Below are 288,358 nucleotides of genomic sequence, written 5' to 3' on the forward strand. Positions count from 1 at the left end.
CTCTGCTTTAGCCTGGGCGGGAATGGATTTACTGGTAAACGACTAGTTGTCAGTTCTTCTACAGGATTGGTTGCCTTAGGACCTGCTCCACAAGGAGTAGGTAGGAAGAGCTTAGTCATGACCTACACAGGCTGGCTCTCAAATCACAGGCAGTTCGCTGCACTCCATCACAGAGAGGAAAGAAGGATATCACGCTGGATTTTTCAGATATTTGTGGAAGCTGGACAATCCTAGAAGAAATTTGACTGGACTAGTAACACAGCAAAATATCAGTGAAGATATAGCAATAAAAGTAGAGGTCCGCTTCTTGCAATCGGCTTTTCTGATTTCCATTTCCTTTAATGTACTTTGAAGTTTAAATCACAGCTATCTGGCTTCAATAAAATTGCAAAGCATTTTGTGGGGAAGAACTAAAAATCATGGTTTTATAATGAATTTTTTGAATCTAGCTTTTACTGAGTCTCTCTCAAGTAAGTGTGTATCCAAATCTATAGATTGTTCTAACATAGTTTTTAAAAAAGCAAAAGGTGAAAATCATCCAAAACAGCTTGAACTTTGTGAACTTCCACATAAATGGGTCATACGGCAGTGAGATTACAAATTTATTAAGGGTGCTAATGGTAGAGTTTATTTTTTTAGAACAAATTCCAATAAATACAAATTTTGAGATAAAACAATTAAAGCTACAATCCATAATTCGTCATCAGCACCCAAGGAAAAGACTATAGTGGTAAGTAAGAAAATAATCTATGAAGATATTTACAGACATTGTACATCCATGAAAGAGAAATTTTGTAGCATAGTAATTAAGGTTGGGAAGAAACCATGGGCTGTTCAACTTTCATTATCAAAATATAAACAATTTAGTAGTAATATAAATGGTGAAGTGATAGAGATCTTAATAAAGATTGACTCATAGAAATGGAAAATAGGAAAATACAGTAGGAAGTGAAGTGTTCACACTAAGTAGAAAATGTTTAGATTCCCTAGTTACTTGCAAGGTTTTAAATGGCATGCCTTTATCTTTGTGAATTTCAATTAGACTCTGCAGTGGGCAAGTCAGGAAGGGAATATTAATGATGGAGGAGAAAGCTGGGTGGTGTTCCATTCTTCACGGAGGCAGCTAAGTAGAGCAAATGTTTGTTTAGGTTGTAGATTATTAAATGCTCATTTAGAAAGTGGTGATTAATAGGTTAAAAAGAACAGCTTGAAAAATTTGCAATGTAAAGGTTTTATTCTCCGCACATAATCTTCAAAGCAGAGCTAAAATTTACCGGCGAATAGAAGTGCCTGTTGTTATGAAAACTGTACCATCTAGGAAAAACATCTGAATTTCGGGTTCATATCTAACAAAATTGAAGTGTTTGGCATATATTGACTCTGAATGCAAAAGGACAGAAACATATCAGCATACTTTTTTTTTCGTTTACCATTTATTACAACTTCTTGAAGAGACAAACACCCATTCTGCTTTGCTTTAGAAGGATGTGCATAACAGTCTGTCTTACCTGCAGTACCAAGTGGAAAATGTCTCTCTTTTTGTTGTTGTTCAAGTTGCACGTTTGGATTTTATCGCCTCAGATAAAGTAGAAGAGAAATGAGACATATTAAGCACAAGGCTGAAAGTGTACGATGGGACTGAAATTACAACAGGTCTCTACACCAGCAGAAACCCCTAAAGGGGGAAAACCTCAAAACATGTTACATACCCCGCCCCGCTGCGGAAAGAATTTGCAGAGGTAGTAGAAGCCCAGCAGGTCCCTTTTTGCTGGGGGTGGAGGTGGGTAGGGTAGGGAGTAGGTAAACTTTTTTGGAGCGGTTGATTGAGTTTGATCACCAGGTAGGGAAGACGTTTGTGAAAAGATATTGGGGAAAAGAATTGCTGAGAGTGAGCGGGTTTCCCAATAATCTGCAGATAACTTGACTGACCAGCTCCAGGGAAGTCTCCAGCCCTCAGAGCTTTGAAGGGAAATTAGTCCTGATTGCAGGAGTGTGAAGGAATGAGTGGTACATCAGAAGGGCTCAGGAAATCAAAGAAACTTCCTGCTGATTCCACGCAACATGCCTCGAACTTGGTCCTGCGTGGATGCGCTGATGACCAAGTACAGGCGTGATGAGTCCCCTCGCCTTCCAGCGGGAGCTGTACCTCTCCTCGGCAGCCACGTCGCTCCGGAGCCAGGGCACGCTGGGGGGCGGGCGGCAGGGCGAGGTCCCGGGGATCTAGGGCCGCACCAACACACCGCGACCCCGAAGCCGCACCAGCACCCACCAGCAGCCCCCTGGAACCTCGGGGCCTCCAGGGAGTCCCTGAGGGCGGCCGCGGGGCGCAGTCCCGGGCGGCGAGTGGGTTCCGCTCCTCCGGCGCGGCGTGGGCGCGGGGAGAGGCGCTCGCCGCCGCTTGGGGCTGTGCCCTGGCAGGTGCCCGGCGGGCGGCGGGCGGTGGGCGGTTACCCGGTATCTGGGCGGGGGTAGGGGGGCGTCCCTGCGTTGCCGAGAACCTCGTTAGCCCTCCTTTCGGGCCTGGCTCCTCCTCCTCCAGGCGTGGGGCTCGTGCCCGCCGCTGCCTGCGCGCACCGCGCCTCTGCTCGCGTCGCCCCCCCACCCCCCACCCAGCCAGCTCCTGCCAACGCTTCCCCCTCCTCCTCTTCCTCCTCCTCCGCCCATCACCGCCACTACGGACGCCTTCGCCTCCTTCTACTCCTCTCACCGCCGCCACTTCTCGCGCTCTCCTTCGGCTGCTACCAGCCCATCGCTCCCCGCTCGCCGGGCTGCTGCAGTCTGTCTGTCTGTCTGTCTGTCTCTCTCTCTCAAGTTTCCTATCTCCTCAAGATCAGGGCAAAGGGAGGAAAACACCCAATTCTGCTTGCCGTTTCAGGTAAGGTCGCACACGTTGGTCCCAACAGGGACCCTTGCTTCCCCATTTACCTTTGCCTCCCGTGCATGGCTCATCTCCCCCCCATTCACTCTCCGATGCTCCCTGGAAACCGAAGCGGCTCAGGTCGCCCCCTCCTCCCCAGCATGTTTAAAAAATAATTTCGATACTCCTCACCAGAAGCCTATTTGCAACTACAATAAGATCCGAGACGCCCGCCCGGCAGCACATTAGCCTGGCTCTTTTATAGTCTTTTAACTTTGCACGCTGTGATCGCCGCTGCCTGCCTGCCTCCGCTGGATCCCGGAGCCTCACGCTCCGGCTCGGATTGCGGTCCTCGGCTCCGGAACAGCTGTCAAACGCGTTGTTTCGCAGCAGTTAATCCGAACCCGGCTGCCTCCAAGACGTGGTCTTGGGCAACTGTGGATGGGCAGGGAGGGAGGTGATTTTATTTTATTTTAAAAAGAGTGAAGTAGTGAAGACGTGAGGACTGCAGTTCATTGTAATGAAAGAAGAATAATCGAAAAAAGTAGGCTGGCTGCCCCTTGCTTTTCCCGCTGTGGTCGCGGAGGCGGTCTTGGTTGAGGGGATGTGGCACGAAATACCCGTTTCTCCTCCCCTTTTTCACTCTCCCCTCCAACCCATTCTTTTCTCTAGCTCAAATGTCAGTGCAGGGTCCCGTGTGTTCTTAATACGTGTGTGTGTCCACCAAACAGTGTTTGCTGACGATGTGGCTGAGGGAAGTTCCTGGCAGAGCAAAGTCTGATTATGTGGTCATCATTCTGTTAAGAGAAAAAAAAAAAAAAAAAAAAAAAAAAAAGGAAAAAAAGAAGAAAAGAAAAAAAACCCTCCTCCGGTCATCACACCCTACACACACTCCACTGGAATAATCTCTATATCTTTAACTCCAATTCCCAGTTGAAATGACATTCTTTGGGGCTATTTGGATGGTGGGACTGAATGTAATTTTAAGTGTATTTTGTTTTTCTTCCATGACTTTACAAAGAGTGGTGATGAAGATGAAACTGAACATCTGCAACATGCAGTTGCTGCTTCTTGTTTTCTTGGTGTGGGACCCAGCCAGGTGAGACAATTATTTACTGTATTTGCCATTTTAAATTCAGGGTAAAGGTGTGTTTCTTGAATATTATCAATGCAAAGGTGGCTTTTCAGAAGCTGAAATATTTTGAAGGATCATTTCTAATGAAAAAATATTGTAGCAAGAAACAGAACTATTAAGTGACAGAGACTATTAAAAGTTCACTGATTCTTGTTTTTAGCGATAAAATACAAAATTGAATACAAACATTTTCTAAAAAAATAAATCACAGAAGAAAAGAGTGCCCTTTGGATGGCATATTTTTGCAAGGAATTGAAGTGGTTGCTATATGCAATTATAATAACACCGAAGTTCAGTAAAGAAACCATCAGTTTTCCTTTAAGCCAAACAGAAAAGCATAAGCTAAAATGATTTGAGTGTTAATTTTTTTCTTTTTTCTTTTTCTTTCTGTCTTTCTTTTCTTTTGGTCTTGGCTCTTTCAGTCAACATAGAAAACCTAAATGATGTGTGGATCTGAAACCTCTAGGTGGAGGTACTATACAACTTCACAATCACAAACAAATAAAACAAAAGCTTGATTTATTAATCAATTATTGATTAAGAAATTTTTACTTCTAAAATGGTACTGTCATAAAAAGTACTTACTTTGAAAATGTAACAAATTCTGTTTTGCCTGTATTCTACAAATATCAAATTTAATTTCTGTTGTTTTCAATAGCATCATCTTAATTGTAGTCTTTTCTGATTTTTTTTATCATCAATGGGCAGCTTTTATTAATTGCCTAAATTTAGGGTATGGTTTTCTAAATGCCAGAGAACTTAAAATATGATTCATAATAATGTCCATGTAACTATTCCTTTAAAAAAATTAGTGTTTATGATTTTATGATACCTTTATTTCCCTTTAAAATTTTCATTTTCCTGTCTCAGTAATTGTCAAAGTTTGAAAATACTTTCTAGAATTGAGATGAAATCTCTTTATGAAGTCTTATTTTTAATTGGAAAATAGCTCCTCATTTAATATCTTAATATTGAGTTTAGAAAGAAAATGTGACATGTGATTAAAAAACGCTTTCCAGTGAAAATCTCTAAGTGGAACTTGATGACCATCTTAGTGATTGGTTTTAAAGTTAGCTTAAGGCAACATGAAAACTTTTGAGGCTTGAGGTATGAACTAATTTGCTTACATAATTTTTAAAATGTTTAGCTTTATATCAATATTTTAATATATTCTCTTCTCCCAAGAGGATATTTGCTTGAAGTTGGTTACTGATTTTTTGATGTATTATGACTATTTTTAGCTACTAGCTGTGTAATCATTTAAATGCAAATGAATTCTGTCAATGATATTTCACACAATACACCTTGATCAGAATGCAATTACATATAATCTTTGATTTTAGAGGAGTGAACAAACTGTGGTCCATTAATAATCATTGAAAATCCTCAGTACTTAACCATATTTTCTTCTACTAGTTTTCTGTTCTATATTTGACCAGTAATGCTCATGCCAGTATTTTATTCTATTATATAAATGATTCTTTTTCTGGACCAGTAATTTAAATCTCTGAATCATTCTGGGGAAAAAAAATGGCAGTGAAAAGGGACATTCTGTTTTATACATCCAGTTGCTTTTGCACCAAATTGCTGGATGTCACAAAACCAGGTGTCTGGCTTTCTGATGGAGAAATGATGGAGAAAATCACTCACTGTTTCTAACCCTCTTCTGGTGATATTTTAAGACCACTTATTCTTTCCGCAAATTTATCTCTCTCTCTCTCACACACACACACACACACACACACACACACACAAGGTACCTGGGCATTTTAATCTTTGGATGACCTCTATTGCTCTCCTCAGAGACCAGTCAGGAGGGGTACTCCTCCAAGGCTCTCTGCAGCTGTGTGTGTGCTGCTGATGTTTTCAGAGCCCACCTCCACCTCCTGACTTCAGTGGAGTCTGGAACACAGCCAGCGGAGTTTCCCTGATGTCTATATTGCACTTGGCCATTGGGTGGAGGTATACCCAAAGTTAGAAAATCATCTTAGCTTAAAAGAGAAAAAGACATAAAAAGAAAAGACATTTCTGAGAAAGATGGAAAAATTCTGTGCCTCCAAGGAGGCAATTTATTTTCCAATTAATATTCAAATCACTGAAGAATTCTTTCAGTAGTCCCTTTGGTTTTTGTACCTTTCCAAATGCAGAACAACATTACTAATAGTATCTGCATGTGATAATCTACCATCATAATATATTCTAGGGAGTGGATTTTAGAAAAATTGAATAGGTCACACAAAATGCGAAGTGATAGAAATCTGAAATAATTTTGGCATCAAACTTTCTGATAAGCTAGTATTTATTATCTATTTCCAACAGCATGTTTACCTTCCCCATAGACATACTGGCATTTAAAGAAGTGGAAAAAAAAAGAAGGAAAACAGGTGACACTAATAGCTCAGGGAGCCTTAAAATTCAAATCAAGGAGGAAGAGCATGTTGGCACTTGCAAAACACACGTATGTATATATATCAGCTTGTAAAATTATCTGTTTAGGTTGGTGCTGGCTAACATCCAAGAAGATGAGGCTAAAAATAACATTACCATCTTTACAAGAATTCTAGACAGACTTCTGGATGGTTACGATAATCGGCTTAGACCAGGACTTGGAGGTAAAAATAGTTTTCCTTTTCTTAAATGCTCACAAAATAATGCCTTTAAAATTTAAGGGTAATATTTATATTTTAATACATTTTATACATGAATGCATTGTCACATATTAAAAAACATAGGTAATAGAAAATAAGGTATATGAAATAAACATTATCTCTGATTCCTTTTATACAGACATAATGTATTTAACATACCTTTTATAGACTACCTGAAGTCATATAGAGCCCAGACTTTGTGCATGAATAGTTTTTAAATTAGTTTATTTATAATGGCTAAGTTTTTCAAACTTAGACTATGTGAAAGCGTGACATTATTGGGCAGATATGCTTGTATAGTAGCTTTCGTTTCCTTCACTGAATTTTGCAGATGCTTATTTTCACACTAGTACAGATGTATAGAAATGAGAAACATAAAAATATAAAAGAGTATCTAGGTTGAATTTTAGCAACCAGATAAATTTTAGCAATCATCACAGGATTCTGTGATGATATTTCTTTACACGTGCATGTGACGTTTCTAAAACACAGCACCGGTTTGGCATTCTTGAAACTTACAAAGACATTTTGGATATACTTTAGCTGTAGGCCTAATTTATTGGCCTGTGGCACAGTTTGATTTCAAATTTAAACATTCATTCTCAACTCAGAAAAACAAATCTATTTTTATCCATAAAAGTAATGGAAACTAGGCTTGGTTAATATGTTAAATTTTAATTATCCTTTAGCATAGATGGGTGGTACTAAGGAGATTAGGTATAAGTAGGGTAGGTGTGTAATTCCTGAAAGGATTCTGAGCCAAAATATTGTTACTCATTAATTCTAACATGATATATATATATATATATATATATATATATATATATATATGCGCACACATTTATCAAATGTATGTTATACTTAGTAGGATGTTCAGTTTAATAACTAATTCAAAGTTAAGACGAATTAGTTGAATGCTTGGCACTGACTGAAGGTTTATATAGTTAGCCTGATTATTACCAGGTTGGCAACTTTGCAATATTAAAATGCTTGAAAAGATGTGTAGTGACTAAACGCCTGGATGTTTATGTCAATACTCTCTTTGAAAAATGTAGATGGCTGTTAATTCTATACATATTTGGCAATTGTATGGTTTGCATTGCCCAGTAGTCAGAAAAGGTTGGAAAAGACCTAAGTTTTTAAAAAATAATATGCCATTTAATTGATAGTGGTTTTGGACTTGAATCCTGAGTGGTACCTTGCATTTCAAGAGAGAAGTGATGGGGAAGAATAATGTTCAGAAGTATGATACATTGTATCTCTCAGAGATAATTCAATTGTTTAATATACACAGTCTACTAAAAGAAAAAACTCTCAAGTTTATGAGTCTGTTTCCATTTTGTAAATAAGTTCTTTACTCCAATATAAAATAAAAAGTTAAAAGAAAAGTTAAAATAAGGAAAAACTAAAGGAAAAGAATATTTTCTTAGTAATTAACATTTCTAATGACCATGAATAGAAGGCATTACTGTCCATGTTAGCATATATAGCAAGGAACTAATGTCAAACTCATACAACAGAAGTATGCCTAGCATGAGGCTGTCATAATTCATGATGGTGATTTGAGAGGTAGATTTCACTAAGGCAGATATTTTCCCAAGGCTTAGATTTTATTATTTTTTAATAACTCATGTGCTGTCAAAAAGACTTAAGATATTTAAGCTAGATCTTGGATTTTGTCTATGAGATTTTAGGAGAAATGTTTACACTGTGGGTGTATAGTTGGGATGTAAAAACTACCTGTTAAAGGACATGGATATTGCCATTTATCTCTTCATATTTCTTTTTAAATATCTCTTCCATTCTTTTTACTTTGGTCATCAGCATTCGAATATAGATCCTTGTCACTCATTCTGTAGGTTAATGCAATAGACAAAGTGGCTCTTCTTGTCTAGTGTCTTCCTTCCCCAATCCTTCTCTGAGAGTGGACGTGTGCTAATATTTCACAGTCAGATTAGTCTTCTTTTAGTCAATACTTTTCATATATTACTCTCTTGTCTTGATCAAATACCTTTGATAGCTCCCCATTGCTTTCTGTAGATGGTGATGAGGGAGTAGTGGAAGGAATATAGGCCTTGCATGCAGATGGATCTAGATTAGAATTTCTGTTCCATCTACACATCCAAAACTGTGCCTTGGCCAGGGAATCTCTGTTTCCTTTCATTTAAAATGGTCATGATGGGGATTCCCTTGTGTGTTATTTGTTGCTTTTCCCCTGTTTCTTTTAATATTTTTTCTTTGTATTTAATTTTTCTTAGTTCAGTTAATATGTGTCTCAGCATGTTTCTCCTTGGGTTTATCCTGTATGGGACTCTTGTGCTTCCTGGACTTGGGTGACTATTTCCTTTCCCATGTAGGAGGGTACAAATGAACTCATCTACAAAACAGAAATAGAGCTACAGATGTAGAAAATAAACTTACAGTTACCAGGGGGTAAAGGAAGGATAAATTGGAAGATTGGGATTGACATATACACACTACCATATATAAAATAGGTAACTAACAAGGACCTACTGTATAGCACAGGGAATTCTACTCAGTACTCTCTAATGGTCTATATGGGAAAAGACTCTAAAAAAGAGTGCATATACATATATGTATAACAGATTCACTTTGCTGTAAACCTGAAACTAACACAACATTGTAAATCAACTATACCCCCCTAAAATTAAAAAAAATAAATTAATTAAATGGCCATGATGTATTTCTACTTTATAGTGTTGTTGAGAGGATTACATAAACTACAGTGTGCACACAGCATACTAGCAGTTAAACACAATCAATTCCTTCCCTCCTCCCATAGGGTCCAAACATGATAATCAAGGTTTTTACAATTGACTTCTCTGGCTTAATTTTTACTTTGCCCCCCATCTATCCTGTACTTCAAACACATCTATTCATTTTCTCTTGATAATCCATTCACATCTGCTCCCTTAGCCTTTGAGGGGAAAATATTCCCCTCTCACTGGAATTATTCTTCCTCATTCTCTCTTTTCCTGTGAAGACCACCTCAATGTGGGTCCTTTTCAGTAATAACCTTTCTTAACTGAATTGTAGGACCCAGATTCAGTTTTCCCTCTGTTGAATTTCTTTAGCCGTTGTTGGCCTTGTATCTCGTTTTGTACATATTATGTGCTATCTTGGATTATTTATTACCTTTTTATGTGTCTCTTGTTACCTTAACAAGATCGTAAACTTATTGAGGCAAGGTATTGTATCATAAATCCTCTGTACTCTCACTAACTAAATATTGATTTGCATATGGTGACCATAAAAAATTTATTGAATACTTGATTAACTTTTCTATGACCAGTTAATCATCTGGAAAATGGAGCTACTCACATCTGGCTGACCTTTTAGTTGGGAATGTTGAGGTGATACTTTGTGCATCCTGCTGCAGGAAGGTGGTGTGGCTGAGTGAAGAGAACCTAACTTTAGACTGTGGTGATTTAGGTAAAATTCTAGATGGGTTACTGAGCAGTCTTGTGACCTTTCAGTACTTTACCTCACTGGGGCTACATCTGTCATCTGTAAAATGGGATTACTATTACTATTCTTAGGGTTTTTGATGAATATTAAATACAGTGATATATGCAAAAGATTTAACACAGTGACTGGCATATAGTAGAGAATTAATACATACCAATAACTAGAAGAGTTTGAAAACCTTTGTAAATACACAGTTGTAAATTTCAGTTATTATTACGGTTTCTTCTCTGTCCAAAATTCTCAGCCTGAATGTTCATATGTCATTTCAAATAGAAAGTTCAGGGAAATTATTTGTATCATTATGCCCCAGAAATTAATAATAAGGGGGAAAATGGGTTTGATTCTACTTAATATATCAAACTGAACGTCTCTATTGATGGATAATCTGAATAATTAATCTCAATTAATATTACTTCTCCTTTGTAACCTTAGTATAAATGAGTACATAGGAGAGAGCAATCAGTTTTGTATTAAGAGTTAGAAAAGTTATTCTTTTCACCTGGCTCTTCAACTTACTAGCTCTTATCCCAGACAAGTTACTTAGACGTTCTGAGCCTTGATATCTTCTTAGGGAAAATGGGAATATTAGCATTTTATTCTGAGAGGAGGAGGATAAATTGGGACTTCTATACATGAAAAGGATTGTACAATAGGTCGAATGATAAAATTTTAAGGTATTTAATAATTAATTATGGGTTTTCTTTTTTTTCTTCCAGTTTTATTAAGGTATAATTGACATATAGCACTGTAAAGACTTAAGGTGTACAGAACTATGGGTCCTCTTTAAACTGAGGCCCTGATCACACTACTCAACTGCTCAAAATCCTGCAATGTTTTCTACTTCAGTCAGAATAAAACACAGATTTCTTTCGATGGTCTCCAAAGTCCTGCATAATCTGTTTTCCTATTCTTCTTTGGCCTCACCTCACACAACTCTCCTTCTTGTTAAGACTGCTGCAGTCACATTGGCTTCTTTTCTGTTCCATGAAGACACCACGATACACACACACTCCTTGGAGCATTTCCCCAGCTGTTCCCTCTTCCCTGGATACCCATTGAGCTCACCTTCTCAATGAGGCCTACCCTGACCAATGCAATAAATACTATGTGTTCATCCTTTAGTAAAACTGCTCCTTCTTATGCCTTTTTTTCTGTTTTTACTTAGCACTTACTATTTTTTAATATACAAGATAATTTTTAAATCATTAGGTCAATTGTTTACTTTTGTCTCTTTTGCTAGAATGCAGGCTAATTGAGGTTAGGGATTTTTGCCTGTTTTGTTGTCTGGTTCTCAAGCATCTAGAACAGTGCCTGGCACATAGTAAGCATGGAATTAAATATTTCTTGAATGAATTTGATTTTATTCATTTATTTTATTTTATGTTATTTAGTATGGTCCCATGAAAAGAATTGACTATAGAACTTACCTTATCCTTAAAATCATCAGAGCAGTTATCATTTAATTACTGTACTGGCCTTTCACTGTTAGCACCAGCATATTAGGCTGACTTCTTGGTGAATGGAAACAATCACTACAATTATTCCAACTCCTGGCTTATGTTAGATGTGATTCTGTCTTGAACTAACTGTGTGATTTGGGGCGATTCATTTATCCCATCTGTGACACCATTTACTTACCTGTGAAACTGGAGGGGAGGTTCTACTTACCCTGTCTGTCTCACAATAATATGGTGTGGTTCAAGTAAATAAGAAAGCATAATGTGGCATGCATTGATAGGTATTAGGATCATTAGGAATAGCAGAGGAGAGTTCTTCAAGGAGAACATCATCTTAGAAGGTAGTATCCCTGAAAACATGCCAAGAAAATACTGGTAGGTCTTGTGCATTTGGTTGGCTTAGTCCTTTGTAAGTCTGGAAATGTATCTACCAAGACCATATGTTCAGCTTAGCTAGAACTTATAACTGAATCAATTTTTCCTTTAGTCTTCCTTTTAGTCATTGGAGCTAACAACTCAGGTACCACCTATGGATTTTGATGTTCCATAAGAGGCTTTCAAATTGTTAACTGAATAAAAGGAGCAACATTTGTGTTTTGGACTGTGTTTAGAGGGTCGTTGAAAAAAAGGAAAGTGTAGACAGGCCTCGTATATTTATAACAGCTAACATTCACAGTGCTCAACAATGACAACTATTAGAAATGACAAGGCTTGGTATCTACATTATAGAGTCAGTCTGGAAGATCTAGATAGAGTACTGTGCTTAACTGTATTTTGAAAAACTGTTTCAAGGAGTTTGTCTAGATAGAATTGGTACATAGTGCTCTTGTTTTGTCCTCTAAAGCCTGAAGCAGTTTTATGCTGAAAGCCATGAAAAACATGATGTCAGATTATAGACTTAGGGTCTGAGGGTCAGTTTTCAACTTCATTCTTGGATATTTTTCCTCAGGCTGGAGAGGGATGGGTGATAACATGTTTCTATGAATTTTACTACTCTCAAGTTTATAAAAATAAAATATAGGATATTTGGTGGGCAAAAATTAGTACAAAAAATCTGGTCTCTCCCAGAACCTAAGAGGGAGTCTGACCTCAAAATAGCATCGTATTATTTTATAAAGAAGTGGTTAAGATCAATGCCTCTGAATACCAGCATCTTTGAATTTGAATTCTGTTTCCATACTATATGAACTACAAACTTTTCACTCAACCTCTCCTTGCTTTGGTTTCTTTATTTGTAAAATGGGGGCTAAAAGCATGTGACTTATTGGTTTGTTAAGTATTTAATTTAAAAAAAATTTTGGGGGCTTCCGTGGTGGCGCAGTGGTTGAGAGTCCGCCTGCCGATGCAGGGGACACGGGTTCATGCCCCGGTCCGGGAAGATCCCACATGCCACGGAGCGGCTGGGCCTGTGAGCCATGGCCTCTGAGCCTGCGCATCCGGAGCCTGTGCTCCGCAACGGGAGAGGCCACAACAGTAAGAGGCCCGCGTATCGCCAAAAAAAAAAAAAAAAAAAAAAAAATTGGAGCGTCCGGCAAACAGAGTAGGAACACAATACTTGTAGATATTATTGCTGTTATTGTTGATTCTACTACTACTTCTACTATGAATGCAACAGAGTCCATCACTCAATGTTTTCTTTAATTTGTAAAAGCTGTGACTTCTAAAAAAGGATAAATGTGTGGCACAGAGAAAAGATATATTTGTATGTTTCTCATGCTATTAGTTTCATTTTGTAGCACACTTTTGTATATGTACAGAATCTCTGGAAACAAAACCAATCACAAAAGAAATATGTCAGATTATTGTAACATATAACAATTGGGCATCATCAGTTCATGATACTCAATTTGCCTATAAGAAAAAATCATATTTACAGAATGAAAACCTCACTATGAGATGCAGATGATGATTTTAGGGACATGAAACTGAGCGTGTCCATCATCCTAGCCTGGGATGTGCCAAGAACTTGAATGGCACGAGCTCTGGGTCTTGCAGCTACCGGGTGTGTGCCTGATGCTTGACAGCACCTTATGAGGTGAAGGGTGGTAGAGGCATCAGGAAGGAGATAACACACCGAAAATGATCTGAAATCTCTATACGGAATTGAAAGGGGCAGGGGACAAGTGGGTTGTGCGTTGGGTAGAAAGGAAGCAGCTGAGCCCTTAAGAAGTTCTTGTCTCAGGTGGAGGCGGAGTAAACTTCAGGTACTGGTCCTCCTCTTAACAGCTCTGATGCTCGGCATTCTCCTCATTCAGCAGCTGTGATTGGGGCTGATGCTCCTGAAGAGGCAGGAGGCAGCAGAGAATCTAGTCTCCCTTCCCTCCTGACTAGGTCTTCTGAGGTCCCCCAGTGTGCCTGGAGTGGAATAGCCTTCTTAGGCATGAGAAGATTGCAGAGCCTTTTTCACTCTCTGCCACCAGATCTTCTCCACCTACTTGCATTTGTGAAAAGGTCACAGGAAACACCGAGTTTGATTATTTCATGAGCGAGAAAATAAAAATAAATTAGGATGACTTCACAGAAGTGTGTAAATAGCTTTGGGTAAATATGTAAATAATGGATATCAAGTTTTTTTCATTTCCTCTTTATTGAAAATTATTTTGTGGGAGGCATGAAACAGAACGCAGAAAGGTACTAGGTGCCTGAAGTGGGTTGCTGTTTGGGAGGCTGGAAACTCTGGACATGGGCTTCCTTCACAGTACGGGCTTTCTCACAGTGCATGCTAGCTAAAATGAGAAACACAGTAATGTTATGTGCAGACTTTTGGATTCTTTTTAGTATTACAAGCTGACTAAGAAACATCTTAGCGTTTCTGTACACCCTCACTCTAAAGCTGTGTGTTGCTTGCCTACCCTCTTAGGGAATGGTGCTAAGACAGGCTTCTTCAGAAATGGTTAGAGTGAGGTTTTGCAGAACTCTTTCTCAGTTTGATGTTTTAACTATATATATAGCTTGTGATTATTTTATAGGAAAGGTAGACTGAGTGCATACATGGCAGCAATGGGTTGCATTAGATTCTTTCTAACTTTCTTCCCAAACAGCATCTCCTGCAAAATTCAAGGGAGCATCACTGAACTGAGTGACCCAGAGAATACTATCCATGTTTCAGTGAACTAACGCTAAGGCTTTTTTTTTTTCACCTTAAAACAATTTTGGTTAATAGCAGCTTCTTCTCTCAACCATTGCTGCTAGAGAGGCATTGCCCTTAGTCATAATTTTGAGGGATTGTTATTTTTGCTCTTTTCAGGCACAAGCACACCCCACTCACTCTGTTGTTTTCTTGCCAGCTTTTAAGCTCAGGTGCAATCAACATTTTTCTTTTTTTCACTCCTTAATACACAGTGGATAAATTGGACCATAGGGATGACAGATCCGTTTGTGTTAGTGTTAGTTTTTGATTGCTACAGCTCCAATCATATTGTAGAAATCTATATTGGTAGTGGAGATGGCCAAGTGAACAGCTAGGTCAGCCAGAAATTCATTACTTTTTGATGTGTTAACATGAAAAGAGTCAAATGAAGTTATTCTAGTAGTTTGTTCCCTAACACATGTGTATTGAAGGCTTATGATGTGCTAGACACTCTGCAGGATATAAAGATGTACAAGTTGTAGTGTTGGTCTCCAGGGGATGAAGCCCCTTGGAGGGTAGATAAGGTAGGTAGAGTGTGATTCTCAAAATGACTCAAAACAGTACAACACATGTTCCATTATAAGAACATGCTATTGAAATAAAGAAAAGAAATCACTTTTACTTGCATCATACAACTGGAGTTAGCCAATTTCTGTCTCTATAAGCCTAGTTCATTCATTCCATTGTTTCTTTCTAAGGGCCAAGGATTTGCTGGGTCCTGCTGTAAATGCTGCAAATACTATGCCGTACAGGACTGAGTCTTTGCAGAAATTCATATCATATCATATTTTGGCTCTTTCTGCCTTTCAACTATCTTAACAGTGGTTTCTTCTTTCTCTCCTTAATTAAAAATATTGTATAATTATTGTATGTTTTTCTTTATTGAAGTGTAAATCTTTTCTCATAAAAAGAAGAGTGATTTCTGATATATTTACTGTCAGGCTGAGAACTGTGATATCTACAGAAGAGTATAACATCCAGAGGGCATGTCTTTCTGTGTCTGTAGCAGGGGTGTTGAGAGTATTTATGGTAACCGTGGCATTCCTAGAGGTAGAAAGGTAAGTGTTTATTCCAGTCAAAACTTCTGGATACTCCTCAGTTCTCTTTCTAAGGAAAACTTATTTTCTGCCTTATCTTAATTTGTTTTGAGCTACAGATGAGTTAAATAATAACTAGACATGAACTGTGAAATAAAAATATAAATGATATGAGTTGTAATATCATGAGGATTTAGTTTATTTCCATTGAGTTTTAATGTTTCTGACCCAACACAGAATTCTGAAAACTTGTTTCTAACTTGAAATACCCTCATTCCTAAAGGTTTAGATCTTCTCATTTAGGAGTAAGTTATCATTAGAATAAAATTAATGTTTAAATCTAAAGGGATTTCATATAGAAACTCATCAAATTAAGGATATCAACTTATAAGATACATATAGATCCCTTCAAATTCTCCATTGGGTTTTTGAATTTTAAGTAACTTACATTAAGGTAGATTTGATGTCTCTGTATGTTATTATTATACCTTTTAACAAATGAAAAAACTGGCATATGGAAAAGTATGACTCCATCTCCATCTTAATTTAATATGAATTAAGTTATGTCAATTTTTATTTTTTTTAAATTTTTGTTTGTTTTAATATTTAAAACATGCACATTAAGAACATAAAAAATGGTTTTACATAAAATTCAAAAATACAGTACTCTGTTATAAGAGCATTCTTTTTATAAATATTTTTGTTAAGATTTAGGATGGTAGCTCCTTTTTAGGGGAATAAATGCAAAATGTAGCACAAAGATTGTCCCAGTAGTATGTGTGGCATTATTCTTTCTGTATTAAAGTATTGCAGGATTCTTAGAGGACATGTTCAGTTGGAATATTACTAAGTAGATTTAAAACATAATAAAAGAAAAGGTAAGGTTTTCTTCTTCTGATAGAGTATCCAGAGGAAAAATATGTCAAAAAGAAGATACTGCTATCTTCAGCTATTTTGTGGAGATGGTTAATAATTCATAAATTCTGTGAATATTTGAGGAATATCATATATTGAGTAATACAGTTGGATCTTGTCTATTGAGTAGAGGAATAGAGTTATGCCACAAAGTTAAGGAAGGTTGAAGAGACGATAAAGATTATAAATGCCTCCTAAGAGCATTCCCAAACCCATTGTTCAGGTTATGTTTGGTAGTGGTACATAAATATTTTAGTAAGTACTGGGAAGGCATTTGACTTCCATTAAGAACGTAAAAGGATCAGCTGCTTTTAGAATGGTGTGTGTGTGTGCGTGTGTGTGTGTGTATGTGCATGTTAAAAACTTCCCTGGATGAAGAGAGCTCCAGACTTAAATTGGAGGAGTGGTTTGGCGGAGGAAGACAAACGTCATGGAATGTTTTAGAAAAAGATGAGAGGCTTCCATTTTACTCCTATTTACTCGTGAGAAGATTTTAGATTTTGAAGCAAAAATGATGAGTTGCTACTCATATATATAGGTTAGAGGGTCTACAGTTTTTCAATTATATGAATTTTTTGAAGCCTTTACAAGAGAAATAAGCAAATCAGCCATAGGCAGAGAATTAGGGTAAATGGAACAAATTCATTTTTGCTGCATGATTGCATAAACTCTGCAATTTCTTAAGAAAGGAAATAGTGAGCTAAAATGCTAGCCAGGTTTACAAGGAAGATTAAAGTTTTGGATACCAAGAGAGAGGAAGTCTTAATTAAAAGAAAATGGAATTGCATGGCTTGTGTTCAGGTCGGGTAGAGGGGAATATGGGAGGGTAGATTTAATTAGTTATCTAGGGCATGTGAGAGGATAATCATCAAAGCAAAAAATGTGAAGCTGATGACTGTGCTTTGGAGAACAGCAAAGGAATCATCCAACAGCTATTAGAGGAAGAGAAACTCTAGAGTCTTAAGAGAGTGAATGGGTGGGTTTAGGTGGTGAAAATGTTATAATGGAATGGGGGTGAGTGTCGAGCCTTTTTAAAGGGAGTTGCCATTAGAGCATTACTAAGAGAACAAAGTCCCTTGATAACTAAAAACTAAAACTGAGTATCCGTTTCTCAGTCTGAGTAGCTTTTGCTTCATTAATGATTACAAAATTACAGGATCAAAAAGAACTAACAGGAAAGCTATACACTGAGCTGTATGATCAGTAGTGCTTATATTACAGGATGTTGCCATTTAAAATAGATTAAATATCAAAAATTGACTTGTTAAGGGCTTCCCTGGTGGCGCAGTGGTTGAGAGTCTGCCTGCCGATGCAGGGGACACGAATTCGTGCCCCGGTCCGGGAAGATCCCACATGCCGCGGAGCGGCTGGGCCCGTGAGCCACGGCCACTGAGCCTGCGCGTCCGGAGCCTGTGCTCCGCAACGGGAGAGTCCACAACAGTCAGAGGCCCGCGTACCACAAAAAAAAAAAAAAAAATTGACTTGTTAAAACATATAAATATGAATAATAGTGTCTGAATTCTTAAAGGAGGACACCAGGCAGATGAAGTAGTGAGGAGAATATCTCTGTAGCAGAAGAAGTCCTTTCCACTCTCATTCTTTCAAGCTCCCCAGATAATCTGCAGAACTCCTGGAGGTGTTTTTGGCTGTCACCAAACTGATGATCTGACTCATAGCATTAGCAGGGAGGGTCGTTGAGCATTTCCATTATTATCTGTGAAATACGGGGCTGATGAGATGTCACGTGGGGCCCAGTTGCTGATTCAGGATGGAGATATTTATGTGTAGATGGAGGTCTGCTTGTTACACGGATGTTGCCTGCCTTTGTCACTCTCCTTTAGCTGCTGCCACACCCAATTTAGTCTTTGTCATTTCTGGTGACAGCTTCTAATACAAGCATTTCACTTTCAGGCATCTGACTGCTACCATTTGTAGGGGCAGCTGCAATCTTTGCCACTGTAGCCGCCGCTTTGGAACAGCTAGGAGGTTAAGCAAAATCTATCAGCAGATAAGGAAAAGTGCTCAGGTTCATGTTTAAGTGAGTGGATATGAAGGTTAGTGGGGCGGAAAGTGACTCTTCATCAAATCCTTTCCCTTTAGGGAACTGTTTTGCAGCCTATCATTTCTGTAATTTCCCCCACCCGCTCAGAGAGGGTGATGTGACACTTTACATACTTCTGTCTGAAGAAGACATTAGCAGAGGATATCATAATCCCCAGTGGCTTTTTATAGTGCAAATTTAATGCCAGTTGGAACTAAGGAAACCTTGTTCCATAACATTGGGATAAAATAATCAAACCTTGATGAAAGAAGAATATCATGGTAGTTTTTTTTTTTAATTTTTTTAAAATTAATTAATTTATTTATTTATGGCTGTGTTGGGTCTTCGTTTCTATGCGAGGGCTTTCTCTATTTGTGGCAAGCGGGGCCCACTCTTCATCACGGTGCACGGGCCTCTCACTATCACGGGCCTCTCACTATTGTGGCCTCTCTTGTTGCGGAGCACAGGCTCCAGAAGCGCAGGCTCAGTAATTGTGACTCACGGACCCAGTTGCTCCGCGGCATGTGGGATCTTCCCAGACCAGGGCTTGAAGCCATGTCCCCTGCATTGGCAGGCAGATTCTCAACCACTGCGCCACCAGGGAAGTCCACTCATGGTAGTTTTTATCAGTTAAGGATGCGTTTGTCTGAAAGCAACAGAAAAATCTACCTGCAGTGACTTCAGTGGGGAATCAGTTTTTCTCACAAGAAGTCTAGAGGTAAGTGGCTCCTAGTACTGAGTTGTTAAGTGATGGCATCAAGAACTGAGACTTTTTTTATTTTTCCACTTCCTCTTCCTTAGTGTGACTTCAGTCCTTTATGCTGTTACCTTCTGATCCCAAGATGGCTGCTGCAGCTCCAGCTATCATATCCATGGTTAAGGCTGGAATGAAATGAAGGGATGGTGCCAGTTCCATTAGTTCCCTTTATCAGAAAAATAATCCTTTCCAGCACTTGCAGCCGATTTCCATATTTATCTCATAGTTATTTCAAGCTAGGAGAGCATCTGGGAAAATGAGTGCCCTACCAGGGGTTGGGCACATTTCTGTCCTTATAAAACTGAGGATTTATTAGAAAGAAGGAAGATGTGTTGGCTATTCAGTAGGCTACTGGCAATGCCTGCCACATTTACTAATGTTAATAAAAGTTACTTAATCATTTTGTGCCTTAATTTTCTATTCTGTAAAATAGAAAATATTAATTCCAATGATGGGTCAATATACCTAAAGTACTCAAAACTTTAATTTGCATATGAATAACCTGGATGATGATTGTTAAAATGCAGATTTTGAATCAATATATCTCTGTGGATCTCAAGATGTTGGGTTTCTAACAGGCCCTCAAGTGATGCCAATGCTGCTGGTCTTTGGGTCACATTTTTAGTAGCAAGAAAATACTCAGCTAGGGCTGCCATGCTGTACAACCTCAGGGAGCATTCATACAGAATATAATGCAATGACAAGAAGAGGCTAAGTGTTCACATATTATTATTATTATTATTATACTGCCTCTGGTTTACGATGATAATTAGGAATTCACAATTTATGTTTCTAAAGGTTGCAGTGATAAATCTTATTTTTATCAGAGTATAATCATAGATAAATTTATTGCTTATGATACACTTTTACAAAATTGCCAGTAAATACTAGATTGACCGTTAAAGTCTATGGTGTATGTTAAATACAATTTCTCTATCCAGCTATCTGTACACTCTAATTCTGTCACATTCTATATAAATAAGAACATATCCCTATCTCTATTTATATTTAAAAAATTAAAACTATGTTGTGATGAAGCCATGATGATATTTGAACTCTGCTTCAAAAGATTTGTTGGATATTACAGTTAGCTAGTTGTGGGAAAGAAAATATTGACATGAAGCTTGTGAATTAATCCAATATAAATAATTGATTATACAATTTGATTAATTGATTATAAAATTATAAAATAATTGATTATTAAACTAATTTAATTCTGAATATTGTGTTGTGGTAAATAAAATTTTACCACGTATGTAATCTTGAGGGCAGAAAAATAATAGAGCTCTCTCTTTAAATTATTTTATGTTCTAGTTGCTCCAAAATTTTCTTTTTGGATGGATGAAAATTGCAATTTCCTTTTAAAAATATTATACATGGTTTGTATGAGAGTGCCTGACAGAGACCAGATTATAAACCCGGAGAATCCAAGTTCTTAAAGAACTGATTAAATTTTTATTTTAAAGACACGAGGAGGGGAAAGGGCCTTTACTTTGATCAGAAGAGGCTGTGAGGGCAAAGCAGTGTACAAGAGCATTAAAAAAAAAACTAGTTTATCTATGAAAAACCCCTTTATTTTTATAAAAGGCCAATTATTATCTCTGTGCCTCAGTTTCCAAAACATGAAGGTAAGGAGACTGTAGCAATGACTTGCAATACCCTTTCCATCTAAAATTTCTCCCATCCTTTTGTGACTTGTTTCAAGGCAAATAGAGTAGAAAATAAGGTTCTTGGAACAGAAATCTGAAGCCAATTTTTTCTTCATTGTAGAAAAATAGGCAGAGTATGGGCCTGAATACAAGCTAGCAGAATAAAGCTGCTAGGCCTCTATAAAGTATGAGCTAAGAGAATAAAGGCTGTTTGGCCTTCCAACTCCTAGCAATTAGGAGTTTGTACAAAACTAGGTACTCCTAGTGCACAAAAATGCCAATTAAGAGCTTCTCTTAAAGCCGAGCAAGGTTGATTAGGAAGTGGTTGGTACAAGTGAGGTAATGATAAATGTGCCAAATTATAATTGCCCATGTTCTAGACATTGCTGGACACTCTCTCTCTCTGTGATGTAAATGGCTACATCTATTCGAAGCTCACCCTCTTTGGCTTCTCTGCTCTGTTTGGTAACATAGATCTACCACCTCTTTCCTGATTCTTGGTCTCTCCACATTTCTTCATCTGTATCAGTCCTTGTTCCCTCTTTATTTTCTCTCTTCTTGAATATGGGTGCTCTCCAAGATTCTGTCCTTTTAACTCTTATTACTTTTCACTTTCATGATTTTCCCAGAAGAATTTCATTCAATTCCATAGCCTCAGATATTAACCTATATGTAGATTCTCTCATCCTGCTGCTGTTTTCTGATGTAAATTTGCTCATTATTGCCCAGATGAACTCTCTTTATGGCCACGCACTGCTCTCAGGATCAAGTCCAGAGCATTTAACGTAGCAGACTTTACAGTCTCTGGCCTCTGTTCACTTTTCTGGCCTCATTGCTCACTATTTATCGCTATCTTGCATGAAGTGGCTTAGATTCACTGACCTTGTTTCAGTTTTTATTTTTTAATGCATTTGGCTTTCTCTAGCCTGTGGGCCTTTATACAGGCTGTTGAGTCTACTGGGAACACATTTGCCTTTCTTTAGGTTCCAGCTTAGACGTCGTACTTTCTAGTAACCTTACATGACTATCATCCCCTCACACACACATCTATGTTCAACAAATCACCCATTACTATACTTGGAATAAAATTAACATACTTTCTTGTAATTCCCATTTTACTTATTGGCATCTAAGGTCTCCTAAGGTCAGAGATTTATGACTCCTTGTCTGTTGTTCTAGCCCCTGTTCTATGTGTAATGCTTCTAGAAGGTAGATAGTAATCATAATATTTGTTGAATAAATGAATAGACTACTGATGAGCTATGCCCTTCCATATATACATTTCTCAAACTTCTAGAAACTGAATTCATAATTTTGCTACCTGAAACTGCTTTTCTTCCTGTGGTTCTCTTGCATGGTTAATGGTAATCTACATTTGTCAAGCTACAAGAGCTAAAAATCCATCTGAGAATGAGTTTCCAAATTCTCTTTACTCTTTTCCAGTCTCCTGACTCCAATTCTGTGATCCTCAAATATACAGATATTAACCTGATTGTTTAACTTATTTTTGCTTTTAAATAGATAATTAGCTTAAAACATTTAAAAATTAGGACATTTCCAATAAAAGTGTGGATTTCTTTTTCTTTCAAAAATGGCAGATTTGGTGATCCTAGGCCAAAATTCCTGATGCCAGAAATTGAAATTGAAATTGAGTTGATGACAGCAATTGAAACTAAGTAATGGCTTTCCCTGTTACAGGAGGTGTGTCCTCCACCTTTAGCCAGAGATCTCATTCAGCTCATGTCACTCAGTTAAGTTACCTGCCTTGCAAGTAAATAATGTGCTGTCCCCCAAAACACTTGTGTATATAAATCTAGCCCTACCCTGTTCTCCATATTGCCAGATTTTTACTTTTTAACTAGATTTGGTTGTGTAATTCTTTTGCTCAATACTCTCCAATGGCTTTCTTTTTTTCCCACTTTCCAGAGCATAACCTCCAGTCTGTATAACATAGCTTCCAGAAACCAGAATAAGGGGACCCAAACCCTAATGTTTTTCTTGGGCAGGTCAGGTAAAAAATGGGTTGACATTATGACAACTGAAGAACTGGAGCAAGTACATTCCTTGTTTAAAGAGGGTTAAGTTTTATCTGATTATGGCTGTATAAGTGTTTGAGATTAGAGTTGCTAGATACTCCAATTATTTTTAACAAGTTGTTGGAAATATCAGTTTTCATGGGAAGTTTCTTAATTTTAAAGACCAACAAATTCTAATGCTAATCAAAATAAAATCTTGTGTAACGCAAACAACACACACCTGAGTATTATTAGTTTGCAGGCCTTAGTCCTAAACCAAGATTTCTCATGAAGTGTGTGAAGGAAGGAATCAGTTGGAGAATTTGTTAAATGCAAATTTAACACATTCTCAAAAATTCAGTCAGTTTTTGTTTGAGCCCAGAAATCTGCATTTCATCAAATGTTCTTGATTCTGATGCAGGCGGTCCCCGTGCTGGACTGAATTATCTATCTTTAAGTTTCTGGTTAAAAATGATGGTGTTTTCCTCTTTTCTCTCATAGGACTTTATTTGTAACCTTTTAATTAAAAAGGAAAAATAAATGTGTATAGTAAGATCAGTCTGTCACCAGATGAGTCTGGCTAGCATTTTCCTCAATAACCTCAAAGAGGAGCTTTTGTCCACTGTCCTGAGATGGCTGTCAATTTTATAGGGTCAGAGACCTACTTTTCTTTACTAAAGTATTAGTCTGAATTAACTGGCTTATGCTGCAGTAACAACTCTCAGCTTAAAATATGTCTTATTTCTCCCGTATTTATCTTGTTCATGACACAACACTATCCACTGAGGTGTGATGGGTATGTAAGGGTTGGGCTCACCTACCCATCATCATCCCTTAGGGTCTCAGGCTGATGGACCTCCACCATCTAAAATATCGCTGGTCACTGTGTCAGGGAAAAGACATGTGATCAGGAGCAACTGTCACTTAAAGTTCTGCCCACATATGACACAATGTCACTGCTCAGATTCTTTGCTCAAAGGAAGGAATATAGACATGTTTAACTTCAAGGGGGCAGAGAAGTACAACTCTACCATTAACTCAGGAGTAGAATTGGAGATATTTGGCAGCTTAATGACTACCATTCTTAGCAAGAAGTACCCATTTCTCAGGGTGTAACTCATCTTCAGTAGTGACAAATAATATGCACTGCTTGGTGATACAGTCATATCTTATATCAAGAAATAATTCAGGAACTATGTTTTGTGGGTAACATGTTTAGTGTGTTTACGAGTTAATTGTTATGCTTTTTTGACAAATTGATATGATACACCTTCAAAACCTTCTTCCCCAACTCCCAGGCATGGGAAGCCAGAGCTCAAATTGCAGGGATTTAAGAGGAGATAGTCTGAAGTGTTAGCACACAATCTCAAACCTCTGTGACAGTAATTGCCAGGGACAGTGGAATTAAGTGGATGAGGAGCAGAGGCCATGTCTTTCTAGTTTGCTACTGTGTCCTCAGTGCCTGGTAGAATACCTAGAATTCACTATCTGTCAATTGACTATGTATGTGAATCCAATGCTCATATACATAAAAATACATAGACTTGTTGGTATTTTGGGTAGCTCTTTATTTGGGGTTCTCATATACATTTGATGCATTTAACAATGAGTTTTACCTTTTTTTATCAATAATTTAAAGATTTCAAATAATTGATAATTAGCCTTAATATTAAATAGTGTGATTGGAGGTAGTTTTTTTATTTTTTTTAATTTTATTTTTTATACAGCAGGTTCTTATTAGTCATCGATTTTATACACATCAGTGTATACATGTCAATCCCAATCTTCCAATTCATCCCACCACCACCACCACCACCCACCGCTTTCCACCCTTGGTGTCCAAACGTTTGTTCTATACATGTGTCTCAATTTCTACCCTGCAAACCGGTTCATCTGTACCATTTTTCTAGGTTCCACATATATGTGTTAATATACGATATTTGTTTTTCTCTTTCTGACTTACTTCACTCTGTATGACAGTCTCTACATCCATTCAGGTCTCAACAAATTACCCAATTTCATTCCTTTTTATGGCTGAGTAATATTCCATTGTATATATGTACCACATCTTTATCCATTCATCTGTCGATGGGCATTTAGGTTGCTTCCATCACCTAGCTATCGTAAATAGTGCGGCAATGAACACTGGGGTGCATATGTCTTTTTGAATTATGGTTTTCTCTAGGTATATGCCCAGTAGTGGAATTGCTGGATCATATGGTAATTCTATTGTTAGTTTTTTAAGGAACCTCCATACTGTTCTCCATAGTGACTGTATCAATTTACATTCCCACCAAGAGTGCAAAAGGGTTCCCTTTCCTCCACACCCTCTCCAGCATTTGTTGTTTGTAGATTTTCTAATGATGCCCATTCTAACTGGTGTGAGGTGATACCTCATTGTAGTTTTGATTTGCATTTCTCTAATGATTAGTTATGTTGAGCAGCTTTTCACGTGCTTCTTGGCCATCTGTATGTCTTCTTTGGAGAAATGTCTATTTAGGTCTTGTGCCCATTTTTGGATTCAGTTGTTTGTTTTTTTTAATATTGAGCTGCATGAGCTGTTTATATATTTTGGAGAATAATCCTTTGTCTGTTGATTCATTTGCAAGTATTTTCTCCCATTCTGAGGGTTGTCTTTTCATCTTGTTTATGGTTTCCTTTGCTGTGCAAAACCTTTTAAGTTTCATTAGGTCTCATTTGTTTATTTTTCTTTATATTTCCATTACTCTAGGAGGTAGATCAAATAAGATCTTGCTGTGATTTATGTCAAAGTGTGTTCTTCCTATGTTATCCTCTAAGAGTTTTATAGTGTCCAGTCTTACATTTAGGTCTCTAATCCATTTTGAGTTTATTTTTGTGTATGGTGTTAGGGAGTGTTCCAATTTCATTCTTTTACATGTAACTGTCCAGTTTTCCCAGCACCACTTATTGAAGAGACTGTCTTTTCTCCATTGTATATACTTGCCTCCTTTGTCATACATTACTTGACCATAGGTGCGTGGGTTTACCCCTGGGCTTTCTATCTTGTTCCATTGATTTATATTTCTGTTTTTGTGCCAGTACCATATTGTCTTGATTACTGTAGCTTTGTAGTATAGTCTGAAGTCAGGGAGTCTGATTCCTCCAGCTCTGTTTTTTTCCCCTCAAGACTGCTTTGGCTATTTGGGGTCTTTTGTGTCTCTATACAAATTTTAAGATTTTTTGTTCTAGTTCTGTAAAAAATGCCATTGGTAATTTGATAGGGATTGCATTGAATCTGTAGATTGCTTTGGGTAGTATAGTCATTTTCACAATATTGATTCCTCCAACCCAAGGACATGGTATATCTCTCCATCTGTTGGTATCATCTTTAATTCCTTTCATCAGTATCTTATGGTTTTCTGCATACAGGTCTTTTGTCTCCTTAGGTAGGTTTATTCCTAGGTATTTTATTCTTTTTGTTGCAATGGTAAATAGGAGTGTTTACTTAATTTCTCTTTCAGATTTTCCATCATTAGTGTATAGGAATGCAAGAGATTCCTGTGCATTAATTTTGTATCCTGCAACTTTACCAAATTCATTGATTAGCTCTAGTAGTTTTCTGGTGGCATCTTTAGGGTTCTCTATGTATAGGATCATGTCATCTGCAAACAGTGACAATTCTACTTCTTCTTTTCCAGTTTGTATTCCTTTTATTTCTTTTCCTTCTCTGATTGACATGGCTAGGACTTCCAAAACTATGTTGAGTAATAGTGGTTAGAGTGGATGTCCTTGTCTTGTTCCTGGTCTTAGCGGAAAGGCCTTCAGTTTTTCACCATTGAGAATGATGTTTGCTGTGGGTTTGTCATATATGGCCTTTATTAGCTAGAGATAGGTTCCCTCTATGCTCACTTTCTGGAGAGTTTTTATCATAAATTGGTGTTGAATTTTGTCAAAAGCTTTTTCTGCATGTATTGAGATGATCATATGGTTTTTCTTCTTCAATTTGTTAATATGGTGTATCACATTGATTGATTTGTGTATACTGAAGAATCCTTGCATCCTTGAGATAAATCCCACTTGATCATGGTGTATGATCCTTTTAAGGTGTGGTTGGATTCTGTTTGCTAGTATTTTGTTGAGGATTTTTGCATCTATATTCATCAGTGATATTGTCCTGTAATTTTCTTTTTTTGTGGTATCTTTGTCTGGTTTTGGTATCAGGGTGATGGTGGCCTCATAGAATGAGTTTGGGAGTGTTCCTTCCTCCACAATATTTTGGAAGAGTTTGAGAAGATGGGTGCTAGCTCTTCTCTAAATGTTTGATAGAATACACCTGTGAAGCCATCTGGTCCTGGACTTTTTTTGTTGGAATAATTTTAATCACAGTTTCAAATTCATTACTTGTGATTGGCCTGTTCATATTTTTTGTTTCTTCCTGGTTCAGTCTTGGAACGTTATACCTTTCTAAGAATTTGTCCATTTCTTCCAGGTTGTCCATTTTATTGGCATAGAGTTGCTTGTAGTAGTCTCTTAGGATGCTTTGTATTTCTGTGGTGTCTGTTGTAATTTCTCCTTTTTCATTTCTAATTTTATTGATTTGAGTCCTCTCCCTCTTTTTCTTGATGAGTCTGGCTAATGGTTTATCAATTTTATCTTCTCAAAGAACCAGCTTTTAGTTTTACTGATCTTTGCTATTGTTTTCTTTGTTTCTATTTCAATTGTTTCTGCTCTGATCATTATGATTTCTTTCCTTCTGCTAACTTTGGGTTTTTTTTGTTCTTCTTTCTCTAGTTCCTTTAGGTGTAAGGTTAGATTGTTTATTTGAGATTTTTCTTGTTTCTTGAGGTAGGTTTGTATAGCTATAAACTTCCCTCTTAGAACTACTTTTGCTGCATCCCATAGATTTTAGATTGTCGTATTTTAATTGTCATTTGTCTCTAGGTATTTTTTGATATCCTTTTTGATTTCTTCAGTGATCTTTTGGTTATTTAGTAACTTATTGTTTAGCCTCCACGTGTTTGGGTTTTTTACGTTTTTTTCTCTGTAATTCATTTCTAATCACATAGAGTTGTGGTCAGAAAAGATGTCTGATATGATTTCAATTTTCTTATATTTACTGAGGCTTGATTTGTGACCCAAGATGTGATCTATCCTGGAGAATGTTCCATGTTCACTTGAGAAGAAAGTGTAATCTGCTGTTTTTGGATGGAATGTCCTATAAATATCAATTAAATCTATCTGGTGTATTGTGTCATTTAAAGCTTCTGTTTCCTTATTTATTTTCATTTTGGATGATCTGTCCATTGGTGTAAGTGAGGTGTTAAAGTCTCCCACTATTATTGTGTTACTGTCTATTTCCTCTTTTTTTGCTGTTAGCAGTTGCCTTATGTATTGAGGTGGTCCTATGTTAGGTGCATATATATTTATAATTGTTATATCTTCTCTTGGATTGATCCCCTTGATTATTATATAGTGTCCTTCCTTGTCTCTTGTAACATTCTTTCTTTTAAAGTCGATTTTATCTGATATGAGTATTGCTATTCCAGCTTTCTTTTGATTTTCACTTGCATGGAATATGTTTTTCCATCCTCTCACTTTCTGTCTGTATGTGGCCCTAGGTCTGAAGTGGGTCTCTTGTAGACAGAATATATATGGGTCTTGTTTTTGTATCCATTCAGCAAGCCTGTGTCTTTTGGTTGGAGCATTTAATCCATTCATGTTTAAGGTAATTATCAATATGTATGTTCTTATTACCATTTTCTTAACTGTAATGGGTTTGTTTTTGTAGGTCCTTTTCTTCTCTGTGTTTCCCACTTAGAGAAGTTCCTTTAGCATTTTTCGTAGAGCTGGCTTGGTGGTGATGATTTCTTTTAGCTTTTGCTTGTCTCTAACGTTTTTGATTTCTCTATCGAATCTGAATGAGATCTTTGCTGGGTAGAGTAGTCTTCATTGTAGGTTCTTCCCTTTCATCACTTTAAGTATATCATGCCACTCCCTTCTGGTTTGTAGAGTTTCTGCTGAGAAATCAGCTGTTAACCTTATGGGAGTTCCCTTTTATGTTATTTGTCATTTTTCCCTTGCTGCTTTCAATAATTTTTCTTTGTCTTTAATTTTTGCCAACTTGATTACTATGTGTCTTGATGTGTTTCTCCTTGGGTTTATCCTGTATGGGACTCACTGTGCTTCCTAGACTTGGGTGGCTATTTCCTTTCCAATGTTAGGGAAGTTTTTGACTCCAATCTCTTCAGATATTTTCTCTTGTCCTTTCTCTCTCTCTTCTCCTTTTGGGACCCCTATATATGAATGTTGTTGCATTTAATGTTGTCCCAGAGGTCTCTTAGGCTGTCTTCATTTCTTTTCATTCTTTTTTCTTTATTCTGCTCTGCAGCAGTGATTTCCACCGTTCTGTCTTCCAGTTCACTTATCCGTTCTTCTGCCTCAGTTATCTGCTATTGATTCCTTCTAGTGTAGTTTTCATTTCAGTTATTGTATTGTTTATCTCTGTTTGTTTGTTCTTTAATTCTTCTAGGTCTTTGTTAAACATTTCTTGCATCTTCTAGATCTTTGCCTCCATTCTTTTTCTGAGGTCCTGGATAATCTTCACTATCATTATTCTGAATTCTTTTTTCTGGAAGGTTGCCTATCTCCACTTCATTTAGTTGTTTTTCTGTGGTTTTATATTGTTTCTTCATCTGGTACATAGCCCTCTGCCTTTTCATCTTGTCTATCTTTCTGTGAATGTGGTTTTTGTTCCACAGGCTGAAGGATTGTAATTCTTCTTGCTTCTGCTTTCTGCCCTCTGGTGGATGAGGCTATCTCGAGTTTTATCTTTAAATATTAGTGATTTTGACCTCCAGCATTTCTTCCAATGGGTCACTCTTCTTAGAAACACAGTTGATTGACATATATGTTCAATTGCTCTGCTGGTCCTTAAATTCAATAGCACATAGAATTACAACCATTAGGATGTGCTTGGATTTAATATAGTAAAAGAACTAATTCTGTGGCCTTCACTTTTGCTGCATTGGGTGAACCATATGAATGATGATTGTGAACCAAAGGCCCCATGGTTTCTGTTGTCTGTAGGGCATTCAGCACCGCATTCTAACTCCCAAACAGAAGCACTGGAAGAGCCACTAGTTGCATGTGATAGAAACAAAAACAAAACTACAAAAATATATTTCAAAAGCCTGAGTAGCATAAGTCTAAATGTTTTTCCATGTTGAAATTATGCAGAACCATCATTAGTTTCATATGGACAATTGAAAATTTTCAGTTGTCTTGCAGAGGCTCTCTTTTAGGTCTACAAAGGCCTTGCAGTTTTCTTGCAGAGGCTACATTATAAAATGATGCTGATCATAATAAATTAATAATAATAATATCCAAAATGTTTTGAGTGCCAGGTAATATGCTAAGCAGTTCACCTATGATTTAATACTCATTATCAGTCCACAAGGTAGTAATTTGATGATCTCCACTTTTTTCTCTCTTTAAGAAAATGAGAGCAAGAGACCACTTATTTGCCCTTTATCACATAATTATGTTGTGATAGAATGTGCATTCTGACCCATGCATGTTTCTCCATAGCTTTTATCTGATAAATCAGGAATTAAGAACCCCAAAATGCAACAGAGATAGTGGATAGTAATGAGAATATATCTGCTCTGGGGGCCTCTGGGTAAGTACCTCTGGAAGGTGAAGGATGGTGTACAATCCCACTCAGTTATTTGATTAGGGGGTCTCCTTATCCCATTTCTTGGTCAGCCTTGACTTTGACATATACCCTGGACTTGGATCTGTGTTCAGATATGAAGGGACAGAAAGGATATTGATTAGTAGTACAATCTCTTAGGGTATTGTTGAATTAAAGCTAGAATCTTTGTCTCTCACTCTGCTGGTTTTACCCCTTACTTGATGCGAATCACAGCTTTTGCTCTTATTATGCTCAAGAATAGCTAATGAGAAGTACACAAGAAGACCATGTCGTTTAGGCAGATTATTTCAGCATTGCTTTATTAGTACTTAGATTATTTGTGGAATTAATAATGCAATGATGCAATCAGTCTTATAAATTTCAGCTTTGGTTAGCTTGTTGTAAATCATATTTGAAGAACATGGCACATGAAAGAAGGATAAGTCAATAAAAAACAAAGAAATGAAGGAATATTAAATGCAAGAACCCTGTCTCCTAGATGCATTTTCCTTTGTGCCCATTTGACCCATGTTAATCTTACCAGGCAGTATAGTGTACCCAGGAAAGAGATTAGGCTTTGGAGTCTGTTAAACTTAGGTTTGTATTCTGGCATTAACACGTTCTAGTTATACGGTTTTTGCACATATTAGTTACCTTCCCTGAGCCTCAAGTTCTTCAAAGGTAAAATAGGTATAAAATAACCAACATTCTTAAGAACGTTAAAAAGATTAAATGAAATATGTGTGTAATGTTACCATAAAAGTACCTGGCATATGGTTTGTGTTTATTAGTAGCCAACTTCCCAATTGCCCTTTGATTCTTGCTAATATGTCATAATGTGGAGAGTTGCTCACAGTTTAGGAAATAATGAGTTTAAATGAGAGTTCCCTTAAAAACAGGACATGAGTAGTTATTTTTTCTAAGAGAATTCATGGAATTGGATGATATTTAACTACTTATCCTAGGGTTAACTATGATTAAACTTTTCCTTTTGTGGGTGCCTTTCCAGTAGAAGCTTGTTGCAGAATCAAACTTCAGAAGTTTCTCAGAATCTGTGAATTGCATGGTGTTTTTTGGTCACACATTGGAATTAAATGAAAGGGAATTTCTGCTTTTCAAGGTTACGTTTATTGAAGTACAGAACAAAGCATGGGAATAAGATGTCTCTGAGAAAGCATGAGTAGGCAAGTAAATGGTAATCTACTTTCTTCTAGATTTTCTTTAGCAATTCAAACTCCCATAAATATGTTGTATCTCCTGTATGTAAATATAGTTAAACATTAATGATATAACAACTTAAGGGATTTTAAGAGGTTTCTAATCATAATTACTTATGATTTCTTCAAACTTTAAAAAAGGTAAGTTTTTAAAATGATTGAAAGTGTTATACAGTAGACAATTATTAAGACGGTTGCCACAATGCTGTGGTAGGTAGAATTCTATGATATCTCCCACGATTCCTGCTGCATGTTTTATAAGTCCTTTGTAATCCCTGGGACTATGAATGCATCAATCCCACGATTAGGTTTTGTTATATGGCACTTTGCCTTAAGGAAAGGAAGTTATCCAGGAGGGACTGATGTAATTATATGAGCCCTTTAAATCTGGTTCTGGAGGTCGGAGATGGTCAGAAATAGAGAATTCAGGGAGATTTGAAACAGGAAAGGGATTTGACCTGGAGATTCTCCACTGCCGGAGAGGGCCACGTAGCAAGGAATGTTGACAGCCTCAAGGAGATGAGACAGGGCAGCCAGCTGGAAATGAGGACCTTAGTTTTACAGCTGCAAGGTCAACAATTTGAATGCGCTTGGAAGCTGATCCTTCCCCAGAGTCTCCAGAAGGGAACACAGCCTAGCTGACACCGTGATTTCCACCTCAGACCCTGAGCAGAGAACCCACATATGCCAAACTAGACTTCCTAAATGGATGCTGTTTCAAGCTGTTAAGTTTGTAATAATTTGTTAAACAATATAAAACTAATATAATTTCTATTACCAACTTAAAATATATCCTTTTTTTTTTTTTTTTTTTTTTTACTATTTAGCCTGTGCCAAGCACAGTGCACTTACAGACATCACTTCATTTAATTTTACAAGGATGTCGTCAGATGAGCATTCTGAGCCCCATCTGTAAGAAAACTGCAGCACAATTTAAGACGTGTGCACAGGTCCACAAGATTATTGGTATATAACTCAGATTTGAATTTAGATTTCTCTAACTCCAAGTTTTGGCATCTTACATGCCCCTTAACTGGGTAGGAATGAACATTTCACGGAGGTGATGACAAGCCATCTACAGGATGATATGACATTGACGTGACACTTAATCTACAGAATATCTTATTTATGAACCCTTAGCAAGAGATAAAGAAATTTCATTTTAGTTTTTATGTGACAAGATTACCAGCTGTGGGTATTGTAGTTTTAAACCATTGTATGTGAATGCATTTTTTCCCTTACAGTTGTCCTGGAAAAGTTGAATTATATCCAACAATGCATTTTAGATGTCAGTTATGGCTCAAAATTGCCATTAATATAAATAAAATTATACATTTTAAAATGACTGACTTTTAAAGTTCATTAGTAATACTTTCATAACATTTAATTTTATTTTTATCACCCTTGCCTATATTGAATAGATGTCTTTTAAAACCATTTTAGGGTTGTTAATGTTCTTGATATCTTTATTAAATGTCTTATGAAGTATTCTCAGAATACTAACTTTATAGCTGAAAGGCTAAACTATTACACATTAGAAATTCTATATAATAAAATTATTTTTTTCTTTAAGCCTTCCATTGCTAAATTGTTCTTTAAATTAGTTTTATGTCATTATATATTCTCAAATAGGCCATTATCTTGTCATAATTTTTAGTTAGTATTAGTGTGTTTCTGCCTCTTTTCTCTCTGATGACCTCTTTTCTTTCTCCTTTAATACATGGAAATATTTCTTGCTTACATTTTCATTCCTGATGGCGGTCTCATCTTTCCCCAGGAGTTCAGCTGCCCTTGTGTGCATTTTTCTAAAGTCTTTTCTTAGATTAGAGATCTCATGCCCGCTCTGCCTCTGCAGGTGTAAACATCTCCTAGCTCTGTCCATTAATGCTTACTGATTAGTTGTCTCCACTAATTCTTCTTTTTTAAGTGAAATATAGTTAATTTACAATGTTGTATTAGTTTTGAGGGTACGGCAAAGTGATTCAGTTATACATAAGTACATATATATATATATATATATATATATATATATATATATATATATTCTTTTTCAGATTCTTTTCAATTATAGGTTATTGTAAAATATTGAGTATAGTTCCCTGTGCTATACAGTAGGTCCTTGTTGTTTATCTATTTTATATATAATAGTGTGCATCCACTATTTCTTAATACTCCCCCTGTCACTTATCTCCTCTCTGTCTTGTTGAAATACTTTACTTTTCATTTCCTACATTTATTATCCATCCCTTATCATCTGCCTTATCTATTGCAGCTTTATTCATTTTTAAAAAACATCTGTTTTTGGATATGTCTCGCAGGTAGTGGAAATAACACTTGTTAGACCAGATGAGGTGAGAGAAGATGAAAAATCAGGGATATCTCAAAGGGTTTTGACTTAGGCAAATGGGTAAAAACTCCTTAATTTTACTTAAATAGGGATGATCTGAATTACCGTGACTTCTGTGCATGCCTTAGCTTCCTGAGTAGATTATGAATTTCTTGAATATGGGAACTAAGTCATCTTGATTGTTTAATCTGCACAGCACTTAACACAGCATCCTGCATAGAGTGTCACTCAGTAAATGTTTAATAATCGAATAAACCAGTTTAACTTTATCATCTTTTGTCCTTTTGCAAACCATTCCTTTACTGCATGTAAGTCTGCTAAGGCTTAAATTCTCTCCTCTGAATAATGACCAGCAACTATATGGCAGACACTTACAACCAATCATTAAAATTTTAGAGACAATTCTAAATCTTTTACTTAGTAGCTTTTTATGGTTTATTATAATGATTTCATCTACATTTTTAAAATTCTAGTTCTGTTTCCAAACTATGCTTTTCTTGTTGGATGGAATGTAAGTTAACCTGTACCATGCAAAGCAGTGTTTTTTTTAATGAAGTTTCTTTTTTCAAGCTTTAAGGAGTGTTGTCTTTATTATTTTTGGAGTTCCTGAACAAATCAGATTCCCAAGGAACCATAAGGCATTTTTTCTGGTTTCACTGCTCCCAGAGCTAGTAGGACAGGAGAAGGGAATCTTCTTTTCATCAGTTGATGTTCTTCTTTCTGCCCCTCTCTTTTCAAGGATGTGAGTGAAGCTCCCACTGCTCTTATAGATCTTTCATGCTCTCATTTATCATTGTATTGTAATACAAAAATAAAAATCACTATATGAGGGGTCCTTCCTTGTTGAAAGTAATTATTTTTTTAAAAAAATAGAGTTCTAACCAATTAGAGAACTTACCAAAAGTTTTAAAAAATATTACTTGGTACATTAAAATATATTAGAAACAGGCAATTGTAGATGTGTTGTTTTAGCAACACATTACTGAGTAAAGAAAGGTATGACACCTTTCAATCATCTGATAATTGATGGTGCTGACAGTGCCATTTCTACAGTGATTGTCATGGATATCATGAGTGTCCACAATTGAAGGTGAGCCCTAAATTGTCAGAGAATGTTAAGTCCAATTAAGATTTATTTTAAGATTATTTCTTTAAATTTGGAGTGAGTGATTTGCATTAGATTTTACAACAGCAGTAGAGAGAATATGCCTGAGAATGTCAAATCCCATAAGGATTTTGTTTCAGAATATATCCTTAAATTTACAGTGAGTGACTTTTATTAGACTTTACAACATAAATGGGCAAATTTTGGTCAACTTTTGCAAACCAGTGTCTATAGTTTGATAGACTTTGTCAGGAGGAAAATATTTTAGTTAATGCCTTTACTCATTATTATCTTTATATTTAAATTTAAATTTAATTTAAATTTAAATTTAAATTTATCACTATATTTAAAATATCCAGGCTTTCATTTCCTGTTTCAAAATGAAGACAGAATTGCAGATCACAGCACTTGTAAATAATAGACATTTTTTTGATAGTTGAATGAATGTATTAAGACAAGGAGCTGTGTTTGAGAGTTATCCATTACCTGTGAAAACAATTCATCATCAGTCCTTACATAGAGAACATTAATGTGGCTAAGATAAATGGATGTCACGTATTTTTAGGTAGGAATTAAAATGGACAATTCTAACAAGTAACCAAGCTAGTACATAAGATCCTCATAACTGACATGGCATGCAGATGAAAGGATTCTGTTAGAAGAGTGTGTAGAGAGTTCCCTCTGAGTTGAATCTAGATCAGTTGCATTGCAGAAGGTGGTTATGCATGGATGTAGGGGCAGGAGTGTGCTAGTGTAGCCACATCTATACTAGAACCAACCCAGCAAGCATTCACACCTGGAATTCCTAATTAGCCAGTGTGTGAAACTGAGAAATGGTTAGAATATTCTTAAAGAAATGACAGTTCTGTTTTGTCCACATTCTCATTGACTTCACAGATGTATTTATTTAGCAGTGTCCTACTGCCACATTGAAGACCATGAGAAAATGTTTTCAATGTTGTCTACCACAATCAAGTTGAAAGTACGATATGCAAAACATGCTTTAGTTGAATGTTGCAAAACAAAACACAGACAAAAATGAAACCCCTGTACTTTCAAAGTCAGAAAAATTCAATTCCTCCTGACATAGCATAGCATATTAAATAACAGTATCCTCTAAGGAACTAAGTGTAGGGTTTGAGACTGGAGTATAGAAATCAGAATTTATGACATTTTTTTTTGTGAGAATCATCAATGCATTATGGGGTATCTTGAATGAAGCTCAGAGACAATCACAGAGAAATAACTGCATTAATAGCAAGATTTAGAGTTGGCTTTGCTTCCCTAAATGCAACAAAGATCATCACCATCATCATCATCATCACCATCACTTATTGAGTGCTTACTAATTGATGAGTGCTTACTATGCTCTGGGTACCACTGTAAGTACATTTTATATACCAACTCAGTTAATTCTTATACTGACCTTATGTTGTAGAACTCTTTCAATTTTACAGAATGAAAGCTCCAGGAATGCATTTTATTCTCTTTGTGTATGAGCACATTGTGTATCCTCAGATCCTAGAACAGTATCTGGCACAGACCTTGTGCTCATTAAATCTTAGTTGAGGGTTTCCCTGGTGGCGCAGTGGTTGAGAGTCCACCTGCCGATGCAGAGGACACGGGTTTGTGCCCCAGTCTGGGAAAATTTTTGTTGAATCCACAACCGAGGAAACTGAGGCACTGAGAGATTAAATAACTTGCCTCATATTATAAAGATAGTAAATGACAGAATTCAGATTCAAATTGAGGGCTTTAAACTTCACACAGTCCTAATCAACTGAAACTCAACATTTTGGGTGAAAGACATGTGTAATTCCTTCTCTTTAGCTGTTGAAGGTCTATGAGGCCAGTAATAAGACTCCTTTATTCCCCTCCTAAACTCACAGAAAACATAGACATAGGAAGCAGACATACAGTGATTAGAATATGTTTCATTTCTGACCAAGCTGGATTGGAGAATGTGGTTTACATGTGTGATCATGGTCAGGCTTCCTAATAATTCACCCCAGGAATATTGGGGCCTGCAGATAGACACACATACTCGTTTTCACTGTTTCATATGTATGGAACCCCAGTAGTGTAGCCAGAAAGGGACACTTTCATCTCTGTCTCTGGATGAAAAACTTATGCTTGATAATGCATGCTTATCATGCTTGCATGAATGAGTGGGGAATGGGGTTGGAAGTGTTATTTCAATAGTGTTCCCAGGAAAATGTGAGGACTGGGGAATGAGGGTTCCCCCTAACACTAGATCAAACCTCCACAGGGCGGCAGCTCCTTTTGCCTCCCTAGGAAAATAGAATACAATAACTCTAAAACCATTAAATTTGTTGCTGATTGTCCTGTGACAATCTCTGCAGACCCAGGGCTTATGTGAGTCTCAGAAGTGATTTTGATATGCAGACTCTAGATTCCTCAAAGACTTACTTACTTGTGGCTGCCATGAATCCTGTAACTGCTTGACAAACTTCAAGGAGAGGAGCTGTTAGATGCCATAAATTTGGGAAGCTGGAAAGCAGTGGCCACTTTCTGCTCAGTGAGTTTGCCTCAACTCCCAAGTAATTGCCACGCTGATTCGTGCCTGGGCCAGAGTGTGAAGAGGTGGAGGCAAGTGGGTTCTTGAATGGGAGATTTCCAGAAAGTCAAAAAATCAACAAATAGATTAAATTTGGCAAATCCATAGAGAGGGACTGGACAGGAGAATAAAATTAGAAGTCTTGGGAAAAGAGATTACAAGCAGAGCAGTAGAAAGCTGATTTTGATTTTCTGAGAACTCCAGAATTATTAAGGTTTTCTGAGGCACACAGTAGAGCAGTGGTTGAAGAAAGTGATTTTCGGAGTTTAAAGGATGAATTTGAGGGAAATGGTGTTCTTTCACGAGGTGTGATGTGGGCGGGAGCACTGAGTGCCGTGATCCAACTAACAATTAACAGGGATATGATCTTGGCCCCTGATGTGAAGCAAGAGATGTCACATTTCAGCAGGTTCAGTGAAGACAGAGATGAGGGCTCTTGACTCTTGGAACAGGTAATAATACATCACCATTATGAGAATAACGGATGAGGAATGTAAACAAAACTATTGTAACCACATTTAGCTCCAGTGGTCTAATAACCTGATGAAGTGTATATTTAGAAAGAGCCTGCAAAAGACTTACAACTGAACTTCCATTCTAACTGACCTAGTCGTGTTTGAAAGTAATGCAGAAAAATATAAATAAATAAAAACAAGAAAGAAAACGTGTAGCATATTAGACTGTAATGTATTTTCTTCCAATCATGCTCTGGTAGTGCTGTGCCTAACATAGACCTGATTATTTGAAGGTTCTTGTGCCCTGGGGGGATCTTTGGCAATGAGAGCGTCAGGAATCCTACACATTTAAATGAGCTATCCTGCAGGAAATGCTAAAGTGAATGCTTTGTGCACATAAAGATTCTTCTCTTGTTTTCTTTGATTTAAAAATAAGAATTTTGAGAATCCATTTAAGAAAAGTTATTTGCAATTAAAAGGTCTACTGAGGGGAAATTGGAGCATCGCCTGACCCCAAAAGATATATTATCTCTTCACCGAGCTTGCAGAGAGAGGGACACCCACTGTTTAAGGCACCATTTAGAAAGACAATCTGTTGGAGTATTTCTAAAGCATGATGGATGTTTAATTCTAAAAAATATTGTTCAGCACAGTGAAATGCTAGGACTCTATCGATTACTACACATTCCTCCATGCTTATACCGTAAGAAGCAAACAATTGCATTTATAAGGACTATTCAGGTTAAGAGAATACTGGCAAAAAACCAAATAAGAAATTGGGATTGAAGCATTTAATATAAATTGCCAGCACTGATATGACTCACCAGGCAAATGAGAAAGTGAAGTGTTGGTGTGGGTGGAGGGTGCCTCGGAAGGGAGTAGACTAGGATATTTTTATCAGAATGCGCATATTAGGAGTCTAGTCAGTTCATGGCTGCCTGTACGGTGTGTATAAAATAGTGTGTATAATTATATCCAGGCCTCATCCCAAAGAAATTTGGAATCTGAGGTACAGGTGGTGCCAAGTCTGACATACATGGGGCAAGACTAGATGACAGATTCATATGTGAAATAAGATAATGTGCACAAGAGTATACACTGGTGCCATGAGTGAGGGAAGTTAAAGGGTTACCATGCTTCACCAAGGTGGGACCAAGTGACTTTGTTCTTGAGACCATAACTGAATTCAAGAGGAATCACTGAGAACAGCTGCGGTTCCACTGGTTGGCTGCTTTGCATTATTCCAAACAAGCAGTTTGAATGATTTTTAAAAAGTCACCTAGTTTATTTGAAAATGCTGAATTTACAAAATGGTTTGGGTATTGTGTTAATCGAAGGTCCAGAAGAGAGTTCAAGCATTAGAGAAACTTAGGAGTAATTCCCAGGAAGAATTGAGGATCAGGATATGATGAAATGAAATAAAAGAACACATTAAAATTCACACATGTTCCCTCTGTTTTTCTTTCCTTTTTCTATAGAAATTATGAACTAGTATCTTTGAAAATTTTTCTAAATTAGGATTAGACTCTGGAATAACAAAGCTCTTGACAATTACTTTCTGCTTCCCAATCTAGGAAGCTTAAATCCTTTCCTACACATAACAGAATTTAGGATTATGCAGAACTGTGTAGTGAAAAAAGAGTTTACTTGCAACACGTCATGGTGGTTAATATTCCAAGTGTTAGTTGGATGTGAATTTCTATCCGGGCTCTGTCACTTATCTGCTTTGTAACCTTGGACAAGTAACACATTTTTTTCCAAATGTCAGCTTCTGCATTTGGAGTAATACCTAGCTCACAGTGTTTTATGAGAGAAGGTAAGATAATATATGCAAAACACGTAGCAAAGTCCTGGCATGTAGTATACACATGGTAAAAGCTGTTTTTATTCATTCTTTCATAAATGTATTATTTTTTAATAAGCATTCAATGCCAAATATGTGTCAACAATAGTTCTAATCCGTTGGAATATTATAAGTGTACAAAAGAGGTTCTTGCCCCTAAGTTTACATCTTTGTGAACAGAGCAGAAATAAATACACATAGTGAAGTACATTATGTAGTATGACAGTAAGTGATGAATGCTATGGAGAAAATCAAAATAAATAAATAAAAGTAGAGCAGGGAAGTGAGTATTGGGAAAACTGAAGGCAAGATGAGATGTTGACATTTCTATGAGGATTTAAAGAGGAGTTACATATATGGATGGCCGGGAAAATAGCATTCTAGGATGGGGAGGGATGTAGTCAGTTCAACGGCTTTAAGGTGGGAGTATGTCTAGAACAAGCAGGCTGAGTTGATAGAGAGAGATGAAGTTAGATATATAATAGAGAGGATGGCTTACATCACTTAAGACTTTGTTGGCCATTATAGGAGCTTTGGTTTTACTCTGAGTGAAATGGGGAGTTTTTTCAGAATTCCAAGTGGTGGTATGGCATGATTCCATTTTCTCATGTTTTATAAGACCCACTCTCAGTGATATATAATGAAAATAGACTGTATCAGGGCAGAGGTGGAAGCTGGGAGACCATTGTTATCCAGGTGAGAGATGGTGGTGGCTTAGACCAAGGTGGTAGCAGTAAAGATCTTGACAGGTAGCAGGATTTTGGATATATTATAGAACCAAGTTTTCCAGATGGATTGGATGTGGGTGTGAAAGAGAAAAAACAAAGATAATTACAAGGTTTTAGCCTAAGCATCAGCAAGCATTGTAATAAATGTAATGAGTATTATTATTTTACAATTTGTGGCTTTTTGTTTTATGCACTTAAAAAAGAACAGTGAACTCCCTTATACTTCTTTGTAACCTCCACAGCACTGTGAAAATGATATGCACCCAGCTGGTGCTGAATAAGTGATTGTTGAACCTTTGAGGGCTATGGGGACAACTCTACTGGTCAAAGAAAATAGTTAGGTGTGAAAAGATAATATGACCTTTCAGAGAAAAACTTCTTTTACTTTACAGCTTGATCTAGGTCTGGCTCTGCCTATGCATTCCCCATTAACTTGTCTGATCCAGGCACTCTGCTCCAGCCATTCTCCAAAATCAATATGGATGCCCACAGCCTTCTTGATTGCAGAAAATTGTCTCCCTTGTTAGGGAGCCTTAGTAGTGATCTGGCTTCATTGTTCTCTGGCCACACAGAGACAAGTACTGTGCAGTCAATGGAAATGGACAATGGATGAAATTACCTGACTAAATAAGTCTAAAAAATCTGTCTAGAATTTTTCTTACATGGGCAAAAGGCAGTCTCAGTTCTTCTCTTTCTGTGGTGATATATTCTTAGGAACTAAAGAGAACTGCCACAATATTTTCTGAAAATGATGTATTTCATTTCTGTATTAGATTTATATTCTTGTGAACATTTACAGATGGGATTCATAAAAACTTTCACACTGAGAAAAGAAGCAAACATTATTATTTCTGGGAAGACCAAAGGAAAAATCAATTATGTAGCTTGCTTACTATTTCGGTGAGTCACAAATAAAAGCAAACTACCGAGACCCAACAGTTCAGACAAATAATGTCAGTTCCTTACAAACAGGAGAGCTGGGGGTGAGACGTATTGGGCACAAGTGAAATGCCTTGATTTAGCTATAACTGCCCCTGTGACTATAAACTGTATGTGTTTTTCTTGCATGAGGTATAAAGGCTCATTTATCAACGTTTCTCTGCCCTTATAGCAAAAGGCTGAGAGTTCCACGTTCTGAGCTCAGTGAAGGCAAACATGGGGTGAATCTCTTTGATCTATTAGCTGGGATTGTACAACAGCTGCCTTTTAAAACTGCCTGGAGAGCTGAAACTGCAGTTTCAAAGACTACCAGGAATGGCAGGAACAAGTAAGGGTGGACAAAGTGGGAATCATTTTGTGGTAAAACCCCAAATGTATCAACCTACAAGTTTGTATAATGAATACTGTTATAGGACGTGGTGCTGGAAACTGAATTTAGGACAGTGGGGAAAAATCAAATGCTCATAACAGTGTATTAGAGCAGAGAAGGAAAAAGAATAAAATTTAAATGCAAATCAAAAAAGGAATGAAGCAACGTGATTATTTGCATTGAAATATTTTATGGAAGATATATGATCAGAGCAGAGAAATTAAAAGTATACTATAGATTATTAAAGAGTAAATTTAACACCATTGTAAAGCAATTATGCTCTAATAGACGTGTTAAAAAAAGAGTAAATTTAATTTATTATTTCAAATACGGTCTGTGATCACTATACTTGAAAGGACAGTTTTTCATGCATGAGTGTTGAATGTTATTACATATATATATATATATTTTTTTTTTCAAATATTCTGACTAAAAATTTTGAGTGTAAAAAAATTTCTCGGGCTTCCCTGGTGGCGCAGTGGTTAAGAATCTGCCTGCTAATGCAGGGGACACATGTTAGAGCCCTGGTCTGGGAAAATCCCACATGCTGCGGAGCAACTAGGCCCATGAGCCACAACTACTGAGCTTGTGCGTCTGGAGCCTGTGCTCCGCAACAAGAGAGGCTGCGATAGTGAGAGGCCCGCGCACTGTGATGAAAAGTGGCCCCCGCTTGCCATAACTAGAGAAAGCCCTCGCACAGAAATGAAGATCAAACACAGCCATAAATAAATAAATAAATAAATAAATAAATAAATAAATAAATAAATGAGCCAAGCATTTGAAGCCCTTAAAATTTTTTTTTCTCATATCTCTACTTCTTATATAGTAGTAAATGTCTAAAATAAAATATTTTAATGTTCTGAACAGTATATAGACATAATTAGGATTCAGGGACAGATCTAGAACAAAGTAAAATAATGTTATGAATCACAAAGGAGACTGAGTTTGGGAACTTGCATTAAACTGAGTATTTTCTGACCAGATCTAGGTGTAGCATCCAAAACAACTTTAAAAGACCACCAAAGAATTCTACTATCACTTTAATTTCACAGTTATCTTTTTTTTTCAACCTTTCATTTATCTCCTGCATCTAGTGAATCTTTTCTGTTAAGTTCCTTCTGCTGTGTTTCTGTCCTCACTCTGAGGTCCAAACGCTATGCTGTAATCTACTTTCTTAAGATTTCTCCCTAATTAGAACTCTAGTTCTCCTAAAATTGCATCAAAGGGACCTATCATAAGAATTAATAATCATTACAGTTAATGGCTAGCTAGCTCTTTCTCCCTTCCTCCCTTCTTCCCTCCCTCTCTCTCTCTCTTTCTTTCTCTCTCTTTTTTTCTTTCTTTCCTTCTTTCTTTCAACTATGAGACCATGTAATCAAATGAGTTGAAATGATAAAAGGGAAAGGTTCTGAGAGCAAACTAAAACAACTTTTAAAATTTTTAAAAATTTAAAAAGAAGCATGCATTATAAATAAAAGGATGGCTTGAGAAGCCTTCTCCGACACCCCAGTTTTGGTTCAGAGTCACTCCTCTTCTTACCATCAACCACCTCCTACCTCCTGACATCACCGCTTGGTATGATTGATTATTTTTACCATTTACACATGCTTTGTAGACAGTCATCTATTTACTTGTTTCTTTCCCCTGAAAGACCATGATGGCTACATACTATGTTCTTTATTTGTTTTTTATATAAGTGTATTATGTAGTATAACAATCAGTCCCTCAATTATCATTTTTTGAAGGAAGAAAAACAAGAGGAAAGAAAGAAAATTTATTTATCCATTTATCAGTATCTTTCTACATGTAGCCCTCTTCAGAAGTTCCATATTTAAGATAGAGTGATATAAGGCTTTTGATTTAAATATGGGACAGTTCAACACCAAAATTTATATATTGGTATGTGTATACACATACACACAAATATATACATATAAATCACATATTATTACATATATGTATACACACACAACAATATATAATACATATATAAACAAACCATAAACACATATACATATATATATATATTTAGGTGTATATAATACATACTAATATGTAACATATACATATTACATCACGTATATGATGGAATGAAAAGTTGAAATGACATCATGTTTTATAAAACCAGCACCAACTATTTAACTGGATTGTAGGTTTCTTTATTATTATTTCTACATTATTTTATCTCCTCAAATATATAACTTGAGACTGGTGCATGGCAAGTGTGTAATAATATATATATATGATGTGATTATACTGGCACTAAAGATACCAAATAATCTTAAACTAAATGAAAAATTCTTCTAATGGTTGTGTTTTTGAATGACATTTTATTATTGAAATAGTTATTAGCATGGGATTTTTAAGTCACAAAAAATGTTTCAGTACAGCTCTCTAAGTAGCTGTTGAATTTGGATGAGATAAAATGAATACAATTATTCACAGTTCACAGGGTGATCATGAAATTATATAAAAAAATTTAACCCAGTCCATGCATATAGTAAATGCTTAATAGGTAATAAGTTCCTTTTATTATCACACAATGGGAATTCAACAGATAAGACAGGTATTTAAGGGTTGCTACATAAAGTTTCTAAAAGTTCCTAATTACATGTTAGGTGTAAAGTAATCATAACATTTTCCAATATACACACTGTCAGGAAACAGCATCCAGTGATGGGTGATAAAGTTAATTACTTTAGGAGATTTATTTTTTCCTTTTATACTAATTTGGGCCAAATTTATTTTTAAGAAGAAATTAATACTATCATCAAATTAGAATATCAGTTAGCTCCATTTTATAAGTACAGAATTTCTTTTTGAAGCTGATCCAAGAGATTCAGGGAAAGATAGCAAAGGTTTGTAATATTGCCAACAAGGCTCTTCATGCATTTACCTTTAGGATGTTGTAGATGAAAAATGTTGGATTGTTGAATATGAGAACTGAACTCTATTAGAAATAAAGGCAAATGATCTTATGTTTTTAGCATCTGAATCTAAAACCGTGCCTTAAATTTTTTCCCTATATGTTTAATGTAATTCAGCACTTTATCATCATAATACTTTTGCTACATGTAATTTATTTCAGGTTATCCATAGGTGTAAAGATAATACTTTATCTCATATTTGAGTGTGACAGGATTGGTAGGGCCTTATCCTTGACCATAATCTTCTGTGATTATCATTCTGTCATAATCTATGTTGCTCCATATTACGCACATAGAACAAAGTTCTGGGCACTGTTGAGTGGTGAGTAGAGTGGGGAAACGCACAACCATTTAACAACTCCTCATGCATTAGAAGTTACAATATGATTTGATTATTTCATTTGAAGAAGTAAATATTTCTGGAACCAACACAAAGACTAATTAAATACTCAGGGATGGCAAGGACAACTTCAAAGAGGAAGTGTTATTTGAACTTATTTTTTAAGAACAAGGATTAAATGAGAGGGCATTTTATGTAGAGGAAAGAGAAAGCACCACCCCCCTGCCTGAAAAAGAATGAAGGAGAATAACATGGAGTTGAGTATGGCTAAGGTATACAGTGTGGGACAGCGCTAGATCAGGATGGAAAGGAGACAAAGATCATGAAGGGTTTGATGTGCTATGCTGTGATCTTCGAACTTGATCTTTAGGCAAGGGAGAGTCATTGAGAAAAATTTGATCAGAGAAGAGACATCACGTGATTTATTATTAACAGTGTCATGGAGGGTATGTAGGAGGAGTTGGTGAGACTAGAAGCGGGAAAACTAAAAGAGGCCAGTCCAGAGGTCATTGCCAGTGAGGATTGAGAGAGAAGGGAAAGTCAAGAACGATGTAGGAAATATAATCAACAGAACCCAGTCAACAATTAAAATGCTGGATATGAGTAAGAAGTTCAGCCTGAGACTAGAAGTTTGACAACTGACAAAATGATGGCGACTTTTACCAAGACTAGAAACAGAGGAGGCAGAAATTTGAATATTGAAGCCATGGCCTGTATCAGCTTTTGAAATTTAGTGTTTTCAATGTCTATACTTCTATGACATTTAAATGCTTTCCTTCTACAAAATAGAAAAGAAAGAACTGAAAAATTATTTTGCAAAGTAAACAGAAATATCGCTGTCCACAGCAGTATTTTGTGAGGATGATGAAAAGGTCATAAAAGAAAAAAAAAGAAATTAGCAAGCTTTAACTTATGCATCTTTTTTATAAGAAAGGAAATTAATATAGTGGAATTTTTTCAATCCTTTGTATTAGTAATATATATATACACACACACACATATATATGTGAATTGTAGTTCTTAGTGCATTAAGAATGCTCAATTTATGTTGATTTATAAAATAATTCATTATCTTAAAAAGGTAAAAGCTTATCCTTATATATATTGGACATGAGAATCATCTTTTATTAATATGTATTTGGGGAGCAAAATGTAAATTTATATCAGCATAGTTTTTATTTTTAAATTCTCATAACTTAGTTGTTAAGCTGGTTTCTATCAGTACTTAGACAACAGCATAGGATTTCAGGTTGGTGATTAATAAGCTCCAAGTTTCTAACTAACCCAGGGATACTAGATATGTAATAGCCTGTGCTCAGACTAACCTTTGAACTCTTAGAGTTCTACGGTATCCCGTGTGCTCTGGATGCCATCTTTAACAACTTGAAATGGAATGGGGTCACTAGAATCTCCTCAAAAGAAAATCTAACCTGTGATAGTAAAAGTGAGATCTTTGAGAACATCTTCATTCTTTCCCCTGTCAGAGTCCCACACTGAGCATGTAGCAATGTCTTGATGAAATGTTACCTTGAGGAACATAAATTGCTTCTGGCACCACTAACAGCTTCCCTTTGAAAACATTCTCTCCCTTGTCTGTCAGGCAGGGATGTCTCTGGACAATACTTAGTAAACTCTTAGTAGCTATTTGTTAATTGAACCAAATGGTCCCACTAAATCCATGGGAATCAATGTGCATTCAGTCTCCTCTTCGCTTTCCTAGTTGATTTCCTTTACTAGTGCTTTGGGGAGAGAGGTGTGTCTTCAGCTTCCTCACCAGAGCAAGCTGAATCATTTGGTACTGAAGAAAGACATTTCAAAGAAAGAGAAGGTACTACAAATTTTCTACCTGGTGATGGTTCTAAGGGCCAGAACAGTCCCAAACATTATTGGGGGATAGATAAACCCTCCAGTGATTTCAAAGTCAGAGTCATTTGTAACCCATAATCAGTGACTGTCATGATGGGGTATGTTTAGTTTATCCTTTGAGGACTTTGTGTCCTGTCCATAAACATACAGCCACCTTGATTCTTGTTTTGGATCCCCAAATGTGCTATACTTTTTAAATCAATGCATTTTCATTAGTAGGAAAAAAAATCAAAGTAAATAAACAAAACTACAAGAACAAACAGAATATATAAAGATTCAAAAATTTAAAAGCACCAGGAGTCTTACACTGAGAGGAAATTTCATGTATTCAATATATGTTTATATTTCATGTTTCTAAATCATTGCAAAGAATCAAAGACCAAAACTTAGAACTATCATGAAAAATGATTGTAAGAAAACACAATTCATATTGGTTTTATTATTGGTCTTAACTCTTCCTGATTTTATGCGCCCTGTATTTATCAAACACGTGTTACGTGTCTACTGGGAGGAAGATATTGGATAAGGGGCAGCAATTCTTTTGTGGTGGAATGGTGAAAAATTATATTATCAGATTCCAAGTTTTCAACTTTTAATAGGGAACACTAAGTGCCATATACACAAAAGTCGGTGAAGTATTTGCTGACTTTACTGAACTTGACTGATGACAAATGGCACATGTAGGTGTTAAGAGAAATCATCCCAGGAAGCAAAATGTCTTTGTTGCTGCTGAGAGAGTAAAGCAAAACAGCAATGGCTAACTTGTCTTAAAATATGTGCATGAGGGCTTCCCTGGTGGCGCAGTGGTAGAGAGTCTGCCTGCCGATGCAGGGGACACGGGTTCATGTCCCGGTCCGGGAAGATCCCACATGCTGTGGAGTGGCTGGGCCCATGAGCCATGGCTGCTGAGCCTGCATGTCCAGAGCCTGTGCTCCACAACGGGAGAGTCCACAACAGTGAGAGGCCCACGTACCGCAAAAAAAAAAAAAAAAGAAAAAAAAATGTGCATGACATCCTATTTATGACACATGGTGAGCAAAATTATTAACATCCACATCATCTTGAAGGGATGTCATTTACAGTTTGATTTTACTCTCCATCTTATGAGTGTGTGCCTTTATCAGTAATAGTGTTATATCTAAATTACAGGGGTGAGGACAATATAGCTTATTGCTTGGATGGTTAGCTGCAATTAATTAATATCTTTTAATACAATTAATATCTTTCCTGACTCCTTAATTATTATCTTTTTTTTTCTTCTTAGAGTATGTGAATGATGTTTGTAGTTGGCTTTGGCTTCTCACAGAAGCAGACTCTAAGATACACAATCATCTGGGAAGGGATATCAGGGGGCACTAGCTGAAGGAGGTCAAAGTGATACAGGGAAGGGAGGACAGCCAGCCAAAGCAGGGTACCATGATGAGCAGGTTACCGCTGGGGACAGTTGTAGTTTCCTCCCACTGAAGTCATCTGGGAAAGGGTGTAGAGTATGACTTAAGGTTGTCTCCACTGAGAGGGAGAGAAAGCTGAGTTATAGTTCCTCCAACTCTCGTCCATTGTTGGTTGATGGCTGTTCCCAGGATCACAAACTTTTCTGCAATTACACCCTGCCCTGCACAGCCAGGAAAAGCCCTCAGGCAGAGAATCACAGGAGCTTGCAGCAGAACATCCCAGTATGTAGAGCAGAGGTCCCCAACCTTTTCGCACCAGGGACTAGTATCATGGAAGACAGTTTTTCCATGGACTGGTGAGGGCTTGGTTCAGGAGGTAATGCGAGCCATGGGGAGTGATGGGGAGCGGCAGATGAAGCTTCGCTCGCTCACCCGCCGTTCAACTCCTGCTGTGTGGCCCGGTTCCTAACAGGCTGCAGACCGGTACCGGTCCACGGCCTGGGGGTTGGGGACCCTTGATGTAGAGGAATCATGATTGTCAAGGGGCTATGGGCAAAGAACTGGCAGCAGATGCTACAGTGGTCTTCTATGGATGTATACTATTGTAAATGTTATTAATATAATTATACTATCAAATTTTTGACTTGGAATCATCCTCTATTATAATAAAAATAATGCACAGATATTTTCACGTAACTCAGAATTTCTCTCCTCTCCAGGAACTTTCCTGCCACTAGACCCAAAAACCTACTTCCATTTATTTCAACATTCTGTCTTCTCACCCCGACATAATTAAGGATATTCCCTCCTCCTTCTTCCCTCCACGTATATAATGTCAATCTCTTTTAATGAATGCACTCCCTGCTTACTCAGGAATATTCCTCTTTCACCGATCTTGTCTGCTGAATATTCAGGGGCTCCCTTAGTCTCTTCCATCTGCATTGCCAGATCCTTTACTATCTTCCACCTTAAACAAGCAAACAAAAACTGTTTCTTTTCCCCCACCTTCCCTTGTTGCTGGAGTCCTCTTTCCCTTCACAGTTGAACTTCTCAAAGGTTGTTTAAAATCACTCAGGCTCTTCCTCTTCTCTCAGTTCCCTCACTTCAAGCTGGCCTCTGCACACATTATTTTACTAATGGCTCCCAGGTCTCTAAATTCAGTAAATATTCCAGACTTCAGATTACTGGATCTCTCAGCAGCAGTGACTGTACGCAACTAACTTTTTCACAGGGGTGTAAGCTGCCTTTGTAACACTATAATCTCTAGTTTTAGGGACACTTTATTTTCCTCTACTTTTTCTGAATATGCATAGCAGGAAAATATTCCTTGAAATGCATACATTCTTTAACTGTGTTTATGAAGTCCATAAACTTTGAAATTATTTTCTTTAAGGTAACTTCGCATATCTCTGTTCTGTCTTGAGGTGTTGTTCTTACTATTTAGAGCTTTGAGGGTAATTTTATTTTTCTCTCTTTAGATTCTTAGTTGGCACCTCATTGCAGCCACTAGGATGATCATATTCTCCTTTACTCTTTACTTGCCATTTAGTGTGTAAGTGTATATTCTTCAGGTCCTTAGCATGAATAGATTCATGTATTTGTATCAACTCTCTTTTCTAACTTTACAAACCCAGATTAAGGAGAATAAATTCCATTTGCCTCTATTTGGATGAAGACTACAATAACATCTTAATTTCTCTCTCTTGGAATATTTTAAACCAATATCTATAGTGACTAACGTTTTATTCAATTGTTTATTGAATAAATGTGAGAGCACGATTGATTTTGTATGAGTAAGAGGAAAAGAACATATATAATTCAGATCCAGGACCAACTACATAATTTGTGAAGCCCAGTCCAGGATGGAAATGCATGGCCCTTTATGCAAAACATAATGAAGAATTTCAAGGAAGCAAAAACAGAACATTAGACAAGGCATGGGACTTTTCTGAGCACAGGGACCTATGTGACTGCACAAATTGTATAGCTATGAAGGAGACCTTGTGCAGGTGTTTGGGGGCAGGTGGCAGCTGAGAATTAACTTTAGAAATGAGTTTCAAATGAGTTTTATAACAAAATTTCACGAATACCATTTTTTGGAATAAAATAGTATACAAAATAACAAAGTTGAAGGCATATATTTATTTGGAATACCATAAGTGTGCTTTTGGCACAGAGTATTGTGGTGAACAGAAATATGTAGTTGATAAGAAAACACTTTTAGTTTTAAATTTATTCTTGACTGTGGTACAGTGCTTTGTTTACCCTGAGGGCTCAGGAGCCAGAGTGCTTGGTTCCTAGAACCTGGCTCTATCCACTCAATGGAGTGTGGGTCATGGGGCACATTTCCTTAACTTTCCGTACATCAGTGTACACATATATTGGGATGATAACAGAGAATCTATCTCATAGATTTCTCATGTAGATTATTACATTTCAAGTCCTTTTAAGAGTAAGCATTCAGTCTACTCTGTTATTTCAAAATCCTTTTAGTTTTTATTTTTGCTTTAGTGTTACAATATTCCAGAATCAGTTTACTGTCTCTTTCATGGTTGTGAATTAATGTTCAGTATAATATTAAAATATTTCATGATATTGTTTGTGTAGAATTACACATTTGACACTTAGCAGTTAAGGCATTAAGTTTATGATGGTAGAAATTAATGATGTACTTTTTTCTTATAAGAACACTGAAAGGGTTTTAGTTTTACATTTTTCCTTTGAGTTTTCCCCCAATTGCCATTTGGCTTATTTTAAATCAAAGATCTAAATCACCTGGTTAATAAAGCAATCTAGTTAATTTTGCTGCACTTTATAAGTTACATAACTTTCAAATCTAATTCAATTTAATCTTTGCGGTTTAGGCATTCTTAGACACATGTAAAGGCAAGCTTGTTTGGAAGTAATCCTTGTGATTAATGAATGTTATTTGCTTTTATTTTTATGTTACTGAATGATAAAGCTTTTTATAAAATATGAATTATTTTTATTTATAATGATTAACAATGTGTTTGTGCTTTATTGAGAAGATACACTAATTTACAATCTACAAACTAAATCTCTACCATCATGAAATACCATTTGAAATATTTGGTTTAATGGTCAATTACAGGACTGTATCAAACAGTAACCATACTAACTGTACTTTATTTTCCGTACTGGTGGTACATTTAAGATAGTTTCTGAGAAACTATTCATTCTGAGCAGTGTGCTGAAACAAAATGCTCTAGTCAGGTATAGTTTCCAAATTAGAATGTCATAATCCTTCTAAGCATTTAACATTTAGGATTGTAAGACCCTATGAAGTAATTAAGCAATACAACTATTTTTGTTGGTTGTGAACATTGAAAAGAAAGCAAAAATGAAATATTCCCAAATATCACAGAAATTTCTAACCATGCCATGTACTTGACCCCTTCTCTCTCCTGTGGTTCTCATTATATAATATCTATATTCAATCTCTTTTTCTTACACCAGACAGTATTACTGAAGTCTTCACTAACATCTATGTGACCAGTTTTGGCCCTGTCTCAGATACAGATATGGTGAGTTTTTCATTAAACAGTATTTTTACTGCATATAATGGGAAGTTTGGGGGGTAATGTAGAATAAACACGTATTTTTAGTGTTATAGATTCTGGATCTGTCTCATGCCTATTTAGTCTGCCCAAATACATGGAGAGTTAAGGCTGTTAATCTGCTTATATCTGTGTGCACCATTCTAACTTGAGTGTTCAGATTAACCCTTTATATTTTATATTATTTTCAAAATTTTCTACCCAGCTGCAGTGTGGCAAACAATTGTTTAAATAAAAGTAATGATATTACTGAGAACCTGGTATGCGGGCCTCTCCCATTGCGGAGCACAGGTTCCGGATGCTCAGGCTCAGCAGCCATGGCTCAGGGGCCCAGCCGCTCTGAGGCATGTGGGATCTTCCCAGACCGGGGCACGAACTCATGTCCCCTGCATCAGCAGGCGGACTCTCAACCACGGCACCACCAGGGAAGCCCGAACCATTTTTTATGATTAAGGCCCCTGCTTGACTTCCATACGTCTGGGGCAGTTTCATACATAACTGCTTCTCACAGGTTGTGGTTATGGTCGGTGTTACGAATGGAAACCTTCTATTAACATTGAGTAAGGTGGATTTCTTGTCATCCTAGCTACATAAATACACTACATACACTCATACATATAAATTAATCTAAAGAAAACTAGAATCTTAACATTCTTGAATTCTATGGAACTGGTCTTTATTTTTCTTTAAAATGAGATCAGTAGAAGAGGTAAATTAGTCTGTTGGGTTAGAAATCAGTGCACTAGATTCATCATTGATAAATCCTTAGTTAAGCATAAGAATTTTAGTAATCCGTCTTCCACTTCTACTGCTATCTACAGTGCTCTATTATAAAAGTTTTTTTTGTAGAAATTATTTTTCATCCACCTTCCTTATGGTCAGGGAATGAGAATTAGAGGAGATGCCCTTGTCCCTGCTTTGCCTGGCCTTTCTCCATCATGTCATCTCTTCCCAATTTCTTCCCTTTATCTGATACCCCAAGGGGAAGGATAAGTGTGCAGGTTTTCCACATCGATAAACACACAAAAACTAAAGGTTTTCCTTTTTTGCAGATGCTCATTAACAATATTAGCCAATTTTTTTTATTGAAGTATAGTTGATTTACAATATTGTGTTAGTTTCAGGTGTACAGCATACTGATTCAGTTATTTTGTTTTCACATTATTTTCCATTATAGATTATTACAAGATATTGAATATAATTCCCTGTGCTATACAGTAAATCTTTATAGCTTATCTATTTTATGTATAGTAGTTTGTATCTGTTAATCCTATATTCCTAAGTTACCCCTCCTCCCCTGCCCCCCCACATTTGGTGACCTTAAGTTTGTTTTCTATGTCTGTGAGTCTATATCTGTTTTGAATATAGATTCATTTGTATTATTTTTTAGATTCCATATGTAAGTAATATAATACATTATTTGTTTTTCTCTGTCTCAGTTACTTCACTAAGTATAAAATTCTCTAGGTCCATCCATGTTGCTGTAAATGGCAATATTTCATTCTTTTTTATGGCTGAGTAATATTCCATTGTACTTATATACCACATCTTCTTAAGCCAATTTCCTATTGACAGGCACTTGGGTTGTTTCCATGTCTTGGCTATTCCAAATAATGCTTCTATGAACACTGGAGTGCATGTGTCTTTTAAAATTAGAGTTTTTGTTTGTTTCCACTTATACACCTAGGAGTGGGATGGCTGTATCATGTGGCAACTCTATTTTTAGTTTTTTGAAGAACGGCCATGTTGTTTTCATAGTGGCTGTACCAATTTACATTCCCATAATTATCCATTTTATTGGGACCTCCCTAACTTTCCTGTAGGGAGCAGATACGCTGGTTTTTATCACTAAAAAATCAGTTTTTCTTCCACCCAGAGCCATTTCTCTGACCTCATAGTTCTTTTTTACATTAACCTGGATGGCTGAAGATGTAAAGTGGAAGAGGGGTGATGACCCCCAATTTTGGGAAGGTGGTTGATACCAAACACTGCTGATCTTTGAAGTTCTTTCAAATTAGAATGTGAAGATTTAAGTGCTTTTTCCCCCCCAACTTCAGGCATTAGCTACAATTCTGCAACCACAGGAAAAAATCACACTTTTCAACATAACTCTCCTCCTCCCTTGCAGTATCCTATATCATGATCTGAAATATTAATCCTCCTCTTTCCATAGGTTAATTTCAGTGTACACAAACTTGAAAAGATCACAGAAACATATTTTTAGTAAGAGTAATCCCAAACATTATTGGTTGGCACTAAAGATAATATTTCTGTGAAGCTTGTCTTAATAAATGCTCCCTATCTTAGAGACAGTGAGAATGAGCACCTAACCTCTATGTGGAGTCAAGTGCAGAGTCAGAATTTTGTCAAGCACTACATTGAAAAATTAGAATATTATATAAATTATGATCTTATATGGTTAGCTATTGTGTTTTATCACCAGCCAAAACAGAAAGGCAAATGATATAAGACCCCAAAATATCAGTTTTCAATGTTTTAGATTTTGTGTAGTGAATATTAATACTAACAGTTACCATGCTAAAGTTTTTTTGTTTGTTCATTTTGCAGAGTGAATTCTTTTACCTGAAAAAATCAAAAGTAAACATATCTTCATATATGCTTTCTCTAGACATGCAATTGTTTGTTATTTGAGGGATTTAGACAAACAGTTATATTTTTGGAAAAATATATGAAGATACTTTTTTCCACTGGTGATAATGGATTAAACTAATCCTCCTCTTCTTTGTTCTGACCATTCTTTGGGATCACTGAAAAATTTAGAAAGCTGATAGCTTCAACTCAAAATGGATTAAAGACTTGAATGTAACACTTGAAACCATAAAACTCATAGAAGAAAATATAGGGAATAAGCTCTTTGACATTGGCCTTGGCGATGATGTTTTAAAATTTGACACCAAAAGCAAAAATAAACCAGTAGGACTGACTATATCAAACTGAAAGCTTCTGCACAGCAAAAAACCATCAATAAAATGAAAAGGCAATCTGCAGAATGGGAAAAAATATTTGCAAATTATGTATCTGATAAGGGGGTAGCATGCAAAATATATAAAGAACTGGTACAAGTCAATAGTAAAAAAACAAAAACAAAAACCACAATCCAATTTAAATAAGGAATAAAAACTGAATAGCCATTTCTTGAAAGAAAACATACAAATGACCAAGAGGTACATGAAAATATACTCAACATCAATAATCATCACAGAAAAGTAAATCAAAATCACGATGAGATCTCTCCTTACACCTGTTAGAATGGCTATCAACAAAAAGATAAGATATTCTGTATGATATCACTTATCAACTTATATGTGAAATCCAGAAAATAAAATAAACTAGTGAATATAACAAAAAAGAAACAGACTCAGAGATAGAGCGAACAAACTAGTGGTTACTGGTGGGGAGAGGGAAGGGAGAAGGGGCAAGATAGGGGTACAAGATTAAGAAGTAGATACTACTATGTGTAAAATAAATAAACTACAATGATATATTGTAGAGCACATCACAGGGATTATAGCCAATATTTTATAATAACTATAAATGGAGTATACCTTTAAAACTGTGAATCAGTATGTTGTATACCTGAAACATATAATATTGTACATCAACTACACCTCAATAAAATAGTTTTTAAAAAAGGCAAGAGATAAATGTTGTCAATGATGTGGAGAAAAGGGGACCTTTGTGCAGTTAGCAGCCTTGTAAATTGGTGTAATCAGTATAGAAAACAGTATGGAGGTTTCTCAAAAAATTAAAAATAGGGCTATCATATTATTCAGTAATCCACTTCTGGTATAGATATTCAAAATGAAAATAGGATCCCCAAGAGAAATCTGCAATACTGGTATTTTGTTATTGTTGTTGTTTGTTTGCATTGGCTGTGCTGCATAGCTTGTGGGATCTTTAGTTCCCCGACACAAGAGGTTGAACCTGGACCCCCGAAGTGAAAGCACAGAGTCCTAACCACTGGACCACCAGGGAATTCCCTGCACTCCTTTTTTTTTTTTTTTTTTTTTTTTTTTTTGCCTTACGCGGGCCTCTCACTGCTGTGGCCTCTCCCGTTGCAGAGCACAGGCTCAGCGGCCATGGCTCACGGGCCCAGCCACTCCGCGGCATGTGGGATCTTCCCGGATTGGGGCACGAACCCGTGTCCCCTGCATTGGCAGGCGGACTCTCAACCACTGCGTCACCAGGGAAGCCCTGAACTCCTTTTTTTTTTATTCACCATTTTCCACAATGCCAAGGTATGGAAATATGATGTGATATATATATCACATGAGAAAGAGTGAAATCCCGGCATTTTTGACAACGTGGATGGACCTCAAGGGTATTATGTTAAGTGAATAAACCAGACAAATATTGCATTGCATCACTGACATGTGGAATAAAAATGTCATAAAGAGAGATGTTAGATAAGTGGTTGCCAGCTGCTGAAGGGTGGGGAAAATAGGGAAAGGTCGGTGAAAGGGTATAAACTTTTAGCTACAAGATGAATAAGGTCTGAGGATCTAATGTAAGGCATGGTGACTATAGTTGATAACACTGTATTGTATAATTGAAATTCACTGAGAGTAGAACTTAAATGTTCTTGCTAAAAACAAACAAATAATAAATAAATAGATATGAGGTGATAGATATGTTAATTAACTAGACAGAGGGAATCCTTTCACTATGTATATCAAATCACCACTATGATTGCTTCAAATACCTTAAATTTTTTTCGTCAATTATACTTTGATAAAGCTGATTTTTTTTTTAAAAAAAGGGAAGATAAAAATAAACTGTGATCGTTTAGTTAGTGTTTCCATGTAGGAATTTCTTCCAGGCATTTGATGGGAAATTTATATATTTTTACAAATCCTAAATTCTGGGAAAAATCAAATAAGAAAATGGGAAAAAGCATTATAATTCTCCTGCAAGAACTAAAGCTTAGCATAAGGAATCCACGGATGTCAATTTGCAGCCCAGAGCAGGGAATGCTGATGTGTGAAGCTGAACACTCAAGGTTAAAGACAACAAGTCCCAGAACTGGGACAGGACCGTGTCTGAGTGAAGCAGTCACGATCAGGCAATAACGCGTCTAGCAGTTGTGTGTCCTGTCTGCTGCTGTAATTTTGAAATAAATTTGAAATAAATATTAATAAGCTATATGCAAAAATAAATATATAAAAATAAAAAGGTGGGAGCTCATGTTAGGCATATAGTCATTGGCAATAGAGCAAATTTAAACTCATCTGTGAACTGAATTCAGAATGTTGGTGTCTTCAGTGACTTTAGCCCAAGAATTTAAAGAAATTTTAACAGGCTCAAGATAGGCTTTCTTATTTTGGGGGACACTACCTCACATTATATTAAATATGAAACTGCACTCATATTCCAAACCATATAGGTTGAATTAAGTTGAGTAGAATTGTGTTTGGCAACATTTAAATATTAAAAAATCACTTATTTTTATTTCTTTAGTTTTCTTTATGTATTTTGGATTATGTGTGTGTATGTATGTGAGCACATGCACTTGTATATTGAGAAATTCCCTAAAATGAAATACATATTTAACATCTCTTAGGCTCTTGAGATGCTTGAAGGCCCTAGACGTTTTTTCCTAATACACATTTTCTTTGAATCACCTAGCCTAACATAATCCTATAGAATTCTCTTTGGTCATGTCAAATTTTCTACTTTATTTCCATCTTTATGCACCTTGTTTACTCAGTCTTACCAATAGTTGGGTTGGGGGGAGTCTAATTAGTTGCAAGACCACTAACTGGGTTACTTACTCTATCATCAGAGTCCAGTTAGAGGAAAGGATCCATAACGGTAATTAGAACAGGGAAAATCTCATAAAATGAATTATAGATTAGTACAAGATGGTTAAATAAAAATGTAAAAGAAGACTCTAAGCAATATAGATTTAGCAGATGCAGAGGGCAGCATCTGCTTCTGGGGTGAAGCATCATGAACAAGGAAGGAACTCAGGACTTGTAAAGGAGTCCTTCCCCTAAGGCCAAGACTTAGAGCTCACTGGAGAGGACTTTATGGTTAGAGGAGTATGCACGTCCTGCTGGTGAAGAAACATATGAGGGTACATGCTGAAGCTGGTCAGAGGAATATCCTGCCTGCTGGCTGACAACTCACAGCTCAGCAGTCCTTTGAAACTGTGTCAGAGAATGACAGTGCACCTGAACCAGGAAGAGAACCAGAAAGAAAAGCCCTCTTCCCTTGCTATGACATGGCAGTATCCCTTCAGCACCTTCTAATGGCAAAGCCTAATATTGTGTGAGCTGGTGAAGGAGCACTGTTTACAGAGCCCTTCTCCTGTGTCACAAAGAAGGGGAAAGGAGGGTGGACTTGGAGCTGAGAGGCAATTCACTAATAATAGGTGTACCTAATAATGTGTGATATGAGGAGGATTTTGAGGGGGAGTCAAGAGGTAGTTTGACCATGCAACAGCTGCTGTTTGATATGTGTCCAAATCTAGAGAAGAAAATGAAAGCTGAGTAATTTATATACACATTTAACACAGACACACACAAACACACACACTTACTCATATTATAAATATATTAGGGAAGACAGAGCTCAATTTAAAAACATGTGTACATTTTGTGAAGAGAAATGACTTGGACCTCACGGTGCTCACATGGACTGATTTCCAATCTTGATATTACTTTTGTTGGAAAGCAAAACAAATAATGAGGAAAAGTTTGAATATATGTTAGTATGGATGGCCAGGTCAAGGAATGAAACTTATATGTGCGATTCTAAAGAGAAAGAAATTTAGTATGATGCAGAGGTACAAGATACCCACATTATTATTACCCACACATAAAAGTGGATATGAAGATAACTAATTCATGCCTTACAGAAGAAATTTGTTAATGGGAAAACAGTAAAGAATAAATTTAATTTCACTTTTGGTAGCTTAGCTAATACTCTTATTTCTATGCAGTGTGCATACTCAGTAGCAAGACTTAAACTCCTAAGTCCTCCTGTGCAGGTCAGTGATGTAGATTTGTTATGACATTAGCCTGAGAGGAAAAAGCAGCCTAGCAAAAAGAATTAAGAAGCAAAAGAGCAAACACACACACACACACTGCTGTCTCAGAATCATTAACTAGTGTAATTGTCCAAAGAAAGTTGCAGATCTAAATTATAATTAAAGATTCTAATTACAGCACTTGCAATTAAGTACAGTTTTTTTTATTTCAATATTTAAAAAAATTCATGAGTAAGAAGGTAAACTTGGGGATGTGCTAGCAGCTAATTGACAAAGTTGGTAGTAGCTGACTGCACATTTAAGCAATTTATAGCTCTTCTGTGTGTATTTTTTACTTTTTTATTTGGTCTATATAGGGGGTCTTTTCCCATTCTAGTAAGCACTTTCACTGTGTGAGCATATTCTTCAGATATAAGTGGTATAGCCACCAACTATTGCACTGAAACCTAGACTAAGAACCTCAGCCCAAATGGTTATCTCGTGCACTGCTAAGTGTTAGGGTTAGATCTTGAATGATGAACACTTTGAAGTCATCTCAAGATTTCTGATCTAGAGTTTACATTAGGCAATTAAGAAACAGGCAGCCAGGTAAGTGGTGACCTTGGTTTATCGATCATATCAATCCCCTTAGTTAATACTTGTCTGTCTTATGAAAACACAGAGTGCATTAACTCTTAGAAACCCCAGAAGCTATTGGGATATTATGTAGTTCAGTAGTTAACATCATAGAGAGCTTTAGAGAATTATTAGCTCTTGATATTTGGCTGAAAATTAACACTGGGTTTAAGCTGTCAACACTTATCAGAAGTAGCCATCTGTTAATGTTTCCTCACTTTAAAGTCAGAATGTAGAAGTTGATTACTGGACAGTTATTGATATTTTGGAAGGAAATGAATTAGACTTAGCTAATATTCAGCCAATATTTTTCAGCACCCTCCTAGAATTTTTAAAAATGTTCCTCAAAATGAGAATCATAGACACTTGTGTTGGGATCAGTTGGAGTATTTATTTAAAAAGTGATTTTCTAGGTTCCTTCTACAATCTGTGGAATCATAATTGTTTGTTGTGGGGCATGACAGTCTGCCTTTTAACAGGGTTGAGGTATTTGACTGTATGCTGAGGGCAGTCAAAAGCCATCATAGGATTGGTGGACGACTGGGGTAATACAGAAGGAATGTGAAGAGTCAGATTTTCTGCAATCCAATAATTTATATTAGAGGACAAGGAAAGGAAAAAATTGTTTGAAAGCTGATATATGCCAGCCAAGAAATGATTGTAGACTGGGTCAGGGTAGAGGGACTACTACCCTGAAAGAAAGAACTGAAAAGATTTAAGAGACGTGATAGAAATGATAAGCCATTGTGATCTGTTGGAGGTAGAGGTTGAAGGAGATGTATAAGATGAAGGCTTGGGGGCATTGGGTGGATGGTGGTATCATTCACTGGGATATGGAACACAGGAAGAAAATTTTTGTTTGCTTTTGTTTTGGTGTCTAGAGGATGAGTATTTATGTTTTGGATGTATTGAGTTGGGGTCTTTGTGAGAGATTTAATTGGAGATGTCTAGGTAGCAGGAATAGACCTGGAGCTCAAGAGAACTTAGAGTGCAGATGGCTTGGGAGCCATCTGATGGTAGTTGAAGGCATACATGAACTTGTGCAAGGAAAGAGATTAGGATGCGCTGGTAATCATACCCTGACAGAACCTCTAGACTAGAGGAGGATAAAAAAGATTGCAGAGGAATCTGAGAAGGAGCAACCATGGATGTCTGTCCAAATGAAGGTAGATTCCCTTCTCTGACTAGACTGTGATCTGATCCTTAAGAACAAACGTCAGAGACCACTGCCTTTCCCTCCTTATCAGATGCAACATTGTTCAGTAGTCAGGTGTCTGTATAATTTATGGCCCTCTGTCCAGGTAGGATTCTGTATCCTGAAGGAAGTATGATTCATTTAGTAATGGGATGAACCCATAGGTTTTGCCCACAGTGAAATCTCACCTAGGGAGTGGGGTAATAGTTCCAGAAAAGAGTGCAAATAAAGGTAGTTTAACTAGTTTGACTCAATCCATTACCTTTCTGCAGGAGGGTGGCTTGTAGGAATTGCATATATCTAGTCATACCTCGCTTGGCTGCCTCAGGGGAGGGCATTCCTTACCACTCCCCCATTCTTTTGTAAAAACTAAATAACAAACAGCTAGGATTTCTGAACATTAAGTGATTTTTAAAATAAAAATTGCAAAAAAAATAATAAAATAATAAAAATTAAAATTGCAGAAGTTGCAAGTTCTTTCCCCAGGTTACAAGGGTGGGACCTGTCTTTTGGGGAAAACTATGCAGAACTTGTATTCCTTGAGGAGGAATAATAGAAACCAACCACCGGTGTTACTCCCATACATTCTCCAGGAGATACTATTACGTGTAGATTATTGTCAGACACAGGAGGTCTCAGGTCCCATGATGAGCATTTTCCCGAGAGTTAACTACAACACCAGGAGACAGTGGTTTTAGTGCCAACGCAGGAGAGCATTACAAAAGCAGGGAGAAACAACGGTGTCATATATTATGGTAAAGCCAAGAAAAGGATTTAAATGTGTCATTAGATTAAGAACAAGGAGATATTTGTTGATCGTGGTAAAAGCAACCAGATTGCAGTGGGCTGAGGCATGTGGGAGGTGAGGAAATGGAGAAAGAGTGGAGGCAACATTTTTAAGCAGCGTGGTCGGGCAGAGAAGGCAAGGTGGGGGGCAGTAGCTGCAAGGCATTATAACTACCAGACAGGCTTTTATTTTTAAAGATTGCGTTGAACTTCTCACTGTTCTTGGAACCTGCCATTATCTTTACAACTCTCTGGCCTTGCAGATGTTTTTCCCTGTTCTTGTTATGCCTACCCTCCTCCTTGGCCAACTGGAGAGCTTTCATTTATTCAAAGCCAAGCTCCATTTCATCCTCCCTGATGTTTTTCTAGGCTACTCCAAGTAGAGTCCATCCTTCTTGTCCCTGTGCTCCACCACATGGCTTTCACACGTTTTTATGACTTTGCACACTAGATTATAAAAATCTGAACATGTTTTTCTTCTTTACTGCCGTCTGAGCTACTAGAAGGCATGCGTTGTGTTTGTTCTTTTCAACCAGATTTGCTAAGTACATACTCTGTCTGTCACAGTGTTGGGAGCTGAAATACTTAAGTATAACCCAGTGCTGTCCTCATGTTGTTCACAGTGAGGTGGGGGAACAGCTAAGAAAAAAAAATCAACTTTAAACAGTGTGGTCATGTTTTTATTGAAGTATTTATGGATTAATATGGTGGCAGAGGAGATGTGGGTAGAGAATATCTATATCTGAGAAGGTTTCTAGGAAAAGAAGATAGTGGAGGACAAACAAGGCCTGGCTGGCTATGTAATGGGAAAAGTGTTTTAGCACAAAGTGAAAGAGCTTGTTGAATTTAGTAAAATGTAAAAGTTCAGTGTGAATGCAGCCTAGAATACTCTTAGAGATTTTGGGGGAGATGAAGCTAGAAAATAACTTAGAATGAGATCATGAAGGGCATTATAGCCAAATGCCCCCAAACACCATAAAAGCATCTCCAAATAAAACTTAAAACAGTAGATTTCTGTTACCATAGATCTTATTATAGCCTGGCTTTTTTTATATGTGTCAATATATTTTTAAAAATAAATATATAAAAGAAAAGCCTACTGTGATTAGTTTAATATAGTTACACAGACACACACACTCACATAAACATACACACTTCACACTTGTGAATTTAAGGATTAAGGTATTGCATGCAGGGGACTGAGATAAGATATCTGAGAGTTTTTCTACCGTCTGCCTCTGCTGATGTCTTTCTCCTTGTGCACCATTTGAGCTGTTATGGTCCAGAATCCTTGTTACTATATTTAATTTCCAGTGGCTCCTCTCATTCATTTATTCATGGACTAATTATTGCTTTTTTCCTACATTCTGGGCAGCTAGATACTGTTGATACATTGAAGAAGGTGGTCTTTGTACTTATTCTCAATGCGGAGTAAAAGTTGCCAAATGTAGGGGTTGACAGGGAAGAGAGACTGCAAGGGAGATCAATGAGTTTGGGTAACAAGGTGAAGCATGACACGTCAGAGGCCCTGCAGTATCACTATTGCTATAGGCAACATATATGGAGAATTGCTAAGCATGAGACTAGAGAGGTAAGGGAGGGAAGGGTCATTGCAGGGCTCTGGAGGCTGTGAGAAAGCATTTGGGCTTCATCCCAAGGGCTTTAGAAATTCAACTGATCAAACTCAGCAGCACTTCACTCTTTGGATCTTCTTTTGCCATATCATGACAATATCTGGGGTGCATCTTGTAGCTTTCTGTTCACTTTCAAACATCAAAGAGCCCAGTCCAGTCCAATTTTAACTTCAATCTCATATGCCATTTAGAGCTTCTCTCCTTTTCTTAGCCGTGGTCACAGGTAAGGGGTGCACAGTGGGTGAGAGGCCATGATCTACTTTTCCTCTCCTCTTTCTGGGTCTTCCAGAGTTGAAGCAAGAAAAAGGGAGATTATAAAAAGGGGGGGGGAATTCTTTTTACTTAGCTTATTCTGTTGGTGGTTCTCTCTTGGCAATCAATGACATTTGAATGGCCGGTAGAGAAATACAGGACCTCTCATGGGGCACACTTGTGATTTCTTCTCAATGATCTCTTTATTATCCAAAACACCAAAAGCACAGCTGGCTTATTCTTTCATGGACCTCTTGTGGCATCCTACTTAGCTCCTGCCCCTGGCACTTTACTTTGTGCCCTTTTGTTTCTGGGTGTCCCTCTCTTTCCAGGCCACCTTCTTCTTGAGTATGAGGAATGGGGGGAGAAGGACACTTTGAAGGTGATTCAAACCAGGCTACCTTCTTTGATATCCAAATTGTTTCTAAGAACTTTACATGTATTATACCACTTCATCCTTAAAGGAAGTAAGTTGTATAATTATCACCATTTTACAGATACATCAGCAGAAATAAAGAGAGATTAAGTGACCTGCTAAAGGTCCAGTACCTTATTCTATCTGACTTAAGATTGCATGCACTTAACATCTATTTCACATTACTCAACTTATTATTATTGCTGTTATCCTTCAATCTTGTGTTTGAGTCAGTTTTAAATGTGGAAAGAAGACTTTGACAGAGATTCCAAAACTTCAGTCTCAGCCTGCAACTTTCCATAATACATGACTAGTGTCTATATTTTAGTCTATAAAGAAGGAAATTTCCCTTTAATGTCCCACCTCCAAGGATTGTTTTTACATATGGTACAATGAAAGAACATGATGTTGGGAAACATAAGGTTTGAGTTCAAATTTTGGCTTTCTCTTTTTTTTAATGAATATGTGAAATGGGAATAGTTCTCTATATTTAATAAGGTTATTATGAATTTTAAATAAATTGTATCAAAGTGAATTGCAATTTACATATTCTATTAATCATTTTAAGTATTTTGATTAGATATATTTTAATAATTTACTGTTAGAATCTGAACCTTTAGTATCAGTTTCTAATTTGTTTGTAAACCTGCCAGGCATCTAGTTCCAAAGAGAAAGCCCAGGCGTCTTGCCTGCACAATAGTCCGAACATGCAGTAGCTGTGGTGGTCTGCAGTCTGTTTGTGTGAGCGTCTTTGCATAATAAGATTTTATGAACTGCACTAATTGAGTTTACTGCTGATCTTTTCTTAAGCTTTTCACTTTTTGCAATTTTTGCAATGCTAATACTGGGCTAAATTCCTGGTTCACACCCCTTTGAGTACCAACTGAAAGTGTTAGATCTTACCCATTCTTGTATAGTCTCAGGGTGTTTTTTCTTCAGTTGCTACATACATGCTTCATAAACCACATTTTTCTTCGTTATTGAAGAAACACACTGATAGGAACTTACTCAGAGGAGACTAACCTTTAATAGCAAAAGGGTATAATGAAATAAATTCTGGTACTTTAAAATACACTCAGTAGGGAATTCCCTGGCAGTCCAGTGGTGAGGACTCTGTGCTTTCACTGCTGAGGGCTCGGGTTCAATCCCTGGTCGGGGAACTAAAATCCCACAGGCCGCATTGCACGGCCAAAATTAAATTAAATTAAATTAAAATTTAAAACAAATACACTCAGTAAATCAAAGTAAATGAGAAATCACTCCAAGAGCAGTCATGCACTTTGATTATGTTTTAGTGAGTAGATATAATTCTTCAGAAATTGGCTACAAGCACTGACTTATAATTAATGTAACCAGGCACTAAAAAATATGCTGTCTTCACTAAATTAATGTGTCCTTGAAATCATGTTTATTCAATAAACTGTGCAATAGAGAGTGATTTCCTTGTTAGCAATACATTTTATGGAAATAACACTTAGTGGTAGTAAAGACATTAGGCTGGAAATAACATCCTTGTCTGGGTTCTGCCCCTTACAAGCTTGGAAACAGGGAAATCACTAAATTTATCCATAATCCCATCTATAAAAAGGAGAAGTTGGATTAAATTTCCCATAAAGAGTTTTTCAAATCTTGAAGTGTATGGATTCTTCAACTTCTCAGTCTCAGTTAACAGCCTCATGTGTCCTATACACAGGTCAGAGGATAGCTGCATGTTGATAGGTCCTTATGAATTTTTTTTTGTTTCTTTCTAAATGTGCTCCTTAGTTGTTTATGTGTTCTCTGAGCAATTTTGTAGTTGATCTTGGTATTATTTATTTCTTTTAGAACCTCGGTTCAAGGGACTAGGTCTTATTTGTATGAAGAAGTTGCATTGTTTTGTACTTTCTGGCAATTTTCTTGTAACACACAAATCAAGTAATTACTAACTTAGTATATACTCAAACTTGAGTTTTATTTTAAGAAACTTTTCAAAAATATTATTTTCAAGTACTGAGAATGTGTGTTATAGATGCATTTAAAAGAATCACATGCAAATAATCTGTCTGGAAATCCTGTAGTAACTTAGTGGATATGATATGAATATTATTTTATTGAAATGTCTCCTTTCCCTGCTATTTTAATATTGAAAGCAAAACCACAAAAACTAGTGAATCAACGGTATTTATTTGTTTATGTATCTATATGTCTGTATCTATATGTTTTTGTACTAATATATTGCGGTATTATGAGAAGCACAAAAGCAGAAATTGGAATGAGATAAAGTTAAAATACATATTATTTTCAGGAATAATTATTGTGTCATTATTAAAATAGATTTATTTTTACTCATACTTAAGATTCCTATTCCTGAGAATACTTTAGCATTTAATATGTTTAAATTGTGCTTTATTATTTCTATATATCTTTCTTTAATATTTTATAATATAGCAATCAAAAGTCTGATTCTAAATTTATATTAATACTTGTCATAACGATTGCCATAGATGAAAAAGATATGCAAATTCAAATTTAAGAAGTGCATCATTGGCTACTGATTACTGAACCATCATGCCAATTTTTAAAAAACCCATCTACCAAGTTTAGATGTTCACCTTCATGTTCTGGATATTTGGTTTTCAAAACAACATACTATTTGCAATGTCCTTATGCTATCATTACCCAGTATTTCATGGCACAACATGTGCTTCAGATGAAGCTCATCATTAAATGTAGTGGGTATAAACCCATATTTTAAGTAGCCTTATTGAAAATTATGAATTTGCTTTTGCATATTTCTTTGTAGGGTTGATTAGTTCATCATTCTTTATGTGGCTAATGAAGAACTCATATTAGGCATAGAAGTGATATCCCCTTTTCTTATTTTTCACTTGTGCTTGTGTAATTATTAGTGTTTTCTTCAATCTATGGTGTCATTTAGCAATAATTTTCAAGTCAATTGTCTATTTTCACTAGAGTTAGTTTAACCAGAACTAGTTATTATAACTTGAAAATTCACCTGAGTACAAATCACAATACACTGAATGCAAATGAATTCAGCATCACTTGACCATTCCCTGTTGTGGCTTCTTCTCTTCTCATAGCATGCCTTTCATGCATGACCATCATCTACTACTTATGGACATAGTGAGAGTACCAATATCATTCCCTATATTATTAGCAAAGCTTAATTTACTTCTTATATTTACATAAGAATTCTATATAAACATAAAGATTCTAATGTTTTCTTCCTACACCCAAATGGATGTACATAGCCCACTTTGTAAGCTACTGCTCTAAGCTGATAATCTTGCTTCTGCTCACAGACCCTCACTTAATTGAGGTACAGTACAGTTGATTACAGTTATACTTACTAACTTATAACCAACCTGCCCGCCGATATTAGACCCATGTAACTTTCACTGGAGTCACATGATGAAGTTTCAGATGTTTTCAAACATCTCATTTCAGTCACAAAAATCTTTTATTTTTCTCTCACAGAGGGCTAGTGTGATAGGCTGCAATGATGGCACCCATTCTTCACCCCTTTCAATATCAACATCTTTTTTCATTAACTTCACAATGCCCTCCCACTGAGAGTGAGGTGACCTGCTAAAGTATTTGTCACTCAACTCAATTATGTGACTTTCTTTGGCCAGTGGGTTATTAACAGACATCACACAAGCAATGGCTTGAAATGGGCTTGTGCATTGGGGGTTGTTCTTTTGTACTTCTGCCATCATCATGAGAAATGTAAGTGCAGGGTAGACCAGTGGTCCCTGGAGTAGGATGAGAGACACTTGGAGCAGAGCTGAGTTGCCCCATTGTCTCTATACAATAACAGCTCAGATCAGCCAATGGCCGCCTAACCCACAGATGCATGAGCAAGAACAGCTGAGAACAACTGAGCCCAGGTGAGATCAGCTGACCTTCAGTCTTATGAGTTAATAATAAATGGTTGATATTTTAAACTACTGCATTTTAGGTGTTTTTTAACACGGCAATAGCTAAATGGTATAAGTTAGTCTCTAGGTTTTACTGGTTAAACTCTGATTTCCCTTAATGGCTTTTACAAAATCAGGAGTGGCAAAGAGTACCTTATATTTTAGTTTTTCCCACTTGTATGCTCTGTTCACTCATCAACCCATTGCATTTTGGTTTCTGAACTCTTTTTTTCTACTAAGCATTCAAGATCTTTCACCACTATTTGACACTGTTAATCTCTATATGCTTTTTAAAATTTCTTTTCTCTTAGTTTGATACTTTTCTCTACCTCTACTCATTGTGTATGTGTGTATGTATCTGTGTTCTTTTATGATTCCTCTTCCATAATTTTCTAGAGTTCTTATTTATTTTAATCAGTTAATCATGAGATATCTAAATAAGTTATTCCATCTATCCTCATCATTTTGTCACTGCTAAAAACAATATAGCCTAGGGACATATCCAATATATTAGTAATCACATTAAATGTAAATGGACTGAATTGTCTTACCATTAAAAGATGGAAATGGTCAGGTTCAACAAAAATTTTTCCTAAGCTATTTTAAGTACATTGAAAATTATTGCTATCTTCAGAGCATACTCTCTTATCATAAAGCAGTAAAATTAAACATCAATGACAAAAATATAAGTAAAAGAAACTGATATATTTGGAATCATAAAAACACACTTCAGGGCTTCCCTGGTGGCGCAGTGGTTGGGAGTCTGCCTGCCGATGCAGGGGACATGGGTTCGTGCCCCAGTCTGGGGGGATCCCACATGCCGCGGAGCGGCTGGGCCCGTGAGCCATGGCCACTGAGCCTGCGTGTCCGGAGCCTGTGCTCCGCAACGGGAGAGGCCACAACAGTGAGAGGCCCGTGTAACACACACACAAAAAAACAAAAAACAAAAAACAAACAAACAAACAAACAAAAAACACACTTCACAATATCTCCCACATAAAGAAAAAAAAAGCTGTAATAGGAAGTATAAAATGTCTTCAACTGAAAAATAAACAGAAACAGATCCCTGCCTATATAATCACTAGAAACATGAAAGAAATGCCATTGCTGAGCTGTGGGGAAATATAGGTCAGTCAATAAATGGTACCAGAAAGTTGTTTTCCATTTGAAAAAAAAAAAAATTTGATCTGTGTCTCATATGATACACAGTAATTCCAGGACCTAAATGTTAAAAGCAGAACTTTGACATGTTTAAGAGAAACATACAGGGGTATATTTATGATCTTTTATATACCTTTATGATCTTTATTATAATTCTTAGTGAGTTCTGTATTTTCTAAAATATTTGTATATAGAAAATATGAAGAATTTCTATAACTCAATAAGAAAAGGACAACCTAAAAGGAAACTGAGTAAATGACATGAACAAACAATCCATAAAAGGGAAAAGTAGAGCATTTACTAAACATATGAAAATGTGTTAAATTTTACTAGTTAATAGAAAAAGCCAAATGACAGCACTGTGAACCATTTCATGCCAACCATAATGGTTAAAATGAAATATTCTGTCTATACCAAGTTGTAGAGAACCTAGTGGGGATATAAATGTATACATCTCTTAGGATTTCAACTTGACAATATCTTGTTATTTTTGAAGATTTGACAGTATCTTGTTATTTATTGTGATGTATACACCTCTTACAATTTCATTTTGACAAAATCTTGTTATTGATTGCACATATAATAAATTTTGTATTGCCACTTGTCCATTTACTCTAGAGCAGTGATGGATATACCATGATCCATGGGCAAAATCCTGTTGACCGCCTTTCCTTGTAAACACATATTTATTGCAGTATAGCCACTCTGACTCATTGAAGTGTTATCTGTGTCAGACTACAATAGCAGAGCTGAGTAGTTGTGATACTGACCGTATGGCCAGCAAAGCCTAGAACACTTACTAACTGGACCCTGATGGAAAAAGTTTGCCAACCTCTGGTCTAAAGTAACTCTTACCTTAAAGCATTGTTTGATAATGTTCATAACAGTACTGCTTACAATAGTGACAAAGGAAATAGAAAAAATATTAAAGAACATGGAAAAAGGAGGAATACTGTAAAAGTTCTTACAAGGTAATGCTAGGTAGCAATGAAAATGAACCAAAGTACTAGATATATTGCTATGAATAAATCTCAACAATGTAACTAAAAAAAAATCTGTCAGAAAAGTATACACAGTATGATCTCATTTATAGAAATGTTAAAAATGTGACACAGAACACATACATTTATATAGTAAATATGTAAGCCCATGTATGGGAATGATAAACACTAAATTCAAGATGATTATTTCCTCACAGAGTAGGGGAATGTGATTGAGGAGGGATACACAGGAGAGAGAATGCTTCGATAATATTTGTGATTCTTGCTGGTTATGGTTACAAAGTGTTTGTAGTATTCTTTACACTCTCTTATGTCTCTGAAGACAAAGTAAAATAATACACAATGAAAGCCATAGTGCCTTTTGTGAAGATCTGCTAGAAGATCTAGCAGATCTAGCAGAAGGCAGAGGAACAAAGGTATAATTGCAGTATACGATCTTTAGTAATAGAAAGCTGTACTATGAGTAGTAAAGATACAGACAGCTGACTGTTTCTTCCAGATATTCAAGGGGCTGGGAGCATGGCTGTGAGTACAGTTCTTGGCCCAGGCAAGTAGGGAACTTGCTTTATCTGATGAACAGCGAGGATGCGGATTGCTAAAATTGCCTAGAGCATAACATGAATGTACCTGGTTGCGGAGAGGGGAAGAAAAAGGCACAGGTCACTCTGCAGAGGTTGGCAGAGCATACCTGGGACACTGCGAAGGTTCAAAACCAGTATTCTTAAAAATACTTTTTAAAAAGAACTCACCTGTAATTTACTGTTTGGAAACCTTGAGTATCTCCTATGTGATGGGTCTGTAGGGAATATTTGTTGCTATAGCAAGAGCTTCTGAAACAGATAAAACATCTCATAATTTTATAGAAATGGAAAAATTGAATTTGAAGTTTTACAGAAAGTTGTAAAATATATTCAGTGTGCCTGAACAAGCAAATGTCCAATGTGTTCACATCAGGCTTGGATTTGGGAGAACCACAGTTGGAAGAAACATTTGCATAAAAATTTGTCAGATAGCAAAAACTCATCTCTTAATCAAGCTTCTTTTTAAAAATTGAGTTACACTTATATAGAATTGAACTTAAAAAAAATGACTAAACCACAGAGAGTGAGGGTGGATTAGATGAAGATATTTTCTTCTAAGGATTAGGAGCCCAGAGCCACTCTTTACTTACTGTCCATATGTCATTACCTCTGGCCATTTCTTGTTATCTTCATCCATTCAACTTTTGAGGGATCGCTGGGAATCATTTACTTTCATTTACTTGAGTAAGTGTTGTATAAATGATTTGTTATTGTCATAAGTATGTGGCCTTTTTTTTTTTTTTTTTTTTTTTTTGCGGTACGCGGGCCTCTCACTGCTGTGGCCTCTGCCGTTGTGGAGCACAGGCTCCGGACACGCAGGCTCAGCGGCCATGGCTCACGGGCCCAGCCGCTCCACAGCATGTGGGATCTTCCCAGACCGGGGCACGAACCCATGCCCCCTGCATCAGCGGGTGGACTGTCAACCACTGCGCCACCAGGGAACTCCGTATGTGGTCTTTTTAATGTCCTTTTTTAAGCACATAATTTTAGTTGAGTGAGATTGCCAGTTGCTAAGTTGTTTATTTTCAAACATGTGATGGCTATGGCTTTATGCACAAAGGACAGTATCTGAATTTACAATCTCAGGTGCATAAATGAACATTTTAGTTATTTATCATGGAAGTGTCTGTACAAACATACATACACTAACCAAAATTTTTAATATCCAAAAATTGTCAGTATCGATCATAATTGTGAATTGTACACCTCATCTAAAATGTATACATCCTCTTATCCTAAGAAAGACAGAGAGAGAATGAAAAAGAGGGGAGGTGGGGAACGAGAAAAGAGAGAGAGAGGGTGAGAGAGAGATTGAATAAACCAACTTTTAATGTACTGGAGGATGATAATAGGGGAATTGATCACTAGCTGGTCTGTATGAATATTTAAAAGTACATTTTAACCTGAGATGTTTGCAAAATATTCATATTTTAAGTATTCTAATACCTTTTCAAAGTATTTTATTACAATTTCATTAAATAAACTTTATTGAAATCATCTTCCCCAATACATTCTTGTTAGCAGTATGACATCTCCCCATTTTTTTAGGATTAAGAAAGGAATAAGATTTTTTTTATAGTTTCTTTGGCAACAGGTGATGTCATATAGATCCCACAGTGTGTGTGTTTAATAGTTTTTTCTTTTCCTTTCTTCTTTTTTTTCTACTGAGAATCAGGCTGCCTGCTTGCCTCCTTATTCATTCTTGAGATAAATTATTTGGGACAGTCCACCCAGACCCGGTCCAAGCATGCCCCCTTTCTGAGTGGTTCTAAACTATACAATGTAGTAAAGCAGTTTGCCTAAGACCTTGTTCAACTTAAAGACACCAGAGAAAGTAAATTTATTATTTTCTTTTCATAATAATATGTAGCTAATTGTGCAAATACACATGCTTTATCCCATTGTAAGTGGCAACATTTATTGATAAGATAAAGGAATGATCTTTCAAAATTCACTTCTCAAAATAGCTTTCTCTCTTTTTAAACTATTTATATTATTATTTTTGTTGAAATTTTATAGTGTCTTTGTATCGAAAACATTTATTATTTTCAAAATAATTCTATTTTATATTTCAGGAATATACAATAGATGTTTTCTTTCGACAAAAATGGAAAGATGAACGGTTAAAATTTAAAGGTCCTATGAACATCCTTCGACTTAACAATTTAATGGCCAGCAAAATCTGGACGCCAGATACCTTCTTCCACAATGGGAAAAAATCAGTAGCACATAATATGACAATGCCAAACAAGCTTCTTCGAATCCAGGATGATGGGACTCTGCTATACACAATGAGGTATGTGTTCAGGTTTGATATGTTACCATTAAATACTGAGGAATCTGTATATTAACCAACCAGCCAACCTAGCTGTCAAGTATTAACAAGTTGAACATTTTCACAACAGATTATTGAGGTAACCAGAATATGCTTTATAAATGCTTTGATATTTAAAATATAGAGGTTATGAGTTTGACACTCAGCTTAGTGTGTTAAAGCTTAAAAATTGCCTTAGCTGTTAAGAATTGATTTTTTTTGGCAGTTTACTTTTCATACTACATTTTAGTTACATACAACTTTAATAGTATGATTTAAATGTTTCTTTATACAAGCACATAATTTTATTTTTAATATCTCATGAAATATCTCATCAAAATTTTAAGTGATTTTTAAGCAAGTTTCACTTAATTTAATATTTTAGTCCTTCTTATGAAGGGAGAAAAATACTTTTATAACCTCAGAGATGTCATGTGATATCAAGTTCACGAGTCAATCTTAAAAAATTATCGAAAGAAATATACAGTTGTTGACTCTAATCACTGTTCCATTTGAACTCTTCTCATGAATTAATCTTTTTAAAATAAGTTACTCATATTACATAACAAAGAAAACACTCATGAATTAATTTTTTTTTTTTTTTTTTTTTTTTTTTTTTTTTTTTTTGCGGTACGCGGGCATCTCACTGCTGTGGCCTCTGCCGTTGTGGAGCACAGGCTCCGGATGCGCAGGCTCAGTGGCCATGGCTCACGGTCCTAGCCGCTCCGCGGCATGTGGGATCTTCCCAGACCGGGGCACGAACCCATGTCCCCTGCATCGGCAGGCGGATTCTCAACCACTGCGCCACCAGGGATGCCCTGAATTAATCTTTTTAAAATAAGTTACTTATATTACATAACAAAGAAAACAATCACAAATCTAATAAAATGGTGTATAATCTAAAAGGTAAATGTTTGATAAAGACTTTAAAACATAGATAACTTTCATCAGCATTGTATATAGACAGATGTGTATTCGAAGCATTTGATGTATTATTTCATATGAAATGTTAAGTGTTGGATTTCAATTGTGAAAGTTATTTAAGAAGGGACAATAATACAGTCTTGATCTTTAAAGAAAAAAACTCTTAAGTTCTCATTGCTAAATGACCATTGCCTAAAATGGAAGTTAGCTATTCTTTCAGCTTCTCTCTTTGAATCTTGCAATATAGATGCCGTATCCCCCTTGATTTTACACGCTAATTAGTCCTGTGAATTAAGACAATGATTGGAAATTTGGAGTTTGGAAAAATATTGTGTAGGGTTCTAGTTAAATACTCTCTTGGAAGTATATAAGCTATAATTAAATTGTTGGTTACATTTGTTTTGTTCATTGTCAGAGATTCTTCTATAAGTTCAGTTTAGTCCCTATTTTATGTAATTTACCTTTGTCTGAAATGGAATAGTTGATAATTTTCTTTAAAACAAATTTGCTATGATTACTCTTTAATGTGACCACGTATATATAAAAAAAATTTTTCATTAACATTCATAACCTGTGTCCATAATTTGAATAGTCTAGTCTCAACAAGATATTTCTAGGAGATATATCTATATATGTAACTATGTCTATATTTATATTTTTATATATGTATCTATATATAGTATATGATATTCATTTACAATTTACATAATTTTGAAAGGTGCTTCTCTGAGGCATTATTGAATTCCTATATCAATTTTGCTATATGGTTATTGATAGAATGTTGGGAGAAAATAACATTCTTTTTATGACAGAGGTTTATTTTTCATTTTTTCTTCAAGATTTCAAATGTTAATACTGAAGTTAATGGGAAAATAACCTTCAAAAATGTGTACATAACTTCTTCTTAACTAACCATATAGTACAAAATACTTAAAGTATATTTTTAAATAAATATTGTTACTTGAGCTCAGATTTTGTAGGTGCAAATGTCTTCTGAAGGATCGCCTAAATGTGAAAGAACAAAAGCATATTTAAATGTGAATTAGCCTAATCAGATGCCCTAATGAGGGTCCTACCTCATCATTAATTCTGTTGACCACAATAAGTAGTGATTTATCTTGACTTGCAAATTTACTTGACTTGCAAATTTATCTTGACTTTCATACAAAGAGTGGAATTTTGACTTTTAGGCTTACAGTTCAAGCTGAATGTCCAATGCACTTGGAGGATTTTCCAATGGATGCCCACTCATGTCCTCTGAAATTTGGCAGCTGTAAGTACGGGGATGAAGGTACATGTTTTGGGTCAATAAAATCAGGGATAGTCAGCAGCACAACTTAATTGTATACTTTCTTCTCATATGATGGGATGTTTCATACTTGCCCAATAAGATGCAGAAATAAAAAAACATACTGATTTCCCTCAAGTAATCAATTGGCTAGCCCTATTGTGCTCTCAAATATCATATCTTAATCATTGTGTTTAATTGTCATTTGCTTTACTGCTAATAAAAAACATCCTGTGTTTTTATCAATGTGAAAAGGTAGACTGGGAGCTCCTTGAAGGCCAGGACTATGTCATTTACCTTCTTTTTCAAGTGCTAACCCATTAAAAATGCTAAATAAATGGCTTTTTTTTTCAACTAAGAATGAAATGTTAAGGATAGATTCTATTTGTTAAAGTAGTGATCAGCCTGTTACAAAAGGCAACAGAGAATAGGTGAAAAAAAAAAGTGGATCTCTAATTACCTTTCTACTCTCTAATAATGGAAGGAAAGTTTCTTTCTAAAATAAATTTGAAGGAGATGATGTAACTCGATTGCTACATGTGGGCACTTTCTGTGTACATAAAATATTTCAGAAAGGGCTCTGTGCGTTTGGCTGTTCTTTAGGTCACTGAGGTTGTATCTTATATGTCAAGCAGAAGCATTAGCTCTCCCAGAATAATTGAAAAGAGGGAAGGTCAAATCATCTCCATAGGCCCACAAGGCATTCAGGGCAGGTTCAGGATAAATTCATGGACACAGCTAAGCAGCTTCTCTCTTTTGTGAGTGTGTTCCATAGCCTGACCTTTTCAGAAACCTTTGCTCTTTCTGGCACCTCCATCTTTGTCCGTTCTGGGCAGTTTTGACTTTTCATTCTCTTGCATAGAAATGCAGTTCTCTCACCTGATACAAATATGTATGACTGAATAATATGCCTTCTCCCCACAGACTGTATCAAGTGAAAGAAAAGAGAAGAATGGTGGCTAATATGAATGCAAAACCCTCTAATTTTATTGATGGCCATAGTTTTGTGGAATGAGAAGTTCAATCTTGTCTGTTCTGTTCAATCTTACGAAAGGTGTCAGTTCTCTATTTTCTTTGAGGATCTCCTCTTTGTTTAACAATAAAGCCTTTTTTCTTTTCACGGAAACTATCACTTCAATACTGACACTTCTTCGAAGATTATTTAAGATAGTCAATCATGTTATACAAAGTAAACATGATGCTGGAAAAACTACAGCAGATGCAGCAGAGGAAAACTCATTTGCATTGCATAAATGGCATTAAATAGAAAACTGAAAAGGTTTCATACCAAAGAAAGGATTTATTCAAGATGTAGTAATGGTCTAAGAAGGAAAGGCATTTTTCAGTGGACAAGTTAGTGACATTAAGATACCAAATATAAATGACGTATGATGTCTCAATTCTGAATTTGAAATAAATACACCTGAAAATATTTTAAATTAAATTTTAAAATGCCTTAGAGTGCATCTTCAGAGTAGTGTAATATTGTACATTTGAGAATATGGTTTTCTGTATCTAGAAGTGTTGCAAGCAACACGTAGAGCTTACTGTTAGGCATTTTCTATTGAAGTAATTGTTTTTATTTATTTTTCTCTATATTTATTTTCTGACACATTGAGTAAAAATTGTATATTCTTTTATTTATCCTTGCCAATAGTAGGTACTTGATAGTATGGACACAAGCATGGTGTATAGACTAACAAGCCAACCCAAAACTTAAAATGTTGGCATAACAAATTTTGGCGGAAGAAGTCATGACTTTTTCTTCTAGTCATTTACTCCTCACTTATTTAAAAAACTCCCTTTTGTCCCCACAAATGATAGAATTTCTGGAACTTTATATCATTGTTCTCAAATAAAAGAAGCATCTTTTCTACTAATTTAAATTTTGAATTCAGTTTCGTTTTGTGTTATTCCCGTTGCCTCACATCTTTATATAATTCCTTGCTGTTTAATTTGATTTAAAACTTCCTGAATGGAAATCTAAGAGTATTCTGGGCATTATCCCAAAAGAAATTATAAATTTTCTTTTTGGATAAAAATGATTTGGGGATTGTTTTGGTTATCAAATATTAAGAATTGGACAGTATGCATTTAATGTTTAATGCAGATTAGGACTCAAAATGGATTACTGCATAAAATTAAATAAAATTATTTAATGGAAACCTAATCTAGATATGGAATTTATAAAGAAATTTGTCTTTCTCTCCTTTTATACTTCACTGAAAAATCACAATTGTCTCCAAGTTTATATGTGTGTTGATAGGCCAGGAAATGTCTTTAATCTCCATTGCATAACTTTCTGCTCTCTCTTCTCTCATCAGACCCCCAATCTAAAAAATATTCCTGCCTAAAAAATGAAAGTAAATAATTGCTTTTTTATAAAAGACATGGGCAGGATCAGTCATTTTCTTTAACATATTCTTAGGCTTCTATCCAGATTTCCGTCTTTCATAACAGTAAATAACCGAATTAAAATATTATGAGTTTATTGATTAATCTAGCAAGAATGAAGTGAGAACATTTTCCTTGTGACAGGCATTGTGCCAGGTGCAAGAAGTATAGATATGAGTAAGATAGAGTCTCTCCCATTAGTCTCTTACTAATTTCTTTAAAATGTCACCTATGTTTGTAGAGTTTCATCTTCTCTTATTTATGTTTAAAGGTAAACGTCAAAATTCCAAAGTAGAATTATTATAATTACTTAAAATAAAACCTCATAATTTATTAAGATCCACAACTACTGAGTACTCTGAGGCCTTCTGATATGAACTGGAGCATGTTATGTCTTTTTGGTTTATTAAATTCTGTGTCATTTGAAATTTTATTGAAGAGAAGGCCACTTGATCTGCAAATGCATTGTTAGTTATACACATTACTAATGTTACTTATTTATACATAACAGCAGAATCATCAATGATTAATTAATTGAAATTAATTAATAAAAATTTAAACCTTAGGGTAACTGAATTCATTCATATGCAAGCTGTAGGAATAGATCTGCTATAAAAACAAATACATATATATATATATACATATTATGATATCAAGTATGTATAATGATATACATATATACATACATTTTTAGAATGCTATTTCAAAAATTGTTTCACATAATCTAATTATTTGTGGATGTAGGTGTATACATGTATTTCACTGATATTAACATTTACTAGTAACATTCTGAAAACCAGACAACACTGTAGTATGTCATTAAAAGACCACACAGTGAATAAGACACAACATTCACTTTATTGTAACTAATGCTTAAGTGGGAATGGATTTGTGCTCACAGACTTTAGATCAAGTTAAGTATCAGAACCACCCCAGAACAATGGTATTAACCTAGAAAACCTATTAGATGGCAGGTAAATGAGCTTTTCCAGTGTCCTGGAGAGCTAGAGGCAGAGATATTGCTGGAGACAGCTGGTTCTTTCTCTCCCTCAACTGAAAATGTGATTGTGATGCTGAGTTTTGCTCAAGGACAGGGGTAACTAATATTTCTAAACATTCCTTTGAGCAAAAGTGCATAGAAGTCCTTTGAAAGGTCAGTAGTACAGCTGGAATTGTCTGGTTATTCAACTGTGGAGAGAGTATACCTGCATGGAGAGGTCAGCTGTTCCCCCTACAGGTGCAAGGGAAATGCCAGGGCCAGAGAAGTACTGAGACAAGATAGGCTGCCTGCCTTCCAGCGTTAGAGTCATCTCACTTCTGCTCAGTTCTGTATCCTTGGCCAAATAAATCAGAAAATTATACTTGGTCTGTATGTGATTTGTCTCCTCCTGCCAATCCATAGCTTAATTAGGATGCTATGCAAGTATAGTTCAGTGAGATCTGTGTGCATTAATTAATTTTAAAATGAACAGGTTTTAAAAAGTGTTTTCAACTTATGAAAATATAGCATTCTGAATTATTTTGCATATTCTTCAGAATTCTCATTCTTCTAATGAAATGCATTGTACTATGATAGTTAAGTCACTTAATTCTTAACTAGTTGAATGTTTTGAAGAAAAACCTACAAAACTAACTAAAAAAATAATACCTAAAATAAACACATGTCATCATTATTCTCACATGGACATAAGTTTTTCATGAGTGATTATTATTTCTAAATTAACTGGTTAAATGGGCCTTGGGCATTCATAACCTGTTTATTGCAATGCCGTCATCTACTACCTTGTGAATATGGAGGATGTTTTAACCATCTCAGGGCCCAGTGATTTTTGCAGGCTCTAAAGAGAAATTTGCTCTTCATCTCTCAAAGTGGTTACAGTGAAAATACTCTTGTGGTCATGGTTGTCTCTCTTGGTCTGCTTCACACCCTTCATATTGAAGTTGTAAATTTCAAAGACACTTTTTTGCCTTAATATGTCAATTTTTATAGTAAACAATAATTCTATGAAATATGCAACCTTTGATGCTGGATGTAATTGATAGTTCTTACTAAAATGCTTAAAAATATATTTTTTTCTGATTTCCTACAGATGCATATACAACCTCGGAGGTCACTTACATTTGGACATACAATGCATCTGATTCTGTACAAGTTGCTCCTGATGGCTCTAGGTTAAATCAGTATGATCTGCTGGGCCAATCAATTGGGAAGGAGACAATTAAATCCAGTACAGGTTAGTAAAATGAGTCTAAAGAAAAGCTAGTTCCTAAGAAGATTAATGGGTTAACGTCATTGGAAATGTATCAGTTTGCTTAAAACCTTTTGCGTCCGAGGTCTATGAAGGAGCAGCAGACGGTGCTTGGGAGCTTTTTAGGAATTCAGAATCTGAGGCCTGACTCCTTACTAAGTCAGAATCTGCATTTTTAACAAGATTTCAAGGAGATACCAAGGTGTGCATTAAAGTTTAAAAAACACTAGTCTAACTTATGTTCCCAATTCAAAACATGTGTGTCTTTTGAGACAAGCAAATTTTACCTTCACACAGTGTTACAATTTCCCTCACTTTCTAATTCTTTTCCCTCTATTCTGGATAAGCTAAGACTATTCAACTCTTGATTATGGATAATTACTATTGGTCTGTGTGGGAAAGCTAAAGCCCTTTCTAAGGAAAAACAGCTGTATGAACGAATGATCTCACATCTGGCAGATGTAAATCCAGAGAGCAGAAAGGAAGGTAGCTATGAGTATCAGATAGAACTGGCCCCACTCTATTAGAACAGACATTAACACATAAATACAGAATTGGTGACAAGACTAAAAGTAGAAAATCTGGGCCAGGAGATCAGTCTTGGAGATGTGGCCAGAGATAAATACTTTAAAGAGCCAGAAAGGACTGGACTGGAAACAGTCAAAACAGAGGCTTGAGGTTGGGACCAAAGGGGATGAGAACCTGAGCAAGTAAGATAATCCATGGTCAGAGCATTTACGAATCCTCTATCCCTTGGTCAGTAAGCATGACCTAGAGAGAAAAACAAATTCTACACAATACACATGCCATTCAAATATTTTGGTCATATGAAAATTTTCTTTTAAATACTCTTGCTATGCTAAGTGGGCATTTTAACGTTATATACTTTCCATGTCATATATGGGGCAAATTCTTTCCTTTTTTAAATCAGGGACTGTTCTTTGTCTAATCCCTTCCATTTCCAAAATGTTCAAACTATTGACTATTACAGTTTCTTAAGCTTCTTAAATTTTTCTTCTAGGTGAATATACCGTAATGACAGCTCATTTCCACTTGAAAAGAAAAATTGGGTATTTTGTGATTCAGACATATCTGCCTTGCATCATGACTGTCATTCTCTCCCAAGTGTCATTCTGGCTTAATAGAGAATCTGTGCCTGCAAGAACTGTGTTTGGTGAGTGAATAACCTCATACTTTGCTGTACAGCACATTTTGTTTCATGGCTTTCTTTCAAAAGCATTATCTCTCTTGATCTTCACCCCAGTAGTTTGTGGTATGCAGAGCAGGGAGTATTCATTTTGCCTTATAGATGAGGAAACTGAGGCTCAGAGAGGTACAATACAGAGTCAGTGTCACACTCTTAAAAAAAAGGAATATAAGAAGTTCTCAAATCTTCTGAATTATATTGTCTTCTTTCTGTTAAATCATTTTGCTTATCAATGCTTCTTTCCATGTTAGTATAAGGAGAATATTCTTAGAGGTTTTAATGTAAAATATAACAGTACCATATTTCTAAACTATGTTTATTTTATTTTATTTCATTTAATTTAATTTCATTTTTTTTGTTTGGTTTTTAGATGAACAAAAATGACCTTAGTACTTTAAGTGAGAGAGAATAAGGGAGGAAGGGAAAGAGAAGGAGAAAAATACTCCCTCATTTGCTACCAGTAGTGTGTTTAATAACAAAGTTAATTTTCTTGATTTAAACCATGCAGGGGAATTTGGTTACTGCTTTTTGGATATATGAACTAGTATGAGTACATTTTGTGACAAAGTAGATCACCTTTGTGTATTTGGTCCACTCATTCATCTAGGAAAGCTTTATTGAGAATCTACTACATTGGATATGGCATCAGGCCCTAAAGGTGCAAAAACATATAAAATACAGTCCTTGCATTCAACTATCTCCATACAGTGGAGGGCACCAGAATAAGCGGGAAAGATAATGGCAACACAAGATGAAATCATTATAAAAGAGGCACCTATAAGCCATTTAAAAAGACAGCCACATGGATCCTCCCTAAAAGGACTGATTAAGTAGCTGAGTCAACATTCAAGCTAATTCTTGAAGGATAAGTAGGAGTTTCCCAGACAGATGATATGGGGCAAAAATCCTAGCCAAAAAAGGATAAAGTGTGAAGTGACATTGAAGGATGAAAAAGCATAGTGTATTCAGTGACAGTGAGCTGTTTCATTGTCAGTTGATATATATACAGGTAGAAGTATAGCTTGAGGCCTAATGGGAAGTCCTTGTAGGCCATGCTAAGATAGTGTACCTTTATCTTATAGACTATAGTGTTTTGAGACCATAGACCTGTGTAAACTCTTAGAACAATGCCTGGCATTTAATATGTGCTATATAACTGTTGGTTATTCTTATTATCAATGGAGAAAACTCAATTTTATTCTCAATACTAGCAAAGAATAATTCAAAAAGAAATTTAAAAAATAATTTCATTTATAATGGTATCCAAGATAATAAAATACCTAGAAACATATTTGACCATATAGGTGAAAGACCTGTCCACTAAAATCTATAAAACTTTGTTGAAAGAAATTAAAGAAGACCTAATTAAATGGAAGGACATCTCATGTTTTTTGAGAGGAAGACAATACTGTTAAGATAGGAATTATCCCCAAAGCAAGCTATAGATTGAATTCAATACCTGTAAAAAATCCAGTGGCTTTTTTTTTTTTACAGAAATTCCAATCCTCAAATTCATATGAAATTGCAAGGGGCTCCACATAGCCAAAACAATATTGAAAAAGAAAAAGAAATTCGCTGGACTCATACTTCCCAGCTTCAAAACCTAGTACAAAGCTATATTATTCAAAACAGTGTGGTAATGGCATAAGAATGGACATATAGACCAATGGAATAAAATTGAGAGTCCACAAACAAAAACAACTATGGCCAATGGATTTACAACAAGGGTGGCAAGACCATTCTGTGGGGAAGTAGTAGTCTCTTCACCAAAGGGTGCTGGGACAGCTCTATGACCACCATGTGCAAAGGAATGAAGCTGGACCCCTACCTCACTCCAGATAAAACAATTAACTCAAATGGATACAAAGCATTAATGTAAAATCTAGAAGTATAAAACTATTAGGAGAAAATATAGGATAAATCTTTATGACTTTGGATCTAGCCATGGATTCTTAGATTTGACATCAAAAGCATGAGTAACAAGGAAAAAACAGATAAATTGGATTTCACTAAAATTGAAAACTTTTGTATCTCAAATAACATTATCAATAATGTCAAAAGACAACTTACGTATGGGAGAATATATTTGCAAATTATATATCTCATAGGGGTTTAATATCATGAATAAATAAAGAACTCTTACAACTCAAAGACAAAAAGACCAAAAATCTGATTTTAAAAAATGGGCAAAGAACTTGAACAGACTTTTTTCTAAAGAAAATATACAATAGTAAACAAGCACAAGAAATGATGTATAGCATTGTACATTAAGGAAACACAAATCAAAACCACAATAAAGTACATTTTATGCATACTAGGATGGCCATAATAATTAACAAAACAAAAGGACATAAATATTGGTAAGAATGCAGAGAAATGGAAATATTCATATTGCTGGGGGAATATAAAATGGTACAGCTTCTGTGGACAACAGTTCAGCAATTCCATGTGTATACGTATGTGAAAGTGAAAGCTAAAAATCCTAAATCCCGTGTGGAATGAGATTTGAAACCTGCCCAGCCTCTTTATTCCACCCCCATTCTATCTTTCACTGTTTTCTGCCTCCTTAACATCGTTCTCTGACCGATGCACCGCAATTACCTAAGCAAAGTGTCTACCCTCTCCAAACTTCTCTCCCTGAATCCACAGTCAGGTCTACAAGCTGATTACCATTAAATCAGGTCTACAGGATATCATTAAATCATCTGCCCTCCTCCTGCCTCAGAAGCTTTCTGTGGTGGGTAACCCCCCAAGTTAAAACAACAACAACAACAACAATTATTACAGTTAAGAAATTAATATGCCCTGGGACACAGATGCCAAATTTCTTGACATTTGAGGTCTGACTTCATGCTGTCAATAGAATAAGAAAACAGAGCAAATAAGACAGGCAGAGGAGTTGAAATTAGAATGTGCACCCCTTTGATATTAGAAACTATGTTCCATTGTACTAGGTTTAATCTATTCAGTTTTTTTTAATATTGCATTTATTTTGTGGTTGTAGAGGCAGCTTGATATTTTTCAAAGATATTTCTTCAAAGGGGCTGCCTACGTATTTGCAATGATAGATTAGGAAAACCTCCTTTGACTTTCTCTGAGTGCTCACGTCCAATTCATTCAACACCAACAAATACTTACTGAGCACCTACTTATCACATGGTTCTAGATGCTTGGGGGTATGTCCTTGAACAAAACCAAACACCCTTATGATGAGGTAGTTGGTCTCTGTTGCCAACGGTACAAGAAAGCACTTGGAAAACTTCTAACGTTAAACCTCAGGTTTTGTGCTTTCAAGCCTCCTGTGACTAAACAGTGTATTTACAATGTACAAACCTCATTTTGTGTTTGTATAAACATATAGCTTATTTTGTCAAATTGTGGCTTATGGTTTTTTTCGTTGCTTAACATCCTTCAGAACTTCCTATAAATAAGAATAGTGATAACAAGTTTGCCAATTATTGTTTGTATATTTGTAGCCAAATCATTTTTCAAATTTATGAGTAAGTTTATCTATGAATATATTACTACACATTAATATATGTACATATGAGTATATGAATAAGTTTATACATAAGAAATATGTACTGGTATTTCTGTCTTAATATTATATTCAGTATGGAATAGAGAGTTTTTTCTATTAAGAACCAAAACCAAATAACAAACATCTGTTAGGGTGTATGTTTGTCTGGTAAAAGAGTACAGGGAGTTCAAATGCCTTATACTGCAAAGTTTGTACATACAAAGTTCATTGCATTTGCAAATGACTTACCTGCTTGTCTTATATTTTTGGAGTAATTAAAACTCCAGAAGGGATATGTTTGGATTGCTCATTTTTCTACTTTGATCACAGATTTCCGTGATTCAGTTTGACTGCTTATGTTAGGGAATCCAAAAGATAGTGGCTTGATTATATGAGGTGTTTCTTTTTCTTCATGTGAAAAAAATCCTCAAGTAGATCCTCCAAGACTAATATGATAATATCATGGGCATCAGGCAGTCTGTCTCTTTTCATCTTTCTTCTTTTATATCCCTAGCATGGAGTTTTGCTTCATTGTCCAAAAAGGCTGTTGGTGTTCCAGGCATCACATTCATATCCAGGAACAGGATGGAGTAAGCAAAAAGGGCAAAATACCTCTTCCAGCTCTGTGTTTGCCATTAATGAGCTTTCCCAGAAGTCCCTTCAAGCAATCTCTATTTATATATTATTAGCCTAACTTGGTCTCATAACCGGAGAGTCTGAGAAATTGCCACCCTGAATAAATTCAGTGTTCCAATATTATGATTGACTAAATATTGGATTGGCAGCTAGTGGTTTCTACTACAATAAGAAAAAAAATAGCAGTTTGCTATGAAGGTCATGAAATGATTAGGAGCACATATTCCGGAATCAGAGCACAGACATACCTTGTTTTACTGTCCTTTATTGCACTTTGCAGATGTTTCATTTTTTACAAATTGAAGGTTTGTGGCAACCTTGCATCAAGCAAGTCTATTGGTGACATTTTTCCAACAGCATTTGCTCACTTCATGTCTCTGTGTCACATTTTGGTAATTCTCACCATATTTCAAACTTTTTTATTATTATTGTATTTGTTTTGGTGATCTGTAACTAGTGACCTTTGATGTTACTATTGTAAAAGGATTACAATTTACTGAGGGCTCAGATGATGCTTAGCATTTTTTAAGGAATAAAGTATTTTTTAATTAAGACAATACTATTTCTCACTTAATACACTATAGTATAGTGTAAACATAATGTTTATATGCACTGGGAAACCAAAAATTCCATGTGACTTGCTTTATTGTGATATTCACTTTATTGTGGTGGTCTGGAACCAAACCTGTTATATCTCCAAGGTATGTTTGTATCTTGGTTCAAAATCTGGCTCTTCTATGATCAAATTAGGTAAGCTATGGAAAGTCTTTTTAACCTCTTTGTACCTTAGTTTCATCTCTCTGTAAAACTGGGATTATAATATCTACCTCATGAGATATTTTAGGGAATCAGCACACACACATACATTCATAGACACATGGAACACTTAGAACAGTTCTGGCACATAGTAAATTCTATGTAATCGTTTGCTATTATTATTACTATTTATTATCTAATACTTAATTCTCTCCTTCTTATCAATAAATAGGTAAAGAGTGGTCAGATCTTGTTTTAGTTTAGGTTGGATATCCAAAGATGGCATATTTTGGGAGTTATGAAACTCTATAAACCTCTAGGTAAGACGTACCTGGGCAGTTATCCAACTTCTTTGATATTCATATCATCAGTGTCCAATTGTTTGAAGGGAATTTCAGAATTTTTGATATTCCTGTATTTAAGTGAAATATGCCAGTGTGTGTTCAGTTTTTAATCGAGTCTCCTTTATTATGTTAAATGAAGCTCAAGTCCAGCGGACTTAAGCCTCTTTGTTAACTTTATTCTTAATTAATCATGAGCTTGTATAGATATCCATAAGAAACAACATCTTAGATGTGCATCCCATCTCAAAGTCCCATAATTGAGTCTTATTGGTTAGACATGGGTCACATTCTTATCCCTGATACAATCATCATGGACAGGTTCACATCCCTCCTATGACCTCCCTTCCCCTAGCATCCACTCAGGCCTCTTTCTTATTTCATGAATATACTAGCCATTTACCTCTAAGGTTTGTCTTTTCCCTCTGCTTGGGTTTCTCTTTTCCCAGATATCTGTGTGGCTAAATCCTTCATTTCCTTCAGGCTTTTCTAAAATGTCATCTTCTTGAAGAGACCTACCTGACAATCTAACTTAAAATCGTGAACTGCTTCCCAATCCTGAATCTTCTGTTCCCGCTGGTCCGATTCTATGTTGTTTTTTCCATTGCACATATCCTCTTCCAATATTTTATAGAAAAAATGTATACTTTTGTTTAATTTGCCTCCCCAACAAGAATTTAAATTTCAAGAGGGCAGTTATTTTTACCTCTTTTTAAGCTGATGGCCAATTAAGTAGGTTAAACTGAGGCAATAAGTAAATGGAAAATTATTTTAGATAGATGATAGATAGATAGATAGTATAAATAGATAGTATAGATAAGCACATTTGTGAGTTCAACGAGAGTTACATTAGCAAGATTATAGAGACTAAAAGTGTTAAGTGGGGTACTTTCCTAATTTTTAAAATTAGGGAATCAGAGTGCTGTTTCCAAAAGAAGTTTGCATGGATACAGGGGGGAAAAAAAGCAAATAAAACTTATTCATTGCAATAGGTTAGCCATCTGTGAAGTTTAGAAGGAACACAGGGCAGAGGGCTGCAATCACTCTGACACTAACTGTAAGTTCAGGGAGTTCATGAAACCACTTTCAGAGTTGTTAATTCACTAAAAGAACTCACAACACATTGAAAGCTGTTACACTCACAGGTATGGTTTATTACAGGGAAAAGATACAGATTAAAGCCAGCCCAGGCAAAGTACCAAATGCAGAGCTTTCATTGGCCTCTCCCCATGGAGTCAGGGACAGCAGCACTTTCCTGGCATTGATATGTGACAGCACATATTGCCAAGCAGGAAACTCACCTGCACCTTGGTGTCCCGAGGCTTTACTGGGGCTCTGTCACATGGGCATGGTTGATTGGTCTTGTGGCTGATCTCAGTTTCCAGCTGCTCAGGAGGTAGAGTTGATATGGCATTTTCCCAAACTCCCACCCTAAATTCAACTGTCACTATTAGGCTACACCAAAACCCCCAGGCAAAGCCACTCTTATCAAGTGTGACATTCCAGGCCTAGAAATCGCATCCCAGAAGCTGAGAGCAAAGGCCTGACCTCTCTTTCAGTGTGGTTAAAATTCTATATTATGTAAACTGTATACATTATAAAACCAAATATGAAATATCTAATTATTAGACTATCATTTTGAGTTACCAATATATCTGCTTTCTTCATACCTTTCTCAATATTGTCACTAGTCTTCTTCCTCCCTTCCCTCACGCTTACCTTCCCTTTATCCTGTTGCCCTCATCATTGTCTAATTCCCTATAGGTCTCAACATTAGTCCTACTCTGGAGCATTTCTCCCCTCCACCAGCATGTCCGAGAAGTTATTTGATATTAGAAATATCTTTTTTACAGTGGAATTGGTGAGTGAAAAACATGCTTCTTCATTTAGCTCAGGAAAGCTATATAATAAGTGGGTTCTGTGTACCCATTACATGAAACACATACTATAGGTGATCATAAAAATGGCAGATAAGAAGAACATTCCACTTCAACTTTTGAGAAACCAGTCATCTACTGGGCAGAAAGTCCCTTAATAATGAGGTTACTGTAGTTTAATAAAGAGATAATCAAGATCTGGAGTAACAAATATAGTAAAACAACTAATAATAATAAATAAAATTATTATATAAAACAGCAAATAATGTTGAGTGCTTAACTACATGTTTGAAAGAATATTGCACCAAGAATGAAGAGAGCTTCTGTCAGGTTCTGATTCCACTTCTAGATTAAGCAAGCATGTAATCTCTGTAAAGTCTAGATTTTCTCCACTATGAATAGATGTAAAACTTATGCTGTCTACCTCATTGGGATGCTAAGAGGACCCCTGAAACAATATGTGTACAGGTTTTATTAAATCTTAAAGTAAACATACACTTTTATTGTCTTATATATTCAACAAATAGCAAGTCTAAGTATTTTCTGAGAACCAAGGATACTGTAGAATGTTCTGTGAATCCAAGTGGTCTATGGATGAAGGCATGAAGAGATAGGAAAGAGCATTGCATAAGAATTGAGCAAAAAATCCAAGCAAAGAGAAAGTTAAACTCATAGAAACAGAGAATAGAATCTCAGTTGCCAGGGGCTGGGTGTGAGGCATTAGGGAGAGGCTGATAAAAGGGTTCAAATTTTCAGTTATAAGATGGATAAGGTCTGAGGATCTAATGTATAATATGGTAACTATAGTTGATAATGCTGTACTGGCTAATTGAAATTTGCTAAGGGAATAGAACTTGTGTCGTCACTAAAAAGAAAGAAAAAAGAGGTAAATATGTGAGATGAGGTTAAATAACTCTATGGTGTGGATCCTTTCATAATGTATATCAATTCATCACACTGTACACTTTAAATATATTACAATTTTATTTGCCAATCATACCACAATCAAGCTGAAAAGAACTTTAAAAAGAGAGAGAAAATCAGAAAATCACCTGGATACAGCTTCAGCCTATCGAAGCGAAAGAATTGGGGCAGTCTTAGAAGGAGACATAGACAGTTTTAATTGGAAAGTATGGAGAAAGTGCCAGCAGGAGTAGAATGTCTGGGTGGTAGCAGGATATGAAACCAATGAACAGAAAGCCTGTGCAGGGCAAAAACAGTCTCTGCAAACCTCGTTCCAAATCCCTGTCTTCCACAAGGCATGGGCTGCAGGGCACTAACAGGCTGCACACCTGGCATCCCAGAATTGACTTTGGCACAAGGCAGCACATGCTAATCAGCAAGCTGCCAGCCCACCAGCCACACTCCTCCCTGCTGGTAGACTCATCCCAGTCAGCCAATGCCAATTAGGAAAGTGACTGAAGCAAGATACGTTAATAAGCCATGGCAAGGAAGATTAGAAAGCTTTGCTGGTCCAAGTCTAGGGGCAGGTTTAGAAGTTGTTTCAGGAATATAGGTGACCTGCTTAAGCTTGATTGAGGAGAATGGATTATTAGTAAGGGCATAGGAAGAGAATTAAAAGTGTATGCTCTTATTTTGCCAGTGAAATTTTTTTTTAGATTCTTTTCAGGACATGCAAATATCACTTCAATACAGTTATAACCATTCAAGTTATGAGGGCAGATTATCCAATCTCATTTCATACACTGAAATCTATGTGGTCATAGTGATGAGAAAAAAATGTAAAAGCACGTTTCGGAGCACCTCTATGGGTTATATACTGTGTTAGAAACTTCAAATTTAATCATTATTTAATTCTGAAAAATATATATATCCCCAGTTAAGAAAGTAATTATCCCCCCTTTTCAGACAAGAGTTTTGAAGCCCGAAAGTATTAAGACTACTCCATTATCAGACAGCAGGTCAGTAACAAAGAAAGAATTTGACCTTACACTCTCTGATCTTTTCACTTTTTCTACTGCACCATTATGCCATCAAACTACTTTTTCCCTTTTTTTTTGGTTTTGTTTTCTTTTCTTTTAGAGCTTGAAATCAGAAATCTCCTGGGTGATTGCTTCAAACATAGGTAATTTCTGTTTGAGAGTCAGGCTTACTAAACATAGATCAGAACTAGAGGTGAATGTTCAGACTTGAACAATAGTTAACTTTTGGCATTTGCATCTGCTTATTGAAGTATTTCAGATTCCTTGCCCTATTTCCTGCCCAGAAGTTGATACTATCACATCATGGTATAGTAACTAATGCATTAAATGACTTTTCAAAGTTCTCTCCTGTCCTGGTGTCATATTCTGCATTTTTAAGCAAAATTAACCTAGTTAATCCAGGTCTTTAAAAGTATAGGTACTTATAATAGGTTCACATTAGTCATTAGAAACTTCTGTTTAATTTTAATCTGAGGTGGAGAATTCTATGACTGCTTTTGACTGCATTCTGTAAAACCATTTCTTATAATGTACTTTGTCTTGGAACTCATCTGTGAAAGCTTGATAACCTTATAGAATATATAAGGGAGATTTTAGGTGTTTCAAGAGAAGGGTTTTTTTGTTACTGTCATTGTTTCATTTTGATTTTTTTTTTGTTTGTTTTTAGTTGTTTTTTTCTTCTCCACTTACGCCTTGAAATAGCAAAGTGGAAAATAATAGATTTTTCTACTTTGATTATTTTACTATTTAAACGGGTTTAGATCATTAAATATTTATTTTCACTATAGCAAAATTTTGAGTGCATATTTATTCTTAGTTTTTAAACTCTCAAAAAAATTAAAACTATTGTTTAGTTTCAAATACTTCTTAGTCTTTCAAGGAAATAATTTCTACTTGGGTGACTTTTTCTGATAAAAATTATTTAATAATGCAATTATTTATCACAAATAACATAATATCTCCCTAGTTAGATCACGTCAGGGAGCTATAAGAAAGCACCAAAACTATTAATATTTGAACAGTCACCTTACATTTTATGACAATATAATTACAATATTGAAATAATAAAAAGATTTGATAACAGTGGGGAGTTAATACAAGATAGTGTTTTCTGTGGTCTGTTCTTTTATTGCCTTATTGTCATCATACTGAATATATTATTTTCTTTTAAACTTATGAAATCAGAATATTACTGTTTTAGTTTAAGCTACTTTAACACAGTACCATTTATTCGGTGGTTAATAGACAACAGAAATTTCTTTCTCATAGTTTTGGAGGCTGAAAGTTGGATATCAGGATACCTGCATGGTGGGGTTCTGGTGAGAGGCCTCTCCTTCATTATAGGTTGCTGACTTTGTGTCCTCATGTGGCAGAAAGAGAGTGAGCTAACTCTCTGGCCTCTTCTTATAAGGGCATTAATCTCATTAATGAGGGCCCCAGCTTCATGACCACATTACCTATCAAAGTCTCCACCTCCATCACATCAAGAATTAGATTTCAACATATGAATCTGGGGGAAACACAAACATGTAGTTAGTTCATGACAATCACTGTGGTATTTAGCAGTTATGCTGGATTGAACTTCCCTGGGTAACAGAGCAGAGGTTCAGAGATCCCAGAAAGGCTGTTTTCAACCATTTTTAGATCTAGCCTTACCTTAACCAGAACTTCCACCTCATTCCTGATATCAATTGAGATTAGATGGAAACCATATGCTAGACTTCTTGGAAGTCACCTCTCAAATGTAATAGATTTTGACTGATGAGTGTTCTTGTGAGAGATTGGTCTTAAGTCATAACGACACTGCTGAATCCATATGATAGCATTAGGCTATCAAATGATGCCTAACTGGGGAGCTGAATCACATCCTTTTAGAAATCTAGGAATAGAGTAGTTCAGCAATGAAGATAATGAGTTTAACAAGACCATAAATCTGTGGATCCATTCTGAAAAGATTTTGGACATTCTTGGAACAATGGAAGAACAGAGAAGAATCCAGTTCAAGTCTTTCCTTTCTCTTTCCCTGTGAGCCACATTAGATTATTTCTCAAGGTGGGAAATGAATAAAACAAAATAGCCCAAGGCTTTCTAGGCAACCATTTAAGTAGTATAATCCTTAGGTGTCTTGATTTTTTTCTTAAACCACCACTAGATGGGACTCTTGCATCCTTGGTTTGGATTCTTAGCTGCTTTATCTACATATTGGGGGCCTAAACAACTCAGAAATAACAGGGAAGCTATAGCACTTTTTATTTGACAGGTTCCAAATGGGACATTTGCATGTATCATTTAATGTTCAAGTATATAAAATACTATATTATAATATATCATAATTCCCATTTTAGAGATAAAGTCACTGAGGCTGAGAGAGAGAAGGTGGCAAGGAGAGGGAGAGAGAAAGGAGGATAATTTAACATTTGTTGGACAATTCTATGTACCAGGCATATATGCTCATACTCTATCCTCTCAACAATCCCCCTCCCACCAAAAAAAATTCATTTACATTTTACAGATGGAAATGAAGCTTAGCAAGATCACATAGCTGCTGTGGCAGAAGCAGAATCCAAACCCGTGCCTGATTTTACTGCACATTGTCTCTATGCATAGCCACTTCTCAAGCAATCGAAACACTTTAATACACGATATAACTTTAAAATGTATAAAGAGCTTAGGGGTTGAAGTGTTAGATTCATGATTTTGAAAAAGACATTATATGGATATATAATTGGCTTTGAAAGAGAAGACCATTTACAGACTAGGCAGTACAATTTTTTTTTTTTTTTTTTTTTTTTTTTTTTGCGGTACGCAAACCTCTCACTGTTGTGGCCTCTCCCGTTACAGAGCAGAGGCTTCAGACGCGCAGGCTCAGCAGCCATGGCTCACGGGCCCAGCTGCTCCACGGCACGTGGGGTCCTCCCGGACCGGGGCACGAATCCGTGTACCCTGCATCGGCAGGCAGACTCCCAACCACTGCGCCACCAGGGAAGCCCTAGGCAGTACAATTTAGTGAAGAGTGTGTACTTTTGAGGCAGACTGCCTGGGTTTGTTTTCCACCTCTACTACTTGCTAACAGTGTGATCTTCAGTAAGGTAGTCAGCCTCACTTAGCCTCAGTTTCCTCAACTGTAAATGAGGATGATAATAATATCGAACTCACAGGGTTGTTATGAGAATTAAACAAATTAATACATGAAAAGTTCTTATAATAAGATGTGGCATATAATAGGTGCTCCTAAATGATATTTTTTAATCCTATCTGGAGTAATGTAAGAATATGTGATTTAAGTGGAAAAGGCATCAATTTACACTATTTTAATATTCCATTTATATTACAATGTTGTGATTAAACCTCTGTTTCATTCTAAAGCTTATTAGCTTCTTAACCTGTATGTTCCTTCTTATAGAATTTGTGAATATGGTCTCCCAGTGTTACTGTTCACAGATTTTTAAATTAATTATTTCATTTGATGAATCAACAAAAAATAAGGATTTACTCTTGCCAGAATCTGAATGAAGTGGTAGCATTTCCACTTGCCTATAGGCTGCTCAGAGTATAGAGGAGTGAGAGAGACATGTAAATAAATAAGTGATATAGAGGATCATAGGTGCTGGGAGAGAAATATTCCAAAGTAAGGTAAGAGCAAAGAGAAGGAAGCAGTTAAATCTGAGGAAGTCAGAGAAATCCCAAGGGAAGAAGAATCGACTCAAGCCTTGCAAATTATCATAATGGAAAAGGCCACATTCAAAGCAGAGGGTGCACAATTATCAAAAGCAACATGGAGCATATGAAGAACAGCAGATTACTTCTCAGTGTATCTCAGGCATGAGATTCATTTCTTTGTAAGGATGGTTAGACAGAGGCCAGTTCGTGTACAGCCTTACATTCCACGCTAAAGCCATGGAAACTGCTTGAAGGGTATTTTAGTGAGGGAGTAAACTGGAGGCATTTGAGTGTAGGGGAAGACTATTATGGGGAATATTGTATAAATAGATTGAAATGGTATTAGTGATGGAGGGTGACTAGTTAAGAGACAGTTGATATTATCTGGGTGAGAAATAATGAAGGCCTGAATAGGACAATGAATGTTGGTGGAGAAAAAGTTATAGATCTGAGAGAAGCTAGGGAGGAAGAATATGCAGGACATGGTGAATCTGAAGGGGAGAGAAATTAGGCATTGCAGAATACTCCTAGATTTCTACTTGAGTGACTAGATAAATGTAACGTCATTCCCTACAATAGAGAATTATGGGAGATGTGGTAAGTTTTGGCTTAGACTATAGGTTCAGTTGTGAAGGCTTAAAATTTGAGATTTCTATGGGACTTAACAGTGTGGGATTATTATAAAAGGTTTCTCTGATCTTTCTGTCCTTAGTCTTACTATTCTTCATTCCATTCTACACAGTGTGGCAAGAGCGATCTTTCTAAAACTCAAATCTAGTCACATAACCCTCTCCTGCATGAAACTTTTCCATGACTGTATGTTATAGCCGTTGACTGAAACACTTACCGTGTTTATGCGGCCTTCATGGGCCTCCCCAACCTAACCTGTTGTGAGGGTACCTTTTGCTACACTGACCTACATTAGACCCAGGAACATGTTTTTTCTTCATTGAACATATTACTCAGACTCTTCAAATTTCCTTTTATATATCACTTCCTGTAGGAAGCCTTCTCTGATCCCAAAATCTTGGACAGGTACTTTTTAGGCAGTTTCAGAGCAGCCCATATTTTCTCTGTCATTTTACACCATCTGCAAAATTTGCCTATTGATTATCTGCATCTTCCAGTAGATTATATTCTCCCTGAGCATATATTTCATATTTGTGTATACTCATGTATAACAAAGTGCAGACATGTAGTAGACTGGATAGATTTTTAATTAAAAAACTAGGGCTTCCCTGGTGGCGCAGTGGTTGACAGTCTGCCTGCTGATGCAGGGGACACGGGTTCGTGCCCCTGTCTGGGAAGATCCCATATGCGGTGGAGCAGCTGGGCCCATGAGCCATGGCAGCTGGGCCTGCATATCCAGAGCCTGTGCTCCACAACGTAAGAGGCCACGACAGTGAGAGGCCCACGTACCGAAAATAAATAAATAAATAAATAAATAAATAAACCTAATGTCGGGCTTCCCTGGTGGCGCAGTGGTTAACAATCCTCCTGCTAATGCAGGCGACACAGGTTGGAACCCTGGTCCAGGAAGATCCCACATGCCGTGGAGCAACTAAGCCCATGAGCCACAACTACGGAGCCTGCGCTTTAGAGCTCGTGAGCCACAACTACTGAGCCCACATGCCACAACTACTGAAGCCCATGTGCCTAGAGCCTGTGAGAACCCACTGCAATGAGAAGTCTGTGTACCACAACAAAGAGCAGCCCCCTACTTGCCGCAACTAGAGAAAGCCCACGCGCAACAATGAAGACCCATCGCAGCCAAAAATAAAAATTAATTAATTAATTAATTTTTAAAAATCTAAAAAAAAAAATTAATGTCATATAGGAAGCTCAATAAACTTTTATTGAGCCCATTAGAGATATCCAGAAGATGGCCAGAGTGAGATATTTGGCACTGGAGTTCATAAGATACATCCTTAAAGATACTTGTCATGTGGGAACAGGTAGGAAATGAGAGTAAATTATATTGCCCAGAGAGAACAGTAAAGTAAGAGGAGTAGAAGAGCAATTATGTTACCTCGTGGAATCTGAACAATCGAGCTACAAGTGGTAACGAACAGCCTACAGAGAGAACTAAAGAAGAGAGTGGTCAAAAGACAGAATGTACATGGAAATAGTAGGTCTAGAATCTATTTCGATAGGACCAAACTATTGGGAAGTGGGCCTTGGGAATGTCTCAAAGCTGCATTTGCAAAGCAAGCTCATTGGAATGACTTGCAGGAGGCCAGTGTATGTAGTTATGTAGAGTTTTGCTTTAGTAGGTAGTTTGATACGTTAGAGGGTTAATATAAAACACTCCTTTCTTCCTTTCCCAATTTTTCAGATAATTTATATAGTCTGTGCCTAGAGCATCACAGGCCTCCATCTGTCAGAGATGGTTATTCCCTAATAACTTACAGAACATTAGAAGTCTCAATTCTAGCTGTGTACATCAAGTGAACACTACACTGGCTTGATGTACACACCCACTCATTTCCCTGCCTCCTTTACTGCTAGATGTGGCCATATGACTAAGTTCTCAAAGACATATGTACCTGATTTATTCAATCAGCTTGCCTAATATTTGTTCCCCCACTAACTGGCTTGATTATATTTTTAGCAAAAATATTACTTGTAAAATCTGGCCAAATTATTTAATGCTTCACTACAAGTGTAAGCAAAATGATATTTGAAGATTGAAAGTAAGAAGAAAATTCATACAATAATGTTACTGACCCTAATTTAACATCTATGCACACTATTTGTTAAATTAATAAGATATTAAGAACCTAAATATTTTATGTGCCCCTCCTTCTCCCTCCCCTCTTGTTTGCTGGAATGCTGGCCAAGTGCTGGCAAACCCTCTTCAACCTCAAGGACATGAGTACTACCTTAAAAATGGCAGAGAAACAAGAAAGAGGAAGCCTAGGTCTCTGACACCACAACAATCATACCCTTGGATGTCTTCCATCACAATTGTTAAATCAGAGAGAGGATGAGGTGGTACTTTCATTTTATCTTGTCTGCTTTCCTACTTGCTCACTCCAGAGAACAGTCTTTAGTTGGTGCTTAGCTTAGCTTAATAACTTTTCTAAGAACTAACCATAACATTAGTATATTTATAATTTTATATATGTATATATTACATATATAACTATATATGTTATATATATATACTTTATGTATTAGTATATAGTACACCATAGTATATAGTACACCATATACTATGTACACACTATTTTGTGTGTGTGTGTGTGTGTGTGTGTGTGTGTGTGTATATAAAATGTTACATATATAATATTTTATTAGACCTATGGAGCACATAAAATATTTACTTAAAACTGTTTAAAGGCTCGGACATCTCTTAATCCCAAATCTTCCCAGGCATCCACTTCCCTAGTCATTGAATTCTGGGAAAAAAATAGCTAGTATCAGATTGTTTCTGTGTATTTATGTATTTAACCCCAAACACACACAAACATACCCACTCATTTATAATATATGTCTATATCCACACAAATAGGTGTATTTGCTTCAAAACTATATTTATTAATCCATTCAGTTAGAAAATATGTGCCAGACACTTTGCTATACCTTAGCAACACAAGGTAAACAAAAAAGATGTCATTCCTACACTCAAAGATGTTACAGTCTGTTTGAGGAGAAGGGAAGGTAAACAATGGTTTATATTATGATATGTTATGTTCTGGGAATATTCAGTGTGCTCTCTGATAACCTGGAAGGAGCACTCAACACAGACTTGGTATATTAATTGATCCTCATAGCTTGAGGCTCCACCACTGATGCCCCAGAGTTCCTGAATATTCATATGCATGTATGTATATGTACTTTCACATACACTGATTGCAAATAAATTGCAGTCTGTATCCATGAAGGTTCTTAATATCTTATTAATTTAACAACTAGTGTGCATAGATGTTAAATTAGGGTCAGTAACATTATTGTATGAATTTTCTTCTTACTTTCAGTATTAAAATATGACTTTGCTTATGCTTGTAGTGAAGCATTAAATAATTTGGCCAGATTTTACAAGTAATATTTTTGCCAAAAATATAATAAAACCAGTTAGTAGGGGAACAAATATTAGGCAAGTTGATTAAATAAATCAGGTACATATGATTAAAAACTTGGTTGATTTCTTGAATTTTCCTGTTTTTAACAAGCTATTTTTAAATGATGTTGATATAGTGATATAACAATACTCTGACCTTATAATTCATTTTAATTTATTTTTATATGTCTTCAAAGTTCTTCTTTTAAGATGCAGTTAGCAGGAACACAGTGAACTGTTAGAGCATCTGTTTCAAATTTAATTGCACTGGCCAAATGCAGAGATTTATGAATTTGCCTTGTTGACTATCAGTCATCTGCTGATATCAGTTCATTCTTTACTTCCCGAAGGTTGTCTATATTATATTGATTCATTACCTTGCTAAATATTACCTAACTTTTCTGATTAACTGTCAAACTCAACCACGCAGACACAACCAGAAACCCAGAAGAGAAAAAATATACGTATGACTAATAACATGGGAAGTTATAAAAAATCATGTATTAAAATCAAGGCACTGAGCTTCAGGTTTCAGCACTGTCATGTGAAGAGCTTACAAGCTGTCACTCTCATCCTTACAATAAGAAAAAGCTAAACAAATTAAAATTAAGGGCTTTTACTGCATTCGTACAAGAATCAAGGTGACAGGCAAACTGCCAGCCCAAATTGTGAAGAGGCAGACACACTGAGAGACACAGTTAAGATTTTCTTTTTACCTGAAAGAGATGCTGCTTATGTATCTGGTAGAGGCACTTGAATGGTCATTGTCATGAATTGTTAGAAACTGAGCGTGTACTCATGTGAAAGTAAGAAACTCCTAAGGCCACAATCTTACAGGGGATGCCCACATATTCGTGGGCTTTACCTCCCCGGAACGCCACTAGATTCTCAAGGGAAAGATCTGAGAAATATCCATTCTTGACAATGGCAGAGGAAAGGGCAAGGGAGAAGAAGCTTTTTGAAATATACCCAGAGCCTTCTCCATAGCCAAAGCCCGTGTCCAGAGGAAGGGACTTGGCTAGAGCCTCATCCCAGCTGACAGAAGGCCAGTCCTCAGACTCCAGGCCCTCTAGTCTTATTCTCTCACCTAAGGAGTTTTGAGGAAATAAAATACTATCAACAGAGATCAGAGCATCAAGGAAATAGATTGCACATGCTACAGCCACTGCAAGGAGTAAGCAGAATGGGGAAGAAAGCTGTACAAGTGGAGAAACACTTGTGAAGCTATGGTCTGAGACACGGGCTGCCTAAAAGCCTGAGATCTAATCAGAAGATTGTAAACCAGTCTCCCTCCCGTACACCTTACCGCCACACCAAGGTAACACCCGTAGAATAGCAGCAGCTTACAGCAGAAAGAGGTGAAGACACAGACTCCCTGGGAGGAGGAGTAGCTAGGGAAGTCCAAAGTCAAAAGGGGAAGCTACAGCAAGAACACACAAAAAAAGCCTTGAATCCTGCGGCACCTATAATGACAGCAAACATTAAACACAGCCAACCTCTAGCCAAGTTAACATAAATCCTACCCTTAAGGTCTATTTATCTCAGTTCCTATTACCCAAATCAACATGATCAGCTTTCAACAAAAATTTATCAGTGATGCATGCCAATTATATCTTAATAAAACTTGGGGGAAAATTTTGAACGCATGCCAAAAGGAAAAATCGAAAACAAAACACAGTTGGAAAAGAAAAAGCAAACAACAGAGCCAGACTCAGACATGCCAGGGATATTGGAATTATTAGGCAAGGAATTTAAAATAACTGTGATTAATATGTTAATGTCTTTAATGGAAAAAGGAAACAACATCCAAGAAGAAATCAGTTACATAAACAGAGAGATGGAAACTCTAAGAATCAAAAGGAATGATAGAAATTAAAAAAAAACAACAACACAATAACATAAATCCCTTTAGTGGGCTCATCAATCAACTCAATAAGGCTGAAGAATGAATCACTGAGCTTGTCTGTAGATCATTAGAAACCTTATGGACTGAAATTCAAACAGGAAAAGAAAATTGAATAAACAACAACAAAGCATTCAGGAACTGTGCTACCATTTTAACAGGTATAACATAGTCATAATTGGAATATCAGAAGAAGAAGACAGTAAGAACAGAAGAAATATTTGACATTAACAGGCTGAAACTTGCCAAATATTAATGACCAAACCATAGGTCCAGAAGCTCAGAGAACACCAAGAAGGATAAATACAAAACAAATCAAAACACACAATAAACATACCTAGTCATATCATATTCAAACTACAGTAAACAAAAGGAAAACAGAAAATGCTGGAAAAAAATAAAGAAAATAGCAACCACCTTAACTATAGAGGAACAATAGCCAGAGTAATCTTTTAAACAAGCAATACTGACCATGTCACTAACCAGTTTAAAATGGACTCTGTAAAGCTTTCCCATTGTTCTTGAAAAGAATTTATATCACCTGAACACCATCAAACAGGTTTCTGGATAGTCTGGCTCTTGCCTCCCCCTCTCTCCTCCTCTTCACGAAACCCTTCTCTCCTGCCTTCCTACCTTGCAGGATTCTCTCCATGCCTCGCAATGCTGTGTTTCCCCATGTCTCTGGGCTGGGTCCTGTGCATATTCTTTCCTCAGTCTAGTATTATCTTCTGTTGTCTGGTGACCATTTTAACTTATCTCTTCATTTCCTTGGGGAAGTCTAACCCAAATTCCCGTCTAGGTAGGTCACCCCGTTACAGTTCATCATAAACCCTGCCCACTTGTGATGTTATGTTACTTTGTGCTCTTTTGAAAAAATGTCTCATAGAGAACTGATTTGGTTTGGCTCGCATTCCATTCACAGCTCCACAGAGCCCAGCATAGAATGGGAACTCAATGCCTACTTGTTTTATAAAAGAAGGAAGAGATTTCTTGCCATTATCCTAATAAATAAAGGCTTATCAATTACAGATCATTGGGGGAATAGTTTCAATTTAAAAAACTATTTAACGACCTCCTGCACTCTGCTATGCACTATTTATTTAAAAACTATTTAATTTTAAAACTACTTAATGATCTCCTACCCTCTGTTATGCACACTTTTACATTTTGGGGAGAAGAAGACAAACAAACTGTAATCCATATAGTTTATTGGGGATATACAGCCATGTAAACCAACAGAAAATTTAAAAAGGACACGACCTATGGAGGTATGCATAGGACCAGGTCATAGGTGCCTATTATTTTTCCTTTATGGATGAAATCCTGCAGAAAGAACAAGTTGAGCTGTGTGTACTGCAGCATTAGTCCAATGTGCATTCTTTAGGTGTAGGAATCTCTGCTATTTTGTTCATTGGTATGTTCCCAGTGCCTACAAAAAGTACCTGCAGTAAGTAGGTACTCAATAATTTAAGAGAAGAAATAGGATTTAACTAGGTAAAGAAGAAGGATGTGTGACAAGGAAAAGGTTCAAGGGAGAGGAAACCATGTGTTGCCCAAACTGACAGAATATGAAAATGACTTCATTCTGATCGCAGAGGCCTTTCATTGAGAAAGGGACATCAAGATACAAAGGGTTTGGGGAAAGGGATATGAGTTTTGGATTTATTAAATCCATGACGTATTCAGGTAAGCATAAAGAAAACTTTGTAATCCCTCAAAGTGTTGTCTACATTATAATTAACCTTTCGATCATGTTCTTCTAGATTATAATCAATAGTTCACAAATTTTAAATTAGTGGAATTTGAGATAATTAAGTTTTAGGACAATGATATGCTATCCAAGTTCTAATTTCTGCTTCTAACACATAGAAATTTCAACTTTTTTGTTATTCAGATGTAGTACAGTTATGCGTTAAAATTTCAACCTTAAAAATAAACTAAAATTGCAACCTTTCATACTGCACTTATACTGTATTTGTAAATGTTATTATTATCATTTTTGGGGGAAAGGGGTGATTATTGCTTTGTCCATTGGGCTGAAGGGGCAGGCAGGAGTTGAGTGGGGAATCCACCATTTTGTTTCCAGGATGTCTGTTGTTTCTGCCATTTCTAGCAGTAGCCAGCAGGTGGTATCAAACAATTTTACATTTCTGTTCTATTGCAGTTTTTGTGCCTGTTTGGTTTCTGACACTTCTTCCTAACTAACTTCCCACACCCTAACCACAAACAAGCATTTGATGAGGATAAAGGTCTCAAGGAGTGTTTTATTTTATTTTTCTGATTTAAATATGTCCTGACTTTGTTTTCAGAGTGATGTTTCTTTTTCTCACACACACTGAGGTGTCTTTTTTATAACAGAGGCATTGCTTTACATGCAGTAACTCATTTGGTTGCTATAACAACAGGATGGGAAAACACTATCCTTAATCCTCACTTTACAAATGAGGAAATTGTGGAACGAAGAGGCTAGGGAATTTCCCTAAGGTCACAAAATTGAAATTCAGGCATCTGGCTGTGGAGCCCACAGTCTCAGTCTCTGTGCTGAAATCATTTCCCCTGATTTGATTTTCTCCTTTCAGTGTATACTTTCACTCAATACTTAGCATTTCTTTACTTTGACACCATTTTCTCAGCTACTATGAGTTGAGGTTTTTGGCACCTACACTTTGAAATAAATATTACACAGAATAAAATCAGAATATAAAATAGCTATACATTAGATATTGTCTGTGTATGGGAAATGGTGGCATATTTTTCACATATATGCATAGAATTTTAGTGCTGAAAGCAATTTAAAATACCTGCCTTTTATTTTACTGAAAAAGAAACTTAGGCTTCCCAAAGAAGCATTGGGATTTGGTGGTCACACAGAGGTGATAAGGGAAGACACAAGTCTGTTAAAGTAATGTTGTGGGAACATTCATTTATGGAGGCCCTACTAGGTATAGAAGAATGCCCATTATTGGGAGATGGGCTTGTGGAATGTTTGTGAGGTTTCTAGCTAAGTGCAGCTCTTTAATTCTTAGCTCTTCTATCTACAGTGTAATGGGACCAGGCTAGACTCAACTAGCAGGCAGAAAAGCTGATGTATGAGAATCTTACCCCTCCAGTAAAAGGAAAAATGGGAAGGAAGGGAGGGAAGGAGGAAGGAGCTTATAGTCCATGTTAACAATTTTAATGTCAAGTTTCCACAATCAGATGAAAGAAAATAAAATTTAGATATAGGGAAGATTTGAATATGGTGAAAAAGAGCCTCATAGTAGATTCATATTGAAATTGCTATAACGTTTTATTGGCTTGAATGACTAGACTCAAATCTAATTTTAAGCTAGCAGTATAGACTTAGAATCAGAGTTAAATTTATAGTTGGCCATAATTTGAACATGCATTTTTTGTAGATTTTCTTTAAGTTAGTCAACACTAACGTATCTATCAGTCATTCCCAAGAATTCAAACTTGAATTAGAAAAGATTAAAAGTCATTAAGTATCTCTTGTTTAAATCAAAAATTTTGTATTTTTTCTTATCACAGAAGCAAAGCAGGTTCACTCCAGGAAAAATTTTTAAAAATGACTTTCCTTCAATGTTAATTCCCAAAAGTAACTAATATTATTGTCTTAGATTGTATCCTTAGAGATTTTATCCTTTTATATTTACCTGATAAAATACCAAAAAAAGTAAAAGAATGAAAAATCAGTCACAAGTCCAGTTCTGTTTCATCATTCCAAACCATGTGCTATCTTCTCCCCTAAAGTTACCAAAGTGGTAACTTAAGATGAGTGTCTTTTCTGATATTTTTTTTACTAAGTTCATGCAGTATATCTCTATTGATGCACAAATCCATTTATGTATATTTTCATGAATCTTGAATCATGAAACATTTTTAAGCAAAATGTATTGTAGATTTTTTACCATCAATGTATAGCCCAACTTTATTCTTTTCAATATTGTATCAGTTTTACTAATGTAGGTATTCAACAATTTATTAAACTTTTTCCCAAACACTGACTATGTCACTTTTGCCACTTTCTTACTTTTATAAGCAGTGTTCATGTAAAGGGCTTTGTGTATCATTTACCTTTAAATATTTTTCTGCTATCATTTAAGTAAAGTAGATTTCTGATAGACATAATAGTAATAACAATGAAAAAGAGAAGTAAAATAAGTAACATTTAATAAATTCCTACAATGTTCCAGGCTTTGTGGTAAATGCATACTTAACCTTCACAACGTTCTTCTGAAGTAGATATAGTCTAAAATTCTATTTTGAAGATGAACATAATGAGAATAGTTGAGAAACTTGTTCAAAATCACACAGGCAGCAAGTAATGGAGCCAGAATTCAAACCCAAGCCATCTGATGATAAGGCCTTCTGAGGAAATATCTATACTGTTATCCAGTATTTTATACTACCCTGGCTTATCTAGAAAGATAATTCCTAGGTCTCAGGGTAGACCCTCAAAATGTTAGAAGTGACATCACCAAAAACTGTGGAATAAGAAATACTAAAATCCCACATCATCGTAAAAGCAATAAGAAACAGGTAAAACTGTTAAAATCAGCTTTTTCAGAACTTTGGAAACTAGCCAAGAGCTTACAACCCTGAATACATGTATTCAAGAAAAATGGTAGGATCTTGGTAAAGAATAGTAATCTTTATGGTGTTGTAACTTACACTAGTCCTATACCCACTCCCTACCTAAGTGGTAGTCTTGAAAATAAAGCCTAAATTCCTGGTACCAGAAGGAGGAAAATGGAGCTCATCCAAAAAGAATTATCATTACTTCATCTGTATGATGCCTCCCTGGAATATCTTCTCAAAAGCTTGTTTTTATTTCTCTTGACTCAGAATTCCCCCAGTGCCAAAGCTACCACCTGAAGGATGCATACTGAAAGCATTTCCAGGCAAATATTTTAGCTGCTTCTGCCTGAGGCAGTGGATAACATCTGGGGCAAACAGTGGGCTAACCAAAAGGTTTGAGAGGAAAAGCTGGTGAATGAATTGTACATAAGTGATTTGAAAAGCACTGACATATTTCCTGGAATCTAGAAGGCCACGTGCATACATAGAGCTATGTGAATACACAAGAAAAGACTGAGGAAGCCCAAAGCTCTCCCCTCTTGTTGACCTTGAGCCTCTACACAAGCAGGAAGTGGATGCAAAGGCAGAGTTGTAAACTGCCTGGTTGAATGATGAAGACATATCCCAACCTGCACACAGAATCACCTGACAAAGACTGAGAGATTTTTTTAGTTTCAAGTGTTTCAGCAAAACTCTATGCAATCATTAGATGACTACTAAGCTAAGAAAACAGAGACTTAAGTGGTCCCAAATGAAAAGAATACAGACTTTACAGAATTAGTTAAGAAAAGTCACTAAACAAACAGAGACAATAAATACAAGTAGCAATTGACAAAAGACCCTGGAGAGGGCAAGAATATGATTTCCAGAATTGCCACATTACAGTATTCAAAGTCCAGTTTACAACAAAAATATAAGTTCTGCAAATTAAAAAAAAAAAAAATTATAGCCCATTTACTAAAAAAAAAAAAAAGATTCATTAAAAACTGTACCTAAGGAAGCCCAGGTGTTGGGCTAAGTAGACAAAGACTTTAAATAAGCTACATTAGTTAAAATAGAAGAGCTAAAGGAAACTATGTCTAAAGAATGAAAGAAGAGTATAATAATGATGTCTCACCAGAGAATATCAAATCAACAGATAGAAATTATAAAAAGTAAACAGGTAGAAATTCTATAATTCAAAAGTACCATAAATGTAAAGAAAAATTTACTAGAAGAGCTTAACATTAGATTTAAGGAGTCAGAAGGAATCACCGAATTCAGAGATAGGTCAATTAAGATTCTTAAGTATGAGGATCAGAAAGGAAAAAATGAGGAAAAATAATCAGTGCCCAAGACACTTGAGGCATATTATCAAGCATGTCAGTATATGTATAATGGTAGTCACAGAAGGAAAGGAGAGAGATAAAGGTTTTAAAAATATTTGAAGAAATAGTGGCCAAAACCTTTCAAATTTAATGAAAAACACAAATCAACACATTCAAGAAGCTCAGTAAACCAGCAATAGAATAAATTTAAAGAGACCCACGAATAGATACATCAGAAACAAATTGGAAAGAAAGAGAATCTTGAAACCATTTAGAGAAAAGTGATGCCTCATGTAAAGAGAACTCTCAATATGATTAACAGCTAACAAATCATCAGAAAGCATGGAGGCTGGGAGACAGTAGGATATCATATTCAAAGTGTCAAAAGAAAAAGATTCTCAAACAAGAACTCTATATCCATCAAAACTACACTTCAAAAATTAAGATATTCCCAGATAAACAAAAAATGAGTGAGTTTTGTCAATGGCAGAACTGTCACACAAGAAATGCTAAAGAAAACCATTAAGGCTGCAATGGAAGGATAGTAACTCAAATCCACAGAAAGAAATAAATAATAACACATGAATATAAAAGACAGTATAAATATGTATTTTTTTGTTTGTAAGTCCTTATTTCTGATTTGAAAGACAACTGCACAAAGCAAGAATTGTACATCTATATTAATGGGCACACAATGTAAAAATGTAATTTGTGATAATAACAGCATAAAGAGGGGCATGGAGCTATAGGAGTAAATTTTAGTATACTCTTGATATGTAGTTGGTATTAATTCAAATTAGATATTTTAATCCCCAAGGGCAAACACTAAGAGAATAACTCAAACACATATAGTAAAAGAAATAGCAAGGGAATTAAAATGGTACATTAAAAAATATCTAACACAAGATAAGGAAGTAATGAAGGAACTAAGAAACAAAACTATAAAATACCTATAGAAAATAGCAGAAGTAACTTTTCTCTTACCAGAAATTATGTTATATGTGAATAGATTAAATCCATCAGTTAAAATGCAGAAATTGGATGAATGGATAAAAAACAAAAAATAAAACATGATCCTACTATATGCTGTCTACAAGAGACTAACTTTAAATTCAAAGATACAAATAAGGGTAAAATAAAAGGATGGAAACAGTATATAACCAAAAAAAGAGCTTGATTGTCCACACTGATAACAGACAAAATGGATTTTGAAAGAATAAACTTTCCCAGAGGCAAATAAGAATATAAAATAATGATAAAAGAGTCAATCAAGAAGTTATAACAATTATAAATATATATGCACCCAACAAAAAAGCCTAAAAATACATGACTATAAATTGACAAAATTGAAGGGAGAAATTAACAGTCCAAAAATAATAGTTGAAGAGTTCAATGCCCCACTTTCAATAGTGGCTAGAACTAGAAGATAGAAGACTTGAATGTCAGTATAAGCCAGCCATATCTAGCAGACTTCTATAGAAAATACTCCACCCAAAAAAAGCAGGATGTACATTCTTCTTAAGTGTAGATGGAACATTCTTCAGGAAGACAATGCATTAGTCCACAAAAAATTCTCAATAAATTTAAAGATTGAAATCATACAATGCATGTTCTCTGACCACAATGGAATGAAATTAGAAATCAATAATAGATAAAAATTTGAAAATTTACAAATATGTAGAAATTACATAAGAAACTTCTAAATAACCATTGGGTCAAAGAAGAAATCACAAGAGATGGTAGAAAATACTTTAGAATGGATGGAAATGAAAATACAACATACCATAACTTGTGGGATACAACAAAGACATTTCTCAAAGAGAATTTTATGGTTGTAAACATCTACATTATTTTTTTTTAGATCTCAAATTAATATTCTGACTTTCCACCTTAAAAACTAAAAAAAAAAAAAAAAAGTGCATATGCAACCCAAAGCAAGAAGGAGGGGATTAATAAAAATTAGAACAGAGATAAATGGAATAGAGAATAGAAATAACAATAGAGAAAATCAACATACAACCATAAGTTGGTTTTTGAAAATGTCAACAAAATTGTCAAGTCTTTAGCTAGACTGATCAAGAAAAAAAAGAGAGGGCTTCCCTGGTGGCACAGTGGTTGAGCGTCCACCTGCCGAAGCAGGGGAGCAGGTTCATGCCCTGGACCAGGAGAATCCCACATGCTGTGAAGCGGCTGGGCCCGTGAGCCATGGCCGCTGAGCTTGTGCGTCCGGAGCCTGTACTCCGCAACGGGAGGGGCCGCAGCAGTGAGATGCCCGCGTACCGCAAAAAAAAAAAAAAAAAAAGAAAAAGAAAAAAGAAAAAAGAGAAGACTCAAAATTTTAAAATCAGGAAATAAGAGGGCACATTACAACTGACCTTGTAGAAATAAAAAAGAATTATAAGGGAATCTGTGAACAACTGCATGCCAAAAAATTATATAACCTGGACGTATTCCTCAAATCAGAAAGTTACCAAAGCTGACTGAAGAGTCTGAATAAATCTATAACAAGTAAAGCCATGAAGTGGGTAATCAAAAAAATCAATAAAAGCCTAAGGCCGATGGATTTTCTGGTTAATTCTACCAAATATTGAAAGAATTAACACCATTCTTTCTCAAACTCTTTGAAAAAATAGATGAGGGAACTTCTTGACTCATTCTATGGAGCCATTTTGCCAAGATACAAAAACCAGGCAAAGAAATCACAAGGGAAATAAAAAACCCTGCATATCAACATCCCTTATGAATATAGATGTTAATGTCCTCAACAAGAAACTAACAAACTGAAACCAGTCACATATAAAAAGGATTGCACACTGTGACCAAGTAGAATTTACCTCAAGAATGTAAGGTTGGTTCAACATACAAAAAGCAATCAATGTAATACCAAACATATTTATGAAATATGAAAAAACACAAAATCATCTCAGTAGATTCTGAAAAACAAAATGAAACACCTTTCATGGTAAAAACAGTCAACAAACTGGCACTAGAAAAGGACTTTTTAACCCAACAAAGAGGATCAAAGAAAAGCCCACAGCTAACATCACAATTAGAAGTGAAAGATTAAAAGTCTTTGCTCTAACATCAGGAACAAGACAAGGATGTCTGCTTTCACTAATTCTATTCAACATCATACTTCAGGCTTTAGTTAGGGTAGTTAGGCAAGAAAAACAAATAAAAGGCATCCAATTTGGAAAGGAAGAAGTTAAACTCTATTTGCAGATCACATGATCACATGTTCTTATACATAGAAAACTTTTATTAAACCACATAAAAACTATTAGAGCTAATACATTCAGCAAAGTTTCAGGGTACAAGCTCAACAATAAAAAAATCAATTTTGTTTGTATACACTAGCAATGAACAATCTGAAAAGGAAATTAAGAAGAAGCTATTTTTATTTATGTAACAGCCAAATGAATAAAATGACTATAAATAAATTTAAGTTTAAAGATGAAAAACTTGTATACTGAGAACTATAAAATGTTGCTGAAAGAAATTAAAGTTCTAAATAAATGGAGATGATATATGTATATGTGATTAAAATGGATAGATATGTATCCCATGTTTGGGAATTAGAAGACTTAATGTAGTTAAGATGATAATACTTCCCCAAACAAGGGATTCAATGCAATACCTATCAAAACTCCAATGACCATTTTTGAAAAAATGAGCAACTGACCATAAAATTATAGGAAAGTGTAAGGGACCCTGAAAAGCTAAAACAATCTTAAAAAAGAATAAGAAATTTGGAGAACTCCTGCTTCCCAATTTCAGCACTTACTCTAAAGCTATAAGTTATCAAAACTGTGAAATTTGCATAAGGACAGACATGTAGATTAATGGAATAGAATTGAAAGTCCAGAGTAAACCCATATATCTATGATCAATTGATTTCATCAACAGTGCTAAGATCATTTAATGGGGAAAGAAAAGTCTTTTCAGAAAATGTTGCTGGGCCCACTGGCTATCCACATGTGTAAGAATGAATATGGACATCTACCATAAACAAACATCACCTCAAAAAGGACCAAAGACCTAAATGTAAGAACTAAAACTATCAAACTCAAAAGAAAATATAGGCCTAAATCTTTATGACCTCAGATTAGGCAACAGTCTCTTAGATATTTGTAATCCCTATTAAAGAGAATGTCAATTGCTCCACATCCTCTTCAATGCCAGGATAGTATCAATCTTTTTAAAGTTTTGCTAACATTTTGCTGATAATATTGTTTTGAAAAGGTATCTCATTATTGCTTTTTTTTTCCTTGACTGCTGAAGTTAAATATATTTTCATATATTGATTCGTCATTTGCGTTGCCATGTATATATGTGTGTGTGTGTGTGTGTGTGTGTGTGTGTACAGGTGGATATGGTTGTGTTCGTGGGTATGTGTGGGTGTACCTGGACTGTGTTCTATTTAATTATTCTCCTCTACCAAATTCTCGAAAGAAGACACCATCTAAAACCTTTCACAGTTTGATGCATGCAAACACAATGTATTTCTATAAATGTGTTTTTTAATATTGACTCAGCAGCAGGTGAACTAAATTTATTTTTCTACCTTTTATCCCTACTACTACCATCATATTCCCAGATGCATTCACTCATGATTAAATAGAATTATTGCTATTTTGAACTTCTAACTCTATGGTAAGTGAGAAAAAAGGCTGTTTTATTTATCCAAAGGGAAAGTAAAAAATAAAATATAAAAAATTTCAGTATATGAATGAGCATTTCTTTAACATTTCAATTGTCTTTTAATTTAATGTATCCCCTATGTACATAACAAATCCTCTCTTGAATCTCTGATAAAACAGGTAATTGTAGACATTTTGACCTGCTGATACTGTGACTGGCTTCTGAGTTATTGTTTTCTTTTTACTTAACCATTGTGACTTCCCAGACTATAAGCAGAAAAGCTTTATAATGCAAGGAACAAAATTATTTTTTAAACCAACAAAGGTATAAAATATACCTTTTTAGTGATTTAAATTTTATAAGGTTTGGGATTTAGATGCTTGTTTTATTTTCTGCAGATTCTAAGCTTCATTATGAAAGAAATTATGTCCTCACAATGCTAGGCAATCCAGAATTAATTTCATACTTAGGTAGCTATACTTAGAATGAAGAACTTCTTAATCATAGTTCTATTGTGACTACTAGTGTGGATGATTGGTCGTCTGCTTAGATTGATTCAAATAAATGATGAACAAATTAATGTGAGGCTTTGTGAAAGATTTTTTTAAATTAATGTTAATGGACAATGGGTCAATTTCAAGTCCTTCTTTCCTCATAGGAAATTCTACTTCAGTTTCACCAGTCTTTCTAACCTCAACGGTATTTAAGAGAAAAAGGAGATTCATACAAACAAAAATGAAAAATGAAAGCATTTCAGAATCATCACTTCAAAAAGTATAATAACCATTTACAATAGTTAACTTTGCACTGTTTTCTTTCTGAAGATTTTTGTTTGCTTTTTTAGTGGCTAGATGTGGCACTGAAAGTACCTTTGGGGGAAAAAAAAAAGTATTTCCAATGCTGTCCTGCTGGTATTTGTTGATGTTTTTACTTCCTATCTTTCTGCAGGAGTAACAACTGTTCTAACAATGACAACTCTAAGCATCAGTGCTCGGAATTCTCTCCCCAAAGTGGCTTATGCAACTGCCATGGACTGGTTTATTGCTGTTTGTTATGCATTTGTGTTCTCTGCCTTAATTGAATTTGCAACTGTAAATTACTTCACCAAAAGAGGATGGGCTTGGGATGGAAAGAGTGTAGTAAATGACAAGGTAAGTGAGAGCTTCCTTCTCACTGTGATTAAGAGAATCCCCCAACAGATTTAGCTTGCAACAGATACTGTTCCTCAAAACTGACATTAAGGACATTCAAACATAAAAGATTTCTTTCAAAGTATGCTCTTGCCTGAAATCCTTTAGGAGTGCTGGTAGTATTACTTCTGTTAAAACCACTTCCTAGCATCTTTTGAGCTCTGTGTGTCAGGCACTGTGCTAAGTTTTTTATATATGTTCTCTCATGTAATCTTTACAACTTTATAACTAGGGTTTCTTTTTAATTCTCATTTTTTTCTGATGAAGAAGCTATGGATGGCTTAGTGAAGTTATTTACTTGCTCAAGCTCACACAAGTTAATAAGTATACTTAAACCAAGATCTGCCTGACCATTAAATTCATGCTCTTAACCACACTGGTTTATAGGAAAAAGATTTGGAAAAGAAAAGTGGGCATTAACTTTACCAGTTATAGAATTTTAGGCCCTACCAAGTGGGCTGAGTTACTCTTCACCTACCTCCATCTCTGTTGTTTGGATGTAAAAGACTGGCAATATCGTAATCTCTCCCATGTTGTATGGAATTAGTAACTAGATAGGAATGTCTAGACATTTTAAGTTGCTCCTGCAGTCTATAAGAGAAAAAGTATTTGTTCTGATGATTAACTTCTTTGGTAATTATTTCAGGTGTCTATTTTTAGGTTTCAAGTACTGAAGGAAGTGGGAGTTTTGTGCATTGATAAATAGCCATTTCCTTTCTTAGTCTATAGATTATTATTCACCTGTCTTAAGAGGAGACTTTGTATGTATCACAATGAGATATAAAGCAGTCTTAATAATAGTAAAAAGTTCTACTTGGAGAACTTTTTAATAAAATATCTACCTGAATACCCTTCCATTACATTTGGAATAACATACTTGCTGATTTTCCTTTTCAGTTATTTGAATACAATTTTTTTTTTCAAATTTCTATGACAATATTGCAGTTAAAGCATACAAACAGTTGATGTTATAGTTTAAAAGTCTTGCTCTTTTTCCCTAATTTTGTAAACTGTAAAAGTTCTCATAAGAGTGCTGGTTTATTTCATTTTATAAGCTATGTTTTGTATACTAATAACCAATGAGTAAATATTCAAGGGAATCTGATTAATTTTCCATGCTTAACTTCTAGGTTATTTTACCATTTCTATTGCATTTTACTGTTGATTGATGTTTTCATTCCCCATAAAATATACTGCTTTTCCATTGCTATCTATGCAATTACTTCTTTTTATATTAGTAACACATGCACTTTCATACTAACTTTTTTTGAAGATAAAATGCTTTGTAAATATGTCACAAAAGATAAATAGTGGTTTGTAGTGTACATGCCCTGTGTAGAAATATACTGATATATTATTTTTAATGTGATGAGGGTGTCAATCAAATTGATATTGTGATTTGGCATATCAAATAATATGCCTTCTCACCCCCTGAAATTGGAAAAGAGAAGTACTTATAAATGTGAAAAACACATTCTTTTTTTTTTTTTTTTTCCTTTTTGCGGTATGCGGGCCTCTCACTGTTGTGGCCTCTCCCGTTGCGGAGCACAGGCTCCGGACGCGCAGGCCCAGCGGCCACGGCTCACGGGCCCAGCCGCTCCGCGGCATATGGGATCCTCCCAGATCGGGGCACGAACCCGTATCCCCTGCATCTGCAGGCGGACTCTCAACCACTGCGCCACCAGGGAGGCCCGAAAAACACATTCTTGATAATGCATTCTAAAAGCAATAACCTACTACTGATGAATACTGGATTTAACTCTACCCACATAGCAGATCACACATAGTGAAGCTAAATCTAGGTTGAAATCATTTATGTTCCAACCTAATTTGCAGGAAAACAGCTAACAAATTTGTATTATTTCAGTAATAAGTGGTTCAAGTTCAGTGGATAAGTTAAAGGGAACATTATATCAGGCACCTTGCTTGTTCTTAATCACTTTTCCATAGTTAGAGTGCCAAGCACAGTGCCAGTCACTTAGTAGGCACTTCAGAAAGTTTCATTGAATAAAAGAATAAATAAGTTTCTGATATTAAATCTGGCAATGTAATACGAATGAGAAGACTTCTTTGCCTTCATGGAAAGACTTTTAAAACTTTACAGTGGTGAATTTATCAATGAGTACTCAATCCATTTTCATGATTGAAATGAATCTGGGGAGGTACTTCCTAAACCTACCTTGGAAGTAACCAGGTCCTTAGAACTAAAAGGAAATCTAGTATAGTGCCCCAAACTAGCACATCTGCCTAAAAAAAAAATTTCAGTGCAATTTACCTCTGCTTTAGTTATCCTTAGATTTAATTAAGTGGAGAACAATAATTTTCCTGAAATACAAAGTTTTTATCCATCAGCCAAATTGGCATCCTTTCAGTTTAACCAGACTAGAGGAAGTCCTCTTTTTTGAAGTTAGTAAACATGAGTAAATGCACTTAAATTATCTGTCAATCCAACGAGTATATAAAAAGTTATCAAAGGTTTGTTAACTGGCAAGTATTAATTCGTCTCATAAGAATAATCACTTAGAGATTCACATTAATATTATATGTTTGAAAGAAAGAGATATGTATTTAACATACAGTTTTCATGTAGATTGTGCTCTGTTGATCTTTAAAGTTAGTTTTTGCAAATAAATAAATAAATCCACTCACTTCATATTCAAGACACATTTGAGCCCTCTATTAGAAAACAAAGCCTACCTTGCTCTGTGATCTTGCACAAGTGTGTACACTATACCTTTAGCCTCAGGAGTGAAATTAGTCAACAAAATTTTATCATTCTAAAAATGTAGTGGTGGATCAAATAATCCAACTTATATGGAAGGGCAAATATTTATGCCCTTCCATATAAGAAAATATCTACTTATGCAACCTCCCAAGTTCTTCTGGAACCTTCTTTTACACCCAGTGTTCTTCCACTTCCTCAAGACTTCCACCCCATCTCTTGATTCTTTTCTTCTTGTTCCTTTTTCAATCTTGAAGCATCAGTTATTATTTTCTTCTCTTACTTCTTCAAAGCTATCTTCTCCTTTTCAGCTGTCTCCTTGCTTTAAGTTTCTGAATATGCTTAATATGTTTAATTTACCATAAAGGCAAAACCAAAACTCTCTCCAGATTGTATGTCACCCATTCCCCCATTATCAGATTCCACCCTCTTTTTCTCCATTCAAGCTTTTTGAAAACATTGTTTATAATGTGTATATTCTTACTTCTAGTTTAATTCTCAGCTCACTGTAATTCTTTCCATTCATTGTCCTTTAACTGAAGGACAGCAAGGACCTCTACATTTTCAGATAAGATAATTTTCCATTTTTCTTAAGGGATCCCCATTGAATCCATTGAATACTGTTATACTCCAAGATTCCATTTCAGGCCCAAGTCAGCAACTTTTTGTCTTCTGTTAGGCCTTTAAAACAAGCCTTAGAATATCAACTTCCTTCCTCAAATCTTGGCAGCTACTACTATTCATTCTGTTCTTTGAAATTCTTTGCCTGAGTTCAGAGTAGATCCAATCTCCTTAACATCTGCTGTTGTTTATCCCCAAAGATAGTCATTTACATTTATTTTATGTTTTTGTTTTCACTATTCATATGTGATTCTCACTTTAAGGATTTTACTGACAATACTTGTAGGAATGTCAGCAACACTAAGCACACTGTTCATTATTTATTATATCCAAATAGGTAAAGCCCACTCATCTTCAACACATATACCAATCCTCAGGAAATTTCTGAACACTTGCTCCCCACACCCCTGAATAATTAGATCACTTTATAAGTGTGTATAGTATCCTGCTCTTTTGCATTTAATTCTTTATCACAGTTTGTAATTGCACGCTTATATCCCACCTCCTTCACTGATCATGATAACAATGACCATGTTTATTTTAATAAATCATTTATATTTGTCCCTTCGCACAGGGCCTAGTATATATTAGTTGCTCAATAAATATGGTATGAATTAATGAAGTATAATCAAATCACAACTACAGCCAACACCTTTATCTTACCTTCCACAGTTATTATCTACAGCTATACTCCATACCTTTCTTTTAACTTCCAAGCTCATATATCCAACCTGTTCCCTAGGCATTTCTACATGAATATGACATTTCAGTCTTTACATATCTCTTTTAAAAGGTGAAAGAAACAATAAACAAACAAAAAATCTCCTAAATACCGACTTTTTTTTTCATATATACCTCAGTTCATGGCAAAACCTAATCTCAGAAACCAACAACTTGGAAGTTACCCTTAAGACCTAATCAGTCATTGAATGATGTCCATTCTCCTGCCTATATGTCATAGACCACGCCCTTGCCATTTCTCATTATTTTGAGACTCTTTATTCCTCATTATCTGTAAATCATATCTCCCTTTAATCCATCCTCTACAGTAGTGCCAGAGTTATCTTTCTAAAACAGAAATCTGTTCATTTAATTTTTCAGCTCTTTAATGAATTTTTGAAAGCAATTCTTCAAGCAGCTCAGCTAATATGGTCCAAATATATAGCCTTCTCATATATTTGTTTACATGATGAATAATGAGAAATTGTGTGTGTGTGTGTTATTTATTGTGCACTTACTACTATGTGCCTGGGAATATCTCCATGTCAGAAATGAGGAAATATAAGATTGGCCAAGTAAAGTTACTTGCTCAGGATCACACATCTAATAAGTGGTGAATCCAAGATTGAACACAAGCCTAAAGTCCATGCTTATATATTTCCTATAGCCATTAAAAACATCTCCTTGGGGCTTCCCTGGTGGCGCAGTGGTTGAGAGTCCGCCTGCCGATGCAGGGGACACAGGTTCGTGCCCCGGTCCGGGAAGATCCCACATGCCATGGAGCGGCTAGGCCTGTGAGCCATATGCACTGAGCCTGCATGTCCGGAGCCTGTGCTCTGCAACGGGAGAGGCCACAACAGTGAGAGGCCAGCGTACTGCAAACAAACAAACAAACAAACAAACAAACAAAATACATCTCCCAATTCCATGCCCCTACACATCTCCATGGCATTAGATGTGTTCATCCCTCTTGCTAAAATGCCCTTTCCTTTCTTTTCTAACTGGCGAACTACTTATTCCTTCAAATCTATCCAATTGTATCTAATAGCCATCCCCCCATTATCCTTCTACAGTACCTGGCATGAATTTCTTTTATGTAACCTCATTAAATTATACTTTTATTATAAACAAATCTGTTTCTAACAGTAGGTGACCTGATCTAAGTGGATAATAGTTTTGTCTTATTCATTATTTCTCTGCCAATACCTGACATAGCATTTAGCACATAGTTTATTTGAATTAAATTTTTAAAAATACCTTTTGTTTCTTGAGATTGTTTTTATTTCTAAATCTGAGTCAGTGGTTCTACACTGGCCAAGAAAAGCACATTCTCTGGAAATACACTATATATTAAATTACTTGAAATATAGGCATAGCACCATAATATCCAAACTAACATGAAATGTGCCATTGTTTTGTGATTCACTCCATGCAATTCATAGAAAACATTGTATTTTAAGTGTTTTTATTCATTTATATGCATTTTTAGACATCATGCCTTGTTCCAAAAGCATTTCAGGCAGTTTACCAAAAGAATGCATGTACTTAAATTATTATAATAAGATATAAATAGAAGTAGAAAATCAGGATGAAGGAAAATAGACTGCAAATATGTCCACCATTTGGGCCAGAACATTAACTGTAGTTCATAGTTAGATTATGCTGACATTCAAATCTTGAGCTTCTTGGCTATGAGAGTAAACCATGGGGGAAACTTATCTTTCTTTAACCAAAAAATGGATGTATAAACTTCCTCAGAAAGAGCGATTGCCCTATACTAAAAATCTTTTTTAAACAATATCATATGGGTTTTATATTAGGGAAAGTTGAGTGCTATTGCAAGTAATGTCAACATTTTCCCAATAAAAGCAGTAATGAATTTCATATTGATGTTTCTTGTAGTCCCCTTCAATAAAAGCTGAAGGCATTACATTAATATACAACTCAGTGAAGGCAATTCTTCAAGGAGCTAAGCTAATATGGTCCAAGTATATAGCTTTCTCATGGCCCAGTTTAATCCAAGGAAAGAATTTAGAGTACTTAGAGAAGTGGATGGACTGTATAACCTTCAAACAATCTTCTGTAAGTATCACTTTTCTCAGTCAGGATAGTTAGCAGACAGTTAACAATAGCATTATCTGACAAGGGAGCATGTTGTTGTTTTACAAGTAATGGGCTTTCTAGTAGCCACAATGACTGTAAAAAAGCAACATGGTATGTAGAAAGAGCATAAATTTGCCACTTTGTAAACCTGGGGTTTTCTCCAAAGACTGTTGTATTTAGTGTTGTATTTATGAGAGCTCCATTTCCTTATTCTAAGCTCCATTTCCTTATTCAGTCTCTGAGATTCTTTCCAACTCTGAAACTATGTCATTGTTATTTTCATTTATATCCTAGGTCACTTCACTACTAGGTGTCTATATTTTAGCTAGAGCATTTGCTCAATTTACTAACTCTTCATTTTATCTAATATTCCAAGAAAGCCAAAACTGGTTTGCCACGATGGTGTAAGATGTTTTGATTTCTGTAATCAGGAATTTTCCAGACTTAAAATTTTAATTATATATTTGGACACTCTAATAAACTAATAACCTCAGAATATTCTGATTCTTATAAAATGTCATTTAAAAAATAGAAAGTTTAATTAGTATGGGTTATATTCCCTTTTCATTCCACTTAAGTAACAGCATCCACTGATTCTAAAGCAACATAATTTACTTTTTTTCTCCAGATAATGTATAAAAATAAATCATTTGCTGTTTTAGTGTATAGTCATATATTCCCACTTCCCTCTTATATGTCTCAATCACAAGTGAAACAGTTTCCACAAATGTGGAAATTCCACAGCATTGTTTTTCAGTTGAACTTATTTTATTATTTCTCAGTCTCCTACATCTATAGATGTTGAAATTGAGGACTTTTGGGATAATTACATAATAGAATTACAGAACATAGTATTAGAATCTATTTCTATTAATCTAATAAATGGTTATTGTATTCTATAAAATACATTATATGCTTATATACATTATATGTACCTAATACATATATTATCATAGTAATCATTCTAGTAGATGTCATTCATTTATCATGAAGCAAACATTTTTTGAGCCTGGCCTGTGCCAGGAACTTTGCTAGGAATTCTGCATTGCCCAATCTCTGCAATTCGATATCAGTTTAAGTGATGTTTAGGTATAATTGAAATAATAATAATATAAACACTATATGTCAGAACTTTATGGGTTAAAAAGTCCTTTTAGAAGGTTGACCTAGTAATATAAACTTCAATTAGAAAATCTTGAGAAAAAGATATTCACAAGCTTCCTCAGAGGTAAAGTCACGAGGCATGCTGTTTAAAGTAGAGGTTTGGAAGCCACACACATTTGAGTTTGTGTGCTTTTTTAGCCACTTAGTAGACAGGAGACCTGGTCATGTCACAAAACCTCTTTAGCTTCTGTTTCTGATTCTGTAACTTGGGGTTACAACATAGAACTTACTTCTTATCCAGTAGTGAATTTTTTCAGCAATGACACCCTTAGGCTTAACACTCAACCTGACACATCCTAGGGCTCACAAGGTGTTAGTTATCATTGCTACCAGTTATATGCTTGAGGATTACCCTCCATGTGTAACATGGGAAAAGCTGTTTTATAGCTTTCATATAGCTACAAATGGTAATCCCTCACCCTTTTTCCTTTTATGCTCCAGCCAGGTCTGGAAGAATGCCTTATCAGTAAGGAAAAGAGGTGAGGGAGAATGTGGGCCTGTTTACAGATCCTCCTATGCTTTCAGAGGCTCTTTGTTATCTTATTTTATTTGGACATTGTGAGAATTCTTATTCAAAATACTGATACTTGAAATTCTGTTCTAGGTCAATTGGTCCTATAAATCTGTTGATTTACACTATTCACTATTTTGGATAATTTATTGCGGGCTCAAATTTGTTTGCATTTAGATAACTAGCAATGAGTTTGTATTAATACAGAAGTGCTGTTAAATAGTTTTCCAGGTTTCATTAAATATTATTATTTAACGTTGAGTAAATATTTTCAGGTTTCATTAATTTGGCTACATATTATGTGCCTACCTCATGGAAGGAATCATGCTAAGGTTATAGTGGTGAACAAGACAGAAATAGCACCAGCCTTCATTGAACTTAGATTCTAATAGGAAAGGAAGATGTCAGTCAAATAATCACACAACTAAAGAAAGAATTTACTCATTTTGAAAAATGACACGATGGAAGTAAACTGGGTGCTCTAAAAGAGTATAGATGGGGAGCCAGGATGACATTAGATAGAGTGGTTAGGAAGTACTTTCTGAGGAAAGGACACTTCAACCAAGACCACAATATGAGAGGGTATTGATCACGTGGAAAATGGGATGGAGGGAAAGCATTCCAGGATGAGGAACTGAAACCACTAGGTGGCATTTCAGGGGACTCCGAGCTCCAGTTCTTTATATCTCAGTGCAGAAAGAATTAAGTGAGAGACAAAGAGATAAATAAGATGTGATGTATTAGAATAGGATGCTTGTGAGGCTTACAAGTAGGCAGGCCAGAGGGTGCTGTGCTCTGAGAACTTAGCGGGCTACAGTTTTATAATCAAAGGAACAGTGGGAGGGGGAAAAAACCCTTCTTCCTCATTTTTGAGTAGATGTCATGCTTCTATCATCAATTCCTCCTCCATGTCAGGCAGGGGAGTTTTCTTGTCCCTACATGGTCAAGCTGGGACGGTCATGCCTCAATGGAAATGAGCAAAAAGGTGGTAACTTATGCTAAAAATGTGAAATCATCTCAGGTTTTAGTATGTCACCTTTCCTTATATTTTTGTTTTTAGTGTGCATATAGGAACATGTCCTAGGAAACATTAACTTACTGAGCTCACTGGGCAGGATGTGAATCTCATGCCACCATTGTTTTATTGTTTTGGGGAATGTCTCATGCTTCTGTTTCATGGTTTTGTGGCTAAGCAAACCTGCTTTCTAGAGTGTTCATTAACTTACAGGAGTCTCCCATACTTTTTTCTTTACTTACAGTCCCTTAGTGGGATTAACTATTTAATTACCTACTTTGTCCCTTTACTCTGGCCCTATCAGAAGTAGCATAGCCAAAGGCATCAAACAAAGAAGTCCTCCAAATGCAAGTTATTTCAGTGAGACTGGTATATAATGAACAAAAAAAGACACCATGGCAGGAAGTGTTGATTTTATTCTAAGTTCCATGAGATGGTATTTAAGAGATTTAAGCAGACAGGTGACCCCATCCAATTTATGTCTTTAAAAAGTCCCCATGGGGGTTGTAGTTTGACTAATGATTGGATGAGGTCAAGCCAAGTGGAAGAGTACAAAGGAATGCTGCTTTGTCCAGGCAGGAGAAAACTGTGACCCAGAGTAAACTGGGTAAGAACTGAACTGGGAAGTATAAGGAGAAACATGTTGTGGATGAGCTAGGCAGAAATCCAAAAGTTTGTATTTCATCTTCCTTCTATGTTGTTAGTATTTATTACACTAACATCTGTATATGGATACAATTTCCTACCATCTGAGTAAAACATTACTATATGATTTTGACATGAAGGGGAGAAATCCTGTTATCAAGTTAAAGAAATTAAATTATTAATTCAAAATTTGAGATCATTCACTGTAGATGATCATTCCTTGTGTTAAATTATGTCTACATTTCATTTATTCATTCACACATTCATTCAACAAATATTTGAGTGACTTGTAAGGGTCAAAAATGTGTCATTTGTTAAAGTTGTATTTTTGGTTGTCAGTGTTCCATGTAAACAACAAGAAAATGGTTCTCCAGGAAAATGATATCATTGATTTACTCTGGGAGTTTCCTCTCCCTCATGGTTTTAGGACTTAATAAACTACATTTATTTCCCTAAATTCCTTCTTTCTAATGGATAATGATGTTTATCAAGATACTTTTCTTCAGAATTTGAACTGGAGTTTGGAAAATGTTAAGAAGCAGTCTCAACCCACATTCTGTTAATTCTTGTATTTTTCAATAGAAAAAAGAAAAAGCCTCTGTCATGATACAGAACAATGCTTATGCAGTGGCAGTTGCCAATTATGCCCCGAATCTTTCAAAAGACCCAGTTCTCTCTACCATCTCCAAGAGTGCAACCACGCCAGAACCCAACAAGAAGCCAGAAAACAAGCCAGCTGAAGCCAAGAAAACCTTCAACAGTGTGAGCAAAATTGACAGAATGTCTAGAATAGTTTTCCCAGTTTTGTTTGGTACATTTAATTTAGTTTACTGGGCTACATACTTAAACAGAGAACCTGTATTAGGGGTCAGTCCTTGAATCTAGACATAGGTTGTCTTTGGGATGTATAGCGACATTAAACCTGGTTTGTTTTGCCATGTACAGTCTGACTAATAACTGCTAATTTGTGAACCAACATGTACAGTATGTATATAGCAACATAGCTTATAGACCTCTAATAGAGACACGCATTTGCTAACTTGTGGTACTGCAGGCAGAAAGCACCCCATGCCCAAAAAGCCATTGCCTTTTTAAAAGATTTACCCTAGGAACTGGTTTAAAGTGGATTTCAGATGACCTGATTTATTTTCTCTTTTCCTAACAGCAATGAAAATGGAGATCCTACACCACATTTTATGGATACTTTTGATTTAGGTCTTACATAGGAGTATTTTCTACTTTTGCCTAACTATAACGTAAGGTAACATTGTTGTTCCAAGATGAATTCCTCTAAATAACAGAACCTCATATCTGCAACATCAGTTCCCTTTCCCGAGTGCTCAGGATCCCTGCTAGTATAATTGGAAGCCTAGCACACATAAGAAGAAAAACTAGAGATTTGAAATCAGCTTTTAATTACCCTGTATAGTGTCTATAGCCATGTACATATTACAGCATGACAAATTCAAATAATTATGAGTCACCCTGACAGGATGTTCATTATGCCTAGAATTTAATAACTATTGGAATGTCGTGGTCATCACATTTTTAGCATCAGAGTTTATTTGAAAGTAATAATTGAAATCCTACAGATTATTTTAATCATTGGAAACTACCTTAAATTTAAAAAAAAAAGACAATAAATAGGTCTTACTCTTTCCAGTATGTGTTGTATTGAAATTGATCAGCTAAATTTTCTTGGTGCTGGAGACTGGAAAAAACATCCAGTTTGGCTGCTGTGGAGCAACATTCATACTGGATTAGAAAATTGTGCCAAAAACTCCCATCAATGAGAATTCATAGGTGTCACAGAATATATATAAGCACTTATACGATTCTCTCCTTTCCTGTTTACTGCAAATTCTGCCTTAAGGCTTCTTTTCATCAGGACTCAGAAGCCACTAATTACAAAGGAAAGGGCAGTTAATTGGCACATTTTTCTGTCTTGAAAGCAGCTCTTTCAGATAAGAATTAATGTAAATCTGCTTTTGTAAATTGCAACTTTAAATTTCTCTGACTCAAATTTGCAGCTTTGTATACCTGAAGAGGTTTTGGTAAGAGTTGAACATTTTTAAACTGAAACTTTAAAGCATCACCAACAGATTGCGGATTAGTTCACATGCACAGACATCACATACACACACACACAGACACACACACACACAATTAGCTCAATTAGGATACACACACAAACATGTAGCTAAATTAGAAACTACAATTTTCAATTTTATATAATTACTAATTATTAATGAGTAAAATTCATTTTCCTTTCAGTATTTAAAAAAATACTCTTTATGTCCCTGAAATATGTTAATAGAAATTAATAGTTGTGTCTCATGCCTAGATTCAACATTTTGGGCAAACTTAAAATCCTTTTGACTCACATATACATTAGCAGTTATTAGTTGACTTTTACTAATAGATACACCTATAGGATGGTGTTTTTGTAGAAACGTAAGTAGTCAAATAGTGGCATTTCTTGCAGTTTTGTACAGTATTTCAGTATAGTGCATAAATAGGTATGTTCATAAAATCAATAAAAGGAGTATCTTATGGAAATAAGCAAAATCACAACAAAAACTGCTATTTCTTTGCCTCGTTAAAATTTTATTTTTTTTCATTTTCTTTGTTTCAGTGTGATTCTGTTATGTGCTTTGCATGATTGTATTAATACTAAGGTCACAAATGCATCTTATTAACAGAATTTGTGGTGAAGACAGCCTTGACATTAAAAATTCCCTCACGAAAAGTAATCCATAATCCTTAATAAAATAAATTTGTTACATGAGCCAATTAATGTATTTCTTTAATTCCCTTCCAACAGCACCTTCTTTGTCATCTAAATTGTTTTTAAAAGTGCACTTTATTCATATACTGGAATGGAAGATATCCTATTTTCTTACACATTTAAATATATCATAGCTCTTCTGGGCTGTTTAGGGAAAGGTGTCGTAGTCTAAGACAGTACACAATGCCTGAAGACAAGCAATAAAAAATGCTTTGTATGGTATGTATTGTTAGACATTTTAAATATTGTTCTTATAAGTTCTGCATTTCCCCCTTAATGTGTGACTATACATTATAAATTTATAAATATGTACATATGTAAAAGTATTTGTGAATAGCAGTTTCTGTAGAACAACAGAAAGACTTATCTATACCTTTGGCAAAAGGCTGCACCTGCACTGATGGTACCTGTTTTATTAAAATTTATGGTAGATTGACCAAAAAAAGTTATCATTATTGTTATTTTTATTTTTACTTTCAAATGTTAAAATCTAATTTGAGCCTAATGATATCCTGACGGTTGAGATATTCCAATAATGTGGATCAGGATTTTCTATTATTTCTCTTACTTTTGTGGAATTTTTTCTTACACACTTCTTAATCTTTTAAAGTTTAGATAAATCGAAAGGAGCTTTTAGTCTTGCTGGAGAGAGGGAGGATCCTCCATGGAAAAGGATTTTAAATTATAGAAGCAGAGTCTTTACAATTATTCTCCCTTCCATAAATCATTTTAAAAACACAAAAAAAAGTGACATGGATTTATTAAAATAAGATTAATTTTTCGGGAAACATTTAAAATAAACTAACAATGGTCTCTTAGGCCCATAATATTATGACTATTTTATGCAGCTGTATATTGACATAAAGAGTTATGGTATGTACAAAATGTAGATAAATACATGTACATATATAGAGATATAATCTCATTATTGTATAGTTACTGCTCTGATTAAGCTAATATTTGTTCAACAAATATTTTTTACCTCCTACTATTAGCCATGTCATCTGGATGGTGTCACTACCACTCACATCACATCCACAGAATTCAGTTGAAAATCAAAGTGCATCTCATTCTTATAAAGACCTTAAATAAAAGACCAAATGTAATATATAACTTAATTTAGCACTGAGAGTTGTTTATTGAGCTATGAGATCACGAGTGTGCTAAGATGGTGACTGTTTTGCTCTATTCTTCCATTTATGATTCTATTTGTTTGAATATAAAATGGAACTTATATAGAACCATCTAATAATTTATTTTAAACTTCAGTGATTTTTAAAGTGCCAATCTTCATGTTTAGCAATCTTTTCAGGGATCTCTCTATTTCGAATTTATCTCAGGTTTGCATAAATGATCCCCCTGAGCCACATTTCCAATTTTTTTGAATAGTTCATAGTTTGTTTAAAAAGAGCACAAAAGCTATTACTTCACTCACAGTTTTTGGTATATATATACATATATATATGTATGTGTGTGTGTATATATATATATATATATATATATATATATATATATATATATATATATATATATATATATAAAGTTTTTTTGATGTGGCTCTTTTCATATTGCTGGTTGAAGAACTCAACTCTGCCATAATATCATAGGTTCTAAAAGGGCAGAGAAGCTCTATGGAGTCTATGGATATTGTAATTTGACACAGCCTGTCATCATTCCAATGGGAGGATAAGGGAAGTAGCTCAGGTCCACCTTCTTCAAAGTCATGGTTCTTCATTATCTATTAAGAATTTTTTTTCAAATGCTTCATACTTGTTACCCTCAGACAATGCCTGTGAAACATCAACATTTTTATGACTTATTCTGAAATTTGGGATCATATTAATAGCTTTATTATACTGGTGTTCTTGTTATTAGTCTTCTGGCATTCCTATATCCATCTGCATATGTTTGAAGTAATTCTCAGATTTTTTTCCTATAAAAAGATTCAGAATTTCAAGAGAATTTTGAGTTGACTGATTGCTACCCTGTAGTGCACTTATTTTCTTTTTAATTGAGGTCTTATGGGAACCTTGGGCTTACCTTTTCTTAATCCAAAGTATCCAGAAGCATAAAATTAAAACTGGGGTGGGGCATGGTTATTTTTAACACTTGCATGCTTAGGAACAAGAGACACTGAATCAAAATCATAACAGTGTGGACAAGGAAAATTATGATATTTTTCTCTATTGAATTCATGCTTTAAGAAATGAAATTCAGCATTTGATAAAATTCTTAATATCCATAATCTTGTGTTATCAACATTTATATGAAAGATACTAATCTTTTCCATTAATATTTATGCACTCATATCTTCATCAAATTCAAAAACAAATTCAAGACTTCAAAAACAGGGGAAAAAAATCAAAGAGAAAAACCCACTTGAAAAATGTCTGTTGCTAGCTAAACCTAATGAGGCGTTTCCCCTTTTTAATTTCTAAGAAAGGTGAGAAATTATACATACATAAGTATATACAGAGATATTTAACAGTCATGATTCTATCAAGGTAAGCATCATGATTAAAATACTAAGACAGATTAAGTTCATGTGAAAGGCATTTGGGAAAGGTAATGAAAATCTATTTCTTATAAGAATTTTATATCATTTTTCTCAAAAATTCTTAATTATCCAACATAGTTAGACCACAGTTTTCAACCTTATTTAGGTAAAATATTGTATTTTTGCCTGTTTTTATGAAGAACTTTTTTTAATACATGTAATTATATACCCCACTTCAAACCACTTTACGTTGAAGTTAATACATAACATCAATTAATATTGCCAGTAGGGAAGAACGAAAAACAGGTTTGTGTGTCAGTTTAAAGTAATATTTTCAAAGAACCTTTAATAAGGTCTTAGTTTTGATTAGAAGTAGGTGTGTGTGTGTGTGTGTGTGTGTGTGTGTGTGTGTGTATTTTCCAGGTATAAACGAATATTTTGAGAAATTTAGACAAATTTATGAAATCTAAACAATTTATTTTATAATGGATCTAATTCAAAACATAGCTCTTATTTAAACTAGTGATTAATTTAGTCAATAGAATAGTTTTTTTCAGTAGATCCAACCAACTTATTCATTGGAATTTAGTCTTGAGCCCTATATATTCTTAAAAAAAATCCTTCCTACAAGGGTGTAAACATTTTTCTGATGTATTTCTGGTTGGCTCTTTTGAGCCATTAAATTCAAAATGATATCACAATTGTGCTGGTAAGGTAAGATAGAAAAATCTTTGAATTCCAAGTTTCTCAATGGAGATTTGTTAAAGCCTCCATTAAATTTAATATCCTGTTGATCATGTGCAAATACCAAGTCATCTACTATATTTGTCTCTGGTTAATTTTATATCTTTTTGAATTGTACAGCAGCCAAGAATCCCTTGTTTTAAAACTAGCTATTCACTAATATTGTTTACATTTCTGGGAATATATTACATTTTTCTTCTTTGGTCCATAGGTATAATAATGTATAAAAAATGATTACAGTTGATTAAGCACACAAAATAATAAACACTTCCCTCTTTATTTTATTTTTCTTCCTTTTTAAAAAATTTTTTTGACAATTTTGAGTTAGGGGTTGGAGAGATTTTGTTTTTATTTGCCATATTGTTGGTTTTATAACTTTTAAAATATGAGCCTCAAGGATTATGTATTGATTTCATTAGTTTGTTGCAAATTACTGTTTATAGAAAGAAGTCTAATCTGACACCATATAAATACCAGTATTGGCACTGTAAGTGTTAAATTAGCTTAGTTGGTATAAAAATTAGCTTAGTTGGTATAAAAATTTGTTTTTCATGCTTTGTTTTAGAAGACTTATTTTACCACAACAAGTTGCCAAATGCAAGCTTATATTATTGGATAAATAAGTGTAACTCAAACAAAATTGATTTATGAAAACAAATGGTATTAGGAAAGCAAAACAAAGGTGTTAGACACAGAATTACTTTAGGGATAATGGCTTAAAGATTTGTTCCCAATTATTTATTTTTAAATATTCAACACAGTAGTTGAAGCAGTTGGCTGTGTTTTAAACCCAGCATAATATGTGAACAAGTTTAACGTATGATTGGAAAGGCCTAAATGAAACTGAACTTTGAGTTACAGTTTTCATGAATTAAACATTACCATCCACGGATAAGTCCTTGATTGTTGATCTTGGGTGCCTGCTCCATAATTGATTTCAGGTTTATTGGTATCTCATTTTTTTCAAGATTCTCTTGAGCAGATACAAATTCAGGTTTTAGGGCGCTCCAAACAGAGGAATGTGACCTTTCATGAAATATTCCCTTTAGAGGTCACATGCATGGAAACTTAAGAAAGCTTCATACTTGTTGCTAAATTAGAAAAGTAAAAAACAAAAGGAAAGGAATGTTTTCCTCTTGCTACACGTTAATAATACAATCACATGCATAGAGAATGCATGATAAAGCTCCAAAACTAAACTTTGAGTATTCATTAATTTTAAATTTTCAGGGTGACAGTACGCTTGTGTGGTAAGTTTTCTTGTTTGAAAAAATCATTCTGAAGCTAATTATATTTGTAATTTGTGACCTTGCTGTAATTGGGAAAAGTCATTTTTTATGTAAGATAACTTGACCTTTATTGAATGTGTCAGTATGCTTGCTGTTTAAACAGTCTTAATTAATCACATGTAGATTAATGCTAAACATTATCTTTTTGTACTTATTAAAATTAATTTAAATATATTTGATCTGAAAATTGTGTTTTTTATACTCTAATCATTCGTTACATGTTTGCTTACAAGAATTGAATTTATTGTAAATGTGACTTTTTTTTTTTATATTGGGATATAACTCTAATATTTTGTAATAGTGATTTTAAATTTTATTGGTTTCTTAAATTTCTTTTTAAAATAAAAAGGTTATAGGGTGAGAGGAAAAGTCCAAACCTACCCTGAAATTTTAGGGGGGCATCATGAATTGTTAATGTTGATCTCTTTAACACTTTAGGAAAGTGGTGCTATGGAAAATATAAAAGTTCACCCAGAAAATTAGCTCCCTTCTATCATAAAAAGTGTCACATTTACATGAAACTTCTAAATAAAATAAATAAGATTTTCTTTCTTTTTCATCATTTTATTTATTAAGCAGAAATCCTGCAGTTTTCTTGTTGGATCTATTCTCTTAATTTAACACAATATAGTTGACATGAGTTCCTTTGCTATTATTGCTAATATCACTGAAATTAAATGCTTTTGGATGTCAAAAAGGTATAATAACAAGGCAGATTTTTGTCAACATGGTAAGTTCTCATACAGTATTTTTCAACCCTAGCTACAGTTTATAATTACCTAAGAACTTTTCAAAAACATTCGTCCTACCCTAGTCAGAATCTTGAGAGAGGAGGGGTATGAGAAATTTTTTAAACTCCCCAAATAATTCTACTCTACAGCCATGTGTCAACATGTTTTCATTTTATAAACCTATCATGGACTCTATCTAATCTGTTTCTTTCTTGGAGACTTCTGCTTGCTTTTCCTATAGCTCTTAGTTTAGCCTATAGTTTAGTCTTAGTAAAGAAAAAAAGAAACAAACAAAATTAAATGAATGTAACAAATTAGTTTTTTACAAAATAGAGTGAATTTAAGTGAAGCTATCAAACTTATGTAATAAAGTATGCATTCTTGAAATTTTACTATTTAATCAATTAATTAAAATTAATCTTACCCTTAATTTTTACCCTATAGACCTGCAGTTAATTATGAACGATGTGAGTATATGTATTAAAAAGGTACACTCTGTCATTTTCAGCCTACACTTTTTTTTTTTTTTTTTTCTTTTTGCTGTATGCGGGCCTCTCACTGTTGTGGCCTCTCCCGTTACGGAGCACAGGCTCCGGACGCGCAGGCTCAGCGGCCATGGCTCACGGGCCCAGCCGCTCCGCGGCACATGGGATCCTCCCAGACCGGGGCACGAACCCGCATCCCCTGCATCGGCAGGCGGACCCTCAACCACTGCGCCACCAGGGAGGCCCCAGCCTACACTTTTTAATCAAATATTTAAAAAATTATTTATGTTAACATTTTTTAAACTATTTGCCTAGAGGGAAGTATATTCCACTTAAATAATGAGGTGAATATTTCTCACTTCAAATTCACAGCTCAGTTAAATTATAGCCACAAAGCCACATTCTTCAACACCATTCAGCTAGTTTCCCCAATATCAATTTATAGTCCAGGCTTTGTCAATTTCATGTAAATGAAAGCATGCTATAAATGGAAGCATTTATGTCATCTTTGCTCTGAAGAATTCAGAAAGGGAGGAATGGAGGTTTCAAATGGTTTTCTACGGCATTAGAAGTTTTGCCTCATGTTTAAATTGTAAAACCAAGGAAACTGCTGAGAAAGAAGTAAGACTCAAAAATGATAATTCTTGAAGAATGTTGCACTGCCAAATGGAAAATGTTTTATATTCTTGGGCCAATATTAACTCTTGGAAGTTCTCAGATACAGATAGAAAACTAGAAAAATGGGAAACCAGATGCAAGTAGTAAAAATAGCACTAAATCCCTCAATTGCCTCTTGAGAAAGTGTTGAATTATATCCAGTGTTCTGGTTTAAGTAATCAGGGAAATGGGTATTTTTAAAATTTAATTAAAAATTGGAGCTTAATTACTTAGGGTTCATTTACCTGGAAAATTCACTCCTGTGGAACAGCTTATTCCATAAGTGGCTTGAAATGTTATAACATTTCTTCCATGAATCAATAAAAATAATCTTATGGAGAATTTCTAAATCATGTCTTAAGATGTAGAATAATGAAAAAATATAAACTAATAATTGAAGCATATCAGTTTTGAATTGCTCTTGAACTTACTGTTTGAAAGCTAGTTTTACTTTCTAACTAAAATACACATGGAATGCCAGATAAATAGAAAAATGAAAGAGTTTATCAATATTTTAAAGTCATTATGCCTGTCCCCTAAACCAGCTTACAGGAAGATTTCACAATGAGTGTGTATAGGGTCACCCTAAGGCTTCTCTCAAAGTCCAATTCATTCCAGACAACTGAATCTGTACCAGAGGAGAAAAATGTTTATAATTCCCTAATTTTTAAAAACTTTACCTCATACTGATCATTGCATTCCTCTTTTTCATTTTCTGGTATCCTATCTAGAAATTATAGTGAACTTTTTTAAGGTAAGTTTAGGTAGTTTCAAAGTTAAGATAGATTATTCTACTGAAAATCGTATCTTGCTTACTGACAGTATCTTAGCCACAATTTCTTTGACTAAGAACAACAGCAACTTCCAACTAGTCTGAGCACAAAAGGAACTCGGGGAAAGGATATAAGATGTCCCATAGTGAGCAATAAAGCCCCTGAACTCAGGGAAGTTAGGACTGGCTTTTGGATTTTACCAATGCGCTGGAGTAAGAAGACTCACAGTCTATGTAGTTTAATTCAAATTCTTGAGTAAAATAATTTGATAGGATCAGTTTCATCCAATCAGTTATATAATCTAGAGTAAAAAAGATAATAAGCACAGTTGCTGGGCCCACATCTCTGCAGGAAGAGAGGCTCTGCCCATTGAAGAGAGGCAAAGCTTCAGCATATACCTCAAAACATTGGCTATTACATTTAAGCAAGATTTTTTTTTTTTACTTTGAAAATCTCCAAAAATGAAAATAAAATTTAAAAATATATTAAAAAGAGGGGAAAAAAGACTATCACACTCAATACTCATGTAATTGACTGTATTTTCCAATTGATAGAATTCAACTACTAAAGGATGATATAAGTTATAATTGAACTGTTAGTATTTATAGGTCTGCATAGTGTATATAACATAAAAATACAAACTAACATGTAGAAGCCCAAAGAGCACATGTATTTCATATATTTTGTTATATACATCTTTATCATCAAAGTTACTCATGTCTAGTTTACACTGAGCTGACAGGCCATCTACTCTGCTACATTTGCAATTGCCCCATCAACACAGTGTCTCAATAAGTATGGAGGTAATTTGATTGGTGGCTCAGGTAAATGCGTCATGACTGACAAGTTGGGTCCTCCTAGAGGACAAAATGTTTTTTTATCACCAAAAGAATTTATTAGAATTTATATTCTGATAGAAAAAGTGCCTCTTATTAGAAAAGTGAAAACAAAGTATGTCTTTATCACAAGATGTAGGAGAGGAATATTCCATAAGTGTCCGTTTTTCCCTCGTTTTTTGTCATAAAATATACATAACATAAAATTTACTATCTTAACCACTTTTAAGTGTACAGTTGAGTAGTATTAAGTATATTCACACTGTTGTGCAGTCGTCACCACCATCCATCTCCAGAACTCCTTTCATCTTGCAAAACTGAAACTCTGGATCCATTAAACAATAACTCCCCATGACTCCTTGCCTCTCACCCCTGGCAACCATCACTCTTATTTGTCTTACCTCCCCTTTTCCACCATGTCCCAGCCTCTGGTAACCCCCATTCTATTCTTTATTACCATAAGTTCAGCTTTTAAATTTTTATTTTATTTTTTTTTTAGATTCCAAATATAAGACAATTTTCATTTCACCTTTGCTCTAACAGATTCAGAAATGGAGGAACTGAGGTTTCAACAGATGTTCTATGGAGTTAGAAGTTTTACTTTCTCTGTTTCCTATCTTAAATGATTCAGGACTGGAAGGAGACTGAGGATTAATGTCAAAGAGAAATTATTCTGGCAAATAATATTCCAGGACAATTACAAACAATCAACAGATTCAAAACTGTAGGAACAAGATCAAAACAAAAGGGTGAAGAGATGAGCAGAACTAATGTGGAATTGGAACATGTGTTATAAATGATGAAAATCAAGTCCCTGTTGATGACCAAGAATGGAACTAGAATATCTTCCTATCTTCATTACCCATTATGTTCATAATGCATGCTGGGTAACAGTAGTAATAGGTATAATAGACAAAAATGAAATAAAGTTGGAATTTGAGAAAAGATAAGTAGCAATCAAGATTTGAAGACTTGGTCGTCCCTGTTTCCACAAACTAGGACTTGCCATTTGCCCTTAATATAAATTTTACAGCTAAATGTGTATTTGGTATATTACTGCTTCTTTATTCGAAGATTATATTTAGGGTGTTTTTTATACCATATAAGAAATTTTGATACAGGAATAGTGATCACATCCTACATGTTTAATATAAGCTTAATTTATCTGATTAGCATATTTCAAGGTAGCACAGTACTAATTTCTGAAAGAATGATTTTATAATTTCACTTTCTGCACAAAAGAATGAAGTTCTATTTATACAGGATGTCACTATTAATGACTTGTTATTGAACATACATTATTATAATTTCTATAATATTGAACTTCAGTACTTTAAATTTGATGGAGTTATAGCTAATTTTGTAACAACAGTAGAACTGAACACTAGATAATAATTTATAATTTATTTTTTAATTTGAGCAAAGCATAGACAAACTTTGATAACACTTTGTAAACCTATATTGAGCAAAATTAGTCTCCACATCATTTCTTGTTTGCCTTTCTCAGCTATCCCACTAATAGGCATTGCACTGGAGGAGAGAAGTCCTGTTTCATACCCAACTCTTCATCTAGTGAAGCTAGTACTATTTCCACATCCTTCCCACTGACTTAGACTCTGCATAAAAATCCGAGTCACCTTTGTGGAAAACCTGTACCTGATTGCATGCCCTGTGCTCACCAGTGGGCTCCTATGTGACCCAGGATTACTCAATATTTGTTTTCCCCTTTAGTCTATAATATTCTTACTTATGGGGATTATGCCCATCTTTTTCACAGCTTTGACTGAAATTCAGTGAGATTTGTCAGATCTGTGGATTGTTTCTTTTATCATTGCTGAAAACTTTTCAATCATTCTCTCTTTAAATAACATTCTTTCTCTTCTATTCTCTTTCCCATCTCATTCTGGAGCATCCATTAGACATATGTTAGATTTTCCCACTTTATCCTCCACGTTCTTTAGCCTCCCTTTTATGTTTTCCATGCCTTTAACTCTCTATGCTGCATTCTGGATAATTTCTTTTGGGCTAAGGCTAAATAACTTTCCTAAAACCATATTTATAATATTTTGAATTTCAAATTCCATAGTCTTTTCATTAAATTCTATAATTATCTTGCCTTGAAAGGAATTAATATGAGTATAAATTACTTATATATTTAGTAAGACTTTACAAAAATCACGTGTTAATCCACTGGGAAATTCCAGGATGAAACTTCATGCTCTGTGGCAGAGCAGTAGGGAAGGACCCCCAGGAATCTGAGTCAAGTAGATGCCTTCAGATCCTACCCCTGAGGTTTTGTTTGATTAATTTTCTGCATGTAGTCTCAGTCATATAAAACAGCATGGGCAAGTGAGTGTTATCATTTCAAAATAATGTTCTGGTAATTGCTTTTCCTGTGCTCTATTGCAGACTTCGGTTCTCTGTATATACTAAATGTTCAATACATGTATAACAGATTTCCTGACTGAATGAGTTTCTAAAAAGAAAATCTGGCAATTGATTTCAGCCAGATTTTACTTGAAAGCTCAAAGGGGAATGAATTCATCTTGATAATGTGGTGACAATATTCAATCTTCCATCATTGTCCGTGATAATTGTATCTTCTATTATTCAACTGAATAATAAAACAGAATCACCTTATTAAAGAGATAAGTGCCTAGAAAACATCTTAAGATTGCATACATCAAGATGCAGCTGTGGCCATCATATTAGTATTTGCTATTAAAAAAATTATTTGTAATTAACTACTCATGGTAAAACTGCAAGTGTCTCTGTAAACACTGTGCACACTTCTGAAACAAGAAACTATTAAAAAAAAATCCAGTGCCTGAATAATACAGTAACTCAAAGCAGTCAAATGTAAATGGATTGATGTTTATTTTAGGTCTGAAGGAATTAGAATGGATACAGATTACTTTAGAAGAAAATATACAGGAACATGAAGAAATTTATCTTATATGAGTTGTGCTCACAATTTATAGGGCATTAAAGCTGTCTACTTCATAAAAAAATTATTATTTTTATAGAGTAAACCTACAGTACTATATCAATCAGATTTCAGTTGCAGAAAACAGCCCACTATACCATGTTAAGCAGGAAATAATTCATTACAGAGTTTTAAAAAGAGCCTACAGAATTGTTAGGAGGGTTGATAAAATAGAATATAGGATGAATTTACAGGAAAATATCTTCACTGTGGACCAGGCCAGTAAGGCTGTCCTCTCTTCTATAGTTAAGGAATGACTGGTCCAAGATCTGTAACACCACAACCACATGGACATATACACACTACCAAATGTAAAACAGATAACTAGTGGGAAGCAGCCGCATAGCACAGGGAGATCAGCTCAGTGCTTTGTGACCACCTAGAGGGGTGGGATAGGGAGGGTGGGAGGGAGACGCAAGAGGGAGGAGATATGGGGATATATGTATATGTATAGTTGATTCACTTTGTTATAAAGAAGAAACTAACACACCATTTTAAAACAATTATACTCCAATAAAGATGTTAAAAAAAAAAAAAGACCCCCAATCAGGACGCTAATATGATGTTCCTCAGTCCCGGACCACATTGTGCCACATACAGTCTTTAATGGAAGATTCATGCTGTGTCCTTCTTCTTAACATCTATGAGGTTAGTGACTGGAATGTCTGCTAATGCTGCCAAAGTAAAATCAACTACCATTACCACTCTTACGAGCAGAAACAGCTGAAACAACAGAAGCACAGTCTTCAGATTGCATTGGTCTTCCAAATCTCACAGAATAGCATCTGATTGGTCAAACATAAATCAGCCAGAAATTGAATTACATAATATTTATCTTTCAAACTTCCAAAATATAGGAAGTCACCCTACTGTCAGTTTACCCACTTGACTACTCTATTTCCACAAGTACCCTTCTTTCCATACTTAAATTTACAAAAAAAAAAAATCTCACAACAGAAATAACAATAAGCTAATATTAAACATAATTAAACCATCACAGAGCAGTAAAAATATTTTCAGCAACTCTCCAAAAGGAAAAAACAACAAAAACAAATTCTAGCAGTCATAGAACCTTTCTCTGGGAGGTGTTTAGTCTCAATATTCGCTAGTATAATCACAATTCTGTGTTGACATTCTATGATGACATAAAGCCTATGCCTACAACCATAGGCTATGTGAAGTATGGACAAAAGGAAGAGAAAAAAAGCAAAAAAGTCCATATATAATAGGGCAAGGGAGAAATTATGAGTAAATACTTCTGTCCATTGTTTTCCAACTGATGATGAAGCTATGTTTCATAATTATATCTTTTCTCCTCCTCTAACAATTTCATGTTTTTCCTCTTCTCAGCCACAGTGGAAACATTGCAACCTGTGCCCCTCAATTTATATAGGTCCCAGTTGGAGGGCCCTGATAATTGCAAATAACCCTTTCTTTTCAAAAGGAACAAATGTGCTTCAGGACTATAATTCTTGCATGGAAACCAGACACTAACTTCCTTTCCTGCTTGAAACATGGTGAATTGCACTTTAGAGACTTTCAAGTATTTAAGGAACCATTGCCAGTAGATCATTTAGCCCTCAGATTATAGAGCTCTTTCCAAAATAAGGTTATCCTTGATTATTCAGGGGGACTTCCTGGAGGAATAACTGACTCATTATTTATAGATATCCTGAGGACAGTTTATCCCTATAATGGGAGTCATACAATTAGAAAGGGTGGTAGGAAAATTTTTTCCTGACTTTATCTGAAATGGTAAATGACACTACCTTGACCCACGAAGACATTCAGATAATCTTCAACTCACTGGCCAGAGATGTTAGGAATGATAGAACCATCCTAGATTTCCTCCTTGAGGGCTAGGCCATTGTCTGTGTGATTGTTAATACACTCTGTTTTACATAGATTAACGGCTCAGGACAAGGGGAAACGTTAGTACAAAGATTTACAGAGAAAAATTCCTGGCTTCTTAAGTTAGGCCTTGGTGTTTTATGGGATTTTTTCAGATGGATATGTGTGAGAACCTCGGAGACCATGGTTATGGTCAATAGTGCAGTTTGTTTCATCCTCCGTCTTGGAGTAGGAATCGATGATAGCCCTAGTTAAATGATGTATGAGACAAGCTGAACAGATATAATCCAAGCCTCGATCAGTCAGATTTATCAGAAGGATCAATAAAGTGGCATATACTCATGGAAAAATTCACCAGAAGCCAAGATGGTGTAGAAATAAGAGGTAGATCTTTTTGAAACAATTCTCCATGAGTTGCTCAAATTTCTGTACATCTCATCAGCAAAGGCACTGGCGGCTGCCTTTGTCCCAGACTCTTTTCAAATACATTTGTATAACAAACAGCCTTGGAAGATAAAGACAGTAGCAAAGTCTAGTTGTTTACAATCCAGTATGATAAAGATAATGTCTTTCACTGAGGCATAAGTCAGGTAGTTTTATTGCCCATTATGAAAAATTCAGGTTCTCTAAGCTTGAAGTTCCTCTCTTATAATGTAACCCATCAAGCAAGTGTTTTTTGAAATTCTTTTTGTTGTTCTGTAGGAATTGGGGCTCAAGAAATATATGCAAACATCATGATATGCTGGCTATTGCTATTGCTTTGAGTAAAAAAGCTGTCTCGGGCCTCCCTGGTGGCGCAAGTGGTTGAGAGTCCGCCTGCCGATGCAGGGGATACGGGTTCGTGCCCCGGTCTGGGAGGATCCCATATGCCGCAGAGCGGCTGGGCCCGTGAGCCATGGCCGCTGAGCCTGCGCGTCCGGAGCCTGTGCTCCGCAACGGGGGAGGCCACAACAGTGAGAGGCCCGCATACCGCAAAAAAAAAAAAAAAAAAAAAGCTGTCTCTGACCCAGGAATCTCATGTCTCCTGCCAGTATTCAGAAAACCTGGCTGGCTAACTTGTTAGCTTACATGTAGGGTATAATCTTAGACTTCACAGTTCTTGACAAATAACAACTACCAAAAATGATAGTAATGATAATACTTACAAATAACAAAAAAGCACTCCCTTCCAGACATCTTTCTAGACACTTTAGATATATATATATATAATCTTCACACAAAGTTTTAAGTTAGTACTATCATACAGATGAGGAAATTGATGCAGATAAATTAAATAACTTGTCAAAGACCACACAGCTAATTGTATGGTAGAACCTGAATTCAATCATAAGCCATAAATCTCTAAAGTCTATGACCTCAACCAATCTCATATACTATCTCTCATAATTCAAGTAACCCATTTAACATTGCATAGACTACCTGTAGCCCATCTCATGTTAGTAGAAACATTGCCAACTTAAAACTAAACCAGGTCACCTAATCAACTCCAATTTTTCATTCCCTTAAGAATCTATTACTTTCAAACAATCTTGCCGTCAGTTATTTTAACAATCATCGTTAAGATGCAGAGCAAAGAAAACAAGAATGGATTTCTTATAGCATATGAATTGTATAAAGACTCATTGGAAGACTGCAGAAAGAAGATCTAGGTTAGGAAATTCCCTCAAAGATGTGTTGCAGAACAGCTATCAAGGGAGTTGTTACCTCTTGTATAATCAGAGAGTTACAGGTGCCAGAACTAACACCACTGCCACAATCAACCATCATAACAAAGTAACTGTCATTATCATTAATTATCATTATCATTCTCAGGAAAATACCTGTGCCCTGCTTTCAAGTCCTGTGGAGATGGAAGAGTGGGACTACTGCTAATATTACTGTAGAAAACTCCACATCTCCTAGACTGTGTTTCACTGGAATAAAGAGCAGAGCTAGAAGATGCCTTTCATTCTTTTGGTCTTCACTTTTCAATTCTTGTGCGAATTTATCTGTTTGTCTGAATCTAAATCAAATCTAGAACTCTAGCTGCAGGTGAGTCTGAAAACGAAGATGCTCAGAAGATGGAGTAGATGTTGAGAACTATTCCACCAAATTCTTGATAAAGCATTAATTTTTAATATAGTATAAAGTCTGCTCCAAATGAAACATGACATTAAAAAAATTACAATTACATGCAAATAGGTCTTTTTTAAAATTAAAAGCTGGTAAGCAGCAGGAAAAGGATTTCACTTACATCTCTACTCATTTCCTGATGACTTCCTGCTACTCCTAACGCAGATGGGTGAGTTTGGCACTGCCCTTTGAGCTCAAACTGGTATGGAAAAGAAAGTGATTTGAGATGTGTATGTCAATTCTTTAAGGCAGGGACAAGAACTTTTATCTGCCACAGCGCGGAAAGACTAGGAAAGAAAGGATAATAGCAGGAAGTGGAATCTATCTATTTGGTGAAAAAAAAGTAATGTACTGGATATTAAAATATGACAATGTCAGGAATCAATAGTATTTCAAATTGGCTTTGTCATTAACAGTTATGTAGATCTAGAATAAAGAGGGGATTGGGAACTCTGGGCTAGAGGTTTTTTAAAAAATATAAATTGTCTATACACAGACCATGGTTGAATTTCTATAAAACTCTTGAAATTGTAGACATGTTTGTAGAACTGAGTTATGAAGTACTTTAAAAAAGTACACTGGGAAAATGTGGGGAAAAAAGCTCAAAAGACATCAGCAATGAAATGCTGTACATACTAGATAAATTTCCAGCACTGTTATGTGATGATTTTGTGGGTAGTGAAGAGAGAAATCAAGGGCATGGTACAATCTGTCCCTTATAAGATGCACTGTGAAGTGCTCTCATGAGAATGAAAAGGGAATAATGAATTCATGGGAAGGGAGTAGTTTGTGAATCAAAATATTGATGAATAAAGAATGGACAACTCTTGGGAAAAGAAACAAAGCCATGGAAGACAGGTGATTTTTAAATCTCAAGTTGTTTCTTATTGAAATATAGGAGAGAATAAATATGAAGCAACTCTTAAATTATAATTATTGGGACCTCTATAACAATCGCTCTTGCAAACACCTCTAAAAATGACAGTGGGAAATATTTTTAAACAAATAATTTTCAGGTCTATTGAAAAGATAATGAAGTGTGTAGTTATCTCTTGGCACAGACAACAACTCACCCAGTCCAGAAAATTATAGGTCAAGCAACACAGAACACTTGGGTTTCATTAAGAAGAGCACAGCACTCTGCTGACTGGAAAACAAGTAGCTACTGGAACAGAAAGCCCGGAAAGGCATCCGCATCTTGCCTATTTGCCATTTCATTCAAATATTGTTGTAAATGTTTAAAATTATTCTCTCATCTCATTCTGGGTGGAAGAAAGAGAAAGTTCTGTTCTTGTAATGAATCCAGCTGTTCATGCAGGTTAAGAATAATGGGATGAATGGGTATGCATATTTAAAGCTAATGTACAAAGAGAAGTTATTTATGGTATAACTGTTGTAGACTGAAAGTCAAGATAAATGGGATTTGTCTTGCTAAGCTTCTAAGGAAGCAGATCACAGCTGCAAGTGTTTTCACTTTTTCTGTGATTGTCATTATTATTCTTAGGCTATTCTAAGAATTGCATAGTAAACTCACATATGGCACAATAAACTTCTCAGTTGAAAGGCATATTACTAATCAGATGATTGACTTAATATTCTATTTTAGGTCCAGATTTTTTTTGCATCAAAAATTTAAAAACTCAATTAGGTATGTATACCAACTTCTTAGATACTAGAAATCAAAGAATTAAATTTTCTCTCTGAGAATTAAACCCTAAAGTCAAAAAGGAAGTTTCAAGTTCATATTTAGCAGACAAAATATCTTCCAGATCATATGGACAAGATTATAACTTGATTACAAGTTTTAACATTTCAAAATAACAAATGTCAATCATAGTGTTGTTGGTTGGCCACAGAAGCCTAACAAAAGTAGATCCTTAGAAGCAAGCACCTACAGTGTCCATCCTAGTTCTGCCCCAAAACAGAGAGACTTAGTAAATAAATCAGAATACGCTGGTCCTTGAGTATGGACAAAATCACCCCTACTATCAGATGGCTGCATCAGGCAAAGTAAGGCTAATTTAGGTCAATATTCAATTTATCATATTCCTTTTTTGTGATTACTTACTAAATTGGGTGTTTTGGTACCAGTTCCAAATTGTATGCTAGCGGTGGCGTGGTTTCACCACACACCCTCAAGCAATGCTTGGTACACCAGCTGGTGTCCTATAATTCAACTCAATTCTGACACTATTTACCCAGAGATAGTTTCAGATTCCCCAGGTTAAGTGCTCAGTCCTACAAGACTACCCCCTCACCCAGTCCCCATATTTCAGATGCCAATCACAAGCTCTGGTTATCTCTTGTACTTCTGACAGACCAGCTATAGATTGGAGTTTCCAATGAACCCCTCCTTGCACTTCAGAGGCCAGTTCCAAGTCCATTTTTTATCTGCACTTCTGATCAACTGACTATAAACCAGAGGTTCCCATGACCTCCTCCACCTAGTCCATTAATTTGCTAGAACAGCTCAAAGAACTCAAAGAAACATTTCACTTACTAGATTATCAGTTTTATTATAAAGGAATATAACTCAGGAACATCCAGATGTAAGAGATGCACAAGGCAAGTTATGAGGAAGGGGCAGTGACCTTCCATGCTCTCCCCTAGGGCATCACTCTCCCCAAATCTCCATGTGTTCACCAAGCCTGAAGCTCTCTGAACCTTCTCCTTTGGGGTTTTTTTTGGAGGCTTCATTATATAGGCATTACTGATTACAGCTTTGGCCATTGGCAATCAATTCACTCTCTGGCCCACTTTCCCCCGCTGGAGCTCAGGGAGATAAGACTGAAAGTTCCAACCCTCTAATCACAGGGTTGGCTCCCTTGGCAACCAGCCCCCATCCTAAGGTGAGGTCCAAAGTCACCTCATTAACATAACAAAATACATATTTGTAGCAGACAGCACTAAGGAAACTCTAAGGGTTTTGGGTTGTGAGTCAGGAACCATGGGAAAAGACCAAATATATGTGAGAAATATATTTTGGTCATCTGAAGACGAAACATATATTTTTCTTATACATCACAATATCACACTTACACACTGAGATAACTCTTCATCAGTATTTGGCTTCTCATTTAGGTCCAGCTACAGTGAGACAATGTGCTGGGTGTATAGACTAGGAATGTTCTTGCCTCTATAAATAGTTTTTGTTGTTACAGATTAGCATCATGGTTGTTCTGATTTTATAAATCACTTTCACATTTAGATTACTATGAGTCTGTCACCAAGAGAAGAACTTCCAATGATTTGTTAAAATGTCTTATTTCTGAATCAGACATTGGATATAGGTAAATTACAAAGTTTGCATGTGGAAATCCTGAGTCCTTTCTGGAGGAAAGCCAACTGGACTTCCCCCACCTCTATATCACTGTATCAGGAAGAGAACAGTCACACATTTATTTTCTCCCAGGTTGAGATTAACCACAATACCATTACTTCTTCCTTGTACTTTCTCAGTACATTTAATCCAGTTTATATTCATTACCATATACTCCCTGAATTAGGTAACATACAGTGCCCAGTACATATTGACTGCTCAAAAAATGTTAGAAATCACTGGCATTGTTACAGTTATTGTTATTATTTTAAATCCAATCACCAGAAGGGACAGTTACAACAAGTCTTTTTCTCTTCATCCACAACAGTTAAGTTTTGGGAATTAAGTTTTTCAAGGTGCAATGTACAAGTGTCATTTCCATTTCCCAGTTTCCAACCAACTTTCTGGGGAGTTCCTCTACAGACAGATAATATTAGTATAGACTTTCTCTCTCTAAGTCAGAGGAGATATCAGTGGTAGAGGAAAAAATGATCTTGCTTTCAGGTGGCAGGCAGACTTGTGTAAATGGTCGATGTTTTATTTTAAAATAAAGTTCTATCATCCTTGCAATTAGCAAAAATGCCTTTTAAAGACTAGCAACAAGTTCATTGTTAGACCCTTTTCTATTGTGATAAAATTTGCTTATTTATTTATTTTGTACTGTGTGTAAATGTGTTGATATCCAAATTGAAAAGTGAAGAACTATGTCAGACCCTGAAAATCACAACCATGTGTAACAGAAGTGAGGCGTCTACTGCTGACCTGGCTCATGCTCATAGGGAAATCTCTATCTGCTCATCTCTAGTCCTACTTCAATTACAGGATGAAGTTGATCCAATGTACCATGACCCTCTACCAGGATCATGCACTGATCAGAAGTGTTTTGGGGGTATCTTCCATCATCACATGGTTGGCTATCCACAGGATCTGATTTCCAGGCTCTGGTTTGGTAATGAATTTTCCATGAATGTACTCATTTAATTATCATAGAAAATATGAGGCAAGTAGTAATATTATGCCCATTTTACCAGTAGGAACCCTGAGGCACAGTGAAGTTAAATAGCTTCCCAGTGTCACACGACCAGGAAGAGGTAAACAGACCTCAGCACCAGCTCTACCATCACGCAGCACTGAATGATTATTTTCTGAGGGTGGAAAATCTTGGATTTTCTGTACACAGATTTCTGTACACATGGATTTCAATATTTGTGACTGCATATGAAGTGAATACATAAACTCTACTAATATATAAAGGGTACAAGGGAAAATACCTGAGAGGAAGGATGTACAGAAAACACCAGGATAAATACTTCAAGTTAAAACTCAATCACAACTTAATATACTAGATTCTTACAACCACATATTGTACTAAATTCTTTATTGAATAATTTTAATATATAAAATATTCTGATTTTTACTGATTTGCTTAAGTTCTTGATTAATGTATAATCTTTGTTGTGTCTTCCTTTTTAATAAATATTTAACAAAGTGCTCCTGTTCGATGGGACTAACTCATTTAGCTGTACACTGGAAGTGGTTTATAAAAATGTAGTGATGTTATTAAAGTGCTTTTCCTCTTAGAAAAAGCATTTTAGTAGACTCTCAAGATTTATTCGCACGCATATATGGAGGTTAAAGGAAACCTGGGAACAAATGCAAATATGATGATCTAATTTTGTGTTTTATATTCATGAATATCATCTTACAGTATAAAGAGAGAAAAATTTCCAGTACACAATAAAAATCATTTTTAAGTTACAGAGACAAAATTGCTTATAAAGCAATGACTAATAAGCTAAGGGTATTTGTGGTTCCCTTGAGGTGTATGATTCACCCATTAGACATCTCATTCTCAAGGGATATTTGCACTATTCTGTAGCACTATCATTTTGGTAATTTCCAGAACTCATGTAATGGGTGAAGATCATAAAATAATGAGCTGATTTGTGGTTTTGTGAAGATGGTGGTAATAATTGATCTGACATCTTGATTTTGGATCAGTAAACTTTGATATGGATTACATGAGGTACCTTATTTAAAATCAACCCAAAAATGTCCATCTCCAGCGTGGTCACTAATAAATGCCAGGTGAATAGTGCCAAACTCACTGAGGAGAAACATTTCAGAAGGCTGTTGGTTCTTTCATAAGTATATGCACCTTAGTAGTCTCTGGAAGATGTGGTCTGTATAACTTATGTGATCAATCCCCAATATTTTATATCCAGGTGAGTGTTTTAGACATATTTTTGTTAATAAGTAATAGTGCATAGCACAGGGAGATCAGCTTGGTGCTTTGTGACCGCCTGGAGGGGTGGGATAGGGAAGGTGGGAGGGAGGGAGACGCAAGAGGGAAGGGATATGGGAACAGATGTATATGTATAACTGATTCACTTTGTTATAAAGCAGAAACTAAATAAATAAATAAATAAGTAATAGTGGTGGAGTTTAGAGGAAAAATCATATATATTAAAATTCTCTATATTTATAGCCAATGTCTCCATTTAACAAAATAGATTTTCCTGAACAACATATGATTGACTGCCAGGGTTTGCCAGTGAACGTAAAGTGATTTTTGTATTCACTCTATTTCTCCCCAATTAGTTGTATTGTTCTGTTTTGTTTTGTCTCATTTTGTTATCTGTTAAGAAGCCATTTCAAAGAGAATGGCATCTGAAAGTCTCTGTGGAAACATATGCAATAACACCTTCACCTCCAGGAAAATTCTTATACTCACCACCATACAAATACCTGTGTGGTACCATCCATCCACTCAGAAAGGTATCTGAGGTACTGATCTACTGACAGTCTGGGAGGCCACACCCACACTACTGGTCAAAAGGGAATGCTTATAATCACTGTTGTTTCTGTTTTATTCCCCACCCTCATGTTCATACCTTCATCAGTTCTTGTCAACAAAAAATACCCTGGGTCTAGTTGAAAGAAACTGTTGCTTCTTTGCTGAAGTGCCCCTTGGACATTCCCCTTTCTTCACCCTTAACGCTGCTGCCTTCACTTAGGCCTCTCCTTCCTTTGGCTCTTGAACAAATTCCATGCCTTGTCTCTCTCCATTCCTATTCACACTCCATCTCCTCAGCAGAGGTTTCTTTCCAAAATCCAAATCTAATCAAATCAGGGTACTGTTTAGTAGCTAACCATTTCAAGGAAAAATTCAAAGCATAGAAGGTCCTTCATAATATGACCATATCCTAAATTACAGACCCTAATTTTTTTTTTTTTTTTACTATTTTTCTTTGCTCTTTCCTTTAAGCACTTTATCCTCTGTGTGTAGTGGAGTATTTCCTGGCCCCCAAATGGGTTGTACGTACTCCTTCTTTGTGACTTTGTATGTGATTCCTTTTCCCCTGCCACGCGTCCTACCTTCCATCCATCTATGCCTATTGAAACCCTTTTCAGACTTCAAGACACAGTTTTGCCTGTAGCCTCTTCTGTGAATTATTTTTATATTTTCCCAAGTTACTTTTCTTTGAGTCTCATTAGAACTTTAAATTAAATAAGTTATTATGTTTAAAAAGCATAGAACTATGCCTATTGATGTGAAGTATATTCATTTTGTGTCTGACAATGGTTTACCTTTTTTTTCTAAAACATCTTTATTGGAGTAAAATTGCTTTACCATGGTATGTTAGTTTCTTCTTTATAACAAAGTGAATCAGCTATACATACACATATATCCCCATATCTCCTCCCTCTTGCGTCTCCCTTTCACCCTCCCTATCCCATCCCTCTAGGTGCTCACAAAGCACCAAGCAGAGCTCCCTGTGCTATGCGGCTGCTGCCCACTAACTATCTATATTACATTTGGTAGTGTATATATGTTCATGCCACTCTCTCACTTCATCCCATCTTACCCTTCCCCCTCCCCATGTCCTCAAGTCCATTCTCTACATCTGAGTCTTTATTCCTGTCCTGCCCCTAGGTTCTCCAGAACTATTTTTTTTTGTTTTTTTTTTTAGATTCCATATATATGTGTTAGCACACAGTATTTGTTTTTCTCTTTCTGACTTACTTCACTGTGTATGACAGACTCTAGGTCCACCAACCTCACTACAAATAACTCAATTTCATTTCTTTTCATGGCTGAGTAATATTCCATTGTATATATGTACCACATATTCTTTATCCATTCACCTGTTGATGGACACTTATATTGCTTCCATGTCCTGGCTATTGTAAATAGAGCTGCAATGAACATTGTGGTACATGACTCTTTTTGAATTATGGTTTTCTCAGGGTATATGCCCAGTAATGGGATTGCTGGGTCGTATGGTAGTTCTAATTTTAGTTTTCTAAGGAATCTCTAAACTGTTCTCCATAGTGGCTGTATCACTTTACATTCCCACCAACAGTGCAAGAGGGTTCCCTTTTCTCCACCCTCTCCAGCATTTATTGTCTGTAGATGTTTCAATGAGGGCCATTCTTATTGATCAGTGTGAGGTGATACCTTATTGTAGTTTTGATTTGCATTTCTCTAATGATTAATGATGTTGAGCATTCTTTCATGTGTTTGTTGGCTATCTATATATCTTCTTTGGAGAAATGTCTATTTAAGTCTTCTGCCCATTTTTGGATTGGATTGTTTGTTTTTTTAATATTGAGCTGCATGAACTGCTTGTAAATTTTGGAGATTAATCCTCTGTCAGTTGCTTTATTTGCAAATATTTTCTCCCATTCTGAGGGTTGTCTTCTCATCTTGTTATGGTTTCCTTTGCTGCGCAAAAGCTTTGAAGTGTCATTAGGTCCCATTTGTTTATTTTTGTTTTTATTTCCATTTCTCTAAGGGGTGGGTCAAAAAGGATCTTGCTGTGATTTATGTCAAAGAGTGTTCTGCCTAGGTTTTCCTCTAAGAGTTTGATAGTGTCTGACCTTACATTTAGGTCTTTAATCTATTTTGAGTTTATTTTTGTGTATGGTGTTATGGTGTGTTCTAATTTCATTCTTTTACATGTAGCTGTCCAGTTTTCCCAGCACTACTTATTGAAGAGGCTGTCTTTCTGCATTGTATATTCTTGCCTCCTTTATCAAAAATAAGGTGACCATATGTGCATGGATTTACCTCTGGGCTTTCTATCCTGTTCCATTGATTTATATTTTTATTTTTGTGCCAGTACCATACTGTCTTGATTACTGTAGCTTTGCAGTATAGTCTGAAGACAGGGAGCCTGATTCCTCCAGCTCCATTTTTCTTTCTCAAGATTGCCTTGGCTATTCGGGGTCTTTTGTGTTTCCATATAAATTGTGAAACGTTCTGGCCTAGTTCTGTGAAAAATGCCATTGGTAGTTTGATAGGGATTGCATTGAATCTGAAAATTTCTTTGGGTAGTATAGTCATTTTCACAATGTTGAATATTCCAATCCAAGAAAATGGCATATCTCTCCATCTGTTGGTATCATCTTTAATTTCTTTCATCAGTGTCTTATAGTTTTCTGCATACAGGTCTTTTGTCTCCTTAGGTAGGTTTATTCCTAGGTATTTTATTCTTTTTGTTGCAGTGGTAAGTGGGAATGTTTCCTTAATTTCTCTTTCAGATTTTTCATCATTACTGTATAGGAATGCAAGAGATTTCTGTGCATTCATTTTGTATCCTGCTACTTTACCAAATCCATTGATTAGCTCTAGTAGTTTTCTGGTAGCGTCTTTAGGATTCTCTATGTATAGTATCATGTCATCTGCAAAGAGTGACAGCTTTACTTCTTCTTTTCCAATTTGGATTCTTTTTATTTCTTTTTCTTCTCTGATTGCTGTGGCTAAAACTTCCAAAACTCTGTTGAATAATAGTGGTGAGAGTGGGCAACCTTGTCTTGTTCCTGATCTTAGTGGAAATTGTTTCAGTTTTTCACCATGGAGAACAATGTTGGCTGTGGGTTTGTTATATATGGCCTTTATTATGTTGAGGTAAGTTCCCTCTATGCCTACTTTCTGGAGGGTTTTTATCATAAATCGGTGTGGAATTTTGTCAAAAGCTTTTTCTGCATCTATTGAAATGATCATATGGGTTTTCTCCTTCAGTTTGTTAATATGGTATATCACATTGATTGATTTGCATATATTGAAGAATCCTTGCATTCCCGGGATAAACTCCACTTGATCATGGCATTATGATCCTTTAAATGTGCTGTTGGATTCTGTTTGCTAGTATTTTGTTGAGGATTTTTGCATCTATATTCATCAGTGATATTGGCCTGTGATTTATATTTTAGGCTCTGTCTAATGTGTCTGAGGCTAAGAGCCTATGGATGCCTGTGATTTCTGTAGCTCGTTTTAAATCATGCCTTTAATAAATTCTTTAAGTGCATAATTCTTCATGAAGTATACAATATACTGATATGGCTATTTTTTTTTTACTTCTCTTTTTAATGGAAATAACACAAGTTTAAAGCTTATGTCTGTTTCAAGAATCCTAATTCCACTTGGAATGAAATTAACTCCCACAATCATATATTACAATTTATGATCTTCCTTTGCCGACTTTCAACCCTCTGAAATTATGCTCATTATAACCTTTCCAATTTAAATCACTGGTAATGCTAATAAACCCCACCTTGGAAATACAAAAGAGACCCATTAATAGTAGCAAACTCAGCCAAGCCTGACCACCTCTGCACATTGAACACCACTCTTTGAATATGACTTCTGACATATGTGGCTATTTGAAATCTGATGAGCTGTTTTGCATGAAAAAATTTCAGAAATTGATTTTCTATGTATTTTTAATGTTTTTTTCCCAAGGTTGCCTTTAAAAAAAATCCCTAATGAAGAATATAAGTGAAATGGCGTAAAATTTTTTGAGGAGGCAGAAAACTTTTAAGACTGAAGCCAGCCAGATATAACTGAATTAATCAGGTATAAGAAATGGAGCGGTGACAAAAAACTATGGAGAACAATGTTAAAATCTTTTATAAAGTTTATTAATAATACAGTACAAAATATTTGGAATAAAACTTTAGATTGAAGATTGAAAGACAAATGTAACATATATACCTAAGTGGATTCCCTTACTATGAGGATATATTTGGCTCCCCATTTCAAATATCAAGGAGAGTTCAGGTAGTAAGAATTTAGATAGTAAGGGATATGGTTTTCTCCACAAGAATCTGAAAAAGTACATTGAAATCTATTGGGCTTGTGAGTTCACCTAATGAGAGTTTGGATAATGAGAATGCCTATATTTTTATTAGCATTTTGTATGTTCATACTAATTTCTAGGATAATTCTTCGGGCACGAGTGGTTCTATGCATGAGTGGTTCTATACCTCATGAAGATCTTATATATAGCCATTGGAAATGGGGTTCTCTGAAGACCATTTTATTTCTTTTTCTTTTTTTTTGAAATGTTTAAAATTTTCTCATTAAACAACATTGCCTTTACCTGTAACTGCATAAGGCAATTATTCCCAACTTTCATCCAGTCCTGTTTTTACCAGTTACAGTGAAAAATAGGTCTTTGAACTGAACATTTGGAGAGAAGTTAGAACATCTTGAATGAAATAATTTCATTCTCAGACAATGAACTTCAAAACTTCCATATCTCTTCCTGAGTTATCTACAAAATTCTTAAACTGCATTAAGATCCATCATTTCCTCACTTTTCACTTATGTTTTCTTTTGACTGATCTAGGTCCTGTGCCCCATTTATTATAATAAATATCTGTCAAGCACCCTCAACTTTTTGCCTTAATACTCTCCTGGCAAAACCCATACCTGGTTCTTTCCAACTATCACCCTTCTCTGTACTTCAACCCAAACATTTGAAACATCTTGGAGAAAAGTTATACTACTTGGCAAATTGGTACAATTTTAAATCAGTGTCACCACTACCAAGGTGACAATACTAACTTGTTTCCTGATATGCTTACTTTCTGAAATGATTATTTATCCTCTCTGATCACAACTTCAACTTCATCCCCCCAACCCAATTAATTCTCAATTAATGATTCACCTTATTTTAATCAAAAAAATAGAAGGTATCTCGTGTGAGAGTCTTGTCCTCCTGCAAAATTCTATCTTTTTCAGCAAATTAGCAATGACTAAAAATAATGGTGGCTCAAGTGAGATAGAAATATATTAATTTACTTCTGTTTAGGTCTGAAGGCAGGTAGATCAGCACAGATATAAGGGCTTTGCTCCCCACGTCTATAGGCATTATCCCCTTCTAACTCATTATTCACTCCTCTGTCTCCACTCCCAAAAGCACTTCACAGACTAAGAAGCCTCCTTCATCCCCAGCCATCAAGTTTCCATCCAGCCCAAGGAAGGCAAAAAGGAGAAAGAAAAAGGACGTGGCTCGTGCCTTATAAGGAAGATTCTGCTTTCGTCTAATTGCTCAGAACTTAATCACATGGGCAAAACAAGCTGTCAGAGACGTTGAAAAATGTAGCAGTTATTCTAGGCAACCAAGTCCCGAGCCAGTAATGAGGATTCTAATATGATAGAAATCTAACTGGGAGTTTTCTAATTTTATTAATATTTTATAAGAACAAATACCTTTTGGCTTTGGAGAAGATATCTCTTTGTATGCATATACCTACAGTCATCCCTCCATATCTGGGGTTCCGCATCTGCCGAAACTGGAGGATCGACTATATTTCTTTTTTTTGTTAATTTCTGTATTAACTTCATTATTTTTTCCAGTGATTCTCAGGTCTTATTCTTTTGTTCTTTTGCTACCTTTTTCATCTAAATATTGGACTCTTTAGTTTTAAGGTTTTCCACTCTTTTAATATAAACATTGATGGTCATATATTACCTTCAAAATATTGCTTTTACTGAAGTCCACAAATTTTCTGTATAATAATTTTATTATTCCATTATTTTTAGGATGATTTCTTTCTTTACTCATAATTACTAAGAAGGATACTTTTTAACAATTTATAAAATAATGGGGAATGATTTCTAACAAGTTAAGGAAAGATATATAATGTTTAATACAGATTTCTTTTTAATTTGTTGATACTTGCTTTATGACTTAGTGTGTGAGAAGAATGTTTGTTATTTAAATACTGGGTGGGAAGTTCAACTTTTTCAAACAAAACTGTTACTTGTATTATTCAAAATTTATAAAAGTTTTTTCTGCCTGATCTAAGAATAAGTGAGAAAATAATCACTGTGCATTTATAATTTTTCCCTTTAGTTTTATCAATTTTTCTCTCTGTAATTGAGATTATTTTATTAGAGGCATATGGATTTAGAATTATTGTATCTTCTTGGTGAAATAAGCATCAGATAACTTTGTAATGATCCTATTTATCCCTAATAAAGGTTATTTTTAAATATGCTATCTGAATTTAATATAATTTTGTGAAAATAGTTTTCCTGATTTAACTTTTTTCTTCTTTTTACTTTATACTTTAAACAATCTTTATGTTTTAAATAAGTTGCTTTTAAACAGCCGGTAGCTGGATATTTTAAATCTGTTTTGTCAATTTGTTCTTAAATATTAAATTTAATTCATTTTTGTTTATTGAGAGTTTTAAAAATATATTTGGAGTTATTTCTACATGAATTCTTTTGATTCCTATTTGTCCTTCCATTTTTGTGCATTTTTTTCTTTTCTGCCCCCCCTTTTTCTTTTGGAAATACCTGAAGTTTACTTTTTTCATATATTTTTTCTTTTTTATATGTTTAGAGGTTATACCTTTTATTTTCTTACACATTCTATTTTTATTCTTTTAGTGGATATCTATCCTTTCTATCTATGTATCTCCCATCTTCTCCTCCAAATTCATTTCCTCTTTTTCTACATTTTGTAGAATGTCTTTTCATATATTTCTGTTGGTAGTAACTTTCCCAAAAGTATACTTATATCACCTTTACTCTAATAGTATATATTTTTTCCTTAAAAGAAGTTTCTCAAAACCTTTATAATCTTTCCTATGTTTTCTGGCTTACACTCTTCTAGTAAGAAGTCTAACTTCAGTATTAATTATTTCTCTAGGATCAACTGTTTGTACTTAATGTTCTATAGTTTATACAGGCTTTTTATGTTTTTTTTTCACCCTGTTTAGAATATCTTGTGCTATGTCTGTGGATTCTTATCCTTCACCATCACTAGAGTTTATTCAGTTATCTTCTCTTTAAATATCAGATTTCTCCCATTTTCTCTAATCTCCTTTCTAATAGGCTGATTAGATATACACTAGAATACAACACTCTATTCTTTATATTGATTCTTTTATTTTCCCTTCATAATTTCCTCTCTTAACCTCTCTGCATTGCATTCTGGGTAATTTCCTCAGATCTTTCAGTTCACTACATCCTTTTTCAACTGTATCACTTTAACTCACCTATTAATATTTTTATATCAATATTTATGGGTTATGTTTTTCAAATTCTCATTTCATTTTTATATCTCTCTGGGAATTTTTTATACCTACTAGTTTCCTCCTTCTCTGTGTGATTTTTATCTTTTATTTTTAAAATGTTTTCTATATAATTACTTTTATTATCTATTTTATATTCTGTTATCTGAAGTGTTATAGAAGATATACATTAATTAGGAATACTCCTTCAATTTGTTTATCTGACCCTGATAGTTTCATGTTCTCTTATATGTTTGGTGATCTTGTTTATGAGTTCAACAATTTTCATTTTAATCTGTGGAAATCCAGAGAACCCATGTTGGGTATCCTTTTTTCCAGAGAAAATTTGTATTTGGTCCTGCAGGTCTCCAAGTTTACTACTTTCCTGTGATAACCTTGGTCCTATTAAAGAGGCTAAATAGAGGATACATAGGTTCAATGTCATCACTTTAACTCAGATTCAAGTTGAATCTCTGAGTTTATATTTCTTCTAGGCTGCCTCACCTTTTAGCTTACTGGTTTTTGTTTATTTGTGTTTGCTTTTCAAGTAGGGAATATGTCACATAAAAAGGGATTTTCTTCTTTCTTGGGAGCCCAGGTACACATTAAAAAAATATTTTATGTGAAATCTAGTTATAATAAGATTCCCTTCAGATTTCCTAGCCTATCATATTCCCAGGCAACTTTGTCCCATATTGAATTGGTTGTCTTTTGCAAATGATTTCTTTTTTAAAGTCCTTATTTCTATTTGAGCAGTTTGTAGTTTTACATCTAGAAACATTCAACAATAACTTAAAATATATTACAATCTATAGTGGTATAAATCATATATATACATAAATAACTTTCTGTGTACAGTGCAGAATATTGAACATTGGTTGCTTATTTATTAAATTATGAATGACAGTTTAATACTGGAACAACATGTGTATATTAATACTCATTGACAGTGAGAATGACATTTGAATCTTCATATAATAAAGAATTGTTTTTAACTAGGGAAATTGAATTTAAACTGAATCTTTCACTGAGAAGATAAACTTTCAGGCTGCTATGACTCATAGTATGTTTAATTAATGTTTTATATTATAATATAAATATTGAAATACTTAATAATACAAATGATTATATCAATGTGCATGTGTAAAGCTCTGCAAAATGTATTACCTCATTTAATCTTCACAGCAAATTTGTATAAACAGTTAATGTGATTTTACAGATAAGGATACTTCTGCTCAGAATATTTAAGTAATCTGCCAAAGCTCAAACACATGCTGTGCCCAAATTTATATATCTCTTCCAAGTTAAGTGAACTTCCCACTGAATCTCCAGAAAGCACTCTATTTTTAGTTCATAAAATATTAATTTGTTTTAACAACACCAATCAAAGTAGGTAATTAACTTTCATTTTCTTGTATTGTTTGTATTGTCTGTATTGTTTATTTCTTTTATAATTTTTTCAGACAGTCTTACATAAGAATGAGGAAATTATCTGAAGTCATTTTTAATTTTTTTTCTGAGTCAGTAACATGCCAAAGGAAGGAAGACATTGGAGTATTGTTGCTGATCTAAAATTAATAATCCTTTTTCATATTTGTCCATATCAGTATCAACTGGGTTTTGATGAAATAATTTAAATTGGGCATGATTTTGGTAAATTGCCCAAATACCATGCAATATTAGATATCTAGATTAGATGACAAGAGTCATTTCTTGATGAAGGTTAATTTTAATTATCTCAAAAAACTATTTCTATCTAAATATCTCAGAGCGCAAGTGATAACATATTTCCTTTCTATCCTTAAGGAGCAAATGTAATTGGTCTATCCAATAAAGGTAAGACAATGTAATTGTTTTTATTTCTAACTTAATATAAATTATTCAAAGAATGTAAATTTTTTGATATAGTTCAGCAAAATTTAAATAATATAAACATTGCAAGAATAAATTTGAAAATGAAGCTATATGAAATAATTTAAAATGTATAAGAAGTCAGTATTGTATTAAGAAACACATATATGTGCTATTTGGCTATATTTGAAAATATTATATCCCTCTTTTTATTTTCTATTTTTACAAAAGTCACAAGGTAACTTCTGCTTCTGTTGAGACTGGAGTAACAGGGATGTGATTTGCTCCCGTATCTGAAAGGTCCAAAAAAATCAGACAAAATACATAAAGCAACATTTTTTTAAACACATTAGACATTAGGCAATGGAGGACGGTAATCCCTGAGAAATGGGAAGCAAATGAGGTGACCTCTATAACTTTGAGAGAGTTTACATGCCGTAGTACAGGAGGCACCACTAAAGCTGAGCCTGGAGGATTCTGTGAATTGAGGAGAAAGAGCTGAGATTCCAGAGAAACGAAGCTAACTATAGTTCATCAGATAGACTACCAGAAATGAGAGAGCTGCACAGAGGGAGAGAATTCTGGAAATCTGCAGAGGGTAGTCTGGTGTATTCTGAGAATTACTCATCAGAGTAAATGTATGGGGAATCTACTCAAGTCTAGGGAACAGAACCATTCAAATAGACAGAGGGAACACTTCCCAGCTTTCACACAGGGATAATCTCAGTGTCTATTCTCAGGAGCTGGACTAGAGAAACTCATAATTCACAGAACATTGAATAGAGAACTCAGGAAGGTCTTGGCTCAGTACTTGGGGATAATTAGCCATAGGCTGATCTCTGCTCAGGACCTACCTAACAAATCATAGAAGCGAGACCTGAAATGATTAAACTGTTTCCAAATAAATTAACTACAATCCAGAACAAAGCTTAAGATTGATAGGAATATAAAAAAATCCAGCATTCTACAAGGTAAAATTTAGACATTGAAATCATAATGGAGTAATCATAGTTTGGGCATACAACATGGAGTTGGATGGCTGTTGAGCATCTGGTCTCAGACATGTTCCTGTACCACTGAGAACTCGAACTTTTTGTGAACTGTACCAAACTCAAGGACACTACCAACCGTTTTTAAAAGAACATCTGCTAGCTTCGACCTTGTGGCCTCAAGGTTGTTGCCTCTTATAACTATGCAACAATTTAAGCCCCAAGCAATCCTTGCTTAACAAGCACTCTTACTTCTTGCTAGTTCCAATTACAATTCATTATAAACAACTCAAGTAACTAACTGTGACCTTAGGGTTTCTGCCTTTATAAATTTTCTCCATAGTCCAGCAGAACATAATTCAAGTGTTTCTTGAATCCATGTCTCCCAGGCTGTAGTCCTTACAAACCCCAAATAAATGCCTCTTTATTTGGATCAGGTCTTTGATTCTGAAATTTTGATTAACAACTTCATAAAGTCTGGCATTCAATCAAATATTACTCAAGGCAATAAAACACAGCCTACAATGAGGAGAATAATCAACCAATAAAAACTGAAATGAATTTTGGATCAGCAGAAAGGTACATTATAACTATGCTACATACTGTCAAATAGTTAAACAGGGACACAGAAGGTATAAATAAAATCCAAATCAAACTTCTAGATATAAAAACTCCAATGACTAAGATGAAAGATATACTGAATGGGATTAAGGGCATTAATGGATAACAGGGATTAATTAGGCATGGCAGAAGAAAAGCTTAACAAAATTAAAGACATAGCAGTAGAAACTATGCAAAATAAAACATACAGAGAAAAAAGAATTTAAAAATTAAAAGAGCAGAAGAGCTGTGGGATAACTTCAAACAGAGAGGGTCTGAAAAAAAAAACTGAAGACATAATGACTGAAAACTTTCCAAATTTGATGAAAATTGTAAATTCACAGGTCCCAAATCTCAGGATATATTTTGAAGGTACAGCTAAAGTAGATTTCCTGATAGGTTGGTTGCGGGATTTGAGAGAAATGGAGTTAAGGACCATATGATCCAGCAATTGCACTTTTTTCTGGGTTTTTATCCAAAAGAATCAAAATCAAGATTTCAAAGAAATATTAACTTTCCATGGCCATTGCAACACTATTCACAATATCCAAGATGTGGGAACAACCTAAATGTCCATCGACAGCTGAATGAAGAAAATGTGATATTTACATACAATGGAATGTATACATTCATCCTTAAGAAGGAGATTCTGAAATTATTGACAATCTGGATGAATTTTGAGGATGTTTTGCTAATTGAAATAAGCTAGTCACAGAAAATAAATACTGCATTATTCCAGTTAGATGAAGTATCAAAAATAGTTAAATTTATAGAATCAAAGAGTAGAATGAAGGTTTCTAGGGGCTGAGAGAAGAGGGAAATTGCAAGTTACTAATAAATAGGCATAAAGTTTCAGTTAAGCACAATGAGCTCCAGACATTTGCTGCACAACATTGTACGTATAGTCAACAATAAATACACTGATAAAATACACTCAGAGTAAATCTTATGTTGTGTTCTTAACATAATAAAATAAATACCAAAAAAATTTTTAAAGAATGGAATTAACCTGACCCTGAGATTTTTTTATCTGAGCAACTGAAGGATATAATTCCTCTCACCTGATATGGAAATTAAGGAAGGTATCACTGTTTTTGAGTTGTAGGTATGTTGAGTTTGAAAAGCCATGAGATGTCTCAGCAAAGTTAATGAAGTTTTATATGATCTGGCATCCAGGGGAGAGGTCTAGACTGGAAATATTAAGTTGGGTGTTGTCAGCATATAAATGATGAAGCTAGAAGGGATATCCAAGGGACTGAATTTAGATAGAAAAGATAATGCTCCCAACCTAAGCCCTTGGGCATTCAACTATTAAGTGACTGATAAGAAGGAGAACAAACAACAAAAGAGAATTAGAAGAAATAATGTTGGGGGCAGTAGAAAAATCAAGAGTGTGATGTATCCTGAAAGCCAAGTGTGTATAGAAAATTCATGTAGAAAAGGAGTACCTTTCTCTTTTAAATGCTACAGATTGGTCTAATATGGAACTTTACCACTGAATTTAGCCAAGTGAAGGTCATGGTCAACCTGAATAAGAGTAGTTTCTGAAGAGTGGAAAAGTCAGAGCTGGATAAATAAATTTAAGAGAGAAACATTAAAGAAGAAATTGGATACAAGGAGTATCTTCAGAGTTTGGTTTCAAAAAAAATACCAATAAATGAGGCATCAACTAATCGGAAATGATGGCAGAAATTTCATCATTTTATATGCTGATAGGAATGTGTTCAGCTGCACAAGCTAAGGAGTAGAGCACGTGGAGGGTTGGATTTAACTAAGCTACAGATTCCCAAGTAAGTGTGTCAAAGTAATGACAGAAAAGAGGGACATTCTTTAAAACTGTATTTTTTTCCTTTATAAACTTCCCTAATTTGGAATTGTCAATCTACCATAGTAATTTAGATCTTTTATTCAGACAGTTCTTGGTTTGAATCTATGCTTACTGCTAAAGTCGTCTAATGTTGAACAAATTCATTAACCTCTCAGCTCCTCAGATTCCCCCTCTACAAAATAGGGTTAATAATGATATCTATCCTCATGGGATTATTGGAAGAATTAAATGAAGTAATGTGTGTAAAGCACAATGCACAGTACTCTAGCATAGTATATGCCAAAATATTCAATTTTTGCTGGCTATTTTACATATTAACTATATTTCTGGTGCATTACTTATTCATTCTTTACATAACTATATTGTTCTTACTAATTTGAATGACACATTTATGATTTAAAAATTGACCTTTTGCCTGCTACTTGTGTTCTAAATATTTTTTCCTGGTTTATTTTGTTTTAAAATTTTTATCCCTTTTTTGGGCTTCCCTGGTGGCGCAGTGGTTGAGAGTCCACCTGCCAATGCAGGGGAAACGGGTTCGTGCCCTGGTCCGGGAGGATCCCTCATGCCATGGAGTGGCTGGGCCCGTGAGCCATGGCCGCTGAGCCTGCGCATCCCGAGCCTGTGCTCCACAACAGGAGAGGCCACAACAGTGAGAGGCCCGTGTACTGCAAAAAAAAAAAAAAAAAAAAAAAAATCCCTTTTTTTATCACCTTTTTATTACTTTTTTCAAGCAAGGACACTGAAATTCAAATGAATTAAAAGTTACTTTTACAGTCATAGCACTAGTAAATATTGAAGTTGGAATTTAAACAAATCTGGCAAATAATAGGTAGAACTTAACATCTCTGCCTTTATATATAAATATATATTTCCTTAAGTAATTCAGCCTTAGTGATATTTGATTCACTTTAAATAATCATATAAGTGTTCTATTACCTGGTATGCTGAAAAAAATGGTGACTCCTCTTTATCAAAATCTTTATGATAAAACTGAATTCAAGTTGAAGAAAGATTTTTTTATTCTTTAGCTATATTCAATTTACATTAAATTTAGGCAGTCATTTTAATCACTTTGTAATAGCCCTCTAAGGCAAATTGTGTACTGAACTTTCCCACTCTGCTCTCGTACCAGTGACTTTGGGTTGGATGCTGGAGAACAATATTCAGGAAAGGGCTCCTAGAGGCAAGGACATTGGAGTAGGTCATAGGTTGGAAGGGAAAGATAATGAGTTTGGTCTTATTGAGTTTGAGGTCTGTGAGGGTCTGAAGGGTCTTAGTTAGAGATAGAGGTTTGGAAATAATCAGAAAATGGGTGTTCCCTGAAGCAGTAGAGGTGGATGATATCAGGAGAAGATACGTCAGAGACAGAAGTGAATTCTCAAGTTCTAACATGGGGGAACACTGTTATTTACAAAAGGGACATAAATATAGATGCCTCCTAATAACAACAACAACAAAAACCAGACTGAGAGTGGTCACTAAGTCTTTTACAAATGTATTGTTGATAGAGAAATCTTAAGATAGTAAAGTTATTCCACTTCCCCAACATTCTTGAGTTGATATTTCCCCCTAGGTGGATGGATTGATTCTAGAATTATACTACTCAAACATGTTAATTTTGCTAGTCTCAGGAAGACATACAGAAAATGGAATTTATATGTTGGATTCAACTCCAAAGAACCTAGATCTAGAACAATTTTAGAACACAAGAGTCCCATTAGTTTGAAATTACAAATTGGTTTGGTACCCTGATACATTAGAATCAAGACAGTCAAATTTCTGTATTTTAAGCTCAGATGAGTTTCAATCTGAAGATATCTGAATGATAATTACATTTGGTGGTAAATACTTCAAAGAAAAATGATGTATTGGATAGACATTACATATATGTAAAGATTTCTCATTATTCAAAATCTTCAGAAACTTCAGAGCCCCAAAGCTAATTCTTGCTTTTGTTTCTCTCAGTTAGAAATGACACTAGCTATAGTTTTAGAAATTTAAAGGGATAAGTAGTGTTGTGGTTCTTAGCTTATATTTATTCATTCATTTATTCATTCACTTATTTGAATTTTTTTTTTTTTTTTTTTTTTTTTGCGGTACATGGGCCTCTCACTGTTGTGGCTTCTCCCGTTGCAGAGCACAGGCTCCGGACACGCAGGCTCAGCGGCCATGGCTCACGGGTCCAGCTGCTCCGCGGCATGTGGGATCCTCCTGGACTGGGGCATGAACCCGTGTCCCCTGCATCGGCAGGTGGACTCTCAACCACTACGCCACAAGGGAAGCCCCACTTATTTGAATTTTTAAAAACAACAGAGCCTGATTTTCAGTTGTATCTGTCTGTTATATATCAAAAATGTGTATTTGTGAATATTTGGTTATCCTCTTATTTCTCTTGCAAAAAATGAATATTTAAATGAGGTTTTAGATGAAATTTGGTATAATTCTCCCTCTTTTCCATTAGTGTAAGTAATCAACAAATGATTAGATATAAAAAAATTTTGAAATATCTAGAAATGTATTTTTTTTAGTTTAAAAAATATTATTGTAGAACAAGTAAATACTATGCTTTAAATTCTTACCATTCTTTGGCTGTCTCCAATCATATCTTTTACAACAACTGCAACTATCAGTAAAGAACATAATTGGAAGATCAAATGATATTTTCAACTATCTTTTTCTAATATGAAATAAGTGTAATCCTTGTGATTACAAGTCATTGCTTAAATTTTATTTTAATCCAGTCTCACAGTGCTTGTAAATCTTAACCTGAGTTACATCTATCTTTTTGGTTGAATGTAAAAATAAATCTTGCTGTGGTAGAGAAACTGTCAGGAATAAAATGTGTCATGTTTTATTTGTGCAATAGATTTCATTCTTTTAAAGATCCCATACTGTGCGCTTTTCTGTTGCTTTGTTGAGCAGGAGTATGAAATAAAATGTGACATGTTAGGGTGGGATGATTCATTTTGTCTCTCTACCTGTAATCTACGAACTCCTTGAACATTGGTTATTTTACCCTTGTCAAGTGACTGTAGGCTATAAAAAACAAGCCCCACTCAGGTATCAAAGCAAACAGAATGAGTAAAGGAAGCATATTCATTGGGAATTTTGTATGTACCTGCTGGAACATGCCTCTAATTACATCATTGGATCCCTGAAACAACACCTTAAGGTGCGAATAATGTGCCCATTTTACAAATTAGGAAATTGAAGTCCAAAAGGCTTATATTATAGCCTAAATTCTCACAGGTGTAAAGCAGGTAGAATTCAAAACCTTCCTGGCTCTAGGGGCTTCCCTGGTGGCGCAGTGGTTGGGAGTCCGCCTGCCAATGTAGGGGACGCCGTGTTTGTGCCCCGGTCCGGGAGGATCCCACATGCCACGGAGCGGCTGGGCCCTTGAGCCATGGCCGCTGGGCCTGTGCATCCGGAGCCTGTGCTCCGCGGCGGGAGAGGCCACGGCAGTGAGAGGCCCGCGTACTGCAAAAGAAAAAAAAAAAAAAAAAAAAACCTTCCTGGTTCGAAGACCACATTACTCTGATTTTCTTTTACTTTGGAATTTCACAGCTTATATTTTTACATGGAATTTCAAGACCATTTAATAATAATTATAATATTAATATAATAATCAATACACACTGGTGTTTATTATGTGCCAAGCACTAAGTAACTTACATAAATCAACTCACAACAGCCCTATCAAATAGATCCTATTATTATTTCCATTTCTTAGGTAAGGAAGAAAGTTTAAATAATCTGTCAAAGGTCATCAGCTAATAAAGAGAAAAACTACCATTCAATCCAAGTAAGTTATGTCAGGATCATTGACCTCTTTAATAATACATTTACTACAACAAAATAATGCCATTTTCAGCAACATGGATGGACCTAGAGATGGTCATATGGAGTGAAGTAAGTCAGGCAAAGACAAATGTCATATGAGCTCGCTTATATGTGGAATCTAAAAAAAATTGTACAAAGGAACTTATTTACAAAACAGAAATAGAGTCACAGATGTAGAAAACAAACTTATGGTTACCAGGGGGGAATGAAGGAGGTGAGGGATAAACTTGGAGATTGGGGTTGGCATATACACGTTACTACATATAAAATAGATAACTAATAAGGATCTACTGTATATCACGGGGAACTCTTCTCAATGCTCTGTAATGACGTATAATAGGAAAATAATCTAAAAGAGAGTGGATATATATATTTGTATAACTGATACATTTTGCTGTACAGCAGAAACTAACACAACACTGTAAATCAACTACACTCAAATAAAAATGTTAAAAAAAATAATACATTTACTACAGTATTTTGGAAACAATTCTAGTTCTTGGATCTTTGAAGTTTGCACAGAACTAAATTCCCACAGGAGTTAATCGATCCTGGGGTTGGAAGATAGGTCTTAAACAAACCTTAAAAGAAAGTAATAAATACATTTATGGCAGAATTTAAACTATATTATAGATTTTTTGTTTAATATAAAGGATTATAAAAAACAATGCAATGGAGAAAGGAAGCAAAAAAGAAAAATGGCAATTTAAAACTACAACTGATGTAATCAGTTTTCAGGACAAATGCAAAGTGTTCTTTCCTTTTAAATTAAATGTACTTGTGTTTAAGCAAAATACTTTGATGCATCCAATTTGGCCTAAAATGAGAGACAAGTGGGGCCAGAGGTGATGAGAAGAAAAACAGTTCCTCCCCTCAGTCTGCAGCAGGCAGCCAGGCATCCTGAAGATAAAAGAAGGGTTTTGGATGTCCAACTGAGTGGATGAAGGGATATTAATTTTATTTGAATTATAAAGGAAAATTAATGTCAGCAGTTTCGAAGACTTGGGTCATTTCAACTGACATTTGTGTTTTCATCATCAGTTATAATATAGACCTTCTAATTCAGAGACAGTGCATCTTGTCAGAGGTCTCCATCTGGTTGAACATCACTGGCAGCCAGCCAAATAGTTTGGATAATGTAGAGGAGTAGTCTTACTTCTTGTCACATGTATTTAAGGATTTAACTGTTCAATTTCTCTTCAATCATGATGCATGATTCTTTACAATCCCCCAGGGCAAAGAAAATTAATTCTACACATATCATGAATAATATAGCATCTCTGAATAAGATGTCAGAACAAGCCCTTTAACAGTCAAGCAATTTCTAAGCTAAATACCTTGGAGAAGTTTTATAATCATTTGTTAAAAGTTTGAAATAGAAGATTGTACAACAGAACTCTGATTTCCACATGTCAAAATACTGATTTGTCAAGATTCATTCCACTATTTGCAATAGATTTGTTTACTGAGTATATTTTAAATCATATATGAAGTTTTTCATAGTTTTTAAGAGTATTCATTAAATATATATCTTTAACTTTTAAAAAATATTTTAAAAATCAGAGCTGTGAGAGCTAAGTCTAATATGTTCAATACTCAAATATGAGTGGATAAAATAATTGTAGTATTATAATGTATATGTTTTGTACATATAGCAAATATATACAAAATATATACATAGCAGTATATAGATTTAGAATAACACTACATAGCAATATATATATTGAGAATAACAAAATTACATCCTATACTATGGATAAATACATACGATTTCATTAGTTAAAACCTGATTAAACTAACCCATTATGCTAAAAGTATTTACACTTGTGAGATTATAAATTAGAAAGGATATGAAGAATCTGATAGTTTTCTCTGTGGCTTAGCTACTGGTCACATAGGTGTATTTAACTTGTGAAAATTTATTGAGTTGTACAGTTGTGATTTGTGCTTTTCTGTATGTATATTCTTCTTCAGAAAAAAATTACATTAAAGAAATATACATATACATATTCAACATCTTGGATGTATGGATCTTATTTTAAAGATAGGTAAAAATGATAAAATTGATGAGTTTTGAGAAATATGCTTTCCCATTAGTCAGTAATGAATGCTTACCAAAGCTAAAATCACTGGTAGGCTGTTTTATTTTAATAAATATTCTAAGACTAAGCACTAGTTAATTTTCAAAACATAATCACTTCCAGGTCTATTATTTGTTCTAGAAATGAAAAAAATATGCATGGCTATATTTTAGTGGAAAGACATTTGATAATCTATGCTCTAGAGCCTGTAACAAAAATATCTGTGAAATATTTAACATGTGAATATTTGTGATACATTAAAATGTATTCAAATTCTATCATTTTAGATTATTTTTCCAAAGACTATTTTTTAAAAATATTACTACACAATATGTATTTTGAGAGTTCATAAATCCTTTTTTTGGTATAAAACTAAACAAATCTACAGAGTTATGAAATTACATGGATACAAGACTGAAATTTTACTAAGTTTGTTTCTGAGATTATTAAGATCTAGGAAAGTTTCTTCATTTTGGAATCACCTCCTGTACCTAGTATAATGCTCTATGCTTAATAGATTTTAATGAATCATTGACAGTGAATGGAAGGACACTCTTGATCCTTCATCGTTTGTAGATATATATCCTGATAAAAATCAAGGTTCCATGCTTACTGTGATATTCCTGTTCTACAGCAATTATATGGAAGCATCTCAGTGAAGTTACAAAGAAAATATAGAGCAGAAAGTGTGCCTGATCTGAATATGCTGACTCACCAGTTCTTACTTAATGAACAGCCTTATCATTTGTTTCTCTTACTTCCACAAATGGAAAAATACTTTCAAATTATTTTCTCTTTCCTCAGCAACTTTTGGTTTGGCTGAAGAAAGGTGTCTAGGATTTTTATTTTCTAATCTGATTAATATCTAATTTCATACCCTAAGGGATAGAAATTAACCTTGTTTTGGTTTCATTTCTAGTCCATTCTATTAGCCAAAGTCTGTAGCCTGGAAAGTCCAAGAGAAAACAAAGTATATATCCGGATAACTCATGAAAATAGGAAATCAAAATATCCATACACTAATACAGTTTACAGTTTTCTGGTATATTTTAGGACAAAACATATTTTTGGTCTAAAACAATCTCCTAAATGTTAGAATCTTCTTTTTCACTCTCCTAACAGATACATGATTGATAGCACTTTAAAAGTATGTAAATTAAGAAACTAGTCTACTTTCTATTATTATTATAGGTGTTATGGGTTGACTTGTGCTCCTCAAAATGATATGGTGAGGTCCTAATTCTCAGTTTTTCCGAGAGTGATCTTATTTGGAGAAAGAGTCTTTGCAGATGTAATTAGTTAAGATGAGGTCATAAGGAACTGAGGTGGGCCCTTAATCCAATAGACTAGTATCCTTATAAGAAGAGAAGAAAGAAATACACAAAGAGAACACCATATGAAGAAGCAGGTACGGAGGGAAGACAGCCATGTAAAGACTGAGGCAGTTTGGAGTTATGCTGCTATAAGGCAATGAATGCCTAAGGCTACCAGGAGCTAGAAGAGGCAAGAAAGGATCCCCCATCCCCAAGAGGCTTCAAGGGAGCACAGCCCCACCAAAAACCTTGATTTCAGACTTCTACCCTCCAAAACCTTGAGAGAAAAACATTTCTATTGCTCTAAGACATCCAATTTGCAGTACTTTGTTCTGGCAGCCCTAGGAAACTAATACAAAGGGTATGTTAAAAATCATCATCAACAATCTGACCAAAACAAATACTAATAAGACATATGGCAAATATATTAGCGCTTATTTCTAGTCAGAGGGTTTAGAGGTGGACAGTGAGATTTCTGGTTACTGCGATTATGGAGAACAGTTGTGTGGTGTGTTGGTTAAAAGCTTACACTTGAAAAGTATTTAAATTTATTTGGATACTAGTTTTGTGATTTTGTTCAATGTACTTCACCTTTCTTGAGCCTTAGTTTTCTCATTGATGAAAAGTGAATACTATTTATATTGAATACCTTTTAAAGATTAAATGAATTAAACATGGGAAATTCTTTAAAAGGCACCCGATAATTTGAAAATGTTCAACAAGGATTCATTGCTATTATTGTATTGTGTTTTTATGTACTCCCCATCTTGTATGAAGTTTTCTGTATTACTTTGTAATTAGAAAAAATAATAATAATAAAGATTATTTAGAAAATATGATGAACATTTATTGAGAGTTTGCAACGTGCCAAATGTTGTGTAATGTATCATGCAGGAATTTTATCTTTTAAATCTCACAGGTATTATGAGATATGTATCATTTCTAGTCAATATTACATATGAGGTTAGTAAAATCCAAAGATGTGAAATAAATTGTTAAAGGACAGAATAAATCTAGACCATTCAAATTTCAAAACTTTGTTAATAACTATGCTATGCTATGTTACCTCACCAATCTTTCTCACAAACAAAATAATACAATTTTGTGTCAATCGATTATGCTCTTTGTGGTGTGAATAGAGTTGATGTAGTGGAATTACTGTTTAATTTAATTTAAATTTAATTTAATTTTCTATTTTTTGAAATTGTGACATGCTAGTTAGAAAAGAAGAACCATATTACATCTGTATATTTGCCAGAAAGCCTGATTTGGAGTCTATGGTTCTAATCCCCTTGTAACCCTCATTCTTTTTATTGATTTCTTATGTTATTCCATTGCCTTTATATAAGATATCAGCTTTTATTTTTTATTTATTTATTTATTTTTTCGGTACGCGGGCCTCTCACTGCTGTGGCCTCTCCTGTTGCGGAACACAGGCTCCGGACGTGCAGGCTCAGCGGCCATGGGTCACGGGCCTAGCCGCTCTGTGGCATGTGGGATCTTCCCAGACCGGGGCACGAACCCGTGTCCCCTGCATCAGCAGGTGAACTCTCAACCACTGCGCCACCAGGGAAGCCCAAGATATCAGCTTTTAGATAGAAGTGTGTGTGGCTGTAAATTAAGGCTAAATTTCAATTCAGAGGCCAAATAAGTAAGCACTTATATAATGTGCTCCACTGAATATCACAAACACCCCTTGCAAAGCCTATAATATCACATGCAATATTTTTATTGAATATAATTAGAGATAAACGTGACTTAAACTCCTCTTATTATCCCAAAATGTAAAATCATGGTTCCATGAATTTAGACATAAGTTAAAAGCAAAACATATATATTTTTTTAGTTAATATGAACATATTTCTCTTATTTAGTCAAACAAATGTTATTAATAATTTTATTTTACTTTTTCTTTTCTGATAACCCAATTTCATCTGTTCTTGTTAAATCTCTCACCAATCAATGGCCTGATAATTATAAGATGGCTTTCCAGCAAGTGTGGAAGATTTGTTATTCCTAAAGAAAGGCTTTCATTGAAAGATTATGTGTCTGATATGTTAGATGTTTCAAATCCTCTTAGAAATACTCTCTGATTTTGTTTACACCACTTCATTTGATGCTGCAGAAAAGAGTTAACTTCTCCATATCTTCTTTTTCTGAATTAAAATACTTGTTGTTTCCCTAAGGTAACAATAACTGTCAAGACCAATGTATCAGAAAATAGCTCAGACACAAGAGAAACATGTTTCTGACTCACATGAAGCTCCAGACCAATAATGGCTCTCCATGAGATGATTTGGGATCGACGCTTTTTCACCTGTGGCTGAACCATCTTCAATACATGGTTTTCAGGTTTGCAGTGCTTGTTTTCATCAATCTGACATTTGCAACATTGTGGCCAGCTGCACATAGGAGATGTTAATAGGTCAGTTCAGAAAGTGATAGATACCACTTTTGCTTACATTCCATGACTACCAATATGTGAAACTGCCAACTCTAGCTGCAAGGTAAGCTAGGAAAGATAGTCTATAAGTATGCATGGAAAGAGAAGTAAAAGACTGCCAATCACTCTCACATTCTTGAACTCAAATTACAGTGTAAACTGTCAAGGGCAAAGAATTAGAATAGGATTAGTCCATGCTTTCCTACTATAACTAGAGGAAGAAAACTTATACACATACAGCAAGCCTCATTTCATTAATGAGAAATTAGCAGCAGTCAAAATGTGGTTCAAATGAGTTAGAGCCCCAGCATCTACTGCTAGCAAAAACCATTGTAGGGGATGATGTTCTTTCCTCAAGAGGCTCTTGCCTTGGGAGATTGGGGAAACTGTGGGGAGGGGAAGAATCAGTCTGCTATTGCCTTCTTTTCCCCCAACATTTCAAAGAATAGTCCCTTGCCTTAGTGCTATGATACTTAGTGCTTATGTTGAATGACACATCTGAATGGATCATAAAATAGAGAATAAGAGATGGCATTCTATACCCATATTCTTCTGTTTTTTCCTGGAGCATTCCAGGTAAATCTATTTTTCTTAAAGAGTTAAATTTAAGATTTAGTACTTGTTAAAGGAAACATTTTAAATCCCTAACATAGGAGGAGACAGTATAATATATTATTTTTAAATGTTATATTTATTGTACAAATATGGGGTTCTTTTTTTAAATTAATTTCATTTTTATTTTATATTGGAGTATAGTTGATCATGGGATTCTTAGAAAAACAATAAAATTTCTTCTTTTAGACTCAAAATAAGCCATTAACCTACAAAATTAGTTTAAGAGGGATCATTAGCTACTTATTTATTGAATTTTAAAATAATACACTTTGCTTAGAATAAAGTGTAAGCAGTGCAAAATATCTGACATCTTTAAACTAGTTATAGCAGCAGTTAAAAAGCAAAGTCTGAGATTCAAACAAATGCATGTGGTTGCACTTGATTTGAGTCCTGTCCCTACAGCACAGCTGATCAGAGCCAGTGTGGAATTCCCCAGCTGCTAGTTACCACCACTGACAGGCAAACTCTTCCCAAAGCTGCTCAGAAACAAAGGAAAATGTTCCTGTAGGCCTGACCAATTCTATAAGGCTGTGCAGATTCTGGGCATTGTTTACTGCTACAATCTCACTGTATACCATTCTCAGTCTCATTCACTACACTGCTTATGGTATTTCCTTCTGCTTGCAAGGTTCTTTGTCTCTGATCTGTTCATGCATTTTTCCTTTCTGTCATACAGATATCATCTCCAATGTCATTGCATTAGAGAGGTCTTTCCTGACCATCCTATGTAATATTTTGCTTTTCATCCCTGCCCGAGTCACTCTCTATCAAATTATGGTTTATTAATTTATCTGTTTGGTGTTTTTCCCTTCATGGTACTTAAACGATCTGAAATGATCTTATTTACATATTTGTTTTTTCTCCTCCCTATATTCTACGCTTGACAAGGAAAGTGAGTTTGTCTGTCTTGCTCATGTATTTATGTGTTTCCAGACACAACAACGATTGGAATATGGTAAGTATACAGTCAATATATGTTGAATGAAAAAGGACAGTGGGTAATGATATGTGGGTGAGAGAAGTTGATATTTGTCCTTCTTAGTATGTAGGCTAGTTCTGAAATTGATCAATGAACTCAACATTTCCCCTGAAATACCCTTTGGATGGAAGACTGTGGATCTTCTCATCAAAGCTAAAAACATATGTAAGGCATCTACATGGCTCACCAAGGAAACTGCTCTCTCTCTAATGTCTAATTGATCCTGGTAGAATTATGTTTATATTCCTGGCATCTCTAACGATTTTGATTATGCTGTTTCAGAGAATCACCTAGTCAGCATAATGTGCAAAATTATTCTATATAAATATCATTATGTTACATAAAATAATTTGGCTTTGCACTTATTAAAGATAGCAATAATAATAATTTATAGTTATCGACAATCTAATTAATAATGAATAGCAATCATTATTGGTTCAATGAACTTTGTAAACAAAGTGCTATATTTCCTCTTCTACACATAATTAACACTGAGCTTCAGTACTCTATAGAAGGTAATAAATTCAAGAATGATGAGGCCATTTTTTCACTACAAATTTTACTAATGCTAAAGTTTGTGCACCTTAACCATTTTACCTAATTGTCATCAGCAGCAAATGTTTACTGAGTTTTGTTACGTTACACAGAGCTTGAATAGGAGCTCAAAGAGTCTGGTTTCAGAGACCGTGCTTATAACCCATACTCTAAGCCATACTCTCTGGTTTTAAATGTTTACTCTAGTCCTCAATAGAAATATATCACTCTTTGAAAAAGTTATTTCATGTTGCATTATATATTTTTAAGGATAAATTAAACATGGTTGTCTAGTCAGGAAGTCTCTTAAATGCATTAAAATAAATTTTGTAAGTGTATAACAATTATAATTTAGGGATTATAAATCTCATACATGCTTATTTTAGTAAAATGAAGATGAGAAAAATAAAAAAAATCATTTATAATCCCTTCTTTTCTGAGATAACTGCTGTCAAGAAATCTTTGGATCACAAAACAAAATTGCACTTAATCGTAAGAGAGAAGAAAGTTTAGAGATTATAAAATGCTTTAAGCTCTCAAAAACAATCAAAAGGTGTTTTGATCATCAGAAAAACCGTTGAAGCTCCTTCGTTTTCACGTGGTGTTATACATAGAAATCATCAAAATATGTGCAGAGAACGACATATAGCAAGGTCACTTAACCTTTTGGCACCTCAGATCCTCCTTTGAAATATAAAAATAATAAGCCCTAGCTTACTTGCCTCAGGGACGTTTAAGGATAAAATTAGATTATAAATGTGAAAGCTCTTTGAAATATCTTCTCTCTCACTGAGCACTTCCCCATAACTATATTCTGTTACTCTGCCCTCTGACATTTCTTCTCACTTGAGAATCACTGTGTCTCTTTGTCTCCTTCTTCAACACAGCATGGAAATCACAGGACTACATACTCTCTAGGCTACTTTCTGATTCAGTGCTATGATTTCTGGGAAGAAATTAATGACGTTGTTAGGGGGAAAAAGGCATACAGGAAAATGCTGGAAAATAGTTTAAAGATATTGTCTTCTGATGGTTTAGTGTGACATTGGTCTAATCTCTCCAAGTCTTGTGAATTTCCCCTGAGTAGTAAGATTGATTGTCAAATGATAAAGCACTGAATTACAGTTGACCTTTGAACAACACCAGTTTCAACAGCATGGGTCCACTTATATGTGGATTTTGTTTAATAAAAATATTGGAAAATTTTTTGGAGATTTGTAACAATTTGAAAAAACTTACAGATGAACCAAGTAGCCTAGAAATATAGAAAAATTAAGAAAAAGTTGGTTATGCCATGAATGCATAAAATATATGTAGATAATAGTCTATCTTATCATTGGCTACTATAAAATACACACAAATCTATAATAAAAAAGTTAAATTTATCAAAACTTACACACACAAACACAGACCATACATGTCACAGTTGAGAGAAAGGTAAACAAACATAAAGATGCAGTATTAAATCATAATTGCATAAAATTAACTGTAGTACATACTGTATTACTGTAATAGTTTTGTAGCCACCTCCTGTTGCTATTGTGGTGAACACAAGTGCTATGTGTATCTGCTTAAAACGTCATGTAATCATCTCTGCCTGAGCAGTTTCTCTCTAGTAAATAGCATATCAAGGTAAAAAGTCATCTCTCGACGTTTTCCCATGTTTTTCACCATGTTCAGTGCAACTCTGTGAATCCTGAATGGCACCAGGGGACCCACAAAAAGTGCCACGAGTGATGCTGGAAGTGCTCCCAAGAAGCAGAGAAAAGTCACAACATTACAAGAAGAAGTCAAGTTGCTTGATATGTATCATAAATTCAGGTCTGTAGCTGTGGTTATCTGCTGTTTCAAGATCAATGAATCCAGTGTAAGGACCATTGTAAAAAAAAAAGGAAATTCAAGAAGCCAGAACTGCAGCTATGCCAGCAGGTGCAATAGCCTTGCACATTTTTTTCAAATACATTTTTATCTCACAATGAAAATGAAGCTTTTATATGGGTGCACGATTGCTATAACAAAGGCATACCTATAGACTCTAATATTATTTGAAAAAAAGCAAAGTTATTATAAGACAACTTAAAGCAAAAGGAAGGTTAAGGATCTAAAGCTGGAGAATTTAATGTCAGCAAAGCATGGTTTGATGATTTCAGAAAGAAATTTGGCTTAAAAAATATCAGCGTTAACAGGAAAAGCAGCTTCTCCAGACCAAGAGACAGCAGGCAAGTTCCCAGATGCCATTAAGAAAATCATTGAAGAGAAAGGATATCTGTCTGAACAGGTTTTTTAATGCAGACAAAAGTTCTCTACTCTAGAAAAAAAAATGCCACAAAGGACACTTATTAGAAAGGAAGAGAAGCAACCATCAGGATTTGAGGCAGGAAGGGATAGCCTAACTCTACTGTTTTGTGCAAGCGCAGTCAGGTTTATGATCAGGACTGCCCTTATCTATAAAGCTGCTAAGCCCCGAGCTTTGAAGTGAAAAGATAAACACCAGTTGCTAGTCTTTTGGTTGTACAACGAGAAGCCTTGGATAACCAGAACCCTTTTTCTGCATTGGTTCCACTGATGCTTTGCCCCTGAAGTCAGGAAGTACTTTGCAAGGGACTGCCTTTTGAAGTTCTTTTGGTATTGGACAACACCCCTGGCCACCCACAACCCCATGCGTTCAACCCTATAGACACTGAACTGATCTAATTGCCCCCAATCACAATGTCTCTAATTCTGCTTCTAGATGAGGGGCTGATAACATATAGGAACATTTTTAGAGAAATAAAAAAGTGAAAAAATCCAGACAGAAATTATGATGTATTTCAGTAACGTTACACTGAGTGTGCCTGCCTCTCTTGCCTCCCCTTCAATCTCTTCCACTCCCTCCACCTCTTGCACCCCTGACACAGCAAGACCAACCCCTCCTCTTTCCCCTCCTCCTTAGCCTACTCAATGTGAAGATGACGACGAGGATGAAGATTTTTATGATGATCCACTTTCAGTTAATGAAGAGTAAATTGTCATCATGCTCTACAGTTAATAAACTTATCTGTTGTGTCGTGTGTGTTTTTGTGTGAAAATCTAATAACTGTACAGCAAGAACTGTATGAGACGTTTTGGTGTCATCATCATCGCATTTACCATGTAGACCATCATGTGCAAGACTTGTGTTGAAGTGGACAGCCTATCCTTGCATAGGCATAAGGTGAGTGATATTTAATATAAAATTAATAAAGTGTAAGTTTTCTTACTGTTTTATAACTCTGCTTTCAAAGAATTACATTACTGTACAGTATGTGTCTCTGTCTTGTAATTAGAGAAAATGCATATCAGTCTATCATCGAAATAAGTATTTTTTTAAAATGTAATGTTTCTAATACTCTATTATGAATATGACTGTGATACTGTATGCCATAAAAATTTTATAATGACCTATTTATTAGTGTATAGCCTAGGCTACAGTGAAGCAATCACATCAATTATACTAGGCAGCCATGAAGTAATCATATTGCTGCCTCATTATATTGTAAATGCATGAATTGTTATACTTGTAAATAAATATTAATTTATTTTTCACACTGTCTTTTAATTTTTAATGTCTAGTGTTAGTAATATGCATAACATCTACAGTGTTTTGTATCATATAAGACAATATTGATGTAGGTATTGACAGGTGATTCATCTTGTAAACAGATGACATTAACTTACTGTATTGATAAAGGCAGTACAGTACTGTAAATGTATTTTCTCTTATTATTTTCTTAATACTTTTTCTCTAGCTTATTTTACTGTAAGAATAGTTAATTATTTGTAAATATAACATACAAAATATGGGTTAATCACTGTTTATGTTATTGGTAAGGCTTCTGGTCAATGGTAGGCTATTAGTAGTTAAGTTTTAAGGGAATCAAAAGTTACAAGTGGATTTTTTTTTAAACTAGATGAGGTTTTTAAAAAATATTTATTTATTTACTTGGCTGCGTCATATCTTAGTCGCAGCATGTGGGATCTTTCATTGTGGCACTTGAGCTCTTCGTTGTGGTGCAAGGGCTTCCTCTAGCTGTGGCACGCGGGCTCTAGAATGCACAGGCTTAGTTGCCCCACAGCATGTGGGATCTTAGTTCCCCAAAAAGGGACTGAACCAACAACCCCTGCATTAGAAGTTGGCTTCTTAACCACTGGACCACCAGGGAAGTCCCACAAGGGGATTTTTGACTGTGCAAAGGGTTAATATCCTTAAACCCCAAGTTGTTCAAGGGTCAACTGTATTTTCATACCCACTACTTTCTTCATTCTTGGAGTTCTCATTATATCATTTCCTACTTTCTTTTATGTTCAAACTCTTCTTTTTAAATTTCTGTAACTTTTCTAACAGCATTAAATATCTCATAAAGAAAACCCTCAATTTCTCATTTCTATCTTATTATTGCCTTATTGCCCTAACTAATATCTTCTTTCCACAGTCTCCTCACACTGTTGTCCATAGGCACTGACTCTAGTTACTTTCCTCTTCAAGTACGTTTTCTTAAAATCCATTATGAAAGTAATATATGCAATGATAAACATTTCAAACAGGTTAAAATAATTTTTAAGTATAGCTCAGAGTCTCAGTCCCATTTCCCAAAGTAAAATTTTCAGTCTCAGGTCCTGGAGGTTGCCCATTGTCCCTGCCACATGGCTCTCTCCCAGGTCCTCTCACAACCTGAGAGCTTAATTCTTCAAGATGAGAAGGAGAATTTTTGCTGCTTTGTGTCTCTTTTTTTCAGGGAAAGTGTGTATCTTTTTAAAAAGAGCTCACCTTTAAAATCAGGACAGGCTCATTTCCCTTTTGATTAATGAAAGTCAGTCATCTAAGACCTTAATTACACCTGTAACATTAATTCACCTTGGCTACATTCTACTGGTTAAAAGCAAGTCACAAATTCCACTCACACTTAAGGGGTGGGAATTATACAACTGGGTGGTTATCAGGAGCAAGGGATCGTGGGAGCCATCTTAGAATTCTGTTTACCCAGGATTCCTCAGTGTAATGTTTGCATTTGAGTCTGTTCACAAAGGTTTTTCTAAAAATATACTAATATTTTAGGTAAACTCAATTTTATCAATCTTTTGGATGTGTGCCTTTTTTAATAAAGCTTTCCCAATTCTAATAATATGAGAACAATATATATGGTTAGTGTATTTTTTTCAAGTGCTTTTACAGCTTTATTTCCTGTATTTTTTTTCTTTTTGCCTTTTGTGCATTCATTCTTTGACACATCTAAATATTTGTTTGTTTGTTTTGCGGTACACGGGCCTCTCACTGTTGCGGCCTCTCCCGTTGCAGAGCACAGGCTCCGGACACGCAGGCTCAGCAGCCATGGCTCACGTGCTCAGCCGCTCTGCAGCATGTGGGATCTTCCCAGACCGGGGCACGAACCCGTGTCCCTTGCATCGGTAGGCGGACTCTCAACCATTGCGCCACCAGGGAAGCCCAATTTGTTGGTTTTTTTATGTTTTGTTCTGTTAGAGATTTTGCTTGTTCTCCTAGTGCTATTTATGGAGTAATCCATTTTTGACCCACTGATTGTAAATGCGACCTCTATCACATAACAAAAACTATGAACAGTTCATTCTCTTGCTAAAATCTTAATTCTATTTAATTGGGTCAATTTTCTTTTTCTGCACCAAAACAAAATACTTTTTAATTCTGCATTCTTATCTACTCCGTGGAGGAATACTGTCCATTTGTTTCTTTTACATTATTCAGAATTTTCTTGGATATTTCCAAATGTTTATTTTTCATATATATTTCAGAAACAGTTTTCCTAAATCAAAATAATATTGGTAATTTTAATAGGATTATGACATATTAATTTAGGAATAATTAACACCATAACAACATTTCATATACTGATGAATAATGGATTTCCTTTAGTTAACTCTTTTTTTAATGTCCTTTAGTAGTTTTGATTTTAGAGATCTTTATATATTTGGTTCAGCAGGTGTCTGAAACTTTACTTTCATCTTTGATTTTATAAATTAAATATTTTCTTTTCTAATACTTATTAGCTGTTTATTTCCAGTGACTTCTGCAAAATGACTTTGTGTCAAGAATCATTATTTAAGGGACTTCCCTGGTGGCACAGCAGTTAAGAATCCGCCTGCCAGTGAAGCGGACACAGGTTCGAGCCCTGTGCCAGAAGATCCCACATGCTGCGGAGCAACTAAGCCCGTGCACCAAGCTGAGCCTGAGCTCTAGAGATGGCAAGCCGCAACTACTGAGCCCACATGCCACAACTGCTGAAGACTGAGTGCCCTAGAGCCTGTGCTCTGCAACAAGAGACCACAATGAGAAGCCCGTGTATCTCAACGAAGAGTAGCCCCCACTTGCCGCAACTAGAGAAAGCCCGCACACATCAACGAAGACCCAATGCAGCCAAAAATAAATAAATAAATATTAAAAATCTAAGAAAAAGAATCATTATTTAAATATCTTATTTTATTTTTAATAGTTTTGATTAACTATTTTGATTTTTCCAAGTATATAATCAAACCAATTGAGATATTGATATTTTTGCCTCCTTTTTCAGTTTTATTCCTTCTTTATTTGCTCTTGACTAATGACATTGAAAAGTGCCCCCAGAAACAGTAAATAATGATAATAATAGTCAGTATTCTTGACATATTATTTTACCATGGGTGCTATTTGTCAAAAATAAAACACTGGGGGCTTCCCTGGTGGTGCAGTGGTTGAGAGACTGCCTGCCAATGCAGGGGACGGGGGTTCGAGCCCTGGTCAGGGAAGATCCTACATGCCGTGGAGCAACTAAGGCCGTGCACAACAACTACTGAGCCTGCACTCTAGAGTCTGCAAGCCACAACTACTGAGCCCACGTGCCACAACTACTGAAGCCTGCGTACCTAGAGCCCATGCTCTACAACAAAAGCCACCACAATGAGAAGCACGCACACCACAACAAAGAGTAGCCTTCGCTAACCACAGCTAGAGAAAGCCTGAGTACAGCAATGAAGACCCAACACAGCCAAAAATAAATAAATAAATAAAATTAAAAAAATAAAGCATTGAGTTAGAAAGTAGATAGAATTTATATATTATGAAACTAAATAAATACCATCTGACCTATTTTAACAAGCACTTTCTTAAAGCAGAATTTGATATTGTGCTTTACCGGTTATATTTTAAAATTCTATAGAGTTGATTTTATATTTATTTTAGCATATTATTATAGCGAATATTTTCTAATATTATTAAACTTCCTTTGTTCATAGTGTATTATTTTTAAAGTGCTGCTGTAGTCTGATAATTACATAATGAATTTTTGTATCAGTATATATAGGCGAGATTAGGATATTTTTTGCCACATTTTTTCCATATTTTCATCTAAAAGTTATGCTGCTTTTTAAAATAACTTTCCATAGAATTCCATAGTCTGGAAGCCTTTCTCATCTCCTTATACTTTAAAACACTTTAATGACACTAGAATGATCTGTTCCTGGAACATTTAATAAAATTCACTTCTGAATTTTTCTCAACTCTAGAACAATGTGTATTGAACCTCATAGTGAATATGAATCACTGATTTTTTTTTTTTTTGAGTGCACTGCATGTGGAATCTTAGTTCCTGGACCAGGGATTGAACCCCTGCCCCTGCAAGTGGAAGCACGGAGTTCTAACCACTGGACCACCAGAGAATTCCCCCAGAATCACTGACGATTTTGTTAGAATGCAGACAGATTTCATAAGTGTAGGATTGGGCCTATGATTCTACATCTCTAACAAGCTCCCACATAATGCTGATGCAGCTGGTCCTGGAAACACAAGTTGGCAAGTTCTAGAGATTTTTCAAGGTTAAATTTTCTCTGTTACTTTGATGACAATTGGTCTGTGAAAATTTTTTGCTTTTCTTTTTTAGAGTTAAATTTAGAAATTGTATTTTTCTAATTTTTTTCTTTCATACCAGGTTTTAAAATCTATGAGGAAGGGCTTCCCTGGTGGCGCAGTGGTTGAGAGTCCGCCTGCCGATGCAGGGGACACGGATTCATGCCCCAGTCCAGGAAGATCCCACATACCACGGAGCAGCTGGGTCCGTGAGTCATGGCCTCTGAGCCTGCGCATCCAGAGCCTGTGCTCCGCAACGGGAGAGGCCACAACAGTGAGAGGCCCACATACCGCAAAAAAATAAATAAATAAAATAAAATCTATGAGGAAAAAGTTGAGCAGACTCATTATTCTAATAAAATATGTTCCATCTCTAGGGATTTGTTTACTTTTCTTCTTTAATATTATGAATTAAAGCTCAGTGTTATGTTCATCTGTTTTAGTTTTTTAAAAGAAATATCCCTTGAGATTAACTTCTGCCTACTGATTTTATATATCTAATTGTTTAATTTATGCTCATTTTTAATATTTTTCTGCTTTTGTGGGTTTTTTATTTTCCAATTTCTTGAATTAGATGTTTAGCTCATATAATATTAATTCATAATAATTACATTATTACTTCATCATAGTATTACTGTTTTATAATTTTATTAAGATATACTTTACATATAAAATTCACAACTTCAAGTGTAAAAATTCAACAATTATTGATTTTACCACATTGTGCATTCATCATCATAAATCAGTTTTAGAATATTACAAAATTCCAATATAATATTACTTTTTGATAAAAAATAGGTTTGTTTTTTTTTTTACAGATTTTCCACTGTACTCTTTAGCCTTATCATACAATTTTGCTTCTTAATGTTTTAATTGTTAGTAGTTTCTAGTTATTCTGCAGTTTTAGGGACTTTATTTTGACCATAGTTTTTCTTTTTTTAAATTCAGAAAGAAGATATATCTAACATCTTCATATTATGTACTTTTTTTTAGATTTTATTTAATATTTACTAAATTAACTCCTATTTTTACTGTTTTGTTTTGTATTTGTATTGTACTGTATTGTTTTGTATTTCTTAGGCTTCCAGAACATCACAGTCTTCTAGTTTATCATTTTCCTTTCTCTGCATTATTCTTAGGCTCCTCTGATCTTCTTTTACATAATTGTTTCCTGATGAATTTATTATTTTTCTTATTTTCATTCTTTTTCTCTCTCTCTGCCTCTCTCTTAGTATATTTTTCCTAGGTATTACTCAACCACATGGCTTAATTTCTATCCTTTTGTTAATAGCCTCATATCTACAAATCCACCATACAACCCCTTGCCAAGCTACACACTTATCCAACTGTGTAGGAACACATCCCTTGGAATAATGCACAATGTTCAGAATAGAGTTAATTCTTCCACACTCTATCTCCTAACACTCCTTTGCCCTTTTGCCTATTGATTGCCAAATTATTACATTGCCAAATAAATTACAAGATTCTAGCTCTGTTACCTGCCTTATAAAGAAAACCTTTTGTGCCGTACCTGGGGCATATTGATATGGACAGTGCTCTGCCTTACTTTCTCTCCTCATTCATTTTCCTGTTCCTGCTTCTCCATTGTCAACTCCTTTCATTTACATAACTTACAGAAAACATTTCAGTGTATGGTTAAAGGCATGGAGGACTCTGGCACAAGACTGCCTTCTTTCAAATCTGATTCAGTCATTTGGCAATGTGACCTTGAGTCTCTCTGTGAACTTAACCTCTCTGCCTCATAAAGTAGTACAGGTACATCCATTATAAGACTGCAACAATGATTCAATCATAAACATATAAAGCAATGGTGCCTGGCAAAAAGTAAGAACCTGATAAATGTTTGCTCTTATTTTTGGTCCAAAATTATCTATTTCCTATTACAAAATACAAAAAGCTCTGGAAACAAAGAGTTTTGGAATTTATTTGGTAAGAAAGTCAACCCTAACCCTGTGCTTATCTGGATTCAAGATATGACTTGAACTAAAGTGATACTATTATGTTATTTACAAAATTAAAGTGTATATTTTCATTTCTTTGCTGAAATATAAATGTTTTGAATACTGGTGTGCTACCCCAAATCTCACTAGAGATGTTACATAATATATTAAGTATGCACCATCTTATCTTTCTAAAATGCGAAAAATTCTGAAGTCAGAAATGCATCTGGCTACAGGATTTCAGAAAAGGGATCATGAACTGTACTACAGTTTAGACCTTAGCTTCAATATTTCCCTCTTGTCAAAGCCTTTCCTGTATTCCAAAACTGATTAGAAATATATTTTGTGTGCTGCAGTTGTGCCTTATATTTACCCCATCATAATACTTTTGAACTATTTTATTTGTCTGTAAAATGTGTGCTCTTTTATTCAACATAGTACCTGGCACCTGGTAGGTATTCAGCAGGTATTTATTACAGATTCTCTGAATCTGGATATTGGATAGAACATCCCTACACCAAAATAAACAGCCATATTAACATTTATTTAATGCCTTGCTGAGCATTAAATTTGTTGCATAAATTCATTGATGCAACAATGAATGAGACAGAATCTGACTTCGAATCAGTTGTAACATAGTGGTTAAAACAAGAATATTGACATGGATTCACTTTAAAGAGATTTATGCTCTGATAGTGCATAAACACAGGGTGTTAATAGTGCTTTGAGGAACCTTTGGGATTCTGGCAACACTTCCTAGAAAAAAAAAGACATTTGAGCTGAGGGTTGAAGAGGAGAAGCTGTTAGCTCTACAAAGAGAGAGCACTGAGAAGACAGAGCTAATGAGCAAAGGCATGAAAGCCGGAAACTGCTAGATGAGTGTGAGGAATCAGAAGCGGTCTGATCACCTGGTGACAATTATGGGTAGGAGAGGAGATTAATAAGAGTCAGTCAATTGATGTACCTCCTGGATATTAATTAATAATCATTGTTTTTCATTTGTAAATGAGAACTCCAAAGAGCAAGGGAAACTGTGCTTGAGAGGAATAAACTCTTCATCCATATTAATTGACTGACTCTTCCAACGGATTGCCCCATAACCTGAGATTTTCTTTAAATTTAACATTTAACTAACCATAGTTATTTGATGATTGGGTTCTATAAACTCTAGTTTCCTCATCTGAAAACTCTACTGCTCAATTTCTGCCTCTTACAAGGATAAGGGAGGAAGTACAAAATTATTTTTGTCTCAATAGGCGACTATAAAAATTCCAGGGTACAATAAATGTCTAAGTCATTATCAAGATGACTGAAGATCAGAACATCATGCTTTGCAATAATTTCGGTAGCAATATTTTGAAAGAGTATTAAAAAAATTCAAAATACTGCCCTGAGAAAGGTTAAGATTAGGATTTACTAGACAATCTTCAGTATGAACAGCTGGATTAGTAACCTTTATTGCAATATGAAAGAGGAAAACATGATCACATCTAGATCTCTGGAGAAATTCTCTATGTTGTTGGCTTTTACAAACTCTGTATATACTGTTTAACCTTATTCTATTTAAAATATAGCTATGTTATGCACCAGTAATTAGCATAATATTATAGGAAAATTATATTTCAAAAACAAACTCATAGAAAGAGATTTGTAGTTGTCATGGACAGGGAGTAGTGGGAGGGGGTATTGGATAAAGGTAGTCAAAATGTAAAAATTTCCAGTTATAAGATAAATCAGTACTAAATCGTGATAAATATAATATAAATATAATCATCATGATAAATATAATGAACACTGCTGGATGTTATATTTGAAAGTTGTTAAAAGAGTAAATCCTGATAGTTATCACAAGTATTTTGTGATAGTATTTTTCTTTATATATATACATATATATATATATATATATATATATATATATATATATGGTGATAAATGTTCACTAAACTTACTCTGGTAATCATTTCTTGATGTATGTAAGTCAAATCATTATCCCACAGACCGTAAACTTTTACAGTGTCAACTATTTCTCCATAAAACAGGAAAAAAGTAACCAAAAATTAAAAATTATATATAGCTATTTTCACAATATTGATAACATGAGCTATTGAGTTAAAGTAGAGGAAAGAAGTGACAAATACAGGGTCTGCAAATTGGACCCTACTGTATCTTCTGGTCTCAGACTTCTATTCTAAAATTATAGACCTGTGGTTCATTACTTCAAATTGTGCATTGAAAATATGAATTATTGGATTGGCCAAAAAGTTCGTTCGGGTTCGCCACACCATTATACAGAAAACCCGAACGAACTTTTTGGCCAACCCAATATTTTTTTTCTTGAATATGAAAGCATGAATTATTTTTTCTTGAATGTTTGGAAACTTATTCTTCTTGTAAAGGCCACAGTGAATTGTGTTTTGCTATTTGACTTCTAGGCACAATGCTGGCTTTTAGGATTTAAAGAATCACAGCAAGTCAGAGGCCATGTCCCAGTGATAGCAATAATAACCAACAGAAAACTGGTTGTGTTGAGCCATAAGAAGAAAAAACTATAGACAAAAACAGAAACTTTTCTTGTCTGTATTTTTTTAACCATAACTCCATTGGATGCTTGATTATTCAAGATTAAAATGAAGTTATATCTATAAAATTCTGAAAGGCTGAAGACAATATGGTACTTATTTCATTGAACAACAGAGGAAGGGTTATTTATTTGGACATTACCTTCAAAAATTAGTATCAAAAGTGTGGGGTGAAAACCATAAAATCAAAAGTTTCCCAAGAAAGTTTTCTTTCTTTTTAAGTGTTATGGAGTCAGTTGAATACAAGTTCCACAAGAGCAGTTATCTTGTATGTGTGTTATTGCACAAGCAATTCCCAGGGCCTGCACAGTACCTGCAAACTGGCATGTGCTTAAAAAAAATGTAATGTGGAATGAATGAATTAATAATGGCCATAAAATGGGACCTTTATTGAAGGAAGAGAGTACTTATATGCTTTTGGTAATTACCTTATTTAATCCTCTCAATAAGTCAAGAAGGTATTAATAACTTCATTTTATAAATGAGAAAATGAAAGTATAGCTAGAAAATATCTCACCCAAAGTATGTATGCATTTATATACATATATTATATTAAAATTATATATGTGTATATAATATATATATATATATACATGAAATGTGTGTGCATACACATATATCTATCACCTATCTTATTTCTTACCTACTTGGCCACATGCCTATCATCATGTCTAGAAGAGAGTGGAAGCTCATTAGATGCTAATCTCCTTTTCCTCCTATTAAGGGTCTTATATTTAACAAGCAGATTAAATAAAATCTTGAAATGAACTAATTTTTAGCTTTGTATAATACTATAAATTCATAAGGTGAGTTAAAAAGCAAAACTTTCTCTGTTTTCTCTCTCTCTCTCTCTCCCTCTCTTTTTCTCTCATTTATATAATTGATTTGTCTAGCATTCTTCCCAATGACTTAGAAAAAGACATTTATGTCTCAAAAATTATAACCATCTCACTTGTTCAGAACTTTATTCATTTCCATGAAAAACCTGACATTGCTCTGTATTTCACACAAATTACAATGTAATATATTTTCCACATTATTTGAATTTGTGTCTAGGGATGTCAAAAGGCCAAGAGCTTAAAAGACAGATACAGTGAATCAGAGAGCTAAGGAGATACAAAATTTAAAGTAATATATTCATTTTGATTGTGCTAACCTTTCCCCACAGACTTTGAATAAAATTACTTTTGGAAAGGAATGGGTATTCAGAGATTTTAGGTTGTTAAGAAAATGAGGTCAGTATGTAAATGGTAGCTAAACAAATCCATAAAAATGATGACTTGAAATTCAGGGGTACTTGGAGGAAGTATTTATGAAGTCATATAGAAGATGTTCTTCTAAAATTTATGCATCTTAACATTGTCCATTACTTAGTAAGGCATATGGAAATATCTCAATATATCATTTTCAGAACTCATTCTTTATAAATAATTCAAATACTTCATTGTGATTCATGTTTATCTGAAAGAGATTGTAGGTCTTTTTTTTTTTCTTTTGGCTAAATACTGGACCAAAAGTGAAAACTAATTCATCTTTAGTTTTTCAATAGTGAAAATATTACAGATCTTTCAGAAGAGAGACGAATCCATTAGATAAGAGTGCTTCTCAGCCTGATTACAAACAATTTACTATTACATTGCTAGCTAGAAAACATAGAAATTTAAGTTTTTATGTAAATAAATGTGAATAAATAAATGTAAATCTCCTTCCAAGTTTGAGGTGGCTGTGTGCATTGATTTGGCTAACAGGATGTATTTTTTCAGACAGGAAACTTTAAAATCCATTGTGTTGTTCCACATATTTTATTCCTCCGGCTACAGTAACCTTGAGAACGAGTCTAGGTGGAGACTTTGTCAGCCCAGGTCTCTGACTAAAATGAGCAGAGCTCCTCTGCTGATCTTTATTGCACTTAGAACACACCTGATAAATGTACCTGTTATCCAATTCTGTTTTTGTTTGTTTCTGCAATAATTTAGCCTCTTATGCCTGATACATTATTATTTGGAATAATATTGTTTATGTATACAAATGGTATGCATGCATATTTGAAACCATAGATAAAGTCACACATTAAAATAATAAAATAGTTTTATCTAAATAAAGCTAGACACATATGTTGCATTGTGCTATAGTACTTAGGAATAAATAATTACTCGTTGTGAATTATGGCTATGTTACTTAAAATCTAGTTCACAGTCACTGAGAGAATTCAACCTGACAATAATTATACATCTAGTACAGTATAGGGGCATAGTAGGCACTCTATAGATAGTTTTCTTTTTTCTTTGGCTTTTAACTGGTAAGGCTATTAACTAGTTTATTTTAAGCAAGAATTCAGAATTTGACTAAAATCAGTATTAATCATGCAAACTTGAAATTTTGAATTCCCAGATTATTGCATTAATAAAAATTCAGCCCTTGCTCTCAAAGGGTTATAGGTTTTAACCAAAGCATAAAGCCCCAAATAATCAGTGATCTACTTTCTCTACCATAAAATAATCATACTAAATTGGTTTATATGTATTGGTCAGTCACAACTTAATATAAATCCTGAAACATATGTGTATATGTGCCATAAAATGTTGGTATGACAGTGTTGATATGTGATATAGGCCATGTTTCCCAATATTTACATGCTTATACATATGATGTTTAACATGTATTAACTGAGTGCCTTATAAAGTACCACATATTGTGATAATATAGAGTTGTTACTCTTCTGGAAATGCCCATTTTTTCCCTCTACATTCTGATTTTCTGAATTTGTAAAAGAGGTTTCATTAAAAATTTTGTATATTTTAATGTTCAAAATAGGGTCTGACACATAGAAATGACAGAAAGAAGCAAGTGAACCTGATTGGGTTTAACATTTGCATAGTATAAATTTTCCTGTGGTGAAAGTGGCCATTTATATCCAGGAAATTCCTAAAGTCTAACAAATTGTTACCACATTTCCTCCAGCCACCATTTTAATTTTGCCCTTTATCATTTCACAGAAATGATCACAACAACTTTTGACTGGCTTATTGCATCTAGTCCTCCTTCCTTCTATTAATTCTGCATTAAATCACTAGAGTAAGCCTCCTGTCTCTACTCTGTACAAATAAAACAAAACAATCATAATAATACCAGGAGTCAGCACTCTTAAGAGTACCTTCAAATCTCTTTCATATTTCTATATCCAAGTATTATGAGCCAAACATCCCTATTTCACTAGAGCAGTCAGTTGCTGACCGGTATTTCAGCAAGTGCTTGTCTCTCCAAATGCAGATTCAGTTCCATTTTAAGCAATTTGTTCCCACACTAAACCCTTGAATAACTTTTATCCCATAAACCACATTTGGTATTTATTATTCATTTCATAGTATTATAAATTCCTTTGTATTATGTCCACATGTTATTTCTGTAATTAAATTTTAAATTCGTGGAGAATACTCATGTTTTGTTTTCTCCCAAAATATCTATGACATTTAATGGATATTTATCAGTTTGATTCTAAAAATTTTTCACTTAATTTACTTTTTTTAAAAAGAGCATTGAAAATTTTCACCTTAGTAAGAATTTATATGAGAATTAACCTCAAAAATGAGAAACAAGATTACTAAAAAAAAAATTCTGAGATTTTTAAAAAAATCCAAAGATTTCATATTTCCTAATATGCAGAAACTTTTAGTAGTCTTCAAGATCTCCTTTTGGAAAAACTAGTTAAATAAGAGAATTCACTGGTCTTTCCTCTCCAATGCCCAGCCTTCAGTTTTTGACATTTATAAATCATCATTGGAGCAAGGTGACTTCCATTTTAGTATGACAATATCATCCCAAGATGGAAAAAAAATTAAAAAGATATCAAAAATATCTTTTAGAAGAGAAATGTGGTAAAAAAAAAAGAAGAATGTTTGCTTTTCTCAGAGCAAACAGAAGATAAAGTGGTGAAAGATTGCATTTGTCAGTGAGCAAATGGAACTTTCATGTTAATGAAACATTGAGAGATGTAGTTGTAAACTTAGACAAAAAAATAAATATTGAAAAAGATAAGGGGAATTCATAAAATTCAAGGAACATAAACAGAATTTCAAGCCAAAGTTTTACCAGTGTGTGGGGAGTTAAAAATCATACAATGGGTTATAGAGAGCTGGGAACAGAAAACAGCAGAGTTAAGAATTATAAAGTCCAAAATGTTTTATGAGCAGAAAGTCAGTTTCTTCACTTCTCTAAGAATCTGGGAGACCAGTGGAAAGAAGAAAGATAATTATCTTGCTTCAGTACTAGAGATTAAATGGTGACTCCTACAAATGGCCTCATAGCTCCTTTCTTTCTTCCAGATCACCTTTAAGAAATAATCATTTCAGACTTTTTGATGACTTTTTGTGGAGAAAATGGAACCCTCTTACACTGTTGGTGGGAATGTAAATTGGTACAACCACTGTGGAGAACAGTATGGAAGTTCCTTAAAAAGCTGAACATAGAACTACCATATGATCCAGAAATCCCACTCCTGGACATGTATTTGGAGAAAACTATAATCCAAAAAGATACATGCACTCCAATGTTCATTGCAGCACTATTTATAATAGCCAAGACATGGAAGCAACCTAAATGTCCATCGACAGAGGAATGCATAAAGAAGATGTGGTACATATATATAATGGAATATTAGCCATAAAAAAGAATAAAATAATGCCACTTGCAGCAACTTGGATGGACCTAGAGATTATCATACTAAGTGAAGTAAGTCAGACAGAGAAAGACAAATATCATACGATATCACTCATACGTGGAATTTAATTTAAAAAATGATACAAATGAACTTATTTACAAAACAGAAACAGACTTATGGATATGGAAAACAAACTTATGGTTACCAAAGGGGAAATGTTGTGGGGAGAGATAAATCAGGAGCTTGGAATGAACATACACACACTACTACATATAAGGTAGATAACCAGCAATGACCTACTGTATAGCACAGGAAACTCTACTCAATATTCTGTGATAACCTATATGAGAAAAGAATCTGAAAAAGAATGAATATAAGTATATGTATAACTGAATCACTTTGTTGCACACATGAAACTAATACAACGTTGTAAATCAACTGTACTCCAAGAAAATTTTAAAAAGAAAGGAAGAAAAAATCATTTCAGATTAATATTTGTGAATGTTTGGTACCAGGAAGATAGACCTGATTTTGAGACTTTTGGAGAGTTAACACAAACAAATTTAGTTTCTGAAAAAACAAAACAAAACAAAAACAACTTAGAACTAAATCTAATACATAATAAATGCATTCTTAGGGGATTATAAGGCAATTCTATCATCTCCCTTTCTGCTGGCTTTAACCAAGGAGAGGATTCACCTCTGGTGAATCTTTGTGATGATCAGATAAAGGCCCAACTTAGTTTCAGGTGGACAACATAATGATTTGACATTTGTATACATTGCAAAGTTATCCCCACAACAAGTCTAGTTACCATCTGTCACCATACAAAATTACAACTTGTTTTTGTGATGAGAACTTTGAAGATCTACCTTCTTAGCAACTTCCATATTTGCAATGACTTATTTAAAAAAATTCTTTAACTCTTTATACATTCTGCTACTAATGCATTCCATATATTCAATTATTTTCTTATAGTCTGTCATTATTTTGAAGTTTTAACATTAAGTTTACAAGTATTCACACCTTTATATTACAAAGATTTTCCATTCCACAATATGAAATATTCTAAATCTATTCTAGTTGTCTTTTATATCCTTAATTAAAGTGTCAGCATAACTTTATATGGATTCGACACATTTATAAGTTTTATTCCTATATTTTCTACGTTTGTTGCCTTTTTTTTGGTTTAATTTTCTCTATGTTGTATAAGAAGGTTATCTACATTTATACATCATTATTTTGTCTGACTACTTTAATACTTATGTATTAAGTACCCACTATATGCAATGCAATTTCTAGCCTCTGAGGACAAAATAGTCCTTGCTTTTATGAAGTTTACATATCCAGCTTATATGATGCATTTAATGAGAGTTATAACTCTTCCTTTTTAAAAGATACAATGTGTGAATGTTTATCAAAATACTTCCAGTTTCCCCTCAATTTAGTGTGAAACTTAAATTACTCTAAAAAAATAAAGTCAATAAAAAAATGACTAGTACAGTAGTGAGTGATAACATCATTCTTGTCCAGTCCTTGACCATAATAGAAAATGTATCTAATCTTTCAGCATTAACTTTGAAGTTTTTGATAGATTTCTGATAGATATATATTAACTAAAAATTTGTTGTCAAATATAAATTTGTTATTCTTTCTTTGTAATCACAAATGCATGTTAAACTTTCTTGAATGTTTTTTCATTATCAATCAAGATTATGGTGGGATTTTTCACCTTATTCAATAAGGGTAATTGATCCTACAATTTGTTCATGTAATTAATCATATTGTCATAGTATACTATCACTTTAATCAGTTCTAGACTTTATAATTATCAACTTTTTTTAAAGATTTAGATGAGATAATACATGTGAGGCTTTTATTTTTTGTAATTTTTTTTATTTTTTAACATCTTTATTAGAGTATAATTGCTTTACAATGGTGTGCTAGTCTCTGCTTTATAACAAAGTGAATCAGTTATACATATACATATGCTCTCATATCTCTTCTCTCTTGCATCTCCCTCCCTCCCACCCTCTCTATCCCACCACTCTAGGTGGTCACAAAGCACCAAGCTGATATCCCTGTGCTATGCGGCTGCTTCCTACTAGCTATCTATTTTACGTTTGGTAGTGTATATATGTTCATGCCACTCTCTCACTTTTTCCCAGCTTACCCTTTCCCTTCCCCGTATCTTCAAGTCCATTCTCTAGTAGGTCTGCATCTTTATTCCCGTCTTGCCCCTAGGTTCTTCTAAACAGTTTTCCTTTTTTCTTTTTTTTTTTAGATTCCATATATATGTGTTAGAATACGGCATTTGTTTTTTTCTTTATGACTTACTTCACTCTGTATGAAAGTCTCTAGGTCTATCTACCTCATTACAAATAAGTCAGTTTCATTCCTTTTTATGGCTGAGTAATATTCCATTGTATATATGTGCCACATCTTCTTTACCCATTCATTTGTTGATGGACACTTAGGCTGCTTCCATGTCCTGGCTATTGTAAGTAAAGCTGCAATGAACATTTTGGTACATGACTCTTTCTGAATTATGGTTTTCTCAGGGCATATGCCCAGTAGTGGGATTGCTGGGTCATATGGTAGTTCTATTTTTAGTTTTTTAAGGAACCTCCATACTGTTCTCCATAGTGGCTGTATCAGTTTACATTCCCACCAACAGTGCAAGAGGGTTCCCTTTTCTCCACACCCTCTCCAGCCTTTATTGTTTGTAGTTTTTTTTTTTTTTTTTTTTTTTTTTTTTTGCGGTACGCGGCCTCTCACTGTTGTAGCATCTCCCGTTGCGGAGCACAGGCTCAGGACACGCAGCCTCAGTGGCCATGGTTCACGGGCCTAGCCGCTCTGCTCCACTCTGCTCTGCTCTGCAAAAGGGCTTCCTAGTTTGTGGAACCTGTCGTCCTTCACAGTTCCCTCCCACTGATGCAGGTCCTGTCCCTATTATTTTGTCTCTCTTTTTTCTTTTTTTTTTTTTTTTGCCCTACCCAGGTACGTGGGGAGTTTCTTGCCTTTTAGGAGGTCTGAGGTCTTCTGCCAGCATTCAGTAGGTGTTCTGTAGGTGTTGTTCCACATGTAGATGTATTTCTGATGTATTTGTGGGGAGGAAGGTGATCTCCTTGTCTTACTCTTCCACCATCTTGAAGCTCCTCTCAGCTTTTTAAAAATACAAACTGTAATCCATAGTTTAATGTCTTTCAGTATGTGTAAAACATAATTTAGATTTGAAATATCACTTTAACCATTTTATTTTGTAGCTAATGTTTATCGTATTCTATATCTATCTCTTTATATAAACACATTTGTAAAAAAATTATGCCTTACATTCTTATAAAATTGTTTCAAAACTCTCCAAATGACAAACTGACCAAGTACCAATTATTATTTGGTGAGAAATTTTTGACTAAAAATATATCTGTTTCATTTTCCAGATTTTAATCATTATTGGGAATATAACTCTGAGTTGAAAATAAATTTCATTCAGAAATTTAAAGACATTATTGTGTTTCTAGTGTCCAATATTGAAAAGGAGAAATTTAATGCAAATTTTATTATTCCTTTAAAGTTACTATTTTCTTTCCCTCTTGAAGCTTTTAAATTTTATTTTATCTTAAGATTTCTATAATTTTACTAGTTTCTTAATAGGTCAAAGTTAAGGAAAGAATGAACTGTTTCTCAGCATTTGATAGATGCAATCTAAGGACTAGTTTTAGACAAATTATCCTCTTAAAAATCCTAACAAGGACAACAAGCAAAAGCAACAACAAAAGCAACAAACATTTCTCCTATTCCATTTTCTTTGTTCTCATCTTAAGGAAAACACATTAGACAGAGTTCTAAAAATCTCCTTTAGACTAATCCTCTAGGTACTGGAAAATTTCTCTGATTTTCCCTTTCACACAATGAATTTTACTTTTAGCCAATTTCAAACTTACTTAGCTTATATTTAAAAATTACAAGTGTGTTTTGCTGTTTAATATTTTCTCCTCTTTCACAACAGGTTTTTTTTCCAGGATTAATTTTTCCCAAAAGCTGCTCTTAGCATTTCTAATACTCAGAATTTTCTTTTTCTTTTTAAAATTAATTTTTATTGGAGTATAGTTGCTTTACAATGTTGTGTTAATTTCTGCTGTACAGCAAAGTGAATCAGTTATATGTATACCTATATCCCCTCTTTTGTAGATTTCCTTCCGATTTAGGTCACCACAGAGCACTGAGTAGAGTTCCCTGTGCTATACAGTAGGTTCTCATTAGTTATCTGTTTATACATAGTAGTGTATATATGTCAATCCTAATCTCCCAGTTCATCCCATTCTCCCTTCTCCCCTTGGTATCCGTAAATTTGTTCTCTACATCTGTGCCTCTAGTTCTGCTTTGCAAATAAGTTCATCTGTACCAATCTTCTAGGTTCCACAAATATTTGTTTTTCTCTTCCTGACTTACCTCACTCTGTATGACAGTCTTGGAATTTTTTTGACTCATTTTGTTTCTTTTGGGTTCAGTTATTTTGGTCACTCACTTTGGTCCTTTTCCTTAGGTCTATTACTTATCCCCCCAATTATAGAAAATTCATTGTATTACTGAATGAAAATGCAGATTTATTTATATAGGTACATAGTTTAGCATTCCCCCACACATACTATTATAAACCTATTTAGACAGTTGTGCTATTGTAATAAATTTAACTTCAGGGGAAGGTGCATTATTAATTAAATATTAACTCTTAGAATTGACTAAGGAGTCCCTCTTGATTACTTATTTCTTGATGCTAATTTTGGAATATGATGGAATTACAATAACCTTTCAGTGACTTGCTCTTATATGCATTTTACATTGTGATGGGCTTTCTTCAATCTCCTTTCTTCATCATTGCAATTCTAGTCGATGTCCTAGAAGTTTTTCAAAATACATGGCCTATTTATGGTGCAGTTTTGGTTTCCAGGGCTATTGGCTTTCCTTTAACAAAAATAGCATTTATGCCAAATCATGATGGATAGGTTTGGAAGAGAGAAATATGTTTTCTTGATCCTCTGTCATGATCCAATTTTAAAAATAACCAATCTCAATCTGTAAAGTAATTCACAATCTTAACACACAAAAGTAGTATTTGTGATTGTTGGATTTAGTAGATTGGCCCACTTGAACCCCTATTCCAATCTCCTTCTAGCATGCTGAAACTGTTTCTCAGATTTCTTAGGAGCTAGGTTCTTGGAGTTAATGAATTAGTATAAGATTTGAATTTGGAAATGAGTTAAGTGGAGAAGTGTTCAAATTATTATTATTTTCTTCTTCTGAGGGATTAGTGATATGACTCTGAATCCAACATTCTGGAGGGGGAATTCTTAGTTCCTGATTATAACTGCAAGCCAATATGCTCCTGTAGCTAAAAATTGCAGAGGCAGCTTTCTGATCCTTCAATTTCCCGATGTGACAGGTTCAAGGAGTCATTTCCAAGGGGCTTAGCCATGAGTCTGTTCCTAAATTCTTTTCTGTTTAACATCTTTAATATTAGAACAGAGACTGGCATAAGTTAAACACTCGAGAAACTTAGGGTATTATTATTAATAGAATGTTTGCTTTTTGCTTACTATATACATAGCCTGCATAAAAGCCAGGGCTTGATCTTCTACACAAACGTTCTCTTGCAGAATACATAAGCACAAAAGGAATACATGAATCCTAGTCAAAATAATTGTTTTTATCTACAAGTGTAAATTATAAAACCTATTTTGGGTTTAAATTGTAGGTCTGAAGCATACAACAGAGATTTTATTCTATTTCCTTGGCAGTGAATAACTTTGGAAGAATTTTTATCTTGCATTTTCATAAAAGTTAGACAATTATTTTAAAATATATTAATCAGGACATACTATTAGTATAAAGGGCACTGATGGAGACAAGCGAAATATGTATGATCACATCAAGGCAAGATTACAAAGTAATTATCAAATTACTTTGATATTAACAAAGTAAAACACAACCTACATACCATTTTAAATTATGATAAACCTGTTATAACAATTTAAAAATAAGTTTTCATTTCTATTTCAAACGTAATTAATAGAAAATATTTACTATATAATTTTGTACTCATTAAATTCATGAGTATGGCAATAATTTAGATTAAGCAAATTATTTTCACAAGGCAGCTGAGGAGTAAAATATGGAATTCAAAATGAATCACACTTGAGGAAGAATCCTTAATACTGAATCACCTTTCTTGTTTTATATACTTCTTTAGCAATTACAGCTAGATTAGATATTAAAAAGAAGATATATTAAAAAGAGTCATACAGAATTGTAAGAACAAGCACAAATGATCATTTTAATTGTTTATATAGGAAAGCCTTGACTCAATCATAACAAGGCAGGCATGGCAAGAGCAGGGTATGGTGATAGCATGTTATCTTAACTATACAACACTATTTTATTATTTTTATATATTATATTTTATTTTTATATTTTTATTTTATTTATTTATATTTATATATTTCTATTTTATTTATTTATATTTATATATTTCTATTTTATTTATTTATACTTCTATTTTATTATGTTATATATTTTATTTATATATTATGTATACTTATATATTTTATTATTTACACATTACACACATTATATATATATATATGTATATATATAGTGCTTTTTATACCTACTCATTGTTTGAAGATCACATAGTAGAATGCTGGTTTTCAAACTCTACTCTTTCCAACTCTTACTGAGGAGACTAACTAAGGATTGCTGTTGTTTGATGGTATGAGATAAGAGCAAACAGCTGTGGAAGGAGCAAGCAGGGCTCTATAACCTGTGCCCCTGATTTATCCAGTTCAGGTCTTTTTTTAGTTTTTTGTATATTGGGATTTATGGTAAGTTTTTAATCTGAGAACAGGACTATAAATAAAATCAAAACCAAACCAAACCAAAACCAAATGTTTAAAAACATGTGATCTAGTTCAAGGTTTGCATTGTTAGATGAAGGAACTCAATCCTTTAAACATCCTTTGATTAATGCAAAAGTCAGCATTTAAGACCACTTCCTAATCCACTTGCCAGTCCTCTTTAGGCAGTGACACATTGCTTCTCTTATCCTAGTCTTTATTCATTCTACTTAATTCAGTTTATTTCAATAAACATATTATGTCCCTCCTGTATTCCATGCATATATTAGGCACTGGAGATGTGAAGATGGATAATTCATGATTTTCTTCCCTCCAAAATCTCAGTTTACTTAGGAGACAAACAGTACATACAGATTTCAGAATACAGGAGTAAATGCTACTATGAGGTGTATCATACCCAAATAAAATTAAGGCTCGTTAATGCAGGATTGTTTGAGAAAGGGCTTTTATTCCTGATTTTGTTCATTCTGGGTACCAAAATCTTAATTCTAATATTCAGAAAATATTCACATGTTTCATATAACAGTAAGAAACAATATTAAAGTGTTTTCATTTAACTCAGAAATTTTTGAAGTTGACAAAAGGATTTATTGAGCATATGTAAATCTACACTCATTTATGAAAACTATGTAGAATTTCCTAAACTATACTTATACACAATGAATTCCAAAGGAGAGTGGCTTTTATTATTAATTTCTAGTTTCTCTTCATTAAGTAACAGGTAATAATATTTAACCATTTTATAAAAGAGAAGCTGTGATCCAGTTTGTGTTTTTTCCTGGCATTCACCATGTTGTTCTTTTCCAAATCTGGTCAATTCTGGGGTGTTTATATTTCGCTTCAGTGAAATATAAACTGAAGTTTTTTTTCTCCGCGTTACTAAAGTTTTTTCTCCACCTCCCCTCCCCACCCCAACTGCAACGACCCACCTCCAACTCCAGTCTGAATAATGGTGTCTCTGGTGTCTCCATTGAATCCATGTGTTCACAAAGTATCAATGGTCTTCTGCCTGGTAACTAGAGACACGTTGTATTTTAAATTTCTTTGGCTACAAGACTTCCTCTGTTCAACTTAAAACAAAGCCTCCATTTGCACTGATGACACATACAGTGAATCATCATCAACAGTAGCTCAGGAGCTAAGTCTTTACTTATTTACTTGTCAATATCACATGGTCATGCATGAGATGAAGCTTAATTGTGAAGCTTAAATTATCAGACTTTGCTGCCGACTTCACTGTAAACAATGTCTTACCAGGAAATGATATCATAAGTTGACAGAACTCTTCTCTGCTTTGTGTTATACATAATGCTAACTTTAAATATATTTGGGATACTAACAAACATCTATTTTATTACCAGAAAGTAACTTTAAACTTCAGAGATCATGGGTCCTATTGCTTATATGAATGATTTTTACTTTCTAGTATTTCTCTGTAGTCACCTTTACTGCTTGTACTTCTATATCTGATAAATTATGTTCACTTCTATAATATCATGATTATTTAATCTTGTCTTTGAGTAAGCTTATGATCTCTTTAATGAGAGGCTATAACAAAGACACTTAAGCTGAGGCTTCTGAGACTGATTTCTTCATTAATAGATTGTGATACCCTGAGTTTAATTTATAATCATAAATTACTGTCAATAAACCCAGGCATCTACTAAATTAAGATGAAAAGAAAAACTTTGAGAAGATATCTTTAAATTAGGTGGAAAAAGTCACTTTAGTTATTTTGGATATTCAAGTCCCAAGTTTCTTTTATGGTTAAAGAAATCAATGCTTTATTACCATTGGTATCCAATTTGCAATTCCCTTCTTTGATGTTTTGCTAGCATCATGTTAGCTAAATGAAGCAATTATGCTTTTAGCTTTAAGTAGCTACTTAAATTCTTTTGAAGTATAGTGGAAAGCAGCAGGGTTTTGGAGTCAGGAAGATCTAGGATTTAAATACCAGCTCTGCCATTTAGTAGCTGTGTAATCCTGGACAAGTTATTTAACTTCTCTGAGTTTTCATTACTCTATCTATAAAATAAGTATAATAATATAAAGTGGAAGATTTCTTCCAGGGATTAAATGAAATACTAAATATATGCAAAAACACAACACAGATACTACTAAAAAGTAATTATTCATTTAATGGCAGCTATTACCAATTTTATATGCTGATGTATTTCTCAATTTTAACAGCTTACTTTGTATATGCAAATATTTTAGAATAATATACTTAATTTGAACTGATTTTCATTTAGAATATTGTAGAAGCTTTCACCCAAGACCAACTGAAGTCATAAAGAAGAGCTTGGCTGCCATCAGGAGGAAGAGAATAAATGCATAGAAAGTCCTATTCCCAAGTCTGATAACACCAGGTTAGTCTCTGACTGAGGCTGGACCAGGGCACTAGTGAACCACTATCTCCGCATCCCACTTAGTTCAAGCAACAAGTGACAAGCAGCAATAGCCTGGCGTTAGGAAGGGTGAGGTCATGTAGAAAGAGCCTATCTGTGGTTGCAGGTGTGCAGAAATGATTAAAGTTGAAAGAGGAGGAGGGCCACTAAAAAATGTCTGTTTCTCTATTCCCTACTTTCTACACAAGGAAACAACAGCCCATTAATAGAAGAATTTGAAGAATATGTATCAGTATGAGTCAGGTTCTTTAGAGAAATAAAGCCAATAGGATATATACATACAGACGTGTAGAAAAAGATTTATTATAAGGGATTGTCTCATGTTATCAGGGAGGCTGAGAAGTCCCATGATCAGCTATCTCTAACTGGAGGCCCAGGAAAGCTGGTGTAGTTCCTGTTGAAACCCAGATGACTGAGAACCAGGAGGCCAGAGATATGAGTTCCAGTCTGAGTCCAAAAACCCAGGAACCAGAAGCTCTGATGTCCTAGGGCAGGAGAAGATGGATATCACCATTCAAGAAGAGCAAGTAGATTTGCCTTCCTATGCCTCTTTCTTCTAATCAGGCCCTCAACAGATTGAATGATGCATTGGTGAGGGCAATCCTCATTACTACATCTACCAATTCAAATGCTAATCTCTTCTGGAAATACCCTCACAGACAAACAAGCTATTTTTTACCAGCTATCTTGGTATCCCTTAGTCTAGTCAAGATGACACAGAAAATTAACCATCATAGTATCCTGAAGATAATAATAGCAATAACAAAACCCAAATAAAGTTCAACTACAAACTAAATTAGCTCATCCCCCTACACTAACAGCATAACAAAAGAGGCATGACCATTTACGAGCATAAACACTATTTACTTCAGTCTTTATTAATTTACATACAATTCCTGATACTCAAGAATATTATGAGACATTGAAAAATGTAAGACAAAAAATTAAAATTATTGTCAAGAGATAAAGCAATCAACAAAATCAGACTCAGAGATGGCTCTAGTCTTGGATTATGAGATAGGGACATTTACATAACTAAAATTAATATGTTAGAGGATCTAGTGGTAAAAGTGGACAACATACATGTGTGAGGAAAATTTAGTAAAAAGATAGATAACATAAGAAGGTAAAATAAGAATACTAGAATTCTAAAAATGTTACCAGATATAAATAATTCCTTTAATGTATTTATTAGTAGAGGGACATAAAAGAGAGAAAGAAGAAAAAAGAGAGAATCCAAGAGCAGAGAAAAAACATGGAACAGTCAAGTATATGTATAATTGGGGTCCCAGAAGGAGAAGAGAAAATTTGGGTGCAGAAGAAATATTTGAAGAGATAATGATCAAAATGCCCATAGAATCTTAATCAGTATATATACAAAGAGAAACAAACAGATAAAAAAACTACCCACTTAGATACATCATAGTTAAAATGTGTGTGTGTGCGGGAAAGATTTTCAAAATTTTGAATGCAATCAAGAAAAAAAAGAAAACATTACACATCAAGAAAAAATAAAAATAATCTTATTGATCAGAAATTATGCAAGCCAGAATACAAGAGTTTTACATCTTCAAAGGACTGGGAAAAAAATAAAAACACTCAAAGTGGAATTGTACATCCAAAGAATATATCTTACAGAAAACTAAGATGAAATTAAGAACATTTTTCACTGACAGCATGCCATGTTAAGAAATTTTTCAGACCATGTTAAGTAATATGATACCAGATAGAAACTTCAATCTAGGCAAAGAAAAAAGAATGTGGAAAATAATACACACAAAACAGATGCAAATAGAAATTACATACATTCATATTTTTAATACTTTAAAACATATTTGATTCTCTAAAGCAAAAATGTGAAAATATAATGTGGACCTTACAGAATATATAAAAGTAAAATTATGAGAACAATAGTAGAATGGATTGGAGTGCATAATTGGAACTATACTGTTATAATTTTCTTAAACTCTTTGTGAATTGGTATAATGTTATTTGAATGTAAAATGTGATAAGTTAAAGAAGAATATTGTAAGTGATATGACTATTACTAAGAAAAAGAAATATGAGTAACATACACGCGAATTGGATTAAAGCCTTGAACATAAGACCTAAAATTATAAAACTCCTACAATAAAATATAAGCAGTAAGCATCTTGACATAGGTCTTGGCAATGATTTTTATAATCTGACGCCAAAAGCAAGAGCAACAAAAGCAAAAATAAACAAGTAGAACTACATCAAACTAAAAACTTCTGTATAGCAAAGGGAACCATCAACAAATTGAAAAGGCAACCCAATGAATGGGAGAAAATATTGGCAAATCATATATGTGATAAGAAGCTAATATCCCAAATATATAAAGAACACATACAACTCAATAACAAAACAAACAATCAAATTAAAAAATGGGCAGAAGATCTGAATAGACATTTTCCCAAAGAAGACATACAGACGTCCAACAGATGTCCAACAGTTACATGAAAAGATGTCCTACATCATTAATCTTCAAGTAAATACAAATCAAAACCTCAATGAGATGCCACCCCACACTTGTTAGAATGGCTGTTACAAAAAAACAACAACAAATAACAAGTGCTGGTGAGGATGTGAGAAAAGGGAACTTAAGTACATTGTTGATGGAAATGTGAATTGGTACAATCACTCTGGAAAACAGTATGGAAGTTCCTAAAAATGTTAAAAATGTAACTAGCATATGCTCCAGCAAATCCACTTATACAAAGAAATGAAAATACTAACTCAAAAAGACATATACAATTACATGTTCATTGCAGCATTGTTTACAATAGCCAAGATATGAAAGCGATTTGAGTGTTCATCAATGGATGAATGGATAAAGAAATTGTGATATGAATTGTAAGTATATTACTCAGGCACAAAAAAGAATATAATCCTACATGTCTTGTTTGTGACAACATGGCTGGACCTAGACAGTATTATGCTAAGTGAAATAAGCCAGAGAAAGACAAATACTTTATGATCTCTCTTTTACGTGGAATCTAAAAAAAAAAAAAAAAAAGAAAACAAAAAGCAAAACCAAGCTCATAGATACAGTGAACATACTGGTGGTTGCCAGAGGTGAGGAATGGCGTTGTGGGAGAAATGGGTGAAAAAAAAATGACCTGTGCCTCCTGGTATAATGTTTGGAGAAGGACACAAAATTTTTTCATTTGTGTTCTTGCCAAAATCTTGTAACATAAACCTAGTCAGAAGGAAATGTTGGAAAACTCCAGACAGAGGAACATTCTACAAAATAACTTGTCTACTCTCTTAAAAAATATCAAGGGTAAAATAGACAAAGATAGATTCACTATAAACAACATTATTGGAACAAATGTCAAAGTATGAATAATGTCTATAATTATATAGTAGTATTGTAAAAATCATAAATTCCTTATTTGGATCATTGCTCCTAGGAAATACACACAAAAGTATTTAGAGTTGAGAGATAGCATGTCTACAACTTACCCTCAAATGGTTCAATAATAATGATAATGATTAGTAACAATATTATGAAGAAGAATATGTATATACAGAAAAAGTAATCAAAGGTGTGGGGAGAATTTTACAGTTGGGACTATCACAGAAGAGTGTCCCTATATTTCTTTTTATTATTATTTTCTGTAACTCTGAAATTATTTCAAACTAAATATTTACTAAATAAACTTCAAAAAGAGATATAAGTAGTAGTGAAAATAAATGAAATCATGAAAATAATTAATACAAAAAGACATGAAAAAGGATTAAAAAAAAGAACAAAGAATAGATGGAACAAACAGAAAATAAGGATTAATATAATAGATAAAGACTAATCATATCCCAGATCAAGTTAAACTGAAATGGTCTAAACACCCCAGATAAAATGAAGGGCTTATCAGATTGGATAAAAAACAAGACTGAGCTACATATGACCTATAAAGAAACTACTTTATTTATAAAGGTATATATAGATTAAAACTAAAAAAAGAAGGATAGAAGAAATAAAAAAATAAAGATAAGAACAGAAATCATTTAAATTAAAAACAGAAAGACACTAAAGAACATCAATGAAGCAAAAAAGGTGGTTCTTTGAGCAGATCAATACAATTAATAATTCTCAGCCTGATTGATCACAAAATCAATTTTAAAAAAAACAACACAAATTACCAAAATCAGGAATGAAAGAAGTGACATCTCTAGATCCTACAGACATCATAGCAAGTATTGGTAATTTTTTTTCTTTATATGGACCAATAATAAATACTTCAGAATTTCCATGCCACAATACAGCCTATGTAGCATATTCTTGTTTGTTGGACTCTTTTTGTGACAATTTAAAAATGTAAAAAACATTTTCACTTCGTGGGGTGTATAAAAACAGGGCCAGATTTGGCTCTCAGGCTATAGTTTGCCAAACCCCAGTTAAAAGGACATTAAGGCAAAATTATGAACAATTTTAAGTCACTAAGTTAGTAATTTACATAAAATGTACAATTTCCTCAAAATATAGAAACTTACAATGTTCACTCAGGAAGAAGTAGATAACAGGGCTGATTACATGTCTATTAAAGGAATTGAGTTTCTAGTTAAAAACCTCCCAACAAAGAGAACTCCATGCCCAGACAACTTCACTGGCAAATACTAACAAACATTAAAGGAAGAATGTACCAGTTATACACAAATTCTTCCAAGAAATAGAAGAAAGTTGAGAATTTCCAACTCATTTTATGAGGGGGAAGAAAAATCCTACTAAATATCCCTCAAGAATATTGTATTAGTTTCTTCTAGTTGCCATAACAAATTACTACAAATCTGGTGGATTAAAACAAAAGAAATTTATTCTCTCACATTTCTGGAGGCCAAAAGCCTGAAATCAGTATAAGTGGGTGTAAATCACGAGTTGGCAAAGATACACTCTCTCCAGAGGCTTTTAGGAACACTTCATTCCTTGCCTTTTCCAAAAAGAATTTGACATTTATGATAAAAACTGTCAGCAAAGGAGGAATAAAAGGGAACATTCTCAACCTGGTTAAAGGCATTTACCAAAAAAAAAAAGCAGCTAATATCATATATATATATATATTCATATGTGTACAGTAATATTGACAAATGCATTCCTGCTAAGATGGAGAGTAAGGCAGTGATGTCTTCTCTAACCATTATTACTCATATCATAATAAAAGTCTTAACCAGTAAAATAAGGCCAAAAAAAAAAACACTAAAAGTATAGAGATGAGAAAGAAATAACTAAAATTTATTTTATTCATACTTTGATATAATTGTCTGCATAGAAAAATCCCAAAGAATTTACAAATTTTCTCTAGTACCAATGAATGTATTTAGTAGGGTTGTAGGATACAAGGCCTACTAAAATCATTTTTTATATATACCAGTGATAAAAAATCTTTTAATTTAAATTTCAATAGACTATTTAAATCAGTATGAAAAATGACATCTATAGGAATAATTTTAACAAAATATAGTCGACTTAAAAAATAAAAATTAATAAATGGGAAATAAAAATTATACTTTCAGTAAACAACTGAAAATCAAAATTTAAAAAATTGTATTTATAATAGGATCAAAAAATGTGAAGCACTTAGGGAAAAATCTAACAAAGTCTGTATAAGATGAATATGATGAAAACTAACACATCAATGAGAGAAATCAAAGAAAATTTAACTAAATGAAAAGTTTATTTGGAAGATTCAATATTATTAAAATATCAATTATTCCCAAATTGATTTGTGCATCCAAAGCAATTTCAGACACAATCCCAGCAGGTTTTTTTGCTTTTTGTTTTGTTATAGATTAATAAGTTTATTTGAAAATATTTATGGATATGTAAAGAACCTAAAGTAGTCAAAACAATTTTGAAAACAAAGAATAAAGTATGAGAACTCCCAATTTCTGATTTCAAGACTTACAACAAATCTATACTAATCCAGATAGTAAGTATGATATTGGCCTAAGGGTCATTGGACCAGAATAGAGTCCAAAAATAGGCTTACATATATAACAGTAATTAATTTTCAACAAAAGTTGACAAGGTAATACAATGGAGAAAGAATAGTCTTCTCAACAAATGGTGATGCACCATTTGGATATCTACATGAACAAAAGGAGACTTTGATGCATACTTTGCACAATACATAAAAATCAACACTAATTGGATCATAGAATTAAACACAAAACATACAACTACAAAACTTTAGAAGAAGTCATAAGAGAAAATCTTTCCAAGCTTGGATTAGGAAAAATGCTTTTAGATCATCCTAAGCACAAACCATGAAAGAAACCAAATTGATACCTGTATTTCATCAAAATTAAAAACCTTTGGTCTTTAAAAGACACTGAAGAAAATAAAAAGAAAAACTACAGACTTGGAAAAAGTATTTGCAACTCATATACCCATTAAAAACAATTCAATAATAATAATAGTAACAAAAATAAACCATTAAAAATGGGAAAAAAAGGTTTTGAACAAATTCTTCACCATGAAAGAGATATGGATGGCAAACAAGCACATCCAAGAGGTTCAACATCCTTATTTATTTGGGAAATGCAAATAAAGGCCAAAATGAGATTTCATTACACACATATTAGCATGGCTAAAAATAGGCAATGCCTAGTGTTGACATGAATGCAGAGCAACTGTCATACACTGCCTCCAGGAAAGCAAGTGGTGCAGCCTCTTTGGAGAACAGTTTAGCAGTTCATATATAATATATAAGATGTATCTATGAATACAATATAATATATAATATAGTATATTTTAATATAATATGCAACCCAGTAATCACCACCCCAGGCATCTAACCAAGAGAATGAAGACATATGTCCACAAAAGACTGTATACAAACGTTTATAGCAGCAACTGGAAGCAAGAAAAAGATACGTCAACTGGTGAATGGATAAATAAATCTTGGTACATCCATACAATTAAATATTGTTCGCAATAAAAGGAACATAATATTGATAACATCTAATAGAGCAGAATCTTAAATTTATTATGCTAAATGAAAGACACAAGAACACAAAATTGCATACTTTATAATTCTGTTTATATCATGTTCTAGAAAAGGCAAAGAACAGAGATAGATATCAAGACAGTGATTGCCAGGACTGAGTATGAGATGGATTGACTACAAAGAAGTATGTTGAAAATTTTTGGATAGCAGAAATATTCTATATCTTCATAGTGACAAGTGTCAAAACCTATGGAATAGTATTCCTAAACAGGGTAAATTTTACCAATTGTAAATTATATCTCACTAATCATGAGATATAAGCAATGTTCTTTACACTCATTTCTGTTAGGTTTTATCTGCATCAAGATTTCCCAAAGCTAAATTCTGTCATCCAGCATATAAGTAAGCTTTCTCTTCTAGCTTCCTATTTTTCAGTCTTGCAAAAAATGCCTTTTAATTTTCTTTCAAGGTGACATTGATCAACTAAATCTATTCTGTCCTTGTTTGGTTGACTAACCAACTTTAAATCCACACAGACTACAGCTACTAAACAGTCTGAAACAACATGGACCCCAAGGACTTCAAAGCTATGACCCTCCACCTTGTCTGTTGGCAGCAAGTTCCTGCAATGTAGTCAACTGAGAGGGTTGATGAAGTTATCTCAAAGCAACTGTATCTGTCTTGAATTCCAAGATGAAAAAATTAAACCTCTGAGGCTATTCCACATGTATATTAATGTGGAAAAATGATATTATTTGGCTTTTTTTTCTGATCACACGTCTTCCTTTTATTCTAAGGGTATATAGATTCTTGATAATTGCACTTTGCTTAAAGTTTAAATGATGTTAGTTGTGAGCCTGGAGGAAAGAGTGTGAATGAAAATCAACAGCAATATGAGTAATTTAGGGCAATAGTTCTTAACCTTCGTGGAAGAGAAGAAAGAATCCCTTATAGATAATCAAATATTTGCTGAATCAATGAGAATGAGATGAAGCTTCTTCTCAGAAAAAAACATATATATTATTCATGTAAAATGGAGTTCAAAGACTATGAATCCCATTCATCTTTTCATTAAGAAGTCATCAAACCCTAAGAGAAGGATCATCATTATGTTGTCTTATAAATACTTGTTAAGTTCTTGGAAGTATTTTAACATTCCTTGGAATGTGATACATTTAGCAAAGCTGCAAAGCTGGTCACATATATTCAGTGAGCAAATATGTATTGAATGCATTTTGCCATTGTATATGGTATCAGTGGATTCAATGGAAGTCTATATATCATTTGTTTAAGCATCTCCTGAGAAGCTTGTTAAAAATACCAATTTCAGGATTTTACCTACCGAAACTCTGAATCAGGTTGTACAGGGTGGTAGAATTTCTATCTTTAAAGGCTCCACTAGTCCTTTCTGTTCAATAGCCTGGTTTGGAAATATGGTTCCAAAATTACTAAGTCCTGGACTACTTTTCAATGTTTACAGAGACATGAAATTATCTAACATGTTCTTTAACTTAAACTTCTTCTCAATGAAAACAAATTACTGATGATAAATTTATTCCTAAAGACCATAGCAGTTAATTCCACGCCTTCATAACCATTTCAAACATTTGTTCTGGGCAGAATAATTTATGGATGTTTTTAGCAATAATGAAGGAACCATTATAAAGTGAACTACTGACTTTGAAGAAATAATACTGTAATTCTAAAATAAAATCCAGTTTTCAGAGAATAGCACACTGATGTTCATAATTCTTCTGATGGAAAAGTATGACAGAAATTAATATTTTAAAGACTTTTAAGAATCAGCTCTACTAATCAAATACTTAGTACTGGGGAAATACAATATTATGCATATGTGTTGTGTAAATTTGTAGATGCTTTCTCCTCTCCATCGATTCCACTTGTAAAATAGTTTAATATGAATTTGACATTGTTTTACATTCCTCACTTCTATGCCTCATAATTTGTTTCCGAGATTATTTGTCCATACTCTTGTTCTACCCTGGATATCCGGACAAATATATTCCTCTCTTTTACCCATGAGATATGACATAATTTACCTGATTAACTTTTTAAGTCTTGTTTTGATCAGTAAAAATTAACTTGCACCAGATCCTTGCACCATCCCAATTTCTGCTGAGAAACCTCTCCCCATATTAACCCTGACATCCCATCCTGTGTACCCAAATTTGTGACAAGTCTTCAATTCTTGATTATGTTTTCATGACTTAAATGCTGGTCTTATTTCTATAGCTAGTTATCTAAATAGATAAACAGACAGACTGACTGACAGATAGTTCACAAATTCACTCTTTTTCATCCAACAATTACAGTGTACCTACTATAGCTAGGTATTATTAGGGACACAAAGACAAAAGAGAGAGTCCCAGCTACAGAGAGTGTGCCATATGGTGTTATGACAAACACCATAATATAAAATACTTACTGCTATAAATGGAACACATACACAGTGTAGAAATACAGAAAAATAGATGTCAATATCTGATGATAATTGTGTATATGTAGAATCTGTCCATAAAGATTTAATGTAAAAATACATTTTACATTGTGAATCAACACATTAGGCAATATTTATTCCCCCAAACTTAGACACTAATATTCTTGGAGACTTTGTAATTTGGACTTCTCTCAGACCACCCTTTTGTTCAAAGTGAGTCAGACTTCTATAGAATTTCATGGGTGGTGGTTGGTGATAAATGGCTATAGGTCAGCAGGGGTAGCAGTTGTGGAAGAAAGCTGGTTGTGAAGGGATAGAGAGCAAGGAAAAACTAGAAACTGGGGTGTTTCTCACAACCTCCAATCTTGACAACTCAGGTAATTTGCAGAAGAAAATGGCATCCACGGAAGGGTCCAATTCAATCCACCTGCTACCAGGTGGCTAATTAATGGCCTTGTGCAATGGTATCATATTTGGAGCTAAGTGTTAGTATCTGTTATTGACTGGTTGGAAATTTGCCAAGTCAGACCATACTTGGTGAATCTATATTACTGACTCTATGTATAACATTTATCACTTCGTGTAAAAGGACAGTCTATAAGGACATGGGTGGCTGGAGAAAGAGGGTAACTGATAGTCACACAGAACATCATCTTGTTCACTTGAATACAAAGTTCTTGTTCTGGTGAGGCTATCTTTGGTGACAATCATAGATGGAATGAAAAATATGTTGACATTCTGTGTTTCTTCAGAGAGGTCTATTCAAATATCTCTTCCCCATTCTCTTGCCACCAATTTTCCAAGTGTGTCTCTTCCAAGTCTCTGACCTTTAGACACAAACTATAAATCAATGAAGATTCTACTTCTGACAATCTCTCATTAAAAAAAAAAAGAATTCAACAAAACAGTTATACTACTCAAAGTTCTGCCTACTGGGAGTTTTCTTCACTTTATTCTGGAGGTCCTGGAGCAAGCTGAAGTTGTCTACTTTTGTCTACAGAATCATTTGTAAATAAGGCCTGATTTTTTTTTTCATCTTGTTAACTACTTATAGGAAATTCCTAATGAGACGCTAGGTGAAGATTGAGAGAGATGGGCAAAGGAGCTAGAGTAAAGGCCATAGACATTTTAGCTATTTGCTTGTGTGTCTCAGCCTATGCCTCACTCAAGCCTGATCGCTTATGTGTTGCTATCGTTTGACGATGGACTTCTGCCTATGCCAACAATACCAGTTCATGAAGGGTAACTCAGGTTGTATGGTAACTTGGTGGCTCACGTGAAGTGTTCAGTCTCTACCAGAGACCTGTAGCAAGCCAGAATCTATTTCTTAAAAGGAAAATAATAATCTGAAGAGGATGGCACAGCTTTGCTCTAAAATTTTAACAGTTTTCTTTGTGATTCATTAACAGGAGTCCGTTCATAAGTGCCATACAGCCTCCTTATATGCTACAATCATTTCAAACATAATTGGATTAGTATTCTCTTTTGGCCCAAGTGGTAGAGGCTCTTATGCAGTAGTCTAAACCTATTGCAGAGTTTTTTTCTTTTTCTGAGTCCTAATAAAAATAATAAAAGCCCTAATAAAAAACAGACTTTAAGGTTACTCAGTAAATGGGTTGGAGTAATACCCCTAAATAAAGGATATGTTGTTTCTACAATCCAAAGAGACATTATGCTCCTTCTTTAATGATAGGAAGGACCCGATGCATCAAATTTTCCTTCACCTTCACAGGAATATCTCCACACCCAGGTCACTGAACCCCTAATAATTTCATCAATGTGTAAACAAGACCCTGAATTTTTGTGGAATTCTTTTCCCACATTTTGGTATGCGTGTGTCTTACCAAGGTATCTAGAGTAGTTTCTTCTTCCTGTCCACCAGATCCAATCAAAATGGTGTCGTCAACTTAATGGAAAATCATGATGTCTTATAAAATAAAAAGACAGTCAAGGTCCATTTAGACTAGACTATGTTACTGGCTGGATGTTTGATTTAGCCCTGAGGTAAGTCAGCAACAGTGTATTCTGACCCTCTCCTCTGAAAGTAAACTTCTAATGAGTTTCACCACTGAAATGTTTGCTACACATCAGGTATCAAGAGACTCTGGAAATTCCAGTAATAAAAACAAATCTGGGATAACAGCTGCAATTGGAATCATTACCTAATTAAATTTTTGATAATCTACTCTTATGCTCTTATACTCATCTGCATTGTGTATAAGCCAAATAGACAAACTAAATGTATCTTTAGTAAGAAGTACCACTCCTTCATCTTTTACATCCTTGATGTGGCAGAGATGTAACATTAAATTTTGTTTATTATATTGGTAGGTAAAGGGAGTCCTGGGGCTTTTCTTGTTTTTTTTTTTTTTTTCCCACAGGTCAAAGAATTAATTTGGTATTCTACAAGTTGCTGAGTATGTCCCTCACAACTATGCATTGTATACCTGGGATAAAATCACATGATGGGTTCAGGTGCATGTAAGCCTACCTTGGAATTACCCCAAACCATAAATCATCTCATCTCTATAGATGTCTACTATGGCTACACTGGACCACAGTGGCATTTTGGATCTCCAGGAATTGCTGTAAGTTAAAACCAGGGCCTTATAATCTCAACGAATCTGGTTATTCAGCTTCTACAGTCACTCTGATAAATGGTAGCAGGACTTCTGGGAGGAAGAATAGGACATAAATTTACAGAATAAATTTTTGTCTGTGTATCTACAATCTTCCTTAAGCAAAACCCAACTCTCCTTCATTAAGATGCTCTAGACTCAAGACTAGAAACTGGTTTGAGGGGCTTGAACTCTTTTGTGATAATTCAAATCACATCTTTCTTCACAAGACCTAATGCTTTTCTGACTATACACATCAGTAAGGTTCTATAGGCTGATCATCTACTTCAGTTCCAAGGACACCATTATCATTTAACAAACACCAAAGATCTCTGCAGCTCAGACTATGCTGATTACTGTGTTGCCTCTGTTGTACATTTCTGTACCTATGGCCATCTTTACTCTGGTGATTAAGTGCTGCCACTTGACTCCTGATATTCTAGGATTTTATCATGCCCATTGAATACAGAAAATCCCTGAGATCCCATTATCTCCATTGCATTTGGGAATCCAGTTTGATGGCAGGAGTTCCCACTATCATCTCTGGCCTACAGACAATAGCCACCCAAGAGCTCTTCAAGGCTTCTGGAGCTTCCCTGATGAATACATTAAGGGAGTGTGCTTGGACAAATTTAGGGGCATAGATTGGAGTTGGTGAACAGGACAAATCCATGCTAACATCTATTTATTCTTAAAACTTCAGATACCTACTTTTCAGTATCATGGATGTTTTAACTTCATAACTTACTACTTTTGGGTAAAGGATCAGTCAGCCATTAAAACAAACTGCTAGAAATACTCTTGATTAAACATATTGAGTCCAGAATCTTCACTTAGTGGAATATACCCATTTCAACGCATTTTGACCCATCCAGCATTATAATCCTTCTACCCTGATCCAATATACTTAAAATTTATTTTCATAAAGGCTCCCCAGATTTCTGTCAATAAGAACAATTCTTTTGGTGTTCATGGCACCCCCTTGTGGTCTAAAAGGAGACTTGAGGACTATAATGCTTTTCTGATACATCCATGTTGTCACTGCATACTTTGTTGGCCCAAGAGCTACTGTAAGACAAATTAGGGAGGAAATATGCAAGTAGAAGGACGTTCTCTCTCTGTGGAGCTTAAATGGCCATGGGAAACTATATTATTCTTTAGCTGCTAGTCAAAACCATAAAAAAAGACATATTGCAGGCTATTAACTAGATAAGTAGGGAGTTAGTTACGACATAGGACCCATTCAAAGATGCCCTTGGGGCTGGGGCATTTCAATGCCAGTCCTGCTAGTGAGACTTTTTAAAAATAAAATATATTAGGCCATATACAAGGTGAATGAGTAATTGATATAAAGCTCCATCAAGATCTTTAAGGTTTTCATTAAATGTCAGGCTTTGATATATCTCCAAGTGCTATACCTTTTCCTGTAAGTGTCTCATATTCTGAACAGGACTGTATTCCTTTGAATCATGGCTGCTAAAGGGTCATTCTTCAAAAACTCTTTCCCACCTTTGACATTTTTATGGGATGGCCCTTTAAAGTAAAATATGGAAGGCTTTCATGACAGTGATGTCCTGGTATGTAGTCACTAAAATAACAGTGTTGGTTAACCTGAGGTTGGAAAAGGTGTCCTGGGCAGAAATATAAATTATCTTCTTTAAAGCAGAGATCATGACTCATCTGTCATCGTAAAGACAATATCACGTAGCAGCTCAAACATGGGCTCTGAACACTGACTCCCTAGATTCAAATCCCAGCTCTGCCACTTACTTGCTGTGTGACCTGGGAAAGTAACTAATTCTACTAGATCAATTTCCTCATCCATAAAATAGATGTGCTGGAAAAGAAATGCTAGAAAAGAAAGCATGAAAGATACAAAAAAGAACAGCGATAACCAGTGGCAAAAGGTCACATTCAGAAAGTACTATACAGAAACCAAAAAAATGGGCTGTACTTAGATGCTTTAAATCCATGGCTGCCTGCCACCAAGGATCAGTACTCCCTCTCTTTGCTGTACTCTAGAGGCCAGGTACAGGATTAAGGAGATTGAACAAAGAAAGGGTGTGTGTCTCCAGTTTTGTGAAATCTCTTTGAGCTGGCCCTCTCTTCTGTTTGATTTAAATAATAATCTTATTGCATAAATTAAAATGCTTGGGTTTGTTAATTTTTATCATGGTAAATAGGAAAAATAGTTAATTCCCATGGTGTGATAAGAAGAAATAAGTCAAGAAACAAGGTCTGGATTTTGTCTAATTAGAGATGGGCACTTGGAATCTATGCTGTTGAAAGAGATCCCTTAATGGCTCCAGAAGTATATAAAATGAATAAAGCTATGCATGTTTTTGTTTATTTATTTAATTATACACTGAATACTTATTCATTCTACAGATATTTATCAAGTATTTAGCTAGTACTAGCTAGCCATTGCTTTGGACAAAAGGGGTGGGTGGATGAAAACAAATGAAATCCTTGACTTCACAGAGCTAAATTATAGGGAGAGAAAGGTACTGACCAAATGTACACATAATGTTAAATACAGATAAGCTATAATAACATTAAATATACAGATAACAATACCAGGTTTGATAAGTACTATAAATTTTTAATATATAAAATTTTAAAACACAGAACTGATAATTTGGGTAGAAATACAGATGCTTTTAAAAAATGTGTTATATTCTATGATACAAATATGAAATGGTTGCTTTAAGTGGAGGGAGTATTACATGTACCTATAATGTAGAACCATTAAGAATAATGCTTGGTGACACATAGTCAGAACTCAATAAATATTAACTATTATTATAGGACAAACTGTATCACAGACTAGCATGCAGTGAACAAGCAATAAAGGCTCCTTGGGGGAAAAAATGACACCTAAACTTAATCAGAAAGAATGAAGAAAGACTAGGCAGATGAAGAAGAGGGAAGGGCCTTCTAAACTGAAGGAATAGCATATGACAGGACAAAACAAACAAACACACAAAAGTATGATATTGAGTGATAAGTTTAGGAACCTACAATTGTGATTTTGACTGAAGTATAGAGTTTGTGGCCATCAGAAGAAAAGTGTACCAGGAGAACTAGCAAATGACTCCAAATGTCCTCTTGCTCTGGAGAAGCCAGGTTTCAGGACAATCTTGAGGGTGGGGTGAGAACACAGTGTCTCCTAATCTTCTTCATTCTCCCTGTTAGACTGTACATTCTAGAAATTACTACTCTGTGCCAGATTCTGTAACCAAGTGCTGGAGTGAATGAATTAGATTTGGAACCTACTCTCAACAAGTAAATAACAATGACAAATAACATTTTTTGAGTAATCTCTATTATCCATGTACTATTTAAAGCAATCCCCATGTCTTCATCCATTTGATCCTTAAAACAACTCAGTAAACTAAAAATTCTTATAACCTTTCTATAGATGAAGAAAGCAAGGCAAAAAGTTGTAAGTCTTGTTCACCATTGTATTCTTAGTGCCTGGTACAGTGTCTGACATCATAATTTATTCATAAATATTTGAATGAATACATTAATAATGGACAAGTGAATCATATGGAAAGCTAGCTTTGCTAGGCCAGGGTTGCACATACATAATCAGGTCACTGTCTCACTGGTCATTTTGTGGGACAATTATAGGACAATGGTTTTCAAATGTTTTGATGCATGAGAACCTCCAGAGGTTCTTGCTAAAGATTCTAATTCATTTGGTCTGGGGAGAAGCCCATATCTTTGCATTTTTAATAGATACTCCAAGCATTTTATTCTAAGGTGATACTTGGATACATTTTGAAAAAAATGCTGTGAAATATGAGTTGGTAATCATTACAACTAGGTATGAAATTAATAATGGTTATGGCTCAGACTGTCAAAGGAAGGAGAAGGGGTATGGTGACTTCAATGACAATATGAAGAAATCATCAGCTGCAATGGAATCATTCTACTGATCCTTTTCATCCATATTGCAGGGCTTCTCATTTTGGGCACCATTGAGAGTTTGGACTCGATAATTCTTTGTTGTGGGATGGCTTTCTTTTGAATTTTAGAATGTGTAGCAGCAACTCTGGACTCTACTTACTAGATGCCAGTAGCTCGTCCATCCTCCAAGTTGTGACAACTGAAAATATCTCCAGACATTGAAAAATGTCTCATGAGGTCAAATTGCATAGAATTGGAAACCACTGCCATAGTGGAAGACAGAGAGCTGTCTCCAGACACTTTCCTACAGCAACTTCTGGCCTTCTAATCTAGATTTGTATACAGTATAAGACACCTGATCTGTTTCTCCATAAGTGTTCCTCTGTGAGACACTATGGTTTGTTTGATGAGCACAGTGTACCTTCTTGGCTTTTTTTCAGAGCTCACACTATGTGTCATTCCCCCTCCCACCATACACAAACACATACATACACACACACAACTGATTTAGTAAATCAAATGAGACAGACTGTCAGCGTCAAGACATGGCTGATATACAAAATCATCATTCCTTCTTCAGGTTCCAGAGGGATCAGATCCCTTTAACATAGTTTACAGGGAATTATAGTTAACTATGACAGCAGAATAAGATCAGTTTCCCAGAAGACAAATATTATAAGAAGGAAAAATAAATCAAAGGAAGAGACATAGGAATAAAAATTCAGATAAAATTTCTTGAAAGAAAGAATTTAAATAAGTTTGAAAAATTTCAGCCCCAAATTGGCAAAAACATATATTTCAGAAAATACAGAAACTTTCCCAGTTTGGAAATTATATACACTACCAAACGTAAGGTAGATAGATAGTGGGAAGCAGCCGCAGAGCACAGGGAGATCAGCTCGGTGCTTTGTGACCGCCTGGAGGGGTGGGAAGGGGAGGGTGGGAGGGAGGGAGATGCATGAGGGAAGGGATGTGGGAACAGATGTATATGTATGACTGATTCACTTTGTTATAAAGCAGAAACTAATTAAAAAAAAGAATAAAGACAATGTGTAACTGCCTAAGGATATATCTTTCACCTATTCTCTTCATTAATTTCTCTTAACAGTTCTCAGCATCTTTCAGTTATGTATGAGAACAATAAGAATAAAACCTTGTTAAGAATTTTTGATGGGAAAACTATAAACTACTGTTGTATAAAAATATGCAATATCATATTGCCACTGATTATATGCAGAAAACTTACCTAATCTTAGCAAAATGCGAAGAGTAACTAGACGAGTATTTGTTATTCACTACATACGTCTAGTGAATTCATTCCTAGTTCACTGGCTAATCAGAATGGTGATTTAGTGTGTGCACCCAATGAAACAGTTAAATAGCTATGCAAAGCATATTCATAACTGGCCAGAAAAAAAAAACTACCCAGATTCATATTGAAATCAACTTTAAATTTATTCACTTCAAAATCTATTATAATGAAACTTTATTGTTATACAAATTATTTGGTATGAGCTACCTTGACTAACATACTTTGTGGAAGAGAATAATGCTTCTTAATTAACGAGTAGTAGAAGAAAAACAAGAAAGTCAATACCTATTTTCAGAGAAGACTAGAAAGATGGCATGTCAAAGAGAGGGGAGAAAAGCCCAGCACTGCACCATCTGTTATTCTGGGCAAGAGAATACCTGTAACCTTGTTACCTCCATCCAGTTCCTTTAAGTGATTTCAGACGGCAGGGTAGCAACAACTACTCATGCACAAACACTGTTACTTCTACCTTGAACTATTTGCTGGGAGACAAATACTTTAAGGTAACTCGGTGGTAAATTGCAGTTCACCCCTGAATCTGGTCAATTCCAGGTGATTGTGAGGTGATTAATGACAGCCAAAGACTCCAACCCCAGGGCTTCGGTGGGAAGCAGCGATTTAGGGGGCATAGAGGAGGAAGATGGCTGGGCAGAGCAAGCCTGTTTCCACCACCACCACTGTCTTAGCCTGTACAGTTTGTTCGAGCTGCCAGAGGCTTTCTAGTTGCCATGGCAACTGTTGGGCTTTGCTGCAAACTCAAAGCAGAGCCTCTGAAGTTAGGTACCAAACACTGGAACTCAACAAACGCAAAGGGGAGAACAAGGACTACACATGTAATCGATCTCCAGCTCCTATGACTAAAATAACCTTTTTTAAAATCGGATTTTTGTTTATGTTTTTTGTAAAAGGAGATTATTCTTGTCTGGTATTGTTCATTAGTATCATCTTCTGGTGCCCGGAGAGAGGAGAATGCAAATCCTCTCTTATAAGGCAGCGGAAGTGGGGTGGGTAGGAAACGTGATTATCAGGAATGCACCCAGCCCGCTCATTCATTCATTCAGTTATATATTTCAGCATCTCCCGAGAACATATTTGTACTGGGCATCGTGCCAGATGCTGGGTCTGCAAAGAGAAATGAGACGCTCCCTCGGCCCCCAACAAAATTAACAACAATAATTAACAAAAATTAGCAGAACCTTCGCGAGCCTGGGGAAAACCAATTAGGCACGGCAAACTCCCCACGGATCCCTCTTGGAAGACAGATTCAGAATCCAAACACGGGAGAGGAAACAGATCCCCGAAATAGAGTCAGGCAGGAGGGAAGGCTACAGGGAAGAGGGAAGCCGTCTTTCCCTAGGGAGGGAAATCTGTCAGGGCCACTCAAATGTTTCTCTGAGGCTGCCAAGGAGAAGAGGTTTGTTTGTCTTTCAGAAAGACGGAGCCCTTTTCCCTACTGGGCTCGATTTCTAGTAGGGGAAGCCCCGCCTTTTGGGGCCGTTGATTGGCCCAACTTCTTTTCAGATAATTTATGCCAGCATCCTCTAGGTCTGATTGGCTCCCTTGTTCAATTCTGCTGGGAGTCGCATCCTACCTGGTTGGGAGGTGTACTGCCTTCCCACACTCTCCCTTCTGTACTCACCAGGCTGCAGCTAAGGTGGGAGAAAAAGTCCTGGCTTGGAGAACTGAGCGGAAAAAGCAATCCCAATGGGTTCTTGGAAAACTCTTCTCTTCTCCCCTTTTCTTCTGTGGAGTCAAAGGAAAGGGTTGAGGTTGATGTTCCTGTTACTGACCCTGCATCTGGGAAACTGGTGAGTAAATTCAAGGACTCAAAACTATTCTTTGGTATCTACCCACTCCCCCCTCATTTCTGTTTTTTTAAAAAAATCATTCTAGGTTAAATAATTTGCATTTCCCTGGGCACATGTGCAACATTTTACCATCAATTTATTTTTTGATTAGATCTACTCTTTTTCTGATAGAAAGAAATTAGCCTATGTGCGAAGCATGGAGATTAGCTCAGTTGTTTTTGACTTGAAGCACAGTAGAAACTAGTAAAGATTCAGAAGTGTGGAGGGGAGTAGAAATGTTTTCGCTACTACATTTAGTCAATGAATGCCACTGATGAACTTTCTGGATGATTCTGCATTTTAAAGACAAAGTTATTTTAGAAACTTGTTACAGAGCATGGCATGTATGATGTTTTTTTATACACGAATATTGCCTTTTCCCTTACCTTTTTGCTATTCTAAAAAAAAATCAAAGTTTTACGTCAAGAAAGATCATAAATATGGCTAAAGATCCATCAGGGTTGAAACTATGTTACATTTAAGTTAGAAATAACCATGTATATTTTACTGAGCCAGCTTTGAATCATTTTTTTTTAAACTTGGCTGTGTACAAGTAAATAAGTATTGTAAGGTGATGTGAATGTCCTGTGTGTGTGTGTGTGTGTGTGTGTGTGTGACAGAGAGGGAGAGAGAGAGGGAGTGCTTAGAACTCAAGAGTAAAATGCAATCACTATAGAGATGGAAAAATGCCTTTTTAAGTACTTGCATCACTGCTAAAATTTATTATTATGTTGATTATTTTTAGCATATAGCTAGAGTGGATTTTTGCCATTACTAACAGATAGAACAACTGTATTTTCTCTCCAAAAATAGAGAATAAAGTTGTTAAGTAATATTAGACTTGCCAGAATATGTTTGACACTCAATGTTTTTTAAATATTAAAGTTTTAGTTTATTTACCCTTTTCCCTTAGAAAATGTTCTGCATGAGCACAAACATACTACTTGATTATTTCTTATATTTAAGTGCGTCATAATGGTTTATTTCTTTTAATATATTATAAAATTATGGAAGATATTTTGGTAGGCCATGTATTAGTGCTCTCATGCATCTTCATAATATCGCAAATGAATCTGTGTTCTCATAAGTAAAAATAGACTAACCCACTGATTTTCTGAAATAACAACCTGTAAGCTGATTTATCACTGTAAGTGCAAGTTTCTCTTGCAACCTAATAGACAAGCTGCTTACTAAAGGGCATACTGTCTACTTAAAGAGATGTTTGGTTTTAAATAATACATTTTCTTCTTGAGGATATTTACATTATGAGAATCATGATGGGTTTCAGACTCTCTTCAAGCTGCTCAGAATTAACAAGTTGTGTGGTATAGTGGACAGAGATGGGCTCTGGAAGTCTAGAGACATGATTCTATGTGTCAAGGGTCCTTAACTGCTCTGAACACAGTTTCTTCATCTAGGAAATGAAGGACAGTAGTAGATCATTTATGATTTCTTCAAGTTTTCATATTCAATATTTCTAAGATTTGAACGGAAACATAAAATAACTCAATAGCTGCGGCACTGGCTTTTCATAGCAGTTTTCAAGAGGGAAATTCTAATTGGGAATGCTGTGTACTTTTTTTTTTGGTCATATGTATGAGTGAGAGAGAGAGAGAGACATGCGTTATGCAGCTAAAATAAATAAATCATTTTATCATAGTACTATAGAGAATATGGATTATTCTGGCCAGTGAAAAAAATACATATTAAAAAATAAAGCTGTATGTTGCTGTTGTAATTAACTCTTAGGGCCTCAGTTATGGGAGTGTATGTCTTCACTTTTCAAAGTAGCTACAGTTGTGATGAACTTTTTATCCTTTTAATATTTAGTTGAAGATAATTGATGTCAACATGTATAAACCATTTACATTCATAATTTCTTCTTCCTTTCTTCTCCTTTTGAGGGACCTTTCTAAAACTAATCACAGATGGTTCTATTTGTAAGAATTTTGATGTCTGATGCCAGTTTCTAAATTAAATTTTCAAAGCCACCTATTTTGGGATTTACAGAATTGGAAGCTATTATTTTTTGTATCTAATCAAAGACAGTAGCTTGTTTACTCATTAGTTTTCATCAAAAGCATAAAGGAGAGGCACTTTATTGATTTTTACATTGCTGAACTATGAAAACCAATCCTGTTGTTGTAACTAAAAGCTGTAGTCATGGTTCCTATGTTTCATTCTCTGTAAGATTCTATGGCATCTTGGCAAGTTGGTTAAAATCCCTCAAGCTTGATTTGACTTATTTGTAATGTTGAAAAAAATATAATTATAATCAGACTTTTGAAAAGAATTGAAAAAGTGCTTTGAGATTTTACATAGTCTAAAATGTAATTTACGGTAAGCTTTGTCTAAGAAGTTATATTTTGAGAGAGCTAAAGGAAGATAACTCATTTATATTTATAAAAAGAATCTCATGAGTCAATAATCATACAATTTAGCACTCAGTTGCCCAAATGACAATATTCAAGTATAATTACATTATAAAATATATTATTTTAAAACAATTTCAGTAATATATTTTGTGGAGATGGTAATGCATGATTTTTCTTGAGGCATTCAGAGCTTTGGCTTCACTTTCTAATAAAATATAGATGCAAATGAGTACAAAATGACTAATGATGCTCCATGATAATTAAATATTCAAAGAAGAACTGAGAGACAAAATGATTTTGAAGTTAAAATGCAAATGCTATAATTGATAAATCCCCTGTGTATAGAGTCTTTTTGGTATACTCGTCTTCCTTTTTATCTCATTATATACTATGAGTCACATTTTTGGCTTATCAACAAAGGAAATGCTTGATTTTTTCATCTTAAAAATGAAAGAGACAAATCTAGTATTTTATATTTATATATTTATATAAAGGTGATTAAAATTTGTCTAAAAAAATAATAATGAAGGTGGAGTCCCAAAGAAGAGGAGACAGGCAGGGTGAAAAACTGAAAAAAAAGGGCTCTTGAGATATTGTCAAAATATGATGAAATTACTGCCACAGGCCTCAGGAGAATAATTCACATATATGCATGCTACCAACTGAGAATCCTGGACTCGACCATTAGATGTAATTTCTAGTTTCAGCTCCAGCACTTCCCACTAGGCTGATTTCAGGCAAATCTTTGAGGCAGAGAGTCCTCGTTTGTGAAAAGTAGAACTGACATCTACCTTTCCAGCTTGTCTCAAGACCAAGAGAGAAAATTTTTGCAAAGTACATGGCAGTTAAAATTTTAACTGAAAAGTCATAACAACAGATATTCTTGGAATCACAGAAATTCTAGAATTTTTTATTCTAGTTAAACTTAAGTGCAGTAAACTCCTTGAATCGTTTGTGCATTATTAATTGTGCATTATTTGGATTATGGGAGAGATCATTCAACGAATATTTATTGAATGCCTTCTATGTGCTCTACACAGTGCAACTTGCTGTGTTTACAGTGGTGAATAAACTAGACATGAGAAATAACCATATTGATAGTACTTGTGTCTAGTGTTCTACATGAGTACTACCATTATACACACTGCTAAAACTGAGGTTTAGGGTATTAAGCAAAGGAAAACATCTTGTAGTCAAAATAAGGAAATATACCTTCACAACTCCAAAGATAAACAGGAGTCTAAATTTTTAAGGTTAGAGGGTACTGATAGAAAAGATCACAATCAGGGAAAGAGAATTAGAACATCACGAGATTACTCATCTACACTACCAGAAAACCATGGAGGAAATGTCTCCAAAATTCTAGAGATAAATATTCAACCTGGGAGGTTATACTTAGCCGAACTACCAATCAAAAATGAAGGGAAAATAAAGCCCAGATACTGTTATTCTCCCCATTTCACAGATGGAAAAACCAGGGCACAGTAATTTTTATGAACTCACTAAAGATCATCTTGCTGATAATGCTGAATCCAAGACTCAGATCCCATGTGCTCTATGCCCAGAGCCTGCATTTTTAATCACCTTTCCTCTAAGATTATAAATGCCATATAAATCAAAGCAATTAACATAACTGTGGATGAGGGGGTTGGAAAGTAAGGGAGGGAGGGATATAAGGAAGAAAGGAAAGGAAAGGAAAAAAAGGAAAGGAAAGGAAAGGAAAGAAAGGTGAAAGGAAGAGAGGAGAGGAGAGAAGAGGAGAGACTGTAAAACTGGCACAAGCTCAGTAAGTTACAGTCCGCTGTGTATTTATCACATAATCTAGAATAGTATGTGTAGTGCTGGATTAATTATTTTAGGAAAAACTTAAATGAACTGGAATTCTTGATCTAGGAAAAAAACACCACTGGATAGAGAGTTAGAAGCAAGAATTTTGAATTCAGGTAAATTTTGTTGAGGATTCATATATTCTTAAGGATGCTAGAGAAAATCATTGTTGAATTTATTATGTATAGATATTACAGACAAACCTTAAACAAGTAATGAAAGCTATGTGAAGCCAGATTTTCATCAGTACAAAAGCACTCTAACAAAATAATGGAAGTCTTGTCACTAAACTTCAAGCAGAAGCTTGTTAGAGTTCTTATACTCTGTGAGAGCCAGATGAAATTTATGTTTTTTTCTACTTTTAACTATCTCAGAATCTAATTCTATCTGTACTAAAATGGTTTAACCACTGAAGCCCCATGTTTCAGGAAATAGTCTTAGCTATTAATTCAGTCAATAAACAGTTATTAAGCTTTAACATTCATTCAACAAATATTTACTCAGTGCCTACCATGTATTAAGCAGAGGTCTGGGAACTGGAGACACAGTGGAAAGCAAGCCATAATCTTTGTCCTACCAGTGTTTGTATAGTGTATACAGGACATATATGTGATAGTATACGTGCTAAACAAAGAAGGCAGAGCCCCTGACCCCAGTGAACTTAAACTCTAGTAGTTAATGTTGAGACGGTCTATCAATATAAACAAGTAAAGACAATAAAATGCTATAACAGCTACTTGCAATTCTAGATGAGCTATAGTGGGGACACTAAGGAGACTGGCATCAATTGTAACTCTGGGAAAAGACTGAATGTTCTTAGCTGTCACAGGCATAAGTTCAGGTCAGTGTTAATGAAAAATATACATAGGAAGATAACACTACTATTCTGTGGCCAGAGGTATGGTCTCATGGCTTGGTGGGCTTTTTGAAAACTATATTCCTAAGATATCCTTTACTTTGGTCATCTAACATATGACATTAAGATAGCAACATCCTATTAAAACCTATATAACTTAGTTTAGTAGTAAATTTTTGAACTGTAGGCATTCTTTCCTTATAAATACAATTCATTTAGAGATTTCACATTTCTCCCTATTTTTAGACAAATATATTGAGTGACAAATATTTTGAGTAACACAGTGGTAGAGACTGTGCTAAATATTAGGGATATAGAAAGGAAGTTAACATAGACCCTGCACTCCAACCTGTAGGTAGATGAGCATATCAGAAGATCTATGATTAGAACATAGTAGGTTAAATATGAAAATTTTAATATTGTTGTGATCAGGGGGTGATTTGGTTCTCCACATAGATGTAGAGCTGCTAGAATCAAGGGTTCTGGAAAACAAGTTAATCTTTGGGTAGATTGTTAGGACCATGACTTGTGGTTGCAGAATCTGTGATCCGTTTCAATATAGGAAGGTCATTTACCTCTCAGTCGGCCTAGATGTGTACCACTATTAGAATAATTTTCCAACACATGTAGTAGAGTGTTTTGTGCAGGGATTACTTTTCTACTAAATAGCCACATTGACTAGAACAATGTAGCCCTATTGGTTGGATTAAATTTAAGTTTTAATCAGACATCTGTGTTCTATAATTTGTTACTCTGTGCAGGTGTCTTATGAGTGTATATTTGTTTCTGTCATTTCCTTAGTGACAATTCTTTCTGAAAAACCTGCAAATTATCATAACTGGAGTTGACTAGAAAGAGTGTTTTGTTGTTTCTGTTCTACTCATTTGTATTCTCTCCCTTTTGAAGTGAAAGTTCTGAGAGGATACTTACGTCAATGAAACTATTTTACCTCTCATTTTATGGTCCCAAGACTTAGGGAGAAGGTATATCTTTTTGCATTCAAAAGAACAGACTCCCATTTCTTTCCTCCATTTAATTTTAAGATCTTTTCATATCATTTATAATTTAATAAGCCTCAATATTATGCCTTAATTTTGCAAAAATTTTAGCAGCCTGATAGAATTTATCTGATGCATAAGTGCATCAAAGGCTTAGAGAATGTGAATGTCATGAAGTGTTATATGTTTCTAAGTCTAATTTATGTTCCATTATGTTCTATGAATATAAAGTGGAACAATGGAAAATTTGGTGTTCATTTTAATATACTTTCAATCCAGCGGTAATTTTTTAATGGACTGTGAAGAAAATTATGGTTTCTTTCCCTTCAAAAAATATTCACATGGAACCAGTCTCAAAAGAACATTTATAATCTTTGTATTCATCATCCCACTAAAGACTATTCTTTGGAAGCATGGTTCCCAATTTTCTAAACTCTGTTTTAACAAAATAACGTTGACCTGCCAAACAAAGCAAATAAAAAAAATCCAAAAACTGGCAAAATATATTGTTTTATTATTAGTACTAGTTGTTGTCTTAAGGATCAATCACTAAACTATGAGCAAAGATGTTACAAAAAATAATCTGCTATATTTTATATTTTTCTGTTTTTGTTTTCTTTCTAAAAACATGTCACTATACTAATTTTTAAAAATCGATTCTGATATCAATCTGTCCCTTTTCTCATTAACTAATATAACCCTACACTCCTATATCTTACCTAACTAGATCAAACTATGTTCTACTAGATTTAGGAATTGGCCATACCCCTTTTGAAACTAACAGTGAAGCTCTCTGTCCCCAAAGTAATCTCTATTGCCATTAATTTCCTAACATTAGTGTGATTTTAAAGATGCTATGTATTCTACCTTACTAAGGAAACTACATAAAAATCACAGTGGATGAAGATGTCACATTTTATTTTTTCTCTGAGACTAATATTCCACATCTCAAATTGTAGAATCATTAATATATAATCCAATTTCTGTTCTATTCTGTGAACATAAAATATTTTAAATTTTAAGTTTTTTACCACAAGTAGTTTAGACCTTATTTTTCTTTACTTGTTTTCTTAAACAATTTAAGTAATCTCTAAGTGATATACATATATGTTGTTGAAATATATGGGAAAAACAAAACTTTTTTCCCTAATGTCATAATCGTTTTGATCATATAATGTAAATAATAATGGAATAATACTTAGTCCATTCTACTCCTCAAAATCACTTAACAATTTGGAGCCTATACTTCCAGATTTTTCCATAAGTTTACACAAATATGTGTATACACATTTGTGTGTACGTTTTTTATACAAATGAGATCTAACACTTGTTTTTGTCACACAGCTACTATCAAAGATATTTTTCTAGATTTGTACACATACTTAGTTGTACCTCCTTTTTAATGATGATATGGTATTCTATATTAAGGAAGTATCATAATTTATTAAATTATTCCATTACAGATTCTCTGTGGGGTTTTTTTTTTTTGTTTATTATGAATATTGTTACTGTGTATATATATACATATGTACGTGCTTTTAGTTTCAATATTTCATCAATGTTGCCAAATTACTCAATTTATTCTATTAGAGCAATTTATTCTATTAATGGTTATAAAAATGCCATTTATCTATATTATCAATAGTACTGAATGTAATGAATCTTTTAATATTTTGCCAATGTGATGGCTAAAATTTGTCACATTTTAAAGTTATTCTCCCTTGCTACCAGTAAATGTTAGCACAGTTTGTTATCTTTATTAGTCTTTTTATCCCTCTGAAATTTCTGTATACCAGTTATGTTGTTAATATCTTTGTCTCAATCTATCGTTTGTCTCCAGTCTTTGTCTAAACTGTCTTATGTCCTCCATGAGTTATTTTTCCTTTTTTTTTTTTTTTTGTCCTTTTTTTTCCTTTCCTGGTTTGGTTACGTGTTGCATAGAAAGACCTCCTCATCTCAAAAGTTAAAAAACGTTTTCAATATTTTCTTTAATAGTTTTATACTTTATTATATTTTGATCTTTAATATATCTGCAATTTATTCTCTAAGTAGTAATCTAATTTATTTTTTCTAAATGGCTTGATAAACCTTTCAATCCAATTTACTGAATAATTCATCCTTTCATTTCTAAACTGACTAGTCACGTTTATTGAATACTGAATTTCTAGACACTTGGGATCTGAATTTGAAGGTTTGATTTTGTTTTCACTGATTTCTTTATGTGTTATCACAATATGGTTTTGATTACAGTAACTTTATTTTGTTTTTGTTTTTATTCTGGCAGGGCAAATTTCATCTAACAATCTATTTTTCAATAAGTTCTTGTAATTCTTATATTGATTCTTCTACTTAATTACAGTATAATGATTTTAATCTGTTACATAGGAACTGTGGATTTTAATTAAAACTTTATTAAATTTATAAACTAATTTGAGAATTATGTATTAATAATATTGTTTTATAGCCAAAATATTTATTTGCCTTTATTTTGTTCTATTCATATATTCTTCAATTGGTGTTTTAGTTTCTTCACATAAGACAGATCTTCCCTGCTATATTTTTTGTAATTGTTTTATAGATTGCATTTTCATTGTGAAAGAAATCAGCTTTTTTTTTTTTAAGTTTATGATGGATCAGTACTAGGATCAGAAAGCAACTGCTACTATGTTTTAAAATTTATATTAGGTTAACTACAATCAATTCTCTGATTAAGGCCAATAATTACAGTTTTTAGTTGTTTATTTTCTTTATTCACTGTAATTTTACCTGTAAACAGCAAGATGATTTCTAATATCGGTCCATTTATTCATTTACTTAGTGAATTTTTTAAATTTTATTTTATACTTACTATATGTCAGGCTAAGTGCCAATGGTATCACATTGACAACCTTAACCCTGGCTTTCAAGGAGCTTACAGAGGGTCATAACTAAATAAAGTAAATAGCTAACTAAGATGCAGTGTGATCAATTTTATGGTAAAGTTAAACACTGGACAAACTGGAACACATTTATTTAATATTCTAGGCATGCTTTCCTTCCCACTCCTCAAATTTTCAAAGCATTCCTCTCTGTGCCTCAAGTGATGGGTCCCAAATTCTTTTGTGTTAAGAGGATAATCACAGAATTGAGTGGACTATCACTTCACCTCTCTAAAACTCTGAAAGTTCAAATCTGTAACTCTATTATCTATCATCTTTTACTTATTTCGCTTCCTTACCAATTTTTATGAGCAATAAAAATGATTCAGCATTACTACCTTAAAAAGAGCTTTGTACAAAAGAATTAAGCAGGTAGAATATAAAGGCAAAAAGAAAATAAGAATTAATTTTTTTTAATTTTAACTTTTATTTTCTTTGACTTTCAGATCTAAATTCAGTGCCTATACATACTCTTTAAAAGTTAGCTCCTGTAGGCTTTGACATTAAAATATAGTCTACTCAGAACTATTAGAAGAGGTATGTTTCTTCCCTGAAACTTGTCACTTGACTTATAGAAATGTATCTGATGTACATAAACAAACACTAATTTGTCATGAGCAACAGATCACAGATGAGGCCTTGTTTGGAATTTCATCTGCACTTTTTTTTTTAATAACCCATTTTATTTATCCATTCCACTACTGATGCATATTTGGATTTTTTTTCTGAATTGATGGTACATCCACTAATGCTTCTCTGAATATTGTGGAACAAGCGTTTTGGTGAACATACTATGCATCTGTGTTGAGTATGTACCTGGGAGTGTAATTATTGGGTCATAGAGTGTGTGCACGTCCATCTTTAGGAGATAACACCAAGGAGTTTTCTAAGTGGTTTTAACAGTTTGCCCTCACAGCCCTGTACAAGAGTTCCAGTGGTTCCACAACCTCTTCAACACTTGGTGTTGTCAAGGTTTTTTATTTTAACCACTGTGGTTTATATATAGTGGTATCTCATGTTTTTAATTTACATTTTCCTCATGAGTAATGATGTGGAGTGTCTGTTCATGTACTCATTCCCATTTGGTTATCTTTGTTTGTGAAATGCCTAATCAAATCTCTGCCCATTTTTTTATCCTGATGGATCATCCATCTTTTTCTAAATAATTTATGGGAGTTAGTTACAATTTTAGAGATGAGTCTTTTTCCTTAAAGTTTTGCTATATGATTTAATATTATTTATTGCCTTGTCCTAAACAGCTTGAAATTCAATTTTGTAATCATAGCATCAGCAATATGTATCATATTTTTTTAACATCTTTATTGGAGTATAATTGCTTTACAATGTTGTGTTAGTTTCTGCTGTATAACAAAGTGAATCAGCTATACATACACATATATCCCCATATCCCCTCCCAATTGAGTCTCCCTTCCATGCTCCCTATCCCAACCCTCTATGTGGTCACAAAACACCGAACTGATCTCCCTGTGCTATATAGCTGCTTCCCACTAGCTATCTATTTTACATTTGGTAGTGTATATATGTCCATGCCACTCTCTCACTTTGTCCCAGCTTACCCTTCCCCCTCCCAGGGTTCTCAAGTCATTCTCTACATTTGCATCTTTATTCCCGTCTTGCCCCTAGGTTCTTCAGAACCATTTTTTTTTTTTTTTTAGATTCCATATACATGTGTTAGCATACGGTATTTGTTTTTCTCTTTCTGACTTACTTCACTTTGTATGACAAACTCTCGGTCCATCCACCTCACTACAAATAACTCAATTTCGTTTCTTTTATGGCTAATATTCCATTATGTATGTGTATATATATATATATATATATATATATATATATATATATATATATCACATCTTCTTTATCCATTCATCTGTCGATGGACACCTAGGTTGCTTCCATGTCCTGGTTATTGTAAATAGTGCTGTAATGAACACTGTGGTACATGACTCTTTGAATTATGGTTTTCTCAGGGTATATGCCCAGTAGTGGGATTGCTGGGTCATATGGTAGCTCTATTTTTAGTTTTTTAAGGAATCTCCATACTTTTTTCCATAGTAGCTGTATCAATTTACATTCCCAACAACAGTGCAAGAGGGTTCCCTTTTCTCCACACCCTCTTCAGCATTTATTGTTTATAGATTTTTTGATGATGGCCATTCTTATTGATCAGTGTGAGGTGATAACTCATTGTAGTTTTGATTTGCATTTCTCTAATGATTAGGGATGTTGAGCATCCTTTCATGTGTTTTTTGGAAATCTGTATATCTTCTTTGGAGAAATGTCTATTTAGGTCTTCTGCCCATTTTTGGATTGGGTTGTTTGTTTTCTTGATATTGAGCTGCATGGCTGCTTGTATATTTTGGAGATTAGTCCTTTGTCAGTTGCTTCATTTGCAAATATTTTCTCCCATTCTGAGGGTTGTCTTTTCGTCTTGTTTATGGTTTCCTTTGTTGTCATCTGCACTGTCTTAATAGATAATAGAAGAGTCTTCCATAGGTGTCAGACAAGGGCATTTGCATTGCAGTAAACTTTATATGAACTATATCCAGGGTGACTTTACAATTTATCATCCAAATTAGGCTATTTTGTGAGTGAAAGAGGTTACTATTAATGTAATTATTCTAGGACAACAGGTGTAAATCATGATTGTCCTGGGAAAATCTTGATGAATATTTACCCTATGTATGAAAAATAGTTTATATTGATTGATTGACTTGTTATAGACATATATATATATCTTCTAGCTGTAAAAATGAATCCTTCTCACGATTATATGGCTTAGCATGCCTTGTCTTCACTTAACCTATCTCTCAGTTATCATTAGTTTAAAACTTTTGCTTGTTATATTCAGAAGAGTGATACAATCAGTAAAGTAGTCTTTTACATACAATAATTTCTATGTAATCAGATGGATTTGTCCAGGTATTAAAATAAGTTAGTAAGACCAAAAAAAAAAATACCCAACACTGATACAGGTGACTAAGAAATTTTCTTTAGTAACAAGTTACTAGTGTCAATTAAAGAATATGAAAAGCGAAAGCCTCAGAGAAACAGATGCCAAGTTGGGATTGGACATGTAAGAGACTTTTGAGAGAAACGCCTGTGCGGGTTAAACGAGAGGAAGTGGAAGTAAGCAGAGAGAGCCTTCAGATAATAATGGAGGTGTGAGTATAAGGCAAAGAGAAATGTTTGGGTTAAAAAAGTCTCAGACTAGAGAGCCCTACTAAACAGTCTTTGGCCAAGCCAGAGGGATTCATCCAACACAAGTTGCCCTTTAGAGGAGACCCTAGTCTTACAGGAATGGGTCTGTACTACCATTGCCACAATGTGCATTTATTGCCTGAAAGCAGCCCGGGGAAGCTTGGATCTGGTACAGATGCAGTGCTGGTCCAGAGGGCTGGCGCCTGGGCTGTCAGTCAACCATGTTTCTACCCCAGGAGAATCGAGTGGCAACTTTTTAAGGCTGTCAATTTTATTTTCTTGGCAGAGTGTAAAGCTCTACTTGTCTCTATAGAAACTTCTACTTAATTACTTATTTTTTATGATTAGAAATTTATTTCAGGGCACTATCTGGTGTATAGGAAGAAGCAGTTCATTCTTAGGTAGGCATTAATGTCAAATTAACTCCTTTTCATGTAGTTATATTACAAAATTATGCAGAAAAATTGTAGTATACTATTAATATACAGAAAAAAATTAAATTTTCTATAGTTCCACTAGCATAGAATACTTAGTGTATTCATTATACTGCTTTCCGGTTAAATCTTTAGCCATTTTATACCTATGTTTTCATCAAGGCAAATTATTATATGTTACTTTGCATATAACATTAAATTATGAAAATAATTTAATATTTTTACAGACTTTTCATAATCACCAATTGAATGGATGCATCAATCACACCATATGGACATATAATACTTTACCTAAACCTGCTTTTTTGTTTAAAATTTGTGCTACTATAGATAACACTGCAATAAGCATCTTTGTATATGATGGTTTTTTGTATCATTTGCATAGTTTTCTCCTTCATTAGAAAATAAGATCATATAGATCAGGAATACAATTTTACTTATCGTTTTGTTTTCAGCAATTAGCATATATGTAATACATGATATTTCCTCTATAAATGAATTAAAGCATTGGACTGAAGACTGAGCACACACTTTAGAAAGTGTTTTTCATCAGAGAGAGTGTGTGTGTGATTCCTTGAAATTATTATTCTAACTTCTCAGAACTCAAAGGCAGAGACTAAGCATTCTACCCGTGCACAACCCAAATGCACTTGCTAACTACTTACCATAAATGTTGTTGTGTTCTTATAAATTAGAAAACTCAAAATCTAACTACCCTGGATTGTTTAACAAAGCTAAAGTAAGATACCATGGAAACTTCAAAGTGAAAAGAAGTCTTCAAGCTAAATCAATCTTGTTTCAAATCCTGGCTCTATTATTTAATAGTGTGGGTCCTGTGAATTCTATAAATCTATTTTTTTCTAATTTGTAAAACAGGAATAGTAATGTTTATTTCATGGGATTACTCTGGATTAAATGACATACCTTAATATGGAAGAAACCTAACACTCAGTTCATGAAACATGGTAGGAACTTACTCAACAGCTGATAAGAACAATAAACACAACAATCATCAAAATAAACATTTAGTAAAATTATATACTAAGGAGTATATTTATTTCCAATAATGATAAAAGTATATTCATTCAAGTTATTTAAGAGAAGTGCTTGCAAATGTCTACAAATTCCCATAATATTATCTAAGAAAATAATACTTGTTTCCTCCAAATGAATGTTCACTCAATATAGGTAAATGTTACAAAACTTCCAGTTTATGAATGATAATGAAACATCAGATATGCTATATGAATTATCTTTAAAATTATAAGTGTTTTTTAGTCACCAAAATAATACCAACATGAAATTAAGGTAGTTAATGAATATTCTGAAGGTAATTCAGAAAGTGTGGAGGAAAACTGAAGAAAATTAACTATAATGAAATTTCCTTTCTGTTATTGCCAAAAATGAGGAAAGTTAGTTTGTGATGTCATTGAGGTCAATTTTTATATTACCTATTAGATAGCTGGGAAAAAGGGGATATAAGTCAGTATAAGCATGTGCTTCCTGGATTACCAAGATGTTACTACCCTAAAACATAGGAAAATCATATTTTTTCTGGGAACTTCCATTTGACTACAGTTATATTTCAAAGAAAAATCAAGTTCTTATATGTGCAGTGGTCTGCATCTATCCATCAGGTGTTTTATTTTATAAAACTGGGATTTAAAGTTAGATGGATGCCCTAAATTTTGGTTGTTGACAATATCTCAGCAGTTCTAATTAGACAAAATTTTCCTGGAAGACACATGAGCAGGATTCTTAATATTTCAGTACTTTTAATGCTTTAGTTTATAAATGAATGTATGTATGTACATATGTATATATTTTATTTAGAGAAAATAAGAAATTATTTAAAGGAAATCATACAACTGTATTTCAGTAGTATATATTTTTGAAGTTAAATACAGCAAAACAATTAATATAAATGAGCACTTCATTAAAAATCTGTTAAATAAATGTACTCCAGGAGTTCACATAGGGATAAAATTTGTATACTGTGGTAATAAACTACCCACAAATCTCAGTGGCTTACAATACTAAATGTTTATTTCTTTCTCAGGCTACATGTCCATTGTAGGTCAACTGTGGCTATGTTCATGCTGCCTTCACCCTGAAAGTGAAGTCATGGAGTAGTAGCCTCTGCCTTAGTATGGCTGGTCTTCTGGCAGAAGGACAGAAAGATATGGTGAACCATGCACTGACAATAAATCTTCTGCTTGGTAGTGATGTATGTTACATGTATTCCATTAACCAAAGCAAATTGCAGGGCCAAACCTGAGTTTAATGGGACAGGGATGCATTGCAGAAAGGAGTATTTCAGGTCACATGACCAAGTTAGAAGTCAGTGGAGTGAAAAGAATAATTCTCTGACAGGAAGAGGAGGAAAAATATTGAGAAGAATAATGTACTCCATTATCCATTAACTCTCCATTAATAACTATCAATACAATTATTGTAAAGATAAAATGAGGTACAAATACTTAAAGGTTAAGTTTTAATTTACAATGTTAATTTATATTCTTTAAACGGATAAAGAGAGTGGAGGTTAACTAAACTTATTGTGGCAATCATTTTACTATATATACATAGATCAAATCATTATGTTGTACACCTTAAACATATAAAATCTTATATGTCAATTATATCTCAATAAAACTGAAAAATAATTTAAAAGGATAAAGAGGGTAAAGTCTGCGTTAGCTAAGATGTTTAGGTTCACAGCAAAAGAGATTTGAATGAATAGTGTAGAAATATCAACTAAGGCTGTTAAGGTAAACTTGAATATCTACTGCGGGAGGGAAGCTCATCTCTCAAATATATGTAAATAAATAATATATTATAGATTTACCTGATTTTACCAGTATAAAAGTTTATATATACTTTTTCAGTGGAGGACTAATATTTACTAAAGTTGGGTGTAAGTCTAGGTTGATCTCACTCAAATGAAGGTGGGGTTACTTATGGGTAATAAACAAAGTAGTTTGTTACTTTTGGTGAATTATAGATGAATATCTATATTACTATATGTTTCTACCACAATTCATAAGTAAGCTGAAACTTTATGCTTGTTAAACACACAGGCATAGCAGGAAGCATTAGATATAGGACCAGGGTTTGAGTCTCAGTTTTGAAAATAAATGAGTTTGTGCTTTGGTTGATTCCCTACTGACATGTTTCCTCATTTACAAAATAAAGGCAGTGGGTTATTTGATCCCTAAAGTCTAACTTCTAGTCCTAAAATGTGATAATCATGCTTTCCAAATATATACACATATATATATGGAAAGCATGGTTATATATATATGTGTATATATATATAGACATGTGTGTATATATATATATAATATGTATATATATGTATATGTGATTACATATATATGTATATATATATATATATATGTAGAGTGAGTCAACCACTCATGATTTGGTAAGACAATCTTTGACAGAGTTCTTGGAATAGATGTCTGGGGTCTTGGTTCTTCTGATTTAAAAGGAAGAAGCACAGGTGTGTTCAATACTTTTTCCTTTTCTCTTTGAACACTTCTTCACTCATCTTTCCTTAAGTCTTCTTTTCTACACGTACATTTTAAAATACATTTTACCAGACTAATGATTACAACTTTTCCTGCACTTATTTACCTTTTAATTTTTATTTTAGGGTGTGGTGGTATAGAGTCACTTACGTATGGTTGTGCAGATTGTGTACCGCACAAATCTAGGGCCACTCCTCACATTATCAGTGCATAATCTCTATGGCCTTAAATGATAGTTGTGGGAGTGGCAAAACTCTATTACATTAATATTATACGATATTTTCTTGCACTGGATTCTTCATTTTGGAGTATTATTAAAGCAGGACAGTTCATATGATGTAGGCATTAGTCTTACTGAATGTAAAATATTTCTTATGCTTTTTTCCCCTCTTATTATTCTCTTACACAATTAGGATAATCTTAAACTGTTTTTAAAAATACACTACTTGGTTGAACTTTCTATTATACAATTTTTGCTTTTGAATTCTTTAGTGTTGATAAAGCAGATGATGAAGATGATGAGGATTTAACAGTGAACAAAACTTGGGTCTTGGCACCAAAGATTCATGAAGGAGATATAACACAAATTCTCAATTCCTTGCTTCAAGGCTATGACAATAAACTTCGCCCAGATATAGGAGGTAAGTCCGAGTAATCATTCTTGGATTTTGGTGACTGTGAAAGCCACATTTGCTAATGTTATTTTATCATATTCCTTGAGTGTCCGATGCGTGTCAGAGACTGTGGGTTTGGCAATTATTATTTGGAATGGTACTGCTTTGGAAGCTTCACAGTTTGACGTGGGAAGAAAGACATCTAAACATTTTCGATGTAATTATTTTACAATTGCTACAACAGAGCAATTTTTTGATAAAACTGCCTGAAAAACTAAGATATTTCATAAAAGGGAATATTTGAAAGGTATGTAGGAGTTCCAATTTTTTGCAGTGCTGCACTGTTTTAGTTAATGTAGAATTATAAGCCTTGAGAGTATATTTAGTGTAGACAATCCAACATTGTTCTTCTTTGTCAAAATTGTTATTCTCAGTTCTGAGCATTTATGTATACATTTTATAAAATAAATAACCTCTAAGTTTCCCACTGCAACACTTTAAAACAAACAAACAAACTATGTCAGCCAGATTTTTATTAGGATTACATTAAATCTATAATCAATATAGAGAAATTGAAATGTTTACCATACTGAATTTTTACTGTACCAAATTCATGATCATCATATATTCTTCCACATATGTTCAATTTTTTATTAATGTCTTCTGTAAAGAACTGCTGAATATATTTTACTAGATTTAATTTTCTATATTTGAAGTTTTAATGTAAGTATAAATAGATTTTTTTTTAATTTTACTTTCTAAGTTTTTATTAGCAGTGTATAGAAATACAATAGATATTTTGCTAATCTACTCTGTCCTCAGCAGCCTTGCTAAATTTATCAACTTTATTTATTGTTATATTAATGTAGATTTTGTATAAACACAGAGAGTAATGACTATTACCAATAATGACTACTTTGCCAATAGTGTTTATTTTGCAAATAATGAACATTCTAATTAATTTTCAAAATTATACTTTTTTCATGACATATTGCACTAAGACTAGAGATCAGTGTTGAATAGTCCTGATTTGTTCCTGATATCAGGGAAAACAGTCTATATTTACTATTAATTATGATGTTTGATGTAAGCTTCTTTTTTTTAAGATGCTCTTTGTAGTTCCTTTATCTTCTTATTTTGCTAGGGTTCTTTTTACCTCCCTACTGGTTCAAATGATTTCTGTGCACCTATTGAAACAATCATATTGATCATATTTTGCCCTTTATTCTCTAACTTTTTTTTCTGTAACTAACTTTGGCTGATTTTTAAAACTTAAACAAAATTTGCATGTCTGTAATAAATGTAACTTAGTTGTGACATGGTAATATATTTTAAATATCACTAGATTCAGTTTGATAATATTTAGTTTTGGAATTTTATATCTATGTTCATAAAGGGCATTAGCCAGTTATTTTACTTTCTGTAATGTCTTTTTCAGTTTTGGAGTCAATATTATGCTAACATCTACAAATGAGCTATATTTCCCTCTCTTTTCATCTCTGAGTTATCTAAAATGGATACTATTTCTCCCTTCAATATTTGGAAGAATTACTTGGTGAAGTCATGTTGGCCTAGAGTTTGTATTTTGGGAAAATAATTTAGCAGTTCAATTACTTTATTAGTTTTGGTTAGTTTTTAAGGAATTTAAATTTTAAAATTTACTTGAGTTAGATTGTTTCATAACATCTTTTACGATATTTTTAATGTTTTTAGGATCTGAGGGTTTTTCTCCTTCGCCATTCCTGATATTAGTAATCTATTCTTTCATTTATGAATAAATCTTGAGGGGCTTTAAAATTTTTATTAGTTTGACATAAAAATGAATTTTAGCTTTTTCAAATTTCTTTGTTGAAAATTTCCTTAAATTATATTATTTTACACTATTTTGTTTATTGTTAATCTATTTTCCATGATTTAGTTTTCTGTTTTCCTAGATTATTTTAATTATTTTTTCAAAATAAAATTTAGACAATAAAATATTATCTATCCATGAAATTCCCAGAAACCTTTCAGCCATAATGTTAATATTTACATAATCATAGAACCATTACCTAAATCATTAAATTAATATCGATACAATACTATTAACTAATCGACAGACCTTTTTCAAATTATGGCACATACCTCACTGATGTCGTTTTTTTCTCTTCAGAATCCCAACCAAGATCACACATTGCATTTTGTTCTCATGCCTCCATACACTCCTCCAACCTCATAGTTTCTCAGTTTTTCTGTTTGTTTCATGAACATGATAATTTTAAAGTATACTGGTCAGTGGAACTCCCCTCAATTTGTCTGATATTTTCATTATTGGGCTGTGTTTATGCATTTTTGCCAAGAACACTGCAAAAGTGATGTTTTGTGCTTTCAGTGTATTGTGTTAGGAGGTATGTGATGTTTATATATCTTATTACTGGTGATGTAAACCATACTTTCGTTAAGTGTGGTTTCTTCCACGTTTCTTCACTGTGAAGTTATTATCTTTCTTTTTGACTAATAAATATGTTGTAAGGAGATACTGCACTGGGGAGAAATATGCAGATATTTCTCAGCACACTTTTGTCCATTCCTCTGGTCTCTATCAATGATTCTTACCTGCAGGAGTATTACTGTGATGTTTGTCAAATGGTAAGTCAATATTATCATCATTCCTTCTACACAAATTAATTGTAATTCTGCAGGAAGTAGGATCTGTGACTTGTCCAATTGGTTATCTATTCACTTATTTATTTACTCAGTGTAGACCTCTAGATATATATCTTATCTTAGAGTTTATTATCCTTTACCATCGTTGTTTATTTTATTGCTCAAAATGAAAATATGACAACTGGTACTCCCTATAATTTTATTTCTCTGTTCTTTTATGTTTCTATCATTTTCTGAGCATATCCTTACTTTCTAGCACATAAAATTTTCCAGGCTCCTCTTGATCCAACAATGGAATTCATCATTTCTCCAAGAACCCTGGTTCCTCTTTTTGTAGAATGGTATTTAGAAACCAAGATGTGAGCACCAGGTGTATTTCTTAATATTGGGTGTCATTGCTTCTTGACCTTCTCATTGGGCAGAAGGAGAAAATATATGTTCTACACATACATTCACAGGCATCTATATTTCTATGTCTATCCCTGTGTTTATGTATTATAAACCAGAAGTCAATACTGACAGCCCTGTTTCCAATCCAAAGACAATAGGGTTCATTCTAACCTTTCCCTTTTCCTTATCTGTAATTTCTTTTTCCATCAGGGAGACACCTGGCTCTCATTTACCCATAGTATGTTTTATTATTTGTTCAATTCCAGTAAATACATAAAGTAATTCTATAATTTTAACATGTCTATAAAAAATTAACTAGAATAAAATATTTATATACATTTTTTTTGCCTTTATCTTTGCAGTATGTAATCAAAATACTGTTCCCAAAAGTAACTTAGGTTAGTTCTTTTCTTCCCTATCCCCATTCAATGTGGTTATGTTAACCTTTTTTTAATAGTTTCGTTTCCAGGTTACTGGTTATATTCCACTTTGAATGGAATTCATCTATGTTTACTTTTAACATTTGTATGATTTTATTTCTTTTATTTAATTCCCTGATGCTTTGAATTTTATTCCTGTGTATGGTGTAAAGTATGAATCTAACTTTTATCTTTTTCAAATGGCTTTTCTGTTGACTCAGCATGATTTATTAAAAAGTCAATCTTTGCTTCCATTGTTTGAGATGTTAACTAGATCATATATTACATTTTCTTATTCACTTTTGTGATTTCTGTCCTTTCTATTCCATTCTTTCATTTGTTTTTCTATTTATTTGCCACCACACTATATTAACAGTAGAGATTCAACAGTATTTTGAGACTAAAACATTTAGTATTAATATCTTATAAAGCTGGCCCCACCTCATATTTTCATTTTGTTTTGTTTTTCCTTTTCAGTTTTCCTGGCTATTGCATGTCATTTAAAAAAAATAGGAGCTTTGTTATCAACAAGTTTAGATACATTTAAAAAAGAGATGTTGATATTTTTATTGGGATTGCATTAAATTTGTAAATTAACTTTGGGAAAACTAACATCTTTATAACATTGAATCATCTAATATGGGAATATGGGCTGTCTTTCTAAATCTTCATGTTAATTTTGTATCTCTCTGGAATGTTTTAAGATTTACTCATAGATTTTTCATATTTCTTAAATTGAATCCTAAGTATTTAATTTTTTTCTCCTGTAAATATTTCCTCGACTCTAATGTCCTCTACCTGATTTCTGGTTTTGTATATCAATGTCATTGATTTATGAATGTTCATTTTATATCTTACTACCTTCCTGCTGCCTTACTGATTTTTTTTGTTAGTTTAAGCATCGTTTTCAAAATATGCTATCATACCATATACAAAAAAGTATTTTATTTACCAACTCATATGCAACTAATCGAATTATCTTGTCTAAAAGCATTATGTTGTTTCATTGTCTAACATGTCTAATATAATAATGAATAGTAGTGGAGATAATGGGTAATTTTGCCTCGTTTTAGTTCTTATGGAAATGACTCTAGTGTTTCTTCATATGAATATTCACATTAAGAACTTATCCTTTGATTTGCTTGATTTAGTTTTAAAATCAAGAATTGGTACTGAAATTTTTCAAAGCCTTTTTCAACATTTCCGGAAATAATTTTGAGTTTTATCCTCTTTAAATCTATTAGTACAGTGTATAGTAATAATTGAAATAATTTGCATTCTGGACTAAAGCTCTCTTGGTCATGATATATTATAAAATTAATGAGGTATTGGATTCTGCTTGCTAATATATTATTTAGTGTTTTGAATTGGTATTTATAAGTGATATTCATCTTCTATTTTATTTTTGAGTACTGTCTTCATTTGTTTTAGCCATCCTTTTACATATGTTTCATGAAAAGGTATTTTCCTTCATTCTCAAAGGTCTAGCACTTTATCTGGGTGTTAGCATCATCTGACTTTGGGAAGTTTGATAGAATTCCATTATAAATTCATCCAGGTCTTGTGCTTTTTGAAAATAGTTAATCACTTTGATCCCTTTGTTTTCCTAAGAAAATTGGTCTGTTTGTGCTTTCTACTCATTTTTGGTAATCTATATTTGCATAGGAAAACTATCTCTTTTATTTAGGTTTTCAAGTTTATTTACAAAGAAGTCTTCAAAGTAATTTCTTAGGATTAAAAAAACTTTTTCTGTTTCAATGTTTAGTTCCCATTTGTTATTTCCTATTTTATATTTTGTATTATTACCCCCTTTTTTCTGATCAAGAAAATTAAGAGAAGTGGATTTTTTCAGAATTTCCATTATTAACAAATGAGCTCTACTGTTTTTCTATTAACTACCTTGTAATTTCTACTTTGTCTTTATTATAACCTTCACTATATTTTATTTTGTTTTGTTTTGTTTTGTTTTTGAGTTGCAAATTTAATGATTTATTTTCCCTCTTCAATTTTTGGTGTGTTACTATCTGTATTTCCCTTTTTCTCCTGTAGATTTTGCTTCATAAAGGTAAATGCATTGTTATTTGGTGTATAAATATTTTGTGTTATATCTTCATAAGGACTCTCATGGCTTTAAACATTAAAAAGTTGTTGTTTTTATTGAGATGGTTAAATTGATGCCAATTACTTATCACAAGAAACAGAAATCTGTACTTCCATTTTACTTGTCATATTTCACTATTGTTATTTGACACTCTCTTTTATTTCAATTAATGTCAGCTCCCTGAAGGTAGAAAGCACCCTATCCCTCATTGCTAAAATAATGTCTGAAACATAAATTATGTTCACTTCATATTTACTGAGTGAACTTTTCTGAGTAGAACCTAGCATGTATAATCTTTTAATTTCATGTGTAAGTATTTTGACAGTTGTTCTACTTCATGAATTTAGCATTTTACCTAAATTATTTCAGATCGAGATTTGGACTTTCAAATGCTATATACATCTGTGACATCACATCGTTTAATAGATTAAATGAAACATGTCCTAAGTACCTTGATAATTATACCATGCATAGCAGCATTTGTATCTGTGCATCTCAGATTATAAACAATGAATTAGTTAATTGTTCACATGATTTGTAGGCATTCCTTTCTGTCCAAAATTTGTGTTAACATCTTTCTTCTTCATAAATTATGAAAACAAATTTAACCAATTTACTGAGGGCTTCTGAAATTAATAACAAATTAACATTAAAAGGCTTTGTAATTCTAGTAAAGCTGAAATTACTTTATGTTGAATTTTCTTTTTTATTTCTTAACAACTTTTCAGGTAGAGTCTACAGCTTTTCAAACAATTTCAGTGATTTAAATAGTTTGATCTAATCTAAAAAATTACTATCCCAATAGATTTAAAGCTATCCCTCTACCAGGATAGATGGTAGACATGTGTCACTAGATAGGGACTTGGGGTGAGAAGGGGAGGATCTGCTTTTTTTTATTCCATCTGTCTAATTGTTCTACGTTTCTAGTGATGGGAACATGCAGGAGATATGAGAAGTTAACTGGGTGCAGTTTGAAATTTTTGTCTTCTTAGTTTTTATTTCTTTTTAGGTTAACACCAAATGGCCCTTGGTACATTTGGATAGACAAACATATAAATAGTGAGGGTAGGAGTGTAGGAATAGAGTAGAAATGCTTTATGTTATTGTTCGTAGGCATTTTATACTGTTCAATTCCTTGACCTGGGGAATCTAGAGGCTTCTCTATACCTTCCACCTGCCTTAGCTACTTTCATCAACAATCTAGTATGGAGATACGTACTGCTGGTGGCCAAAAAACTGGTAAGATGCCTCTGGTCCAGTTATCTTCCTTTGATGTGAATTGTACCCACAAGAAAATAAAATATCCTAGACATTCTAAAGAGTGGGTGTGAAGATACTCCATTGTTTCTCTTTCTTTAAATCTCCTCTCCAACTTTCTTTTCCCTTGATCAGGTGTAGGAGTGGGAGCACGTTGCTAAGTCTGCTGTCTAAAGAGACATTAAACTACAGAATAAGAGATCAGTCTTTCATTCTCCTAAGAAGAAATTCCAAATAATTAAATTTACATATATTTAATATATATTATATATATTAATAACAGTCATACATTTGTGAGTATTGAATACTTGAAATTGGTTATTGACTATTGAGTACTAGAAATGTGGCTAGTATAGCTAAATTTCAATTAAATTTAATTAATTTCTATTTAGATATAAGTAGTAATATGTACTGTGCAGAGTAACATTTTATCTGTTCATCTCAGAGTATACATAATAAATGACTTAAGTCTCTTCAAAAAGTGATGTTGGGAAAGCTGGACAGCTACATGTAAATCAATGAAATTTGAACACTCCCTCATACCATATACAAAAATAAACTCAAAATGGCTTAAAGACCCAAATATAAGACATGACAACATAAAACTCTTAGAAAAGAACATAGGCAAAACATTCTCTGACATAAATTGTAGTAATATTTTCTTAGATCAGTGTCCTGAGGAAAAATAAATAAAAGCAAAAATAAACAAATGGAACCTAATTAAACTCAAAAGCTTTTGCACAGTAAAGGAAATCACCAACAAAACAAAAAGACAGCTTATGGGATGGGAGAAAATATTTGCAAACAATGCGACCAACAAGGAGTTAATATCTAAAATATACAAACAGCACATACAACTCAATATTGAAAAACCAAACAACCCAATCAAAAAATGGGCAGAAGATCTATATAGACATTTCTCCAAAGAAGACATACAGATGGCCAAGAGGCAGATGAAAAGATGCTCATATCACTAATTATTAGAGAAATGCAAATCAAAACCACAATGAAGTATCACGTCACACTTGTCAGAATGGTTATCATCAAAAAGTCTACAAATAATAAATGATGGAGAAGGTGTGGAGAAAAGGGATCTCTTGTATACTGTTGTTGGGAATGCAAATTGATGCCTCCACTATGGAAAACAGCATGGAGGTTCCTTAAAAAAATAAAAATAGAGCTACCATATGATCCAGCAATCCCACTACCTGGCAAATACCCAGAAAAAACAAAAACCTAATTCAAAAAGATACATGTGCCCCAGTGTTCACAGCAGCACTATTTATAATAGCCAAGACATAGACACAACCCAAGTGCCCATCAACAGATCAGTTAAAGAAGATAAGTTATATATATATATCTATATATCTCTATATATATCTATATATATATATCTATATATATAGATATATATGATATATATACATATATGTAATATATATAAATATATATATATAAAGGAATATTACTCAGCCATAAAAAGGAACAAAATATTGCCATTTGCAGCAACATGGATGGACCTAGAGAATATTATACTTAGTGAAGTATGTAAGACAGAGAAAGACAAATACTATGTGATATCACTTATATGTGGAATCTAAAAAATAATACAAAGACTCTATATACAAAACAGAAAAAGACTCACAGGCATAGAAAACAAACTTATGGTTACCGAAGGGGAGAGAAAGGGGAGGAGGGACAAATTAGGAGTATGGGATTAACAGATACAAAGTACTATACATAAAATGCATAAAATAGATAATCAACAAGGACTTACTATATAGCACAGGGAATTGTAATCAATATCTTGTAATAATCTGTAATGGAATATAATCAGAAAAAAATAACTGAATCACTATGCTGAACACCTGAAACTAACACAATAGTATAAAACAAATATACTTCAATAAAAAATTTGAAAACAAACAAATATGAATAATTATTAAAGTGATCTTTGAAGGCATTCCTTTCTGTCCAAAATTTATGTTAGTATCTTTTCTAGATGTCTGTGTTAGTATCTACTAGCTAAGGTATTAGCACAGTCTCAAGTATCTATTTATCCATATCTACCTTTTCTTCCATGTGTATCCAAGTGTCTGTTTGTCCATATGTAACCTGGGGAAGGAGATGGAAAATGTTAGTTGACATTCCTTGCTAGTAAGGCCTGGGAAGAAGTATCTGGACCCAAATATGACATCTTTGTGTTGAGACCCCTGCTGTCTGTTCTAGGGCAATAGACATATTAGTCATAGTTCTTTCAAAATCTGTATAACTGCAATATCCAGATCAGTGGGACTATTTCTTTTTTAATACCATTTAGGGGCAGTAAGAAAAGACCATTTATCTTATTTTCCAGAATTAGAGTTTTTGTCTGACTTAAATTAATTTTAATATCCAAAGTGACCAAAAAGCTACATATTATGCTAAAGATATCTTAGACTATTGGAATACAGCATGGTTAAAAATAAGTATGAAGAAAATATTTTTAAAATTCATTTTAGTTTATATCTTCTGACTGATAACCAATTCCCCACCCAGAGTGAGCTCTCTTCAGTTTTGCCTTAACTACCTGGAAACTCGATGTTGAGCTCACTGTTTTTTTCTTTCTTTCTCTTTTCTTTCCTCTTTGCATTTTCTAGATTACTAAGTTGCCTGGAATGTCTATTTCTATATACTCATTTCCACTAGGTGTTTATTTATATTCTGGTGAGATACTTAAAGCAAAGTACTTAGAAGTCACAGCACAGAAAGGGGCCTTGCAAAAATAATTCAGTGTCATCTTTACCTGTCTTCCCTCTATCAAAAATGTAATTTGCTGTGGCAGTACATGCTTTTCTCAGTCATTGTTGTACTATCACAAAAAACAGATCTTTGATCTCTGTGTGTATTGATGAATTAAACATTGTGTGTCCACTTTCTAAACATCATTTAATAAGCTTGGAATAACAATTTTCTTTTAGTTTCATTTTTCTACTTTTGAATTGAAGTATGGTGTTTTCCTTTTTAAATATCACTAAAATCCTGCAATTGGACAAACTTTCTACTGAGAAAATCATAAAGCCAAGAAAGTACTTACTCAATTACTAAAAATCCTGTATTTTAATTTAATTTAATTTAATTTAATTTAATTTAATTTAATTTGATAAATTACTATGATCCAAGACAGTAAACTATGTAATAACAGAAACAACATTGCACTTAATTGCTTATAACTGTTAATAAATATACTAAATGAAACTAATAAACCTATTGTTATTAATTGACTTTCATAAAAACCACTCTGTAATTCTAGTTATAATTAGCTTAATTATATGATATTTATTGGTTACAATTCATAGCTAGTCAAACATAAATGGCAAATGATTAAAGCAACTCATCTCAGAAGTCATCAGCTTAGGTTAAGCTATATAACCTTCTATAAGTCATAGAACCTACTTTTATTTAAGAAATCTAATTGTTGGCTACTAGATCGGATTACATTGTCATGTATCATGTAAATCTAGAAACCTATAGTTTTGCATACTAAAACTATTTCTAACAAATCCCATTTATTTTTCTAGCTAAGAAAATATGTATGGGCTTCCCTGGTGGCGCAGTGGTCGAGAGTCCGCCTGCTGATGCAGGGGACACGGGTTCGTGCCCCGATCCAGGAAGATCCTACATGCCGCGGAGCGGCTGGGCCTGTGAGCCATGGCCACTGAGCCTGCGAGTCTGGAGCCTGTGCTCCGCAGTGATAGAGGCCACAACAGTGAGAGGCCCGCGTACGGCAAAAAAAAAAAAAAAAAAAAAAAAAAGAAAAGAAAAGAAAATATGTATGTCATGTAATAAAATATTTGCTTGAGGTAAAACAAACTAAATAAATACTGTATGTTTTTCTAAGTGTAGGGCTTTTTATAATTTCAAAGATTAAAAATAAATATGGTTTTAAAATAATACAGGCACTGTTTTCCAAAATGCCTCAAGTTTTCCATGGAAGCTTACCAGCCTGGAAGCTCTGACAGACTAAAAGTTACTAAGATAGGGAGACCTGAGACAGGATAGGGACTCAGACAGGCAGATTCAGCTATGTACTAGAGGAAGGGGTTCATCCTGCGAGGTCTAATATAGTGCCTGCATTGTAAGAGTGGTAAGTACTGGGCCAGAAAGGGAAATCACATAAACTTATCCAGAAAGGATAACTGAGTATACAGTACTGGAAACATGCTTACTTTAGCATAGAAACTTTCAGGGTACAAGGTGGTTTTTCTGCTTTATTTTATTTGCATTATCTCTATGTAAATCTCCATGAGATCTATGACGGATTTTCTTCTCACAATGTCTTTTTCCCTTCTAGTCTTCTTTATGAAAACTTTATATGCATTCCTCAACAAGTATTTGCTGAATCAGTAAATGAGCCCTTTATGCCTTATATGGCAGGGGGGTAGGGAGTAAAAAGAAACTATGTGAAAATGTTTTTCATAGTGAACAAAAAAATCTCATGAGTGTAAATTATCATCACTATGGTAAATCTCATTATAGCAAGCCAAAAATACCTGACAAAGGTTCAAAGCCCAAATCACAATCAAATATGCACTATTGCAGATATTAGTTAATCATATCATTAAATTAACATTTAAAAGGCTGACCTGTGCTGCACATTTTCATAGAATATAAGAATACAGCATATACCATTTAAACACTAACTTGGAAAACACAAATGGTTATGTACAAAACACAACAGATGAAGTCCACAGGGATGGCTGTACAATATACTCTGAGAATTAGATGAAAATACACCTTTCACTGGAACCAGCTATAAACAACCCAAAGGAATTTTGTTAACAAGAGAGGAATGAGGTGTGAACAAATTTAATGAAGCTCCTCACAAGAATCAGACCTGGATATAGACGCTTCAGATCTATCACCTCCTTTAATCATCATAACTATGCTTCAAGCTCCAGTGTATGCCAGAACTAGCTTATACTGGCTCACAATAACCACTCATTATATATTTACCCGACTCTGTATTCAGTGACTTCACACTGGTGTCTTTAAATCATTCACTGTGGGAGTATTTACAACATTGAAATCAGCAAAAGGTACAAATCGGGGCTTTTTTTCTCCCAGTCCAAGAGCAAGTTTTTTAACATTTGGTAGCACATCATGATATGCACAAAGTAGGATAATATAACAATGTTTAGGCTCTAAAATCTATCTAATCCTAAAATTCTATGACTATTGCAGAGCAAATTACCTAGCATTTTTAACTGAATAAACTTCCTTAGTTTTAATGGATGATTTAGACAGTTTTAGGCTGTAAACTGGGAGGCTTTTAGTCAAAAATGGTAATTTTTAGTTACATAATTTATTTGTAAAATGAAAAGGTTGTTGTGTTTATATAATGGGCCATGCTTCCTCATTTAATAATGAGAATGTTTTATTACTGAAAGTGTAAAATAGTAATAGTTGTTAAGATTTATTTAAATAAGATTTATTTAAGACAACCTATGATTATATCTTTGACCATTCTTTTTCTTTTTTTAACATCTTTATTGGAGTATAATTGCTTTACAATGGAGTGTTAGTTTCTGCTTTATAACAAAGTGAATCAGCTATACATATATATATATATCCTCATATTTCCTCCCTCTCCCACCCCTCTAGGTGGTCAATAAAGCACAGAACTGATCTCCCTGTGCTATGCAACTGCTTCCCACTAGCTATCTATTTTACATTTGGTAGTATATATAAGTCCATGCCACTCTCTCACTTCGTCCCAGCTTACCCTTCCCCCTCCCCATGTCCTCAACTCCATTCTCTATGTCTACATCTTTATTCCTGTCCTGCCCCTAGGTTCTCCAGAACCATTTGTTTTTGTTATTGTTTTTTTAGATTCCACATATATGTGTTAGCATATGGTATTTGTTTTTCTCTTTCTGACTTACTTCACTCTGTATGACAGACTCTAAGTCCATCCACCTCACTATGAGTACCTCAATTTCATTTCTTTTTATGGCTGAGTAATATTCCATTGTATATATGTGCCACATCTTCTTTATCCATTCATCTGTTGATGGACACTTAGGCTGCTTCCATGTCCTGGCTACTGTAAATAGAAATGCAGTGAATATTGTGGTACCTGACTCTTTCTGAATTATGGTTTTCTCAGGGTATATGCCCAGTAGTGGGATTGCTGGGTCGTATGGTAGTTCTGTTTTCAGTTGACCATTCTTTATATTGGTATTTTGCAGTGAGGCCCACAGTAATTGAAACTGATGTTTACGTAAACAGCATTGGACCAGTTGATCCCATAAATATGGTGAGTAATGAATATTAAAAATAGTTATCTGGCATAGAGTTCTGGAGTATATATATATACCACAATAATAGAAAGAATACGTGAATAATTTCTGATAACTAATTCTGAATGAGTTCAGGGCAACAGGTGCAATTAGTGATTTGTTGGTTGTGCATAGGCTGACTCCAAGGTATAGAGATGATTTTGCAGGTGGTAGTGTCATTTTTTGAGAGAGGGAATATAGCCGTATGTGCCCTCAGATGCTGAAGGCACATTCAGGAGGAACTGTCCAGTAATGATTTGGATTTTAATTTCCAGGAAGAAGTTAGGACTGGAAATAGATGTAAATTGGGGAGGGAAGAGGGACAAGCAGCATAAAATATAGCTTAAAACCTCAAGAAATGATCCAAGGAAGATGCAGATTAAGAGGAACACAGATCTGAGAATCAGATGGTACTTATAATGAGGTCAATTCATGTAAAATACAGGTGGAAGAAAGAGAAATGCAGAAAAGGGACATACTCAGAAAAGTCAAAGGGTAGGAGAAGAACCAGGGAGAAGATGATATTGTATAATCTCAGGAAGAAAAGAGAATGGAAAAGAAGGAATTAATAATCCGTTGTCAACATACATGAGAATCCAGTGATAAATGCAATAAATTGGGCCCACTGGTGTTGGTTATATGGTACTGGTTATCTCTGTTAGGTGAAATTCAGTGGAAAAGTGAAAGAAAGAAAAGAATAACAGCTGAATCGTACGTCTCTCCTCCATCCTCAAAATTGGTCTCCTATCCAACTTCTTGTCACAGAGCTAGAAATATGGGTTCTGCAGTGATAGACATGCAATCATGTGTGGATTTCAAGGTGATGGTGAGTAAGTGGGAATGCAGGTTAATTTTATGAACTACTATTTTGAGAAACTTGACTTAGAAGAGATTGAGATAAGTGTTTGGCAGTAGAGAAGGAAGAAAGAGTAAAAGAGAAATATGAGCAAGAGAGAATATGACAAAGTGTCAAGGAAAGGTCATTTAGGATGGAAAATGGAAAAGTTTGTAACTATGCTTTATCTCTTATACACTGAATAAATAGTTTTCATTACCAATTGAAAGACATAATTAATAATTCCAATATAACCCACAGACATTATTTAAAACAGGTTGAAAATGTGCTGCTCCAAACCCTAATGATCCCATTTCTGTGAGTCAAACTACTTGGTCCCATTTAATGAGCTCAATCATGTGTTATGTTCATCTCCTCTGATTTGGTCACCTGTGATACTCTCTCAGGCTGCTGTAACAAAGTGCCAGAGACTGCTGGCTCAAACAACAGACATTTCAGATGTTTATGTCTCCAGTTTTTAAGGACAGAAGTCCAAATCAAGGTGTCAGCAACTTTGCTTTCTTCTCAGGCCTTTCTCCTTGGTTTGCAGATGGCCACTTTCTCACTGTGTCATCACATGGGCTTTCTTCAGTGCATGTGTTTCCCTGGTGCTCTTTGTGTATCCAAATTTTCCCTTCTATAAAGACAGCAGTCAGATTGGATTTGGATCCACCCTAAAGACCTCATTTTAACTTAATCATCTATTTAAAGGCCCTATCTTCAAATACAGTCACATTCTGAGGTACTGGGGGTTAGGGCTTCAACATATGAATTTTGGGAGGACACCATTTAGCCCATAACACCATGCAAAGATAATTCTCTAACACTTTGATGATTTTTCTCCCTAACTTCATTTATTCATTATTACAACAAATTGTCTCTTTATTACTGATTTTAACCACTTTATGCCTGAATAACCATTATTATATACTTGTTTGTGTCTGCTTATTCTTATAGTATTACAGTCATGCTCAGTTTTTCTCTTACTCAATATGATGTTCACATGATTGTAATTAACTTTCACAGCTGCCTATGTTGATTACTGTACTGACAGCCTTTTGGCCACACCATAATGGACATCTTTGTTGCCTTAGTGCAAATGAATATGAACTGGCTTGGGATAAGTTGAATTTGAGAGTCTGAAAATAGGAGCCAACTGTCAGGAGAAAGGGCTGGAGCAAATATTTATCAGGGATTAACTAAACCTCTGAGGAATTGGAAAAGCAGTGTTAAAGTAAAGAGAGAAGGAAAAAGAAACAAATATCAGACCTTGAGGAACATATATTGGGTTGGCCAAAATGTTCGTTTGTTTTTTCCTGTAAGATGGCTCTGGTAGCTCTTAGTTGTCTTTAATTTAATTTGAAACAATTTTGTTAGATTGTATTGTGACAGCTGTCGTATCATCATGCATTAAAAAAAAAACTTACCAAACTGATGAATTTTTGTGTAGCTATTTTAATACTGAAGGTGGAAGAAAAAAGCAAAATTTTTGGCATATTATGCTTTATTACTTCAAGAAAGGTAAACATGCAACTGAAATGCAAAAAAAGATTTGTGCAGTGTATGGAGAAGGTGCTGTGACTGATCAAACCTGTCAAAAGTGGTTTGTGAAGTTTTGTGCTGGAGATTTCTCTCTGGACAATGCCCCACGGTAGGGTAGACCAGTTGAAGTTGATAGGGATCAAATCAAGACAGTAATTGAGAACAATCAACATTATAACACATGAGAGATAGCCGACATACTCAAAATATCCAAATTAAGCATTGAAAATCATTTGCACCAGCTTGGTTATGTTAATCACTTTGATGTTTGGGTTCCACATAAGTTAAGTGAAAAAAACCTTCTTGACCATATTTCTGCGTGTGATTCTCTACAGAAACGTAATGAAAACATTCCGTTTTTAAAACAAATTGTTGCAGGCGATGAAAAGTGGATACTGTACAATAATGTGGAATGGAAGAGATGGTGGGGCAAGTGAAATGAACCACCACCAACCACACCAAAGGCCGGTCTTCATCCAAAGAAGGTGATGTTGTGTATATAGTGGGATTGGAAGGGAGTCCTCTGTTATGAGCTCCTTCTGGAAAACCAAACAATTAATTCCAACAAGTACTGCTCCCAATTAGATCAACTGAAAGCAGCACTTGACGAAAAGCATCAGAATTAGTCAACAGAAAATGCATAATCTTCCATCAGGATGACACAAGACCATATGTTTCTTTGATGACCAGGCAAAAACTGTTACAGCTTGGCTGGGAAGTTCTGATTCTTCTTCCGTATTTACCAGAGACTGAACCTTCAGATTTCCATTTATTTCGGTATTTACAAAATTCTGGAAAAAATTTCAATTCCCTGGAAGACTGTAAAAGGTACCTGGAACAGTTCTTTGCTCAAAAAGATTAAAAGTTTTGGGAAGATGGAATTATGAAGTTGCCTGAAAAATGGCAGAATGTAGTGGAACAAAAGGGGGAATACGTTGTTCAATAAAGTTCTTGGTGAAAATGAAAAATGTGCCTTTTATTTTTACTTAAAAAACCAAAGGCACTTTTTGGCCAACCCAATATATTTAAGGACCTGAAAGATGAAATTGAGGTAGTAAATTAAACAGCATAGTTGGCAAGAAAATGAAGATAAAGCAAGGGAAGAGAAAGTTTCAAAGAGTGTTTTAGCATTACTTCTACCCCAAACAAATTTGTATACAACCTCTTGGTTTTTGTAAAGATAAAACATTCTATATACCTGTGTGTATTGATTTAACATTATGCAAATATAAGATTTCATAAAGTAATGCCTTACTAAAATGTTAATTTTCTCTTTAAAAAAATCATAAAATATTCAGTCTCTAATTAATCAATACTTAGATAAGCCCATTTGGGCATGTGGAAGTCTAAATTTTCCTGCATTGTATATGTTTTATTTGGGGCTTTTGTTTTCAATTTGAATGAATTCATTAAAGAAAAATGAGGTCATTAAAGAAGAAGTAGAATTCAAGACTGAATTAGTATTCCAGAAATATTTTGACAAGAATGGCTAACAAGAGACTTCTATGATGACCTTCCTATATAAAAGTTTCATGGTATTAAATATTTAGTTTTCCCAGTAGGGCAAATTGCACACTTGTAACCTCGGACAGTGATAGTTTTTTAAACAAGCTAATTAAATGAAATTACTCTTAAAATTGGTGATACTAAAGCACATATAAGAAAAAAAAACTGTGGAATATTTTATAGTGTTTATTAAAAGAGAAGCATTGTCATACTAGGGATTAAGGAACAGTTTACATAGAAGACTATTTTAACTAAACCATGCAGGAAAATTAGAATTCAGTTATTATAAAATGAACAAAATTGCTTTGACTGTGAGTGTAATAAAGCAAGCGGACTTGAGTGTAATTAAGCAAGCAAGTGTTTTTTCCCTCTTTACACATACAACTTAAGTTACTGATAAGGAACAAAATTAATACATAGGTTTAATGTTTTTATTTTTTCAAATGAGGCAAAATTTTGTTTGGTGCAAAATGGTTGTTTCATTTTAAGCTTGGCTACATAGAATAGTATCTGTAGATTACTGATAAGACCTAAAGCAATATCATTCTACAATAGGATATGTCTTTCTTTTCTTTTCTTTTTAAATCCAGGGTTAATGGCTTCAATCCTGGTGTCACTGTCAAAAAATAGATATTTAATAATTGCATGTTGAAAGAATGAATAAATCAGTCAATAAATAGATCGTTCTTATAATTTCTATTTTGAGAATTTAAGTGCAAAGTGAAAAACAGATGCACTAATGAAGATTGAAAAGTTAACTTGGAAAGAGGCTGTTCAACTATGCATCTCTAATTAAAACTATAATTGTAAACAGAACAGAAATATACAATCAAAACTGAAGGCAAAAAATGTTAATAGAGGTTATTAGACTGGAATTAAAGTATTTTAACCTTTTATTTTTTCAGGTTTTGAGGAGATTATGTATTTTCACTCTTTCAAGTAAATGTCTCAGGATAATTAAACAATTGCACTTATCCTTTGGTAGCAAATACAACGTTCAAGGGTTATAGTGATTCTCTAAATCAAGTCAAAATCAATGACAGCTCCAGAGAATCCAAGGTGATATTATAGGTATACAACACAAGGGGAGTAAGTAGAAAACAGTTATAATTGAAAATTCCAGGTATAATTTGGACATGGGTTTACTCATAGGAACTGGTACACCATTATATAGTCCAATATTTAAGAGATTATCAATATACATATTTTGAAAGTGTCAGACCAGAGAGAAAAAAACAGCTATAAAAAACTGTTCAAGAACAAGATCCCATTTCATGTCTGTAGAACTTAAGTTTATATCTTCCTAACTGTCAGGGTCAGAGGTCACATGGTCTTAAAATATGCTTCCAAAGCTGAATAGATTCTTCCAGCATGAAATTGCGATTGGTTTTGGTAATGGAGACAGGGCTGACGAATGAAAACACAAGTTATGAGGAAGGCAACTTAGAAAGGAGCCAGGGCACAAGCTAGGCTAGACTCCAAAGTAACTACCTGCTGGAGATGACAATGCTGGGGAGAGCAGTACACACATAGGATTAAATAATTTAGCAAAAGACAAGTTGTTTTCTTTCTGTCCAGTATAGAAATATTTAACAATAATGCCCCTTTTCAGACTCTTTTTACCAGAAAAGGAAAATTCAACTGCTCCCTATAAAAGAAAAAATATTCTTTAAAAGCGTAGATGGAACTACGAAAGTTATAAACACTAATTATTATTGTATGGAAATACAGTATGGGATATAAGAGATTTTCCCAGAAACCAAATTTTATTCCATCATTCAAATGGAATGGCCAACCATCGAATGTGTGTATAGGGGGTGAGGTATAGTTAAATAATCTATTGGAGAATGGTGAGAAATGAAGTTTAATATTTTTTTATTTTCCCTATTTTATCAGACTTGTTTTTGACAATAAACTCCCTAGACATATAACTTGGGTTTAAACATTTAGATATATTGAGAAAGATGGTGCTCAGAGAGAATTTTTTTCTCCATGAACTTCTTCCAAGGAGCACATTTCTTCAGAATGGTTCATACAATAGGTGCTAATGTTCATAGGTTCATCTTTCCATCTCTCTTTGTCTCTGTCTCTGCCTTTCTCTCTCTCTCTCTTCCCTCTCATTCCTCTTCTTCCTTTTCTCTCTTTTTTGTTCCTGCTGCTTCCAGATTTAAGGAAATAAAGCCTCAAGCATACCTTCTACATATCAAATTAACTGTGTTTTTTCCTCTTACTATATTAACAGGAAACGGTCACTCCTTGCCAGCTATATTATTGTTAGGAATTATGAAACAGCAAACGCATTAAGTTTATTTGTTTGGTTTGTACGATATTTTAAAGTTTGTTGCCATAGTTTTAATTTCTTTTCTTTTGCATATTATGCTAAGATTTATTGTTTTCATTAAATACCATAAAATCTATTTCTTTTCACAGGCTTTATTTTAAAATAATATAGAATTTAGGTAAGTTTTGATTCAACACTAGCAGAGATAAAATTAAAAATTTTAAATAAATATTATTTTCAACTCTGTACTTCTTTGATCCAGAATGCTCACTTGCCCCATGAATAGGAAGTTAAAACTCTTAGAATAAAGAAATTAAAATAACCTCTGAACCTCCAAAAATTATTAAAATAATTTTACTATTTCTTAAGTTGAAAAAAACACATTTAAATTTTTATTTTATGGTGTTATTTGTCTTTTATTTATGTAAGACTTGTATTGTGAAAGTTGGTACATTGGCTACTAAGTTAGAATATATATGGCCTCTTTCCTTTGGAGAAGTATAAAACCTAGTGGGGAAGATGTATAAAAACTAAAATATTATATTGATACAGAAGAGGAAGGGCCAGGGAAGTTCTGTGTACGAACCCATACATATTTTAAGTTGCAAATGGTGACCCTATGCTATTTTATTTCTAAAATTCTTTCATTAATATAGGATTTTTTCCTTATTATAAAAGAAATACATGGAACTTCCCTGGTGGCACAGTGATTAAGAATCTGCCTGCCAATGCTGGGGACACGGGTTCGAGCCCTGGTCCGGGAAGATCCCACATGCCGCAGAGCAACTAAGCCCGTGTGCCACAACTACTGAGCCTGCGCTCTAGAGCCCGCGAGCCGCAACTACTGAAGCCCGTGCGCCTAGAGTCTGCGTTCCACAACAAGAGAAGCCACTGCAATGAGAAGCCCGCCCACCACAACAAAGAGTAGCCCCCGCTCACTGCAACTAGAGAAAGCCCGCGCACAGCAACGGAGACCCAATGCAGCCAAAAAATTAATTAATTAATTTTTTAAAAAAGGAAATACACGACCAATATTGGAAAATTATAAATTCCATTTAGGCAAAAGAAAAAATTAATATTTTAGATTATGATTATCCAGTGGTCACTATTGTTAACTACCATTTTAATAATTTCATGTAGATAGCTTTCCCAAATGTTATACTCTTAATATTATACATATTTTTATAACATTGTGTCTTTCTACTTATTATATCATGACTGATATTCCACTTAACTACTTTTTTAAAATATCATTAAATGTTGCATGATATTAGGGGATGTATTTGTACCATAATCTATCTAGTAATCCATTATCTAACATCTTGGTCAGATTTTGGAGGTGTCTATATTGAATTGTTTTTTAATGATCTGCCTCCCAGGTTAGTTACAATTTTGAGTCCTTCATGAATTAGTAGATAGAGAATGTTGTAGAATGGGCCTGTACTGCTTGGTAGTTCTGGCCTCAGGCTAGGATTAGGGGGAAAGTTCTGCCAGAATAAGGACCTAATCATACACGTGATTAAAAGGTAGGTAGCCTTGCTTCCTGCCTAGCTGATTCAAGGCACTGTTTCATTTGTCAAATGTTATAGATGATATAACCATATCTTATGAGTATACATTTTTCACCTCTTTGTTTAAAATCAAATTATATGAGTTATATGGTACCTACCAAGGGCTTTCAATGATAAACTCAAAGTTATTAGGCAACCACTTTGATTGCTTCACTTCTTACTAGAAAATTTATTTACACTAGGAGAATGACAAACGTTAATATATTGCTAATAATACTCTTTAAAAAAAAGAAAAACAATGAATATCTAAGAAAAAGCAGTTTAGCACATATGGTGATAATTAACTTGGCCTAAAATAACTTCAGAGAGATAATATTTCACCATTTTTGAAGATTACATTTAAAATTCTGTTGAGGTACATTTATTAGTTGAATGTTAAAGTTTTCTTAAATACACACACACATAAACACATGTTGTCATACAGTGTTTATATATAGAAATTTTATTTAAAGAGATGACAGGTTATACTGTACAGTTTGAGGAATTCTGTACAAATCTCGTCTATGGATTTCTCTCTCTCTTTCTCTCTAACTCTCTTTATTTCTTTTACTTTTACCTTTTTTTTTGGTCAGAAACCTAGTTATTGGATAGAAATGCCTTGTGGAAGTGATAGAATTTTAAGTTGAAATTTTCCAAACTTTTAGAAACCCAAACTGCATTTAAGAAAAAGGCAGTTTTTCAGTATTGCTTTGTGAGGTTCTGATTCAGTAATCTGGGATGGGGACCTAGAATCAGAATTTTGAAAATGCTCTTTGGGGACTTCTGGTCAACCAGTTTTGGCAGCCACTGGCTTGAGCCATTTTCAACTATAAATTTAGCAGGAATTAGGTGGGATTAAATTAAAATAACAAAGATGCCTATAGAGCAGAAGTATTTTTATGAGAATAGGTCACTGGACAACACCATGTCCATTGTAGCCTTTATTTTTGTTTATGTTTAGAACAAGATCACCAAACCTTAGAGATGGGAAAGATCAGAACTATAATTTCTCATAGTGCCTTGATTTTTCCAGGGAGAGAGAGTAAAGGACATAGTCAGCACCCTACTCTAAGAAGTCACATAACTGGGACTCTGACGTGATTTCCTGACTCCACCCAACCAGTAATTCTTCAGATTACATCATAACGCCTCACTACACACACTAACTACAACACAGTTTTGATGTATTAGTATTAATCATTATTTATCTGAAAAGTATTTACAATTATGTATACAATTAAAGACAATGCCCTACCTCCTACTCAGTTGTGTTATTTTTATATTTGTTTCAGCCCAAAGGCTTTAAATAATGTACTAAAGTTTTAGGTTTTAGATTGGCAATGAATTTGAACTCACATCAGTTACCCTGAAGTTTAATTAAAATCTGAAATAGAGAAAGCTTGTTAAATGTCTCCACTTTTAACATCTTGCTACAGTGGAAATCATGACAAATCTCCATAATGGAAATTGTGCAAATCCTGCCACAGGCTTTGGCTTATCTGGGTAGAGCACTCATCTTTGTGATATGCACAACTTGATCTAAACTACCGAAGTAAACGTCGGAAGCCAGCACTTCCAATAATAGTGTGAAAAATGCCATCCTAGTAGCATACTGATATGTCAGAAAAACCTGCTTCTATTTTTGTGTTAGGATTTGGACTTGTAACAAAGAGTGGACCACAAAATTAACTTACATTTTAGAGATAAAGATCTCTCTTTAATGTTAGTATTCAGCTGTGTGTGAAAGTCAGTTCAGGTAAATACAACTTCTGTCATGAAGTCTTTCTTAATTTCCCATAGCTGAAAATGATCTCTATTGTTTCTATTTCTGTTTAACTCTATCCCCCCTAAGCATTATTAATTTCCAATTTTATTATTTATATATACATAACAGGAAGTCTTCATGTTCATCTTTGTAAACCAAGAACAATACAGAGGTAACTCGGACACTGAAAAATATTTGTTAAAAAGTTAAGTGATGAATGAACATGGTGTTATGTGCCTTTGGAAATCTAAATTTAGAGACATAAAAATAGAACCCAAAGGGTTGATAACTGACCTCAGGATTTATGTCTGCTTTTGTAATATCTCTCAATGTACTGCTGACTGATTTCAATGATTTAAGTACATGACATCACCTCCTTCCTTATTTCTTTTTCATTTGAAAAAATAGAATAACACCAAGTTATTTTACTTATTTTGTGATAGTTCCAAGACGTTGGTGCTTTTACAATAATTGAGCAAAGTGGGGCAGAATCCTGTGAACTTTTATCACTAAAGCTATTTGTGCTGAGGATTAACTACACTTGTACCTTTTCTCTACATGTTTATAGCCTTAGTATCTGGTTTACTGCTAACCATTGGCCCATCATATTTTGGCCATGTGAATAGATACTTTAGGGAGATATTAATGCCAAGGTGCTAAGATCAGATCAGGATCAACCCAACTTCATGATGTAATTATGCACCTAAATTAATTATTTAGGTCTGTACTTTGAGTGATGCTAATTCCATTAAAAAAAAGTATTGAATTAACCAGTGCATTTAAATGTTAGACACAGCACATAACTGCAAATCTGACAGTGAAGTATAAGAATGCACTACATGAACTTTCATCAGTTATGATTTGACTGATTGAGTTAGAAATCAAGATGGCTCACTTCTTCACCTTTATTCACTAATGCTATTTTCTGGGCTAACTTGCAAGGAGGCAAAGTTTCATAATGTACGTTGGATCTCAAATGTTAAATGCACTGTTCCTCATCTCAAAATGTTTATCCTAGAAGCTATTCTTCAACAAGCTACTTGTTCTCAGTGAATGGAAGTTCCTTTTCATGTTTGTTTTGCTTATTTATTATGCAGGTAATTATAACCTCTAAATAGGAACATGAAGTACAAGAACACAGTTTGATTATTTTCTCGAAATTACACTAATACAAATGAGCAAACAAAATTGGATTTTTCACTTATGTATAAAATGGCACAGACTTTAATAACTTTTCATCTCAATGAGGCATTTATTAAGGGTTAGTAATTTAAAAGAGCTTGGAAGTATTAGCCTTTGCAAAAAGTTTAGGAAGGGTGGATAATCAAGACATGCTCTGTATCTTTCTTTTCTTGAACATAGATTGAGGGACTTGTGAGCAGAAAAAAACTTCACACTTTCCCAAAAATCTCTGCTTGGAAGAATTTGGCCCTTTGGAAGTTATAACTCTTCCAGCAGTGATTAGCACATTTATAAACAGGTGTGCTAAAGAAGATCCTGCCAGCTGCTAAGCAGGATTCACAGATACTTGCTGTATCCCAGCCCTATATAAGTTACATTTCAAGTGCAATCTTTAATGCCCTGTTAGTCAGGAACACTGAAGCCAAGTATACCTACTAAGTAGCTTGAGGTTTCCTCTACCAACGAATGTTGGATCTTTTCCAAGCCATAAACCTGGTTGGTATGTTAGCTTCTTCCTTTATCTTAAGCAGTTTCTGCTGTTCAATCCCATACAAAAGCACAGTGTAATTCTGGTATAGAATGTTGTTTAAATGGCAACCAAGACTATGTGAAGAGGGGGTCATGACGCAATGTTTTTGTGTACAGGGACCTCATGTCTTCACATGTATGCAAAACTGTGAATGACACACTGTAGATGTTAAATATATGAATGATCACTAAGTACATTATTATATGGGACAAATTATCCATAATAATTTATCTATGCATATTAGTCACTTTATAAAACATACATTTCATACTCAATTACATAAAGTCTAGGCCTGTGTTGGATTTTAAATAATTATTAATATGTATGTGGCTTTCCCAAATTGCAATAGTGTTCATACGAAATAGATAAAATAATGGTGTTTAAAGGTATAAATTTATAAGGAGTATTAACTAATCCATAGAAATCTAATGTACAGTATAATGAATATAGACAATAATATCGTACTATAATTAGATACTGTGATAAATATCACTATAATGGTAATCATATAACAATATATAAATGTACTAAAGTAACCTTAAACTTACACAAAGTTACATGTCAAATTTATTCAATTAAAAAAACCCATCAAAATAGATAAAAGGAGGTTTTCCACTCACATTACTCTCTGTATTCTAGTCAAGTAAATTGTAATTATAAATATCCTGCCAGGAAGTTAGGATTTGATCCAACTTCTCTATTGACAAGTTGGTTCCTAATCTGTTTACTTATTATTCTCTCTACCATTGAAAAATTTTTTTCATTCATTAGTCAAGCTCCCAATTATAATTCCATTTATTATAAATATTTCTCTCCAGGTAAATTGGACAAGAGCTAGTATTACACCAAGAGTGAGTAACCAATCTCTCCTAACTCAAGTGACTCATCTAAAACTTCATATCTTTCAATTTACTCTCTTCCTCTTCTTTTAATATCAAAGTTACACACACATACATATAATCACTTTCTTTTCTTAGTAGCATCGAATATGCATTCTTATTCATTAATTTTATCAAATAAATTTTAATGCTTATAATATGGTAGATATTCTGTCAAGATATAAAGGTAGATTATACCTAATCACCTACTCCTAAGAATTCTCTCATAAACATGCAATTTCCTACTTACAGTCACTTGCTGATTATGGGCAGAGCCTTTGCTCTAATTATGGCACTCATCAGGCCTCACTGTGACCACCATTATATGTGCTTGTTAGGTATGTGGATTTGGGATTCAACCTACAGTGTCTCAGTTTTCATATCATCTGCTCTTTGATGTGGGGAGAATTATTTTACGTCTCTATTAATAAATGTTCCTTAAAAATAAAGATTATAGTAGTAATTATTCACAGGGCTGTAGTAAGGATTTAATGACATGATACTTGCAAAACTCAACAGAATACTTGGCTTATTATAAGTGCTTAATAGGGTGTGTGTGTGTGTGTGTCTGAGTGTGTCTGTGTATGTGTGTGTGTGAGTATGATTGCTTTAAAATATTTGAAAACAGTGGATCTAAATAATTAAAATTAATTTTTTGAACAAAGGACAAGATAAGGGCTTTTAGATAATTTGGCGAGTGTTTGCATTTTGATTTTGTAGCTTGTGACTTTTTGTGTGACTTAAGCATTCGTAAATATCACAAAATTTAATATAATTGTTAACATGAAAATGATTGGCCTTTATGTTTAATAATTATATCCTACCTATTATAAAATCTTGAATACAATTTACAAAAAAATATGTAAAGCCACACTGGACAGCAGTAATTATGAGAAATCTTGTATGTTAGTTCACATGACTCATGTAAACAATGGAAAAAAAAAGGGTAAGATAATGGCATACTTTTTTTCTACAAAAAAAGACTGAGTTTAAGTGCTATTTACTTTACAGAAACTATAAAAATTCAACCTGAAGAAAATGTCTAAAATAGTGGCTTTACTATTATAAGTCATTACTCTTCTTTTTATCATTTAGGAATACACAATAGATATAATTTTTGCCCAAACCTGGTTTGATAGTCGTCTAAAATTCAATAGTACCATGAAAGTGCTTATGCTTAACAGTAATATGGTTGGAAAAATTTGGATTCCTGACACTTTCTTCAGAAACTCAAGAAAATCTGATGCTCATTGGATAACAACTCCTAATCGTCTTCTTCGAATTTGGAATGATGGACGAGTTCTATATACTCTAAGGTATTACTGTTTAAGAAAACTTGTAGTTGCTCTAATTTATTTTCCATACTAATAGTTGATCAACTCATAAATTTCCATTTTTCAAACTTGGCAAAGTGAGAAATATGAAGCTTCTTTTATACACTAAAATCTAAAATGGTGAACTATTGTGGAAACACTTGTTTAAGCTCAGAGTTACTAGTATGTGAAAAGGACTGAAAGCAAAGAGGAAAAACTTGATTTCTCCTCTTTGAAGCAGAAGAGATTGTGGTACAAACATTATGTTTTTTTTTACTCTATAAGGCAAGTGATTGACAGAGATTTTTTTCTAGGAGTTCATCCTGCTATAACATTTTAAAATACTCTGGTTTTCAGTGGTGTAGTAAAACATCCCTAACATAGGATTAAATGAGGGTCAATGTGTAAGATTCAAGTTTATTTAATTCATTGTCTTGAACATATCGACTCATTAAGAATCATCCCATTGGGCCTCCCTGGTGGCGCAGTGGTTGAGAGTCCGCCTGCCAATGCAGGGGATACGGGTTCATGCCCCGGTCTGGGAGGATCCCATATGCCGCGGAGCGGCTGGGCCCGTGAGCCATGGCCGCTGGGCCTGCGCGTCCGGAGCCTGTGCTCCGCAACGGGAGAGGCCACAACAGTGAGAGGCCCACATAACGCAAAAAGGAAAAAAAAAAAAAAAAAAAAGAATCATCCCATTAATGGAAAGATGTTTATGGTCAAAAGAAAAGAATTCACCATACTTAACCAGGTACACTCCGTTAATCTGCATGTGTGTGCACGTATATGTGTTTGTTGAGATTCTGAAGTATGAATTTTTAACTGTAAACACAGAGATCATACTTGGGCTAATTATGAGGTATCTTAGTTACCTGGAAAGAAAAATGTCAGAATTTTCTTATTCATTTATGAATATTATTATATTACTACTTAAGACTTTGAGACTTCAGAATTATTATTATTTTCTAGTGTATCACAGTCCATTATTGTAGGCCAAAATCATGTTTAAAAATTAGACAAAAGATTTTTAATGCCTGAAATTATTTTTCTTTATTTAATATTTATTTTTCCATCTAAATAGATTGACAATTAATGCAGAATGTTACCTTCAGCTTCATAACTTTCCTATGGATGAACATTCATGTCCATTGGAATTTTCAAGTTGTAAGTGATAAAATACTTGATTTTTCATAGAATTTTATAGCCTCTGATCCTGTTTATTTAAAAATGTAAAATAAAATGAGATAAACTACAACTTATACAATTTTCAGAAGTGTGGACTATGTTTAACGGTCTTAGATAAAATTACAAATGACATATTTGTTCCTGGCTTTAAGTTAAAAAGTGGCAATAAATCCATAGTAAATATATATATTTTATCATTCTTTACAAATCTTAGTTATATCCATGTCCTCTTCTTATTTTGATTAAATAAGGGACTACTGAAGATAGTTTTGTATTCAGATGTTTTTACACTGCCATGAATAAAAAGTTGATTCAAATTTTATTCATCTTCCTAGAGGCCAGATTTAACTTTATTACATTGTACTTTAAAATATATTTAATTGATCTGGTGAAAAACATTTATTATATGAGTAGCAAATATTTGAGAAAACTTTAATGAGTTGGAAAAACCAAGGTATAAATAAATTTATTTTATTCAAAAGAATGACTTAAACACAGAGAAATGATTAGAGAGAAATAATTTAGATACAAACACTTAGTACCTTGTTGCAAAGAACTAGTTATAATCTTTCTATACCAATATCAGTTTTATTTTATATTTACTAACATATTTATCCTCACATTTATCTTTATAAAAATGTTTTTCTACATAATATATAATTGAGCAAGTCTTGAAAACCCATAAAATGACTTTAAAAATATTGCTTACGTCTATGAATTGTATAATGCTTTTTCCCTTTTTAAAATTCAATTTTTTTCAGATATCACATTCTAGAATTTATTCACAGTAGATTACAAGTATTTATAAGTATTATCCTGTTTCACTTAAAAAATTCCCATATATCTCTTGCTGTCATTTATTAAGGATTCTGTTGACTTTCTTAATAATTTTAATCTCACTGAAATGTCCTTTTTACTTCATAGTCTCATCTCTCACTTCTCTGATTTTCTAACATTGACTTCTCAATGAATAAAACAGCCAAATAACAGCAAAGACTTGATTAAAAGGAACATTCAAGGACTAGTTGATACACAAATATTTAAAGATGTAGCAATTACTGTATTCTCCTCTAGATATCACGCCTGAATTCTTGGTGTGATATCTCTTTAGCTTTGATTGTCATTATTGGGAATAACCTATTCCTGTTAGTGCAATTGGGTGTTACTGACATAAATATAATAATCATAGCTATCTTTTTTCAGGCACTCTATAGGGGTCCAGTAGAGGATACGGCCTTCTCCATCTAATATTTCACAACAAATGTATTTGGAAGATTTCATTATGGCTCCCATTTTACAAGTCAACATCATGAGATTTAGAGTGGTTAAGTAGCTCCCTGTTTCTATTTGTGCCCACATTCCTATATATTATGATTATACTTTATTACTTCTACAATTCCAATGAAAAAGAATGGGAAATATGGAAAAACAAGATGCTAGACCTTTAGAACAAGAGAGAGAAGATGGAGAAAAGAAAGGAAACACATCCTTATACAGGCCAACAAAGATGAGAGCAATTTCATTGCATGCCTGATTAAGGGATCCTGGTGGGAAATGATACTCTGTTTTGGAACTTTTTAAAGTTGATAGTGAATTTCATTCCAGTAATACAGTAGATTAACCTTTGTGTCTAAAACAATTTAAAATATTTTATTATTAAAATCGTCACAAAAACCTTTAAGTGATCACTAGGAAAGAATTTTCAGCCACAAAAATGCACATTAAAAGTTGAAATCAGAAAGGTAAGAAGGTTTGTAGCCTGAGGACATTTGCCAAAAAAAGATAAAATTGAGCTTCGATTTTGACAGCCTTGTGGATTGGAAATGTAGTAAAACATGATCGCTACATACATCTGGGCTACAAAAGGCTGGACACTTAAGAGTAACAAGAAGGAGCGCCCCCTCCCCCGTACAGGCACACATGCACATACAAACACTAAGGTCTAAAAGGAAAGTTGTCTCTTGAATCAGCATACCAGGGTGAATTAACTCCTTGAGAGGATTTAACCACAAGCCCAGCCCCACATGGATTTTCCCAAATTTCCTTTGCTTGATCCAAAAAACCCTTGTGGATTTCCAGGAAGTGTAGCAGAAACAAAATCATATCCTTTTTTAAAGAATTCACTTCCATTCTAGACAGCTGCAGAGAAGGCAAAGGCATTTTTAACATAAATAACAAAAGTCTAGTATCCAGAATATACATAAGAATTCAGATAAAAGAAAGATAAAAAGGAAAACCCAATAAAATAATGGGCAATTGACAAGCAGTTATCCAAAGAAGAAACCGAAGAATCTAATAAACACATGAAAATCTTTCTAGGTTTTATTCATAATCAGGAAAAAAGTAAAATAAAGTACACTCTACAGTGAAAATAAAGAAGACTGTCCACATAAACTTTAATGAGAATATGGATCCACATGTATTTTCATACTCTGGTTGGTGAGAGATGAGTATAGTATACTCTCTATGGAAAAAAGATTGACGCTGTTTCATAAAGTGGGAAGTATATGTAATCGACGACCCAGCTACTCCATACCTAGGTATATATACCAGAGAAACTTTTGCATATGCATGTTTTGTGACACATGTACAATAGAATAACTAACAGCAGTGTTAGCCAACAGAAAAGATTACAAGTGTGGACACAGTAAAATGGATAACTAAATTTTAGCACATCATTACAATAGAACAAATTTACTACTACTACATAAAACAGCATGGATGACTATTACAAATATGATATTAAAAGAAATAAGATATAAAGTAATGCATCCAGTATGTTAACAATCAAGCAGAGTTCAAAAAGAAACTAGACTAAGCTATATATTTCAGAATCGCCTATCAAAAAATCTATAACCAAAAAACAAGGGGATGATTATCACAGAAATCAGGTTAGTGGTTACCTGTGGTCGGGAGGGGAAATACTATATTGGAGTGGACACATGGTTTTTCCCAAGGCTAGCAAGATTTTATTTCTTGATTTAAATGGAGTCAACATGGATTATCATTATTTAATCATTATGATTATTCCTTAAACTCATAAATACTCATAAATTTTAAACAGTATTTTTTTCTATATTTAACATATAATAAAAATGAGAAAGAATTTCAAAAGAATTTCTCTTTGGATGTTGGTATTGCAACAGCAAGAGATTTGGATCTGCTAATGTATATAATTTTAATTTCAATTTTTACCTAGATGGATACCCTAAAAATGAAATTGAGTATAAGTGGAAAAAGCCTTCTGTAGAAGTGGCTGATCCTAAATACTGGAGATTATATCAATTTGCATTTGTAGGGTTACGGAACACAACTGAAATCTCTCACACAATCTCTGGTAAGAAGGAAATACAAATCAGTGATTAATGCTAGTATCAGTGGCATTTGTATTTAAATCTATGGTTTGGAATCCTATACTTATATGTATTTTATAGCCAAAATAAAACGTAATTTTTTCTTCCAGGGGACTATATTATCATGACAATTTTTTTTGACCTGAGCAGACGAATGGGATATTTTACTATTCAGACCTACATTCCATGTATTCTGACAGTTGTTCTTTCTTGGGTGTCTTTTTGGATCAATAAAGATGCAGTACCTGCAAGAACATCACTGGGTATGACATGTAATATATGCTATAGTGGCATATGACTTTTAGCAACATTTTAATGTGATAAAAGTTTACAGTTTAATATGTTAGAAATATTCCTCTAACTGCAGTCTGACAAAAATGGACAAATACTCTAGTGCATTATGATGTTGAAATGAATATATGAAACAAGTAGAAAATAGAATTGTAAAGAGCTTGAAATCTCAGAAAATTTTTAATATAGGTCAAGGGAAGAATAAAAACTAAGTAAGAATTAATGCATGAAAATCATACATAATCCCTGAATCTTAAATGTGATCAATATTTTCAATCACTTTTTATCAAGATTTTATTTTTTAGCCAAATCACTAATAGCCAGTATTTATTGACTGGTGTGTGTTTAGAAAGCTTTGAAATCCCCTTCTCTTACAATGGTGCTAATAAACAGTCAATGATTACAAAGGGCAGGTGCTGAAAGGAACAAGAAGTTTCCAGGCTTCTGTGATCTATAAAATGTGTAATTAGTCTGTGAATATTTTTGAGAGTTGCCTGTACAATAACACTGATTAAAAGGGTAATTTGTAATTCATACTTGATAAAATAGACTTTTCATTTTTTCTTTAGCAATGTGTTACAATAAAGTCATAAGAAAATGTGTCTAATTATTATACATTTGTTTAAAAGAAAATGATAACCTAAATTTATGTATTGATATACAAAGATGAATTATTGATTAATTAATTCTCAACATCAGTATAAGATATGAATCTCACTACTGATAATTGTATCCTAAAAACATAAAGTTGGGACAGTTTCTAGTTTCAACAATAAAGAGGTTTTCATGTGGTTTCTATGGTAACTGGTGGCTAACTCCACTTAGTAAATATAGTAAAATGCAAATTACATAAAAGCAGCAACATAAAACCTTAAGTACCTAGTTCTATACTTGGAAATTCAACTCCTTGGGAATCTAAATAGAGGTGTAGATATAACTAGGGGATAAAATGCACTCATATCTGAGTTTTGTTTCCTACAATTATTTCAAATTATTTTATGTTCCAAGGTAATCAAATTACTTTAGTTTTTTTGTATACTTCTCTGAGTATAACAAATATTATATTTTGTTCTTAAATATTATTCTTATATTTTTTCCCCAAGAAAATTTGGATGGATTATTTCTACCATTAGGGTTATATGAAGACAAAAGCCTATGCCATAGTGTCATAAAAGAGAATAGCCAATAGTGGAATTGTGTTTTTACATGAATTCATATTTTTAATATTACCATATCAACTATAAAGATAAGCCATAGCCAGATCTAACTTAAAGAATATCTCTTACAACTGTGGACCCTATGTAGTTGGAGGATCAAGGATTTTTTTTTAAGTGTACATACATACATCCATACATACATCATTGAAGGACAATTTCCTGAGCTCCTTTATTCAAGATTGTATTTTAACAAACATTTATCAAATGCTTTATGTGAAATAGACAGCATTCTAGGTGCTGCAGTGTTAACAGTGAACAAATTGTGATGTGCTCATGTTCATGTTAAAACATAAAATATTTATGTTTCAGTGGGGTGTTTATGTTTTCAAAGGAAATCCACCATATTATTTTTAAGCTAAACTCTGTGATAATAATTACTAAATTAAAGAAATAAATGTGTAGAAGCTAAGTTGTGCTATAGTTTTCCTTAATTTATGCAATAGAAATGTAATAGTATTTTAGTAAAGTGAAATTTAATTCTGTCATTGATAATGAAATCAAAGAACACATTGGCCTTAAGATATTTTTTCTACTTCGGATGGGACATTTTTATGGAAGCCAGGAGTACCTTGGGAAAGCTACCTTCGTCTGACTATGGGAATGTTATGATTTAATAAGTTATAAAAAAATAGTGCACAAATCAAGGAAGAGAGAAGACTGGTAGTCACTGAAATTATTTCGTACTTACCATATGAAAAGCCTTTAAATATAATTTTGGCTTTAAAAAAATTGAAGCAAAAACTGTCAGGAATAATGGGATAAATACACAAATCTGCAATAATAATTGAACATATTAATACTCTTTCTCTTTCACTGATAGAATAACTACATGGAAAAATCAATTAAGATGTAGAAAATTTGAATGAAATTATCAAACTTAACCTGATTGATATTTATAAAACACTGCACCTAACTACAGTATACGCAATATGTGCAAATGCATACAGAACATTAACCAAGATCTCAATAACATTCAAAAGACTAAAACTTTCCAGAGTATATTTTCTAACCAAAATGAAAGTAAATTAAAAATGAATAAAAATAACACAGCTTAATAATGGACTCATTTATTTGGAAAAATTTTAAATGACCTTTAGATAACTCTTGGGTTAAAGAAAAATCAAAAAGGAAATTAGAAAATATTTCAAACTTAATTTTAATAAGAATTTAACATATAAATATTTGTAAGATGCAGCTAAAGCATGCTTAGAGGGGAAATTTTAAGTTCTAGTGCTAGAAATGAAGAAGGATTTTACATCTACTTTAAAAAATAAGTAAATACCTTTTATATATATATATTACACAAAATTTATTACATTACTGTGCCCGTTTTTTGGATGAGAGGCACAGAGGAGTTAAGAAACTTCCCTGAGGTCACAGAGTTAAGAGTGGGAACATCAGAATTTGAACCTAATTTGCCTCCATGACTTCCAATTCATTATACGTGTATTATCTTTAATTTTTTCAATCCTAAGCGATAAAAATAAAAAGATGGGCATGTGAAAGGAATTATTATTAAGGCATGTTTCAGTGTAGACATGAGGGAAAGAGGTGGATGTTGCCTTTACCATACCAAAGAGGACTTTCTATTTTTTCAACCCAGATGTTGCCACTTTATAAATAATTGACCAAATTAAGATTCATTTGGCATTATGTTTAGTACTTTTTGGAGAGAAAACAATCCCACTAATGGTGCCTTCTTTCATGAGGCAAAGAATGAGAATTAAGGCAGTTTAGATCAGAAGAGACATAACATGTGCAGCTGTGAGTTAGGGGGCCTAAAATTAGCAGTGGTAAGAACCACAAGAAGGACATGGATAAAGAGAAACAGATACCCCCAAAGATCCATACACAGGGCTGGGGCCCAGGTGGGTATTCTAATTTTATATGTTGACTTCTTCAAAACATGAGGATTTACTCTGTCTTTTTAAAGTATTCCCTTGATATCATTTTGCCTGTATTCTTTACCGAGATGAAAAAAAAATAGGTCTAATTCAAGTAATAAAAAAAAAAAAATTCTATAGTAGTTTGGATTACTTTTAACTGTGTGTGGCACGAAACTTCAAATCACTGTAGATTAAATTGGGTAGAGCTCTAAAATGGCTTCTGGTGCGCTGGCTATTGTATTCCAGCAAAATGAAATTAGGTAGAGGGAAAGAAGGGCATTTCCTATCTTTCTAATGACATCTTTTGGTAGTTGTTTACACCCTTGACTTAATTCTTCTTGGCTAGATTTCAGCCTGTGGCCACACATAGCTAAAAGAAGCTGGCAAATAAATTGTACTTTCAGGCAGGTGCAGACTAGCTAAAAATTGGATAGTCTATTATTATGGAGAAAGGGAATAATAGGTATGGGGAGTAAACTACCTGCAGTCTGGAGAATTTAGATGATTAGAACTCACAGGGACACAAAGCACACATTGAACACAATGTAACTGTGGTTACCAGAATTTTTCTTTTTCTGTAAATCACAAGTAATTATATATTTTTGTTTCCATTGTTTATTTCTGCTCACAATATTGCCAAATAAGTTGGAAGAATAAAAATGGTCTAAGTTATTTTTCATCATTTATTTTTCTTCCCTCTCTCCACAGGTATCACTACAGTTCTGACTATGACAACTCTGAGTACAATTGCCAGGAAGTCCTTACCTAAGGTTTCTTATGTGACTGCGATGGATCTCTTTGTTTCTGTTTGTTTCATTTTTGTTTTTGCAGCTTTGATGGAGTATGGTACCTTGCATTATTTTACCAGCAACAAAAAAGTTAAGCCTACTAGAGAAAGAAAGCTAAAAAATAAGGCTTCGGTATGTTAAAAAAAAAGTCTCTATTTTATAAACAACAATTTACTGTTAGAGATACTCTTTTGAGTACTCATGTTATACTTTCTTAGACTAATATGGTTGCTAGTGGTACCTTGACAAAAGATAAGATGAAACTGGAGTACCTAACATTGCCCACCAGCAAAAGTATTCTTATATTTTTCCCTAGAAAAGACTTTTGGATCACCTTTGTAAAGAGTGGTTACTATGCTGTGAAATTTTCTACAAATAGTAAATTCTTTGTACCTAAAAATTATTTAAACTCTCTCTTTGAATCTATTTTTGTGATAGGATTTGGACTTCTTACACTGGTACCCCACTAAATTAACTTAATTTTTAGAGATAAAGATCTCTCTTTAATGTTAGTATTCAGCTGTGTTTGAAAGACATAGCTTTCTATGTCATAGAAAAGATATCTGTTTGGCTTTTGTATATTTGTACTCACTTGCTCCCCCTTCCTAAGCATATATCCACCTTAACTTACATCACATCAAGCTGATGAATTAGAATTAACTCTACTGATTCTAAAATACTTAAGTATTGGATGAGTAACTATAATTTCTTTTTATAATGGCACTTATAACAACCTTAAAGTAATATCTAACACTGAGTATTCCAGGAACTCCTTTATATGCATAATTTCATTTATGCACATAGGCACCTTATAGATACAAGTTCAGTAATTTGCACAAGGACAAACTTAGGAAGTGAAGGATCCAAGACTCAAACCCAGGTCTTTTATGGTGACAGAGGTCAAGCTTGTAATTCTTCCTTTATGTTGCCTGTTTTCATAGGACTCAGAAAAGTAAACATCTTTTTCTCCAATATTAACAAAAAAGACTCTTTATTGCTAATTCCAATACATGTTTTTAAAGCAGATTTTTTTCCAAAATACCAACATACTTGAGAACTATATAAAACAGTTATGCATGAGTGGCAAGCTTGTAAACCTACCATAGCATGTACATAATGAGGCATGGGATTTTTCATGTTATGTCCTAAATTTCTAAGTTCTAGGATTCAATGCTTTTTCTCCCTTCCCTCATTTTTCATTAGTTTCCTTATAAAACTTTACCATACTTTTAAATTATATTTTACTTTTTATGTTATATTCCAAGGACCAAAGCCTTGTGTATTTGGTTCCAGATTCCCACAATATCCCAAGGAAGGAGAGCACATTGTTGGTGGTACACATTTCAGAACTTGCATGGTAGAATTAACATGTGACTCTCTCAACTTGACATGATTTTAGCTTATCCATAGGATTTATTATGGCCTCTGAGTGGACAAAGCATCAGGGGGCAATTATTTCAGCTTTAAAATCCATTTGCTAATTTTTTAGGTAAAGAAAAACACAGGTTTTCTACTATCTTCCTTTAATCCAAACCAAACATCCTCTCTGGATTTTCCATTTCATCATTTACTCATCCACAGCTATGCTTGATTACTACCTTGACAATTTTATTTTTGGAAATTGTTAATGAAAATGTTTAGAATAAAAATAATTAACATTATAAGCCAGACAATGTACAATCTCACATGGATTCTAGAATTTCATTCCAAGAATATGTAATATAGGCACTAATATTATCTAAGGCTACTCAACCAATAAGTGGCTACTGTAGGACTACAGATAATCAGTTTGACTCCAGATCATGTGCTCTCAACCACATTACCAGATGTCTCATTTACTCAGGAAGCTGAAACATTGGAGTACGGGCTTTAAAGTTATGATGTTCATTTAATCATTCATTCATCAAATATTAATTAAGGACACCCATGTTCTAGCCACTGTTCTAGAATAGTTATTTAGGAAAAAAATGTCTGTATGTTGAGTATTTAAAACTTAGCACCAAACCCAAGAAGCAAAATATTAAAGATGAAAAATTAAGGAATAAAAAATAAATGAGAGCTTTGAAGCATTAAATTGCAAATATCAAAAGTTAAATTGATAGGTAATTGACTACCTATGTAAGAAAAATATTTTTAGAGCCATCCAAAATAAAATTCTATAGTAGTTTCTTTCTGTTCAGTTATGTGCTTCGTGAGCTTTTACAATATAAAATGACACTTTAAGTGAAAAATTGGATCAGTAATCAAATCTGATTCCCTGCCTAGTTCAGTGTTTAGCCATATGGTCTTGCCAATCAGGTAAATCAGAGCACACTTTTATGAAGAATAGGTAGCTCTGCTTGCTGTTGTCTCAAAATATTCTATTTAAGAGCTTTGTGGAATCTGTGTTTTTCTTCTGTTCCAGCCAGGAGGATCAAATGCAAGCCTAGACCCAGAAATCTTGCAGCATCTTGCCTTTACACCTGTTTTAATTGTTTGTGAGTTTATCTTCATTCTCTCTCTCTATCTATCTATCTCTGTCCTTCCATCTGCCCACTTTATTTTATAGGCTTAAAATTCTGAGTTGTTTAAAATCCAGTATTTCCCTTTTCTTCACCAAATTATTTATGGCAATAGACCAGGACCAAAGATCTTGCCTAGAGTCACTGAAAAGTCAACATGTCTGTTATTAAAAGATACCAAAATCCCCTTCTTGACATCTCTTTGACTGCTTAGCTGAGAATCCCAGAAAACTCCGATTTATTTTACTCAGGAAGAGATGATATTTGAACACAATAGATTTTTAGCTTCAATGACCCCTCTAAGAAAAATATAAATTAAAAAAGATGCTTTCTACCTTACTCTCCACGTGATATATTGGACCTTTTCTCTCTTTCTCTTTCTTGCTCTCTCTCTCCACCTCCCTTCTTCCCTCCCTTCTTCTCCCCCTCCCTCTTTCCTTCCTTCTTTCCATTATCCCTTTCTTCCTTCTGTCCTTTACTTATGTCCATATTTCTTTATTTCTTTCTCCTTTATTTTTTATTGTGAATGTCAGTGACATTTTTACTTGGTCCATATTACCATCCAATATATTTTATTGGGTTTTCAGTTCTACTCATTAAGAATATGATTCAGGTATGTTTGTATCAATATCTATTTTCAAGAGAATCTAGTAAGTTACCTATGTTGAAGTATAGAATCAAGATCCTTATGAAACATGTAAAGATCTCAGAAAAGCAATAGTAGTAAACCAGCTAACTAAAGAGTAGTTCTTGTTGAAACTCAAATAGCCCATTGATGATAAAAAAAATCTCAGAAAACCATGTTATACCTACATCAGGAGTCTGATCTACCCATTTGAGGTAGAACTTATTTGTAATCTCTCAATTGGTTAAAATGTTAAATGAAGAAAGTTTATTTCACCAGCCATGAACAAGGCACTATGAAGAAAATAACGACAGAATGTGTTCTCTGCTTTCAGGGATCTTTGAATCTAGTTGTGCAAAAATACATTGGAAGTGTAAATTTAAGATAATAAAGTACAGTACAAATAACAGTCCAATATAAAAATCAAAAGTAGACAAAGACACTATAAGGAAGTAGCAGTTAGGTGACTGGTTTCAAATACCTTTTGGGCAGCAAAATATTTTCTATAATAGATATAAGTTAAGAATATTTAAAGACGTTCTTATTGAAATAGAGATAGGTACCACAAAGTCCGAACTAAATGGCCTGTCCTATGCACAGAGGAAATCTTGAGACATCATGTAATATGGTCTGTGAAGCACTAACAAGCACATAGTGTTGAGAAGAAGCTATGTCATTGTGAACCAACAGGGCAGTGGGTGGCCTTTTTCATTTCATTGTAAATAATTTATTCAAAATGTATGTAAACTAACTCTTCCAAAGGGAATTTGATAGAGATAATTAAAAAGAAAGCATGGCATCATTGAAGTAGTTCTTTAAAGAATAAATTGCAGTTTTCAGGAAAACAAATTATCAAGAATATTTAAGAGAGAAGGAACCGTGTAAGCCAAGTTGAGGCATACATATAAGAATAAAAAGTAGATTTGTATATTTCTCAGGCTTTTCATCTAATTCAATAGCCATTAGCCATATGGCTAGGTTGATTTAAATTAATTAAAATCAACCAAACTTTAAAATTTAATATCTTAGTAACATTAGTCACATTTCAAATGCTTAATAGCTAAATGTAACTAGTGGCTACCATATTGAACAATACTGATACAGAACACTTCAAGCATTGCAAAAACTTCTCTTGGACAGCGCTATAGAAAAGAGGAATCTTAGGAAAGAAAATACCCAAGTTGAGGATAGAAAAGTGGTTTATTGCCGAGACGTGGAAAGTCTCCAGTACCATGTTAAGAAATTTCAATTTTGCCCTGTCAGCACTGATAAGCCATGCATGTTTTTAAGCAAGATGGCATATTTGCTTCTATGTTTTTGAAAGATAATTATAAGTAGCATGGAGTATATACTTGAATGGCAAAAGAAGCAAGGAGATAAAGACTATTGCAGTAGTTCAATGAGTCATATGTTACTGAGAGTGGAACTAGGGTATTAGAGTGGAAGGTTTTGTTTTTTGTTTCTTGTTTGTTTGTTTGGTTTTGCCCACAATACCCAACCATAACATTTTCTTCACACACAAAAAATATCGTATTTTCAGCCAGTGTATATCTATATGAATAAACATTCTTTTACCTTTCAGAGCAAAAAAAAATAATGAAAAGATGAATCAATACATAGTTTCACAAATTATAAACCTTCTTTCCTGTAATGGTAATTGGCAAAGCTCCTAGGAAGGATTATTTGATATTGATGAAATGTGAAATACAGTAAGAAATTTACTTGTGCATGGTTGAAACAAATGAACGAATCAAACAGTATATAAATGTACAAGTGATAATACAATTCTCTGCTTCACAGCCTTGGTCCCAACCCTCAGAATTTTTTTTTAACTTTCTATTTTTTACTTTCCTCTGATAATTATTTCCATTAACTTCTAATTCTTGAAGTACAAAAATTGACAACTCAGAATCACCAAAATCCACCTCATGTCTATTTTTAAACATTGATGTTGATTTTGTAATTTTTGAAATTCTGACTGATAAATAACTGGGATTTTGTGAAAGTTGATCGGAGAAAATCTGTGCTTAGTTTGGCATTCTCATGTGCCACTTTTTGAATGAGAAATTAATAGTGATATTAGTCAATATTTCATAGTATCAATAACATGACCTAATAATGTTTGCTAATCATATTGCTAATACTTAATATTATTAATTGTATTAGTATATGATCTAAATAGTTATTATATTATTGGTCTTGGTGCTTAAAATATATTTTGTATATTTAACTATATGATTAATCTATAAGTAAGAGTATTTAATATATAAACAGACACATATGTATCTTTAATAGTGAGAATGGGATGGATTTCTCAAAATGTTAAGTTCAGCTATTCTTAGTGACTTTTTTAAATAACAAAAAAGGCATATTCTCAAAACTACATCATTTGAAGTAAAAGGAAATTCTATTCAATTGTGTTGTTTCTTTTTATGTCATTTAAATGGATCTATTTTATTTTTTCACTGTTTGCTATTTGGGGGGCAGCAGGATTTTTATTTGAGAAATTGTAAGGTGGATTTTGCTGTTGTACTTCAGATAAATAAGGCATATAATGTTTATATTGTTCCAATTAATTTTTCAGTGGTTTCCAAGGTCACAAATGTGTCAAAAGTATTTTATTTTACTGATACTGTGTCAGCTCTTTGGCTATTTTTCTCAATACATATACAATTCATTCCTAGTCACATTCATCATTCAATAAAGCCTAGTTTCTTTCAATATATGAATTAGTGGCATTTTGGGGGATGCAGCAGGAAACTAGAAAATTGTCAATCTAAATTGTCACTGCAATAAGAAGCTCTCCATTATTTTGATCACCAGGGATTGGTCCATGTTTTAAATGAACCATTTGCAGTTTTTCTCTATTTTTGTGTACTTTAATGTTTAATCATACCTCTCATGCACAATTGATATCTTCTAACAAACACACCATCTTCCCATTTATGGTAGTTCTGAATGATATATGGAATGTGTTTTATGCCATATAACCTTGAAATTGCGGACTAACAAACTTGCATTTTAACCACTTCTCACTCTGGTTAACATTGGAACATATGCTATTTAAGTATTAAGTAACAAGAAAATGAATACCAATTTGCCTCATTTTTATACATAAGTTTAGTGCTCCACTAAAATTTAGGAGTCTAGTCGGGTATCTCCAAGTGTCAATCTCAAAAGATCTGTCATTAACATTTAATAATATACTGCCTCTGTTTTTCATGATATATCTAGGCAAGTGAAGTCATGCATTTGTGTTTAGGGCATTGCTTCTTATGTTCAGGCTGCACATTTTGTTCCTAATATGGATGCTATGACTTTTGTGATGGTTTTATCACTTAAAAATATCACTAAATGTGATTATTTGCTTCTCTTTGCATCTACTGAATGTTTAATATGTAGTGGGTCAGATTCTATGTTTCTTTTTAGAAATGAAATGGGTTTGAATATTGGTCCAAATTTTTAAAAATTATCATTTTTTGTGTTTAGTTTTTTAAATCTTTCTCATACAATGTTTAATTTTCATGGCTTTGAGATTTATTTATTTCAAAATTTAGGATGCAAAAATTTTATAAACATTTTCATTAGAATTTAAAATCAGGATATAACAATTGTTATAATCTCAGCCTTGTGCTCAGTGTTTACATAATGACACCACTGATTATAGTAAATTGTGAGATTCACATTTTAAAATAATCCCTGAAATATGTGGAAGTCCTGAGAGATGAAGAGTTACTAAAATGGCAATCTTCACTCATATTTTACTTGCCATTTTATTCAAATGTTCATTAATGTATTTCTTTCCAGGAACATTTTTGATGAGGTCCAAGCTTTTGTTGTTGCTATTATTGTTATTATTGTTTGTTTTAGCACATATTTTATAGTGAATTATGATATATCCTCTCCAGGAATCAACAGTAGCAATGACAATTACAACACTATTATCAATTGGCAAGGGAATAGTTGATATGTTTCAAATATTTCGTTTGGTGTTTTATGTATATCATCTCATTTACTCATCAAACAGATCTATGTCTTGTTATTGTGGCTTTGGTATGGCAAAAGACGCAGACACAAAAAAGCAGTGACATTTCCTGTTCAAAGTTATAGGACTCTACTGGGCAGAGCTGGAATTTCAGCTTAAGTGATTGCTTTAATATTCCACAATATCCTGACTCCAAAGTGATTGCTCCAAAGTGATTGTTCCAAAGTGTTGGGTTTAATATTCCGCAGTGCCCTGGCCATATTCAATTTTTTATATTTTTAAAAATTCTTGTTCTTATTTAAGTATTATTCAGAACATGGTATCATCAAGAGTTAGTTTGATATGTGTCCCAAAAAATCTTGTTAAAAATAATAACTATTACTACTGGGCAAGATGAAGCACGGATCATTTTACATGTTATGAAGTTTATTCATCACAACCATCACAAAAATTAGGTGGTAATATAATTCCAGCTGGATAGCTGGAATGAGCAGCATTTTGGTAGAATTAACAGAATTTTGAATACCAGTTGTTCCCCAACCTGAATTTTTACCTCCTGCACATTCTACCTCCCAAATATGATGTTTTGTGCCTATCCACAACTCCAGACCTAATATCTTTTTTATTTATTCATAGCTCCTTAAAGTTTTCTGCTTTATCAGAATGTCATCTTTACTATTTGTTCTCATTATTACTAAGATAAAGTACAGAATATAACCATAGCAAACCAACACATGTTTATAGCATTGTAAATGTTTTACTGTAAAATATCATAGAAAAATATAGTTCATTCTCATTTTAGAATTAGATTCATGGTTAACAATAATTCAGTAGAACAACTTTCTAAAGGTATAAAATATATTTAATTTTGAGTGTTTTTTTCCCTGCAAAATCTTGGGAATGTAAAATAATATTTTTATGTGCCACAAGGTAAATTATAATCTAAAAACATGTTAGAATTGGGTATTCATTTGATTTTTGGAAAATAAGATTATTTTTACTGCGTGTCAGTCTCTCAGAGTTTGCCTTGAGGGGACAAATTGATCGTCTTTATGATTTTTTTTCTCAAAACTCATTTATTATTTTACTCAGATGTCCTCTGGACTCCATCCAGGATCTACTCTCATTCCAATGAATAGCCTTTCTCTGCCGCAAGAAGATGATTATGGGTACCAGTGTTTGGAGGGCAAAGATTGTGCCAGCTTCTTCTGTTGCTTTGAAGACTGCAGAACAGGATCATGGAGGGAAGGGAGGATACATATACGCATTGCCAAAATTGATTCCTATTCTCGAATATTTTTCCCAACAGCTTTTGCCCTGTTCAATCTGGTTTACTGGGTTAGCTATCTTTACTTATAAATTCTACTTATTAGGCAAAACTCATAAGAAGTCTGACTAAATCCAATATAATCGACTGTCCTTCAATAACATGAAGTTTAAATTTAAAATGCAGGGAAACCAATGGTTAAAATGTGAATAGTTATTTTAACTATTTTACAGCTTTCTTAGGTAAATAAAGTAGAAGCTTTCAGATTAATATACATAAATTTATGTAAAACAGATTAGTTGCAAAATTCAGTATATTAAAATAGTATTATATATTTGTACTTTAATTTTCTTTATTTTTACATATATCTTATTATGATTTTGAATTTATAAGTTCTGTGATTCATATTTCAAAGATGGAATAATTTTAATATATATTTTATTTAAGCATAACCTATCATTTGTAATGGTAGCTTAATCTAATGCCTAATATTTATGTAATATGTTTTTGCCTAGAAAATATTGTTAATTTGATTTTTTTTTTTTTGCTTTTTCTTTTTATGCTGTGTTTGGAATAGAGCTAGTTGAAAAGATATGAAACGTATGAAACACATGAAAACAATGATTTCATTGGATTGACTTCCAAGAAACTTTACTACCAAAAACAAATTAATTTATTTTTAATTTTTTTATTATTTAAAAAGAAAAGGCCATTTTACTTTATCTTTGATCTAGTTCATTTCTTGATGAAACATTAAATAAAACTCCAGTTATATTTAGGTTTGGTGATTTACAAACTAAGATGGAAACCATCAAAGTAATTTAAATACAAGGTGAAAAAAAATGAAGAATATTACATTTAACCATTTTATTCTCTGCCGCATAACATTTATGAAGAATGAAGAGATTGACACTGAAGTGTTTAGATCTACTGACCCTGAAATTAAATACAGAAAGAACTGACTTTTTCTTAACCCTCTACAAAAATGTTACATTCCTTAAAATAACCAAAAACATTGAGGAACAGGGCTTCTATTTGCTCATTGTGGCTAAAGAATTATTATCTAGCAAATTGATTTGAAATGCATATTGAGGATATGGTCTTAATTATGGGCTATTAACGTTTTTCAGACCAGAAATGTTCTGGAAACACAGTCTTAGGCTTGTGTTCTATATCGCCTTTCCCAGTTCCTAAATTTGGACTTGGTCAACTTTACGACTTTGTTATCAATTTTAATGATATTCTCTTTTTCTAGATGTGAGCAGGCACAGAAATCATGTTAAAGGTGGAGTTCTGTTAGAGGCACCTCTAATGAACATGAGTGTGTGGAGCTCTCTCAATTCTGAGAGGAACAAAAATAGTCTTACTATAGTTTAAAGCCTGTTGCTTAATAGTTTCCAAAATGTCTGTTTTATTAAGAGGCGAGATAAATTTAGGTTTTAATTAATCTATTCCTGTAACTAGTTGGGCATATCAACTATTTATAAGAACTCCCTATTCATTCACCATTGCCTAATTATCTGTAAAATCACCAGAGTGATCTTGAAGATAGCCTTTAAAAATTGTTTCCATTGTCAAGAGCAACTATCAGGATGAATAATTTTGTGATCAAGGCCTATCTTATGGTATGTGGAGGAAGCTATCACCTGTGAGCCTGACACCACGTGGATAGTGAATACATGTGTATGCTCTGGCATGGTTATACTTATGTTTTTAGAATATATAATGTTTTGTTTTTTTTAATCTAAATATGTTTCATTGTGTATCCACCACCTACATCTGAACTTTTTCACTTTGCTTATAAATCTTGGAAAAACGTAAGCATTAATTAAATGATATTGCCCAAATATCCACCGACACTGTTTTTTTCTGAATGGAGAGCCAACTTAAACTTTGGCCATGTATATATTCACTTACAAAGTGCTCATGCATTCATTGTTATAACATTGAGTATTGATGGATATTCTTAACGTAAGCATTCATTTAAAGATAAATGAAAAATGAAGAATAAATCATTTCACTAAAATGTATCATGGCTATTTCCATGTTTTAAGCTATAGCCTGCTCATTATCATGGGGGAAATTTTAATTCTGGGATTCTTTCAAGTCTATCAGCATGACCCTATTTTAAAATTCTTAAAAATGGTTAATATTAATAGCTTTGATTTTCTCACTGGTGTTCCATTCACTTGGCTTTAAATGTTGACAGTATTTACAAGTGGAAATAAAATATGATATGATGATAAATATATGACAGATGCTTTTCTGTATACATTCATTGTATATATCATCAAAACTAGTGCTTTGTTTTCAAAGCCAGTGGCATTTTGAGCAGTTCTGTTTAAACAAGCATATCAGAAAGGGAAGTGTGTAAAAATCTTATTATTTCTAAAAATGAGAATGAAAAGGTGAAAATGCAGTTAGATTATTTTTACAAGAAATCAAGTAGAGCTTACTTTCAAAAGGTATGCAGTCTAATCCCTGTTTCTCTCTTCTTTCAAGTATTAGTTTTATCATCTTGAGAAATAATTTTTTTAAAATCCTCCTCTTTCTCCAGGTGAGTTATATCTTAATTTTATTGGATTCACTGGCACTTGTGTTTCCTGACTGATTTAAATGTTTTTAACACTAATATAGACCAAAAAAGTGGATATAGATGTGGGGAGAGATAATTAGAGCAGAGGGACTTAGAATAATTTGGAAAAGTGTTAATTCACATCGAGCCATCCTCTAAATATGTGACCAGGATCTAGAAGTATCAAGAAGGTAAATTGTGACTAGCTTGATTTTATTCTCTTGGGCTTACAATTGCATGATATATTTTATCTATTCTTGAATTGCATAGATAGACTCAATTGAAATCAATTCCTAAAAGGCCAAGTTTATCAAGAAAAAAAAGAACTTAGATTTCCTGAGAATTCAGTAGGGAAAGGACAAAATTAAAGAATAAATCTAACTAAATATAAAGTGTTAATGTAAGCAGAAATTAGATAATTCATTGGCTACATTTTATTTTAAAGATATAGATTTCATTAAGGAGTTTTAAAAACATTAACTTTAGGTTAAAGTACAATAAGTGTGGGTAAATATACAAATAATCACCAGGGTTTTTTTTCCCCTTTAGTGTGTTCCCATATTCTGACATCAAATTTAATCATATAATATCTTATATTTCAGTTTAAGAACAAGATCAATATTGAGAGCTGCATTCTTTCCAATGATTCAGCATCAAAAAGAATGATTGACAGTACTCTCACATCAAGGGCCCATAATTGTAAGATGTATTCCAGGTCAAGGTGTTGTGAAGAAACGCATCTCATACTTTGATTACACAAGAGATTTAGATAGGATGATTTGTTTGAGTTTAAAATTTAAATTAATAACCAAAAATTGATTAAATATATAATAAATGAATAAATACATGTACAAAATTATCAGTTTTATACCAGTGTCTATTTTCACTCTTGCAAAATTCAGCAAGATACCATTCAGAATTATTTCATTGAACTTAGTGCTGGAGTTTAAGTGATCATTTAGACATTCAATAATTTAGCATATGTCCCACCAAAAACATTTTGAAAATAATTTCTGACCAAGCTGTTTTTCTTTATATCATCAAATTTATTTAACTCTTCAATGTCACACCAAATGAAGTTTAGACATACTTGGTATTATGTTTCTGTTGGTCATTGTTTTTTACTGCTAGCGAGCCCTTGACAGAGCACTGTAAAGTCACAGAAATCATTATCAACCCTCTATCAAAACATTCCAAATGGAGTTTCCAGACACTGTTGACCATATTGCTGTAGTCAATGTAAGGTCAGTTCTGTCTTTTTCTGCTTGTGCATTTTGGAAATGACATAACCTAGTTCAAATATTTATGCAGCACTTCTTATATATAAAGTGCTGACTTAGATACAACAGGGAATATAAAAATGAACTCTGGAGGAGATTATAATATAATCAGAAGACTAGTTATACAATTTAAGGGATGGAGGATAACTCTGGGAAAGTTTCTTGGAGAATATAGGCTTAGAGATGGGAGCTTGAGAATTCAATATGTCAGTAGGTGAGGTTAACAGAGAATACATTTTCAAGTTGAGTAAACAGCTTGAATAAAAAACAGAAGCGTGGGCACAAATAAAAGTTCCATTTCGATTTAAGGTTAAGATTCATATAGGGAAGCAAAGATGAGGCTAGAAAGATAAGTCTAGCCCTATGGTAGAGAGGCAAGAATATGAACTTCAGAGGGCTGAGTGATATCAATTCTTGAAGAGTTCACAAAGATACATGAGTACAGAAGCACCATTATTAATATCACAAGAGTTTCATTTATTGGTGTGCGATGTTTGGAGTAAGGAAAGCCAGTTAGGAAGCTACTGTAATACATGAGGTGAGAAAGAATGAAGGTCAGTACGCTGGTGATTGAAGTTCAATGGAGAAGGGGGAAAGACAGATCCTGAATAAAAAAGGAAAAATGGCAAACATGAAGCTGTGATTAACAGGCAACTGAGTGACATGTTGTGTGTAAGAAGAGAGGGAATCCTGTATTGCATAGTAGGTATTTGGGTGTAAATGAACACTAAAACACTGAAAGGAAATTCTGGATGTATTACAATCTTGTTTGCTATTACTTTTAACATTTTAATCAAATGCTTATTTTTCTTACTGATCTATGTTTCCCACATTAGGGATGAAAAAAAGAATAATCTCCTGAAGTATAATCTATCCAGATTATTATTATTTTGTGAGAATCTGTTCCTCACGAAAAGGGCTTTCTCTTCAAATAACTTTCTCTTCTTTCTTTCTAACTAAGAAAAAAAAATAATGTATTTGGACAAAGAGAGGAAGGAAGAACTGTGAATATAAATAGGCAACTGTGTGACCAGACAAATCCAGGAAGTTGATTCTGATTCTCAAACAATTTCTGAAATATTTGTCTCAAAATAAATTAATTTATTGTTGGACAATGAAATATGTACCTGGAAGCTTTGAGTCTGGGAATAGTTAAGATGAGCCTGTAATGCAGTTAAGCTGGAAAGAGCTAATTAAAGGACTTTTAAGATATAGTTGACCTAAATAGAAATAGTTTGGATCTCAATAAACCACTGTAATAAGAGTTATTTGTGTCCATAAAGTGTATGTAGTCACATCATATAATAAAGTTTTATGGCTTGTGATTGCAGTGGCTTCTGCTTCATCATTTTGGGGAGGATTTTGTGTGTGGCAAAGTTATCTCAATTTATCAAAGTATTATGTCCTTTAATGATTCTAAGTACAAAATAAATTCAGTAAAGTTATGAAATAGTTACATTCTCTTAAAATGTGTCTTTTTATAGTTTTCATACAGATATGTCCCTTTTTAGTCTTAGAGTATGTAATCATGATTTCAGCATTGAAGTTAATTTATGATCAATGTTATTTCACATTTTTCCAATTAAGAAAATAAATTTAAGAGTTCTCTTTGACACAGAGTTCTGAAAATAAATTAAACTGAATGAATTAGAAGGTTAAGCAAAGATAGTTAATATGTATGCATGATTTTCACTACCAAGACAATGACACTGGATTATTCTAACAACTTGTGATTTCATCCCAATCGGAACTTCCAGATAGTATTCCCCAGGTGAATCAATGAGAAAAATATATATTAGTAAGGATTAATACTCGGGCCATTCCAAATACATTGTGTTATGAAAATGTATTATTTCATTTTCATTTCATATGTATTCATTCAACTGAGGAAACAGTTAGTGAAGTAAAATTCTCTGCCACTAAAATACAGTACTTAAAAAAAAAGGAAAGTTTGTGATTCTTCCTTCAGGTCCAATGCTGTTTTTATTAAAAAACAAAACAAAACAAAACAAAAAAACCTGAATAAGATGAAGGAGGTTTTAGTGTTTCCTGAGCACTTGCCATGTGTCTGGAACTTTAAGTGCATTATATATTAATAACTTAGACTTCAAATGAATGAGCTCTATGTAACAGATGGAAAAACTGAGGCTCAGTATATTAGATACATGCTCCAAGCTTGTATACCTGTAACCTGAAATTAAATACAGTACCTCTAGTTATACATACACTTCTCTTTCAGTTACAAGTAACTATTCTGATGACAATGTGATTGTTCATATTCCAAAACTAGAACAAGTTTCCTTCACAGAAGAGGTGTTTAGACTTAAAAAGCAGCTTACTCAATTCTGTTTGAAGCACAGAAACCCTATATTATTCAGTAAGAGCATAATCTTTGTTATCTCCTTATTTGTTATTTCCAGTGTGGACTCAATGTCAGCTGATATATTTTAAACAAGTACTATAAGAGTTCTGAAAAATTATTCCTGATATCCAATCAAATATAATACAGACTACCAGGCATGCCTCAGAGATATTGCAGGTTTAGTTCTACACCACTGCAATAAAGTGAATATCACAATAAAGAGGGCTACACAAATTTTTTGGTTTCCCAATACTGAAGTTATTATAGTGTTTACACTATACTGTAGTCTATTAAGTGTACAATAGTTTTATTTCTAAAAAACGTACATACCTTAATTTAAAAATATTGCTGAAAAATGCTAACCATCATCTGAGCCTTCAGCAAGTCATAATCTTTATACTGGTGGAGAGTCTTGCCTAGATATTGATGGCTGCTGACTGATCTGGAGGGTGTTTGCTAAAGGTTGGGTGTCTGTGTCAATTTCTTAAGTAAGACTAAAATGGAGTTCTCCTCATTGATTGACTCTTCTTTTCAAGAATTATATCTCTGTAATAGGGAATTCTGTTTGATAGCATTTTACCCACCATAGACCTTCTTTCAAAATTGGAGTTAATCCTCTCAAACCCTGACTCTGCTCTGTCAATGAAGTTTATGTAATATCCTCAATTCTTTGTTGTCATTTCACCAGTCAAGTTTGCTGTCTTATATGGACATGGTTTGTGGTGCACCCAAAAAATTATAACAGTAATATCAAAGACCACTGATCACAGATTACCATAACAAATATAAAAATAATGAAAAGTTTCAAAATATTGAGAGAATTAACAAAATGTGACACAGAAACAGAAAATGAGCAAATGCTGTTGGAAAAAATGGCACCAACAGACTTGTTCAATCCAGGGCTGCCACAAACTTTTAATTTGTAAAAAATGCAGTATCTGCAAAGCATAATAAAGCAAAGCACAGTACAATGAGCTATGCCTGTATTTTTTTTTTTTTTTAGAAAAGGAAGTGGCACACTATGGCCACAGCAATAGTAACTGGCTCGCAGCCACACCCCTTCATTTAAGTATTGTCTGCGGCTGTTTCTGCACTGTACCGGCACAGTTGAGTAGGTACAAGAGAAATCAAGTGGTCCTTAAAGCCTAAATATTTATCCTCTGGCACTTTACAGAAAAAGTTTGCCAACCCCTGTTTTGGAATAACTTTATTGTGCTATTTAAAAAGGCACCACATTTTTAAAAATGCATTTTCTTAATTTTTAAAAAATAATACAGTTAATTGCTCTCCACTGTACTTTATAGTCTCAACTCCTCTCAAGGAAACATTAATCAAAGCTATGTTCTCCTTTTTTAAATCTGCTAAAAAAGAACTGTTGTGAATCTGCTTTATTAATGAAAATGCATGCTTCATAATTATTTCAATGTTTTTTGAAGTAGATAAAGTAGACTAATCTAGAGAGAAGATTGCTGTTACCACTAAAATTGACACAAGATGCTTTAAGTAAAAGAAAAGTGATAAATGCAACTGCTAAAGTAATTTTAGTATTTTCCCCCTTGACACAGCATAAAGTATGTTTTCTCATTAAAATTGTTTGTGTCAGTATACTATCTTGCTTTTAACATTTTTCACAGTATTAAAATCCAAACAGCCTTTTCTGAATAATTTTATTGGAATAAATATTTAGTTCACTTTACATGGTACTCATGAGCTTTCTCTCTGCATTTCAGCGTGTGCACTTCAATAAATAAAAATTACAATCCAAATAGTCACAAAAAATTAGTTTGTTAACATTTTTATGCTCAATAAAATAGGAAAACATCTTTAAGATAATAGTATATGGGGCCTCCCTGGTGGCGCAAGTGGTTGAGAGTCCGCCTGCCGATGCAGGGGATACGGGTTCGTGCCCCGGTCTGGGAGGATCCCGTATGCCGCGGAGCGGCTGGGCCCGTGAGCCATGGCCGCTGAGCCTGCGCGTCCGGAGCCTGCGCGTCCGGAGCCTGTGCTCCGCAGCGGGGGAGGCCACAACGGTGAGAGGCCCGCATACCGCAAAAAAAAAAAAAAAAAAAGATAATAGTATATAATAGGTAACTTTAGTAATGATACATTCAACATTTACCATAAATCAAATTTCTGAATATTGATTCAAGTACGCTACTAAAAATTGTTTATGTTCATAATAAGATTTAGATTTTTACTTTTTTCACTTTTTTAGCTTTAAACCCTTTATTGTGCTAAAATTTCAATTCTTCATTATGGCTTGCCTTTTTAAAAGATTACTCTTATAATAAAATTTCAAAATTGTGAAAACCTCACTTTGCATTGATATTAATATTAGCATATCGTTTTACCACACATTTTAAAATTAATGATCTCAGCTGATGAGTAGAAAAGCCTGTGCCATATGAGGGACCAATAGTAAACATTCCATTTGGCAAACTAGAAACCGTGAGCTTGGGTAACCCAGACAACATTACACACATCAAGTTCAGTCGTTTGCTTATAAATTCTGTGTTTATAAAGTAAACTCTGGATTTTAAGACATATTATAAAAGAACTAGAGCCATTTGTACTACGTGCATAATCCCTCCCATCTTTCCTGACTTTGTCTTCTCAAGGATGAGTAAGAAAGGTAAGAACATGTACTCTTAATTCAGAGTGTTTTGATGTGTTTTTCAGTCATGGTCCCAGAAGGAGAATGATGGGATAGTTGAATTGTGTAACTTGAGGAGGGTTTAACAAAAGGACACTTTACAAAAGTATGGGAATGAGTTAGGAAAACCTCCAAGCATCTTCCATAATCCTGAAACTAATTCCAGAAGGAAGAGCTGGTGCCAAAGGATGAGAGGGGAGGGAGTAGTGGCAGGGAGCAAGAAAAAAATATCTGTGGGCAAAAGGACATTTGACAGATGCTGGCAACTTGTGGCAACCCTGGCAACTGGTGGCAACCTTGTTGGAGGATCCTGTGGAATAAATACCTCAGTGACATCATTTCCCTTCTTCCCTCCAATCTTCTGCTAGTGCTCCTCAGTGGCAAAATTTATCTGGGAGCCGAGAGCAAGGGGCATTTGATTTGATCCATACAGGTCAGTTTTCTGGGACACAGAGCAGAGGGCAGAAGACTGGAGACATTTGGAGGGAAAAATGGAAAACACCGAGAACAGTGTTTGAGGGCACTACTGAGAGATTTAGAACTGATTACAGTTAATGACCTTTATGGTCACATAATTACTTTCTCTCTGCCTGGAAAAACAGAGCTAGAGGCATCCCCTGGCAACTCGGAACTCTGTGCCTCCCACTGCACAGTCACCAGCCATGGCTGGATCAGTATGCCTTGGCAAAGTTGACCTATGCATCAGGAAAGCTTCTTTGTCTCTCCAGCTCTATTTTCTCTGATACAGGCAGGTTTTATTTGGTGCACGTTAGTGCAGTAAATTTTTACGTATATATTCGTTCTAAGAGCAAAGGGCTAATTTACAGATTTTTTTTAAATTTGACGTTTGTTACCAAAATTCCAGTTAATGTGTTTTTCTTTTCCTTTGTCTCTATTATACACCTCTTTTTCTTGATAATTTGAATGGAAGAAGAGAAGAAGGACCAGGAAAGACAAGATCCAGGTCTTTCTAGTTCTTTCTTTTTTGCTAGGATTACAACAATGAATATGACATAGTTTTTGACTTCAATAATTATTATAAACTAAAGTGTAATAGTACATGCTGAGCTTTCACTATGTACCTAGAACTATATACAAAAATTCAATTGCACATGAAGGTGAAACTTTAAAATGTATTGATGGTATTGACTGGTCTGCAGTTGAACATCTGTGATACACAAGCACACCATAGTTCAATTCTGATTTAACCACCTTTGACAAATAACTGTAATACAGGAAATTGCAGTTGACACACTAATCTAAGTATAGTGAGAATGAGCCATGTTTTTCTATGAGGAATTGTGAGAGGGAATGGCTTCTGATAATAATAAGAAAAAAAGAGTGGGAGGTAAAATACAATATAAAAATAATGAAAAGTAACTTTAGCCAGTACATAATATATACTAGGCATTATCCTAAGAACTTTATTCATAATAACTAGTTTAATTCTTACAACATCCCTAAGAAGTAGCTACTATTTTATTTGTAATTTACACAGCAAAGCTGAGGCACAGAGTGTCTGATATACTTGCTCAAGGACACAGAGAAAGTGAATAGCATACCTGGGATTAAACCCCAGCATGCCTCTCTATGCATACAGGATCCACATACTGATGAACTGGAGAAACAAGATTATTTATATTAATATATAACTGAGAAGTCAAAGGCCAAATATTAATTGTCCTAGCATGAGACTGCAGGGATAAAGGGTGAAGGAAAAAAAGGGCAATCTCTAAATGGAATATACAGATTTCATATTTTAAATCCTTTTATTAATTAAAATTACTTCTACAATGATTCAGCAATCCTATATATATCCCAAAGAATTGAAAGCAGGATCTTGAAGGGATAGTTGCACACGCATGTTCATTGCAGCATTATTGCAATAGCCAAAAGGTAGAAGCAACTCAATAGCTATCAACAAATGAATGGATAAAGAAAATGTGGTATATACATACGATGGAATATTATTCAGCTTTTAAAAAGAAGAAAATTTTGCCACATGCTGCAACTTGGATAAAACTTGGGACAATACACTAAGTGAAATAAGTGCATTCCTATGAAAACTTTTCTAAGCCTAAACCATGTAAAGCGAAGAAGCAATTACCTTAGGACACATCAATTACCTTAGGACACATCTTGCTAACAGATGCCCACAATAAATAGAAATAAAGTACATATGCTCACAAAATTGAAAGCTATGGCAGATTGATGCTGAGGTGTTGTGTAGTTCCTGGAGAAGGAGTTTGGTGGTGCCATTCTTGCTGCTCAGGCTGTGCACTGCCTCTATAAAAGCTTATTGCAAAACAAATGCTGAACACTATTTTCTCTTTTCACCTTTTTTTTTTTTTTTTTTGTAAAAGCAAAAATCCTCTTAGGATTTATTTCAGTTAGCAAAATCAGGTACCAACGTAGGTCTTTCCATAAAACTGAAGTGGTGTAAAGTTAACTTTTGAAAAGTGGGGTGTACCTGTACTGTAGATTCCCCTTTATGAGGTATCTAAAGCAGTGAAATTCATGGAAACAGAAAGTAGAATAGTATTTGCGAAGGGCTTGGGGAAGGGAGAAATTGGGAGCTGTTCAATGGATATAGAGTTTCAGTTTTGGGGTTTTTTTTTTCAGATTTTTTTTTTTTGATGTGGATCATTTTTTTAAAGTCTTTATTGAATTTGTTACAATATTGTTTCTGTGTTATGGTTTTTGGTTTTTTGGCCGCGAGGAATGTGGGATCTTAGCTCCCTGACAAGGGAGAGAACCTGCACCCCTTCATTGGAAGGCAAAGTCTTAACCACTGGACCACCAGAGAAGTCCTGAGTTTCAGTTTTGCTAGATGAAAAACTTCTAGAGAGCTGCTGCACAACAATGTATATATAGTTAACACAACTGAACTATACAGATTAAGATAATAAATTGTTTTTTTACCACAATTAAATATATGTCTATATATCTATCTATAGAAGATAGGTAGATATACAGAAGTTAAATTACTTCCCCAATCTTCTTTGCAGACTACATATAGGTGAGTAGTATCAGCAATAGTCATTTATATTTAGGAAAATTAAAACCTTATTGTGTAGTAAAAAAAGAGAAAAAGCTTTGAAATTATGCAGAATTGGAATCAAATCCTAGCCCTCCCTTACTTCTGTGTGGCCATGGACAAATTACTTAAATTTATGAGCTTTGGTGTTTTTTTTAATCTAAGAATTGGAGGTAACATATAATTCAAAGGATTTCATAAAGATAACATTTATGGAAACACTTGGTGTCTGGCAGATGCTCCAAAATTGTTAATATCTGCCCTTGATGTTTACGTGAGGGGAAAGGCTTATGAAGGGAGATTTCTTGAAATAATGACTTTTTGATCCAGGACTGTAATAGGAAGCAACTTTATATAGCAGTTGAAAATGTGACTCTGAATTCAGATGCACAGTTTGTAGCCTAGATCCACTAGTCACTGACCACATGGCACTAGGAAAACTGCTTAACCCCTTCAAGGGCTGAGCCACACTTATCTCAACCGTAAAACATGGATGATAATAAATGTACTGACTCTATAGAATGTGCAGCAGACACTATAAAGTGAGTGCCAAAGAATATATTCCAGAGAAAGACAAATATCATAGGACATTACTTATATGTGGAATATAAAAAGTGATACAAATGAACTCATTTACAAAACAGAAATAGACTCACAGATGTAGAAAACAAATTTATGGTTACCAAAGGGGAAGGGGGGGAGGGATAAATAGATAGATATACAGAAGTTATGATGCTGAGCATATCCTAGAAGAAGAATGCA

At 34.3% G+C, this 288,358-nt stretch overlaps 2 protein-coding genes across 4 annotated transcripts; both read left to right on the forward strand.

The window, feature by feature from the left end:
* Positions 1 to 3,885: 3,885 nt before the first annotated feature.
* On the forward strand, positions 3,886 to 122,214 carry GABRA2 (gamma-aminobutyric acid type A receptor subunit alpha2). 3 transcript variants are annotated; one of them, XM_060091290.1, is made up of 10 exons: positions 3,886 to 3,956; positions 6,489 to 6,604; positions 52,368 to 52,435; positions 73,116 to 73,336; positions 75,469 to 75,551; positions 80,051 to 80,194; positions 81,231 to 81,383; positions 111,593 to 111,795; positions 116,726 to 116,728; positions 121,918 to 122,214. In XM_060091290.1, the coding sequence occupies exons 1-10, from the start codon at positions 3,886 to 3,888 to the stop codon at positions 122,212 to 122,214; spliced, it is 1,359 nt and encodes a 452-aa protein (XP_059947273.1). The 3 variants fall into 3 exon arrangements, with proteins under 3 accessions (XP_059947273.1, XP_059947266.1, XP_059947281.1); XM_060091283.1 differs by lacking the exon at positions 116,726 to 116,728 and adding an exon at positions 117,800 to 117,979; XM_060091298.1 differs by lacking the exon at positions 116,726 to 116,728.
* A 92,946-nt stretch (positions 122,215 to 215,160) lies between these two features.
* Positions 215,161 to 275,781, forward strand: GABRG1 (gamma-aminobutyric acid type A receptor subunit gamma1). The gene is made up of 9 exons (XM_060091312.1): positions 215,161 to 215,264; positions 231,956 to 232,104; positions 245,121 to 245,188; positions 258,374 to 258,594; positions 259,673 to 259,755; positions 262,976 to 263,113; positions 263,240 to 263,392; positions 267,232 to 267,443; positions 275,515 to 275,781. The coding sequence occupies exons 1-9, from the start codon at positions 215,161 to 215,163 to the stop codon at positions 275,779 to 275,781; spliced, it is 1,395 nt and encodes a 464-aa protein (XP_059947295.1).
* The last annotated feature ends 12,577 nt before the right edge of the window (positions 275,782 to 288,358 follow it).

This window comes from Mesoplodon densirostris, chromosome 1 (genome assembly GCF_025265405.1).
Source record: "Mesoplodon densirostris isolate mMesDen1 chromosome 1, mMesDen1 primary haplotype, whole genome shotgun sequence".
Lineage (NCBI taxonomy): Eukaryota > Metazoa > Chordata > Mammalia > Artiodactyla > Ziphiidae > Mesoplodon > Mesoplodon densirostris.

Bases quoted from the DNA above. Each gene is read 5' to 3' on its own strand.
- GABRG1 (XM_060091312.1), top strand. From the start codon at position 215,161: ATGGGTTCTTGGAAAACTCTTCTCTTCTCCCCTTTTCTTCTGTGGAGT. The intron at 232,105-245,120 runs GTAAGTCCGAGT...GGTATTTTGCAG, and splicing joins ACTTCGCCCAGATATAGGAG to TGAGGCCCACAGTAATTGAA. The intron at 258,595-259,672 runs GTATTACTGTTT...CCATCTAAATAG, and splicing joins CGAGTTCTATATACTCTAAG to ATTGACAATTAATGCAGAAT.
- GABRA2 (XM_060091283.1), top strand. From the start codon at position 3,886: ATGAAGATGAAACTGAACATCTGCAACATGCAGTTGCTGCTTCTTGTT. The intron at 6,605-52,367 runs GTAAAAATAGTT...TTCTTACACCAG, and splicing joins GCTTAGACCAGGACTTGGAG to ACAGTATTACTGAAGTCTTC. The intron at 117,980-121,917 runs GTAAGTATCACT...ATTTTTCAATAG, and splicing joins TAACCTTCAAACAATCTTCT to AAAAAAGAAAAAGCCTCTGT.